General features: G+C 54.2%; 65 protein-coding genes across 69 annotated transcripts; 31 read left to right on the forward strand and 34 right to left on the reverse strand.

The window, feature by feature from the left end:
* Nucleotides 1-19,785: 19,785 nt before the first annotated feature.
* On the reverse strand, nucleotides 19,786-20,112 carry IUM83_07084 (Kelch domain-containing protein 4; the record flags this gene model as incomplete). Its single annotated transcript, XM_067931346.1, has 1 exon — nucleotides 19,786-20,112. The coding sequence occupies one exon, from the start codon at nucleotides 20,110-20,112 to the stop codon at nucleotides 19,786-19,788; it is 327 nt and encodes a 108-aa protein (XP_067780276.1).
* Nucleotides 20,113-21,363: 1,251 nt separating this feature from the next.
* Nucleotides 21,364-21,671, reverse strand: IUM83_07085 (RxLR effector protein; the record flags this gene model as incomplete). Its single annotated transcript, XM_067931347.1, has 2 exons — nucleotides 21,364-21,465; nucleotides 21,534-21,671. The coding sequence occupies 2 exons, from the start codon at nucleotides 21,669-21,671 to the stop codon at nucleotides 21,364-21,366; spliced, it is 240 nt and encodes a 79-aa protein (XP_067780460.1).
* Nucleotides 21,672-22,227: 556 nt separating this feature from the next.
* IUM83_07086 (Pol protein) lies at nucleotides 22,228-23,356 on the forward strand (the record flags this gene model as incomplete). Of its 2 annotated transcripts, none has more annotated exons than XM_067931348.1 (2): nucleotides 22,228-22,826; nucleotides 23,137-23,356. In XM_067931348.1, 2 exons carry the CDS (start codon nucleotides 22,228-22,230, stop codon nucleotides 23,354-23,356), a joined length of 819 nt encoding a protein of 272 aa, XP_067780458.1. The 2 variants fall into 2 exon arrangements, with proteins under 2 accessions (XP_067780458.1, XP_067780459.1); XM_067931349.1 differs by having other exon boundaries at nucleotides 22,660-22,826.
* A 275-nt stretch (nucleotides 23,357-23,631) lies between these two features.
* IUM83_07087 (DNA/RNA polymerase) lies at nucleotides 23,632-27,972 on the forward strand (the record flags this gene model as incomplete). Its single annotated transcript, XM_067931350.1, has 4 exons — nucleotides 23,632-23,883; nucleotides 24,941-25,881; nucleotides 27,706-27,859; nucleotides 27,928-27,972. The coding sequence occupies 4 exons, from the start codon at nucleotides 23,632-23,634 to the stop codon at nucleotides 27,970-27,972; spliced, it is 1,392 nt and encodes a 463-aa protein (XP_067780457.1).
* Nucleotides 27,973-27,992: 20 nt separating this feature from the next.
* IUM83_07088 (RxLR effector protein) lies at nucleotides 27,993-28,746 on the reverse strand (the record flags this gene model as incomplete). Its single annotated transcript, XM_067931351.1, has 3 exons — nucleotides 27,993-28,094; nucleotides 28,163-28,288; nucleotides 28,357-28,746. The coding sequence occupies 3 exons, from the start codon at nucleotides 28,744-28,746 to the stop codon at nucleotides 27,993-27,995; spliced, it is 618 nt and encodes a 205-aa protein (XP_067780464.1).
* Nucleotides 28,747-31,499: 2,753 nt separating this feature from the next.
* On the reverse strand, nucleotides 31,500-32,266 carry IUM83_07089 (NADPH-dependent diflavin oxidoreductase 1; the record flags this gene model as incomplete). Its single annotated transcript, XM_067931352.1, has 2 exons — nucleotides 31,500-31,685; nucleotides 31,841-32,266. The coding sequence occupies 2 exons, from the start codon at nucleotides 32,264-32,266 to the stop codon at nucleotides 31,500-31,502; spliced, it is 612 nt and encodes a 203-aa protein (XP_067780309.1).
* A 28,928-nt stretch (nucleotides 32,267-61,194) lies between these two features.
* Nucleotides 61,195-62,058, forward strand: IUM83_07090 (uncharacterized protein; the record flags this gene model as incomplete). The annotated part of the gene is made up of 1 exon (XM_067931353.1): nucleotides 61,195-62,058. One exon carries the CDS (start codon nucleotides 61,195-61,197, stop codon nucleotides 62,056-62,058), a length of 864 nt encoding a protein of 287 aa, XP_067780314.1.
* A 163-nt stretch (nucleotides 62,059-62,221) lies between these two features.
* Nucleotides 62,222-62,494, forward strand: IUM83_07091 (Pol protein; the record flags this gene model as incomplete). Its single annotated transcript, XM_067931354.1, has 1 exon — nucleotides 62,222-62,494. One exon carries the CDS (start codon nucleotides 62,222-62,224, stop codon nucleotides 62,492-62,494), a length of 273 nt encoding a protein of 90 aa, XP_067780315.1.
* Nucleotides 62,495-62,620: 126 nt separating this feature from the next.
* IUM83_07092 (uncharacterized protein) lies at nucleotides 62,621-63,148 on the forward strand (the record flags this gene model as incomplete). The annotated part of the gene is made up of 1 exon (XM_067931355.1): nucleotides 62,621-63,148. The coding sequence occupies one exon, from the start codon at nucleotides 62,621-62,623 to the stop codon at nucleotides 63,146-63,148; it is 528 nt and encodes a 175-aa protein (XP_067780302.1).
* An 11,051-nt stretch (nucleotides 63,149-74,199) lies between these two features.
* On the reverse strand, nucleotides 74,200-75,727 carry IUM83_07093 (uncharacterized protein; the record flags this gene model as incomplete). The annotated part of the gene is made up of 2 exons (XM_067931356.1): nucleotides 74,200-74,843; nucleotides 75,343-75,727. The coding sequence occupies 2 exons, from the start codon at nucleotides 75,725-75,727 to the stop codon at nucleotides 74,200-74,202; spliced, it is 1,029 nt and encodes a 342-aa protein (XP_067780316.1).
* A 577-nt stretch (nucleotides 75,728-76,304) lies between these two features.
* Nucleotides 76,305-77,323, forward strand: IUM83_07094 (Phosphatidic acid phosphatase; the record flags this gene model as incomplete). The annotated part of the gene is made up of 2 exons (XM_067931357.1): nucleotides 76,305-76,958; nucleotides 77,021-77,323. The coding sequence occupies 2 exons, from the start codon at nucleotides 76,305-76,307 to the stop codon at nucleotides 77,321-77,323; spliced, it is 957 nt and encodes a 318-aa protein (XP_067780310.1).
* A 62-nt stretch (nucleotides 77,324-77,385) lies between these two features.
* IUM83_07095 (DNA repair endonuclease XPF) lies at nucleotides 77,386-80,307 on the forward strand (the record flags this gene model as incomplete). Its single annotated transcript, XM_067931358.1, has 3 exons — nucleotides 77,386-78,495; nucleotides 79,378-79,633; nucleotides 79,691-80,307. 3 exons carry the CDS (start codon nucleotides 77,386-77,388, stop codon nucleotides 80,305-80,307), a joined length of 1,983 nt encoding a protein of 660 aa, XP_067780311.1.
* Nucleotides 80,308-80,380: 73 nt separating this feature from the next.
* On the reverse strand, nucleotides 80,381-81,277 carry IUM83_07096 (NADH-cytochrome b5 reductase; the record flags this gene model as incomplete). The annotated part of the gene is made up of 1 exon (XM_067931359.1): nucleotides 80,381-81,277. The coding sequence occupies one exon, from the start codon at nucleotides 81,275-81,277 to the stop codon at nucleotides 80,381-80,383; it is 897 nt and encodes a 298-aa protein (XP_067780312.1).
* A 200-nt stretch (nucleotides 81,278-81,477) lies between these two features.
* IUM83_07097 (dtw domain containing protein) lies at nucleotides 81,478-82,573 on the forward strand (the record flags this gene model as incomplete). The annotated part of the gene is made up of 2 exons (XM_067931360.1): nucleotides 81,478-81,997; nucleotides 82,074-82,573. The coding sequence occupies 2 exons, from the start codon at nucleotides 81,478-81,480 to the stop codon at nucleotides 82,571-82,573; spliced, it is 1,020 nt and encodes a 339-aa protein (XP_067780313.1).
* A 197-nt stretch (nucleotides 82,574-82,770) lies between these two features.
* IUM83_07098 (Phosphatidylinositol kinase (PIK-L2)) lies at nucleotides 82,771-83,837 on the forward strand (the record flags this gene model as incomplete). Its single annotated transcript, XM_067931361.1, has 2 exons — nucleotides 82,771-83,607; nucleotides 83,799-83,837. 2 exons carry the CDS (start codon nucleotides 82,771-82,773, stop codon nucleotides 83,835-83,837), a joined length of 876 nt encoding a protein of 291 aa, XP_067780317.1.
* A 2,476-nt stretch (nucleotides 83,838-86,313) lies between these two features.
* Nucleotides 86,314-90,373, forward strand: IUM83_07099 (Phosphatidylinositol kinase (PIK-L2); the record flags this gene model as incomplete). The annotated part of the gene is made up of 2 exons (XM_067931362.1): nucleotides 86,314-90,173; nucleotides 90,235-90,373. 2 exons carry the CDS (start codon nucleotides 86,314-86,316, stop codon nucleotides 90,371-90,373), a joined length of 3,999 nt encoding a protein of 1,332 aa, XP_067780303.1.
* Nucleotides 90,374-90,417: 44 nt separating this feature from the next.
* IUM83_07100 (Phosphatidylinositol kinase (PIK-L2)) lies at nucleotides 90,418-90,774 on the forward strand (the record flags this gene model as incomplete). Its single annotated transcript, XM_067931363.1, has 1 exon — nucleotides 90,418-90,774. One exon carries the CDS (start codon nucleotides 90,418-90,420, stop codon nucleotides 90,772-90,774), a length of 357 nt encoding a protein of 118 aa, XP_067780296.1.
* Nucleotides 90,775-91,077: 303 nt separating this feature from the next.
* Nucleotides 91,078-93,636, forward strand: IUM83_07101 (Nucleolar complex protein 3; the record flags this gene model as incomplete). Its single annotated transcript, XM_067931364.1, has 1 exon — nucleotides 91,078-93,636. The coding sequence occupies one exon, from the start codon at nucleotides 91,078-91,080 to the stop codon at nucleotides 93,634-93,636; it is 2,559 nt and encodes an 852-aa protein (XP_067780297.1).
* Nucleotides 93,637-93,705: 69 nt separating this feature from the next.
* On the reverse strand, nucleotides 93,706-94,776 carry IUM83_07102 (MORN repeat-containing protein 5; the record flags this gene model as incomplete). Its single annotated transcript, XM_067931365.1, has 1 exon — nucleotides 93,706-94,776. One exon carries the CDS (start codon nucleotides 94,774-94,776, stop codon nucleotides 93,706-93,708), a length of 1,071 nt encoding a protein of 356 aa, XP_067780295.1.
* A 3,022-nt stretch (nucleotides 94,777-97,798) lies between these two features.
* Nucleotides 97,799-98,129, reverse strand: IUM83_07103 (uncharacterized protein; the record flags this gene model as incomplete). Its single annotated transcript, XM_067931366.1, has 2 exons — nucleotides 97,799-97,839; nucleotides 97,922-98,129. The coding sequence occupies 2 exons, from the start codon at nucleotides 98,127-98,129 to the stop codon at nucleotides 97,799-97,801; spliced, it is 249 nt and encodes an 82-aa protein (XP_067780325.1).
* A 23,656-nt stretch (nucleotides 98,130-121,785) lies between these two features.
* On the reverse strand, nucleotides 121,786-123,079 carry IUM83_07104 (Phosphatidic acid phosphatase; the record flags this gene model as incomplete). Its single annotated transcript, XM_067931367.1, has 4 exons — nucleotides 121,786-121,902; nucleotides 121,974-122,261; nucleotides 122,338-122,783; nucleotides 122,872-123,079. The coding sequence occupies 4 exons, from the start codon at nucleotides 123,077-123,079 to the stop codon at nucleotides 121,786-121,788; spliced, it is 1,059 nt and encodes a 352-aa protein (XP_067780293.1).
* Nucleotides 123,080-125,278: 2,199 nt separating this feature from the next.
* IUM83_07105 (putative crinkler (CRN) family protein) lies at nucleotides 125,279-127,249 on the reverse strand (the record flags this gene model as incomplete). The annotated part of the gene is made up of 2 exons (XM_067931368.1): nucleotides 125,279-126,553; nucleotides 126,635-127,249. 2 exons carry the CDS (start codon nucleotides 127,247-127,249, stop codon nucleotides 125,279-125,281), a joined length of 1,890 nt encoding a protein of 629 aa, XP_067780294.1.
* A 454-nt stretch (nucleotides 127,250-127,703) lies between these two features.
* On the reverse strand, nucleotides 127,704-129,085 carry IUM83_07106 (the record flags this gene model as incomplete). 2 transcript variants are annotated; one of them, XM_067931370.1, is made up of 5 exons in its annotated part: nucleotides 127,704-127,823; nucleotides 127,903-128,130; nucleotides 128,250-128,602; nucleotides 128,668-128,760; nucleotides 128,830-129,085. In XM_067931370.1, 5 exons carry the CDS (start codon nucleotides 129,083-129,085, stop codon nucleotides 127,704-127,706), a joined length of 1,050 nt encoding a protein of 349 aa, XP_067780291.1. The 2 variants fall into 2 exon arrangements, with proteins under 2 accessions (XP_067780291.1, XP_067780290.1); XM_067931369.1 differs by having other exon boundaries at nucleotides 127,903-128,190.
* A 128-nt stretch (nucleotides 129,086-129,213) lies between these two features.
* Nucleotides 129,214-130,487, reverse strand: IUM83_07107 (phosphatidic acid phosphatase; the record flags this gene model as incomplete). Its single annotated transcript, XM_067931371.1, has 4 exons — nucleotides 129,214-129,300; nucleotides 129,371-129,658; nucleotides 129,726-130,078; nucleotides 130,166-130,487. The coding sequence occupies 4 exons, from the start codon at nucleotides 130,485-130,487 to the stop codon at nucleotides 129,214-129,216; spliced, it is 1,050 nt and encodes a 349-aa protein (XP_067780292.1).
* A 624-nt stretch (nucleotides 130,488-131,111) lies between these two features.
* IUM83_07108 (Phosphatidic acid phosphatase) lies at nucleotides 131,112-132,502 on the reverse strand (the record flags this gene model as incomplete). The annotated part of the gene is made up of 4 exons (XM_067931372.1): nucleotides 131,112-131,255; nucleotides 131,323-131,610; nucleotides 131,669-132,021; nucleotides 132,100-132,502. 4 exons carry the CDS (start codon nucleotides 132,500-132,502, stop codon nucleotides 131,112-131,114), a joined length of 1,188 nt encoding a protein of 395 aa, XP_067780298.1.
* An 892-nt stretch (nucleotides 132,503-133,394) lies between these two features.
* IUM83_07109 (Makorin-like protein) lies at nucleotides 133,395-134,764 on the forward strand (the record flags this gene model as incomplete). The annotated part of the gene is made up of 4 exons (XM_067931373.1): nucleotides 133,395-133,417; nucleotides 133,495-133,530; nucleotides 133,628-134,181; nucleotides 134,256-134,764. 4 exons carry the CDS (start codon nucleotides 133,395-133,397, stop codon nucleotides 134,762-134,764), a joined length of 1,122 nt encoding a protein of 373 aa, XP_067780264.1.
* A 1,929-nt stretch (nucleotides 134,765-136,693) lies between these two features.
* IUM83_07110 (SCN circadian oscillatory protein (SCOP)) lies at nucleotides 136,694-142,115 on the reverse strand (the record flags this gene model as incomplete). The annotated part of the gene is made up of 11 exons (XM_067931374.1): nucleotides 136,694-136,757; nucleotides 136,837-136,855; nucleotides 139,557-139,645; nucleotides 139,719-140,020; nucleotides 140,091-140,334; nucleotides 140,397-140,424; nucleotides 140,851-140,901; nucleotides 140,976-141,201; nucleotides 141,285-141,379; nucleotides 141,462-141,648; nucleotides 141,738-142,115. The coding sequence occupies 11 exons, from the start codon at nucleotides 142,113-142,115 to the stop codon at nucleotides 136,694-136,696; spliced, it is 1,683 nt and encodes a 560-aa protein (XP_067780435.1).
* A 140-nt stretch (nucleotides 142,116-142,255) lies between these two features.
* Nucleotides 142,256-143,121, forward strand: IUM83_07111 (Ubiquitin family protein; the record flags this gene model as incomplete). Its single annotated transcript, XM_067931375.1, has 6 exons — nucleotides 142,256-142,337; nucleotides 142,401-142,460; nucleotides 142,533-142,576; nucleotides 142,642-142,698; nucleotides 142,775-142,789; nucleotides 142,855-143,121. The coding sequence occupies 6 exons, from the start codon at nucleotides 142,256-142,258 to the stop codon at nucleotides 143,119-143,121; spliced, it is 525 nt and encodes a 174-aa protein (XP_067780434.1).
* A 986-nt stretch (nucleotides 143,122-144,107) lies between these two features.
* On the reverse strand, nucleotides 144,108-146,194 carry IUM83_07112 (Kelch repeat-containing protein; the record flags this gene model as incomplete). The annotated part of the gene is made up of 7 exons (XM_067931376.1): nucleotides 144,108-144,188; nucleotides 144,238-144,970; nucleotides 145,214-145,391; nucleotides 145,470-145,643; nucleotides 145,706-145,861; nucleotides 145,944-146,099; nucleotides 146,191-146,194. The coding sequence occupies 7 exons, from the start codon at nucleotides 146,192-146,194 to the stop codon at nucleotides 144,108-144,110; spliced, it is 1,482 nt and encodes a 493-aa protein (XP_067780437.1).
* A 652-nt stretch (nucleotides 146,195-146,846) lies between these two features.
* Nucleotides 146,847-147,499, reverse strand: IUM83_07113 (putative atp-dependent protease; the record flags this gene model as incomplete). The annotated part of the gene is made up of 2 exons (XM_067931377.1): nucleotides 146,847-146,917; nucleotides 147,007-147,499. The coding sequence occupies 2 exons, from the start codon at nucleotides 147,497-147,499 to the stop codon at nucleotides 146,847-146,849; spliced, it is 564 nt and encodes a 187-aa protein (XP_067780436.1).
* Nucleotides 147,500-147,810: 311 nt separating this feature from the next.
* On the reverse strand, nucleotides 147,811-149,929 carry IUM83_07114 (anoctamin-like protein; the record flags this gene model as incomplete). The annotated part of the gene is made up of 3 exons (XM_067931378.1): nucleotides 147,811-148,045; nucleotides 148,141-148,866; nucleotides 148,917-149,929. 3 exons carry the CDS (start codon nucleotides 149,927-149,929, stop codon nucleotides 147,811-147,813), a joined length of 1,974 nt encoding a protein of 657 aa, XP_067780439.1.
* Nucleotides 149,930-151,303: 1,374 nt separating this feature from the next.
* IUM83_07115 (Liver carboxylesterase 2) lies at nucleotides 151,304-151,909 on the forward strand (the record flags this gene model as incomplete). Its single annotated transcript, XM_067931379.1, has 1 exon — nucleotides 151,304-151,909. The coding sequence occupies one exon, from the start codon at nucleotides 151,304-151,306 to the stop codon at nucleotides 151,907-151,909; it is 606 nt and encodes a 201-aa protein (XP_067780438.1).
* Nucleotides 151,910-152,596: 687 nt separating this feature from the next.
* IUM83_07116 (Liver carboxylesterase 2) lies at nucleotides 152,597-153,337 on the forward strand (the record flags this gene model as incomplete). The annotated part of the gene is made up of 1 exon (XM_067931380.1): nucleotides 152,597-153,337. The coding sequence occupies one exon, from the start codon at nucleotides 152,597-152,599 to the stop codon at nucleotides 153,335-153,337; it is 741 nt and encodes a 246-aa protein (XP_067780441.1).
* Nucleotides 153,338-158,330: 4,993 nt separating this feature from the next.
* On the forward strand, nucleotides 158,331-160,075 carry IUM83_07117 (Cyclin B; the record flags this gene model as incomplete). The annotated part of the gene is made up of 5 exons (XM_067931381.1): nucleotides 158,331-158,411; nucleotides 158,493-158,675; nucleotides 158,751-159,185; nucleotides 159,256-159,804; nucleotides 159,878-160,075. 5 exons carry the CDS (start codon nucleotides 158,331-158,333, stop codon nucleotides 160,073-160,075), a joined length of 1,446 nt encoding a protein of 481 aa, XP_067780440.1.
* A 331-nt stretch (nucleotides 160,076-160,406) lies between these two features.
* IUM83_07118 (uncharacterized protein) lies at nucleotides 160,407-161,801 on the reverse strand (the record flags this gene model as incomplete). Its single annotated transcript, XM_067931382.1, has 1 exon — nucleotides 160,407-161,801. One exon carries the CDS (start codon nucleotides 161,799-161,801, stop codon nucleotides 160,407-160,409), a length of 1,395 nt encoding a protein of 464 aa, XP_067780443.1.
* Nucleotides 161,802-162,036: 235 nt separating this feature from the next.
* On the forward strand, nucleotides 162,037-163,562 carry IUM83_07119 (Histone-lysine N-methyltransferase setd3; the record flags this gene model as incomplete). The annotated part of the gene is made up of 4 exons (XM_067931383.1): nucleotides 162,037-162,545; nucleotides 162,603-162,776; nucleotides 162,846-163,368; nucleotides 163,443-163,562. 4 exons carry the CDS (start codon nucleotides 162,037-162,039, stop codon nucleotides 163,560-163,562), a joined length of 1,326 nt encoding a protein of 441 aa, XP_067780442.1.
* Nucleotides 163,563-163,642: 80 nt separating this feature from the next.
* On the reverse strand, nucleotides 163,643-166,053 carry IUM83_07120 (SUN domain-containing protein 2; the record flags this gene model as incomplete). Its single annotated transcript, XM_067931384.1, has 7 exons — nucleotides 163,643-163,750; nucleotides 163,822-163,932; nucleotides 163,999-164,160; nucleotides 164,223-164,424; nucleotides 164,502-164,857; nucleotides 164,938-165,048; nucleotides 165,133-166,053. 7 exons carry the CDS (start codon nucleotides 166,051-166,053, stop codon nucleotides 163,643-163,645), a joined length of 1,971 nt encoding a protein of 656 aa, XP_067780286.1.
* Nucleotides 166,054-166,216: 163 nt separating this feature from the next.
* Nucleotides 166,217-168,591, forward strand: IUM83_07121 (3-hydroxyisobutyrate dehydrogenase; the record flags this gene model as incomplete). Its single annotated transcript, XM_067931385.1, has 8 exons — nucleotides 166,217-167,120; nucleotides 167,207-167,261; nucleotides 167,328-167,382; nucleotides 167,457-167,568; nucleotides 167,645-168,221; nucleotides 168,295-168,352; nucleotides 168,420-168,480; nucleotides 168,551-168,591. 8 exons carry the CDS (start codon nucleotides 166,217-166,219, stop codon nucleotides 168,589-168,591), a joined length of 1,863 nt encoding a protein of 620 aa, XP_067780287.1.
* Nucleotides 168,592-169,174: 583 nt separating this feature from the next.
* On the forward strand, nucleotides 169,175-170,471 carry IUM83_07122 (3-hydroxyisobutyrate dehydrogenase; the record flags this gene model as incomplete). The annotated part of the gene is made up of 6 exons (XM_067931386.1): nucleotides 169,175-169,197; nucleotides 169,266-169,320; nucleotides 169,395-169,506; nucleotides 169,593-170,169; nucleotides 170,262-170,380; nucleotides 170,443-170,471. The coding sequence occupies 6 exons, from the start codon at nucleotides 169,175-169,177 to the stop codon at nucleotides 170,469-170,471; spliced, it is 915 nt and encodes a 304-aa protein (XP_067780288.1).
* Nucleotides 170,472-170,639: 168 nt separating this feature from the next.
* IUM83_07123 (putative 3hydroxyisobutyrate dehydrogenase) lies at nucleotides 170,640-171,516 on the forward strand (the record flags this gene model as incomplete). Its single annotated transcript, XM_067931387.1, has 3 exons — nucleotides 170,640-171,054; nucleotides 171,140-171,169; nucleotides 171,248-171,516. The coding sequence occupies 3 exons, from the start codon at nucleotides 170,640-170,642 to the stop codon at nucleotides 171,514-171,516; spliced, it is 714 nt and encodes a 237-aa protein (XP_067780289.1).
* An 861-nt stretch (nucleotides 171,517-172,377) lies between these two features.
* On the forward strand, nucleotides 172,378-173,295 carry IUM83_07124 (Polyubiquitin; the record flags this gene model as incomplete). Its single annotated transcript, XM_067931388.1, has 1 exon — nucleotides 172,378-173,295. The coding sequence occupies one exon, from the start codon at nucleotides 172,378-172,380 to the stop codon at nucleotides 173,293-173,295; it is 918 nt and encodes a 305-aa protein (XP_067780282.1).
* A 792-nt stretch (nucleotides 173,296-174,087) lies between these two features.
* Nucleotides 174,088-175,767, forward strand: IUM83_07125 (E3 ubiquitin-protein ligase XBOS34; the record flags this gene model as incomplete). The annotated part of the gene is made up of 1 exon (XM_067931389.1): nucleotides 174,088-175,767. The coding sequence occupies one exon, from the start codon at nucleotides 174,088-174,090 to the stop codon at nucleotides 175,765-175,767; it is 1,680 nt and encodes a 559-aa protein (XP_067780283.1).
* Nucleotides 175,768-176,120: 353 nt separating this feature from the next.
* IUM83_07126 (CRAL-TRIO domain-containing protein) lies at nucleotides 176,121-178,655 on the forward strand (the record flags this gene model as incomplete). The annotated part of the gene is made up of 1 exon (XM_067931390.1): nucleotides 176,121-178,655. One exon carries the CDS (start codon nucleotides 176,121-176,123, stop codon nucleotides 178,653-178,655), a length of 2,535 nt encoding a protein of 844 aa, XP_067780284.1.
* A 313-nt stretch (nucleotides 178,656-178,968) lies between these two features.
* On the reverse strand, nucleotides 178,969-180,165 carry IUM83_07127 (CDP-alcohol phosphatidyltransferase family protein; the record flags this gene model as incomplete). The annotated part of the gene is made up of 1 exon (XM_067931391.1): nucleotides 178,969-180,165. The coding sequence occupies one exon, from the start codon at nucleotides 180,163-180,165 to the stop codon at nucleotides 178,969-178,971; it is 1,197 nt and encodes a 398-aa protein (XP_067780285.1).
* Nucleotides 180,166-183,978: 3,813 nt separating this feature from the next.
* Nucleotides 183,979-185,612, forward strand: IUM83_07128 (CDP-alcohol phosphatidyltransferase; the record flags this gene model as incomplete). The annotated part of the gene is made up of 6 exons (XM_067931392.1): nucleotides 183,979-184,316; nucleotides 184,378-184,603; nucleotides 184,685-184,943; nucleotides 185,024-185,205; nucleotides 185,288-185,404; nucleotides 185,481-185,612. The coding sequence occupies 6 exons, from the start codon at nucleotides 183,979-183,981 to the stop codon at nucleotides 185,610-185,612; spliced, it is 1,254 nt and encodes a 417-aa protein (XP_067780280.1).
* A 160-nt stretch (nucleotides 185,613-185,772) lies between these two features.
* On the reverse strand, nucleotides 185,773-187,168 carry IUM83_07129 (Transcription-associated protein; the record flags this gene model as incomplete). Its single annotated transcript, XM_067931393.1, has 2 exons — nucleotides 185,773-185,907; nucleotides 185,990-187,168. 2 exons carry the CDS (start codon nucleotides 187,166-187,168, stop codon nucleotides 185,773-185,775), a joined length of 1,314 nt encoding a protein of 437 aa, XP_067780281.1.
* Nucleotides 187,169-187,486: 318 nt separating this feature from the next.
* IUM83_07130 (ubiquitin-conjugating enzyme subfamily protein) lies at nucleotides 187,487-188,692 on the reverse strand (the record flags this gene model as incomplete). The annotated part of the gene is made up of 5 exons (XM_067931394.1): nucleotides 187,487-187,642; nucleotides 187,717-187,885; nucleotides 187,958-188,179; nucleotides 188,267-188,545; nucleotides 188,661-188,692. 5 exons carry the CDS (start codon nucleotides 188,690-188,692, stop codon nucleotides 187,487-187,489), a joined length of 858 nt encoding a protein of 285 aa, XP_067780430.1.
* A 130-nt stretch (nucleotides 188,693-188,822) lies between these two features.
* Nucleotides 188,823-190,338, forward strand: IUM83_07131 (protein xap5 circadian timekeeper-like; the record flags this gene model as incomplete). The annotated part of the gene is made up of 8 exons (XM_067931395.1): nucleotides 188,823-189,035; nucleotides 189,118-189,206; nucleotides 189,298-189,557; nucleotides 189,640-189,701; nucleotides 189,760-189,891; nucleotides 189,968-190,087; nucleotides 190,150-190,227; nucleotides 190,291-190,338. 8 exons carry the CDS (start codon nucleotides 188,823-188,825, stop codon nucleotides 190,336-190,338), a joined length of 1,002 nt encoding a protein of 333 aa, XP_067780429.1.
* Nucleotides 190,339-190,618: 280 nt separating this feature from the next.
* On the reverse strand, nucleotides 190,619-192,491 carry IUM83_07132 (uncharacterized protein; the record flags this gene model as incomplete). 2 transcript variants are annotated; one of them, XM_067931396.1, is made up of 10 exons in its annotated part: nucleotides 190,619-190,722; nucleotides 190,794-190,915; nucleotides 190,989-191,234; nucleotides 191,310-191,413; nucleotides 191,491-191,675; nucleotides 191,783-191,826; nucleotides 191,896-191,984; nucleotides 192,061-192,161; nucleotides 192,244-192,318; nucleotides 192,422-192,491. In XM_067931396.1, 10 exons carry the CDS (start codon nucleotides 192,489-192,491, stop codon nucleotides 190,619-190,621), a joined length of 1,140 nt encoding a protein of 379 aa, XP_067780428.1. The 2 variants fall into 2 exon arrangements, with proteins under 2 accessions (XP_067780428.1, XP_067780427.1); XM_067931397.1 differs by lacking the exon at nucleotides 192,244-192,318 and having other exon boundaries at nucleotides 190,989-191,192.
* Nucleotides 192,492-193,142: 651 nt separating this feature from the next.
* IUM83_07133 (aldehyde dehydrogenase, mitochondrial precursor) lies at nucleotides 193,143-194,720 on the reverse strand (the record flags this gene model as incomplete). The annotated part of the gene is made up of 1 exon (XM_067931398.1): nucleotides 193,143-194,720. One exon carries the CDS (start codon nucleotides 194,718-194,720, stop codon nucleotides 193,143-193,145), a length of 1,578 nt encoding a protein of 525 aa, XP_067780426.1.
* A 1,055-nt stretch (nucleotides 194,721-195,775) lies between these two features.
* On the reverse strand, nucleotides 195,776-197,353 carry IUM83_07134 (Aldehyde dehydrogenase, mitochondrial precursor; the record flags this gene model as incomplete). The annotated part of the gene is made up of 1 exon (XM_067931399.1): nucleotides 195,776-197,353. The coding sequence occupies one exon, from the start codon at nucleotides 197,351-197,353 to the stop codon at nucleotides 195,776-195,778; it is 1,578 nt and encodes a 525-aa protein (XP_067780425.1).
* A 4,823-nt stretch (nucleotides 197,354-202,176) lies between these two features.
* On the forward strand, nucleotides 202,177-203,755 carry IUM83_07135 (the record flags this gene model as incomplete). 2 transcript variants are annotated; one of them, XM_067931400.1, is made up of 2 exons in its annotated part: nucleotides 202,177-202,683; nucleotides 202,742-203,755. In XM_067931400.1, the coding sequence occupies 2 exons, from the start codon at nucleotides 202,177-202,179 to the stop codon at nucleotides 203,753-203,755; spliced, it is 1,521 nt and encodes a 506-aa protein (XP_067780423.1). The 2 variants fall into 2 exon arrangements, with proteins under 2 accessions (XP_067780423.1, XP_067780424.1); XM_067931401.1 differs by lacking the exon at nucleotides 202,177-202,683 and having other exon boundaries at nucleotides 203,009-203,755.
* Nucleotides 203,756-204,925: 1,170 nt separating this feature from the next.
* On the forward strand, nucleotides 204,926-206,503 carry IUM83_07136 (aldehyde dehydrogenase, mitochondrial precursor; the record flags this gene model as incomplete). The annotated part of the gene is made up of 1 exon (XM_067931402.1): nucleotides 204,926-206,503. One exon carries the CDS (start codon nucleotides 204,926-204,928, stop codon nucleotides 206,501-206,503), a length of 1,578 nt encoding a protein of 525 aa, XP_067780422.1.
* Nucleotides 206,504-206,892: 389 nt separating this feature from the next.
* IUM83_07137 (uncharacterized protein) lies at nucleotides 206,893-210,893 on the reverse strand (the record flags this gene model as incomplete). The annotated part of the gene is made up of 2 exons (XM_067931403.1): nucleotides 206,893-210,726; nucleotides 210,870-210,893. 2 exons carry the CDS (start codon nucleotides 210,891-210,893, stop codon nucleotides 206,893-206,895), a joined length of 3,858 nt encoding a protein of 1,285 aa, XP_067780421.1.
* A 19-nt stretch (nucleotides 210,894-210,912) lies between these two features.
* Nucleotides 210,913-212,484, forward strand: IUM83_07138 (Glycosyl transferase; the record flags this gene model as incomplete). The annotated part of the gene is made up of 1 exon (XM_067931404.1): nucleotides 210,913-212,484. The coding sequence occupies one exon, from the start codon at nucleotides 210,913-210,915 to the stop codon at nucleotides 212,482-212,484; it is 1,572 nt and encodes a 523-aa protein (XP_067780420.1).
* A 171-nt stretch (nucleotides 212,485-212,655) lies between these two features.
* On the reverse strand, nucleotides 212,656-214,715 carry IUM83_07139 (Flagellar protein; the record flags this gene model as incomplete). The annotated part of the gene is made up of 3 exons (XM_067931405.1): nucleotides 212,656-212,733; nucleotides 212,856-212,944; nucleotides 213,908-214,715. 3 exons carry the CDS (start codon nucleotides 214,713-214,715, stop codon nucleotides 212,656-212,658), a joined length of 975 nt encoding a protein of 324 aa, XP_067780241.1.
* A 188-nt stretch (nucleotides 214,716-214,903) lies between these two features.
* IUM83_07140 (Flagellar protein) lies at nucleotides 214,904-215,938 on the reverse strand (the record flags this gene model as incomplete). The annotated part of the gene is made up of 1 exon (XM_067931406.1): nucleotides 214,904-215,938. The coding sequence occupies one exon, from the start codon at nucleotides 215,936-215,938 to the stop codon at nucleotides 214,904-214,906; it is 1,035 nt and encodes a 344-aa protein (XP_067780269.1).
* Nucleotides 215,939-216,188: 250 nt separating this feature from the next.
* On the forward strand, nucleotides 216,189-217,114 carry IUM83_07141 (ribosome recycling factor; the record flags this gene model as incomplete). The annotated part of the gene is made up of 3 exons (XM_067931407.1): nucleotides 216,189-216,653; nucleotides 216,716-216,807; nucleotides 216,874-217,114. The coding sequence occupies 3 exons, from the start codon at nucleotides 216,189-216,191 to the stop codon at nucleotides 217,112-217,114; spliced, it is 798 nt and encodes a 265-aa protein (XP_067780515.1).
* Nucleotides 217,115-217,258: 144 nt separating this feature from the next.
* Nucleotides 217,259-220,844, reverse strand: IUM83_07142 (MMS19 nucleotide excision repair protein; the record flags this gene model as incomplete). The annotated part of the gene is made up of 5 exons (XM_067931408.1): nucleotides 217,259-217,442; nucleotides 217,532-217,848; nucleotides 217,914-218,212; nucleotides 218,510-219,317; nucleotides 219,657-220,844. 5 exons carry the CDS (start codon nucleotides 220,842-220,844, stop codon nucleotides 217,259-217,261), a joined length of 2,796 nt encoding a protein of 931 aa, XP_067780267.1.
* Nucleotides 220,845-221,066: 222 nt separating this feature from the next.
* On the reverse strand, nucleotides 221,067-224,314 carry IUM83_07143 (E3 ubiquitin-protein ligase XBOS34; the record flags this gene model as incomplete). Its single annotated transcript, XM_067931409.1, has 2 exons — nucleotides 221,067-222,441; nucleotides 223,836-224,314. 2 exons carry the CDS (start codon nucleotides 224,312-224,314, stop codon nucleotides 221,067-221,069), a joined length of 1,854 nt encoding a protein of 617 aa, XP_067780268.1.
* Nucleotides 224,315-224,461: 147 nt separating this feature from the next.
* Nucleotides 224,462-225,367, reverse strand: IUM83_07144 (uncharacterized protein; the record flags this gene model as incomplete). Its single annotated transcript, XM_067931410.1, has 1 exon — nucleotides 224,462-225,367. One exon carries the CDS (start codon nucleotides 225,365-225,367, stop codon nucleotides 224,462-224,464), a length of 906 nt encoding a protein of 301 aa, XP_067780272.1.
* A 158-nt stretch (nucleotides 225,368-225,525) lies between these two features.
* IUM83_07145 (uncharacterized protein) lies at nucleotides 225,526-232,515 on the reverse strand (the record flags this gene model as incomplete). Its single annotated transcript, XM_067931411.1, has 7 exons — nucleotides 225,526-226,386; nucleotides 229,921-229,959; nucleotides 230,032-230,072; nucleotides 230,121-230,178; nucleotides 230,252-230,358; nucleotides 232,285-232,408; nucleotides 232,495-232,515. The coding sequence occupies 7 exons, from the start codon at nucleotides 232,513-232,515 to the stop codon at nucleotides 225,526-225,528; spliced, it is 1,251 nt and encodes a 416-aa protein (XP_067780273.1).
* Nucleotides 232,516-240,504: 7,989 nt separating this feature from the next.
* Nucleotides 240,505-241,455, reverse strand: IUM83_07146 (uncharacterized protein; the record flags this gene model as incomplete). The annotated part of the gene is made up of 5 exons (XM_067931412.1): nucleotides 240,505-240,671; nucleotides 240,775-240,850; nucleotides 240,952-241,013; nucleotides 241,125-241,256; nucleotides 241,365-241,455. 5 exons carry the CDS (start codon nucleotides 241,453-241,455, stop codon nucleotides 240,505-240,507), a joined length of 528 nt encoding a protein of 175 aa, XP_067780270.1.
* An 18,258-nt stretch (nucleotides 241,456-259,713) lies between these two features.
* On the forward strand, nucleotides 259,714-261,840 carry IUM83_07147 (putative histone acetyltransferase; the record flags this gene model as incomplete). The annotated part of the gene is made up of 4 exons (XM_067931413.1): nucleotides 259,714-261,336; nucleotides 261,405-261,487; nucleotides 261,560-261,721; nucleotides 261,801-261,840. The coding sequence occupies 4 exons, from the start codon at nucleotides 259,714-259,716 to the stop codon at nucleotides 261,838-261,840; spliced, it is 1,908 nt and encodes a 635-aa protein (XP_067780271.1).
* An 825-nt stretch (nucleotides 261,841-262,665) lies between these two features.
* IUM83_07148 (uncharacterized protein) lies at nucleotides 262,666-264,954 on the reverse strand (the record flags this gene model as incomplete). The annotated part of the gene is made up of 3 exons (XM_067931414.1): nucleotides 262,666-263,085; nucleotides 263,156-263,239; nucleotides 263,335-264,954. The coding sequence occupies 3 exons, from the start codon at nucleotides 264,952-264,954 to the stop codon at nucleotides 262,666-262,668; spliced, it is 2,124 nt and encodes a 707-aa protein (XP_067780265.1).
* Nucleotides 264,955-271,034: the final 6,080 nt, after the last annotated feature.

Here is a 271,034-nt window from a genome sequence, read left to right on the forward strand (position 1 = left end):
TGCCAGTAGAAGTCGCGCGTGAGAAGGACGCATGTATTCTTACGTCCGAGATGTCCCGCAGTCGGGGCATCATGATACTCATACATGATCCTGAGTCGCAGGTCATGATCGTTCGGCACGACAACGCGATCCGCGTTGTCGTCGACTGCATTATAAAGAAGCAGTCCGTCGTGCACCCGCTATCGGTGTGCACGCGCACGAAGGTGTTTGGGCAACTTCTGACGAGCCTTGTCAGAAGGTGTTGTACCATAGGCCAGCAAGAGTTTCGCGTCCGCGTCGTGCGCGTACGCGGCCTTCACATCATCCAACAGCGACGGTGTGGGTTTGCTCGATCGCATGACGTCAATGGCATTGACGTCAGCAGCTTCCGTGTAGTCCGGCCGACGTGATAACGCGTCGGCCACTACGTTCAATCTTCCGGGTTTGTATTCGACCCGGAAGTTATACTCCGCAAAGAATGAGAGCCATCTCGCCATTCTTCGTGATATGTGTGGTGACTTCACTGCAGTGCGCAGTGATGCATGGTCGGTGTAGACCACAAACGGTCTACTTCCAAACAAATACACTCGGAACTTTGCGAGTGCGTATTTCATGGCAAGGAGTTCCTTGTCATGTACCGGATAGTTTCACTCAGCTGGCTTCAGCTGACGCGATTGGTAGTAGACGACACGATCACGGCCCTCGTGATCGTGCTGCATCAACGCGCATCCGATCGCGAAATCGGATGCGTCACACACTACGTGAAATGGGCGATCTTGGTCAGCCACTGCCAAGATCGGCGCCTCAGTCAAGCCCCGCTTGACTGCATCGAATGCCTTTTGGCAATCGGGTGTCCAATCCCACACAGCTTCTTTCTTAAGAAGTTGTGACAGCGGACGGATCTTGCCCGCGTAATCCTCCACGTACTTACACAAGTACGTGGCCAAGCCAAGGAACTGCCTCAGTTCCTTGACACTTGAAGGCGTTGGTCATTCATTGATCACTCTGGCCTTTACCGGGTCAGGGCGAACACCATTCTTCCCTACGAGAAACCCGAGGACGGGTATCTTGCTCACCCCGACAATACACTTCTTCAGGTTTGCAGAGTGCTTATGCGAAAGCATAAGCTCAAGTAGCTTCCGATCAGTCTTCCCGTCCACAGCCCGGCTGTGGATGAACACATCATCGAAGTAGCTCGGCGCGAAGTCGCGCACCGAGCGCAACACTTGCGTCACTCACCTGTTAAAGGTCGCAGGGACGTTCTTAAGCCCCGGTGGCATTACTAGCCATTCCCAGAGCATGCCGCTTCGTGTGCTCACTGCCGTGAGAGGGATATCGCTTTCACGCATTAGGATCTGATAGAATCCATCTTGCGAGATGGATTCTATCAGATCCTAATGAGAGCACTGTAAACGGTGCTCCCAGCCATCGAATCGATGATAACATCTTTTCGTGGTATCGGCGTCAGCGCCAGTACCGTCGCATCGTTCAGCTTGTTGTGGGCATGAACGATGCACCATCCGCCCTTGTTCTGCTTTGCGACGACTTTCAAAGAAGTCGTCGATTGCTTTTACTTGCTGTCGCGGCAGTGGCCACTGCCGCGTGACACAGTACTTCGTGCCCGGCACGAGGTCAATCTCGTGCTGTATGCCCTTATCCTGCGGAAGCTCCGCAGGAATCTCTTCCGGGAGTACGTCCTTGTACTCCCTCAATAATTCGTTATAGGGACTCGACTTCAGCGAGTCCCAGCCTTGTTCCTCGAAGCGCTCTCGCTTCGTCTTCGCACGGAGACTGTCTTCACTCTCAGTGGTACTTCCAATGAAGAGCTGCCTCAGCTCTTCGCTCTTGCGCTTCGTTCTTTCGCTGTCCGAAAGAACGCAGACCGGGGTGAATGCGTCCATCGTGCAAGTCGCGCATGAAGGACTCCCAGCTCATGACTGGAAGCGAACTCAACTCCGACGCCGTCGTCGGAGGATTAGCGAGTTCCATCTCGCGATACTGGAATCCAGTGTCGGTCCGCGTCAAGACGCTTAGCGTCTCGACGTCCGGCGTCACCGCCTCAGTCTGCCCAGCGGACGGTTCTCGTGGCGTCTCGGTCCCGGACCGAGACTTGCGCAGCGTTCTCCGCATGCGCCGTCTTCTTGTTGTGCGGAGCCGGGCTCCGCACAGTTGTTCATCTGGTCCAGGCCCGGCCGTGGACAGTTGTTCGCCGGTGGATCCTGTCCGCGGGCGCGCGGTATCAAGCCCGGCTTGACGCATGGCGCTTCGCCGTGCAGCCCGGCTGCACGACAGCATGCAAATTGCGTCGGTGCGGTACGTTTGCAACCGTCCGCACTGTTTGCAGCGTCAACTCCCGGAGTTGACACGCCTTAATCACCTCGACGCCATTTATTGGCGAAGCCCCTCATTACGCAGGGTGCGTCGACTCCCGGAATCGACGCGTCGTCGTCGAGTGACCTCTTCGGGTCAGAGACTGTCCCTTACACACTTGAACGTGGATGTTGGTTCCCGGAACCAGCACATCTTGTTCATCCGACGTCGGCAGCATTGCCGATGTTGGTCTCACTTGTGCGCACCCTCGCGCACTTCTTGGGCACTCCGGGACAGTAGCATTAACCGCTGTTTCGACTGGTAAGCCATAAGGCTTCTTTGAAAGTCGTCGCAAAGCAGAACAAGGGCGGATGGTGCATCGTTCATGCCCACAACAAGCTGAACGATGCGACGGTACTGGCGCTGACGCCGATACCACGAAAAGATGTTATCATCGATTCGATGGCTGGGAGCACCGTTTACAGTGCTCTCATTAGGATCTGATAGAATCCATCTCGCAAGATGGATTCTATCAGATCCTAATGCGTGAAAGCGATATCCCTCTCACGGCAGTGAGCACACGAAGCGGCATGCTCTGGGAATGGCTAGTAATGCCACCGGGGCTTAAGAACGTCCCTGCGACCTTTAACAGGTGAGTGACGCAAGTGTTGCGCTCGGTGCGCGACTTCGCGCCGAGCTACTTCGATGATGTGTTCATCCACAGCCGGGCTGTGGACGGGAAGACTGATCGGAAGCTACTTGAGCTTATGCTTTCGCATAAGCACTCTGCAAACCTGAAGAAGTGTATCGTCGGGGTGAGCAAGATACCCGTCCTCGGGTTTCTCGTAGGGAAGAATGGTGTTCGCCCTGACCCGGTAAAGGCCAGGGTGATCAATGAATGACCAACGCCTTCAAGTGTCAAGGAACTGAGGCAGTTCCTTGGCTTGGCCACGTACTTGTGCAAGTACGTGGAGGATTACGCGGGCAAGATCCGCCCGCTGTCACAACTTCTTAAGAAAGAAGCTGTGTGGGATTGGACACCCGATTGCCAAAAGGCATTCGATGCAGTCAAGCGGGGCTTGACTGAGGCGCCGATCTTGGCAGTAGCCGACCAAGATCGTCCATTTCACGTAGTGTGTGACGCATCCGATTTCGCGATCGGATGCGCGTTGATGCAGCACGATCACGAGGGCCGTGATCGTGTCGTCTACTACCAATCGCGTCAGCTGAAGCCAGCTGAGTGAAACTATCCGGTACATGACAAGGAACTCCTTGCCATGAAATACGCACTCGCAAAGTTCCGAGTGTATTTGTTTGGAAGTAGACCGTTTGTGGTCTACACCGACCATGCATCACTGCGCACTGCAGTGAAGTCACCACACATATCACGAAGAATGGCGAGATGGCTCTCATTCTTTGCGGAGTATAACTTCCGGGTCGAATACAAACCCGGAAGATTGAACGTAGTGGCCGACGCGTTATCACGTCGGCCGGACTACACGGAAGCTGTTGACGTCAATGCCATTGACGTCATGCGATCGAGCAAACCCACACCGTCGCTGTTGGATGATGTGAAGGCCGCGTACGCGCACGACGCGGACGCGAAGCTCTTGCTGGCCTATGGTACAACACCTTCTGACAAGGCTCGTCAGAAGTTGCCCAAACACCTTCGTGCGCGTGCACACCGATAGCGGGTGCACGACGGACTGCTTCTTTATAATGCAGTCGACGACAACGCGGATCGCGTTGTCGTGCCGAACGATCATGACCTGCGACTCAGGATCATGTATGAGTATCATGATGCCCCGACTGCGGGACATCTCGGACGTAAGAAGACATGCGTCCTTCTCACGCGCGACTTCTACTGGCACCACTAGTATAAGTGGGTGCGCAAGTACATCCGTGCTTGCGAGGTATGCCAACGCGTAAAGCCTGTGCCATTCGCGCAGGCTCCTTTGCAATCACTACCGACTCCGTCGGAGTGTTGGAAGTCCATGTCTTTGGACTTCATCGTTGGTCTTCCCCCGGACAGCGGAGGGAATACCGGTGTTGTGGTCTTCGTCGACCGCTTCAGCAAGATGTACCATCTTGCTGCGGTGCCGCCAGAAGTGACCGCGAAGCAGACGGCCCGTCTGTTCGTTGACATGGTGTTTAAACACCATGGCATGCCGACCGACATCGTGTCGGACAGAGACCCGCGCTTCACAGCGCACCTGTGGCAAGAAGTGTTTACACTTCTTGGGAGCCAGCTTTCCATGTCGACTGCGGATCATCCGCAGACGGACGGATAAACCGAGCGCGTGAATCGCGTGCTCGTTGACATTTTGAAGAGCTACGCTCACTCGTTCCAATACTGGAGCGAGTGCTTATCGATGGCAGAGTTTGCCATCAACAACTCAGTGCATGCCTCGACCGGGCATACACCGTTCTACGTGAATGCCATGCGGCATCCAAGTCTACCGAGTTTACTCGGAGTGATGTCTCCCACTTTAAGTGGGGGAGATCTACGACTGCAATACAGCAACCGCAGAAAACCGCTGACACTTGCACAGTGTCAGCTGCAATAACGAGAAACAAGACGCAAAAGTCTGCGCCCTGCGTAGACATTACCTAGCGGAAGAAACACGAGTCTGTGCAAGACGCAGGCTTCGCAAGCAACAAAGACAAGGCGAACGAGTCTGTGCACGTCATAGACTCCACAAGGAACACGAACCACGCAGAGCCCGAGCCTCTAGCGGAGAACGAGCTGAATGACTTCAGCTCGGATGCAATCAACTTCCTCACCAAAAGACAAGCAGTAATTCGGTTTGTCCAAGATGCAATAGCAGCTTCTGTTGATCAATAGAAGCTAAACGCAGACAATGTGGGCAGGGGGGCAACACAAATGAATTCAAAGTTAGTTCATTGGTTTTGTTAGCTACTCAATACCTGCTTAAACATGCAGTTTCGGATTTCGGAGCAAGTAAGCTTGCTCTGCACTCCATCGGGCCGTTCAATGTGTTGGCACGGCACGGCAACGCTTACACGCTAGACATACCGTCTAGCATGCGCCTCCATCCGACCTTTTACGTCGGACGGCTGAAGCCGTACCTGCAGTACGAGCCACCTAGCTTGGCTGACCCGAAGACTCGGCAGGAGCGGAGGCAGAAGCGGAAGCCTTGACCTCGGCGACGAGCTGCCTCTCCTCCAGCGCGCGGACGCGCTGGAGCAACTCCTTCATCCGGGTCCCCAACTCGACCTGGAAATTCGAGGCGGGCTGCGAGACCGCCGCGACCTGAGCCTTCTGGTTCGCCAGCTCCTGGTTCAGGGCGGCGAACTCAGCGCGATGCAGACGCTCCACGGCGGTCAAGCGGTCGTGGAGAGACGCGAAATGATCAGCCCGGGGCTGATCATACCCGGGGCGTGTTCCCACCCCCACCCCCGCCACCGCCGATCCGTGACGCCCGCGGCTCAACCCACTGGATTGTTGAGCGGATTGTTGACCATAGTATCCCGAAAACGAACCCTCAAGGGGATCGTTTTCGTATTCGTTGGAGAGGATTTCCTCCCCATCAAGATACATGGGAGCCGCGGAACGTCTTGCTCGAGGACGTTCCAGAAATGGTGAGGGCGCACGAAGAGCAGTACGCGCTGGCGCAGCGAACGTAGTGCGAGCGCTGCGGTCATCGCTAGCGCCCGAACCCTCACGTGCTAAGAACTTAGCACGGAGTTCTTTCAGACTTTCCGGCACACGGAACGACGTGTACCGGTTCAGGTCGTGGTCACTCAAGCGCACTGCGCCTGGGAAACATTTCGCCCACTGAAAGCCCCCGGGCACAGCGCACGGCACATTAGCCTCCTCTGCAGCAACGTGGAGCTGCCCAACTTTCCACGCTTCGAGTACGTCTCGAAGCGATCACGCGTTTGCTTAATCCGATCACGATAAGCATTCGGCTTCTTGTTGAAGTTCTCAACAAAAGGGTTCAAACTTTGACAAAGTGCCTGTCAATCGGGCACTTTGCTGCGAGGAGATGTCTTCTTGCTTTGAAACCATCGGAGCTCATGAAAGAGTCCGATGTAATAATCGCGCCTTTGATGCATTTCCGCATCAAAGTCCAGCCGGGCAGCCACGTCGTCATCTTTGATGGCGCTGCATACATACAGCGGCACCTCATTCGGAGATACCGAGTTCCCATACCGGTCCGAGATCTCGGACGCGGACGGCATCCACGGATTGTGCGCTGCAGGCGCAGCGTGCGGAGAGCCTTGAGCCATGGAATTATGCGCAGCAGATGCAGCGCGCGGAGAACTGAGAGTCCCAGCGGAAGCGAGTGGGGTATCACTCTCAGTTCGCGAACGCTTCGAACCGGAAGCGTCCGATTCGTCCCCTTCACTCGGGCGAATGTTCTTAGCGTGGGGTCGAGCAAATCGCTCGACACTAAGTCATTGTGCTTTGAGGATGAGTCCTTCTCGTCCTCTATGTCTTCATCGTCGTTGACTTTGGCGACGACGTCGCCATACTTCGCCTTCTGGCGCTCGACGTAGTCATCGATGGAGAGATGACTCTCCACCGCCTTCGGGTTCTTCTTCTCCTGGGGCGCACTCATCGCAGAATGAGCGCGGGTTTCTTCTCCAAACGCGGAGAATTGACGAATGGTCAATTCAGAGATTGACGTGCGGGGACCCCGCGCGTCTAACCTTAAGGGGGGATGGTGTAACGGGGTTACACGTACAAGTGGCTGCAAGCCACTTGTGATTTTTAACAGATAAAATATCTGTTAAAAGTTTTAGATACTTCCTCACTTTGGTGGAAGTCACACCAATGGATACATTGAAGTGGGCCACCACAATGAGTGGTCCACACCTACCCAAATATCCTATTGGTAGAAACAGCATCTTTCTACCAATTAGGGACGTGCACGTTGGCGGGGCTCCCGCTGTCAACACCTTTCATAGATGATAAACAGTTTTAGCAGATTTAGGAGGAATATTAATTTACAAACAATACAGTTCTCATTTTACCTAATCTAAGTCACTTGGACTCTTATCTGATTTAAATTGTATTTGTGTATTCAAGTATAATTAACTCAAGTAATTACTAAGTACTTATACACGTAGCGTGATGAGTAAGCAAAAGTAGTGGGTCACGTTAGACCCACTACACAATCCGATAGTACTCCAGGCCCTCGAATTGAACAGGCTGATGCTGCGAACACAGACGACTGCTGCCACCGTAGCGTCTACGGAGTCTACATTATCTGCTGCTGCTGCCACTGCTGTAGTGTCAACTACATTTACCATATTTTGAAACGATTAACACTGCCGTAGTGCCCATGGAGTCTACACTATCTGTTGATGTGACTGCCGCCATAATGCCTCCTGAATCTACAATATCTACCGAAAGTCTCGTACTTTTCACGCATCTCCATGCTGTCATCAATGCGAACATCATCATCATCATCAACAGCACAAACTCGCCCCCATCCTAGACCTTCCTTCCCCTCCATCGACCTCGCTTTCGTTTGCTTGAATCTGAGACTCCGCCTTGATGTCCTACGTCTCCGCTTTCTAAGGCTGTCGGCATGTTGCCTCGATCATGCATCTCTGGGGTCTCATCTCGATCGTTGGACTGTGGTGCGCGACGCAAAGTAACCATAGTTGCTTGGTTTCTTCTGTTGCTGAATATTGGGTTGTGAGGAATACAGCCAAGTGGGTGGAAGCCATTGTGTCCGTCGATTTGACACCAAGTTAACAATCTCTATACTAAACTTAAGTGAAATACACATGTCTGTTTCAATAACGAAACCAAGTGAAATGCACATGCCAATTTCAATAATGGTTGAAAAGATTCGCACTATGCTCGCTAAAACACCACCATAGCGTTGACATGCGCTCGAGGACAATGCTCGTACCAGCAGCTACGTAAAGTCTCTCAGTCCGTGGTTAGCACCAATTCCCTCATCTAGGGATCCCCCAAGGCCTAGCGAAGAGCGGTGGCGCCTTCCATAGGACCTTCCATAGGGCCTCAAGACGAATTTGCGCCATTATCTACTCTAATTCCATTAGATAATGGCGCGAAATCGTCAGCACCCGTGCTCGGACAGCGTCGATTAGCACCCGCGCTAATGTTTGAAGTTGGTGGCTAGTGGGACTCGTAATTTATGCGATATCTTTCGAGGATCGCAAAAATCCCCCGTTCGCCATCCCCGTACGACAGTGTAGAAGAGACGCCATCGAGAGGGAGTACCGCATTTTATGAAAGGGGGTATTTGCCCCCTTTGATGGGGAATTATGCTAGGTTTGTATACAATAGAGATTCAAGTCTATAAGCTCTGTTCACGAAAGGGTTAAGTTAAAAAACTGAGAGAAACACACGAGACTAGGGTGCAGGGTGGGATTTGCTATGGCCTGCGCTATTAATAATGTAAAACTCACATTAAAGGCAAGTTAGCAGTCCTTAGAGGACGAGAAAGTCCGCATGCCGCGAATCACCCGGTCATTCGGGGGTTTCTCGCTTACAATGACTTACCCCCAAGGCTTAAGATGGAGGACTATTATTTTGCTAAATGCGCATGACACTCCGGTTCATATGGTATCTGTCGTGCTTGGCATTGCAGAGCGCACTCTTCGGCGGTGGTTACAGCGTTTTCAATCGACTGGTAACGTTGACACGAAGATCAGAGAGACCACGTTGCCACGATCTACATAATTAGCTCTTGATTGGAACTTGCAACAGGCTGGTATAGCTTTTGGGAGGCATTTTTGCTTGTTTCAAGTACACTGTCGTAGTTGAGTCAAGCGGCTTCCGTACAGCTGACTCGAACTTGGTCGCTACCTTCGCCCGCAAAACATCAAGCCCATCACCGACTGTGAAATCAAACCGAGGCATACGTCCCTTGTCACGGCATCTACTCAGCAGAGCTTGCAAATTGCGATTTTCGGGTTACCTGCCCTGTAACGGGGTTACACGTACAAGTGGCTGCAAGCCACTTGTGAATTTAACAGATAGGTTATCTGTTAAACGTTTTGGATACTTCCTCACATTGGTGTAAGACACACCGATGGATACATTGAAGTGGACCACCACAGTGAGTGGTCCACACATACCCAAAAGATCCTATTGGTAGAAAGCAGCATCTTTCTACCAATCAGAGACATGCATATTAGCGGGGCTCTGACAGCCAGCCGCTGCCAACCCTTTCATAGATGATAAACAGTTTTAGCAGATTTTTAGAGGAAGATCAATTTACAAACAATACAGTTCTCATTTTACCTAATCTAAGTCACTTGGAATCCTTTTGTTACTTAACTTATATTTGTGTATTCAAATATAATTAACCTAAGTAATTACTAAGTACTTACGCTTCCTCATACACGTTGCGCAACGTGTAAGCTAAAGCAGTGAGTCAAGTTAGACCTACTACACCTGGTAGCACTTTGTAGTCCGTCCAACGACCGACTACGTGACGTTCGTACGCGGCGTACGAACGCGGAGCCGAGAACCACACGAGCACGGAGGTGCCCATGGAGAGCTCCAACACGCCTGCAACGCATGTTGCACGCGCTGACTGCCCCCACCTGTCTGACCCAGAGTGGGAGGCCCTCCAACGACTGTCAACAGTCATTGGAGAAGCGGCGATAGCTACAATGCTGCGTACGCTATCGCCGACGGAGCAACATGGTGTTGCTCTGGGCTTCATCATGAAGGAGCAGCGTGATGCTGCTTCCTCAGTGACGGCGTCGTCAGGGACGACACCGCGTGCTCAACCATTAAAGTTGAGCGTAAGCAATTATGTGGGAAGAGAGGGCGAGCCTCTCCTCCGATGGCTTGTCGAACTCGACACAGCCATAACGGCTCGACGCATCGTCGACCCGCTGTCGAAGGTCGCGTTGGCCATGTCCTGCCTTGGCGGACGCGCAAGGAGTTGGGCGTATGGACGCCGACTCTCCGATCCTACGTGCTTCAGCACGTACGAAGTGTTCAAAGAGGAGCTCAAACAAGCGTTTGAGCCCCCGCAAACGAGTTCCGGTCGAGGGCGGAGTTCCTCGACCTTCAGCAGGGTAAGCATGACGTCCATGCTTACGCGCAGCGCGCACGATATTTGGTATCAAATATCGTGGCTAACCCGATTGACGAGGCGACCAAGGTCGTCACGTTCATGAAGGGGCTTAGAGATGGGCCTGTGAAGACCTATCTCTTCCGAGAGTACCCGAGTACTCTCGAAGCTGCAATCACTCTTGCCATGCAAGAAGAGTTTAGCCTGCGGCAGGCTAAACTCCATGTAAACGTACCGAGGCCGCAACCGCGCCCGGTAGCGAGGACGGGAGGTCCGGAGCCAATGGACCTCTCGAGCGCAACAACTGCTGGTTACCAGCAGCAGGGAGGTAACGTGCGATGCTTCCGTTGCGGAAGGATCGGTCACTTTGCACGGGAGTGCACAGCTCCCATGTCCCCTGGAGGTGGCCGTCGTGGCGATGCTAGGCATCGCCGCGGACCAACAAAAAACGCGAACATCCAGTAGGCGCGGGGCGCCCTACTGGTAATGCAGTCGCGCGTGCCGACATCGGGCACGCGACACTGAGGACTGCAGCCCCCAGTGAGACCAGCTCTCACTGCAAGAAACAAGATGACAGGCCGAACCTAGTCATCTTGAAGGTTTACTCGAAGAGAGCGAGTGACTCTCTTCGAGCTTTGGTAGATTCAGGCGCGTCGAACAACTTTGTTCGACTACGAAGCCTGCCGAGACTTGACTTCGAGGAGGTAGACACACCTCGAAGTCTTCTGGAGGTACGACTGGCAACAGGTGCCATCGTGATGACAGAGAAGCGCGTCATGAACGTGCGCTTCTCGTACAAACAACGAGTGGTTGTCGAACACTTTATCGTCCTGGACCTGGACGATAAGTTCGACGTGGTAATGGGCATGCCGTGGATTGCACGGCATGATCCGGTGATAGACTGGAAGAAGCGCACGCTCGTGCGCTTCGGACGCGACAGCGGAACAGAGAGCGATGGCCCTGTTACCGCAGCGCGCGCACCAGCAGGTGCGCGCGGCTCACCAGTCGAGACAGCGCTTTATGCTGCTGTCCCGGAGTGCCCAAGAAGTGCGCGAGGGCGCGCACAAGTGAGACCCACGTCGGCAATGCTGCCGACGTCGAAAGAAAAAGATGTGTTGGTTCCGGGAACCAACACCCACGTTCAAGCGTGTAAGGGACAGTCCCTGACCCGAAGCGGTCAGGTCGACAACGACGCGTCGGCTCCGGGAGCCGACGCACCCTCAGTCATGAGGGGCTCCGCCAATGAATGGCGTCGAGGTGACGACGGCGTGTCAACGCCGGGAGTTGACGCTGCAAACAGTGCGGGCGGTTGCAAACGTACCGCACTGACGCAATTTGCATGCTGTCGTGCAGCCGGGCTGCACGACGAAGCGCCATGCGATCAAGCCGGGCTTGATATCGCGCGCCCGCAGACAGGGTCTGCCGGCGAAGGGACACATTACCGTGCAGCCGGGCTGCACGAAGGAAAATGCGGTCAAGCCGGGCTTGATACCGCGCGTCCGTGGACAGGGTCCGCCGGCGAACGACTGTCCACGGCCGGGCCTGGACCAGAAGAACAACTGTGCGGAGCCGGGCTCCGCACAACAAGAAGACGACGCAAGCGGAAAATGCTGCGCAAGTCTTGGTCCGGGACCGAGACGCAACAAGAGCAGTCTGCTGGGCAGACTGCGGTGGTGACGCCGGATGTCGAGACGCTAAGCGTCTTGACGCGCACCGATACTGGTTTCCAGTATCGCGAGATGGAACTCGCTAATCCTCCGACGACGGCGTCGGAGTTGAGTTCGCTTCCAGTCATGAGCTGGGAGCCCTTCACGCGTGACTTGCACGATGGACGCATCCAGTCGGTCTGCGTTCTTTCGGACAGCGAAAGAACGAAGAGCGAGAGCGAAGGGCTGAGGCAGCTCTTCATTGGAAGTACCACTGAGAGTGAAGACAGTCTCCGTGCGAAGACAAAGCGAGAGTGCTTCGAGGATCAAGGCTGGGACTCGCTGAAGTCGAGTCCCTATAACGAATTATTGAGGGAGTACAAGGACGTATCCCTGGAAGAGATTCCTGCGGAGCTTCCGCAGGATAAGGGCATTCAGCACGAGATTGATCTCGTGCCGGGCACGAAGTACTGTGTTACGCGGCGGTGGCCACCGCCGCGAGAGCAAGTAAATGCGATCGACGACTTCTTTGAAAGTCGTCGCAAAGCAGGACAAGTGCGGGAATCAAAGTCCCCGTACAGTGCTCCGACGTTCTGTGTCAAGAAGCCACAGGGCGGACGGCGCATCGTTCATGCCTACAACAAGCTGAACGATGCGACGGTACTGGCGCTGACGCCGATACCACGAAAAGATGTTATCATCGATTCGATGGCTGGGAGCACCGTTTACAGTGCTCTCATTAGGATCTGATAGAATCCATCTTGCGAGATGGATTCTATCAGATCCTAATGCGTGAGAGCGATATCCCTCTCACGGCAGTGAGCACACGAAGCGGCATGCTCTGGGAATGGCTAGTAATGCCACAGGGGCTTAAGAATGCCCCTGCGACTTTCAACAGGTGCGTGACGCACTTGTTGCGCTCGGTGCGCGACTTCGCACCGAGCTACTTCGATGATGTATTCATCCACAGCCGGGCTGTGGACGGGAAGACCGACGTAGAGATGCACAGGGTGCATCTCCGGAAGCTACTTGAGCTTATGCGAAAGCATAAGCTCTACGCGAACCTGAAGAAGTGTATCTTCGGGGCGAGCGAGATACCCGTCCTCGGGTGTCTCGTAGGGAAGAATGGTGTTCGCCCTGACCCGGTAAAGGCCAGGGTGATCAATGAATGACCAACGCCTTCAAGTGTCAAGGAACTGAGGCAGTTCCTTGGCTTGGCCACGTACTTGTGCAAGTACGTGGAGGATTACGCGGGCAAGATCCGCCCGCTGTCACAACTTCTTAAGAAAGAAGCTGTGTGGGATTGGACACCCGATTGCCAAAAGGCATTCGATGCAGTCAAGCGGGGCTTGACTGAGGCGCCGATCTTGGCAGTAGCCGACCAAGATCGTCCATTTCACGTAGTGTGTGACGTATCCGACTTCGCGATCGGATGCGCGTTGATGCAGCACGATCACGAGGGCCGTGATCGTGGCGTCTACTACCAATCGCGTCAGCTGAAGCCAGCTGAGTGAAACTATCCGGTACATGACAAGGAACTCCTTGCCATGAAATACGCACTCGCAAAGTTCCGAGTGTATTTGTTTGGAAGTAGACCGTTTGTGGTCTACACCGACCATGCATCACTGCGCACTGCAGTGAAGTCACCACACATATCACGAAGAATGGCGAGATGGCTCTCATTCTTTGCGGAGTATAACTTCCGGGTCGAATACAAAACCGGAAGATTGAACGTGGTGGCCGACGCGTTATCACGTCGGCCGGACTACACGGAAGCTGCTGACGTCAATGCCATTGACGTCATGCGATCGAGCAAACCCACACCGTCGCTGTTGGATGATGTGAAGGCCGCGTACGCGCACGACGCGGACGCGAAGCTCTTGCTGGCCTATGGTACAACACCTTCTGACAAGGCTCGTCAGAAGTTGCCCAAACACCTTCGTGCGCGTGCACACCGATAGCGGGTGCACGACGGACTGCTTCTTTATAATGCAGTCGACGACAACGCGGATCGCGTTGTCGTGCCGAACGATCATGACCTGCGACTCAGGATCATGTATGAGTATCATGATGCCCCGACTGCGGGACATCTCGGACGTAAGAAGACATGCGTCCTTCTCACGCGCGACTTCTACTGGCACCACCAGTATAAGTGGGTGCGCAAGTACATCCGTGCTTGCGAGGTATGCCAACGCGTAAAGCCTGTGCCATTCGCGCAGGCTCCTTTGCAATCACTACCGACTCCGTCGGAGTGTTGGAAGTCCATGTCTTTGGACTTCATCGTTGGTCTTCCCCCGGATAGCGGAGGGAACACCGGTGTTGTGGTCTTTGTAGACCGTTTCAGCAAGATGGTACATCTTGCTGCGGTGCCAGCAGAGGTAACCGCGAAGCAGACGGCCCGTCTGTTCGTTGACATGGTGTTTAAACACCATGGCATGCCGACCGACATCGTGTCGGACAGAGACCCGCGCTTCACAGCGCACCTGTGGCAAGAAGTGTTTACACTTCTTGGGAGCCAGCTTTCCATGTCGACTGCGGATCATCCGCAGACGGACGGATAAACCGAGCGCGTGAATCGCGTGCTCGTTGACATTTTGAAGAGCTACGCTCACTCGTTCCAATACTGGAGCGAGTGCTTATCGATGGCAGAGTTTGCCATCAACAACTCAGTGCATGCCTCGACCGGGCATACACCGTTCTACGTGAATGCCATGCGGCATCCACGTCTACCGAGTTTACTCGGAGTGATGTCTCCCACTTTAAGTGGGGGAGATCTACGACTGCAATACAGCAACCGCAGAAAACCGCTGACACTTGCACAGTGTCAGCTGCAATAACGAGAAACAAGACGCAAAAGTCTGCGCCCTGCGTAGACATTACCTAGCGGAAGAAACACGAGTCTGTGCAAGACGCAGGCTTCGCAAGCAACAAAGACAAGGCGAACGAGTCTGTGCACGTCATAGACTCCACAAGGAACACGAACCACGCAGAGCCCGAGCCTCTAGCGGAGAACGAGCTGAATGACTTCAGCTCGGATGCAATCAACTTCCTCACCAAAAGACAAGCAGTAATTCGGTTTGTCCAAGATGCAATAGCAGCTTCTGTTGATCAATAGAAGCTAAACGCAGACAATGTGGGCAGGGGGCAACACAAATGAATTCAAAGTTAGTTCATTGGTTTTGTTAGCTACTCAATACCTGCTTAAACATGCAGTTTCGGATTTCGGAGCAAGTAAGCTTGCTCTGCACTCCATCGGGCCGTTCAATGTGTTGGCACGGCACGGCAACGCTTACACGCTAGACATACCGTCTAGCATGCGCCTCCATCCGACCTTTTACGTCGGACGGCTGAAGCCGTACCTGCAGTACGAGCCACCTAGCTTGGCTGACCCGAAGACTCGGCAGGAGCGGAGGCAGAAGCGGAAGCCTTGACCTCGGCGACGAGCTGCCTCTCCTCCAGCGCGCGGACGCGCTGGAGCAACTCCTTCATCCGGGTCCCCAACTCGACCTGGAAATTCGAGGCGGGCTGCGAGACCGCCGCGACCTGAGCCTTCTGGTTCGCCAGCTCCTGTTTTAGGGCGGCGAACTCAGCGCCCTGCAGACGCTCCACGACGGTCACCCGGTCGTGGAGAGGCGCATACTGATCAGCCCGGGGCTGATCATACCCGGGGCGTGTTCCCACCCCCGCCACCGCCGATCCGTGACGCCCGCGGCTCAACCCGCTGGATTGTTGACCATAGTATCCCGAAAACGAACCCTCAAGGGGCTCGTTTTCGTATTCGTTGGAGAGGATTTCCTCCCCATCGAGATACATGGGAGCCGCGGAACGTCTTGCTGGAGGACGTTCCGGAAATGGTGAGGGCGTACGAAGAGCAGTACGCGCTGGCGCAGCGGAAGTAACACGAGCGCTGCGATCATCGCTAGCGCCCGAACCCTCACGTGCTAAGAACTTAGCACGGAGCTCTTTGAGACTCTCGGGCACACGGAACGACGTGTACCCGTTCAGGTCGTGGTCGCTCAAGCGGACCGCGCCTGGAAAGCACTTCGTGCACTGAAAGCCCTCGGGCACAGCGCACGGCACATTTGCCTCCTCAGCAGCAACATGAAGTTGCTCCAGCTTTCCACGCTTCGAGTACATCTCGAAGCGATCACGCGCTTGCTTAATCCGATCACGGTAAGCACTCGGCCTCTTGATGAAGTTCTCAACAAAGGCGTTCCAGCTTTGACAAAGTGCCTGCCATTCGGGCACTTTGCTGCGAGAAGAGGTCTTCTTGCTTTGAAACCATCGGAGCTCATGAAAGAGTCCGATGTAGTAATCGCGCCTTTGATGCGTTTCCGCATCAAAGTGCAGCTCGGCAGCCACAGCGTCATCTTTGATGGCGCTGCATACGTACTGCGGCACCTCATTCGGAGGTACCGAGTTCCCAAACCGGTCCGCGATCTCGGACGCGGACGGCATCCATGGATCGCGCGCTGCGCCTGCAGCGCGCGGAGTACTGAGAGCACCAGCTGAAGCGAGTGGGGTATCACTCTCAGTACGCGAACGCTTCGAACTCGAAGCGTCCGATTCGTCCCCTTCACGCGGGCGAACGTTCTTGGCGTGAGGGTCGAGCGATTCGCTCGACACTGAGTATTTGCGCTTTGAGGGCGAGTCCTCCTCGCCCTCCATGTCTTCATCGTCGTCGTCGAAGTCGACGACGTCGCCGTACTTCGCCTTCTGGCGTTCGAAGTAGTCGTTGATGGAGAGATGACTCCCCACCGACTTTGCGGACTTCTTCTGAGGCGCGCTCATCGTTTAATGAGCGCGAGTTTCTTCTCCAAACGCGGAGAATTGACGAATGGTCAATTCCAAAAGATTGACGTGCGGGGACCCCGCGCGTCTAACCTTAAGTGGGGGATGGTGTAACGGGGTTACACGTACAAGTGGCTGCAAGCCACTTGTGAATTTAACAGATAGGTTATCTGTTAAACGTTTTGGATACTTCCTCACATTGGTGTAAGACACACCGATGGATACATTGAAGTGGACCACCACAGTGAGTGGTCCACACATACCCAAAAGATCCTATTGGTAGAAAGCAGCATCTTTCTACCAATCAGAGACATGCATATTAGCGGGGCTCTGACAGCCAGCCGCTGCCAACCCTTTCATAGATGATAAACAGTTTTAGCAGATTTTTAGAGGAAGATCAATTTACGAACAATACAGTTCTCATTTTACCTAATCTAAGTCACTTGGAGTCCTTTTGTTACTTAACTTATATTTGTGTATTCAAATATAATTAACCTAAGTAATTACTAAGTACTTACGCTTCCTCATACACGTTGCGCAACGTGTAAGCTAAAGCAGTGAGTCAAGTTAGACCCACTACATGCCCCGCCCGATCGCATCTCTTGGTTCACCTCGGGTACCCGCAACCGCCCGAAAGCGCAGTTCGGGTAGCCGACCTTACCCGGTCCATTATAATATGAGTATATTACTACAAATAGAGCCATTCTAACAAAGCGTGCAATATATTGTGAGTTCACCTTTAATTGATCGATGAGATCGCTATTAGATCTTACTACGAGAATATCATCTAGTACTACGAGAATACGGGTAAGCATTTATCCATGTTCGGGTACCCGATTGCGTGCTCTGGTATTTACATGTATTAATATTATACTTTGCAATGCGTTTGTTGTTTTTACCTAGTGATTTGCCCGAGTTATAATATCTGGCGCCCGATATAAAAACAGATGGCCATTAAATCCTCCAAGTTATAATCGCCAGCCTCGATATCGATATCGATTTACGCTATCTGTGGTCGAATTGCCGATCCAAAAACGCAATTCGGGCCGATTTATTTAAATCGCGATGGCTGTGTAAGGATTATAATGCCGCGCTTTATATATATAAAATATGCAATTGGACACGTACATCTGGACACTTGACGAGTGGTCAGCAGATCGCGCTGCCGATCTGTCGAAGCACCGCAGTTTCCGAAAACCTTCATCGTGCAGCATGCACTCTCCCGACTACCGTTGACCAGCTGTTTTTCTTATGCATGTGTGTGAAATCTGTATGCAGTATGTTAGCGATTTATTTGGGCCTAACGTGCGAACACTGCAACGTTGGTACAAGTTGGTTTTGACCGATGGTGTGGTTGATGAAGGAGATCGACCTAACCGCTCGTCGCGTTGGCCGAGTGCCGTGGTTACCCGTGTCCGAAAGTACGTGCAAGCCCACCCTACATTTTATTTAGAGGAGCTACAGCAGTTCATACGAAACGCTTTTCCTAAAGTAAAATGGTAGCGTAGTATCAACATGTGGTCTTACATGGCGGGGAGCTTCTCGCGCCACAGAGAAGCGGAAAGACCAGTGTTGCAAGAGCCGCTCGTGCACTCACAGCAGAAAGCCCAGTGTCGCAGGAGCCGCTCGTGCACTCACGCTGTCGCTCGCCGACTGCCTTCCGCCACTCGTCGAGCTGCGGCAAGATAAACAAAAATTCGAAAGTGAACTGCTCATAAGTTGGAAGTTCACTCGATGACATCGTTAGAATATCAGCTTCGGAGATGTAGGCCCAACGATGCTTTAGCAGCTCCCAGAAGTTGGATACGGAGACCTCCTTGAAGTCTTGCTGGCGGGCGTTCTTAGTGACTTTCATGAATACCTTCCTGTCTTCGATCACGTCAACTTCAGCATCAAACTCCTGACCTGAGAGGAAGCGAAACATTTGAGCCCAGGCCACTGAGTAGCCTGCATCGGCCACAAACTTGAACGACTTCACGATTCCGTTACGCAGGCCTGATGAGCGCTGGCCAGTCCTGAACGTCACCGAGCCTCGAAGTTGCTTGTCGAATGGCAAATCACCACCACGTGGTGGGCTCATTGTAAGAATCAGGAGCCGCTAGTGCACTCACAGACGAAGCTAACGAGCTATCAAACACGTTCAACAGATAAGTATTAGACCGGAGACACACTAGGTTTCAGTATGGTAGCGTAGAATCGACATGCGGTCTTACATGGCGGGGTGCAGCTCGCGCGACAGACAAGCGGAAAGCCCATCGATACAGGAGCCGCTAGTGCACTCACAGACGAAGCTAACGAGCCGTTAAACACGTCCAACAGAGCCGTACCGGAGCAGCAGTTGCCGGCGACGTTACCTCGGTGTCCTGAGAACCAACGATGCGCCCGTTACGTTAAGTAGGAAGAAGTGGTGCGACTTACCTACGCCTGGAGGTCGATTTACCGTCTCGCATTTTGATGTCTTCGAATTATTTTATCTCAGAGATCGATCTAAGCCCTAAATCCGAGCGACAAAATATCTGCAAACCACAATACTACATATATTATAATACCTACTGGATTATGGAAAATCCTCGGAGTATTAGAGAGTTTTCGCTGCGGCTCCCATTGCCATTCCCACAGCAAAGTAAACACAAAAAGGGCACCTATATGGGAAACCCCCTCCGCCACCCACAGAATTCGGAAATCTGTGGGAGCCTTCCCATTCCCAGAGTTGCCGCCTCCCACACGACCTCATGGCTGCAACGACTGTGGCTTCGAAGCCTGCCACCGAGCCACCTCGCTCGACAGCCCCACCACGCCGTAAGAACTACAGCGAAGAAGACGATGTCGCTCTGCTTCGCCAAGTGCTGCTTAACCGGCCTTTTGCTAAGCCACGGGGCAAGGTCATGCAGCACTGGGACAGTCTTGCTGCAACGCTCGTAGCCTCGCCGGCCTTTTCGCGCAGTAAGCTAAGTGGCAAGAACGCACAGTCACGCATGAACCAGCTTGTTCAAACTCACCGAGAGGCGATGAAGGAGGCGGAGCTACTGTCTGGCGTGGCGGAGGAGGTAGCTGAGGCGGTGCAGTAGAATGCAGAGAGCTTCCGTCTTATGCACACAGTCACGATGCTTCGTCATCACCCACTCGGGCAGCTCGAACAGCGAAGACAGCTGCAATATGCCCGCCACGTCGAAACGAAAGTCGAACTCGGCGTCCACATCCGTCGTAGCAGTGATGCAGAAGCGGATGTTAGGCACGACAGGGCGCTCGACGGGCGGGCGATAGAGAGCTGCAACCATAAGAACCATGGCGTCACTGCATCCTGTGTCCTCGAGTAGAGCGCACAGCAGAAGAATCTCGTCCGCCGTCATCTTCACTTGTTCAGGAGTGACTGGAAGCAAGGAGCTCAGCTTGAGCCTTCTATAAAGCATGACATGCTATTTAATAAGGTGATTTGCTGGGACTGGGAAACCGCGAAAAGTAGTTTTGATCTCCCATAGCCACACCTGAGAGACTATCTGGGAATGGGAAAGGAAAACTTCAAAAACTCTCTATTGTTTACTTAATTTTCAGTGTGTTCCGTTCCCTAACCCTTTTAACAGACATGGGCTGTAACAACGGCCTTTTTCTTCGGAATATGTACAGCCCACGTTTCAGGCGGAGGGGGTGAAACGACTCTCAAATCTAGCAGGAACGCTGAAGCTAAATCGACCCCCGTGGCATTTGAGGGCCGTTCTTAACGGAGCGGGTGTGCGGTAGGCTCGGTAGGCCCGGGTAGGCTGCGCACCGGCTCTGTGCAGCAGTCGGGACTACCTCGAGGGAATTTTCGATCACGGATCGGTAGGCTCCCTACGCACACCACGAGGGTGTGTGTGCGCTGTCTGTGGTAGGCTGCCCAGATTCAGACTCTCCATCCAAATGGAACGCCCTCGAGGGTTGCTGCGCACCATTGTCTAGCCCAGCGCGAGCTCCTCTGAATAATCTTCTCTAATGGCAAGCGCCTCCGTCGCTGCAGCGACACACACGACAATGTCATTCATCTCCTCATCACTGGACGAACTGCTCCATTCCTCGTCGTCCGTATCGACTAGCTGAGGGAACATACGTAGTATCTGCCACAGGGGGTTCGGGGCGTTTTGTGAATGAGACAATTTCACGGACACAGGTACAGCGGCCTACCGCCCTACACTCCGTCATTCTTAACGACGACGCGCAGAGTGGTACTCTCTACGCACACCGCACACCCAGCTTACCGCTCCGTTAAGAACGGCCTTGAGAGCCACGAACAACCCGCAGAGTCAGTCCCATGGTCCTGGTTGGTGCTACGAATCCCTGCTCGAGGCTGAGTCGGTCTTAAGCGGGCTTTAGCGACCGATAGATCTACGTTTGGCACCAGTAGTTCACCTTGACCCATAGGATTTGTAGCAGATTTAGAGACGATGACACCAACTTACAAGCCAAACATGTTTGGACATGTTCCACCATGTTTGGGATTTTTAAACTTGTTTTCAGTATACTCCATTCCCTAACCCTGTTTGCAAAGATGGGCTGAAGGGCCAGCCTTTTTTCTTCCTCCGAAAATCAAAGTCGCTCCTCTATTAAAAGCGATGTAAGCAAGTGGACTAGCGCCCTCTAGCAGCAGCCTCGCGCGCTCGCATCACGATCTCCGCCATCTCTGGGTGATTTTTGGCTTTGAGCAACGTGATCGCGTCGTCCCAGGAAAGCTGCTCGATCATCAGACAATGTTAGCAGCGTTATATGGTTACCTCAATTGGATTGATCAGTCACGTACCCAGATGCGGTAGCGCATGCTCTCCGGCCACTGGTCGTATTTCTTGACGCCCTGCATCAGGTAGGAGTGGAAAACGTGTTTCCCCACGTTCTGCTTGCCCAGGTCCGCCTTGAATACGCCATTAACCTGCATAGCCATCCCTTCGTTGTTACGACTGATAACACAAGGTGGAAACAGACCAAACAATAACGCACGCCTCCTTCTTCCAGGACCTCACGCCACGTCGCCTTATAAATGCTTTCGCCATGGTCCCAGCCCCCCTTTGGCAGAAGGAAGTCTTGCTTGGAGAGTTTGGAGCTCGAAATAAGGAGAATACCACCGCCTTCTTTTGCAGGCCCCGTGACTACAGCACATGCCATCAAGCGACCGCCATCTGCGGTATATCGTTGTGCGGCGCGGCCCACATTGGATGTCAAGGTTGGAGCGACCAGCATGCCAGGTGATCCGCCGGGATCCACCTCCCGGCTGTAGTTCAACGGTAGTTCAACCAGAAGGACGTTGACGAAACAAATACGCAGCCTAGCCTAGCCAGAGAGACCGCTAACCGAATTCAGTTTAAGATTTGCTCTGCAGTGAGCAAGGGACTTCAGTGCACGGCGGCCCGGCAGAGGGCCACGTGCGAACAAAGTTAACTTTAGTACCGACTAGAGTTCCAAGAAAATCCGACTCCGCGCAAGCTCTAGCGCGTGATACGATGGAGTACGACGACGACAATCACGGCGGCGACGGCGCTGGAGACCGCGCCGGCGACGCAGCCGCGCCAGCAGAACGCCCTGGCGCACACGAGAACGGCGATGATACCGTTGAGGAGCTCGCGGCACGTACGGCCGCGATGCAACTTGAGAGTGCGGCGTCACCAGTCCCTGGGTCCCCGGGACTGATTATCCAGATCCCAAACCCTTTCGACACGGTTGGTGGCGGAGACGAGGACGTGGAGATGCCGACAGCGAGTCCCCAGGCCGAGACGAGACCGACATCGCAGCGCGTGGCTGCTGCGCCTGCGCTACCGCAGCCCCCAAGGTTTGCTGGTCGCACGATGCAGGATCGACGGGACTTCATGCAGAAGTACGAGACCTACTTAGCGGCGGTGAACGCCCTGCAGACGCCCTACAGCGGAGCATTCGCTATGCCTGTGGCGGCTTGTATTGAGTCGAAGACCAAGAGAATGATAGCACGCTACGAGTTCAACACGGCGCCGAACCTGATCTCGGAGCAGCAGTGGGTGGACTATTTCATGCAAGCCAAGGTCCCCTCTCTTGTTGACTATGCGGCGGTGGATGTCGCAATGAAAAAGTTGGAGATGAAGATAATCTGGCCGGAGCCGGAGAGCAGGATGATGAACCTTCAAGCTGACTTAGAAGGCATACTGGACAAGTTTAATCTGACCGACACCGCCTTTGAACATGAGCAGCGTCGGCTGGTCAAGTACCTCGCTGATGCACTGGCTCCTCCGCGCTTCAAAGCCGTGGTCGCAACGAAGCTCACGCTACATCAGAACAAGAAGTATAAGAACGAGGTAGTGCCATTTTGCACGTGGGTGACCCAGCTGCTGCGCGAGTTTATGACGTGGGAGCATATTGCACCGTCTGGGGCTACAACTCAGACCCCTTCGACGGGGCGTGACAGCGGTGGCGACCGCGGAGGAGCTGGTGGCCGAGGTCAGCAGTCTGGTCGTCGAGGACGCGGTGGACGAGGGCGTGGATACGGAGGTGGCCGTGGCGGACAGGAAGGCGCCATGGCTCCAGCTGCGGCGACTGGCGACACTAGCGGGACGCCCTCGACATCGTCGGGTGACCGGCGACCAGCGAGAGGTTCTTGCCTGAAATGCCAGTCGACTGATCACCAAGTTCGCGAGTGTCCGCGCTGCACACCCGAAGAAGCCACCCGCCTGCTAAGAGAACTGCGCGAGCGTCGTGAAGCTCGACGATCGGAGAGTGTTCGCAAGTTTGATATTGTGGATACCAGTAAACGTCTCAAGTCGGACGATCACGGATCAGTCGCGGCGGCAATTGACGGAATCGCGGTTACAGCGCTAATGCTGGACACAGGAGCGGACACTTCGCTGGTAGCGCGGGGTGTTCTGGAAGCGCTGACGCAGATGGGAAAAGTGCTGCGCGTAAACCCGGTCGCGGGCATCACATTATCGCCTGTGGGCAAGGAGAAGATCAACGTGACCCGCATTGTCACTTTCGACGAGGTTGTTTTGACAACGTCAGCTGGGCCGTTGATGCTCCGGAACCTATCTTTCTATGTGGAAGAAGACAACGGCAGCATGGAGGTTATTGTCGGCCGACCCATCATGAGACTCCTCGGGTACTCCACCGACAAGCTATTAGTGGAGGCTAGGAAGGTACGCCCAGATTGGGAGCTCGGTGTAGCCCAGTCGGATAACCTCGAGCCTGGAGCGGCGCCAGCCGAGACGCCAGGGATGCGTCGCCTGTACGCAGAGCCGCCGATGCCCCCGACGAAGAGGACGCGGTGGAGCGACATGAGACGCGGACAGCTACGCCAACGATGCATCCCACGAATTTGACCGAGGTCATCCAATATCTTGAGAAGAAAGTCGAGATCGCTAAGGAAATGGGCTTGACGCTCGACGGTCAAGCAAGACTAACCACGATTTTACACGTACGGGCCGACTCGTTTCGTGTGGATTTCGGCAATGACCCGCCAGTGCGAGTTGCACCGATGCAAGTCCATCTAAAAGCTGGTGCGAAGCCAGTCCGAGCTCAGCCTCGTCGCTATTCGCCCACGGATCGAGAGTTTCTCGACCGGCACACGCGTGCCTTGCTCGATCATGGCCTAGTGTACAAAAACCATCGAAGCCGGTGGGCCTCAGCGCCTAGGATCGTGCGAAAGAAAGAACAAGACAGTGACCCAACTGCTGATCCGCGCATGACCATCGACACGAGAAGTGTGAACGAGAAGACGGAGCCGATGCCCTGGCCGATGCCTGTGCTCGATGTAGTGATCGGCGAACTCGAGGGAGCAAGATTCTTCTTCGTGCTCGACTGGTTCAGGGGCTACTGGCAGTTGCCCCTGCACCCGGACTCCCAGGAACTGTACTCTTTGTGACCCATCGTGGAATTTATACCCCGACACGGGTGCCGATGGGTGCCACGGACGCCGTCGCGTACTGCCAGGGTGTCGTCGAAGAGATTTTCGGAGATTTACTGGGGCATTGTATGCTAGCCTGGTTAGATGATATACTCGGCTTTGCTGAGACCGAAGAAGCCTTGTTGGATGTGCTCGACCAAGTGCTTGCGCGATGTGAGCAGTACGGGTTGAAGTTACATGCGAAGAAGTGCACATTTTTCTCTACGAAAGTGAAGTGGTGTGGCCGGATCATATCCGCCGATGGGGTCACGCATTGTCCGAAGCGTGTCCAAGGTCTGGTTGATATGCAGCGGCCACGTACTGCTGGAGAACTGCAGCAATTTGTCTGCGCCGCCAACTGGATGCGGCAAAGCCTTCCCGAGTATTCGCGCATTTCTGCGGCTCTGTATGAAGCATTGGACCGTGCCGCTCAAGTTGTTGGCTCTCGTAAGAAAAATCAGTTGTCGAAGGTGCGACTAGAAGACGTGAATTGGGGCGACGCAGAGGTCGCCAGCTTTGAAGCTGCTCGCACAGCACTGCTGAAAATGGTGCCTCTAGCACATCCCAATCCGACAATGGACGTGTGTCTTTACACCGACGCGAGCCAGGACTTCTGGGGCGCCGCTGTCACTCAACTCCCTGCTGGTGAAGCCCAACGACCGTTGGCCGAGCAGGACCATCGTCCTTTAGCGTTTCTAAGCGGACGGTTTGTTGGTGCGGCAAGTCGCTGGTCGACGATTGAGAAAGAAGCCTACGCAATTGTCGAGGCCACTAGACGTCTGGAATACCTGCTGCTTCGACCTCGGGGTTTCCGACTATATACCGACCACCGGAATCTCGTCTACATTTTCAACCCATACGCCACTGATGGAACCATGGCCCGATATCAAGCCGACAAATTACAGCGCTGGGCGCTCTCATTAATGTCCTTCCAGTACATTATTGAGCATGTCCCTGGCGAAGTCAACGTCTGGGGCGACTTGCTGAGTCGTTGGGGTGCGGGCCAAGTACGCGAAGATGAACACGAAGCGACTAGAGTCGCCCGGCTAGCTGTCGTAGAACGCGTATCCCCTCTCGAGGACCCCGAGTTTGTCTGGCCGTCGGAGACGGAAATTAAAGCAGTCCAGGACGCGGCACGTGAAGCTGGTCAAGACCTCGAAGGGGCCCAGCAGACTGGCGAACGCGAGCTCATGGTCATGCCGTCTGGACAAGTCTGGATCCCAGCCGACGCAGAAGATTTGCGGCAGCGCCTGTGCGTGATCGCACATGCCGGAGCAAGCGGACATCGGGGTGCACAGACCACTCAGCGCGCTCTCGAGGCTGTATTCTATTGGAAGACGCTTGCGGTCGACGTTGCCGCGTTTGTTGGTGAATGTCTACATTGTATGGCGACTGCGAGCGGCCGTATCCCTCGCCCGTTTGGTGAAACTCTGGTGGCTACGAAGCCCAATGAAATACTTCACTTCGATTACCTCAGTATGGTGGAGGGTGACGGTGGAGTAAAGTATGTGCTGGTGCTTAAAGATGGGATGAGCGGTCTCCAAGCCACGGCCGACACCGCCTACCAGGCTCTGATTGACTGGTTTAAACGGTTTGGCGTGGTTCACCAATGGGTGTCGGATCAAGGGGCGCACTTCAGAAATCAGATTGTGGAACGATTGCATCGCGCTCTTGGCGCACAACACCACTTCGTGACGGCCTACACGCCTTGGGCTAATGGGACCGTCGAGGTCGTCAATCGGGAGGTTCTGAAGTGTATGAAGGCACTCCTCAGTGAACGCAGACTGGCCATTCGCGACTGGCCCGCTCTGCTGCCGGTCGTGCAAGCAGCACTCAACACCATGCCAGCTGACCGACTGGGAGGAAAATCCCCGCTCACCGCATTTACTGCACTGCCCGGGGGTACGCAATTGACAAGCATCCTGCACCCCGCGATCCGGAGGAGGCCACTATCCACTGGGTTGCACAGGAGATCCAAGAACATTTGGACAGTGTACGCGTGGCGTTGGACGGACTCCACGCGGAGATGGTGAATGCGAGTGAGAAGAGACGCCGTGCAGCACGCGAGCGGCACGCGCGTAGACAAGGTGTCAAGTTGCAGAAGTTCAGCGAGGGTGATTTTGTCCTCGCTGCGACAGCCACTGGTCGAAGCGGCAATAAGCTGGCGCTTGTGTGGCGAGGCCCCAAACGAATCGTTCGCGCGCTAAATGACTTCACGTTCGAGGTTCAGGATATTGTACAGCCGTTCGAAATGTCCGTTCGTCACGCCTCCCGGCTACAACTGTATCGCGACGCGCGTCGTGGACAGGTCGACGAATTACAAGAGCAGGCGATATATGGTGAAGGTGGTCACCTTGTTGAAGCGCTCCGTGAATGTCGGTTGAGTCCTGACTCACACCGCTATGAGATCTTTGTGAAATGGTATGGGCTGGACGACGTCGAGAGTTCATGGGAGCCCGCGGACAGTATCAAGCAGGACGTCCCCCAGCTTTTCCAAGCATTCCTCGACGCTGCGCCCCACGATAAGCTGCGCTCTGATATGGCGACCGCGCTTGCCAGGCCCACCTCCAGCTCAACTGATGTGCCACGACTGCCGCGCCGCAGGACTGCTGGTCGTCGCCAACATCAACGCGATACGACTAACTAAATCACTCCACAGAGGAGGGGGAAATGATCCGCCGGGATCCACCTCCCGGTTGAGTTGAGGAGCAGAGGCTTAAAGACGTTGCTCTATTTGGCAAAGTGACCAAGAGAACTCCTGACGGAATGCGCCGAGAGATCGAACATTTCCCTGGCATGCTGGTCGCTCCAACCTTGACATCCAATGTGGGCCGCGCCGCACAACGATATACCGCAGATGGCGGTCGCTTGATGGCATGTGCTGTAGTCACGGGGCCTGCAAAAGAAGGCGGTGGTATTCTCCTTATTTCGAGCTCCAAACTCTCCAAGCAAGACTTCCTTCTGCCAAAGGGGGGCTGGGACCATGGCGAAAGCATTTATAAGGCGACGTGGCGTGAGGTCCTGGAAGAAGGAGGCGTGCGTTATTGTTTGGTCTGTTTCCACCTTGTGTTATCAGTCGTAACAACGAAGGGATGGCTATGCAGGTTAATGGCGTATTCAAGGCGGACCTGGGCAAGCAGAACGTGGGGAAACACGTTTTCCACTCCTACCTGATGCAGGGCGTCAAGAAATACGACCAGTGGCCGGAGAGCATGCGCTACCGCATCTGGGTACGTGACTGATCAATCCAATTGAGGTAACCATATAACGCTGCTAACATTGTCTGATGATCGAGCAGCTTTCATCAGACAATGTTAGTAAATCAAAGTCGCTCCTCTATTAAAAGCGATGTAAGCAAGTGGACTAGCGCCCTCTAGCAGCAGCCTCGCGCGCTCGCATCACGATCTCCGCCATCTCTGGGTGATTTTTGGCTTTGAGCAACGTGATCGCGTCGTCCCAGGAAAGCTGCTCGATCATCAGACAATGTTAGCAGCGTTATATGGTTACCTCAATTGGATTGATCAGTCACGTACCCAGATGCGGTAGCGCATGCTCTCCGGCCACTGGTCGTATTTCTTGACGCCCTGCATCAGGTAGGAGTGGAAAACGTGTTTCCCCACGTTCTGCTTGCCCAGGTCCGCCTTGAATACGCCATTAACCTGCATAGCCATCCCTTCGTTGTTACGACTGATAACACAAGGTGGAAACAGACCAAACAATAACGCACGCCTCCTTCTTCCAGGACCTCACGCCACGTCGCCTTATAAATGCTTTCGCCATGGTCCCAGCCCCCCTTTGGCAGAAGGAAGTCTTGCTTGGAGAGTTTGGAGCTCGAAATAAGGAGAATACCACCGCCTTCTTTTGCAGGCCCCGTGACTACAGCACATGCCATCAAGCGACCGCCATCTGCGGTATATCGTTGTGCGGCGCGGCCCACATTGGATGTCAAGGTTGGAGCGACCAGCATGCCAGGGAAATGTTCGATCTCTCGGCGCATTCCGTCAGGAGTTCTCTTGGTCACTTTGCCAAATAGAGCAACGTCTTTAAGCCTCTGCTCCTCAACTTTCCGCAGTTGTTTCAGCGCCGCGGCGCTCAAACTTTGCGGATAATTCTTCATAGCGGCCTGGACTTTAGTCGTGACGTCGACCGAGTTCGCGAGAGCTGCAGTCGAGAGTCTCAGGGGTCTGTGTAGGACGATGGCAAGAGCGTCGTCTATCTTGTCCGCCACTTTCTCGACTCCTCTTTCTTCATCACCAACATATCCGCGTAGGGAACGATGGATCTGGTTCCCGTCATCCCGATAGATGCTGGTCTTGTCCGAGGCGGGAATAGCTCCGCAAGTCGAAACGAGCGTGATTAATATCAACACCACAAGAGAACGCATAGCTGACTGAAGTTCGAGGTCGCAAATTCTGGAGTGAGCTTCGCGGAATATTTTGCAGTTTGTACATGCTCGTCATCGAGATACGTATGGCTTCTAGCCACAAGCAACTATTCCACAATTACACATACAAGTGAATACCACTCCGTTTCAGAATACTTGTCACCCCTCTACTTGTCGCCAAATATACTTGGTTTAATTATGGCCAGTTGTGTTTACGCTAGCTACTGTTCGTATAACCGAGACTGTATGGTCAGAGCAGGGGATGCATAAAGGAAGTCTTCCCTCCCGGCGAAGCCTCGCTTTTGCCATGTGAGCGACCTCGTTCCGGAGGCGTTCAAGGACAAAAGCCAAGTCACGCGGCTTCCTGCCACATCGGTGCTTCAAAGTCGGCGCCTCGTACACCCCAAAAAACTCTGTATTCGCCTTGGCGCGCTTCCACAGCCTCGCAATCGTCCTCTTGTGAACGCCAAAGATGCTGGCCACTCCATGCACCGCTTTTCGACGCGGTTTGCCTCCGTTTGAACGCACGAGGACAGAGCTGATTGGCTGTCGACGCTCCATTACTGTAAGCTCTCTCCTGATTCGTTTGACATTCATAGCTGAGATTTGCGGTACGAGGGGAAGGCTGGGCGACATCTGTGGACGATTCGGGTGCAAAAGCTCCTTTGAGGCCATCACGCTGTCAATTTTGAGAGCTCTGTGAAGGTCTACCCACCATTCAACCGTCAGAGCGCCTGCGTTCTATTAAGACCAACCGTAGTCGTTTAAGGCAAATATTGACGAATCCCGAAGCACTTAAGCAAAAGAGGACAAGTATTCTGAAACGGAGGGGTACTAAAGTAATCTGGATCTACTGCCACGTAATCTGCCGTGCGCGTAATCGAAAGCATAAGCTGTCAAGGAACGCAGCGATCGGACAATACCTATATAGATATATTAGGTCATCTAGGGAGTTGGTCGACACCTCGGCAAATATCGCATCTTTGGTGATAAAGTATAGATCCTCCCGAGACCATGCCAAATCGCATGAGGGACCTATTAACCTACAAAAGACTAGGTAATTCGGGATAATCTATGGTTTTTCGTGTGCAAATCAATCGCTCAAGAGAGGCAATGTAACTGTCTGAATATCACGCTTTTCACGAACTCCTGCACTTGAGCACTCCCATGTCAACTGCAACGCGCTTACGCTCGCTACCCTTCGATCTTATCCAAGTGCATCGACTCGAGCATGCACTGGTTCGATAGGGAGCGAGATCAACATGTAGAGGCGAGGGTTCTGAGCGAAGTATGAGGGGCATACTGCTTGCTCGGTGTGGTAATGCACAGACATGGTATTGAATTGGTGCGAATATGAACACGCTAGCATGCGAGGACACATCTCGGCTGGGGTTCGTCAGTGTGCAGGCAGCACTGGACACACTTACACTGGTATTTTGACTTTGTCTTGTATGTGGACATGGAAAAGTCTACGTAAATCGGCAGAACACACAGCTACACGCTGAAAAAACCGTGATTTGCTGGGAGATCGATTTAATCACGATATGCTTGCTGCCTCGAGAAAGATGTGTCTCCTCAGAGAACCACCACTCATTCGCGCAGTTAGGGGTATTTCACCATCTACCGGGTATCCCGCTGGGTTTATACCTGGTCCCAGTAAAAGACCCAGTCTTTGACCAGAATATGCCGAACATGGAAAGCGTTCTATTGAATATCGAGTGTCGGTGAGACAGCCACCTTAACAATATCAATAGGGGGTTTCTTTTCAAAGTAACATCAACGACAAAATTCTATTGAAAAAAAATAGGATTTGCTGGCGCAAAAGATAAATTCAACATAATCGTTGGAATGAGCGTTCTAGCTACTTTGGTGCCGCGCAAGCAAGATATTTGGGATCGGTTTAATGACTAGCTCCGTTTACTAATTATGCGTCAGAGCTTTTACAGAACCCGAACAAACCTGTACCTGCCAAGTACATGAAGAAGTGGGACCCACACACGTGTCAAAGTGTTGTGGGTCTTAGCGAGAGAAAAAAACACTGCGAAGGAAGCTGGCGCTTCCTTGCGACTACAATCTGTTGCAAGTCCTAGTGGGTAAATCTTCCTCTGAATTCTCTGCTGCTAGGCACGGCCTGTCGGCCTAGCAGTGGTTTCCTATCTGCCAGCTTGGCATTGCGGCCTGTTGCAATGCCCAGTAGGTGGGCGGAGACTACTCATGACCCCCCCCCCCCCCCACACACACACACATACACACTACACTGCCTTCCCCAAAGTCTTCATCACTCGTTAGTGTTGTCCTCGCACGGCCTGTTGTGCGTTCGGCGGCGGCCGCTTCTTCGGCATTGAGTTTGGTTTATTTTTTTGCTGCGGTATGCTCTGCGAACGGCTCTCCCCAAGCAGAGCTCCGTTTTCTCTCGAAGCCACTTTTTATAGAATGGAAAATACAAAGCACTTTATTAAGCGTAACTATATGTACCCATACGTAACCTACTCCTCTTGTTTAGGATGGCGGATCACTGCCTGCGCTAGCCCGCACATATACTCACCAGGCGAGGAACGCGCCGGAAGAAACCACGAACGCCACATGTACTCGTCGAGATAACCATCGAGGTAGTCCTTCTTCATGCCGCGTATTGCCTTGATGTGCCGCTTGATGTGAATCTCCCAGTCGTCCTGTCCACACCGCCAAACAACCAATACTTCTTGTAGAACTCGACTTCTGTTTTAGACTAGTCTCGTCAATCTCGACGATGTGTCCTTCCCCGCCAATCTAAGCACGTAGTACAGTTAGGAAGAGTATATTAAACAGCACAACACGGTACGATTACCTTAAATTCTCCATTTAACGGCTCCTTGGAGCACAGCACGCGACACCCCGCGTACCAGTCCGACACTGTGTTTTGACTGACCTTGGCCATGTGCGCGGCTTGGGACTGGGGTGCCCGCATGCACCATTCAATCATTAGACGTAGTGCCTTGGGGAGCGTTAGCTTCATCTTCGAGAACCACGAGTTCACGAAGATGCTGCATTGCTCCTGGTTGCCGTCAGGGTGGCGGGTTTTCCTGCAGCACTGCCAGTAGCGCGCCCTGGCATTCAGGCGCATCGGCTGGGCGCATTGCGGGCAGAGCATGGCCTTCTCCTGCAGCCCCACCTCCATCGCCCATGTGGCTGCCTTAACCGCGTCCGTGGTGGCCTCCATGACAGCGCCGAAGTCGAAGAGGTGGGGCCGCTGGAGATTGTAGTTGTGTGCCATGGGGCTCTACTTTGTAAATGACAGCAGAGTATGTTTTAGAAAAACGGACCCGTGAGAAAAATGACTAGGAATTCGTATAGGAAGCTAGTTGTGGACGTGCGCAATGCGCGCGAAAAGCGGAACCTCCACGTGGCTTGGGCGCGAACTCGCCCGTCAGCGGTGAAGTGCATCTGATTCTGATCGGGGTTACACTCTAACAAATGACGTTTTATTTCTGCTTTTTTAGGAAAACGGAGCTCTGCTTGGGGAGAGCCCTGCGAACTGCCTGTCGTTTAATTTCGCTGCAAACTGTGTCAGCAAGGCGGGAATGTATTTGCTGAGTTGCGCTGTCGGCTCCCATGATTCTTTGATCGACTCAAGTCCTTTCCAACTGACGAGCACCACGTAGCCCTACTTCGGTATATTCCATCGAACCTATTTCAGCTCTTTGACCGATAACACCAGACCTAGCGCAGCAAAATGGTTTTGAAGTTCTGGCGTGACGTAGTGATTGAACTAAATAAAACTTTATCCGCGAGGGGTGGACATCCATTGTAGTGGGTCTAACTTGACCCACTACTTTAGCTTACACATCACGCTACGTGTATGAGGAAGCGTAAGTACTTAGTAATAACTTGAGTTAATTATACTTGAGTACACAAGTATAATATAAATCAAATAAAGACTCCAAGTGACTTAGATTAGGTAAAATGAGAAATGTATTGTTTGTAAATTGATCTTCCTCCTCAATCTGCTAAAACTGTTTATCATCTATGAAAGGTGTTGACAGCGGGAGCCCCGCCAACGTGCACGTCCCTAATTGGTAGAAAGATGCTGTTTCGACCAATAGGATATTTGGGTAGGTGTGGACCACTCATTGTGGTGGCCCACTTCAATGTATCCATTGGTGTGACTTCCACCAAAGAGAGGAAGTATCTAAAACTTTTAACAAATATTTTATCTGTTAAAAGCACAAGTGGCTTGTAGCCTCTTGTGCGTGTAACCCCGTTACACCATCCCCTCCCCACTAAGATTAGACGCGCGGGATCCCCGCACGTCAATCTCTGAATTGACCATTCGTCAATTCTCCGCGTTTGGAGAAGAAACCCGCGCTCATTCTGCGATGAGTGCGCCCCAGGAGAAGAAGAACCCGAAGGCGGTGGAGAGTCATCTCTCCATCGATGACTACGTCGAGCGCCAGAAGGCGAAGTATGGCGACGTCGTCGCCAAAGTCAACGACGATGAAGACATAGAGGACGAGAAGGACTCATCCTCAAAGCGCAATGACTTAGTGTCGAGCGATTCGCTCGACCCCCACGCTAAGAACATTCGCCCGCGTGAAGGGGACGAATCGGACGCTTCCAGTTCGAAGCGTTCGCGAACTGAGAGTGATACCCCACTCGCTTCCGCTGGGGCTCTCAGTTCTCCGCGCGCTGCATCTGCTGCGCATGATTCCATGGCTCAAGGCTCTCCGCACGCTGCGCCTGCAGCGCACAATCCGTGGATGCCGTCCGCGTCCGAGATCTCGGACCGGTATGGGAACTCGGTATCTCCGAATGAGGTGCCGCTGTATGTATGCAGCGCCATCAAAGATGACGACGTGGCTGCCCGGCTGGACTTTGATGCGGAAATGCATCAAAGGCGCGATTATTACATCGGACTCTTTCATGAGCTCCGATGGTTTCAAAGCAAGAAGACATCTTCTCGCAGCAAAGTGCCCGATTGACAGGCACTTTGTCAAAGTTTGAACCCTTTTGTTGAGAACTTCAACAAGAAGCCGAATGCTTATCGTGATCGGATTAAGCAAGCGCGTGATCGCTTCCAGACGTACTCGAAGCGTGGAAAGTTGGGCAACTCCACGTTGACGCGGAGGAGGCTTATGTGCCGTGCGCTGTGCCCGGGGGCTTTCTGTGCGCGAATTGCTTCACAGGCGCGGTGCGCTTGAGCGACTGCGACCTGAACCGGTACACGTCATTCCGTGTGCCCGAAAATCGCTAAGAGCTCCGTGCTAAGTTCTTAGCACGTGAGGGTTCGGGCGCTGGCGATGATCGCAGCGCTCGTACTACTTTCGCTGCGCCAGCGCGTACCGGTCTTTGTACGTCGTCACCATTTCAGGAGCGTCCTCCAGCAAGACGTTCCGCGGTTCCCTGTATCTTGATGGGGAGGAAATCCTCCCCAACGACTACGAAAACGATCCCCTTGAGGGTTCATTTTCGGGATGCTATGGTCAACAATCCGCTCAACAATCCAGCGGATTGAGCCGCGGGCGTCACGGATCGGCGGTGGCGAGGGTGGGGGCGGGAAAACGCCCCGGGTATGATCAGCCCCAGGCTGATCAGTACGCGCCTCTCCATGTAACGGGGTTACACGCACAAGTGGCTACAAGCCACTTTGTGATTTTAACAAATAAGATATCGCGATAAGCATTCGGCTTCGTGTTGAAGTTCTCAACAAAAGCGTTCAAACTTTGACAAAGTGCCTGTCAATCGGGCACTTTGCTGCGAGAAGATGTCTTCTTGCTTTGAAACCATCGGAGCTCATGAAAGAGTCCGATGTAGTAATCGCGCCTTTGATGCGTCTCCGCATTAAAGTGCAGCCGGGCAGCCACGTCGTCATCTTTGATGGCGCTGCATACATACAGCGGCACCTCATTCGGAGATACCGAGTTCCCATACCGGTCCGAGATCTCGGACGCGGACGGCATCCACGGATTGTGCGCTGCAGGCGCAGCGTGCGGAGAGCCTTGAGCCATGGAATCATGCGCAGCAGATGCAGCGCGCGGAGAACTGAGAGCCCCAGCGGAAGCGAGTGGGGTATCACTCTCAGTTCGCGAACGCTTCGAACTGGAAGCGTCCGATTCGTCCCCTTCACGCGGGCGAATGTTCTTAGCGTGGGGGTCGAGCGAATCGCTCGACACTAAGTCATTGCGCTTTGAGGATGAGTCCTTCTCGTCCTCTATGTCTTCATCGTCGTTGACTTTGGCGACGACGTCGCCATACTTCGCCTTCTGGCGCTCGACGTAGTCATCGATGGAGAGATGACTCTCCACCGCCTTCGGGTTCTTCTTCTCCTGGGGCGCACTCATCGCAGAATGAGCGCGGGTTTCTTCTCCAAACGCGGAGAATTGACGAATGGTCAATTCAGAGATTGACGTGCGGGGATCCCGCGCGTCTAATCTTAGTGGGGAGGGATGGTGTAACGGTTACACGCACAAGAGGCTACAAGCCACTTGTGCTTTTAACAGATAAAATATTTGTTAAAAGTTTTAGATACTTCCTCTCTTTGGTGGAAGTCACACCAATGGATACATTGAAGTGGGCCACCACAATGAGTGGTCCACACCAAATATCCTATTGGTCGAAACAGCATCTTTCACCAATTAGGGACGTGCACGTTGGCGGGGCTCCCGCTGTCAACACCTTCATAGATGATAAACAGTTTTAGCAGATTGAGGAGGAAGATCAATTTACAAACAATACAGTTCTCATTTTACCTAATCTAAGTCACTTGGAGTCTTTATTTGATTTATATTATACTTGTGTACTCAAGTATAATTAACTCAAGTTATTACTAAGTACTTACGCTTCCTCATACACGTAGCGCAACGTGTAAGCTAAAGCAGTGAGTCAAGTTAGACCTACTACACCTGGTAGCACTTTGTAGTCCGTCCAACGACCGACTACGTGACGTTCGTACGCGGCGTACGAACGCGGAGCCGAGAACCACATGAGCACGTAGGTGCCCATGGAGAGCTCCAACACGCCTGCAACGCATGTTGCACGCGCTGACTGCCCCCACCTGTCTGACCCAGAGTGGGAGGCCCTCCAACGACTGTCAACAGTCATTGGAGAAGTGGTGAAAGTTACGATGCTGCGTACGCTATCGCCGACGGAGCAACATGGTGTTGCTCTGGGATTCATCATGAAGGAGCAGCGTGATGCTGCTTCCTCAGTTACGGCGTCGTCAGGGACGACACCGCGTGCTCAACCATTAAAGTTGAGCGTAAGCAATTATGTGGGAAGAGAGGGCGAGCCTCTCCTCCGATGGCTTGTCGAACTCGACACAGCCATAGCGGCTCGACGCATCGTCGACCCGCTGTCGAAGGTCGCGTTGGCCATGTCCTGCCTTGGCGGACGCGCAAGGAGTTGGGCGTATGGACGCCGACTCTCCGATCCTACGTGCTTCAGCACGTACGAAGTGTTCAAAGAGGAGCTCAAACAAGCGTTTGAGCCCCCGCAAAACGAGTTCCGGTCGAGGGCGGAGTTCCTCGACCTTCAGCAGGGTAAGCATGACGTCCATGCTTACGCGCAGCGCGCACGATATTTGGTATCAAATATCGTGGCTAACCCGATTGACGAGGCGACCAAGGTCGTCACGTTCATGAAGGGGCTTAGAGATGGGCCTGTGAAGACCTATCTCTTCCGAGAGTACCCGAGTACTCTCGAAGCTGCAATCACGTTTGCCATGCAAGAAAAGTTTAGACTGCGGTAGGCTAATCTCCATGCGAATTTGCCGAGGCCGCAACCGCGCTTGCTAGTGAGGACGGGAGATCCGGAACCAATGGACCTCTCGAACGCAATGGCTGCTGGTTACCAGCAGCAAGGGGGCAATATGCGATGCCTCCGTTGCGGAAGGATCGGTCACTTTGCACTGGAGTGCACAGCTCCCGTGCCCCCTGGATGTGGCCGTCGTGGCGATGCTAGGCATCGCCGCGGATCAGCAAAAACGCGAACATCCAGAAGGCGCGGGGCGCCCTACTGATACTGCAGTCACGCGTGCCGACATCGGGCACGCGACACTGAGGACTGCAGCCCCCAGTGAGACTAGCTCTCACTGCAAAAAACAAGATGACAGGCCGAACCTAGTCATCTTGAAGGTTTACTCGAAGAGGGCGAGTGACTCTCTTCGAGCTTTGGTAGATTCAGGCGCGTCGAACAACTTTGTTCGACTACGGAGCTTACCGAGACTTGACTTCGAGGAGGTAAATGTACCTCGAAGTCTTCTGGAGGTACGACTGGCAACAGGTGCCATCGTGATGACAGAGAAGCGCGTCATGAACGTGCGCTTCTCGTACAAACAACGAGTGGTTGTCGAACACTTTATCGTCCTGGACCTGGACGATAAGTTCGACGTGGTAATGGGCATGCCGTGGCTTGCACGGCATGATCCGGTGATAGACTGGAAGAAGCGCACGCTCGTGCGCTTCGGACGCGACAGCGGAACAGAGAGCGATGGCCCTGTTACCGCAGCGCGCGCACCAGCAGGTGCGCGCGGCTCACCAGTCGAGACAGCGCTTTATGCTGCTGTCCCGGAGTGCCCAAGAAGTGCGCGAGGGCGCGCACAAGTGAGACCCACGTCGGCAATGCTGCCGACGTCGAAAGAAAAAGATGTGTTGGTTCCGGGAACCAACACCCACGTTCAAGCGTGTAAGGGACAGTCCCTGACCCGAAGCGGTCAGGTCGACAACGACGCGTCGGCTCCGGGAGCCGACGCACCCTCGGTCATGAGGGGCTCCGCCAATGAATGGCGTCGAGGTGACTACGGCGTGTCAACTCCGGGAGTTGACGCTGCAAACAGTGCGGACAGTTGCAAAAGTACCGTACTGACGCAATTTGCATGCTGTTGTGCAGCCGAGCTGCACGACGAAGCGCCATGCGGTCCAGTTGGGTTTGATATCGCCCACCCGCAGACTTCTGGCGAAGGAACACATTACCATGCAGCCGGGCTGCACGAGGAAACATGCGGTCAAGCTGGGCTTGATACCGCGCGTCCGTGGACAGGATCCGCCGGCGAACAACTGTCCACGGCCGGGCCTGGACCAGAAGAACAACTGTGCGGAGCCGGGCTCCGCACAACAAGAAGACGACGCAAGCGGAAAATGCTGCGCAAGTCTCGGTCCGGGACCGAGACGCAACAAGAGCAGTCTGCTGGGCAGACTGCGGTGGTGACGCCGGATGTCGAGACGCTAAGCGTCTTGACGCGCACCGATACTGGTTTCCAGTATCGCGAGATGGAACTCGCTAATCCTCCGACGACGGCGTCGGAGTTGAGTTCGCTTCCAGTCATGAGCTGGGAGCCCTTCACGCGTGACTTGCACGATGGACGCATCCAGTCGGTCTGCGTTCTTTCGGACAGCGAAAGAACGGCGAGCGAGAGCGAAGGGCTGAGGCAGCTCTTCATTGGAAGTACCACTGAGAGTGAAGACGGTGTCCGTGCGAAGACAAAGCGAGAGTGCTTCGAGGATCAAGGCTGGGACTCGCTGAAGTCGAGTCCCTATAACGAATTATTGAGGGAGTACAAGGACGTATTCCTGGAAGAGATTCCTGCGGAGCTTCCGCAGGATAAGGGCATTCAGCACGAGATTGATCTCGTGCCGGCACGAAGTACTGTGTTACGCGGCGGTGGCCACCGCCGCGAGAGCAAGTAAATGCGATCGACGACTTCTTTGAAAGTCGTCGCAAAGCAGGACAAGTGCGGGAATCAAAGTCCCCGTACAGTGCTCCGACGTTCTGTGTCAAGAAGCCACAGGGCGGATGGCGCATCGTTCATGCCTACAACAAGCTGAACGATGCGACGGTACTGGCGCTGACGCCGATACCACGAAAAGATGTTATCATCGATTCGATGGCTGGGAGCACCGTTTACAGTGCTCTCATTAGGATCTGATAGAATCCATCTTGCGAGATGGATTCTATCAGATCCTAATGCGTGAGAGCGATATCCCTCTCACGGCAGTGAGCACACGAAGCGGCATGCTCTGGGAATGGCTAGTAATGCCACCGGGGCTTAAGAACGTCCCTGCGACCTTTAACAGGTGAGTGACGCAAGTGTTGCGCTCGGTGCGCGACTTCGCGCCGAGCTACTTCGATGATGTGTTCATCCACAGCCGGGCTGTGGACGGGAAGACTGATCGGAAGCTACTTGAGCTTATGCTTTCGCATAAGCACTCTGCAAACCTGAAGAAGTGTATCGTCGGGGTGAGCAAGATACCCGTCCTCGGGTTTCTCGTAGGGAAAAATGGTGTTCGCCCTGACCCGGTAAAGGCCAGAGTGATCAATAAATGGCCAACGCCTTCAAGTGTCAAGGAACTGAGGCAGTTCCTTGGCTTGGCCACGTACTTGTGCAAGTACGTGGAGGACTATGCGGGCAAGATCCGCCCGCTGTCACAACTTCTTAAGAAAGAAGCTGTGTGGGATTGGACACCCGATTGCCAAAAGGCATTCGATGCAGTCAAGCGGGGCTTGACTGAGGCGCCGATCTTGGCAGTAGCCGACCAAGATCGTCCATTTCACGTAGTGTGTGACGCATCCGATTTCGCGATCGGATGCGCGTTGATGCAGCACGATCACGAGGGCCGTGATCGTGGCGTCTACTACCAATCGCGTCAGCTGAAGCCAGCTGAGTGAAACTATCCAGTACATGACAAGGAACTCCTTGCCATGAAATACGCACTCGCAAAGTTCCGAGTGTATTTGCTTGGAAGTAGACCGTTTGTGGTCTACACCGACCATGCATCACTGCGCACTGCAGTGAAGTCACCACACATATCACGAAGAATGGCGAGATGGCTCTCATTCTTTGCGGAGTATAACTTCCGGGTCGAATACAAACCCGGAAGATTGAACGTAATGGCCGACGCGTTATCACGTCGGCCGGACTACACGGAAGCTGTTGACGTCAATGCCATTGACGTCATGCGATCGAGCAAACCCACACCGTCGCTGTTGGATGATGTGAAGGCCGCGTTCGCGCACGACGCGGACGCGAAGCTCTTGCTGGCCTATGGTACAACACCTTCTGACAAGGCTCGTCAGAAGCTGCCCAAGCACCTTCGAGCGCGTGCACACCGCTTTCGTGTGCACGACGGACTGCTTCTTTACTATGCAGTCGACGACAACGCGGATCGCGTTGTCGTACCGAATGATCATGACCTACGACTCAGGATCATGTACGAATATCATGATGCCCCGACTGCAGGACATCTCGGACGTGAGAAGACATACGTCCTTCTCACGCGCGACTTCTACTGGCACCACCAGTATAAGTGGGTGCGCAAGTACATCCGTGCTTGCGAGGTATGCCAACGCGTAAAGCCTGTGCCATTCGCGCAGGCTCCTTTGCAATCACTACCGACTCCGTCGGAGTGTTGGAAGTCCATGTCTTTGGACTTCATCGTTGGTCTTCCCCCGGACAGCGGAGGGAATACCGGTGTTGTGGTCTTCGTCGACCGCTTCAGCAAGATGTACCATCTTGCTGCGGTGCCAGCAGAGGTAACCGCGAAGCAGACGGCCCGTCTGTTCGTTGACATGGTGTTTAAACACCATGGCATGCCGACCGACATCGTGTCGGACAGAGACCCGCGCTTCACAGCGCACCTGTGGCAAGAAGTGTTTACACTTCTTGGGAGCCAGCTTTCCATGTCGACTGCGGATCATCCGCAGACGGACGGATAAACCGAGCGCCTGAATCGCGTGCTCGTTGACATTTTGAAGAGCTACGCTCACTCGTTCCAATACTGGAGCGAGTGCTTATCGATGGCAGAGTTTGCCATCAACAACTCAGTGCATGCCTCGACCGGGCATACACCGTTCTACGTGAATGCCATGCGGCATCCACGTCTACCGAGTTTACTCGGAGTGATGTCTCCCACTTTAAGTGGGGGAGATCTACGACTGCAATACAGCAACCGCAGAAAACCGCTGACACTTGCACAGTGTCAGCTGCAATAACGAGAAACAAGACGCAAAAGTCTGCGCCCTGCGTAGACATTACCTAGCGGAAGAAACACGAGTCTGTGCAAGACGCAGGCTTCGCAAGCAACAAAGACAAGGCGAACGAGTCTGTGCACGTCATAGACTCCACAAGGAACACGAACCACGCAGAGCCCGAGCCTCTAGCGGAGAACGAGCTGAATGACTTCAGCTCGGATGCAATCAACTTCCTTACCAAAAGACAAGCAGTAATTCGGTTTGTCCAAGATGCAATAGCAGCTTCTGTTGATCAATAGAAGCTAAACGCAGACAATGTGGGCAGGGGGCAACACAAATGAATTCAAAGTTAGTTCATTGGTTTTGTTAGCTACTCAATACCTGCTTAAACATGCAGTTTCGGATTTCGGAGCAAGTAAGCTTGCTCCGCGCTTCATCGGGCCTTTCACTGCGTTGGCCCGACGCGGCAACGCTCACGCGCTAGACATACCATCTAGCATGCGCCTCCATCCGACCTTTTACGTCGGGCGGCTGAAGCCGTACCTGCAGCACAAGCCACCTAGCTGGTCTGACCCTAAGCCTCGGCAGGAGTCGACGCAGAAGCAAAAGCATTGGCCTCGACAACGACCAGCATCTCCTCCACCCGGGTCCTCAACTCGACCTGGGCCTTATGGTTCGCCAGCTCCTGCTTCAGGGCGGCGAGCTCAGCGCCCTGCAGACGCTCCACGGCTGTCACCCGGCCATGGAGTGGCGCAAGTTGATCAGCCCGGGGCTGATCAAACCCGGGGCGTGTTCCCGCCCCCGCCCCCGCCGATCCGTGACGCCCTCGGCTCAATCCGCTGGATGTTGAGCCGATTGTTTACCGTACTACCCTGAAGAACGAACCCTCAAGGGGATCGTTTTCGTATTCGTTGGTGAGGATTTCCTCCCCATCAAGATGCATGGGAACCGCGGAACGTCTTGCTGGAGGACGTTCCTGAAATGGTGACGACGTACAAAGACCGGTACGCACTGGCGCGGCAGAAGTAGTACGAGCGCTGCGATCATCGCTAGCGCCGGAACCCTCACGTGCTAAGAACTGAGCACGGAGCTCTTAGAGACTTTCGGGTACATGGAACGACGTGTGCCGGTTCAGGTCGCAGTCGCTCAAGCGCACCGCGCCTGGGAAATACTTCGCGCACTGAAAGCCCTCGGGCACAGCGCACAGCACATAAGCCTCCTCCGCATGAACGTGGAGCTGCCCAACTTTCCACGTTTCGAGTACGTCTGGAAGCGATCATGCGCTTGCTTAATCCGATCATGATAAGCATTCGGCTTCTTGTTGAAGTTCTCAACAAAAGCGTTCCAACATTGACAAAGTGCCTGCCACTCGGGCATTTTGCTGCGAGAAAATGTCTTCTTGGTTTGAAACCATCGGAGCTCATGAAAGTGTCCGACGTAATAATCGCGCCTTTGATGCATTTCCGCATCAAAGTCCAGCCGGGCAGCCACGTCGTCATCTTTGATGGCGCTGCATACATACAGCGGCACCTCATTCGGAGGTACCGAGTTCCCATACCGGTCCGAGATCTCGGACGCGGACGGCATCCACGGATTGTGCGCTGCAGGCGCAGCGTGCGGAGAGCCTTGAGCCATGGAATCATGCGCTGCACGTGCCGCGCGCGGAGAGCTGAAAACCCCAGCAGAAGTGAGTGGGGGTATCACGCTCAGTTCGCGAACGCTTCCAGCTCGAAGCGTCCGATTCCTCCCCCTTATGCGGACGGTGTAGGTGTCGAGCGAATCGCTCGACACTGAGTCTTTGCGCTTAGAGGACGAGTCCTTCTCGTCCTCTATGTCTTCGTCATCGTCGTCAACTTCGGCGACGACGTTGCCGTACTTCTCCCCATGGCGCGCGTAGTACTGGTCGACGGAGAGATTACTCTCCACCTTCTTCGAACCCTACCTTCGTCCGCAAAACACCAAGTCCATCACCGACTGTGAAATCAAACCGAGCCATACGTCCTTTGTCACGGCATCTACTCAGCAGAGCTCGCAAATGGCGATTTTCGGGTTACCCGCCCCGCCCGACGGCACATTTCGGGTAGCCGACCTTACCCGGTCCATTATAATATAAGTATATTATATGACAAACTGAGCCATTCTAACACAGCATCCCATATATTTATACTTATTGGTTATTATAATCAATACTTATCAATTGCTTATGTTACTACTATATGTATATATATTAAAATATAAAGGTAAAAGGGACACGGGACACTGAAAAAAAGTCAATTTTCTCGAATTTGTTGGCGTCTAGCTTCCTTTTTGTATGAAAACTTTTGCGTTTCTTGTGCGTTTGTGCGCACACGAATTTGTGTTACCCCTGGCGACTTTTCGATACAACCACTGTTATTCTGAGCGACAATCCAGAGTTCGCACGGATTTGTTGGCGTCAGATAGCTACCATAATACACGAAACTCAATACCACCCCGTACTACAGACGCAACACACACGATGCTGCTGCTGGTCACCAGCCTGGTGGGGGCAGCAAAATATCTACCGCGAGAGAGAATGAGACCGCGCGTGGTGGTGACGCTTATCCCCCCCCCCCCCTCTATCTCCCTCCTTCCCCCCAAGTTGGGACCTTGGACAGCGTCTCGTCGTATGTGGCTACCTCCACCACAGCTGAAGAAGGAAGATGGGTGGTTAGCGGCCACTGTGTACGTTATCCGCAGGAGTTGGAAGCGGAGACTATAGACCAGCTGCATCAGTGCCCAGTCGGTGTCGCTAAACTGCATGGCATCGCAATATTCGGAACTAGGATTTCATGTACGGCTTCTAATACATTCACCGAACGACACTACAGTGGAAATAACACGATTTTAATTGTATTTGAGTCTACATTTACTTGCGTACTAACCGATCACCGCCGCTTCACGGCGGTGTGTGTGTGTGGTAAGTCCCAGACCGTTACGCTCGCTGTGCCAGCTCGCTCCACTACTACGCGGTCGCGCTGGGTGATTGAATATCCTGCGTGCTTGAAGATCCGACGTTCTTGAAGGTTCGTCGTGCTTGAAGGTCCTGTGGGAGGTGCTTGAAGGTCCTGTGGGAGGTGCTTGAAGGTCCGGGTTCACCCCTGTCCAGCGCACGTCTTGTATTGTATCGCGAAATGTGTGTGGCACCCCGAATAGCAATATATTGTAACATAGAGGGTTTGGCCAATCACAGTGCAGTAATAATATATTATGTATTTACCTCAGGCCAAGAAGGTCGTCGTCTATTAACTTTAGAGCGCATATACAGGTTGATATTTCAGACACGAAGTGCACTGTAGTTCTTGTGCGGCGCTCGCGTCCTGTGGGGCGCGCTGCAGCGCCCGACGTCTGCACGCTACGTTGCTTCGCCGCGCCCGAATTCGAATTCAAAAAAGGAAATGTGAGCGGGGAGGCAATATCATCCAATCACAGCACGAATAGAAATCACGCAAAAAAAAGCCAGCCCGGAAGATGGTGGGATGCCATAGGATAGGTTGCTAATGCATTAATGCAGGGCGGTAGGGCGATGCTCTACGGTAGGCTAAGGCCCGAAGACGGACAACGGACGGTTTTACACACAAACACACAGGTACTCTGTTAGTTAAGACTAGCCGATCGCCGCCGCTTCGCGGCGGTGTGTGTGTGGTTAGTCATACGCGGTTACGCTCGCTGTTCCACCTCGCTCCACTATTTGCCATAGCCCCCTCAGCATCGCTCCGGGGGGTGTACAGTTCGTTGCAACCCATTACGCTCGCTGTGACAGCTCGCTCCACTACTTGACCTACCGTTCGTTGCAACCCGTTCCGCTCGCTGTGCCAGCTCGCTCCACTACTAAGCGATCGCGCTCGGTGCTTGAAGGTCCTGCGGGCTTAAAGGTCCAGCGTTCTTGAAGTTCCGGCGTGCTTGAATGTCCGCCAGGTCGCGCTTGAAGGACCATTCATCGTAACACGTTACGCTCGCTGTGCCAGCTCGCTTCACTACTTGACTTCCTGTTGGTTGCAACCCGTTACGCTCGCTGTTCCAGCTCGCTCCACTACTACGCGATCGCGTTCGGTGCTTGAATGTCCAGCATGGTTGAAGGTCCAGCGTGCTTGAAGATTCTGTGGGAGGTGCTTGAAGGTCCGGGTTCACCCCTGTCCAGCGCACGTCTTGTATTGTATCGCGAAATGTGTGTGGCACCCCGAATAGCAATATATTCTAACGTAGGGGATTTTGACCAATCACAGTGCAGTAATAATATATTATGTATTTATCCAGTCAACGCTCAGGCTCAGAAGGTCGTCGTCTATTCACTTTAGAGCACATATACAGGTTGGTGTGTCGCACACGCAGCCCACCGTCGTCGCTGTGCGGCGCTCGCGTCCGGTGAGGCTCGCTGCAGCGCCCGACGTCCGAGCGCTTCCTTGCTACGTCGCGCGCGGAATTCAAAAAAGGAAATGTGAGCGCTGAGGCAAATCAACCGGCCAATCACAGCACGAATAGAAATCACGCAGAAAATAAGCCAGTCCGGAAGATGGTGGGATGCCATAGGGCAGGTTACTAATGCGTTAATGCAGGGCGGTAGGACGATGCACTACGACAGGCTAAGGCCCGAAGACAGAGAACGGACTTACAGACAGACAAACAGACTGGAGACTCTGTTAGTTGTAGGTGATGTACTGGTGTTACTACTAACCATACCTTGGAGTGATCTACATCGTTTTTTTCGAATTTCATTAAGGTCATTTGTGGTGTCGAGAAATGAAGCCGAAGCCAGAACCCAAAGGCGAGACAAGGGGCGAAGAAGACTCGAGGCGCCGGCGCCAACTGGCAAGTCACAACCCATCGCCAGTCATTGGACCAAACTCCCCGATCGCTGATCGACCTAAATAGGCCGGTGGCGATGACTCGTCGACGGTCCCAAGTCAAGCGCGGGCGGTTGCAGCTCGCTAAGTACGGTGCGAACCTACTGGCAAGATCCGAACTTATGAGTCGTCGACGCCTGTCCCCAGTCGTCGGTAACGCCGCCACGTCGCAGAGAAAGCGCCGAAGAGTCGTGAGTTACAACTGGCGGTCCAAAAACGGACACGTTTATACTTGATATTGTATTGTTCGATAGGAAACTTAAGAGAAGACAAGGTAAGCCTTCGGGCAACAATAACAGAACAGCTTTTCCTCTCAACCACGCAAGGGCGACACCGGTGCCTGGAGTGAGCGACCTGCAGCTCAAGGTAAACCTCGTAGGTAGGATTATGGCTGTCGGTGGGCACATCTACTAGTGTAGCGTGTTTTCATCCCTGGCAGGGCCAAGAGAGTAGTGGCCGGTGTATTGGTAGCGACGAGTCGTCGCCAGGAACTGGAGGAGCGAGAGCGCATTCCATTTATTTCTTCCCGCCGGAGTATAGCTCCGGCACCCTCGTATCACGCCGTAAAAGGCCGGGACCCTTCCTTCTGAGGGCCTGCGAGGTATATTTTGTGTGTGAGAGCGTGCTAGCCTTTGCTCGTGGCTAGTGACGCTGAGTCTTCCGTCGGTCGACTAGCGGAAGTTCGGTGCACAGAGGAAACACCAACCCGGTGCAAGGGAAAGTTCCTGGGCCTTCAGGTTCTAACCCTAACAAGCCCTTTGAGTCTTCGGTGACTTGGTGGGTGTTGGTGGTGGGGAAAGTGTGCCATATATAAATTAGCGCGTGTTCGTACACGACAGCTGGTGCCGCGACCCGGGATTGCTGTGACCTTCTGTGTTTCGTGCTACTGCAGGTCGATCGACTTTTACGAGCAACCAAGAAGAACAAGAACAAGAACAAGAACAAGAACAAGAACAAGAAGAAAATGGCGAAAGGATCACGTTCCGCGGTACCAGCAACTCCAATGAAGACTGGCGGAACGCGTGGCGACGACTCGACAGCGGTCCTGATCACGCCGCACCTCGACCCGATTGCTGAGCGGACCGTCAGCTTCGACGACTCGATGACTGGATCCGACGCCAAGGACGAAGAAATGGATGAAGACTACGACGATTACCTGGAGGAGAAGGCGCCTGCGCCAGCGGTGGTGACACCCGAGACTCCGGAAGATGCAGTGCTGTCTGCAGGACGCAGCGCGGGCACGCGTTCGTTGTCGCGAAACCTCGCGGTTGAGTGTGACGATGACGCGACCTCCGTGACGCGCAACCTCGCGGATGAACTGGATGATGTGGATGGCCCAGGGCCGGCGTATGACGACTAGGAAGACTTTGAGGACGCTGCTGAAGACTCAAGGTCACCGGTCCTGACGACTCAAGTGACCGAGCAAACCTCCGACAACCGGCCGCCACTCAACGGTGACACGCCGGCGGCCAACAAGGTTCTCGGTCGACTCTACGAAGAAATGAAGAAGAGAGCTATTCGAGCCAACGATGACTCGCCAAGCGGTTTGGGTCGATTTGTGTCACGAGTTGGCTCGCCCAGTGAGTTCCGTGACAATCGAACAAGCGGTGAAGGAAACCGAACGATTTCTGAAAGCATTGGGGCTTCGGCCTCTGGAGCACACTTCGCCGTTGACTCTGGAGTGCTGGGTGCCGGCTGAAGCGGGCGCGGAGCTCAGGAAATGGAAGAAGCGACTCCGCACAGCCTTAGGTGTGAACTCGTTCACTCTGGACGACTCGCGGAAGACTCGTGCGACTCGCGAAGTGGTCGACCCGGCCAACGTACCGCTGCCGACGACTCCGAAGAGGGCAATCCGCGAAAATCCCAGCCGAAAACCCACCGGAGGGGTGTTTAGCGCGTCAGGGGAGCGATCCCCGTACTTTCAAGACTCCCACATGGTGACTCCACCAACTGCGGGCGCGCTGGACGCACCACCGATGACTCAAAATCGGCCAGGAGCACGAAAAGCAGTTCAGGACTGAGCAAGAGCCGCCGCTACGAGCCCATTGACGACTCGTCGGACGAAGAAGCCGACTTTACCGGTGATGGAGGAGCGCAGATGGGCGAATACCTGCGCCAAATCCGTGAGAAGACCGAATCCGAGCTGCTTAACGTGGCTCCGAGGATCGAGGTGGCAACGTATCGCCCACTGGGGCAGATCAAAGCGTTCTCGGGCACCAGGAACAAGAGCGAGAACTCGATGCAATGATTTCGCGCCTTTGTCTACGAGATGAAAGGGACGCGAGCATCGCCCAATGAATGGTGCATGCCTTTCGAGCTGAGTCTTCGGGACGACGCTCTGCATTGGTACCGACAACTGCTCAAGAAGACCAAGCGAACGTGGAGCCTCCTAAGCGAAGCCTTCATCAAATACTATTGCTCCCAGTTGAGCCAGTCAGCGGATATTCGCTACTACGCAGCCAAGCGCGAAGACAAGGAACATGTTTGAGACTACCTAAACCGGCTCAATGGCTATACCAGGGACGCCGGAATTCGGTTTGAGAGTAACGGCCGCAAAGCACGCGACCACGTCAAGCGGTTCCTCGAGACTTGCGGTGACCGAGGACTCGAACGGCGCCTGTGCCACCTGCGCATCTCAGATATACATGAGTTGGAAGAGATGATCCAAGAGATATTGAGGATTGACGAGCGCAATTCGTCCCGTGAGTCGCCGCTGCATCACGCTCGAGCTTGGGATGCCTCCCGATGACGTGATGACAGGCGTCGCGATGACTCGCGCCGCCACGAGCGCTCGGAAGACACCCGCCGACGTGATGACCGCCGTCGCGACGACTCGCGAGATGCTTACAACCGACGCGACCGACGCGAACGAGATTATGAGCGTCGTCGCGAAGACTCACGCAACATGCCTCGCGTGAGCCTAGCTGAAGCATCTGTCGCCGACATCGTCGCCGAACTTCATGGACGGGACACTCGGGACACTCGGAGCGAGCTGCAGTAACACCGCCACAGATATAATAGCGACAGCAACAGCGAAGATGGAAGTGATCACGACAGCGACGACTCACAGCGTTACGGCGAAGACTGGGGTGATAGCTATTCGTCAGGTGGAAGCTACCACTATCTTGGGGCAGCCAACGACAACGAACGCCGAGTTACCGCCGAAGGCACGTACGCCCGGTCTGACAACCGACAAACCAGGGGTGACTCAGCGGGCCGCAGCCAAGGCCGGGACAATCGGTTCCAGAACCGCGGTTACCGCGACGAGAAATCTCGCCAGTATGGGCCGTGCGCAGCCTGCGGAGGCCTCTATCACTCGGCGCACTGCTGCCGAAGTCGGTGCAAGTTGTGCAAACAAGTGCACGACGCCGGAAAATGTGAAGTATTCCAAGAAATCACCAAGACAGTCAAGTCCAAGGTGGACAAGAAAGACCTCACACCCGAGCTCCAAGAACTACTGTTTTTGGACGATTTAACTAGGCAGCCCGCCAACTACGACTGGGTTGGTCCCAATCGGGCTGCCGCAGTTAGCCGAGCCCGCAATTGAAGCCGAGTGCATCTTTGCATTCGTGGGCAGGTGCGGATGGACGAAGACTGAACAAGATAACGACATGAAAACGACGGAACTAGAAAAGGAGAGAGGCGACTGCCTCGGTGGAGATGTATGATGTGAAGAGGACAATAAGGAAGAGGTTGGAGATACCGCCGAAGACTGGCTGACAAGTGCAGTGCAAGAAGACTCGCGCCGACGACTCGCTCCGGAAGTACGACTCTTAGCCGGAGAACGGATGGGATGGTGGCCTGCGCAGAAATTTGACAAGCGCGTAAGGATGCGGACACTGGTGAACGGAGTCGTGGGCGACTCGCGCACGAGGATATTGCTGGACACTGGGGCAAACGTCAGTGTCATCTCGGAGAAACTTGCCAAACGACTGAAACTCCGCGAAGTAGTGGGGCATGGACGTTGCATGGATGTACAATGGATCACCAAGGGCAAGATGATGACGACTCGCCGAGCGGAGGTGAAAGTCACCCTTGGATGGGAGCGCGCTTATGTCTTCGAAGTCTGGATAATGGATCACTGCGCCGGGGTAGAAGTGGTGCTTGGCACCGACTTTATGATCCCGGTCGGTATCCGACTGGACCTCCTAAACGCGACGGCCAAGCTTCCCGACGAGGTAATTATCCCGCTGATCAAGACTCGAAACATGATGGACGAGGTCGAAGGAAGCCACGTCGCGTACGGTCCGACGGAACCAATGCAAATACCGGGGCACGAATGGGACGAGTTCAAGCTACACCGGCGACAACCCGAGCCGACGACTCATGTGCCGTGGATTCGCCGAACGGAAACGTTTATCCCGACTGTCACCAAGTTCTACAGGGGACGTCCGGTCAGGATTCGACTGACCAACGCCACGGATCGGCTGGCGAGCTGCCCTGTGCACTTCCCGGTGAAAGGCTGGGTTCCGATGGGGTCACTACCGAAGACTGAAGGCTACGTGCGGCTGGATTCCGCAAAGTACAAGGAGTGGCAGGTGCTCGTATACGCTGCCGCACGGGACAAGAAACTACTCAAGTGGGAGGCTGAACTCTACCAATAATGGTTGGCCAAGCAGCCCCCAGCGGTGGAACGACCGAGTTACCCTACGCCTAAAGGTATCCTGCAGCGACCTGACGAAGACTCGGCCGAGAAACCACCCGTCAACAGTGAACGTGACAGTGCCGACGACTCGTCGGTGACGGGTGACTCAGAATGGATAACGGAAGAACATCACTGACGACTCGACGCTACTGCCGGCGACTCGACGGGGGTGACGACGACTGACGATGAAGCCATGACTTCAGAGGCAGCTGGCCCAGGACTGGAGCCCGCTGAGTCGACGGTACGCCGCGACGAAGACCAAGGACTGGAGTACAATCCGCAGGGGCATCCACCGATGACTCAGACTGCATCCAGCCGAGAAGCCGGAGACATTTCAACGACTCTCGACCAGACGTTCATAGCAGTAATGCGCGTACTGGCCACGGAAGGTACCGTCGACAGAGACGACGAGACGACTGAGCACCCGGCGGCAGACATCGAACTGGAGGACTACGTCCATGAATTAGCATTCCTCCCTGATTTATCTGAAACAGTGCCGACAACACTCGACTACTCGGTTGTGAACGTCAAGAATCCCGAGTTGTCGACAGACCAGCAAGGGAGTCTAATTGAGGTACTCCGACGCCATGAAAGTATCATGATTGCAAGCGGGAATGCACTCCCACCACCAGCATATGGCGTTGTCTGCGACGTAGATGTGCAGGGACACGCGCCGATCAAATAACTGTCCCAACGGATCCCATTCAAGCATCTCAAGAAATTGTACGAACTACTCAAAGGACTGCTCAAGGCAGGGCTCATCGCGTTCTCGGACAGCCCGTGGGCCTCGCCAACCGTCATTGTCCTCAAGAAGAATGGCCAAGACATCCGCCTCTGCATAGACTACAAGATGGTCAACGCGGTAACGGCGATCCTGGAGTACGCCATGCCGCTCGTCGACGACTTGCTCACGGACCTGGAGACTTACCTTTGGTTCTGCTCGCTCGACGCGGCCAGCGGATTCTGGGCCATCCTGATGACTCTGCGTGCGCGCAAGATTTCGGCATTTGTGTGTCCTCTGGGGCACTTCGAGTGGCTACGAATGTCTTTCGGCCTCAAGAATGCGCCGATGATCTACCAACGGATTATAGACAACGCGCTGTGGGGATTTGTGTAACCAAAGGGCGGCTGGAACGCCTTTGCAGCAAAGATGAAGGCCGCCGAAGACTCGGCAGAGCACTGCCGACGACTCGAGTCGTCACCTCGCCTACCAGGCACTACAACGACGATTCGAACCAAGTTTGCAGCCGCCGCCCGCGATGACTGGGAGACGACTGAGCCCAGTACTTGGCTCATTAACAGCCCAGAGGCCGATATGTTTACGACCAACGAAGCCGACGAGTCGTCGCTGGTGCCTGTGTTCGACCGGCGATCCTTCGTGGACGATATCTGTTTCGGTGGCGAAGACTTCGACAGTTGTTTGGCGACGCTGGATTGGCTCCTCAGTCGTTTTGAAGAGTGCCGGATCAGCGTCAGCTTTACCTATAGTATTTTCGTGCAAGGACGCGTCGACTTCCTGTCCCATGAAGTGTCAAAAGACGGCATTCGGCCCGACCCGAAGAACATGGACGCGATCACTAAGCTGTCTTTCCCTCGAACGAAGAAGGGAATGCAGTCTTTCCTAGGTGCACTGAATTATTAAGCCGCTTCATCCAAGACTTCACTGTCTGCGGCGCGGCGCTGTACCAGCTGAAGGAAGACGATTTCGCACCGGAACGTGACCTCACAGTTGCCCGCCGGAGTTTCCAATCTCTCCAAGATAACGGTTGCGGCAGCGCCGATACTCCGCCACTTCGACCGCACCAAGGAAGTGCACGTCATGCTGTTCGCAAATGAGTGGGCATTGAGCTCCACGCTGCTACAGCTGCATGATGACAAGTTGCACCCTGTTCGCTTCTGCGGACGAGTATTGAAGGATGCCGAGATGAACTATCATGCGGCGGAGAAAGAGGCGCTAGCACTGTTGCTACTACTGACGACTTGCTACACCCAGTTGGCGGGACGAACACTACGAGTTTACACTCGCTTCTCCACATTGGAGTGAATTACCAAGTCGAAGTCACACTTTGGGAGAGCTGTACAATTCGCGGTATTGCTCTCCCCGTGGCACCTGATCGTCCAACGAGTCCAGGAGAAGGACTGTGCCTTCACCCAGCTGCTCCAGTCGACGGTGACCAACTTCGTGGATCTCGATGACTTACTGGAACTGGTTGCCCCGCCGACTAAAGTCTCACCGACGACTCGCATGGACCCAAACTTGCTTTATGCATGCCTACCGACGACTCATACAGGCTTCGTGGTCTGTTTCGATGGATCAGCGAAGACTGACAAGTACGGAGGTTACTGCAGTTGCTCATGGATCGTGTGGGGCCTTCCGGAGTGGAGAATAGTTATTGCAGCGAACGCTTATCTCGAGAAAACCACGGTCAACATCGCCGAGTACACCGGCATGAACAACGGCGTTCTCGCCGCGATCGAACACGGTGCTGAAGACTTAGTGGTCGTGGGAGACTTGAGACTCGCAATCCAGCAATCCCTGGGGGTGAAAGCTTGCCGGAAGGAATCACTGATGGCACAGCTGAATCATCACAAGGAGATCACGGCACGGTTGCGATCAGTCAAATACCTGCACGTGATACGCGAACACAATGCTGCCGCGGACTCGTTGGCAACAGAAGCCTTGGAGTCAAAGGTTTCCAAGGTCATTCTGAGTGAAAATCGGAAAGCAGAGTTGGCCGGACTTAATCGGATACAAGAAGTGATCTACGAGTCGTCGCCGCAAGGATCAGAAGCACAAAACCTGGTTCCAGGAGGCTCTATTCAAATTCTGAACGGCGTCTCAACTGTGAAACGCAAAACATTTGCTGATTTCGTACGTCCAGAGCCTGGAATGGTACTGGCGATGACTCGGGCGCAGACCAACAGCAAGGAAAAACATGTCCGATTCACACACGACAAGCCGAAGCCACCGCCGAAGACTCGCCCTAACCGGAAACCTCCTGAGAGTCAACCTCCAGAACCAACTCAAGCTCCACCAGCAGCTCCTAACGCACAAGACTTTGATCCTGTGGAAGTCCAAGAAGAGAGACGACGGCGCACAGCTGCAGCACAAGACGAAGAATTACGATGGGCTAACCTGAAGACCTAGTTACGTGGAGATGTCGAAAAACTTGGATACCGAGCCGCCAGAGATGCATGGAAAATCGCAGATAAGTTCGTGTTGTCGGAGGACAATTTACTACACTACATGGGAACAAGTCGTCGGCGTGACGCTGAGTCGCAAGAGGAGATCTCGCAACGTCTGGTGGTACCCACCACGATGATTCAAGAAGTACTCCAGAACTGTCATGATTCGCTGGAGGGTGGCCATCAGGGTGTGGTGAGAACCTACCAGCGAGTCAAGCGAGATTACTACTGGTTGGGACTCTACACCGACGTGGAGAAGCACGTGATATCGCGCCCCGATTGCAGCACCAGCAAGAGCCGCCCCCAACTAAAAGGATACTCTCCTGGCAACGTGCTGGCGGAACGGCCTTTCCGGATAGTGTCTATGAACTTTGTGATACCACTGCCGAAGACTCGGAGGGGCAACACAGCCCTTCTGCTCTTCCAATGTTCTTTTACGGGTTTCATCATTGCGAAAGCCATGGCGGATACGAGCGCACTCAAGGTGGCACAAGCATTCGAGGAATGCACATACCGACGATTCGGTGCGCCATCACATGGCACGCCGAAGCCGTCAGACGCACTGGCGTGGCGCCGCGAGGTCAACAGACAACAACAGATTGCTGTGGAGATGGACAGGGAATATCAAGCCACCGAGAAGACTCGCAGAGCACGGGAACACAACGCTAAACTAAGCAGGAAAGAGAAGACGATACTGGCGAAGACTCGGGATCCCGAGTCGTCGACGGCGGCACAAGATCAACCGTCTACGGGACAAGACACCCCCGTCCCAAGTGACCTGTCGCTCAAACCAAGTGCGCATGAGACACCGATGACTCGCGAGTCGTCGGCGAGTGCCCCAAACCAACCGTTTGCGGGACAAGTGGCACATGTCTCTCGGGACGGGGTGGATCCACCGAAGACTGGCGGAATTGAGCCGATTGCAGATCGGAAGTCAATGCTGTCGGCCCCGTTTGATGTCGGCAGCAGGGTCTGGTTGTACATGGAGAGAGTCAAGCTCGGCCTTACCAAGAAACTGGCACACCGGTGGCATGGACCCTTCCGGATCAAAAAGAGGATCGAAGACTATGCCTTCCAACTTGAGCTGCCGGACCGCAGTGGATACCGATTTTATCTAGTCGTCCATATCTCCCGACTGAAGCTGGTTGATGAGTTTGGAGATCGACCGAAGACTCGTCTCGCGCCCGGAATTGTCGACGACACGCGGCTAGACTTTTACGAAGAACTGCTGCCTGAAGATAGTTGGGAGCCAGATCACGTGGCAGGAGAATATGAAGTTGAAGCCGTCCTCGACGACCGTGTGCCGTTGTCCACGGGAACTGACAGAGCAGTGCGCGAGTTTAGAGTTAAATGGGTCGACTACGATGAACCAACGTGGGAGCCAGCCGCTAATCGTTCTTGCGGTGGGCTCCTCTAAAAATACCTGCGGCTAAAACGAAGTGAACAGCGCTTGCAGATGGTTCAAGTCGCCGACGAAGACTAGGTGGCTGTGTGTCACCGCCATGATGACCTGTACTTGGGGCAACGCAGCCCAAAACCACAGACGAAAACAGCTACTGCGGAATTATCTTTTGCATTAAAAAATTAAAACGCTACCAAGACGGACAGCTAACTCAACGACAACTCAGAAGCGAGATTGGAAATGAAAGCCAAATGAATAGAAGACGCCGCCGACGACTCGCTTGAACCCGACTTCAACTCAATCAGGATCGGAGGCAACAGCTGCCCGAGCCAAGACACCAAGCAGACTCGAGTCGTCGGAGCCACCAGCAGCATCCGGAGCTTGTCCTCCCGGAACAGACGCAGCATTCGGCGAAGACTCAGACGCAGCAGGATAACGAGTATCACCAAACTCGGCCACCCATTCTGAGCTCAATTAACCCGGTTGCAGCGACGAACTTGGAACAACTCGACGACCAACATCGGCGCGCGAAGAACCAGCCGGGACAAAGAGCGGAGCCGACGGGTTGCACGGGACGAACGTGGTGTTGTAGGGGTGCTGTTCCGGCACATCGATCCAGCCGTTCCGCCAAGGCTCCGCAGCGTCCAGGGCAGCGACCTTGCTCAACCAGTCGACAGGCTTGGGCTCCCAAGGCAAGTACTCCAGAGAATACCCGGGCATGGTCGGCTCGAGCATAGGCTTCACCTCCGAGAAGCCAGGATCCTGGCTGCTGTCCCACTTCCAGATGTACGGGACCACCTTGGCGCGGAGACGGTCGCTGCGTTTGTTGCGCTCGACCACGTACCTCGACCAGGCAGCCTTCAAGCATCCAAGTCCTTCCTCGTCCGAGTCTTCCGCGCGACAGTCCAGACCATCATATCCAAGTCAGCAACAACTGCGGAGAACGTAATCTCCACGACCTTCGGAAGGATCCAGTGATCGCGCTCCCAAAGCGAGAAACCAAGGTCGGCGTTGTCCGAGTCGCCACTCCCACGGAAATTGCTCCAATATCCCATCACCCGAGTCATCGGCGAAGCCCGCTGGGACACCTCGGAGTCGGGATCAAACTCTGAAGAGTCAAAAAGACACGCTTAAGACGGGAGTCGCCGGCGAAGCTTCTGCCACGGATGATTGGGGTTCTTGTAATCCGCGAATGCTGCGATGCCTTCAGGACTAGAAAAATAATTCGGAGATCCCGAGGCACCGGTGCAGGCAACCGCGCATGCAGCATCTGGGTCCAGCACTTGAGAGCCCCAGGACGCGTGAAAGGCGGCTCGATGTAAGGCACAGCCCACTTGGCCACTTGCTTGGAAATCGGACGAGAGGTGGCTGACCCCGCACCAGCGACGGCACCGCAACAGGACGCTGGGAGCTGGGATCCGACTCAGGGGTGGACGACAAAGTGGCGACGACTCGACTGCTTCCGGAAGACGCAGGCTGGCGTTGAACGGAAGGACGACGACGTTGTCGACGGTGACTCGTTTGAGTCTTCGGTGGAGCAGGAGGCGTCTTCTTAGGCTCCACATCAACACCCTGGACAGCTCCCGACGACTCGGAACCTGGAAGCTCCAAGAGAGAAGAGGATTGGAGAACGCCCTCCGGTAGCCCAATCACTGATCCAGCAACCAAATTCCCCGCCTCCGAACCAGTGTCTGGAAACCACTCGAGAGAAGCGCCAGAGTCGACGTGAACTTGCTCGAAAGGAGGAGAAATAGTGCTTGACGAGACAGCATCTTCATCCGAGGATTTCACCACACGAGAAGGCTTGCGCGAAGGAACGACAGGTGAGCTGTCCGACGAAGACTTGGCAGCGGCCCCGGAGAAGACGGCGCGAGCTGGCGGACCGGTAGACGGCTGAGAACGAGCCCATCGCCCCTTGGGTTTCCGCTTCGACTTGCCCTTGGACGACGAAGCCCTAGAAGCACTTGAAGATTGCACCGCCGACGCGGACGGTGATCCTGCAGCCGCAGGATCACTTCCGGAAGACTCGACAACCTCCACCTCTGCTCCCGAGTGCTCACCATCTTGAGCAGAAGTACTAGAATCGCCAGGAGCCGTCACCGAAGACTCACGGCTACCACCTCGACGAGAGGAAGACGTACGAGATCCACGAGCAGCAGAAGCTGGGTCTTCGGCGGGGCGGCGAGGTCTCTTGCCCGGACGACGGACTACGAGGGAGGGACGAAGAACGAACACGCTTTGCGACACCGAACGAGAAACAGAGCTTGACCGACCACGCACATGACGGGAACCGGCCTCCTCTTGCGAGGAGCGCTTGCGTGAGCAACCAACCTGCGCGGCGCGTGAAGCCCGGTCCGCTTCGACATCGGCAGCACGAGTTCCAGGCGTTGTCTTATTCGCCTCAGCCGACCGCTCCTCCGACGACAACTCAACGTGAGAATCCGATTCCAGGGAGGCAGCGTGGGCCAAGTCAACGGCAATGCCACCCTCGGTGCGAGACGGATCCGCATTAGCCAGCATGTCCTTGAGGACCCGCCGAGTCTCGTGGCTAATGTCCAGCAGGTTCGAGTTCAACTCGCCAGTCGACAAACCTGTAAGACATGAGTCATCGCCCAGAATGAGAACACAAGCCAGCACATGCAGCAACTCAACAACCAGTACGAACCTTCGGAGATCAGCACAAGGACGTCTGGGTCCATGTCTTCAAACTTGACGTGCGTCCGAAGAGTCCGGTTGGCGCGCGTTAGCCGCTTCACCTGCTCTTGAAGGTCTTCATTTCGGCGCTGAACACGAGTCGACGACGAGTCATCGCCGGCATCCAAGCGAGCCAGAAGATCATGAAGACGCTTGCTTTGTGCAGTCGACGACGCCACGGCAGCCTTGAACGTCGTCTGCTCGCGAGTGAGCTGGAGAGCCAGACGCTTGCACTCGTCGTCAGCAGCTCTCACGCGATTCTCCAAGCGGGCGGCCGTCTCGGTGTGCGCATCCACGGCTCCACGAAGACTCTCCATCTCCTGGAGGTAGTGAGCCTCCAAGACCCGCAAACGCTTGACCTCCTTCTTGGAGTGCTCGAGCTCCGCGCGCGCCTGCTTGAGGAACACCATGGTGTTCTCGTGCTTGAACGATTCCTTCATCGCCGAGTTTTCGGCGGCAGCACGCGCAGCTTCAGCGGAATGCAACATGCTTCGCATCACAGCCAAGTTCAAGCTGATGTCATCGTGGACCCCCATGTTGGGCTGAGCCGCCGCCACCACGTCTTCCAACGAGCGAGCAGCAGCCAAGCGAGAGCCCACGTGGTGGTCCCCACGAATGTTGGGACCTTGGTGCAGGGTGACATTAAGACGGCCGATGAGATCCAGCCGAGGCCCCAACACCGCGATCACGCGCTCTGACGCCTCAGCACTGGCTTCCATGACAATCTGTACGAGAACTTCACGCGACACCGTGATCAGTGAGTCGTCGGTGGTGGAACGGCCAGCTTCAGCGCTCGAAGTAGAGCGCCGAGCAACTAGCTGCGACGACTGGATCGCAACCGAGTCGCCGGCAGCAGTATCAACGAGCACATCAACCAGAGAAGTGTTCTGCAAGACAAGAGACGAAAATAATGACCTCGAAGGTAAGCGACAGCAGCTCAAGATCATGGTGCAAATCAACGGGACATACCGAAGGAACAGCAGGAGAGGTTACCCGTGACGCGGACGACTCAGCGGAAGCTTCCAGCGAAGCTTGGCTCGGCGTATCGCCGCCAGCGAGTGAACTCAACCCCGGAGACGACAAGACAACCTGAGAAGCAGACGCACAAAGCCGCCAAGCATCAGCATCTCGCGTGAAGCTGACAGAAGGCAAGAAGACGGCAGGATACTCACCGTGGCCGAACTGGCCGTCGACTCGGCAACGCTCTCATCTTCGGACACCGCCGACTGTGAGGAAGCAGAAGCAGCAGGCGGACTATCAGCACCAAGCGCGCTTCCTCGGCCGGGCGAAGACTGACCAAGACACCAAGATCCTGGTTAGCAGTGAAGACGGCGAGCGAACAAGAGAAGACGGCTTACCTGGAGCGAAGACCGAGACACACCGAGAGCCCTGAGCGCCGAGTTCACGGCGGATTGGGCAGCGCGCGAAGAACCGACCATGGCGCAAGAGTACCCCGACGCTCACCAGCACGCGGCTCGAGTCGCGGTGGGGGCAGTTGTGGTATCGGGAAATGAAGCCGAAGCCAAAACCCAAAGGCGAGACAAGGGGCGAAGAAGACTCGAGGCGCCGGCGCCAACTGGCAAGTCACAACCCATCGCCAGTCATTGGACCAAACTCCCCGATCGCTGATCGACCTAAATAGGCCGGTGACGATGACTCGTCGACGGTCCCAAGTCAAGCGCGGGCGGTTGCAGCTCGCTAAGTACGGTGCGAACCTACTGGCAAGATCCGAACTTATGAGTCGTCGACGCCTGTCCCCAATCGTCGGTAACGCCGCCACGTCGCAGAGAAAGCGCCGAAGAGTCGTGAGTTACAACTGGCGGTCCAAAAACGGACACGTTTATACTTGATATTGTATTGATCGATAGGAAACTTAAGAGAAGACAAGGTAAGCCTTCGGGCAACAGTAACAGAACAGCTTTTCCTCCCAACCACGCAAGGGCGACACCGGTGCCTGGAGTGAGCGACCTGCAGCTCAAGGTAAACCTCGTAGGTAGGATTATGGCTGTCGGTGGGCACATCTACTAGTGTAGCGTGTTTTCATCCCTGGCAGGGCCAAGAGAGTAGTGGCCGGTGTATTGGTAGCGACGAGTCGTCGCCAGGAACTGGAGGAGCGAGAGCGCATTCCATTTATTTCTTCCCGCCGGAGTATAGCTCCGGCACCCTCGTATCACGCCGTAAAAGGCCGGGACCCTTCCTTCTGAGGGCCTGCGAGGTATATTTTGTGTGTGAGAGCGTGCTAGCCTTTGCTCGTGGCTAGTGACGCTGAGTCTTCCGTCGGTCGACTAGCGGAAGTTCGGTGCACAGAGGAAACACCAACCCGGTGCAAGGGAAAGTTCCTGGGCCTTCAGGTTCTAACCCTAACAAGCCCTTTGAGTCTTCGGTGACTTGGTGGGTGTTGGTGGTGGGGAAAGTGTGCCATATATAAATTAGCGCGTGTTCGTACACGACACATTCAACCAGTGGAGCTGATTCCTGCGTGGCGGCATCCAGTATAATCCTATTTGGGCTGCTATAACAGCGCCTATTCTCGCTTCTCGCAGACATACGAGGAGGACGCCAAGATGTGCCAGGTGGACATCAGCGACTTCGTCGGCGGCTTCGAGGCCTACTTCGAGAAAAGATGCTGTACTGCGAGCCGGCTCTGGTGGTCTGCTTCAATACCGGTATCTGGGGCTACGACGAATGGCTGCCTGCAACCCAACTCGTACTAAACGATGTGTGCGTGCCACTGCTTGTCACGTCGTACAATGAGCACGAAGCTGGAGACGACGAGGACGTGTTGAGCTAATGCCGTCCAAGTGGATGTGGCGTCAGGAGAAGAACCCACGCGGTGCCAGGACACCGCGTGTGGAAAGGTCCTGTGATCGCAACTTGCTAGCAATGCGGACTGATTCACGCCACGGTGTCAGTGCTACATGCTGGAACATCGTAAGCTCAAGGTTATGATAATAAGCGTCTGTTTGTAATATATATTTTTTTAAGTAGCAAGGGGAAGTCTCTCGTGGTGTCCACTAGTGGGACGGCCAGCTGGGGTGAATGATTCCGGTCGCTTCAACTAGTTCAATTATGTAAGCACGAACGATATACCTATACATCTCCATATTCCTCTGGTCTATGGCGCCGAATTTGACTGTCTGCATCTGGCGAAGGCCCTCAGCGTTCGAATCAGCGCGCTGGCGTGGTGTCCAACTTGGAGCCCTTGGACTCCAAGTGTATCAGATTAGAGAGGTTACACTACCGTAAGTATCATTCGCATAGTTAAGGACATAATAGGATAGAGCAGATGTAGGGTGGCTGTGGAAGCTTCTAGAACGAAGCTTCCATCCACTCGTACTGCGGGGGCGGCCACTTTTTGTTTTAGACCCGCCATCTCCCAAAGCCTGGCTTCCTCTTCATTCGATTAAACTGGTGGCACTTGTTGGTCCCAGCAACCTGATTACAAGGATCCCATGCCTACCATCGCCCAGCTACGCGCCGAGGTCAATCGGCTTAACCAAGCGATGGCAGACCGCAAGCGAGTGCCAAGCAACCTGCCCAACTTCACTGGCAAGCGAGGAGAGGATGTCCGCGAATGGCTTTTCCAGATCGAGAACGCCTGTCAAATCAACGACATACCGATCGAAGACACAAGCACACGACTTCCAGGAATCGCGGGGTCGGCGATGGGGAAGCCTGCCTCCGGCTGGTGCCTGCACTGGGCATCGACAACTCGAAGCGAGGAGCACACATGGGGGATTTTCCGTGAGCATGTGCTCCAACACTTTGAGGCGCCGAACTACCAGGCTGTTTTGCGCGAGAACCTTCTGCGACTCAAACAGACAGCGGACATTGAGACGTACAACGGCGAGTACTCAGCCCTCATCTTCCGAGTGGAGGGCATGAGCGTGCACGACCAAGTGCTGTGCTACGCGAACGGTCTCAAGCCTCGCACACGCAGCTACGTCAAGCTCGAGAACCCTCAGACTCTGAGGGACGCGATGGACTTGGCTGTCAAGTATGAGGTGACTGACTTCATCGAAGAAAAACGCGACCGTCAACCCAAGCGCGACAAGAAGTTCTCGTCAGCTGAGCAGCATCAAGCCCATGCAAACCCTTCAGGGGAAAGCCGCTCCGCGGGAAGGGCCGCTTCAAGCCGAGAGCTGAGCCCAAACGTACTGAAGGTCGTACCTGCTTCCACTGCAAGAAGCCTGGCCACATCAAGGCCAACAGTTTTCTTTGGAAGAAGGAGCAGGAGAAGCCGGGAAACGGGCAACCACGTCAGTGAAGGAGGGTTCTGCCGTGGCCGAGAGCGCAACCAGAACACTAACGTTTGAGAATATCAGCCTCAACGTTCTGTGTGAAAACCCTCTGGTCTACAAGTCACGTCCGCTGTTCTCAGTAATCGGTGAGATCAGTGTGGGTGACAAGCGTCTCGCTACCCGAAGCATGTTGCTGGTCTGTGGAGCCACCACGATCTACGTTTCGAAACGTTGGGCCATGGAGTACCACCTCCGGACGACGAGGATAAGCGACAAGAGCATTCGCGTGAAGCTTGGAGACAACCAAATGGTGGAAGCGGAGCCGGAAGTTTTGCCTTTGAAGATCCACGTGTCGGGACTGGACGAGGCGTACCCGTGTGGCGCTGTCGTCTACGCGATACCCGACGAATTCGACTGCATCCTCGGGATACCCTTCTTCGAGGACACGCAGCCCCAAATTGACTGGAGAGGTCGACGAATCGAAGGAACGAAAGAGAAGACTCTGCACTGAAAGTAGACAGGGGACACCTGTGGGCCGATCGAGGAAGGCAGACCGGTGATTGCCTCCGGGCTTTGGAGATCTGTCGAGGCGAAAGTCCTTTCGTCGAAAAGACCCGATTCCTGTCGAGGCGCCGCGCTGGAAACGGATGTGAAGTCCACGGACGAAGCTGTTCGCGACGCAGTGCAGAAGGAGACCCCAAACATTATCTGCGGACGACGAGATGATACGCAAGCTGGCAAGGGTTCAGCTGAAGAAGACGACAATGCGACGTTAGAGCGCGCGAGTACTGCACGAGAAGCCGACGAAAGAAGGAGTACCAGGGGTAAGGGCACCGTCGTAGAGAAGATGTTCACGATGGGTGTTGTCGACGAGAGTGGTGTGCCCACCAAGTTCATCATCCGCAAGAAACTGCGGAAGTCCCTGAGAATCAAGACCAAGTCGATCAATGAGCCCGACTTCATTTTGGTGCTCTCGAATGAGACGATCAAGCAAGTTGCACGCTCACTGCAACGACGAGACCAACCCGACAACGTTGATAGTGCGAAATCACAGCGCTATCTGGAGACGGACTGGGACAGCTTCCGAGAGAACACAACCTTCAAACTTCTCACGGAGTACAAGGACAACGTGTTCCATCCTGAGCTACCCGAGGGTTTACCATAGAAACGCGACATTGAGCACCGGTTCGATGTGAAGGATCCAAATCTTGCGATGTACCGGTAGCAGTGGCGACAGTCACCGGAGCAGCAGCGAGAAATCGTGCGCTGAGTCGACGACATGGTGAAGAAGAAGCTCATTCGACCCAGCATCAGTTCCCACGCAGCGCCGACATTCTGCGTCCGGAAACCAGTCGGTTAGAGAATCGTTCAAGATTACCGGTATCTCAACTCGAACACCGTGCGTCAGAACATCCCAATGACGAGGAAGGAAGACATCTTGGACGCTATGTCTGGAGCATACTGGTTTTCCACGATGGACCTGATGTCCATGTACTACCAAGTGCGTATGCGGGAGGAAGACATCAAGTTCACGGCCTCCAGGCGCCGAACGGGGTGTGGGAGTACCTTGTACTTGCGATGGGAGTCTGCACCGCGCCAGCAACAATGCACCGGTTGACGTTAAAGCCGTTTCGAGACTTGAAGACCACGAAGTCATTCTACGATGACATCTACATCTCCACCAAGTCGGCGAAGATCGATGACCACCTGGAGGCGCTGCACGAGACGTTGGACATCTTGCGCAACAACAAGATGCATGTCAAGCTGTCCAAGGGTGTCTTCTGCGCCAACGAGATTCCATGCCTCGGTGACTTCGTGGGACGTAATGGAGTTCGGATGGACCCGGTCAAGGTGCAGACCGTCAAGGTCTAGCCTGTGCCGCGGACGCAAGAGGAGTTTCACAGCTTCTTGGGCCCGAATGCTTGCGTACAACGGTTTATCCGGAATACGCCTCGCTAATGGCAACCATGTTCGCCCTCCTGAAGAAGAAGACCAAGCGCAACGCGAAAATTCACTTCAGCGACGAGCAGTTGAGGAACTTCAAGGAGTTGAAGCGGAGGTTGTGCAACCCGCCAGTGCTTCATCTCCCAGACTTCAGCCAGCCGATGCATCTGCGGACAGCCGGAGCAAGTTCGCCGTTGGTGGAGTGTTGTTCCTGGTCGTCGATGGTGTCGAACGTCCCATTGCGTACACCAGCAAAAAGATGAAATCCGCGGAGCTCAACTACCCAACGCAGCAACAGGAGTTGTTAGCCATCGTTCACGCCCTGGTAGCGTTCCGAATCTACTGTTTGGACAAGCCACCGATCGTGAAGACCGACCACAAGAGTCTCGAAGGCCTGTTTACGCAGAAGATGGCGAACCTTAGACTAGCACGCTCGTATGATATCCTCGCGGAGTACCAACCGACGTTCTCCTATCTCCCTGGAGCGAAGAACGGTATCGCTGACGCATTGAGCCGAAGACAAGACCTGGAACCGGAAACAAAGTTCTTACACTACTTGAGCGTAACAAGCTTCGACGATACATCCTTCAGTCTGGCGATCAGCGAAGTAACCGGCGACTCCGAGTTGATTTCACACATCAAGAAGTCGTATGAGAAAGACCGCGATATCCAAGCCATCTTCGCAGCGATCAAGAGACGCAACCTCAGCTCGAAGCCGAAGCGTGAACGCCACCAGCAGAAGAAGTACCGATGCTACTCCGAAGCGAATGGTTTACTCTGGTAGACGACGCCCCGCGCGTTGTCGTGCCCAACGATGTGAAGTTGCGGCAGTCGATCATCAGCGAGTGTCATGACACCAACTACGGCGGCCATCCAGGAGGTGAGCGAACGTACTTGACCCTAGCGTGCCACTGGTACTGGTCGAAGATGCTGAAGTCCATCCAGAAGTTTATCGCAGACGGCGAGTCCTGTCGAAGAAACCTCGGTTGACGAAGCCCCCGGCTTTGCTTGAACCACTAAGCATCCCTGACGAACGGTGGAGGTCGATTTCCATGGACTTCATCACTGATCTCCCGCGAACGAATCGAGACGTTGACTCCATCTGGGTCGTTGTCGACCTGTAACGGGGTTACACGTACAAGTGGCTGCAAGCCACTTGTGAATTTAACAGATAGGTTATCTGTTAAACGTTTTGGATACTTCCTCACATTGGTGTAAGACACACCGATGGATACATTGAAGTGGACCACCACAGTGAGTGGTCCACACATACCCAAAGATCCTATTGGTAGAAAGCAGCATCTTTCTACCAATCAGAGACATGCATATTAGCGGGGCTCTGACAGCCAGCCGCTGTCAACCCTTTCATAGATGATAAACAGTTTTTAGCAGATTTTAGAGGAAGATCAATTTACAAGCAATACAGTTCTCATTTTACCTTAAACTAGCTACTTGGAGTCTTGTCTAAGTTAACTTATATTTGTGTATTCAAATATAATTAACCTAAGTAATTACTAAGTACTTACGCTTCCTCATACACGTTGTGCAACGTGTAAGCTAAAGTAGTGAGTCAAGTTAGACCCACTACATCTGGTAGCACTTTGTAGTCCGTCCAACGACCGACTGCTTGACGTTCGTACGCGGTGTACGAACGCGGAGCCGAGAACCACATGAGCACGGAGGTGCCCATGGAGAGCTCCAACACGCCTGCAACGCATGTTGCACGCGCTGACTGCCCCCACCTGTTTGACCCAGAGTGGGAGGCCCTCCAACGACTGTCAACAGTCATTGGAGAAGCGGCGATAGCTACAATGCTGCGTACGCTATCGCCGACGGAGCAACATGGTGTTGCTCTGGGGTTCATCATGAAGGAGCAGCGTGACGCTGCTTCTTCAGTGACGGCGTCGTCAGGGACGACACCGCGTGCTCAACCACTAAAGTTGAGCGTAAGCAATTACGTTGGAAGAGAGGGCGAGCCTCTCCTCCGATGGCTTGTCGAACTCGACACAGCCATAGCGGCTCGACGCATCGTCGACCCGCTGTCGAAGGTCGCGTTCGCCATGTCCTGCCTTGGCGGACGCGCGAGGAGTTGGGCGTACGGACGCCGACTCTCCGATCCTACGTGCTTTAGCACGTACGAAGTGTTCAAAGAGGAGCTCAAACAGGCGTTTGAGCCCCCGCAAAACGAGTTCCGGTCGAGGGCGGAGTTCCTCGACCTTCAGCAGGGTAAGCATGACGTCCATGCTTACGCGCAGCGCGCACGATATTTGGTATAAAATATCGTGACTAATCCGATTGACGAGGCGACCAAGGTCGTCACGTTCATGAAGGGGCTTAGAGATGGGCCTGTGAAGACCTATCTCTTCCGAGAGTACCCGAGTACTCTCGAAGCTGCGATTACTCTTGCCATGCAAGAAGAGTTTAGCCTGCGGCAGGCTAAACTGCATGTGAACGTGCCGAGGCCGCAACCGCGCCCGGTAGCGAGGCCGGGAGGTTCAGAACCAATGGACCTCTCGAATGCAACAACTGCTGGTTACCAGCAGCAGGGAGGTAACGTGCGATGCTTCCGTTGCGGAAGGATCGGTCACTTTGCACGGGAGTGCACAGCTCCCATGCCCCCTGGAGGTGGCCGTCGTGGCGATGCTAGGCATCGCCGCGGACCAACAAAAAACGCGAACATCCAGTAGGTGCGGGGCGCCCTACTGGTAATGCAGTCGCGCGTGCCGACATCGGGCACGCGACACTGAGGACTGCAGCCCCCAGTGAGACCAGCTCTTACTGCAAGAAACAAGATGACAGGCCGAACCTAGTCATCTTGAAGGTTTACTCGAAGAGAGCGAGTGACTCTCTTCGAGCTTTGGTAGATTCAGGCGCGTCGAACAACTTTGTTCGACTACGAAGCCTGTCGAGACTTGACTTCGAGGAGGTAGATACACCTCGAAGTCTTCTGGAGGTACGATTGGCAACAGGTGCCATCGTAAAAACCGAGAAGCGCGTCGTGAACGTGCGCTTCTCGTACAAACAACAAATGTTTGTCGAACACTTTATCGCCCTGGACCTGGACGATAAGTTCGACGTAGTAATGGGCATGCCGTGGCTTGCACGGCATGATCCGGTGATAGACTGGAAGAAGCGCACGCTCGTGCGCTTCGGACGCGACAGCGGAACAGAGAGCGATGGCCCTGTTACCGCAGCGCGCGCACCAGCAGGTGCGCGCGGCTCACCAGTCGAGACAGCGCTTTATGCTGCTGTCCCGGAGTGCCCAAGAAGTGCGCGAGGGCGCGCACAAGTGAGACCCACGTCGGCAATGCTGCCGACGTCGAAAGAAAAAGATGTGTTGGTTCCGGGAACCAACACCCACGTTCAAGCGTGTAAGGGACAGTCCCTGACCCGAAGCGGTCAGGTCGACAACGACGCGTCGGCTCCGGGAGCCGACGCACCCTCGGTCATGAGGGGCTCCGCCAATGAATGGCGTCGAGGTGACGAAGGCGTGTCAACTCCGGGAGTTGACGCTGCAAACAGTGCGGACGGTTGCAAACGTACCGCACTGACGCAATTTGCATGCTGTCGTGCAGCAGGGCCGCACGACGAAGCGCCATGCGATCAAGCCGGGCTTGATATCGCGCGCCCGCAGACAGGGTCTGCCAGCGAAGGGACACATTACCGTGCAGCCGGGCTGCACGAAGGAAAATGCGGTCAAGCCGGGCTTGATACCGCGCGCCCGCGGACAGGGTCCGCCGGCGAACGACAGTCCACGGCCGGGCCTGGACCAGAAGAACAACTGTGCGGAGCCGGGCTCCGCACAACAAGAAGACGGCGCAAGCGGAAAACGCTGCGCAAGTCTCGGTCCGGGACCGAGACGCAACAAGAGCAGTCTGCTGGGCAGACTGCGGCGGTGACGCCGAATGTCAAGACGCTAAGCGTCTTGACGCGCACCGATACTGGATTCCAGTATCGTGACATGGAACTCGCTAGTCCTCCGACGACGGCGTCGGAGTTGACTTCGCTTCCAGCCATGAGCTGGAAGCGCTTCACGCGCGACTTGCACGATGGACGCATCGAGCAGTCTGCGTTCTTTCGGACAGCGAAAGAACGGCGAGGCGAGAGCGAAGAGCTGAGGCAGCTCTTCATGGAAGTACCACTGAGAGTGTCTTCACTCTCAGTGCGAAGACGAAGCGAGAGCGCTTCGAGGAACAAGGTTGGGACTCGCTGAAGTCGAGTCCCTATTACGAATTGTTGAGGGAGTACAAAGACGTACTCCCGGAAGACATTCCTGCGGAGCTTCCGCAGGATAAGGGCATTCAGCACGAGATTGATCTCGTGCCGGGCACGAAGTACTGTGTCACGCGGCAGTGGCCACTGCCGCGAGAGCAAGTGAAAGCGATCGACGACTTCTTTGAAAGTCGTCGTAAAGTAGGACAAGTGCGGGAATCAAAGTCCCCGCACAGTGCTCCGACGTTCTGTGTCAAGAAGCCACAGGGCGGATGGCGCATCGTTCATGCCCACAACAAGCTGAACGATGCGACGGTACCGGCGCAGACGCCGATACCACGAAAAGATGTTATCATCGATTCGATGGCCGGGAGCACCGTTTACAGTGCTCTCGACTTGCGAGACGGATTTTATCATATCCTAATGCGTGAGAGCGATATCCCTCTCACGGCTGTGAGCACGCCAAGCGACATGCTCTGGGAGTGGCTAGTAATGCCGCAGGGGCTTAAGAACGCCCCTGCGACCTTCAACAGGTGAGTGGCGCACTTGTTGCGCTCGGTGCGCGACTTCGCGCCGAGCTACTTCGATGATGTATTCATCCACAGCCGGGCTGTGGACGGAAAGACCGACGTAGAGACGCACAGGGTGCATCTCCGGAAGCTACTTGAGCTTATGCGAAAGCATAAGCTCTACGCGAACCTGAAGAAGTGTATCTTCGGGGCGAGCGAGATACCCGTCCTCGGGTGTCTCGTAGGGAAAAATGGTGTTCGCCCTGACCCGGAAAAGGTCAGAGTGATCAATGAATGACCAACGCCTTCAAGTGTCAAGGAACTGAGGCAGTTCCTTATTTGGCCACGTACTTGTGCAAGTACGTGGAGGACTATGCGGGCAAGATCCGCCCGCTGTCACAACTTCTTAAGAAAGAAGCTGTGTGGAATTGGACACCCGATTGCCAAAAGGCATTCGATGCAGTCAAGCGGGGCTTGACTGAGGCGCCGATCTTGGCAGTGGCCGACCAAGATCGCCCATTTGACGTAGTGTGTGACGCATCCGATTTCGCGATCGGATGCGCGTTGATGCAGCACGATCACGAGGGCCGTGATCGTGTCGTCTACTACCAATCGCGTCAGCTGAAGCCAGCTGAGCGCAACTATCCAGTACATGACAAGGAACACCTTGCCATGAAATACGCACTCGCAAAGTTCCGAGTGTATTTGCTTGGAAGTAGACCGTTTGTGGTCTACACCGACCATGCTTCACTGCGCACCGCAGTGAAGTCGCCACACATATCACGAAGAATGGCGAGATGGCTCTCATTCTTTGCGGAGTATAACTTCCGGGTCGAATACAAACCCGGAAGATTGAACGTAATGGCCGACGCGTTATCACGTCGGCCGGACTACACGGAAGCTGTTGACGTCAATGCCATTGACGTCATGCGATCGAGCAAACCCACACCGTCGCTGTTGGATGATGTGAAGGCAGCGTACGCGCACGACGCGGACGCGAAGCTCTTGCTGGCCTATGGCACAGCGCCTTCTGACAAGTCCCGTCAGAAGCTGCCCAAGCACCTTCGAGCGCGTGCACACCGCTTTCGTGTGCACGACGGACTACTGCTTTACTATGCAGTCGACGACAACGCGGATCGCGTTGTCGTGCCAAATGACCATGACCTGCGACTCAGGATCATGTATGAGTATCATGATGCCCCGACTGCGGGACATCTCGGACGTGAGAATACATGCGTCCTTCTCACGCGCGACTTCTACTGGCACCACCAGTATAAGTGGGTGCGCAAGTACATCCGTGCTTGCGAGGTATGCCAACGCGTAAAGCCTGCGCCATTCGCGCAGGCTCCACTGTAATCACTACCGACTCCGTCGGAGTGTTGGAAGTCCATGTCTTTGGACTTCATCTTTGGTCTTCCCCCGGCCAGCGGAGGGAATACCGGTGTTGTGGTCTTCGTCGACCGCTTCAGCAAAATGGTCCATCTTGCTGCGGTGCCGGCAGAAGTGACAGCGAAGCAGACGGCCCATCTGTTCGTTAACATTGTGTTCAAACACCATGGCATGCCGACCGACATCGTGTCGGACAGAGACCCGCGCTTCACAGCGCACCTGTGGCAAGAAGTGTTTACACTTCTTGGGAGCCAGCTTTCCATGTCGATTGCGGACCATCCGCAGACGGACAGTCAAACCGAGCGCGTGAATCGCGTGCTCGTCGATATGTTGAAGAGCTACGCTCACTCGTTCCAATACTGGAGCGAGTGCTTATCGATGGCAGAGTTTGCCATCAACAACTCAGTGCATGCCTCGACCGGGCATACACCGTTCTACGTGAATGCCATGCGGCATCCACGCCTACAGAGTTTACTCGGAGTGATGGCTCCCACTTTAAGTGGGGAGATCTACGACTGCAATACAGCAACCGCAGAAAACCGCTGACACTTGCACAGTGTCAGCTGCAACAATGGACAAACCATGAGTCTGCGCAGGGCGCAGACTCCCCAACAACATGGCTTAACGACCACGGGTTGCGCAGGGCGCAGACACCGCAAGAACCACGCAGAGGCCGGGCCTCTAGCGGAGAACGAGCTGAATGACTTCAGCTCGGATGCAATCAGTTTCATCACCAAAAGACAAGCCGTAATTCGGTTTGTCCAAGATGCAATAACAGCTTCTGTTGATCAACAGAAGCTGAACGCAAACAATGTGGGCAGGGGCAACACAAATGAATTCATAGTTACTTCATTGGTTTTGTTAGCTACACAAACCTGCCTAAGCATGAAGTTTCGGTTTTCGGAGCAAGTACGGTTGCTCCGCGCTTCATCGGGCCGTTCACAGTGTTGGCACGGCACGGCAACGCATACACGCTAAACATACCGTCTAGCATGCGCCTCCATCCGACCTTTTACGTCGGACGGCTGAAGCCGTACCTGCAGTACGAGCCATCTAGCTTGGCTGACCCGAAGACTCGGCAGGAGCCGAGGCAGAAGCGGAGACTTGGCCTCGGCGACGAGCAACCTCTCCTCCAGCGCGCGGACGCGCTGGAGCAACTCCTTCATCCGGGTCCCCAACTCGACCTGGAAATTCGAGGCGGTCTGCGAGACCGCCGCGACTTGAGCCTTCTGGTTCGCCAGCTCCTGGTTCAGGGCGGCGAACTCAGCGCGATGCAGACGCTCCACGGCGGTCACCCGGTCGTGGAGAGGCGCATACTGATCAGCCCGGGGCTGATCATACCCGGGGCGTGTTCCCACCCCCGCCACCGCCGATCCGTGACGCCCGCGGCTCAACCCACTGGATTGTTGAGCGGATTGTTGACCATAGTATCCCGAAAACGAACCCTCAAGGGGATCGTTTTCGTATTCGTTGGAGAGGATTTCCTCCCCATCAAGATACATGGGAGCCGCGGAACGTCTTGCTGGAGGACGTTCCGGAAATGGTGAGGGCGTACGAAGAGCAGTACGCGCTGGCGCAGCGGAAGTAACACGAGCGCTGCGATCATCGCTAGCGCCCGAACCCTCACGTGCTAAGAACTTAGCACGGAGCTCTTTGAGACTCTCGGGCACACGGAACGACGTGTACCCGTTCAGGTCGCGGTCGCTCAAGCGGACCACGCCTGGAAAGCACTTCGTGCACTGAAAGCCCTCGGGCACAGCGCATGGCACATTTGCCTCCTCAGCAGCAACATGAAGTTGCTCCAGCTTTCCACGCTTCGAGTACGTCTCGAAGCGATCACGCGCTCGCTTAATCCGATCACGGTAAGCACTCGGCCTCTTGTTGAAGTTCTCAACAAAGGCGTTCCAGCTTTGACAAAGTGCCTGCCATTCGGGCACTTTGCTGCGAGGAGAGGTCTTCTTGCTTTGAAACCATCGGAGCTCATGAAAGAGTCCGATGTAGTAATCGCGCCTTTGATGCGTTCCCGCATCAAAGTGCAGCTCGGCAGCCACGGCGTCATCTTTGATGGCGCTGCATACGTACAGCGGCACCTCATTCGGAGGTACCGAGTTCCCATACCGGTCCGTGATCTCGGACGCGGACGGCATCCACGGATCGCGCGCAGCAGGCGCAGCACGCGGAGAGCCTTGAGCTTTGACATCACGCGCTGCAGGCGCAGCGCGCGGAGTACTGATAGCCCCAGCTGAAGCGAGTGGGGTATCGCTCTCAGTACGCGAACGCTTCGAACTCGAAGCGTCCGATTCGTCCCCTTCACGCGGGCGAATGTTCTTGGCATGAGGGTCGAGCGATTCGCTCGACACTGAGTCTTTACGCTTAGAGGGCGAGTCCTCCTCGCCCTCCATATCTTCGTCGTCGTCGTCGAAGTCGACGACGTCGCCGTACTTCGCCTTCTGGCGTTCGAAGTAGTCGTCGATGGAGAGATGACTCCCCACCGACTTTGCGGACTTCTTCTGAGGCGCGCTCATCGTTGAATGAGCGCGGGTTTCTTCTCCAAACGCGGAGAATTGACGAATGGTCAATTCCAAAAGATTGACGTGCGGGGACCCCGCGCGTCTAACCTTAAGTGGGGGATGGTGTAACGGGGTTACACGTACAAGTGGCTGCAAGCCACTTGTGAATTTAACAGATAGGTTATCTGTTAAACGTTTTGGATACTTCCTCACATTGGTGTAAGACACACCGATGGATACATTGAAGTGGACCACCACAGTGAGTGGTCCACACATACCCAAAGATCCTATTGGTAGAAAGCAGCATCTTTCTACCAATCAGAGACATGCATATTAGCGGGGCTCTGACAGCCAGCCGCTGTCAACCCTTTCATAGATGATAAACAGTTTTTAGCAGATTTTAGAGGAAGATCAATTTACAAGCAATACAGTTCTCATTTTACCTTAAACTAGCTACTTGGAGTCTTGTCTAAGTTAACTTATATTTGTGTATTCAAATATAATTAACCTAAGTAATTACTAAGTACTTACGCTTCCTCATACACGTTGTGCAACGTGTAAGCTAAAGTAGTGAGTCAAGTTAGACCCACTACACGACCGGTTAACGAAGCGTTGCCACTTCGTGCCCACTACGAAGAAAGTGACAGCCGAAGGTGTAGCTCGACTTTTCATTGACAACATTTGGAAGCTCCACGGCATGCCGACGAATATTGTCTCCGACCGTGACCGGAAGTTCGTGTCCGCCTTCTGGCAACATGTCATCTTCAAGTCGATCGGAACGAAGTTGAGCATGACCGTGGCCCACCGAGCGCAAGGCGACGGACAAACGGAACGCATGAACCAAACCTTGGAAGAGTATCTTCGGTGCTTCGTTGGTCCACTGGAGGATGACTGGGATCTTCATCTCGCCAACGCTGAGTTTGCCATCAATTCAACTATCAACACCAGCACGAAATACGCACCATTCGAAGCCGATCTGGGATACATCCCGCTGAATCCTCTTCAGCTTGCTTCCGAGCAGTTGGGGAACGTTCCCAAGCGTCGACGAGGAGCGGAGTTCCATGAGCGCCAAGCAGCCATCTTGCTGAGTTGTCGTGAAGCATTGGCGTAGGCACCGGAGCGCGTGCATGATTTCTACGACCGCAATCGTGAGGAACAAGGCTTCGACATTGGCGATCGAGTGTACTTAAGCACACAACACCTCGACCCAAAGCACTCTGGCTTGCCGAACTCGGCCAAGTTTGGACCTAAGTGGATTGGTCCTGACACGATCGTGCGGAAGATCCACAACCACGCCTACGAGCTCAACATCCAGGCTGGTAACAAGCTGCATCCGGTTTTCAACACTGGCTCGCTGAAGCCCTACAAGGAACCAAGTCGCTTGTCACGGCCACACGACGCCATCCTCGCGGATGGCACTGTTGGTCAACTTGTGCGTCGACTACTGGGGAAACGTCGCCACAAACAACGGACCCAATTCCTTGTGGTGGGTGGGTGAAGAGAAGCCCACTTGGGAGCCGGTTGAAAACTTGAAGCAAGTGCCAAATTTGATCGCAGAGTTCGAAGCCCAACGTCGCTTGAAACGAAGCCGACGGACCAGGAAGCAATGAAAGGGGGCTCAAGGCCACATGTATTCTCGATTACACGCATGGCTATCCCTGGCTGCGCTGCTTGGCTCTCTTCTTAGCGTTTTTGGCCGACTTTGTTGCTGCCTTTCTTGCACGCTTCTTGTCAGTCTTGGTGAGTCGCTTTCCACGTGGTGGTTCCGGCTTGGGTCCTTCCTTGATGCGATAGATGGCCTTGACAGTATTGATTTTCGTCAATGGCTTCATCCAACACGGCGGATCTTCGAACTCTTCCCAGACATCATACGCCATCAACGGACCCTGGTGTAGGCGAACTACGAGAACGATGCAGTGATCCAGGCGGTGCTGACCCGCACACACTAGGTAACATCCATACTCCAGCTTCTCACGGCGAACGAAAGCGACGAAGTCAGCGAGCGAGTTCAACGAATCAATTTGTCGCGACTTGTACAGCTCGTTGTAGTCCAAGGAAAGACAGTCGCGCTCCAAGAACTTGAAGAACTCAGCCATGTCTTCGTGCTTGACGCCGTAGGTCATCTCACGCTTGTGCTGTTTATCGAAGCATTCCAAGTGGTCCTCCGTAATGAGCGATGGGTTGTCAAGATGGTAACACGCTGCGTGAAGAGCCTCCATGAAGCACCGGCCAGTAGCCGAAGCACCTGCACCACCGAAGTGTTCGTCCGCGTATCGATAGAACGTGTCGGGACGTCCTGCAGCAACCCACCGGTCGAGGTGGTCCTTCAACTCCGGGTATCCAGCAAGTTGTTCTTCCCAAACCCAAGACTATTGAAGCGGCCCACTTCACTAAATACGAGCGATTGGGAGGGTCTCCGTGGAGATCCATGAAGTAGGCGAAGCCATACTCATGCGCTGGGTCCCAAGGTGCCGCTGGATCGTAGTAATTACGATGGTTATTTCCGGGATGACGCGCAGGGTGTTGAGGAAGAGGCTCGTCATGATAGACAGCCATCTGTGGCTCCACCGCCGGAGAAGGTTTCACTGGGACGGCAACACGAGCTTCAACATCAAGCCTGTGCGACCGAAGCGCAACCGTGGTGCTGCGAAGCGTAGGATCACTTGGCTGCGACGTAGGAGGATCTAAGCGAAGCCTCTGAAGCATGCGCGCCGGCCCAACAACAGGACTTGAGGCCACTACCCAAGGTATGACGGGCAGCAGTGCTGGTGAAGTAGGCGCCGCTGCTGGTCTACCTTGGTCGACGACCTCCTCCTCGCCAACATCGTCGGACTCAGCCAGGATAGCGTCCAAGTCCACGAGACAGCTAGGACCTTCATCTCCATCCTGCACGCGCGCCGGTGCTGGCGAAAGGGCGCCGCGCGGGCCCACAGGCACGCCTTCATCATCCAGGAGCAGGAATGGCTCCACGTGCCCCGGGTCGAAGTCGAAGTCATCCGTCGGAGGCAGCGAGGCCAGCAGCACAGCGGACGTAGTACGCGGCGAGGAGAGGGGCGCACGAGGAGCACGCGCAGCGGCTGCAGCAATTTCGTCAAGGGGTGCCCGCGAGGACGCGCCCGGTCCCGAAGAGGGCGAGGCTCCAGCCTGTGCGCGGCCGAGGCCGCCATGCTCGACTGTCATGACGATGGCGCTGGCAGGACCTATTCAGCTCCGACCGGGGGAGTACACCACCAGCCGACGCAAGACGAATCCGCCCCAAAAGCCGCCCGAGTGCAACAACTGCTGCGCCGTACACGTCCAATCGAGATATGACTGTTAAGAACGGACTTAGCACGGATAAGTTCGGTTGGCTTTGTAGCCATCCGTATTAAGTGCGACTGTACCTTGAAGAGGCGCGAGGACGAAGCGACGCAACCCTCATCTGAGGAACGGGTGAGTGTATCAGATTGGAGAGGTTACACTACCGTAGGTATCATTCGCATAGTTAAGGACATAATAGGATAGAGCAGATGTAGGGTGGTTCTAGAACGAAGCTTCCATCCACTCGAACTGCGGGGGTGGTCACTTTTGGTTTACCCCCCAAGCCTGGCTTCCTCTTCGTTCGGTTAAACCAAGGGCTTTAGCTCCAAAAGTCGCACACCACTCGATTAAGTACGATCACAAGATTGTCACACAAATTATTGCTACATATAAGTAATTGACGCACTCGTTGATTGGTTCAAAATAACAATCAGTGCTCAAACAGTGAGCTGTGCACATGGAAGTCATGGCAGAGGACGTCGACGACGTCGACGAGTATACGCTCATGATGGGGAGCCCCCCGGAGCTATCGTCAAGTGGGGAGCGATACGGCGCGCAAGGCAGCCTCACGCGCGTACTCAGCGAGTATCGCGCGCTCGAGTTCAGCTGCACGCTAGCAATGTTTGGGCTCGCGCTCTTCTTCGCCTGCATCCCCGTCCAGCAGCGCCCCATCCCGAGCGTTGAAGTGCAGATCAACTCGACAGCAACTGTTTGGTCTCGAGATCCAACACTCAACGCCAAGGTTCATGCGGAGCAGGTCACAACAGAGACCCTGGTGTTATGGGGAATCACTGTCCCCGTCCTAGTTAACCTGCTCATGAATTTCGTGTTCCCGAGAGCTTGGACGGTGCGTTTGGTCGCGTATGACACGCGTGACTTCCTACTGTCGCTGGCGCAGTCTGCAAGCATGAGCGAGCTGCTGACGGAGTTTACCAAGAACTTGACCGGTCGATTTCGCCCAAGCTTCCACAGCATGTGCAAGTGGCAGTACGACGTTGTGTGGGATGGAATTACAAATTTGTGTACCGACCCTGCCGGCGAAAAGGAAGGCCGCAAGAGCTTCCCGTCCGGTCATGCTTCGTTTTCGTGGTCCACCATGCTCGTGCTAACGGTACGTTCTACTTTCATAGATTAGAGGTGTGATTCGTTTCTGATCGACTTGTGTGTTGCCAGCTCTATTTATTGGGACGATCGCGTCTGAATTGCAAAAACCGAAGTGACTCGGCGCTCCGTGGTGGTCGTAAAACGCTAAAGCTGTTCCTCTGCTTCGTTCCGACCTTCGTGGCGGCCTGGGTTGCAATCACTCGCTCCATCGACAACTGGCATCACTACAGCGACATTCTGGCGGGTAGCATTATTGGTGCGTTCTCAGCCTGCATTGCATACAGCTACAACTACTGCTCTGTGTTTAGCTGGGACTCGGCTGGACTCCCGCGGCAAGAACGCCATCGGCGGCAGCAATTCGACAAACTCTAACTGCCATAACAGTTACAATTTCAACTCGTGTTACAATTCGTTGTATTTGGTTTTTGTATCGGATGGCGCAGGTCGAAGTGGTCGATCTCTCGGTGGATGGAGCTGGCGATGACGACGCCAGCGCTGCTATCTCGTCGCTGGCGGCGCGCTGGCTGCCTTATGAGCGAGAGATGGTCGAGGAGCTGTATGCGCACGACGGTGTTCTGGTGCTGGGCCGCGGCCTGGGGCTCTTGCGCGTGCTGGCGAGCTTCGTGCGCCTCTACTGCTCGCCGCACAGCCTCGTGCTGTGCCTCAACGCCAACGAGCAGGCTGCGACGCTGCGTCGTCTGGTGCTGGCGCTCGGCCTCGACCGCCGGCTGCTGCCGCGCGTGGTGGACGCTCGCATCAACTTGAACGAGAGGCAGCAGATGTACAAGCGCGGCGGCGTCTTCTTCGTGACGGCGCGCATCCTGGTGGTGGATCTGCTCGCCAACCACGTGGATCCGGGCAACATCAGTGGCCTGCTGGTGAACGACGCACACCACGTGACGGAGACGTCGATCGAGGCGTTCATCCTCCGACTGTACCGCGAGCGCAACCGCGAAGGGTTCATCAAAGGCTTCTGCGGCGACAGCGTCGCGCTTTCGTCCGGGTTTAACCGCGTGGAGCAAGTGCTCAAGCATTTGTACGTGCGGAATGTGTTCCTGTATCCCAGATTCCACGTTGCAATTAACGCGTGCTTGGAGAAGCACCAGCCGGAGGTGTACGAGATTGAAGTGGCCTTCTCACCTTCGATGAAGATCATGCAGGAGGCGCTGCTTGTAGCTCTGGAAGCTACGGTGAAGGAGCTGCAACGCAGCACAAAGTCACTGGATGCAGCGGATCTTACGATGGATAAGGCACTTGCCAAGTCGTTCAGTAGCTTTATTCGACGACAATTGGATCCGTTGTGGCATAAGCTTCCTGTCAAAACCAAGCAACTCGTTGGAGACCTAGCGACTCTCCGTCAACTGTTGGCATACCTCCCACGCTATGACGCCATCTCGTACTACTCGTTTTTAGTGAACTATCAGACCATGAACGGGCAGCAGCGCTTTCCGTCGCCGTGGTTGTTTACTGATGCTGCAGATCGGCTTCTTACTGCAACAAAAGAGCGGCTGTACCAGATTGTGGATTCTACAACCAAGAAGCCGGTAAATCTTCGTCAATTAACGGCAAGTTCGAATGCTGCAGCCAGCGCTGAGCTCAAACTTGTGCTAGAACAAAACCCCAAATGGGACGCGCTGAGAGAAATCCTAGATGAAGTGCATGAAGAACGGCAACGTAATCAACAAAAGAAGAAAAACCACGACAAAGATAAGCTAGCTGCGGGCGGGGCAAGTGTTTTGGTGATGGTCAAGGACGAACGCACATGTGCCCAGTTGCGCGAGTTCTTAAGCTTGGGTGCGCAAGAAATGATGCGGCGGCGTTTTGGTCACTACTTGCTTCAGAAAGAAGCTTCCCTAAAGCAAAAAGGGGGCAATTTGGCCTCACTTGGACTTGAGCAGAGACTGCTGTTGGAAGCTGCAGCGAAGTTGCGAACAGATGAACTGTATACTGAAGAAGAAACCGTTTTACCTACCGGATCTAAAGGTAAGCAAAAGCCGACGGCATCACAAGGCAAGGCGAAAAAGCGGGTACGCGAGGAGTCATCAGATGCAAGCTACAGTGATGTTCAAATCCATACCACGGAAGTCTCGAGCTTTGGGTTGCCAGCAGCAGAGCTAGAGGCCATTACCTTTGCTAACGAAAAGGCTGCAAGGGATAGCAAGTCGAAGGCATTTTTTGATGGCCGTCTTCGAGCGGCATCTCATCGTAGGGATCAACAATCAGGAACTTCGAACCTGTCCCTTGAAGTGGTCGATCCCCTGGACAGTGTTGTGTTATGTACGTACGAACAAGCGACACAACACGGGCACGGAGCTTCTGCATTTCTTGAAGATCTAATGCCCTCCTGCATCGTATTGTATGATCCCGATATGGGGTTTATTCGCGAAGTAGAGGTATTCCATGCCTCTCACATTGCCCCGCTTCAGATTTATTTCATGATGTACGACGAAAGCACGGAGCAACAATCCTACCTGAGCGAAATTCAGCGTGAGAAGCGCGCATTCGACAAACTCATCCACCAGAAAGCCCACTTGATGATGCCAGCCAATGTGTACGACCTCCCTCTTCACATGAAACTACGGCAACAAACAGTGGAATACAGCATGGACACACGAACAGGCGGGCGTGCCAAGTCACATCGAGCTGGGGTCAAAGTTGTGGTGGATGTACGCGAATTCCGCAGTGCGTTGCCATCCATGCTTCACAAAGAGGGGTTGTTTGTGCTGCCTGTGACGCTAGAAATCGGCGACTACATTTTGTCGCCCGAGATTTGTGTTGAGCGTAAGAGTATCAGTGATCTTTTTGGGTCTCTAAACTCTGGACGATTGTTCAACCAGGCAGAGAGCATGCGGCGCTTTTATAAAACTCCAGTACTCCTGATTGAGTTCACCCAAGGCAAGTCATTCTCGCTGCAGGACGTGTCGGAGCTTGGCTCAGAGATCAGTGCGACCAATATTGTCTCAAAGCTCACGTTGTTGATTCTGCATTTCCCGTCATTACGAATCCTTTGGTCGCGCTCACCACATGCCACCGTAGACTTGTTCAAGATAATAAAAAAATATCAAGAGGAGCCCGACATGGAGGCCGCGGCTGCCCTTGGCAACGGTTTACCCATGGACGACAGCGGTGCTCAAAACAACAGTGGCGAGGGCAAACTGGCATCGAACTACTACAATACCAGCTCGATCGATGTGCTGAAGAAGTTGCCAGGCATCAATGAGCACAACTTCCGAAAAGTATTGGCGAGCGTCAAAAATCTCGCAGAGCTCAGCCGCCAGTCGCTAGATGAACTCACAGAGCTGCTGGGCAAGGCGAACGGTAAGAAGCTGCACGCCTTCTTCAATAGCTCGGCGTAAACGTGAACTGCTTGTTTTTAATCAGTTTTCTACAGTAGACGTCCCAAACACTCAAGCCTAATCAGTGCGAAGCTTAGAACTTGAACACTTGCGTCCAGGTGTAGTTGAGCTCCTTCAGCAAGCCCTGCAGCTCGCCCTGAGACCTGTCCTTGGCCTTGTCGCCCGAGACATGGTACATCATCGGCGGCGGGCCGCAGACGCACACGAGGTTGTCGTCCGACGGCTCCGGCATGTACTTCTCAACCATCTCCTTGGAGACGAAGCCCGTCAGGCCCTTCCACTCGGCGGACGGGTTGCTAAGCACGTGCACCACCGAAATCTGCGGGTACAGGTACATCATGGCCTCCACTTCCTCGCGCAGGATGATGTCCTCCTCCGACACGCTGCAGTACAGCAGCGTGATCTCGGTGCGGTCCTCCGGGTTGCGACAGATGGTCTTGATGAGCTGCAGCATGGGCGTGATGCCGGAGCCGCCCGCGATCATGCCGATGCTCTTGTACCTGTTGGGGTAGTAGTTGAACTTGGGGAAGGGGCCCTTCATGTCGAGCGAGTCGCCCTCCTTGAGCTCCACGATGTGCTTGCTCAGCTTGCCCTGCGGGTAGCCCTTGACCACGAGCTCGAGGAAGCCCTTCTCCTCGTTCACGTTGGTGGGCGTGTAGGGGCGCACGACCGTCTTGCCGTCCACCTTGGCACATGCCATGAGGCAGCTGGGCGTGGTGATGCCCATCTCATGGTCGGGCGTCGGCAGGTCGAAGGTCACGCGCTTCGTGTTGTGGTTCACGTCCTCCACCTTGCGCACCGTGAAGGAGCGGAACTCCTTGGGGCTCAGCGCCACCTTGGGCGCCTCCTCGCACTGCGCCGCCGAGGAGCCGGAGAACGCCGCGAGCGCAGCCATGCCCGCCGTCACGAGCGCACCGCGCGACAGGGCCTTGGCCTGCGTCGGGAAGCGCATGATCATGGTCGTCCACATCGCGGTAGAGGTCCAGGAGGGAAGTCGTCGACTATAGTGGCCAGGTCGCAACGTGGGGCGCGTCCTCGCTGAGCCTCCTCCACCAATAAGATGTCGTTGACTCCAAAACATGCGATACGATTGGCGGAATATATACGACACTTAACGGTTTTCCCTACAGCGTACAGCCTTGGTGACCAGCGATTGTACAGCCTTCCGCCATGAGCTCCGCCCAGCAGCCCAAGGCGTGGCAGCGCCTGCCGTGTACGTCGTGCCAGCGCAGCTACAAGTTCTACTGCCCCAAGTGCAACATCCCGCTGGGTGTGCCGGAGGACGTGACGGTGCCGTCGCTGAGGCTGCCGCTGCAGGTGCATGTGTGGTTCCAGGACAAGATCAAGAAGAGCACGGCGCCGCACGCCAAGGTGCTAGCCCCGCAGGACGTGGAGATCATCCCGTACCCGCCGGCTAAGGACGGAGACGCGCTGCCGACCTACACGCGCGAGAACGCAGTGGTGGTGTACCCCTCCTTCGAAGCCGAGACCCTGGAGCAGATGAGCACCGACGAGCTGCGCGACATCCGCACGCTGATCTTCATCGACTGCCCCTGGCAGAAAGCGCCCGTGATCATGACAGACCCCGCAATCGCCAATCTGCGCCACGTGAAGCTGGCTCAACCGCCCAAGGAGAGCAGCTTCTGGCGCTACCACAAGGCGGGGGCGGGGTGCGTCTCAACGATCGAAGGTGCGTGGCGAGTGACTGTGACGTTGTCGATCGCAACGCTTCGAGGCTAACTGCTGTATTATTTGCTATGGTGCAGCCATTCAGCTGATGCTCGAGGAATACGCCGCTGCTGCGACGAAAGCTGAGATCGCCTTGCCCGAGGGCTCGGACGCCTCGCAGTTGTCGGACCTGCTGTTCTTCTTCAAGCTGCAGTTCACGCGCATCACCGAGCAGTTCGAGAACGACGCCGACCCGAACCGGAAGCCGCCCATGGACGCGGACGAGAAGGAGCGCCGCCGCTTGATGTACAGCCAGAAGGAGAAGGGCAAGAAGCGGCGGCTCGAGAACAAGCTGGAGGCGTGGGAGGCGCGGTCCCAGGCCATTCAGTCGGGCGAGCAGCCGCCCGTCACGGCGCAGACCAAGCGCCACCGCCGCTGCTACAACTGCAAGAAGGACGACCATCACTCCAAGGACTGTCCGCAGCCGTGTCGCTACTGCAAGCAGCTGGGCCACTTCAGTGCGCTCTGCACCATGAAGCAGGCGGCCTACGAGCGCGAGATGAAGTTCCAGCAGACGCCACGCACCAAGGCGCTGTAGCCATGTTCTACCTCATAGTAAGGCGCTGTAGCCATGTTCTACCTCATAGTAAACCCTAGTGACGCCCAGTTGACTTGACGTTTGTATGCGCGATTTGCGCTCCCCCCTCAATTACGCGGCATTTGCGAACGTACCGCGGACCGAGCGGAAGGGAGGAGACTCAGGCGCGGCGGAGGCGCCGGCAGAACTCGCGAGCCATGGCCGAGAGCTTCACCCGCTTCCTGCCGGGGCTGCGCAGCAGCAGCAGCAGCGTGCGGCACCGCGCGGCGCAGAGCTTGCGGCTCTACATCGAGTCCGAGTCGCGCGATCTGTCGCACGGCCTGTACATGAAGTGGGTCACGGACATCAGCGCGCGCCTGATGCTGCTGTGCAACTCGAACGAGAGCGCCGACCGCATGGGCGGCATCGCCGCCATGGACGAGCTCGTGGAGCTCTTCATCGCCGAGCGCAACGACCAGACCATCATCGAGTTCGCGCACTCGCTCACCAAAGTGTTCGAGAAGATCCCGAGCGCCGACCCGCCCATGCTGCGCGTGGCGGCCAAGGCGCTGGGCCACATCGTGTCCACGGGCGGCACGAGCCTCATCGAGTTCGTGGAGGACTACCACGTCAAGCCGGCGCTCGAGTGGCTCAAGAACGAGACGTTCCACGTCCGGCGACACGCCGCCGTCATGATCCTCAAGGAGCTGTCCATCAACGCGCCCTCCACGTCCTTCAGGTACATGGACAAGTACTTTGACTTCATCTGGAGCGCCTTCTGGGACTCGAAGCTCGTGGTGCGGGTGAGCGCCAGCGAGTCGCTGCAGACGTGCTTCATGCTCATCCAGCAGCGCGAATCCAACCGCAAGACGTCGTGGTACAACCGCGCGCTGGACGAAGCGGAGGGCGCCTTCAAGCGCAACAGCTCGGACGCCACGCACGGCGCGCTGCTCATTTTGAATGAGCTGCTGCGCAACACGGGGGACTTCATGCACTCGCACTACCCGCGAGCTTGCCGACTCGTGTTCAGCCATCAGGACCACAAGAGCGCCACTGTGCGTTCGGCCGTGATCAGTCTCTTCCCGCGTCTGGCGAAGTTTAACACATCGGTGTTTGTGGAGAAATATTACCGACCGTGCATGAATCACTTGCTAGAGGTGCTCTTCTCGGCCACGACGACGACGCGCCCGGACGCGCTGCTTTCAATTGGAAAACTTTCGCTGGCAATTGGACCATTAATGGCGAGAGACGAACAGGCATTAATGGCAATCATGAATGGTATTAAAGGTGGACTGCAGGTGCGCAGGAAAGATTTCGACACACACCGAGAGGCACTCGCATGTCTTCGTATGCTTGCAGAGACAGTGGGGCCAGCGCTTATCAGAGTAGACTTGGAGTCTATGGTTGGCCCACTTTTCCAAAATGATCTGGATACCTCGCTGGTGGAGACGCTGACGACTATCGTCAAGAAAATCCCTCCGATGAAACCGATTATTCAGCAGAAGCTGTTCGAGAGATTGAGTTCGATTTTGCGTTCCAGCCAAAAGGACATCACTGGATCAGCCACAACGCCAACCAGTAGGAAGCTCAAAACCGCCTCCATCTCGGTGACAGGTGGAATGCTGTCGAACCTGTTTCTTTCCGCTACGGGATCTAAAGCGAATGGGGCGTCAGAAAACGGGACCCCGTCGACAGAGGTCTCGCCAGCGATCGCGATGCAGGCACTTGCTCTTGAGACGTTGGCTAATTTCGACTTCCAGGGTAACAGACTTATCCCTATCATGTCGTTTGTTCACGAGACGGTAGTGAAATTCCTCGATCATGAGGTTGCAACAATCCGTAAGAGTGCAGCGCTTACGTGTTGTAAGCTTCTTTTGCCACCAGGAGAAGATCGCGGTGGGAACACGGCGATGACTTCGGAGGATTTTGCTCGACCGGTCACATCAGTGTTGGAGCGTTTGCTGACAGTCGGTATTGCTGATACTGAAGCAAGTATTCGTCTGAGGGTTTTAGCCTCGTTGGATTCACGTTTTGACCCGCTTCTCGCTCTGAACGACAACTTGCGATGCCTGTTTATTGCGCTAAATGATGAAGTTTTCAGTATCAGGCAAACGGCAATGAGTACGCTTGGACGGCTCACGCACCACAACCCATCAACTGTGTTACCGTCTCTTCGGCAAACCTTAGTGCAGCTTTTGGCTGAATTGGAATTTAGTGGAGACTCTCGTGGTAAGGAAGAAGGCGCACTGTTGATCGGCTGTCTGTTGCGGTCAGCGTCGCAGCTTGCCCAACCCTACGTTCTTCCCATTCTCCGCGTTTTGATGAAAAATTTGCGCGAAGACTCAGAGCGCCGTAGTCACAGTCGAAGCACAGTTAGTGTCAGTAAAGCGATATTGGCAACTTTGGGCGACTTGGCGGAAGTTGGAGCTCAAGAATTGACGCCGTACCTTGGGCAGCTGTTGCCAGACGTTATTGATGAGATGCGAGACTCGAGCAACCCTCAGATTTTGCAAGTCGCTATCAAGACCCTCGGTCAGCTAGTTTCATCGACTGGGTATGTGGTGCTACCGTATCATGAATACCCGGAGCTGCTGGACTTGCTCTGCCAGGCATTGCAAAAGTCAGGCGATGCTTTTGAATCTTTGCGGATTGAAGCAGGGCGGACGCTTGGTGTCTTAGGCGCATTGGACCCATATAATCTTCGTTTGTTCCAACTGCAAAAGCAAGGCAAACTTACCGATGCAAAGAAAAAGGAATTTCGCTCAAGTGCCTTGGCGCTTGGTGCTGGTGGAGTATTTAGTCTAATGGCTAGTAATACGACTAACCCTTCAGAGGCGCTGACGAATGGGTTTGGTGCCAGATCAAACACCAAAGGAGCTGTCATTGGCATTCGAATTGGTAATGGAATTGGCGGTCTCGGAGTGCTCGATGGAAGCGGTGAGGAAGATGCTCAGCAACTTGGAGAATCGCTATTGCTGACACCAGCACGGAAGGTCGCAAAAAATGACAAACAAACAAGCGGTAAGCTGACCAACATTATTCTGGAAGTTCCACCGGACGATTTACTGCCGTCGATGATCCCTGATTCTACGCAATATTTCCCGACGGTTGCGATCAATGCACTGATCCGAATTCTACTCGAGCCTCGCAACTCGGTTCACTATCAAGGTACATTTATGGCCATCATGTATATTTGCAAAAGTCAAAGGAAACGTATGGGGCAGCACCTGGACAAAATTATTCCAGCCTTCCTGTACGCTTTGGAGAAAGTAAACCGTTCGCTGCGTAAGTTCCTTTTCGAACAGCTATGCGACCTAGTGCAGATTGTGGAAGAGCAGATCCAGCCGCATTTGGATCAGGTAGCCTTGCTTTCTATCGTACATGGTTATTGGGATGAGCACCTGGAAGAGGTCCTTAATCTGGTCAAGAAGCTGGCGAATTCTCTTGGCGAAAATTTCCGCGTGTACTTGCCTGATCTCGTCCCTCAAATGTTGCGAGTAATTCGCACAGAACGTGATAATCCTGCCAGACCGCGAACGTTGTTGGTACTAAAAACTGCTGTGTCTCTCGGGCGACTGCTGGATGGATATCTTCATTTGATCATTCCAGCCCTTGTGGCGCTTATCCAGAGTGATGCTGACATAAACGCAAGAAAGCAAGGTCTCGGTTCGCTTGGATCACTTGTGAAAAAGCTTAACGTGAGTGTATATGCCTCGAAAATAATTCACATGCTGGCACGAGTGGTTTCGTCTCAGCCAGAGATGGTCTACCTAGCAATGGACTGCCTTTGCTGCATGGTTTACACGATGGGCGACGATTACGCGATCTTCGTCCCAGTTATTAGTCAGGTTCTGGGTCGCCACACGTCGCGTTCCAATGACATTTTCGATCGGTATGATCTGCTTGTATCGAAGATTTTGAAGTACCAACCGCTCCCCGTGGCTTCGTGGGCAACTGACCCTCTGAAATCCCGCTTAGATACTACGAGTGATCACAAGGACTCGAGTTCTTCCGCCCAGGATGAAACCAAGAGTTTGCCGTGCGACCAGAAGAACTTGATGAAGGCCTGGGAAGCATCGCAACGATCCACGAAGGAGGACTGGAACGAGTGGATTCTAGCTTTTTCTGTTGAATTGCTCCGTGAGTCCCCATCGCCAGTTCTACGCGCCTGTAAGGAACTAGCGTCGGTGTACCAACCGTTAGCACGAGAGCTGTTTAACGCTTCCTTCGTGAGTGTGTGGCCCCATCTATCGTCTTCAACGCAGGACAACTTGATTCGATCTCTGGAGTCAGCTTTCCAGTCGCCTCACTTGCCGTCTGAAATCTTGCAGACGCTGCTGAATCTGGCCGAGTTCATGGAGCACGACGACCAGCCCCTTCCGATTGATATCCGGTTGCTTGGGTCTTTGGCCGACAAGTGCCATTCTTTTGCGAAGGCGCTTCACTACAAGGAGCTTGAATTCAACACGAATCCAAGTACTGACGGCATTCAAGCGCTTATCAGCATTAACTCGAAGCTAAATCAGCCGGAGGCCGCTCGTGGTATTCTGAAATATGCTCTGGAAAAGTTGCCAGGCATTGAAGTAAAGGCTTCGTGGCATGAAAAGCTTCTGCGGTGGGACGATGCGCTAGTAACGCATGATCGTGTACTTCTAGAAGACCCGAATAATGTTGAGGCCATCTTTGGCAAAATGCGTTGCCTGTGGGCCATTGGCGAGTGGCGCAAGCTGAATGACCACGTGAAGGAGACGTGGTCTAAAATATATGGCGAAGGACAAGACTTGAATGGTGAGCAGGAAGATGGCGAAAAGCTACTTGATGTTCCTCCGGCACTGAAAAAGGAGCTTTGTAGTAGTGGCGCGCGTGTTGCATTTTCGCTGCAGAACTGGGATTCGATCCCGAAGTTCATCAACTCGGACATGGATGCTACGGAGTCGCACCTTTTCAAGGCCGTTGTGGCTATTCGTCGTATGGAGCTGGACGAGGCCATGAATTCTATAACCGATTGTCGGAAAGAGATGGACCCAACATTGCGTTCCCTTGTGAGCGAAAGCTACGGCCGCGCGTATCTCCCAGCCATCGTAAACCTACAGATGCTCACGGAGCTGGAAGAAATTGTTGCCTATCTGAAGACGTTTGCCTACAAGAACAATGGGGAGCTGACGCTTTTGTCGGTGCCTTCATCGTCGGCTTCAGCTACAACAACCACATCACGTCGCAAACAGAGTATCAGTAGCCTCAACTTCGTGTCCTCGTCGTCATCAACATCATATGGACATGAAAAACAAGTAGCACTGAAAAAGTTGCAAACGATTTGGACGAGGCGTATGCTGGGCGTGGAGCGCAACATCGAGGTGTGGCAGAACCTCATGCTGGTGCGATCTCTCGTGTTTGATCCAAGAGAAGATGTGGATATTTGGCTAAAATACGCTCGCCTGTGCCTCAAGTCCGGTCATGTCAACCTTGCTGCGAGCGCGCTATTGCGAGTTGGTGCGCAACCGTTCATTCGAAGTGTGGAACGAGACCCGTACGCGCCGATTCCGATCAATCTAGGTGGTAACGCCGGAGCAAGCCAGGGCTTTGCGAATGGGTTGTTGAGTTTAGCGGACAGTGCGGCTCAAGACCCACGTGTGGCTTTCAGTTACTTGAGGCACTTATGGGCAGAAAACCGCGAGGATGTCGCTTTGAAGCAGATGGACTACTTTATCGAAGCACTAGAGCAGCATGGAGACCCAACAAACGAGGATATGCGCAAGTTGCGTGTGCAAGTATACATTCAACTAGGAGAATGGCAAATGTCGCTTGCAGAACCGCACAAGCAAGCTGATGGTGCATTCGACCATGTGCTCGAATGCCTTGAGACGGCTACTAAGCTGGATCCGACCAACGACCGGGCTTGGCACGAGTGGGCTCTCATGAATTTCCGGGCGCTGGAGGCTATTGTAAAAGATCCCACTCAAGGAGACTCGAAGCGTTATGCAGTTCGAGCCATCCAGGGATTTTTCCGCTCTATCTCGTTTGGTCACACAAGCTATGACGTGACAAAAGATGTTTTACGTTTGCTGACACTTTGGTTCGCGTATGGTAGCCGGAGTGACGTGCACATGGCGATGATTGAAGGCTTTCAGGAGGCGTCTATTGATACATGGTTAGATGTGATCCCACAGCTTATTGCGCGTATTGATACGCCCAACCTCAAGACAAGTGAGCTTCTTCACGAGCTGCTCTCTCGAATCGGACAAGCACACCCTCAGGCTCTAATTTACCCGATCACGGTGGCGTCGAAAGCACTGAACCCGACGCGAAAGCTTGCTGCTGAAGGAATTCTTGCCGCTGTCCGGCGGCACAGCTCTCAACTAGTGTATGAGGCTGACATGGTATCCCGTGAACTTATTCGTGTGGCCATCCTATGGAATGAGCTCTGGCATGGTGCACTTGAAGAGGCATCCAAACACTTCTTCAACAATCGTGATGTGACTGCCATGATTGCTGAGTTAGCACCTCTTCACGAGCTTATGTCCAAAATCGGCTCGGAGGAGGCACCAACGTTGCGCGAGGTGGCATTCTACCAGGCGTTTGCTCGGGACCTCCAGTATGCCAAGGAATGGACCAATGTGTACGAGCGCACTAAGAGCCTTGACGATCTGAACCAAGCTTGGGACATCTATTACAACGTATTCTCGAAGATTCGCAAGCAGCTGGCAAACCTTTCGACTCTTGAACTGGCGAATGTTGGACCGAAGCTGCTGTCCGTGCGCAATCTAACACTCGCAGTACCAGGCACATACAAGGCTGGCGCCCCGATCGTTCGCATCCAGTCTTTTGACACGAAGGTGACGGTGCTGACGTCAAAGCAGAGACCGCGCAGGGTGGCAATCAATGGTAGTGACGGGAAGGCTTATCCTTTCCTTCTCAAGGGTCACGAGGATTTGCGTCAGGACGAGCGTGTGATGCAGCTCTTTGGCGTGATCAACACGCTGCTAGCCAACGACAGCGACACCAGCAAACGCAATCTTGCGATCGAGCGGTATTCGGTACTCCCGCTGTCACACACGAGTGGTCTTATTGGTTGGGTGCCCAATTGCGATACCTTGCACCAACTAATCCGCGATTACCGCGAGGCCCGCAAGATCCAGCTGAACGTGGAGCACCGCCTTATGGTGCAAATGGCGCCAGACTACGACAAGCTACCGCTCATGCAGAAGGTTGAGGCTTTCAAATATGCATTAGGCGAGACAACCGGTCAGGATCTATATCGTGTGTTGTGGCTGAAGAGTCAAGACTCGGAAGTATGGCTGGACCGCCGCCGTAACTTCACCCGGTCTCTGGCCGTCATGTCGATGGCAGGTTATATTCTCGGTCTGGGTGATCGTCACCCGAGCAACCTCATGCTGGATCGCGTATCTGGTAAACTGGTGCACATTGATTTTGGCGACTGTTTTGAGGTAGCGATGGAACGTGACAAGTATCCCGAGAAGATCCCGTTCCGCCTCACGCGCATGCTCACGCAGGCAATGGAGGTCAGTGGTATCGAAGGCAACTTCCGGTACACCTGCGAGGCTTCGATGCGTGTGCTTCGCGATAATCGCGACTCTCTCATGGCCGTGCTTGAGGCCTTTGTGTATGACCCGCTTATCAACTGGCGTCTCCTCAAAAAGGACACACTACCCTCTCATGCACAGCCCGAAGAAGATGGAGGTGGTGGACGCGGAGGAGAAGGAGGCGCTGGTGATGGTGCGGACGGAAACGGTGACAGAAACTCAGGACGTGTCGGACATGAAGACGGAAGCGATGACCACGACGCCGACGGAGGTGACATAGCAAATGGGGACAACGCGGACGAGGACAAGTTAGGAGAAGGGAGCATGAAGAGCTCGACATCGTCCGCCCCTGTGACCCCTAGAAGACGAAGACACTCGTCGTCGGAGGCGGCAATGCTGGGATACAACATGGACATCCTGGATCCGGCGCTGGCACGCAACTCGATCTCTGAGGCGCAGCGTGACAACTTTGGCACGTCTTTCGTGGCAACGGAGCACCCTCAGCTGAACGAGAAGGCGCTGAGCGTCGTGGACCGCGTGAAGAAGAAGCTGGCCGGCCGTGACTTCGACGACGGCAGCAAGGTCCTCTCAGTGGACGCGCAAGTCGACCGCCTGATCCACCAAGCCACGTCGCACGAGAATCTGTGCCAGCTCTACTACGGCTGGTGTCCGTTCTGGTAGTTGAAGTTGCCTGTACCTATGTTCTTAACACGATTTGATTTTAATAGACGGTTTTCTTTTTATTTCTTGAGTCGCACCAACCCACTTAGGTACGAAATCCTGGTAGTTTACCTAACAAACAATAACCGCAGTTGCCGTTGGAACAGATATAACGGTATTTATCAATCAGGATGTGGTACGAACGTTGACTGAGGTTACGCTGTAACATAACGCCATCCGACACAAAATAAAGCCTTCAAATTGGGCGTGTATTATGTCGCGATTTTGACTGGCGCGGCCGAACTCGCACAGCAACTTCGGACGATGGCGGTGGCAGGCAAGGGCAAGAAGCGCAAGGCCGCGCCCGGCGGCGCCGGCGGCAACACGCGCAACAAACAGAGCAAGACCCAGAGCAAGGCCCAGGGCGGGCGCAAGGGCTCGGCCGCCGCAGCCAAGGGCAAGAAGGGCGGCGCGAAGAAGCCGCAGCCGGCTGCGCGTCGCCCCGCGGAGGAGGAGGACGTGGAGATCGACGAAGAGGACGTGGCCTTCTATGAGGGCAACGCGGAGTTCACGTCCTTCCTGGCCAACATGGACGCCAAGGCGCTGAGCAAGCCGGTGCGCCCCAAGGGCGACAAGAAGCCGACGCCCAAGCCGGCCAAGGAGCAGCAGGACAGCGACAAGGACGAGGATATGCCGCTGGAGAAGCTGGAGGCGCGCCCCCGCAAGGCGGCGTGGACCACGGACAAGCAGGAGGTGCTGAAGGACAAGCTGCCCGTCAAGTTCATGGACGGCAGCGTGCGTGCCAACAAGCTGCTGGCGGAGAAGGAGGAGGCGCCCAAGGAAGAGGAGGAAGAGGAAGAAGATGATGAGGAGGAGGAGCAGGAGCAGGATGAGGAGATGGACTCGGACGTGTCCGACATGGAGTTTGAAGAGATTACGGACGAGTCGACCTCGGCGCCGACGGAGACCCCAACGCCTCAGCTGTCGGCTGTCGACTTGAAGCGCCAACGCGTTATCCGCCTGGCCACGAAGAAGGTGGAGATCGCGCAGCTTTGCGAAAGCATCCTGGAAAACCCGGAGGAGTCCTTCAAGAAGAGCAAGGAGCACCCGCTGCAGCAAAGCAAGATTCAGCAGCTGCAGGAGCTGTGCCGCGACCCGGACGCTACGGTGCAGCGTCTGAGTCTGATGTCGCAGCTGTCGGTGTTCTTGGATATCCTGCCTGACTACCGCATCCGCCTTCAGAACACCGACATCAGCGCGGAGGAGAAGGGCAAGCAGAACCACGGCCGCCCGATGAAGAAGAAGGTGCAGCAGATGCATGACTATGAGGCGATGCTGCTTAACAACTACCAGAAGTTCCTGAAGTTCTGCGCTGAGTTGGTGACGACGGGGCTCAAGGGCAAGCGCCCGGAGCAGCTGACGACAATGACTGCGCGTGAACGCCGCGACGTACTTTTGGCGGAGACCGGTGTCCGTTGTTTGGCTCAGCTGCTGGAGAAGAAGTATGCGTTCAACTTCCACTTGAACCTCGTGATCGCGTTGGTGCCGATGGCAGACTCTCCATTCCCCGGTGTCCGTGAACAGGCTTGCGCAGCTTTCGAGAGCGTCTTCAAGAGCGACAAGACGTGCGCTTGCTCGTATGAAATCGTCCAGCAAATCTCAAGCTACGTGAAGCAGAAACAACACCGTGTGCAGCCTTTCATCATCCGCACGCTGCTGGTGATGCCGCTCGAAGTGACCATGGAGCAGGGTGAGGCGGCGCGCAAGAAAGCCAAGTCTGACCGCAAGAAGCGCCGTCGTCAACAGGCGGACGGCGACACGATCGCTGCTGGTCTGAAGGAGGCCGAAGCTGTTGTGGATCGTGCTGAGCGTGAGAAGACGCAGGCCGACATTCTCCACGAATTAGTGCTTATTTACTTCCGTATCCTGAAGCAAGCCACCTATTCGCAGGCGTTGCCAGCCGTGCTAGAGGGCCTGGCGAAGTTTTCGTTCCTGATCAATCTGGATATCATGATTGACTTGCTCAAGGTTCTCAAGGTTGTGCTGCGCGAAGAAGATGTTTTGCCCCTGCCGGCAGCGCTGCAGGCCGTGCTTACGGGACTCCGCACCCTGCAGGGTCCTGGTGGACAGGAACTCATGGTGGACGAAAAAGAGTTCGTAGACATCCTGTACCGCTTGTTGCACCGATTTGCCGACGGAGAAGCGGGCTCGGACTCATCATGCTTCCCGACGCTGTTGCAGTGTGTGGAGGCGGTCTTCCTCCGCCGGAAGGAGATTGTGGTAGAGCGTGTGGCGTCTTTTGTGAAGCGCTTGCTGCTTGTGGCGCAGCACCTTCCCCCACACCAGGCGCTGGCTATTCTGTCGCTGCTGCGTGCACTTTTCCACCGCTACTCGAAGCTGCAGCAGCTTCTCGAGTCGGACGTGGATCGCGTGGCTTCGGGCGAATACCGTGCTGACATCGACGACCCTGACTTCGCTAACCCGTTCTCAAGTGCGTGCTGGGAATTGGCGCTGCTGACGCACCATTCCCACCCGAAGCTGGCTAGCTATGCATTGGGCACTGCTCAGATGGCCCCGACCCTGCCGAATGAGCACGCGCGCGCTCTCATGGACGCTTTTGACCCGTATGCCGGCGCCACCTTCACTTTCAAGCCGAAGGTGCCGGTCCCACCTAGCAACCCTCTCCACAAGAAGATCGCTAGTGAGAGCAACAAGAGCGGCAAGAAGACCCGCCAGCGTCGCGCGCGCCAATTCTTCGTGCGCGACCCCTTGGCCAACTTGGACGAGCAGTACCGCAAGCAGAACGCCTCGCCATTCTTCCAGAAGTGCCTCGAGCTTGACGAGCAGATCGCTGATGACAAGTCGCTAGAGTTCAAGAAGTAGGTGGCTACGAAACAATAGAGATGCATAACAACAAAACTTTTAGATATCTTCACGCACATGCTTGTGTTCCTAGTACGGGCTGTCGTATCTACGATGGGCTGCGTTGGGGTTGTAAGGCGCATTGGAGTGCATGCTGAAGTTGTTGCTGTTCGTTTGTGCCTCGCTGTGCTGCGACAGACCTGCGTTCTGCTGGCCCCCACCATACTGGTACATCGGGGCGGGGGCCGGGGGCAGCGGCTTCTCCAGGCGAGCAGCGCGCACATTTTTCCAGAGCACACCGGTCATTGCGAGCACGACGCAGGCGGCGATGACGCAGATGATGCTCGCAACCATCACAACGTTGGTCCACTTTTCCACAAGCTCGTAAAACACGCTGCGGCACTCCATGAACGGCGCGCTGGTGGACATGTCGTCGGCAGCCGTAGCATTCAGCAGGAAGCCGCCGCACCAGATCTGGTTGGCACTCGTGCGCGGGCACGAGGCCTCCGTCCAGTCGAGCACCACCGAGTACTCGTCGTACTTGGCCACGAGGTCGCACACGGCGCAGATGTCGTCGATGGCCGCAAGCGTGACCGTCGCGCAGACGTTGGTAAAGTTCGACGTCGAGTCCGAGAAGTAGCCCGAGAGCGACACGTTGAACATCTCGAGCACCGTGTTGACCTTGGCGTCCTGGCAGTAGTAGGGCACCTGCGCGTAGCAGTAGAGCTCGTTGAAGTTGACGCCCAGCGAGGCCTCGTTGGCCGTCGCCGGGTAGTCCTGGCTGCCCCAGTCTTCGGCCTTGGAGTTGGCCATGTGCGCGCCGATGGCCACCACCACGAACAGCGCAGCCGTGAGCACGAGCACGACGCCGTAGACGGTCAGCAGCAGCTTCTGCTGCAGCAGCGCGCCGAAGCAGCCGAGCGCCGAGAGCGCGATGACCACGGCGCCCACCACGAGCGTGAAGATGAGCGTGGACGTGCCGATCCACGCGTAGTCGCCCTGGAAGACGTCCAGCCAGCCGGAGCTCTTGACGCGGTGGCTGAAGTACACCAGCAGGCAGCCGGCCACCATGAACGCCATGTTCAGCAGCAGCAGCAGCACCTTGGCCACGTTGCCCAGGCCGCCCACGTAGGCCATGCCGGCCGCGCCTCGTTCCTCCATGATGGCGATGCCGCCGCCGCGAATGTTTCCGGTCGTTGCGACTCGCCGAGTGCTCGCGCCGCGGAGTCGGTCAGCGAGCGCACGAGCGAGGCGAGGCGAGGGGAGGGGAGGGGGAAAGAGGTCTGGTAGACCGAGGCAGAGAAGGCGCGAACGAGAAAGAGAGCAGGCGCTCCCCTACAACCAGCGATCTCGCGTGGCGGAGCTGCTGGCTCCCGCGGACTCACCTGGCTCGACGCTGACGCAGAAATGAGCGAAAGGAACACACGTCCGACATGTCGAGATCGCGGTTAGGGTATGTCGTGGGGGACGTGTGGGCTTCGAGGCTCGAAGCTGCCCCACACAATGGTAGCAGCTCAGCAGATGATCGGCCGTCGACTGCCACTGCCAGTCGCGGACGGATAGCCAGCGCTGAGGAAGTCTCGACGTGCGCACCGACGCAACAGCAGCAAGAGCTGTAGCAGCACCAGCAAGAGCTGTAGACTACAGCTCTTACAGTGTACTAGTAGTATTGTACATGTAGAGCGCCGTTTGAACCGCTTCGTTATTGCACGAGGTCTTGGCGATGCATTTTCGGAGGACAGAGTATTGTCTCAATATATCCGTTTATAAAGGCTTGACTGATGGTTTTATGTGGTGTACAGAGAGTTAAGCCGTTGCAAGCACGACAAAAGGTTTGGGACACTCACGTAAGTCGTATCGTAGGTTCTACTCGAAATATTCCCATGGGCGATAGGTTCAATGAACCGCGGTACACTTGCATTGGCTATAGGATCCGATTAAGTCCGAGAAAAATCGCCACTACCGTAGTAGCCAAATCCGGTAAGTACGGATTTGGCTTGACACGTTGGAGATATCACTATCGCATATAACGGATTTCACCGAATAGTACCCGGGTCAATATTTACTTTTGCCCACAAAAAGCAATCACATCTGGAAGGGCTTCTAAACTGTGTAGAGTTACTAAAAACGCGGTAAGTACCTTGATGAGAGGCAGTCACAGAGAAATAACTCCCACTTGACAAAGAATACTTTTTCAGATTCACTCCATAACAACTGCAGGGAAAATCCTCCGCTACAAATGCATCGGATTAGAACGTGCTATTTCGCAATATTGACTACTACAAAACTTCAAATATCGTGTATATTATCTCGTCGAGCACAGTGTTTAACGAGCTCCTGCGATCATTCGAAAAAGGGTACAGCAAAGCCTTTTCTGTATTACGTCACGTTATAAACGAAATGCATATTCGCCCTATTCGTCATTGACGAGTCGTCAACGCCTTCGAAGTCATCAAGTGCGTTACTGAACTCCTCAATCAGCGACGCGCGTGCCACTGCATAGGTGATTGGAAGAAAAAGCTTTGTGCAGGGCTTAAATTTTCGGATCCAAATTTTAAAACGTGACCCGGTTTCTATTTTGTGAAGGGTTTGTAATCGGTGAAATCCGTTAATTCGCAGTTCGAAGAACTGTCGTTTGGGGCTGTTTTTCGGATGTCATCAAGTAACATTGGTGCAACATTCTCCTATTCCAGGGATGTCATCGAGTAACATAGGTGCAACACCAACCATCTCTGGAATACAGGGCGGTTAAACACGAACAACGCCTGCAGTCGTCCAGAGATCTACGACTACTTCGGCATTCGACAACTCGTGGGCCGTGAGGGACGTGCTGTTCTCGTCGCTGCAGGGAGAATGCGCCTTCATGATGCCGCCGTCGCACCGGCTGCGCCGCCCGCTCACTACGGCCACCCAGCCGGTTTCTTCGTCTGGCTCATCGACGAGCCCGTGAACACCTACGTCTCGCGTCGTTTCTCGTTCGGCTTTCTCGACTTTCTCTCCCTTTACTCCTACCCTTGCTCAGTGGGCCAAGCGGCTGCTAATTATTATCTGTTACTCTACCACTATCCGCCTTTTCAGTAGCTGTAGCCCCTACTCACATATCATTAGTATAGTTCAGCAGTTATCATCGGCACAACGGGTATGCTTTCCTGTTACCTGGTAAATTTCATGTGTTATTTCGTTTACCTAGACCAAATCGTAGATGGATCCAGGAAACACTGCTTGTTGGCCGGTAAACGTGGGAGTGCGGGGTGGGCTAGCCTGTTAAGTTTCGCCCTACCAACATGTATTGGCGTGTGCGTCTATTCTTTTAGCTGTGCACGCCCTGATATTTATTCTCGTACATGTGCTAGTCACAGCCACCCTCGTCCCCACTGACCACTGCTTAAATGTTTTAGTTGCCATGTTCGGATGAAGTATATCATATACTTCATCCGAACACGGTGACAATATAATAAGATATACTGTATATCTACTACATTGTGCTCATGGTAGGCTTTTCGATAACAGGTTTTCAGGTCAACAGATATGCAGTGCTGATTCTCTGTCGATATGCAACAGATAAATAGTGCTTGCAACAGGTGAGCAGTGACTGTGGAGGCCCAACAGACGAGCAGGGGGAGAACAACAGATAATAATTATTTTCCGGTCCAAGCCTCCAACATCAGCATTGCAAGAAGAAAAACGGTTATGCGGTCTATCCGCTGCCGTTTTGCAATCTTTTAATACCAATTAATCTATTCCTTTTCAGTCTATATGTCGTTTGTTTCAACCTTCGAACTGCGCCTCCCTCCGGGTCCACCACCCGTGTCCCCGAATAATAACCGAAGTCAAAATACTTACCTGATCTGCACGGGGGGTTGTGGTTATAATGCCTATGTTAAGTATAGTTTGTATTGAGATTGCTGACAATATACTGTGATTGGCTGTACCACGTGCGTTTTATGATATTTGTGGGAATAATGACATTGGGCGATGCGGTAATGACTTGAATTTGTAAAGGCACCCTTTGGGTCAATTGGGCTATCCGCCTCAATCAGGTAAATTTGACAGGGAATCACAATATATCGGCTAAGTTATAGACTGCTGTTTAGATATGTTCATCCAATCAAATCCACAAAGAGGGGACCTGTGACACTGACCAAAGATTTTGCAAAGTACCTATAGGCTGCCATACAGCTAACTAGAAATTCACCAGCGACACAAATTTTGGGACAAAAATGACTGGATTTTAAAACTGCAATAGAGTCGTACGAGATCATCGTTAGTATGGTAGGATAGAGTAGCAATAATACATGGAACGCACCTTCAATTGGGTTGTACATCGGAGAAGACGGCGCGAGACGGAAAAGCACAAGATCCTGGTGCTCGCGCACCAGCTCCTCCGTCTGGCTGTGAGCCGGGGCATTGTCGAGTACAGTTACGACCGACTTGCTAGCAAAGTTCTCCTGGTAGGTCCGGTGCGTCTTCGCAGCATCGTAGACAGCGTCGACGAACGTAGCATTCTCCTCCATCTTGACGCTTCCGTGCTGGGCTCAGGCTACCTTTAGTAGAGACCGCGCACTGAATTTTCAGATTTTACCCTTTGTGACGGGTCATTGTCACACGGTTGCCACCGCGAGTGCGCGCTGGTCGATCGGAGCCCTTACAGGCTAACCGGCTGGGACGGTCTTGAATGCAGAGACCGTCTCGCCGTTTAATCAGAGTTGAATGTCCTCACGCACTAGTGTAAGCTAGCAATGGTCCTAGCCCGTTACATCTGGAAGCACTTTGTAATCCGTCCACCGATTTAGATGAACGACACATCGATGAACGATGCGTCTCCCTTCGGAGGGGCGACCAGCGGATCGATTGGGCACGCCACCTTCCCGCATCTCTCGCTGTTCGAGGGGGATGTACTGCATTGTCTCGCCGACGTGCTGTCGCGTCGACTACGTGCAGTCGGGTTGCCACGCGATTTGCGACGAAGATGACGACGAGTGTGTCGTGTGTGTTGCTGAAGGCGTCGCGGCAGTCGAAGTCGCAGCGACCAACCCACTGTGTGATCTGATTTCGTCCGCGTACAAGCCTGACGCTGCGTGCTCCGAGCTGATCAAGTACCTGCGAGTCCCGTCTGATGCAGCGGCGCCGATTATCCCCGCGTAGTTCCGCTCGCGTCCATCGATATTTACTCGATGGCGACTTGCTGACCTACAGCGTTGATCGCGCGGACCTGGCGCGGATCGTAGTCCCACTGGACGATGACTTCCGAACTCGGTTGATTCAGCTTCACGACACGCCTAGCGGCGGACACTTCAAACGCGGGAAGACATTCGCGTCCCTCTGTCGTGATTTCGTCGGGCCACATATGTACAAGTGGGTACAGAAATGGGTGTTTCTTGCGAGGCGTGTCAGCCGTCTCCGTCGAAGCAAGCCCCACTTCGACCCCTCCCAGTGGCTATGAATCCGTGGTCTTCAGTAAGCATAGACTTCGTTTTTAGGCTGCCTAGCGATTCCCAAGGCCGCCCCGGTATCCTCGTTTTCCTCGATTGTTTTAGCAAGATGGCCATCTCGCTCCAGGTACTGCCACAGTTTCCGCAAGTCAGTCCGCGGCGATCTTCCTCGACATTGCCTATCGACACCAAGGCTGGCCGACATCAATCGCGTCTTATCACCATCCTCGCTTCACCGCCGCCTTCTGGAAGAAATTGTTGAAGTCGCTGGGGACGCGGTTGCAGATGCCCACCGCGTTGCATCCTGAGACGGACGGTCCGACCGAACCAGCGAACCGAGTCGTCGGAGGTGTGTTAAAGAGCTTCGCCACGTCGTTCAATGCATTGATTTCCTCCCTACCCATGGTCGAGTTTGCGATCAACAATGCGGAACACGCATTGACTGGCCTTACTCCGTTCTACGTTAACTACGGACGTCACCACCGAGTACCAACACTCTTCGGTCTGGACCACTCAACAGACCTCGGTGTCGGTGACGCGGCGGGCGCTGCGTCGAGAAACTCGACGAACCTCCAAGACGAAAGAGATATACCACCCGCTGTCGATGCAAGTTTGTGAGAGTGCCCACAACGTTGACTCCACCCTGGCGAAGGGAGTTGTCACTCGATGTGGAGCCCAAGACGCAGCGCGAGGTATACGTACTCGCGCTGCCTCGTGAACAGCTCCCGAAAGGCCACAAGACCCTGCAGTCCGGAGATCGCGTGCGCGTGTTGCCGATAGGGCGACACCTTCAGGCATCGCTTCCTGGACATGTGAAACGCTGCTCAACCCGAGACAGCGTCACCATGCCGTTCAGTATCAAGATGTACAGTGAGCAGCGGATCCCACCGCGCCACCTCCGGGGAGTTTTGATCCCAATCCGGAGCCACAGCCAAGTGACGTTGCAGATGTCAACGAGTTCCTACAAAAGCACCAGAGTGTGGTGCGCTACGTCCCCGATGCTATTGTTGCCGCGGATGACCACCAGAGGGAAAATGCCGACCGACACGGCCGCAAGAACATGGACGAGTTTGCAGTGAGCGACCGCGTCTTATTGTCAACAGCTGGAATTCAACCTAAATTGGTGACGATCTTGGGCATGAGCAAACTCGCGCCACGATTTACTGGCCCGTTAAGGTAACGAAAGGTTTGGGCGACGCTTGTACGCTACAGCTCCCCACCAGTATTCGCCTACACCCTTCTACGGCGGTCGTCTGCGCCGCTATCACCCACTGACTATACCCAGCGGCGCTGATGGAACCAGCAGGTCTCCATTGACGCTGGTCACCATTCCCACTCCAGCGACGCTGATCCTCGCTCGCACCTCAACCACGATCCCGCGGCAGCTCCGGGTGCAAGTGCCGGCGCAACCTCCTGATTCCCGTGCTCCAGCGGGTCCAGACGGCGGGAGAGCCGGTCCAGACGCTGCGCGATCACAGCTTCCTGCCAGCGGTCGCGTTCCATCATTCCAGCGCGACGGTCCTGCGCCTTTTAGCGATGGGGCGGGGAATATCTGGCATATGTGGAAACGATCATGCAGCACGACGACCATCGTGCCGCTCCACGAAGGGGTTGTGGTGGTCGTCGCCGCGACAGTGCTGTTTCATTGCATCGCGAATACATGGTGCGATGGCTTAGGCCGATACCGGATAGCTTGGAACCGCGCTCAGGCCTCGTTGGAGACGTGCCAGACTGCGTGGGGGCGTATGAGGCAAGCCTCGCACAGGACTCCGGTCTTCCGGGAAGCGCGGCGTCGCGTCACGCCTAGCCGCATGCAACGAGGCTTCATAGCGACCGAACCGGATTTGCTCGGTTTCGGAGAGAGCAGTTTTCGGAAGAGGCCCATCGCCGACGATCAGTTTCCAGCCAGCATGGAGTCACGACAGCGACTACACCCATCCGCATGTGAACGAAGCAACAAGCGCGACCGGCTGGCTCCGTTGGATGCCTCTAGATGCTCCTCTCCAGTTCGCTGACTGTTCGCTGGTCCATGCTGCGGCTTTCTCTCTCGCCGATCCAAATCTGACTGTCGCAAGTCCTCGCCACGCTGTCAAGTTCTTTCCAGATTTCAGATACGTGTATGTTCAAGGTAGGGGTGGTGACGGGTTACTGTCCCGCGGTTGCCGCCGCGAGTGTGCGGTGGCCAATCGGGTTGGCTGGCTCGGATGGTCTCGAGTGGCGAGACCGTCTCTTCTTTCAATTAGGGATAACATTCCCTGCAAGTTCCTACGCGCTAGTGTAAGCTAGTATCGGTTCTAGCCCGTTACACCCTTTCTCAGCGGCAGATTCACAATGGTGCGCTTGCAGTTCATGTTGTACTTTGTTTCATCGTAGTACACGATGAACGCACCTTCACACCTATACTTCAGCCGATCAAGAGCAAACTGCTTGCGCTTCTCAATGTTGATTTCACCATTGCAAGTCATAGGCTCCACTCGCACCTACACTCACAGCGTAGCGCTAGCTTCCTGCAGAGATTCCACCATGTTACTGTACAAACACCAACAATGACATACCTGCTTGACCGTTTACAGCTTGCCGGTGAGATTTTGGCTGATCAAGGATACGCTCAGCTGTACACTAAAGTCCACCCACACCATCGTTTTCAGCTGCTACAGCGACAGCAAGCAGTTCTCCTCTACGTACCTGACCAGTGCCTCCTTGATCTCATGGGTACACTTGACGTTAACAGCCCGGGAACCACCGCGTTGCTTTACCTCTGGGCTCCCGCTCACGACAATGAGGCGAGCGGTAGTCCGGGAGATGTCATTGTGCCTGGTGACGACAACCTCCCAGTCTTCTACTTGGTGGTGGGTGTCTGAATCTACACTACAGGCCGACGTCCCCACTCAACTACTGGATCCAAATCAACCAACAGGTGGGCCCATAATAAAATACCAACTGTAAGTGGTAAAATAAAGTTTCGGATTTAACATTCCAGGATATATATCTTTCTCTGGAAGGTTGTGAACGCGATATTAGTATACATTGCTTTGCTAGCGATGAAATCGCCCACCCCCAAGGGTGTCGCACCCCCAGCCCCGCAAGGTCCTACCCCGTTATCAACTGTTTTCACGACTCAGCCAATAAAGTGTCTGTTAATCTAATACGTGGCTGACAAGGAGCTAGCACCCCTTCTACCTTCATCCATCTCACACGACTGTATCTGGGTTCAACGGACTTTTTTGGGTTCAATAGGAGCTAGGGTGCGCACGCCAGGATTCTATATCTCTGTAGCTAGCGAGCAGGAGCAGGAGCACGATAGCGTTAACCTCAAGCAGTTTTTTATTCTTCCGTGAAGGAATCACACGCGACTTGGCACTTTGAGTCGACTCAAAACAACAGCGTCCTGGTCCACCCGTCGCGCCAACCCGTCACCATGAATTGCCCCGCACCGAAGGACGACAAGGAGCGCTATCTGACCTACTCTATCACCGTGCGCGCCGCCAACAAGGAGAAGGGGGTAGAAGAAGTGGTCGTCACAAAAAAAATGCCGAAGTTCATCGACAGCGGCCCGAAGGACTTCCTTGAGTGGGTGTACCACTTTGACCAACTCGCCAGCATTAAGCACTGGAACGCGGAGGACAAATTCCTGGACGCCACGATCCTGCTAGCAGGTGACCTGCGAGAAGCTTTCGCCGACGCAGCCATATCGGACGATGACGTGCGCATGGACGAGGAGTTTACGCGCGCACTGCACAAGGCGTCTATCGTGGTTTTACCGGTAGACTACAGCGAGCAGGTGCAGGAGGAGCTTTGGGGAATCAGGAAGGCTCGCACTGAGTCGCTGTCTGACTACAGCAAATGCTTCCGTGTACTGGTCCGCAATGAGCACACACTCGCCAGACTAAGCGAGAATTCGCCCATGTGTGAAGATGTCCTGTGTCGTCTGTACAAGCGTGGCCTGCCGTACGACTGGCAGAATAAGTACGACGTCAGCGGACAAATATACACAACAGTGGCGGCTCTGGTTCCGTTCTTTGAGAGAATCGAGCAAGGCGAGCGGCGCATGCATCGCTCCGTCCCTTTCGAGAAGCACAACAACAATCAGGACAACGCTCGCAACCACAGTCGTCGAGGGAACTCCGGCAGCCGCGGCAGCAACCACCCGCATCAAGGCAGAGGAGGAAACCGTAGCCGAGGTAGCGGTTACAATAGCAACAGCAGCGGGAGTAACAACAACAGCTGTACGAGCGACAAGAAGTACTGCAATTTCCACAAGACCAACACACACAACACGCAAGACTGCCGCGCGTTACGCCACGACACCCAACAACAAGAACATCAGCAGGTTGATCACGATGCAAGGAGACAGGGAGCTCAATCCGGACGTGGAAGTGGAACCGGCGGTCGTCGCCAGTCTCAGACGCGCGTGGAGCAACGCAACCCACACGCGGGCAGCTCCAGTGACGAGGTGTACATGTTCGTGCGGCTCAACAACGCGTCGACAGCGGCTTCACCCCCATGCGGATTATGACCAAGCTCGAGCCAGGGTTGAAACGTGATGCAGTGATCGTTCACCCTTTCGAAGTTCTTCCGTCACTGCGTGACGAGATGGTGATCGGTCGTGAGCTTATGGCAGCTCTAGGCCTTGTGGTTAATTTTGATACAGGAACTGTCCGATGGGACGGTAGTGAAATGAAGATCAAGACTGATCAAGAGGCAATGCCGACAACCACTGCTCGCGGGCTCGTGGAAGCCACTGAGGATGGAGTGGATGAGCTGTTTGCAGGAGAAGAAATTGGGCTCAAACCAGTTGATCTTCTGTCGAAGTGTCTGGACGAAGCAATGTCGCACTGCTACCTCAAGTTCCTTGAGGAGTACTACGACCGGTACTGTGGACGTCTTGGCAGAATTCGATTACCAGATTACGTGTTGCCTCTGACCACCGACTACATTCCCTCCCTCTCGAGACCTTATTCGATTGCGCGCTGCCAAGAAGATGCAGTCCGTCACGAGATGCAGCGCCTACTGAAGCTAGATGTGGTTGAGCAGATTATGGCTCGGAGGCGGCGGCGCCTGCGTTTTTCTTGCTGAAGCCCAATGGAGAACTTCGACTACTAGTGGGCTTCCGTCGCATGAACCGGTACCTCCGCCGCTCTCCTTATTTCGTCCCAAAACCCCGTGAGATTTTGCTTGCGTCTCGATAAAGCCAAGTGTATCAGCACGCTGGACGCCAACATGGGGTATTTTGCTAGAAGACTCTCCCGCCAGAGCCGAGCAGCGACCGCTTTCTGCCTCCCGTTTGGCAAGTTTCCATTCAAGCGTCTGCACATGGGGATATCGACTGCGCCAGATGAATATCAGTCCTGTATGGAGCGCTTTTTGGGCGACTTGCTCTTCGTTATTGTGTACCTCGTCGACATTCTGGTTTTCTCGGAGAACGAGACCGACCACTTGGAGCACTTGCGCATCGCGTTTGAACGTCTGCGTCAGTATGATGTCACGCTAAACATCAAGAAGTGTCGGATTCTAAGAGATTCAGTGGACTACTTAGGGTTTACCCTGACTCCGAAGGGAATTGAACCGCAAACAAAGAAGGTCGAGACAATTCAGCAAATTGCAGAGCCCCGTAGCAAGAAGGATCTCCGCAGATTCCTAGGAATGATCTCCTATTATCGTGAGATGGTGCCGAACAAGTCTGCGCTCACCGCGCACCTTAACCGCCTCATCTCCAAAAATGTGCCATTTGTCTGGGCCCCAGAAAATGCCGACGCTTTTTGCGACATTAAGACAGCACTAGCTCGCAATGCCTGGCTCGCTTTTCCCAATTACAGTCGCAGATTTCACGTATTTGCCGACGCCAGTGGACGCCAGCTCGGAGGAGTCATCGTCCAAGGCAAGCGTGTTATCGCCTGCTTTTCGCGATCCCTCACTGAGGCACAGAAGAATTATTCAACAATGGAGTGGGAGCTGCTTCCGTGGTGGAAATACTTAAGGAGTATCGCTCAATGCTTCTAGGATTTCCTGTTGTCATCCACACGGATCACAAGAACCTCCTGCACCCGCAAGAAAACTCGCTTCGCGTTAAGCGCTGGAAGCTACGTTTGGAGGAGTACCGCCTCATCATCGAATACATCCCAGGGCGGCAAGATATTGGAGCAGATGCCTTCTCACGCCTTCGCTACGATTATGTGAAACAAGCAACAGAAGATGAGCAGTACGCGGTTTGACGAAGAAGAAGTTGCTATTGATGGTGTCGCAATGAAAAAACACCAGTTAGCAGATCCGACCACAAAACAGATTATCGCTCGGCTCGAAAACGATGAAACAGATCCCGAATACACCCTGCGTCCAGCTCTCGGTGTTGTTTTGCTGCGCTACAAGAAGAAAATCGTGGTTCCAGTCTCTCTCCGTGACGAACTGATGGAGTTATACCACGATTTTCTACTGCACCCCTGCGGCGAGAAGCAGTTCCGATCGATATCAACCTTCTGGTGGCCCGGTATGGAAAACGCAGTGAAGAAGTATGTCAAGTCTTGCACGCAGTGCAAAAGGGCCAAACTGCACGGGGAGAAACAGTCGTACGGACATCTTCCGCCGACGCCGATGTCCATCGAGAATCGTCCATTCGATGAGGTTCCCGTCGATCTCGTTGGTCCGCTGGAAGGGGACTTTTATTGCCTCACTGCCATTGAACGCCAATTCCGTTGGCTCGAGGTGATGATGCAGAGAGGACGCACATCAGCCACGACAGCGTTGAGTTTTGAGCGGGTCTGGCTGTGTCGCTATCCTCGCCCAAGAGTCGTCATTCACGACCAGGGCCCAGAGTTTACTGGTGATGAATTTCAGCTGCTGCTTCGTTCGATGGCGATCAAGGCAAAACCAATTACAACAAAAACCGCAAGCAAATGCAATTTGTGAGCGTGTCCACCTGGAAATCCTGAACATCATTCGCACTCGACCCGACCTGAGTGATCAGCTCGAAGTGATTTTGGACTATGCCGCCTACGCAATTCGCGCTAGTTACCACTCGGTGCTACGTGCTTCGCCAGCACAATTACTTTTCGGCGAGGACCTAATTACGCGACAGCTTCACTTTGCCAATTGGAGTTTCCTGTCCAAGCAGGGGTTCGCTGCAATCATGCAGAAGAATGATCGTGAAAATTTACAGCGCATCTAGCATTTCTACCAGCCTGGAGATCAAGTCATGATGCGTGCTCCCGCTCGCGACCGTAAGAAACCTCACGAGGTTGCTAAAGGATCGTATCTCATCAAGACCGTCTTCGACAACGGTACAGTGATCCTCGACAGAGGAACGACGGAGTCGCGAGTAAACATTCGACGGATCTTCACCTGCTGAAGTGTGCTTCGCCACCGGGGAGAGTGACAAGGAGCTAGCACTCCTTCTACCTTCATCCATCTTACCCATCTCACACGACTGTATCTGGGTTCAACGGACTTTTTGGCTACACGAACTTCTTTGGGTTCAATAGGAGCTAGGGTGCACACGCCAGAATTCTATATCTGTAGCTAGCGAGCAGGAGCAGGAGCACGATAGCGCTAACCTCAATCAGTTTTCCATGAAGGACTCACACGCGGCTTGGCATGGCGGAGTGCAAATGCAAACAAAACTCCATGAAACATGCATTTTAAACATATGAAATGAATGGGAAGGAACTCAGACTCGCAAAACTGGACCTAAAACGGAATCTTCGCGCGATTTTACCCCTAAAAAAGGGGGTTAGATATTATCAGACTATCGATATAGGTTCTATGCGCAGCACTTGCTCTTGCGTGAGGCCAAAGTCCGTCCAAGCCTTTTTGGGCGCGATAATAGCATAATATAGATATAAAATTAGTAAACATAAAGATTATATTACTACCTGTACATGCATAATCATTATAGGTTAAAAAGGTGATACATGCGCATCTGGAACATTGTTCGGTCGTATTGCAAAAACCAGTCCCCGTAAAATCCAGGCGAAGTACCCTGTCCACCCGCTCCACGAACATCCAATTCTGGAAGTCCGTGATCATGGCAGAAACCTTTTGCAGGGTGGGGCCGCCATTGGTGGTCCTGATATCCTACATCATTGGTGATGTCCCTCGAATATGTCGCTGATTTTTGCTTCGATCACAACGAGCATGCACGACCCTCTGACAATGAAACTATCCGCATTTCCCGATGCCATGAGGGTCGCGTTGCCGACGGCGTACTTTGGAACTATCTACATCTTGCCCTTTGACTTTTCGTGGATTTCGTTAACGGCGCTGACGATTGGAGATTTGAGGGAGTCGATGTAGCGCCAAGACTGAGCCTCAAATTGGCCCCACGGAGTTCCGCTCGAGTTGATCAACTCTTCGTAATATGACTTGATCACCTTGTCCAATTCATCGGGGAGAGAAGCTCCTTCAAATTGAAACTTCACGTCGTCCATCCAGATTGGCTGTTTTTCCCCCTCAAATACTGCGCTCAAAAGGCAACATTTGCGGTTGATTCTGCCAAAATACTGCGCGATTTGCCCTTAATAGACCGCATGTTCATACGACGGAGGACCCAGCGCAACGACCGATCTGGAATTGAGATATCGTCCACAACGTTTAGATACTTCCTCACCTTGGTGTAAGTCACACCAATGGATACATCGAAGTGGGCCACCACAATGAGTGGTCCACACCTACCCAAAGATTCTATTGGTAGAAAGCAGCATCTTTCTACCAATTAGAGACGCGCATATTGGCGGGGCTCTGACAGCCAGCCGCTGTCAATCCCTTTCATAGATGATAAACAGTTTTAGCAGATTTAGGAGGAAGATCAATTTACAAACAATACAGTTCTCATTTTACCTTAAACTAGCTACTTGGTGTTTTTATTTGATTTATATTATACTTGTGGGCTCAAGTATAATTAACTCAAGTAATGCTAGAAGTATTATACGGTACAGCGTTTGGCACGTGGCACCGTGACGGCTGCAACACGAACTCGAGCGTCGCCTCGGACGACAGCGAGATCACGCGGGAGCGGAACAGCTTCACGTAGCGATCGGACGCGCCTCTCGTCGCGTGTGTCGCCTTATCCTGCGTGTATTGGTACGCCAATGCGACGTACGTCGCCGGTCTCAGCAGATTCATTCCCACCTCGACGACGTACACATCCTACCCCAGCCTGGTCCACGTCTCAGCGAAGCACATCTTCAGTTCCAGCACGACTCACACCAACTCGAAAATCTTCGTCCACTAAGTCGACCCAAGCACTTGGTTCATCACGGTCTACTCGAGAGAGGACTCGTCCCGACAGCTGCAACGCTCAGTACAGTACTAGCACCGGCTCCTGTTCAGATCAATCCTGCTTCTGGCTTTGGTCCAGCGCACTCTCAGCAACAACCAACTCCAACTTCTGGTACAGCGCGTCCTTCTCGAGCGCAAGGTTCACCCCCAAGCATCGGCAGCTCTTGACCCATTAAGCTATCTTCAAGGAAAAACTCGAAGCCGGACAGCTCCAGCTCCTGGTCCATCACGCTCATCTCATGTGCCAGCTTTAGTGCACCCAGCCCCAGCTGCAAGTACAGAGCAAACCTCACAAGCTTCTCTCCCCAGGTCGCCCCCACGAGCTGCATCACCTGTAGAGCAACCCGAGCATCACTAGGCGTTCCTTGCACCAACGGTTCCGCACACTGGATCGCATCAATTCCAGTTAGTGGTTATACCTATCATTATATCTACTGTTAACCAGAAACATTCATCAGGTGATATTCTCGAGGATTTTTCAATGAATAGACCTACATTCAAGGAAATTGTGCACCAGGTGTGGGAGAAGTTTGGTCATCACATTAAAGGACAACCTGTGAAACACGATGGTAATTGGCCAGTCGAAGTACCTACAGAGGCGCAGTGGTTCACGGTGATGCACCAAAATTTAATTAATCATCTTGTAGACAGCACCAAGACTGATATGGCTTGGAATCAGTGGCTTATTTCATCTCGTGGCAAACGGTCAAGCTTTTGGATTTTGAGTATGGTTTGGCGATTACGAAAGCGAAGGCTCTGGACACGTTTTTGACAGCGTGTATTCGACCCCAAGAAACAGATCGTGCTGGCGCCACAGCTGAATGTTCTCTTCGTGACGTTGGAGCAGAATTAGAAGCACACTGGGGGCACAGCTTCCAAGCTACGGTGGTGACGTGTAGGCTGTGGGCAAATGACATTACTCGGAATCGCAATCGTTCCGCTTGGAGGGAGGAAATCTCACAGCCCCACCGGTCCACATTGTTCAGCGATTGCGTGCTTCAGCTTCACAAGTTGAGCAGAGGTTATCAATGCTTGCTCGGTCAGCCCACATGGTTCTCGATCGTGTCAATGGGGCCCTTGCTGACTTCGAGGAACTCCACCAAGACTGGACTGCGTTTGTCCAACGCATGGAAGTCCACAAAAAGAATTTGCAATCGAAAAAACTATTTATTAAAGTTGTTCTAGAAGACTTCCCGCTGGTTCCTATGGTCGCTGTGATTGATCCACTGTCGCAAGTGGAGAACTTAGATGACTTCGAGAATGCGGAATAGCTAGTTGCCTGGATCATAGTTCTCTCACCCAAAATCCTAATTCATCTTCTCCGTTGTCTGGACTAGACCCGCTCGTCCAAATATTTGAAACTTGTCGATTTTCCACACAGGTGACCATTAGGGTCGAGATATCCCTGGACCTTCCCGCCGCAATGTTCAAATACCCTCGTCATGCTGAATTCATCAAAACGACGAAATATCTGGAGCGCAAACGGCAAAAGGGCTCGTCTACTCGACTCGTTGTATTGACGCTGGAACGACTTCTTCACGTACCCGAACATATGCTCAATAGGGTTGAATGAAGAACGGTGTAACGGGGTTACACGCACAAGTGGCTACAAGCCACTTGTGGTTTTAACAGATAAAATACCTGTTAAAAGTTTTAGATAATTCCTCACATTGGTGTAAGTCACACCAGTGGATACATCGAAGTGGGCCACCACAATGAGTGGTCCACACCTACCCAAAGATTCTATTGGTAGAAAGCAGCATCTTTCTACCAATTAGGGACGTGCATATTGGCGGGGCTCTGACAGCCAGCCGCTGTCAACCCCTTTCATAGATGATAAACAGTTTTAGCAGATTTAGGAGGAAGATCAATTTACAAACAATACAGTTCTCATTTTACCTAAACTAGCTACTTGGTGTTTTTATTTGATTTCTATTATACTTGTGGGCTCAAGTATAATTAAGTCAAATTATTAATAAACTCCTACGCTTCCTCATACATGTAGAGCGACGTGTAAGCTAAAAGTAGTGAGCCAAAGTAGGCCCACTACACTGCACCTCTGTGAGACCCTGTCCTCTCGCAATTCCTTCCGAAAACAAATTCCAACGAGCGCTCGGTACATATACCACTCGGTCCAATGTAAACCTTTGAAGCTGACCATTTTCAGACTTCGTCACTAACTCAGCAACACCAACACCAATTGTATGTGTCAGCATGTTCTGTGCTAACCCACGACACGGATCCATTACCGTATTGAACGCCTCATAAGCTACGAAATACTCCATCGTGCCTACAATGTGTGCACTCGATGCCGTATCATAGTGCCACAACCCAGAGTCATAATTATCCTCCAGCTCTTGGTGATCAGGTAGAACGTCTACCTCCGACTTCACTGGAGCAGTGGGCGCTGGTACTACTGCGCAACTCACATTCTGATTTTTTGCACTTCTACTCCCAGTCTTCTGTTGGTTCTGACTATGTTGCTTCTGCTGGTTCTTGTTACTCTCCACTCGCACAGCGGATACCGCCGCTGGCTTGGATTCTAGCTCAGGACAAAAGCGCCTAATTTGCCCAAATTGATTACAATTATGACACTCAATCTGCGGCCAGTCCTGCTTCTTCTTTTTCCACTACTTCGCTGAACCTACACGCTGATCCTTATCACTGCTTACTTTGCCATTACCGCGAGCAAGCCCACGAGCACCAAATACGTCACCAGCTTCACCCTTAAGCTGTGCTTCTGCCACCAAAATCAAATCACGAATTTCCTCCGGTTTTGACTGACCTCCAATACCAAAGCGCACCATTTGTGCCAATTGCTGGTACTTGTCATTCTGGGGCAAACTATTCAGCAAATCGTCGACCATGTCGACGTCGTGAACGGGATACTTCAGCACCGTGAGCTGATCCCTAATATTCATCACCTTACCGATATGGAACATCATATTTTCGCCTTTGCCTGTTCGGGTGTGCCACAGTTTGTGCAGAAGCTGCCGCTGCTTGTGTACAGCCAGCACTTGGTTACTGGAAGCCTCGTAATATTCCAACAACTCCTTCCACATATCTGTGCCCGTCTTCTTCTTCATCACCCTTTGTGCCAAGGCAGGCGACACAGATCCCAGCATCATTCGTTTCATATGTGCCTGCTTCTTCCACTCCAGGCGCGCCATGTCGTCAGCATCCTCCTTCAAAGCCTTCTCCCCGGAGGCAATCAATTCGGGGTCCTTCTCCTCAAAACAGCTAATCATCATCGCCTTGTAGTAGGCCCAGTTTTCTCCATTCAGTTGGTAGGAACGCCCCTCAAGCTTAGCTCGATCTTCCCGCTAGTTCCACTCATGCAGGCTCCTCGTTAACACACGTAGCAAGTCTAAAACAGTAAGTTCGGCCTCATAACCCTGTTGAAATGTGAGAGCAAGCTAGTGAGCGTCCAAGCTCAGCACAGGAAAGCAGTAACAACTATAATTACGGCACTAAACGATACTTGTTGTATACTGGGCAAATTCGAGACTGAGGCTCAGTCTCAATCTTCCTTTACTATCCTACTTACAGATACTGCTGGCAGTGACTCTGTAGCCTTCTGTAGCCACACGATCTTTAGTGGCCAAAGGCCACGATTTCCAACACAATATCTCACAGCGCTGACCAGCCTCGTCTATGCACCAGCGTCACCCATATTTCAACACAAAGGCCCAACAGGGCCGCAATGACCACGTGAGAGCTGAAAACATGTCACCGCTTGGAGAACCACAGCTGATTACTCGGCTCTTGTCTCGTGCGATGTCAGCAGTTGCGAGCAGAGCATTCATAAGGTCTGTATATTCGTTATTCGACGCCAAAGGCTCGTTTGATCGGGTTGTGTGCAGAAAGCGATGCTGCAACGCGATTCTAAAGTCGGAGCGCAAGGCCTCAGCTCAAGGAGTCCGAAAGAGTCCCCTGGCAAAATGACTAAAGTTGCGCGCAGCTTTCGCAGCGCCTCCTGGTGCGCTGTCCGGCATTTTTTACATTTAAAATTCATATGTAGCAAGAACTTGTCTGCGTTTTGTCTGCTCGTACCTAATTGAGACGAATCTGTAGTGCTGTGGAAACTATGAAGCGGCACAAACGCAAAACCCACCATGACAACCAGAACCACGTTGAATGATCGTTGTGACCTCGCCAGCCAAGTTGAGGCCATCAAGAGCAATGTCATAGGCAAGAAGACAAGTTTGCCGCTTTTGGTAAACTTGGTGGCACCAACTGTGATTTCGCTTATGAAAGATTAATTACCCCCCCCCACCCGCACTCACGGCGTTTTACGGGTCCTGACTACGACCAATATACTAATTTTTAAAGCTGTATACTACATGTTAAAGAGATGCGTATTTGGTTTTAGTATTGCTTGCTATAAGTACGACGCCCTTCTCGAAACAGCGGGAAGGTTGTTGATCGTGGTCGCACTGCCATGCACATACACGTCGTCGAATACATCCACGGTGGCCCGTGCACATCCAACAGGGTGTATATCCTACATTTTGACTAGTCCCTTTTATCGGGAGCGAGCAAAGCACGAACAAAATTTCCACACTATGTAAAGCGCAATCATTGATTGCAAGCCAAAACGTGAATAAACTTAGCAGTTCTTCCTCAGCTACACGAAATGCCCTTTCCTACTCCTCAGCCTCCCGCACAGACGCCCTAGCCACCGTCACTTCTTCGCCCTGCCCCGCCGTCTCATCCACTTCTTCTTCCTCCTGCTGCTGCTGCTCGACCACCTCCTCCTCTTCCTCCTTCTCCTCACGCGCCTCATCAATTCCTGCGTCTTGAACGCGATTGCCGCGGCGTTTCTTGCCAAGTGGACGCATTTGAATATCGCGGCTGACACGAGGAGGTGGCCGCTCCTCGCCGTTCTTCCACATCTCGTGCCAAATTTGGTGGTATGTCAGACAATTGCCCGGGTAATGCTCTGGGCGAATGCGATCACAAAGGTAGACACTATCCATACGCACAAATAGGCATAGTTAGTAGCTACACACTAGCCTCAAAATCTCCATGCCACAACACTTACCGTTTATTGCCATCACTGCATATTTCGCAATAGAAGCGAGTTGCACGGCGCTCACCCGCTTTCTTCTTGCGAATTGAGCAGACCTTGCATTGGTGCTGAGGGCGCTTGCGCACTCCCTCGCAAATCTGCACCCACTCTGGATACTCCACCAGCTTGTGGCGAGTTGGCCCTTGTCCACTGGGGTTCGTTGGGTCTTGCTGAGGGGTCTATGCATCGGCACCACAATGTGTTAAATTCATATACAACATGTCTAACATGTTTGATATAATACATGTCGTACATACCTCATAGATCAAATCTGCACTCGTGACTTGCAGGAGCTGCGCCTAAAGGTCCCGCAGAAAGTCAGCATGGTTTGCGGTTGGCTCGCCACGCTGCTTCTGGCACTCTCGATAGACGATGAATGCATTCACTATCGCCATGTCCACAAGACCCAGAAAGATAGTTTTGTAGTACTTGCGATAGCGAACCAATACCTGCAGCGAGTAGCGCTGCAGCCGCAATTGATCATGAATGTCAACCCCACCCATCCAGCGATGATAATCGCGCATCGCGGACGGGCAGGGGATGCTGAGTCGCTGGCCACCAGGAACATGCCTCCCTACAGTGTAACAGCCAGTGTCAGAGTAAATACAGCGTAATAGAAGATAGCAATCAAAACTTACCACACGTCTCAGTCGTAGAGCTGCTCCCAGTAGACAATAAATAGACAGGGAGTCGGTCCCACCAGAGCATGGCCTGCAATTGCGGGCAGCATTTTGCGACGGCGACAACCGCCGATCCACGTGCCACGTCTACTGGTCGAGAGGCGCTCTTCGTAATCAGCGCCGGCGGAAAGCCCGTTTTGTTCGTCTGAATCGTTCCGATTGAGTAGACATTGCGAGACAGCAGTTGCAGCGCGAGCTGTACGGACGTGTAGAAGCGATCCGTAACTACGGCGTAGTAGACGCCGACTTTTGGTTGTGGTAAGACTGTGGCCAGGTTCCGCATGACGGCAGCAGGACCGGAGTTGGGGTCCGCCGAGAACTGGGTCGGTGATCCTCCACCAAGTGCATCTGCGTGCTGCTCGGTCCCGCAATATACTTTAAGTCTAACATGTTGTATATACAGTCCAAAAACAGTTTGCACGAAGTATAATACAACATATCAGACTTAGCGAAAACAAATGTGCTCTCCACGATGGAGAGCGCTCACTACGTACCGAAGACAGTAGGCGGTGTCTGCGCAACACGTCATGAAGACCTTGGTGCCCCACTTGTGGGCCTTATCCTTCATAAACTGCCGTGTGACGTTGTGGCGACTGCGAGATGGAATCATGGCCTCATCGAAAGCCAACACAGGTGGCACATTGCTGCCTCTTGTAAATGTTTCTTGTAATGTCTCCACGACCGAGCGGACCTTCCACGCCCGATCGGTTTCCGCTCTGGGGTCCGTATTGTCTGTGAAATGTAGACTTTGCATGATCCGCCCGAAACGCGCTTTGGACATATAGCGGCCGAAAGTGCCTTTCGGCACGGCACCAATACCTTCATTCACCCAGTGATCAGCAAAACGATGCTTGTGGAGGCATAGCATCCTCGCTATAAGTAGACCAATACAGTGTAGGACGTCCTTGGCTTTGATTTTCTTGTGTCGCTTCGTTTCTGCTAGTAGCACCGAATCTCTGGTCACCTCATCGCCCTGCGCTACCCTCATTTCGTACATCCGGTCGGCCCGCTCACTCAAGTGTTGATTGTAGTATCGGTTGCTCTCGGAGGCAATTTTGATCCAGAGTCTTGGGGTCATGAAGAGACCAACAACTTCAACAAAGATTCGGCGTTGTCCAGCACCTCATCGGTCGGGCCATAGTCCCCTGAAAATAACATGGGGTACGGCTCATTTCTGACTGGCTGGGTCGATGGTTCTAAATATATATACACCAAAAGCAACATCAGAACATGTTGTATATCATTCATGAATACATACCACGCACGTACGAAAATCCCAGCCCTCGGTTCTCATCTTTTGAAGCGCTTCTGCATCCTGCGCGAGTACGTCCATTTCCTGCTTCGACATTGTATCCCAATTTGCGATAGTATTCTTCCAGTCGCGTGTCAATGCTGCTTTGGCAGCTCGGAGTCGGTCACGAGCTAATTCGCGTCATTCGCGGGCCCCTTCAACGTGCGAGCAGCGCGATACCATCCAAAGCTTCGTCGCTATCGGGCGATTCGTCTTCAGCAATGGCTTCGGCTGTCTCTTCCTCTTGTGTAGACTTGCGCAGCGCACGTTCGTCCTCCAACTCGGCGACCGGGTCTGTCTCAATGTACCAGTCTTCTGAATCAGCACCATCGCCGTCAACGTCGGAGTTCAAGTCTCCGTCTGGAACTGTATCAGCGCACTGTGGCTGCGAAAGTCCCTCCCCAGCTAGATTCGCCGTATTTGCTGTCGCAGAGCCCGCAGACTCCATACTTAGCGTCCTACAGATATAATAGCATAATATATCAATATACAGTATTAGTTTCAACCGAACAAGTAGTATATACAACATAATCTCAAACCATACCGCGAAACTTGACGTGCTAGCGGCGACAGCGATGACCCATCTCGTGGTGATGCTTCACGTGTCGGGGACGTAACGCCGTGCGGAGATTCGAAAGGCGATGCACTACCACAGCAAACACGTCAGACGTCATGATACGAAATCACACATGTTGTATATACATCGTTGCATCACCACGTACACTGAGGTCGACTGCAAGCTCTCGTCCGCTTCATCGTCGGCATCCTCCTCGTGAGGATTCGTCTTCTTCTGCTTCTTGGATGCGGCTGAGCTGGGTGGTGCCTTCCGCTTTCCTGGCGTAGTCTCAGGAGGTGCAGCGCTGCCACAACAAACATGTTAGAGGTCATGATGGGAAACCTCACATGTTGTATATATGCCGTAACTCACGTACTCTAAGGAAGCTTTCCGCTTTCCCCACGCAGCCTCCGCCCTCTTCTTCTTCAGGTCAGCCAAGGCTTGTTGGCGCGCGTTGTGGCCGTCGCGCTCTTTCCGCGCAACCTTCTCCCTCTGTTTATTCTTCTCAGCAGACCTCTGAACAGCAGTACCCTGAGCACGAGCCACTGCCCTAGCTTCCTTGGCCTTCTTCTCCTCGCGGGCGATCTCAGCCATCCGCCATCTCGACATCTTGCGCTTCCCCTTTGCCGGGGTCTTCTCTGCAGCTTCTTCTGCAAGTTTTGCAGCCAGACGATCCTTGAGTGTCTGGATATAGGCAGCAGTCTTGCCAGTATGAGGCCGTGGAGGAGGAGGCTGTGATGACCGAGAAGCTGGCGCTGGCGTCGGCGTTGTCACTGCCTTGCGGGGCTCCTCGTCGCCAAAGTCAGCATCAGTGGCCCTCTCGCCGTCAATGAACGCGCGGTGCTCCGCCGCGAGTCGTTGTCTCTCGACAACACATCGTCCAGCCAGCCGCGCCTGGAACGCCTCGGCCTCGCTGCGGGTCTCGCGCCGCGCCGGCATTCTCTCTCGGTTCTTTTTCTCGAGTGAAGGGAGGGGGAGGTGGTTTGCAGCCATCAATTTGCAACCTGGTCGCAAATCTCAGCAATCAATCAGCGGCTCCCACTAGGGCTGTCTTTGCAATTTTTGATCGTTTTTTTGCAAATATTTTCACCTACACCTGTGCACACCATGCATACTACGGCGATTTGTCCCGTCTCGTAACATGTTGTCATATACCACGTGTGAGTACGGGGGGGTTAAGTTCCCAGATGCATTCGCTATCATCTCAAGCTCTTGATGCCAGCATCTCCCGCGCGCTGAACGAATGTGGCGTTGTTGAACTTGTACGATCTATTCAGTTGCAAAACGCGTCACAGCAGCATCTACCCGTTGATACAGGCTCAGCTCCGCCTTCTAGTGAGCACCATTCAAACCAAGAAGCTTCTGATACTCCAATCACAAACTTGCGTATGCAGAGCTCTCGCTTGACACGAGTTCGTGCTGATTTTGCTATCCCTACCACGACTTTAGAACGTGCGTGGGAGCACTGGTGCTGTGGTACTCCATCGGGTAATTATGGATCATTCCGCTTTCTCCACGGGCAAGATCTTTCAAGTGCCACAAAACGCAAAAAAAAACTCTCGCACTGCAGATACATGATGATGGAAGTTCAAACGAGAGTCATTGCACGATCAATCTGGATTGACCACCCGACGATAGAGCAAGCGCGTTCAATGCTCGAGACAGTGTTCCCGGACCTACCCATCAGAGACGCCACAGCTAAGAATCGTCAGCGTCGTAAGAGACAACTCATGTGGTCAAATGCTTTACAGGAAATTCGAGCAAACCGTAGAAATCCCGGTAGGAATAGCAATTCTACTTCATAGGCTACGTCTCGTTGCCGCTGCTAGCAGATAAATCAATATAACTATTATGCTTTGCAATGCGTTTGTCGTTTTCACCTAGTGTTTTGCCCGAGTTATAATATCTGGCGCCCGATATAAAAACAGATGGCCACTAACTCGACCAAGTTATTTTCACCAGCCTCGATATCGATCTCGATTTACGCTATCTGTGGTCGAATTGCTGATCCAAAAACGCAATTCGGACCGATTTATTTTAAATCGAGATGGCTGTGTCCGGATTATAATGCCGTGCTTTATATATATAATATGCAATTGGACACTTACATCTGGACACTTGACGAGTGGTCGGCAGATCGTACTGCCGATCTGTCGAAGCACCGCAGTTTCCGAAAACCTTCATCGTGCACAAGTGCAGCATGCACTCTCCCGACTACCGTTGACGAGCTGTTTTTTTATGCATGTGTATGGAATCTGTATGCAGTATGTTAGCGATATATTTTGGCCTAACGTGCGAACACTGCAACCGTAGATTATTTTGGGGGTCGTATTTGGGTCGGGTCGGGATTTATGGTCGGGTGGTTTTCCCGACCTAAACCACCGACCCCGACCGAACAAGCTTTTCAGCTAAATATATTCCTGCTGAACATGCAAACGCTGGCGGCAGCTCAATAGAGTGCTCTAGCAAGCAGTGCACTTATGCACTTACACTGTTCCAATTAGTGTAGCATAGTGGTTTCCTTCGTAGCGCCCCTCGCCCTAGTAGTCCAAGCAAAGGTCGGGCTCGTCATCTTCACCTTCGTCACCGCTGTTGTCGGTACCGCGATCGCTGTCTCCATGGCTTTCACTATTGCTATCGCCACTGCTGCTACCGTAGCTGCTACTGTCACTGCTGCTGCTTTCGTCGGCTTCTTCAGCCACGACAGCCTCATCTTCACTTTCCGATTCTGCGAGGCCTTCAACATGGAGTAGATCGATCTGCAGCGGAAGTCCTGACTCATCCACAGGTACTGATGGTGCTTGGTCGTTGCTGCCTTTACACTTCTTCTTGCCCTTCTTCTTACTCTTACGTTTCTTTGAGTTCTTTGCGGCACCTTTCTTTCGGCGACCAGCAGCAACATTGGAGAGCTTTGCGACGTAGTCCTGTGAAATGCGTCGGATGGTGGCTACAAAGGTAACTAAGTTGGGGTGTGAACTGAAGGCACTGTTTAGTTCACGGTGAAATCGCTCTAGCTGGTTATTTGTTCGTGCCACAAGGTCGCGCTCGAAACCGTGCACATTCCATTCCTCAATGTCGTAGAGTTCTAGCCATGTACCTCTGAAGTAGCCCCAAAATGCACGCCACTTGATGTGAGAGTATTCAATTCCCTTTGCAGAACAACGCGCTCGAATCTGTTTCTTTACCCACTTTATGCCTTTGGCAGGATCCAACTCCGGATCGACGATTGTAAGCATATCAAGGACACCCCGGGTCATAGCTATCTCAATCTCTTCCTCTGGTATGTGAAGGATCTGCTTCATTCGACGACGAATTGCCTGCTTCCAATGGAAAAGGCACCCGATTATCAATGCGTTTTCGAACTGCTTCTGGCAAGCTTTAATCAATTGTTTCTCGAAGTCGCAGATGATTTCACTTGGAGACAACTTTTCGTCAGTATCTCGGTAAATGAGTTCAAGTATGTCAAAGTACATATCTTCCGTCTTGCCAGTGCACAAAACAAAATATACGGGTACGTAGAGTTCTGAGGCTCGGTCATGGACCATTACAATGACGCATTGCTTGAACCCTCTTGGTACGCAGCGGAAGGTGCCATCTACGAAAATGGTAACATTGTGGTACAGCAAGAGTTGACGAAGCTCAGGATGGGCCCACCCAACGATTCTTTGGGGCTTATCTGTGGGGTCTGGACGGGGGCGAGAAACGTGAAATTGGAAGAAACTTAGCTTCTTCCCTTCAACCATTGATAGCGGTGGAAGTTCTACCATGCCTAGAAGATGTGAGCCATAATGCTTTCGGCGAGTACGATATACTCGGCTAGTTACCTGCTCTTCTGACAAGCCTGTGCGAGAGATTTCATCATTTGGGTAGTACCTTTCACTAACCGCTTTCCAAATGTCGTGCACAGGTTTGGCGAGATCTTGTATGCTCAACGTATCCACCATTTCTTTCATCTTTCGTGTCACATCAAAAGTCTCGCTGTTCTCATGCGGTGCGGGAGCGCATGTATGCTCATTGATGACAACTTTTCCGCCAGCAGGATACACGTCCAATCGAGCCTTGCATGCGGTTTTGCGGTAAACACTGCACCGCAACGTAATTTTCTTCATTGAGGACCAACCCTTTGTGTTTCGAAAGCCTTTATACTGCATACACGTTTTATCCTTCCCACGGCCCTTTGGTTTCCTCGAACTCCGAGAAGATGATGCAGCATGGTGTGAAGAACTCGGTGCAGAATCGCCCACACTTTGACGAGTCATGGGCACCAGGTACTTGATGTAGCTTACTCAGCACCGATCCACGGCTAGACAGGTGGATCACACAGTGATGTCGCTCGTGAAGTCAATTTCCTTGAGCGGCTCGATAGGAATAGTCGTAACGGACGACGCACGTCCGGTAAGTTGAGCTCTCAGCACAGCTGGACAACAATCTACATGTTATGGGGTTTGTTGCATGCGAAGGAGCTTGCATCGCGTTCATTGTGCTGGTTGCTATCTTCGCCCCGACCTAAAGTCCCGGCCCGACCCAAACTACATAATTTGAACTACCGACCATAAATCCCGACCCGACCCAAATACGACCCCCAAAAAAGTCTACCACTGCAACGTTGGTACAAGTTGTGTTTGACCGATGGTGTGGTTGATGAAGGAGATCGAACTAACCGCTCGTCGCGTTGGCCGAGTGCCGTGGTTACCCGTGTTCGAAAGTACATGAAAGCCCACCCTACATTTTATTTAGAGGAGCTACAGCGGCTCATACGAAACGCTTTTCCTAAAGTAAAATGGTAGCGTAGTATCAACATGTCGTCTTACATGGCGGGGAGCTGCTCGCGCCACAGAGAAGCGGAAAGCCCGTGTTGCAGGAGCCGCTCGTGCACTCACAGACGGAGCTAACGAGCCGTTAAACCCGTCCAACAGAGCCGTACCGGAGTAGCAGTAGCCGGCGACGTTACCTCGGTGTCCTGAGAACCAACGATGCGCCCGTTATGTTAAGTAGGAAGAGGTGGTGCCACTTGCCTACGCCTGGAGGTCGATTTACTACCGTCTCGCATTTTGTCTTCGAATTATTTTATCTCAGAGATCGATCTAAGCCCTAAATCCGAGCGACAAAATATCTGCAAACCACAATAAGTCGCTCGGTATCATATCAGTGTCACTGAGTGCAGAACAGGCTTTTGCTCTCGAATGATTGTAGCTTTTGTTGTCTGCGTGAAATGCAGATAAATTCGTTAGAAAGCCGCGTTTACTCCAAAAATACCAGCAGATGTATCGAGGAGCCACTTGTGCGTTTAAGAACTTGTCTGCACCAAACGCAGAAGATAACGCAAAAGATTGATACAAAACCAGCGAGCGGCGCATAAGAATCACGGGTGTTCAAATACTTAACCGCGTGCTATTCGGTATTCTACGTTACTTTACCGCATACTATTCGGTATTCTACGTTACATGGTATTGATCATTCACCGCGTTCGCCTCAAATAATGATTTCTGAACCGATCCCCGTGGGGCAGTGGACAAACCCTGACTCGGTACATGTACCGGGATCGAGTTCAGGACTTTGCACAGAGGCCGGAGATACGCAATATCTTGGACGAGCAGCCACTCCGTGGAATGGTCCGCCCTGCCAACCCGCACCCCGGTGTAGGATAGTGGATGGGCTGGAGGCCCCAAGTGCCGAAAATTGCCCCATTGTGTAATGAGGGGTATCAGAACCCGGTCCCGAAATGGGTCGGAGAGCCACAGGCATCCCCACCAGAGCAAGCCTCAAGCCTGGTGCGTGGGTTCTGGTAGCTTAAATCTCTCAAATAATGATTCCTGATCGAACACCAGTTTCATTATAACCTCCCCCCTCACGTGCAAATAAAATTAAGCCTAATTACCATTCGCCGTGCGGCTGTGGACGTTCAAGACGTAGTCGTTCCGCTTGCCCACCTCGCTTTCTTCGCTGCCGGTGTAGGTGATACCGCTGCTGACTGATGTCAGCTTTCCCTTTGAAAGCAGTACGTTCTGGAATGTTAGCTACTGGTAGCAGAGACAGCAGCAAACGGCTATGAGCGTACCTTGCTGTACATATGACACCCTTGAAGGGGAACGCCAGCGTGTTGGCTGTGGAAGACCGACGCATAGTTGAAGCTGTACGCCAAACAGGCAGACACAGCGCCAATAATGCTACCCGCAAGAATGTCCGCGTAGTGGTGCCAGTTGTCGATTGTACGAGTAACCGCCACCCAAGCTGCCAAAAACGTCGGGATAAAGCAGAGGAACAGCTTCAGCGTTTTCCGTCCACCTCGCATCATGGTTTCACTGCGGTTTTCACAGTTCAGCGTCGACCGTCCAAGAAGATAGAGCTGTGACCAGAACAAAAATCAGAGCCCGTTCGTCCCAATATAAAGACAACTGCACTGCGGTGTACGCCGGACTTACCGTGAGGACCAGCATCGTTGCAAATGCAAAAGACGCGTGTCCGGACGGGAAGCTCTTGCGGCCTTCCTTCTCGCCTGAAGCGCTCTGGCACAGGTTGGTGACTCCATCCCAAGCGACATCGTAGTTCCACTTGCACATATCGTAGAAGCAGGGACGGAAGCGGCCCGTCATGTTCTTGGTGAACTGCGTCAGCAGTGTGGCCATGCTGGTGGACTGCACGATCGTCAGGATGAAGTCGCGCGTGTCGTGCGGGATGACGCGCACGCTGCGGAACTTGGGCATCGCGTAGTTGATGAACAGATTGATGATGATCGGTGCACCAACGCCGACTCCGACCAGGGCGGCCATGGGGACTTGTTGCGCCTTCTCCTTGTTGTTGATGGTCGGGTCCCGGGCCCAGAGGGACGTCGTCGAGTTCAGCTGCACCTCGATGTTCGGGATCTCGCCTGCAGAGCGTCACACCACTTCCGTAACTACTCAAACACCCGCACCGTGCTACACAGAGAGTCTTCCTGCAAGACAAGCTTCACGTACGTTGAGCCACCTGGATCTTGGCGAAGAAGAGCGCGAAGCCGTACATGAGCACGGAGATGGCGAACTCGGCCAGGCGGAAGTCGCGCGCAATGCGCTCCCACTTGCTACCGTCGCTGCTGTCGCCGCCGCCGCCGCCGCTTCCGCCCTGGGGGCGCGACACGCGCTCTGCCAGTGCCGGCAGCTCCGAGACCGACGTGATGGACTCCATGAAGGGCACCTCGCTTGCGTTGCTCGAAGCAGCGCGAGGTCGGGTGTACGCCGCGTCCGTTGTGGTCGTTGCGCTGGGACGACGCGGAGGAGGGCTTCTTCACCGCTTCTTCGCTACTGGACGGAGCGCCTGATCGACAGACGGACAGCCAGCAGACAGCAAGAGAGAGAGACCTGCGACCGAACGAACCGCGGCCAAGGGCTGTGCAATGGGGGGAAAGATGCGAAATGACTCGCCTTGCGACTGCGAGCTAAAATCTAAAACGATTTGGGGGAGATTAACCAGAGCGACTGTCTAAATCGGACCTCACCCAAGATAAAAAGGAAAGCCGATTCAGGAATCCAGTCAGATTCCGAAAATGATCTATCATACCCACAAAGTAAGCATTTTCAGAGGAAAGGTCCGGTCATTTTTTTTTTTCAGCTGGTCGCCGAAAAACCGTGAATGTGGGCAGGGACAGGCAAACCGTGCAAAAATGGACACAAAATCCGCTTCGCAGGTGATCGATCACCTGCAGGTTGCAGGTTGCAGTGCCAAATGGGTACTCTACGTCTCGTCATACAATTGTCACCTGGCCATGCTTAACTGTGAGCAAAAGTTACACTGACTCTCATGTGAATTTCTCAAGGGAAAAGCGAAAATATGCTGTGACCCGATGTCCACTTTATTAGCAATAAAAGAGCCAACAAGAGAAGAGGTGCGACTCGGCCCTTAGGGGTCTATATATATATAAACCTCTTTTTTGACTGCGACCCGCCCTAAAAAGGGGCGGGTCGCACTTCTTCTCGTTTTGGCTCTTTTAGGGGCCGGGCGATGCCTTGTAGTCGTTGCAGCTCCTACTCATCCACCGTCACACAGCTTGACCCTCCAGCTACCCACTTCGTATGACATATTCCTTTTACACACCATCCTATCCCAGCCTTCGCAGTCTTATTTAGCGAACCAAAGTGACCATTTTCGTCTGTAAGTCTGCGAGATCGATCGGGTCGACAGCTTTGCTGCTTTTGCCTGTCGTCGATGGCGCCCAGAAGAAGCCTACGAGTGCAGCGTATATGTCGTCAGAACCAGCCCATGGAGAAGACTTGTTGGGACCAAATCATATCCCAGTCAGTTCGCGGCACGTTATACTGGTGTTGCGGAAGCTCGGGCCACGTACGCTTGTCGGAGACGACGGCGCCAAGCACACACATCGAGGCCGCTGCGCATGCCAAAGTCGTGTCATCTGGATTCATGACGGGGGAGATCACAAATGTTACGATAGATATGTCAATGCGTGTCTATAACAGAAAAAGAGACCAAAAGACCTCCACTACCTCTTGTTGGGAGTGTACATGCAAAAAGAGGTGAGGAGTCGTTTGATTGGCGGATTCTATTTCTGCGACCTCTTTTTTTTACTGCGACCCGCCCCTTAATTGCTATGTACGGAGGCAAGAAACTCAATACTGGTCAAAGATCGTCGATCCTCGTTTAAGTTAAGACCTGCTGCAAACAAAAAGATGCTTAGCCACCATTTGGAGTTATCGAGATAATCGCGTTTAAAGTTGACCAATCAAAATTCGTACATAACCGGACATCAAAAATTTAAAAGTTAAAAACACTCGCAGAAAGCATAAAACAACTCTAATTCGATTGCTTTTTACAAGAGGTTTCCGACAATATACAATACGCTAATATTGAAAAAATATTGAGGTCACACGCCCCAAATAAAGTCCAGGATTTCGGGGGTCCGGAAATGGAGAAAAATTTTATTGACCGATGTAACTCCACGAGTTCTAAACATTTTATAACGATCAATAGCTTAAAAGAAGCACAAGACACAGCTCTTTCGGTTCATGCGGTTAAATCGCGATTCGTACTTAGGTTCGTAAGCTTTTTTTTGTTTGACGTGGTCTCATTTAACATTCCTCCGGTGGGCCCCACTTAACGTACCGGGCGACACCTTGTCTTCTCGTTCGGCGCGACGCAGTGAAGCGAATACAACGAGTTGATTGCGAGCCGACCTCTGAGAAGTTTGTATTGTTAACAGTCATTTCCCTACGACATTGCAAGACGCTTAGAGAATACTGCATGACCACCATGCTGACAGTAGATCACGGCAATAAAACTGTACCAGTGCAGCCCTTTCCAGCACTGGTGTTCCCAGACAAGTCGCAGACGACCAGTACATGGCCAGGGACAAGTTTGAGCTCATCTGAGGCACTACATGTAGACTGGAGGGGCTTCAAAAGCGCGCACTTGAACATGATCTTCTTCTTTACAGGTCCAGCTCTTATCGAACTCATACAAAACGCCGCGATCCTCAATGTGGCCCATCCTGAAGTAAATATACTGAGCCGGCTTGATGGCAAAATAGACCACCACTTGTTTTATCTCCATTCCTGCCATCTTCAATTTGAGTAAGACTTCGTAAAAGAAGCGCATCTTGAAATCGTGTTTGTCTGATCGCGTGACCTGGACAAAGATGACCTTGCCTTTATCCTTGTCAAAATACACCGCATCGTATCCTCCTTGGTTCCACGCGATCGGCTGCAACCAACTCCGGTCTCCTTTGATTTTCCCATCTGGTAGCACTCTAAATCGTTTCTTCGGGTCGAAACGAAGAACGTTTGCTTGGGGCAGAACATCTTCAACTTCGTGGTCACCGAATAATTTCACTGCACGCTTCGGCACAGATGCCAAAACCAACCATTCAAAGAGGTGGCCATCCATCGAAGGGTTGTTCGACGCATTAAGACGAGTCGCCAACTGCGTAATGGTTTCCTCGTCACATTCTTTCGCAAAGAGGGAGGCCACATACGAGCTCACGGGGAACCGTCCATTACCGTCGCCGTCACGTTGCATCCCATAGAGCCTGTTGACTGCATCGGTGTGCAAACTTCCACCGCAATATTTGACCAGATCAAACTTGTTGGCGACAGATTCAAGCGCGGTTTTCAGACTGTCCATCACTTGGTTCGTGAGGTATTGAAACATGAACCGACATGAGCCACCAGCATAGTAGAACTTCAAATCAACGGCATGCTTCTTCTTTTCCTCCTCACTCCGTTCTCCTTCGAAACCGTCGTCCTCATTCACTTCAGTGGCACTCGTAGCGTCCAACTTTGACACGATCTTGTTATAAAAAGCTTGGTCGGCGATGGCTGCGAAATAATCGCCTTGCGTCCACGAATACACATAGAACACTTGGATATTCACACGACGATCATCCTCCAAGTTTCTATTACCAAGTGAGGCCATCGAGGAGCAAACCACAACTCTTTCATTTCGCTTGTCGAGAAGCGTCAAGACGTGTTTGAAAAACTTCGCGTGCGCAATCGTTGCCTTGTAACCATCCAAACAAATGAAGAGCTTTTTGCCGGCGACTCGAGGCAACTCAAAACTCGATAAATCGCCAATGTCCCAGTATTCCTTCGTTCCCAACGCCAGACACGAGTCCAAACGATCACTCAAATGAATCCAGACGACGTTCCATTCCTGATGATCCAAAGAAGCCACAAAACTTAGCGTAGACACAGATTTGCCTGTGCCAGGAGGTCCCACAATGAATCCTCTTACATTCTCAGCAACGACTTCATTTTGCATAAAGTCCCACAGATCGTGCACTTCACGACGACAATACAGCATCAAGTCATCCGGGACTATGTAACCACACTTCTCGAGAAATGCAGCTGGCAGCGACACGTAGTTCACCCCTTGGATATTAATCTGAGGCACATCTTCGAACCTCTCAATTCGGGGCACACTTTCCACACGTAATCGCTTGTTTGGCAGATATGGGAGTTCCACCAGCACGTGAATCTGTTTCGGTCGAGGCTGGAAGTTCGCCCCGAAGTACGCCTCGTCATCCAGAGTCCACGACGGACGCATCTCCTCGTACCCAGTGCTGGTGCCACCCCGCAAGAAATCCTTCACATAGCGGTCGTCCTTCAACCACTTCGTTTTCCCCCCTTCCTCCTTCCGCGCCAAGTAGAGCGTCAACGCGCTCGAGGGGAATTTGTACCGATCATTGTATCTTTGCTTGTAGAAGATAGTCTCCTGCAACACGCTCACTTCCGCATCGCTTAGAATGTTCACGGGAAACACAGTCCCTTCGCCGTATACCGCGCACTCCAGCTTGATCTCCGCCATGTTCTTCTCGTGGAAAGTTCGCGACTGAGAAGCAGCCCACATTCTCGCACTGAATTTTTGCCTAGGCTGGACAGCATCCAGATTAGCCGACACATCCATCCAACGTCCAGTAATTGATGACTTCAATCAGCACCACCCGGATGGTTGTGGAAAACCCCAAAACTTCAATACTGGTTACCAGCTTCAGTTTGCTTCAGTTTTACTGTAGCCAGTTATCGGCAACGCCAAATTCATGTGTGTTGGGCTGGCCACAGCACTCCCTCCGGGGTCACTGCTATCCCAGTAAAAGATTCTACTACATAGGTACATCAGTAGTACTTGTGTGTACTTTCAAATGATCTCCAAGTTGATCTTCCCTCTATTAACTCTTCTAGCGACTTACCTCAATGTTACCGTTAAACCATTCATTGAGATGGAAGGAAGGTGCATTACCACTACAGTGCTTGAGGATTTTGCGCGCAAACCGGTCAATTTACTCGGGTTACTCACTGAAGTATCACTGTCCGCCAATTGCCTTCGACGAATTACTGTTTCGGTTGTTGATGCCAATGACATGCTCAACCGAGAGCGTTAAGCCCTCGTTCTGTCGATTTAGTGCGTCCTCCTCGATTTTCGCCTGCTCATCAAGTAGAATTTGAGTAGTTAGTCCTCAACACTTTGCACAATTGTTTTTTTTTTTTCAAAGCAAACTGCACCTTTCTCCGTTCATGAATCGTATCCCATGGCAGGCCTGCTACTTCCCATGCATAGATCGAGCCGTAGTTGTGGCTGTAAGCTAAGCAGGCAGCGGCGGCACCGACCACGCTACCTGTCACGATGTCGCTGTAATGATGGCGGTTGTCCGTAGAACGCGTGATGGCGACCCACGCTGCCCCCAAACACGGCAAAAAGCAAAAGAAAACCTTGAATGTCCGGATTCCCTCCTGATAGATCGAGTTGTTTTGGTCGGGTCTTGTTAGTCGAGCGCGCCCGAGTAGGTATAGCTAGCATGCAAACAGCTAGATACAGGTCTTGTGGTTCGCAAGTCTAGCAGTAAACTCACCGTAAGAACTCCCATGACAGACCATGCAAAGGAAGAATGGCCTGAGGGGAAACTCTTGCGGCCTTCATCGTCCTCGGCCGAGTCGCTACACAAGTTGGTAACTCCATCCCAGACCTTATCATAATTCCAGCCACACATCGCATAGAAGCACGGACGGAAGCGCCCTGTCATGTTCTTCATGAAGTTGACGAGAAAAGTCGACAGCGTGATGGCCTGCCCGAGGCTCAGCAGAAAGTCGCGGAAGTCATGAGGAATGACTCGGACTTTGAATAACATCGGGAGCATATAGTTGATGAACAGGTTGGTCAGGATAGCGATTGCAAGACTGACAATGATGAGCATGTACATCGGAACTAGAAAGACGTCAGTTCGTGATCACGACAGACTCAGCAGTAAGCTATCAGATATTAAAGTGCACCTTGCTCTGACAGCTTCTCCTGGTCCATGCCAGGATCCCGTCCCCAAATGCTAGTGGTCGAATTCAATCGCATCTCAATTCGTGGAAGTGCACCTAGTTATCAAGGACAGGTTTGTTAGACAACACCCTATATTCCCCTTCGTTCCTGCTGCCTGTACGCACGTTTGTGCAGTGTCATCCATTTGCCAAGTCTCCTTGCGATAATGTACAAGACAATAGCAAATGCATACTCGATGACGCGATAATCGCGAAGCAGACGTTGCCATTTCTTCGAACGCGCGATATCCCCAGTGCTCACTGCGGCGTCCGTCACCACGCCACTGTCGGGCTTCTCGCCCAGCGCGGGCGTGCATACCGTTTGGTAGCTGTCGTCCTCGAGGCGGAAGCCGTCGGCGTTCGCGGCAGCGTCATCGCCCATTTTGATCGAGAAGAAACTGAAACTGGTCTGAGACCGTACAGATAGATTAGATAGTTTGTCGCAGGAGATTATGCCAGCAGCATTGCCCAGTAAAATTTTCTAGTGTATTATTGAACAACTTGCACGAGTTACACTCGCTGACTGCCTGAAACTCTAGCGTTTTGACTTATCATCTTCTCATGGTCCTCGTGAAGATCATCGCCCATTGACTCCGACTGCAACAATGTCAAAACGTCTCGTAAGTTCTGATGTAAGCCATGAAAAAACGATAGTTTGCAGTCTTACCTTGATCTTCTCGTGTACTGCTTCGCAAGGCATACCCGCGTACTTCCAGCAGAAGATAGAGCCGTAGTTGTAGCTGTAGGCCATGCAAGCTGAGATCGCGCCAATTATACTGCCCGCCAGGATGTCACTATAGTGGTGCCAGTTATCGATCGAGCGCGTAATTGCGACCCATGATGCCACCAAGCAGGGCACGCAGCAAAGGAACAGCTTTAACATCTTCGTTCCGCCACGTACAGCCGACTCGCTTCGGCTCTTGCAGTTGATTCTCGATCGCCCGAGCAAGTAAACCTGTAAATGATCAGAGCGTCATCAGTATTCGGAAGCTACCACACCAGAAGCTGAAGCGAAAACCCACCGTGAGCAGCAGCATCGTCACCCACGCAAAAGATGCATGACCAGACGGAAAGCTTTTACGGCCTTCCCTCTCACCGGCGGGGTCCGTGCACAAGTTGGTAACTCCGTCCCAAACAGCGTCATAGTCCCAGCCGCACATATCGTAGAAACTCGGGCGGAAGCGGCCCGTTGCGTGCTTGGTGAACTGTGTCAGCAGAGTGGACATGGCCACACCCTGCGCCAGACTCAGCAAAAAGTCTCGGACGTCGTGCGGGATCACGCGGACGTCGCGGATCTTTGGCAGCACGTAGTTCATCAGCAGATTGGTCAATATGGGGATGCCGAGTCCGAACACGATGAGAGACCACATCGGCACTGGTGCAGCAAACAGCGGTTATAATGGCTCAGGGTAACCTCATTCAATCTGTCGAGCTCAGGTGACGAGGGGATACAGTGCAGTACCTTGCTCGTGCAGCTTCTTCTCGTCCACGGTCGGATCCCGCGCATAGATCGTAGTCGTGGAGTTCAGGCGGATCTCGATCCTGGGAATGGGGCGGTCGTTCACGGCCATCAACGTGAACGCCTTGGCCACCAGGTACATGGCCAATGTGCAGCTGAACTCGGCCACTCGGTAGTCGCCCAGAATGCGCTGCCATCGCCTGGGGCGTGCCACGGTCGCGTCGTCCTCATCGCGAGGCTTCCAGGCGGGCGGGGGCGTCATCACCGGCAAGAATTCGCTGGTCGAGCCACGCTCGAGGTCCAAGTTGCTGGTGGCTGAGGGCATGTCGTCGTCGCCGCGCTCAAAAGGAAGTGAGCATTGCGAGCGTGCGCACTTGAATCAGAAGCAGCTGACCCGCTACCGGCTACCAGAGAAGTCGGAACGGACTCACGTGAATAGAAATGATTGCACCTCTCAATCGATTAATCTATGCAAGACAACGTTTTCTGTCACGCGCTTGGTGCTGTCTTTCGAGGACAACTCAAAGGTATCCTGTTCGCGTGGGACTGCAACGGAGCCCCACCGTTTTTGCGAACGCTTGAGTCCCACACGCGAAGGACTTGCTGGCCGATGTCCATAGGCACCTTGAAAAAGGCTGTCTTGCGTCACCAGCGTCTTCTCCTGTATCACTGTCGCTGTCGCACAACATGTACATGTAATGCGCCATCTTGGCAAGACGATCATGCTGCTGCTGCTGCTGCTGCAAAGCGTACGCGCGCACTGCTCTGGCGCAGGGCATGGACTCGTCTCCACTGAGCCGGCCGCCATCGTCATGGCCCACGACCACCAATGGCTGCAGTTGTGCGGGCTACAGCACAGCACAGCCTTGCGCGCCGAGACCTGCAATGCGGTTGCAATGCAACAACACAAAAAATTAATCGTGATTAATGCTGAAGTGATCCATTTTAATTAAGCCGAGTCGCGGCTGCGACTGCTAAAATCGACGATGCAATCGCTCGACATGTGCTTCAGCAGCGGCGGACGTGAGTCAAAGTTGCGGCGCCGCATCGGCTGCGGGTCGAGGTGCTCAATCCTCGCTTTCTTCGCCTTCTTCTAGGAAAATGCAGAAGATTAAAGTTGTCAATTCTCCTCCTTAGAATTCGTCCTGCTGATCTCTTACCGTACGACGCTCGTGGATCTCCTCCAGAGGCAAGCCCGCCGAATCCCAACTAAAGATCGACCCGTAGTTGTAGTTGAAAGCAAAAAGCGCAGACGCCACACCAATGACGCTGCCAGCCAAGATATCGCTGTAATTGTGCCAGTTGTCGATGCAGCGCGTGATGGAGACCCATGCAGCGATTAAGACCGGTGCGCAGCACATGAAGAGCATCAGGGACTTCTTGGCGCCGCGCAGTGTGGAGTTGCTGCGGTTCTCGCAGTTCAACCGCGATCGTCCTAATAGGTAAAGCTGTTGGCACGCCATCGTTAGCTGTTGCAATAGACACCCCTACACTAGGGCAACTTACCGTAAGAATGAGCATGGTCGCCCACGCGAACGAAGCGTGGCCCGACGGAAAGCTCTTGCGGCCTTCCTTCTCGCCAGCAGCGTCCGTACACAAGTTGGTGACTCCATCCCAAACGACATCGTGGTTCCACTTGCACATGTCATAGAAGCTCGGACGAAAGCGACCAGTGATGTTCTTTGTAAACTGCGTCAGGAACGTGGCGAGAGCCATGGACTGGAAGAGGCTCAGCAGGAAGTCCCGCGTATCGTGAGCGATCACTCGTACTTGGCAAAACGCCGGCAGCGCGTAGTTCACCACGAGGTTGGTTCCTACTGGCAAGCAGATCCCCAACGTCAGCAGCAGCCACATCGGCACTGGGGGTCGCACAGTGCATAACAACAGTTAGATACTTGTGTCTTGTTACGCAATCTGACATCTCCAGAATTCTATACCTTCTTCCTTGAGCTTCATCTCGTCGATGGACGGGTCAAGCGACCACGCAACTGCAGTAGCATTTAAACGCACTTTAATGCCAGGAATCGGGCGTTCGTGCACTTTGATTTTCGCAAACACAATCGCTAGCAGGTAAAGAACGATGGCGCTCCCGAACTCCAGCACTCGGAAGTGGCGGACGAAGCGTTGCACCGCGCCCTGGGGTGGCCGGATAGAACCAGCTTCGGCGATGTCGATGGGAGTATCGTCGCCGTCGTCAGTTGGGTTCCCGTGGTGCGGTACCCCACTCGTCGACGAGTGCATGACTGCGGGCAGCGACGGCGGCGGAGACCGAACCATCGTGGTGTACTCCGATTGGACATCGTCCTTCTCGCTCAACACCTTGACGCCGTTCGCAGCCATGCCTTGTGCCGCTGACTAATTGGGGAATGAACGGCTGCAAGGTGTAGCGGCCGAGAGTAAACACGCCATCGGGTTGGCGGCAGATCGCAAGCTGCTATCTTGCATTCCGGCTTATGGATTCTCTGGTCTCCAGGTTGGTAATACATGTACAGTACGATTGTCAAAGGAAAGTAAAGAGCGAGCTTCGACACTCCACCGTTAGACACAAGATAAGTGCCTCGCCAATGTTCACTGCGAGCACGTTTAGCCCTATCAATAAGGCCCTGGTCTATAATAAGTAAAACCGTACTGAGATTCAAAGTGGGGGAAGGTTAGTAGAATGGTCGAAGCAGAGCGTTTCGGAGTTCGTTCCCAAACGCCAACTGACGTGGTCAGAACAAGTTCTGGGCATGTAATAGCAGTTCACACACTGGTGAGAGGCTCGAAGTGGTCCTGCAAGCCACATACAAGTGAGATCCGTCACACAGGGACAAATGCTGACTTTGTCTACCTCCGTGCGCAGTCCTACAGCAAGAGGCAGCGTGAGTTTGCCTCGCTGGGGTTCCTCTCGCAGCACAATGCATTGGTAGTGATGTGGATAAAATTAGCATATGACCACACCAAAACTCGTTCTGCTAACCCCATACATAACGAGTCCAAAACCGGAACGAGTTTGAAAACTCGTTTCGAAACTCGTTCTGTGTCCGCATGTGAGTTTAGCCAATGAAAACGCAAGTTCGTTCAGAACGAATTTCAGAACTTTTATTAATACTTAAACCATAAGCTGGTTTAAGTAAAAGTTCTGAAATTCGATTGTGATTGGCTGTCATAGACTGCGTACCAGTATCCTGGTACAATCTGATTCCAAACCTCCGACTTGAAAAGAAAGATCGAGCGAAGAGCTCCGGTTGTCATGCGGCGCTCCACGTCTCGCAGGTGAGCCCAGCGCCGCGATATTCGCGATCTACACGTCTTCTGCACGTACTAAACTGCCTCCGTGTTCCCTGCTCTAGTCGCTACTCCAGTTCTGCCTCTGCTGGCGGCGCCAGGTGCGTTGGAAACTCCCACCTGCATTTTTTATTTCTTCCGTGATGACAAATTATAAATTATTGATATTTTCCTATTGTTTTATCGGTCCGACTCCAGTTCCGAGCGAGAGCGCGTATTCGATAGTCTGCAGCGTCGACTGGCGGCGCAGAGCCTGAACGATCACAACACGGAGGAGGAGGCGTACGAGGAGAAGCGCAGCGTGCCGCAAGCTGCACGCCCCAATTCGGCTATTGCCGCTGTGGTGCCAACGACTGCGCTGTGCCGATTCTTCGTGTTGGGCAAGTGTCGCTACGGCAGTCGCTGCACTTTCTCGCATACGCTCCCGGCGCAGGTGAGCGAGTGTGCGGCGGACGAGGCCGACGGGTTGTCGGCGGCGGCGGCGCTTGTGGACTGCCCGTTCTTCCTGCGCGGCAACTGCAAGTACGGAGAGCACTGCCGGCTTCGCCACAATCCTGCCATGTTGCCGGGGACCTCCACCGCAGCTCACACTACTTCGAGAGCTGCGAGGTCCCCGGGTGCCGGTTATATGGCGTCGAACAACGCTCCAGCTAGTGCTGCGGCTACGAGCCGCGAAGACAACCAGCAAGATTTCACGTGTGGTATCTGCTTCGACGATATTGTCCAGTCTGGCAAACATTTTGGGTTGCTGGGTGAGTTTCTGTCTGCAGTGGGGGTACTAGGTCATGTGTCGAGACTGACTCAAGTCATGATGTGTAATGGATAGGCTGTGATCACTGCTTCTGCTTGGATTGCCTCCGTTCGTGGCGTCAGTCGAAAGATATGGAGCTGGAAGTGATTCGCGCCTGCCCAGCTTGTCGAGTCCCCAGCGACTTCATCGTGCCATCGCTCATTTTCTGCAAAGGTGAAGAGAAACGCAAGGTAGTCGAGGCGTACAAAAGTCACTTGGCTCTGCGCGAGTGTAAGTACTTCAACGGTCTCTTTGGTAGCTGTCCCTTCGGACCGCGCTGCTTTTACGCACATCGCGACGCTGAAGGCCATGACGTGAAGCACTTGGATCGTCCCAAGCGCTCAATGAAGCCGCGACGTGGCCGAAATGGTCGCCAAGGTGGTGATGCAGCACTGCAGTCCTTGCTGCAACAATACAGCCACCTTTTCCGCTTCTTTGAAGTTGCGGACTGGGACGACTTTGATCTGGTTGGTGACTTGTACGACTCAGATGACTCAGACGACGACTACTACGGTTTTTCGGATGACGAATTCGACTCAGATTAAGAACCAAGGCCGCCCAACGCTCGCGCGGCCAAGTTTATGGTTGGGTAGTTGTATTCACTGAATACTATTCGGAAAGCGAAAAGGAAATGCGATGGTATGGGGAGTAAAAAGAGAATCATTCAGAACGATCGACAACCGCTCTCATTGTGGAGCGCGATCATCACCATTACCAACCGCTTTTCGTCAGCGAAATCAAACCCAAAATGCTAACAAAACCTAGCCAAGATGCTGTTTCTGAAGCACGAGATATTATGGAATTTATTGAGTTCTTAAACGCCATCCTGAGTCACTTCCAGAGTCCCCTTACGCTCCTTCAACACGCGAACAGCCTCTTCCAAACACTGCACGCATATCACGGTAGAGTTAAAGCGCTGGTTGTGACCATCATTGGGCGCGAGACACCATTTACATGCTGGCCATTCAGATTTTACTGGAAGATTGGCCGCTACGAACTCGCGCCACAATGCCGGGTTCCGATTGCGTACTTCAGCACGGTCATCGACATGGGTTTGCTCCATAAATGCAGCTAGTTTTCTTCGCGCGATAGTTGCTACTTCGGTACTAGACTGTCGTCGGGCCAGGGCTTCCGTGGTGGTGTCAGAATGGCCTCGTCCAAAACTCTCAGACGTGCAGCTTCCAGGCGGTTCAACGCTCGTCGAAGGTGCTAGCGCATCACTTGTTGCTTCTGACATGAGATCGATAACGTTGTTGCTGTTTTCAGTTTCATCGATCGAGCCTGAGCTGTCTACTTCAATCACCTCTTCCTGGGACCCAGCAGCATTATCCACCGTCGCCAACGTTGAATCCTCGATCTCGATAACTCTGTTTGCAGTATCCATGGTTTGGTCGTCATCATCTTCCTTTGACATAAGTACAGTGACAAGCTCTTCAGCAGTAGTCTCCGTTTGGTCTTCTATTGACGGGGAGGCTTGGTCGACGTCTTCAATTATACGATCTGCTGCTTCCTTGCCAGGGCTAGTGTTATCTTGACCCATAATTTGATCCCCATCGGCTTCTTTCGCGTCAAGAGCCGTAGCTACCTCCTCAGCGGTGATCAATTTGTCAGGGGTCTCGGCAACTTCAATGTTCACATCCGCACTTGACAATGAAAGCTCTTCAACTAACGGGTTATCCGACAAAGCCTCACTCGGTTTCTCTCCTGTTTGTGTCATTGATTTACTTCCAGCGGTTCGAGCCTCCAAAGCCGCATCTTTTCGCCTAGACAGCAGGTCGGAGATTTCTGCGAGCTCGTCCTCGGGAATCGCATTACCCTTAGTGTGGAGCACCCTCAAATTCGGGAGCGCAGCTAGAGCTGATGCGGAAAGTTGTGTTACTGCATTCCAACGAATATCCATGGTTTTCAGATTTGGCAACGCGTAGGTTGGTACCGCGTTTATGTTGTTGTGGGCTAATCTCAGCTCTTGCAGCTGAGTTAGTCTGCCAACGCACGCAGGAAACTCAACCAAGCCATTTTCTGATACGTCAAGTTTTTGCAGAGCTTTGAGGCGGCTCATACCAATTGGAAGTTCCGTGAGCTCATTTGCGCTGATATCCAACGACACCAACTTATTTTTCAGCAGTACAGCACTTGGAACGAATCCCAACCGAAGACCACGTAATGTCAGCGACGTATCTTCAGAATCTCCGACTAGAGAAAGGACTCCCTCGCTCGATAATTTATCATCACCGAAGGTGTTGCATGCAAATACCAACTGCCGCTTTTCCATTTCAGCGGAGATTTTTTGTGATCTCTCAACCGATGGTTCTCCAAACAGAATTTCCAGACCTACTACAAGCCGCCAAGTCTCTAAGAGGAGTGGTTCTGCTTGCATTTCACTTTCGAGCAAACTTGACACTGCCTTCATATTTCTTAGCCGCAGTTCCACCGCAACTAAAGCTTGCAATATCTGGGAATGCTGCGTTTTCACCCTACCGAGGCATTTTCGTAAGCTCGCTCGTGCGGCGAGCAACTCCCACTCGTGCATTGCGACATCTGCACATAACAAGGTTGAGACAATGGTAAGTGTGACGAAACCCTAGCAATCCACTTCAAAACTCAAGTGTGCTCGTACCTGAAAAAGCAAGCGAGAACTCCGACGACAGTGCCAGCGAATCGGTGAATGAGGCATAAAAATGAGTCTTTTCCGGACCTGCTACTGCAGCAAGACATAGCCGGAAGAGCTCCAGATTGGCATCATATGTCATCAAACAATGTCGCTCCGGATAAAGGCAATCACACACAGCGTCTTCGACAGCATTTTTCTCCATGTCGTCTTTGATTCGTTTGGATGCTTGGCGTAACATCTCAGCCTCCACACTCATTTCAATTACATACTTGTGAAACAATTTTGTCAAGTTCGCTTGGTGCTCCCTCCATTGTAAGGTGTCTACATCGTCCTGCTGAAGTAAATCCACTTCAAATACAAAACGTTGCATCCATGAGAGCTGCCGTGCTTCGAGGGATAAGCAACCAAAGTAAGACGAGCTCAGAACCATTTGCAATCCGTCGATGGCGGCGGATGGTTCCAGCAAGATGCCCATCAAGAGACAGATATCCAATGCCACATACTACCTCCGTTCGGAAATAGATGACCATTTGTTTTTTTTTTGCGCAGCGCTCCGCCTCGTTCATTTTCCTGATTATAAAATTGTGGGAGTGCTGGAGATCTAGAGTTGACTCCAAGCGAGGCACAGTCCAGAGAGGCGCAGGCGTTTAAAATGTGGGAGGGCTGGAGATCTAGAGTTGGCACTAAGCAAGACACAGTCCAGAGAGGCGCAGGCGTTCTTGTTCCGCCGCACTACATACACAAAAATGGATCTAAGATCTCACTACATACTTGAGGGGCACACGATTTGGCTTCGGGTGCTACGAGGATCCCACTTGCTGAGAGATGTTGCATCGCATGGCAATGACGTTGGAAGTCTGTCCGTTCGCATCAGTTTGTACTTAGCAAATGTTCGAGCCGGTAATCATTTCCACCATTAGACTTCATGATATGCTCCATGGGCGCTGGCAGGGAGGCGCGAGCCCTCCGTCCAAGTGTCGCTCTCAGTTTTCGCCTCACGCTCATCGTCAGCAACCGAGCCCTCCATCGTCGTCAGATCCCGCATCGCTTGAGTCGAGCACGTGCGCATGTGACACGGGGAATCGGTCGAGGTCGATCCAGCGTTCCAGGCCTCGGCGCAGCAGCGTCAGCGCGTGGCGTCGGCAGGTTGCGCGGGGAGAGTCGTCCGGGCGGTTAGGGCAGCGGGGCGGCGGTCCATCTTGCACTCTTTCTTGACTTGACCACAGCTGCTACTCGATCTCCCATCGAGTTGATCCCATTTCCGCGCTCGACAACTTGGCGGCTCACGTGGAAGTACATTGCAACCCGGACGATCTCCCCACGTGTAAGGCGGCGCAGTATGCTCCCCATCCGCCAACTTTCGAAATGAATCCAGAAGCCAGTGTGCGGGGCCAGCAGTGTGTGGTGGCCAGTCTGGGAAAGCGCGGGAGATTCAGAATTGCAGTAAATATCTGCGCGCTCTTTCGGCTGCTGACCTAAGAGTTGTTCTTGCGTAGCTTGACGGCACAACAGTGTGAACTGGTCCATCCATGCAGCCAGCAAAGCATCCAGCAGCGCCTTCAGTGCACGTGCTTTCGATATGTTACTAGTGTCGTGCATAATATCTTGAATAAATTTCTCCACATTGTCGATATCAACATCCAAAAGACCCGCTAGTCGTTGCATAACACTGGGAAACGCCTTATCCAATGCATTTACAAGCGCTGGATACTGACGGCAAGCAAATAAATAATGATGGAGAGCCTCCGGAAACTGAGCTTTCGAGCCCTGATTCATCATCGTAAGCATTAAACGATGCACGTGTTGCTCGCTGCTTGGCTTAGACGCCATTATTTTCGCCGCAGTCAACGAAGCTGCAGGAAACTGCTCGATTATGCTCATCTTGTCGTTGAAAAATGCTCTCAGAGACTCGTCTCTCTTAGCCTCGTCTTGAAAGCCAAATAGAAGCATCCAATTACTCAAAAGAACATCGCCGGCTTGTGCGCCATGACATTTGTTCTGATACATACGAAACGCGAGTTCATACGCCACCAAAGCTCGATCGAAGATTTCTTCTTCAAGTTGGGTGTAAAGGCTCGCGAGGGATTCGATAGTATACGACATTCTTTTGATCGGGACACTCTCATAACTGTTCGCAGCTACCCAGTACTCAATCACTTTGGGCAGCTCGTTGAAAAGCAAGGCATGGGCGAGAACTAAACACATTACGATGATTTCATCACCGCGTAATTGGCCACGCACCATTTTAGACCATTCGAATTCCGAGGTGGAATCACCAATCTGCAATAGCGCCGAAAGGAGCTCGAGAACGCGCCTTGTGGCGCCAGCACGCCATAGTTTAATACACAGATGAAAACATATTGCCGTCAACAAAATAGACAGATCCTTCTTGGGACTTAAGTTGGAGGCTGGTCCATCTTCACCCTGATTCACTCGAGCAAGATGCTCAAGTAGTCTCCAATATATACCTTCTGCCATGCCCACTGAATCGAAGTCATACGTCGAGATGTAATGTAGCCATAGCGCGTGAGAGCTTGGAAGAAATTGGACGGCTTGCTCTACCATATCAATTTCCGTCTGTTTGTTTGCAACTTGCCCGCACAGATGAAGATATAACAGCCACAGTGCTTCACAATACGCGTTGGCTTCGACTTCTAAAGCTCGAGAAAGTGTATGCAAGCATCGCTTCAGGTTTGACTCCTCGATATTCAGCTTGCGAGGGGCACCGTTGCGGTGCACCGTATTGAGCTCTTTACACAGAAACACGAGCTGCTGCTGCAAGCGAGCATCGTCAGAAAGGTTTGCAGCTTCGTCGCTGTAAGCATAAAACGAACGTATCCATAAGAATCAAAAAGGAAACGCATTACCTCCACAGCAAAATTACGTACCTCAATCCAACATCAAGCTCAAGGTGGGAGATAGCCAAAAGAAGCCACGCATCAGTGTCGTTTGGATCCTCCTCCACTTTTGTTTGTAATGAGACGCCATTCACATTTCTGGATTCGACATCGTCAAAATAACGGGTATCTCCAAGAGCAGGAAGCTCCTCTGGAACATCGAGCAGTAGGAAATCATCTTTGTTTTCTTCAGCGCCATCATCTGTTTGTTGAGCTTGTTGCCCCACGTCTAGCTCTGGTTCAGTTGCAGGCAGCGTAGAATTTATGGCATTTGTACCAAGATCTTTTTCTGTCTATGTTCGATTAAAAAGGCGTCGAATCAGTAAGCGGGTGAGCATCCATCGTGTAAGAGTCGGCACTTACCGCTACGGAATTCTGGGAAGTGCATATCACAGGCCATTTAGTCATGATTCGTCCTCGGAACTCAGCAAAGGCAAGCAGCAATTGGTCCATTTTATCCATTTGCAATACGCTTCCATCCTTGTCATCAGCGCAGTCACCTATACTGTCCTTAATCTTGCTCACCACTGGCTCATAATCTTTTTGGTGATAATTAGAGCAGTTTTTGTCGTTGCAGACTCCGTTCAGTTCATAGTGACACAAAATCCTGCATGGAAAACACCAACGTTAGAAATCCCACAATATCGAAGTCAAGTGCGCAGTACGTACTTCATTGGATCAAACTTCTTTGCAACAGCTGAGTGGAGCGAGCCGGTTTCCCTTAGTTGCTTTACAACGGAATCGCTGGTGACCGAGAATGGCTTAGCGTACTTTGCCGAATAAAAGTGGCCACTGGAACCACGGAGATGATTGACATCATCCAGTCTTAGAGATAAAATATTGTTTGGTGCGCTTTTCTTCGCTTGATCGCAGAGCCATGCTTCCATCTTATCGAAAACGCTGGATATTTGTCCGTACGACTGATAAGGGAACCGTCTCTTATAGCTGCTCGTTGATCCCTTAAGGTTGACTCCAACGCAGGCGGAAAGTATAGTTGAGAGTGTAAAGGAGTTAGGCGACAGCAGGCAGTCGCCCAGCAAACTTGTCAAAAACTGTTTTTGCCGTCGCTTGTAGATAACCGCTGTACTGTCTGCACCCTTTCTTTCCATCCATAGTGAGTCACACACATCGACAACAACTTGCTTCTCAACATCGAGAAGTGCCTGGATATGATCTACAGCATGACGTCGGGTTAATATACACACGATGGCTGTGGCACAGAGCATCGGACAAGAACACAAAGCCTACCCGCATCAGAAGTGGAAAACGTCGAGATCTTTAGGAATTGCCGCCCTGGTTGCCAACAACCAACACCTTGTTGTCTATTGGACGACGGTGGATTCATAGGTCGTTTGCTTCCAACGGCATTCACGCTCGCTAATGAGAGCTCCAGTAACGAGTTGTCAATCACTTCGTATAATCGCTTCCCAGTGTAGTTGCTAAACTCTTGCTCCAGCTTTTCTCGTGACATTACCTTTAAGCACACATTTTCATTCAAATGCATTAGATACAACAATAGCTCAGATATTCGGTATTTATCACAGCTTGAATAGTTACCGTTCCCGTCTGCGCGAGGTGGCGCAATGCAATGCGAAAGCACGCAGCCCCAGCGAGTTCTGGAGTCGCTACATCTAGATCCGCTCCCGCAGCAACTACACAAAAAATGTCATGCACATGGTTCGTCAGCTCAGCTCTCGATCAAGCCCAACCAGCATCCCACAAGCAGGATCTCACAAGGGTGCATATCCGGAGCAACAGCAGCGATCTCTTCTGCGTTAGTCCCCACAGCAACTTTCTTGCTCGGTGGGTCCTCGGTTGTCTCTTCCACTCGCTTGCGCTTGCTCGCTTGAGATCGTTCGGCATTTCTCGCGAGCAGCTGCTTCAGGTTCCTGGCCAGCACACTCGCCGCCTGCTCCTGCTTCTGTGCAATCGGTAGTAAAGCAAACCCGTTAGTACTCCAACTCACGTAATTATTATGAGGCTTTCACTGGTTTTATGTCGCCCACAGACCTCTTGTGCCGCCTGCGCTCGAGCCTGGAGCTCCTTCAGCTCCTTCTTTCGAGCCAGAGCCAGCGCTGCAATCGCGGCTGCAGCCTTCGCCTCCTTATCTTCGCCCTTTCGGTCGTCAGTTGCGAGGGGTTCCGGCTCGCTCATCGCTGCGTTCCCCGCGTTTCGCTCGCCCTTCGATTTTTTGGCACGTTGAAGCTCGAGCAGCTTCAGGAGCTTCTCCTGGCGCGCCATCGACTGTTGACGCTTGGCAATCCACTGCTGACGCTCCTCCTTCAGCCTGCGCATACGCTGGGCGGCCTTCTGTGCCGCGTCGGAGGCTACAGAGCCCTCGGCGGCGGCCGCCGCGGCGCTCGCCTCCCGCCCGACCTCCATCCGCATTGACAAGTGCGGAATCTACTCCGTTGATGTGGTGTACACGAAGTTCGGAGTGATGGTCGTCGACTTTTCAGCCAATCCGCGATCGCAACCTTTCGCCACCAAGATCGCGCTGGCAGTCACCAAGATCGAGCATCAAGAGCATGTCGGGCGTACAGGTCGTGGCAGGAGGCAACCCGCGCAAGGGCGCGATGGACGTGGACGAGCGGGATCAGTGCATCCGCGGTGAGCTGGCCGGAGATGACGGAAGGGGCGGAGAATGAAGGGAGCTGATACTGTATGCGTTAGATATCGTGAGCTGGTTCCAGCGCAAGGCGGATCTCGAGTCTGCAGTGGAAAAGAACGCTGGTAGGGCACTTGGTAGTAGCCGTTTGACAGTACCGGCAAGGGATTTCTCATTGTGGGTTCGGTTCTGGGTAGATATTGAGGCGTTGGAGAAGACGCTGGGCATGGAGATTCCGGAGGTTTGTGCGTTAAAAGCATTATAGAAGCACGAGGGCAGCTAACGAATTGATCACTGGTATTGTAGGAGCTACGCAGCTTGTTGACGACACAGAGCGGAGGAATCTGGTTCGATGACTACAAGGTTGGGAGTTTTGTTTTTCTAATGGGGGCATTGATGTTGACGCTTGACGTTGTGCTGTTCTGTCCGTGTGCTGCAGTCACTGTCGGCCAATGTAGGTTTGAACGTGATAAAAGGTGGCATCGGTTTTACTAACACTGTAGATGTTCTTACTGTCAGGACATCATCAACAATGCGGAATCACTTGGGTCTATTAAGGGCTGGGACTCGGCGTACATTCCATTCGCCGCAAATGTTGATGGTGGGGCGCTCATCACAGACACAAGCGCCAGAAACGCTGTCTTTGAGTTTAATGAAGACGGAAAAGGTGATCGGCCACTTGCACCTACACTGCTCGAGTACCTCGAAAAGTACCGAAACCGACTGCTGTCCGGTAAGTTCGACTTCGTGGAGGACGTCGGACTGGTTGAACGCTCGCGCAAGTAGCACAACGAATTTACACAAGAACTACAACGTTGCAATTGCAACTGCTCGACCTCATTCGAAAAATTCCACTTTACCACATAACTGATCGGATCATTGCAACACGAGCTAATGGAACATTTAATTTGATTCTAGTTTTGACATGCTCTTGACACTCATACGCTTCATGCCAGCACTAGATGCCTCCACGTCGACAGCATCAGACCCGAATTCGTTTTCCTTTCGTCCATCGAGGTCTTTGAGAAGGCGGTAGTGGCGTCTTCGTAAAAACCAACCAAACATCGACACGAAGAAGCCTAGCACGAACATTGTGCCAATTAGGCCAGCGATAGAGATATCTTCTGCACCCCCTGCAACAGTTTGATCAGCAATTGAGAAGCTTAACTTCGCACCATTCGGCTCGATTCGTCGAGCGAATGTGCCCATCGATCTTAAGACACTCGTCTCGTTGCCTAACTGGTTTTGCAGATTCTCGACAATGTCATTCAGAGATTTCTCGCCAACACGAGATGCCGGCAGAATCTGGAAGGATACCACGATGCTGCCACGTTCAAGCGCCGTAATTTCCAATCGTGAGTGTGAAATTTGTAGCGCGGATGCGACCTCCGTAGTGAAAGCAAGTTCGAATGCTTCCATAGCGGTAGGTGAAAAAAGGACTTCGTCATAGCTCATCTCAACTTTGTATTTTACGACCACCCGTTTTGAGCCGCATTCAATACCATTGCAGATGTCAGTGACCGACGGCTTCGTGTCCGTACAGAACTCCTCCGATGGCGCCTTTTCATTAGTTGAAATATCAAAGCACACTGCCTTGCGCGATTGCCTGCCACCACCGCAACCACTATCACACTCACTCCATTCTGTCACTTTCCACACATATTGCGCCTCATCTTCACTCGTCTTAGCACTGCAATCTGGAGGACTATACCCTGGTCGACAAACACATAGTGCGTCCAATGAGTACTCATCGATAGCAGTGTTGGTGTTTTTCAGGTGAGAAGCCAGAGCCCGCCTTTGCCGATGATTGAGGGGGTTTTCGTTGTGGTAATTGGGGAAGCACGTGCCGTGGCCTGAGCATGAAAGTCGTTCACACAAATCAGGTGGGTGAAGAGGACTCACCGCCAACGACTTGGCCGACCACACTGAGAATCCATTCACATTGTGCGCGCGAACTTTAAACGAATACGAGCGTCCGTTGACCAGCGGCTCCACAACTGTCGACGTTGGCACCGACTCCACGGCAGCAGTTGACGCACTTGCGTTCGGTCCAGCCAGAGTGACAAAGTTTACCGAGGCCGACGTAACCCTCTGCGTCCCCACAAGTACATTCTCCTCCTCGTCAAACCAACCCACTTCGTATGCGGTAATAACATCTAGCCCGTCGTCATCTGGCGCTTTCCAAGACACCGCAGCACGTCCGTCAAAAGCCACAGCGTTAACGAGGGTCGGGTTGGACGGGACACCATGCATCTCCTCAGGCGGCTCACTCGACCTTGGTAAATCATACGACGACGAACCTAGCACAACTTGAGATACTGTAATATCAACCGCCTCTTCCTGCGCTGTTGATCCACTTGACCTCACGGCACTCGCTTGCGTCTCTGACAGCACCAGCAGAGGCTCCGTCACCAGGGGGTAGGCCATGACCTCAAGCTTGTCCTGACTTCCGTCGCCTGATGCAACTCCAACATCGACAGCTGAATCAGCACTTCCGGCTTCTGAGCGCGTGGAGAAGTGAATCTCGGCGACGTCGGAGCTTGCAGCTGCGTGGTCGTGGTGGGAGAATCTCCTTGAGCCATCTCCGACAGGTGAAACCTCCACGAAAGCGCTTCCACTGCCACTGGCACCGGAGCTGTAGGGCGTAGCAGCAGTTAGACTACATAGCAGCGCCAGAGAGACCGCACAGCGCCAAGGAAGAGTTGGCATCGCAGCAATGTGACAGAAAATGACTGAGCCAAAGACGTCAGTACTTGTTTCGGCCAATCACATGCACTATTCTAATCCTTGGATTGTGATTGGCTACTCCGAGGTAGGGCGGTACTACCGTTGGGCGGTAGGGGGTTCTACAACTTGAAGTGACGCCTTCGCCACTCACGGCGCGGCAGTATTGCCAGCAGCGCAGAGTGCCGCGCGCGTCACCTGGTTGTCGTTGCCCTCGGAAGTGCGGCCTCCAAACACGTACATCGCGTCGTTGTAAACTACCGCCCGGTGCCAAGCACGAGGGATAAGAGGGGGGTCGCTTTTGACTAATTTCCACGTCGGAACATCGTCGCCTGCGCGTATAGCCAGCACAAGTAGTTGTTAGACTACGAGCTCTTGAGCAGCAGCTTTTAGCTTTCCATGGGACGTACCGTTGCCAAGGTCCAGCACGTACGCATCGCCTTTTAAGCAGCCCGTGTTGCCCCCGTAAACAATCAGTTGCGACCCAATGCTAGCGCTGGAGTGAGTATAGCGCGGCGCCGGTGCACACCCTAGGGTCTCCACTTTGCGCCACGCGCAACTGATAACATCCTCGGATATACTATCTGCGCGAACGTGCGTCGAAGTTAGATCAACCACTACAGAATTCCAACCGTGCACTTCTTACCAATCTCGAAAGCGAATAATTGACCTCGCCGATATTTCCCGTCATATCCGCCAAATATGTACATGCGATCTTTGATGACACATACCGAATGCGTTGACGATTGCCCTGGGGCATCACCATGAGGTTTAAGCATTTGCCAGGTCGGTATCTCAAGGTCTGCTTGGACGATTTCGTATAAAAGCATGTTAGAGCTGCTGCTGCTGCCAATAGCACACTCGTCATTGCATTGATCACGAACCGAATCGTAGTGCAAAGGTGTCGCTAAGCCGCTGTGGGTGGCCGTAGCCTCCATACAAAATCGCCATACCGTGCAACACCGTCAGTGAGTACCAGTATCGCATAGATGGTGGTGTTCCTGCCACTTCCATCTTCTCCCATTTCCAGTCCCCCGATGCTACAATAAGAAGGGCACAGCACACAGTAAGGTAAGCAACGCCATGGTAATCTGTACGCGACAAACCTAAAACGTAAGCGCAATCACGTACTCAGGTTAAGCGCATGAAGTTCAGTGAGAAATTTGCCGTCAATCGTGCCACCGATGGCATATAGCGTGCCCTCAATGATAAATATCTGAAGAAGATTTCCTGGCGGCGGAGGTGTACCGCTAATCGGCGGCTGGATCCACCGAGGCGAATGATTCGTTGCAAGATCCAAAACGTGTAGGTCGTTCAGTCGCAGTTTGCCGACAATCCCACCGACAACAATGAGAAGATTCCCATACAGCGCTAATCCGCAGTCATACCGTGGCTCTGGTAGGGTTCCCTGTGCTTTTATCGTTTCCCACTCTAGATGGGCAATAGCGAGCTCTTCGCGTTTAATCTTGCGTGGTCTTGCTTTCCGCTTTCCAGTCTGACTTGTTGGAGTTCGAGTACCTCTTGCCAAGGTTGTAGTCGCTCCCTCTCCCGTGATGGATACACAGCCAAATGAACCACCACTCATCTTTCTAAAAGATGTCCGCTGAGATCGCGGTGGCCCTGGAACAAAACTACCACTTAGAGATGTTCGCGCAGCGACTGCAGGCGATGGACGCTCAGAATCTGAAGACACCAAATCAGCGAGATCGATGACATCATCGATGTCGCTGAGGTTGTCCAGCTGGAGTGAACCGTCGCCCGAATTCGGAAGTAGATCACAATGTGCTCTACTCGCTCCAGACATCGAAGCATTGCCACAACAACAATTGTTGTGATGAATGCCGGGCAACGGAGCGATCTACCAGAGCATTAGCATCATCCGACCACGCATACCGTTAGTCACCTGATAAATCCATCCTCACACACAATTATAACAATGTCACCTACAGGAACATGGAGGTCTTGCCTCGCTCCAGCGTACGAGTAGCTCATCGTTGGCATCTCCGCCCCATTGCACCTGACAGATCGCTCTTCCCAGCTTTAAAAATCTGCTGGGCTTGACACAGCGGACAATCCCCAGAGCTGCGAACGACTGCTGCATGCAGTAGAAACACAGCACATGGCCGCAGTCCTGGTGGACGGGCACTTGCGTCACGCGGAGACAGATCGGGCACGAGACGCTTTGCGGGCCCGGCGCGAGCTGCAGATGCACGTTGTACGCGGTTTCAAAGCCAGCCCACGCGCCGTCGTCCGCCTGGAAGTGTCCCGACGCGAAGAACTCCTCGTCCGCATCATCGATATGCGCGGCCTTCTCCTCTCTGTCGTCCTGCTGGCGGCGAGCGTCCTCGTCTCTTCCTCCTGTCGCCTTGTCGCCACTGTGTGGAGTATCTCCGTCCCCCACGGCGGACAGCGATGTGCCTACGCTCGCCAGACGCCTCATGCCGAGCTCGCCGAAGGCCTCGGCCGCGGGAAAACCAGCGCCGTCTCGCCCTCGTCGTGCGTTCCTGGAGAAGACGCAGAACCGAGCCGGAGCTGCCTCTATCGGCGCGACGATTGGCTGAAAAGTGCCTCATCAAACACGCGAAACCATAGTCAAACACGCCATTTTTGGTGAATGTATCCATCTAACGAACACGCAGAAATAGTTTTGAAACACGACATTTCGGTGTTTGACAAGATAGGGTCACCATGAAAAGCTACACGCAACCTCTTGCCCCGCTGGGCAACAGGCTTCATACACGTGAATTACGCTCACGAAGAGTCTTCGTCGTCAATCCTGAGCATGTTCTCCGGATCGTCGCAGTCGTCGCCGATCGGACAGTTGACGTCGTCGTCGGGCATGTGGTACAGACACTTGCTGATGAGGAACTCCTGCCGGTACTTCTGCACCGCCACGTCCTCGGGCACGTCGTCGATACATACCTCAAGGAAGTATTTGAATAAGAACATGCCACCGATGAAAACGAGAACATCCAAACGCGGGTCGCTGTGTCCAAATGGTTGAAAAAGTCGCCCGTAAACACGACCACGGCGGCATTGGTGCACACCGAGATGGCTGCAAAGGCCTGCAGAACCAGGTACCAGTAACCCATGCTACGGACGTTACGCGGCCGAGGACGGCGTGACTCGAAAATGAGGCGGTACGCATCCAGACGAATTTCGAAGTAGTTATTCACGTACGAGAGCAGGGGCGCAAATGGGAAAGCCACAACGAACATTGTGGTGAAGCCGAACTGGAGAGCCATCTCGGTGTAGTCATCAAATGTGCCATGCCAGTCGTACTGCGCCATAAAGAGCTCGCGCTCGGCATCAGACTTCTTGTAGTCGTCCAAGTGACCCAGCAGGCGGTACTTGCTCATATACACGAACAAGCGCGGAATGGCGACCTCCGTGATGTTGCCGACGAACAGGCGCGAGCAGAACACGATGGCGAGCATGTACTCGAGTTCATGCATGCAGCTGATATCGCAGCCCTCGAAGCCCTCCTTGAGGAACGCCACGTAGAAGAGACCTGCGTAGTTATTGACAAATTGGAAGATCACAGTCTTGACAATGAGGCTGTTCTCATACTCCATGTCCGTACGATGATTCTCCTGGTCCACGAGCACAATCGACACGTAGTTGTAAATCTTGGTCATGATGGTAATCTGGACGACATTTGCCAGAGAAGACACAATCGAGCCATACTTGTAGTCATCCAGCACGAGCTTGTCCGAGTCGTTGCCCTTGGTAAGGTCGTACGTCAGCATGAAAATCGATGAGACGATCACGAACACAATCAGGATGAGGAAGGAGATGACGACCCAGCTATAGGCCACACGCTTCAGTTTTCACGCGGAGGGAAATATCGCGTGGACTTGCCGTTGATCGGTGACGGGATGCGTTCGCCGTAGAACTGCGGTCGAAGGTTCACTGTCTCTGAGAAGTGCGCAGTGCCCCAACGAAGCGTTTCTCGTGAGTTAAGTCGTTTCCAGTTCTCGAGGTAGATGGTCATCCAGATGGTCATGAAGGCACCGAAGAGCGGCGAGATGTACGCGAACACGGTGTTGTAGTCATCGTGAGGAATGGAGTAGCTAACAACGCCCGTGACAATGCCCACCAGTGTTGGATACAGCAGCCACTTAGTGTAGTGCCCGAGATACAGGAAATAGAGGGCCACCTTGACGCCGAAGTACTGGCAGATGCGGTCGAACGGCTGGTTCATGGGGGACGTGTTCCACACGATCCAGTGCTCCTTGAGGTCCATCTTCTCCTCTTCCTCGTGCAACGGATACGTCTCCACGATGATCTCCTCGTACACCAGCCGGTCGATGTCTTGGCCAGCTCCTGTCTGGTGGTTGGTGATGATGTGCTCGATGAGGCCGATGCGGTCGGTGCTGGAGAAGAGCGAGCCGTTGGGGCCCTTCTTGCTGTAGAAGTGCTGCAAGTCTCGGGCCTGGAAGTATGGCGCGAATATGTAGTCGAACGGCGAGTAGCTGTACGTCTGTTTCACGTCGCGGATCGGGAAGGGCGCGATGCCGTACTCGGGGATGCCGTTGAACGAGGCGCGGCGCAGCTCCGTCGGGTCCAGCTGCAGGTGCATCTTGAGGACCTCGGCCTCGCGCCGCATGAGCTCCTCGGGCGCGCGGATCTTGCAGAACACGAGCTCCTTGCCCACCGAGTAGAAGAGGCGCAGCCGCAGCCCCGCGCCGCGCAGGCGATTGATGATGGTGTCGCGCTCGTCGCTCACCTCGATCACGTGCTTGGGCGGATTGGGGAACACGATCACGTAGTCCCAGCGGCCGGGCGCCTCCGCGGTGGACGTGCCGTAGTCCAGCGGCACGCGCAGACGCACCTCGGCGGTCTGGGGCTGCGGATACGGGTCGGTCATGGCGAAAATGCCGCCGCCAGGAAGGATCTGGTGGGAGGTCATATCGTATCGTGGCGGGCTGATTTACAGTGTATCCAGGATTTGATGGTTCACCAAAATACGGGCTGAAATCAAGTCCAGATTTCGGGTGGCGCCGATTCCCGTTCGGCTCGCCTAAGGTAAGCCTGCTGTGCAAGTCCTACTGAAACGCAGGACCTGCAGGCTAGTAATAGGCCGCCACTACAGATGGCGACGCTGTCTCGGGGGATTCGCCCCAGCATCGCCGGCCTCGCAACGTTGGCAATGCCGCATGGCCAGCCAGTGAATCACTGGCAGTGATTGTGCAGACGCACGATCCGCAGCGCCGATCTTGAACCGTTGTCGCTCGCCGTGCCGGCGTGGCCAGCGATTGCCGGAATAGTCCAGTGCTGCGGGCGCAGCAATCCCCGCAGGCATAGAGCCCGCGAGCGGCACGCCAGGAAACGCCGTGGCTACGGCGGCTATCATACGTGCGGCCCCACCTGCGAACTGACAAACGTTTCGGTGCTAGCCTTGACCATTGGTTAAACCAAGCAGCGCTCCAAGCGGCAGCCATTACTCGTGACGGGCGAGTCACGAGTAATGGCTGGCGCCGGTGCTACAGCCAGCTATAGCCGCCACGACAGACAGGACCCTGGTCGCCACCTCGTATGCCCAGCGGCGAAAGCAAGAATAGCTGGCAAGCGGTGGGTTGAGGCGAACGGATCTCCTCAATCTGGGATCGACGCTGGTCTCGGATTTTACTTGCCCTGCGAGCTACGGAGCGCGGTACGGTTCCCAGGCGCGAGCCTCCTCATACCACACGAACGTCCTCGTCACCTCGCGGCAGGCAGCCGATGTTAAGCCGCGGGGCTGCTTGGTTGCCAGCCAGCAGCAGCAGGTGGTGTCGGCGATCCCGACGGCGCCGCCCGTATCACCACCCCCTGTTGGTGTTGCTGCGACCGTGTGAGCCGTCTGCAGCCAATGGCGCGCGGCCAGCGGCCGTGACGAAGCAGCGGAGGCTTTCTCTGTCCGATCAAATATCAGATGTCGTATATTCGAACAAAGAGGTCTTGGACGATCGCCTCCATGCCTTCCTTCGACCGCCGCCTTCTCAATCCGATTTGACTGAACCTATCTTGTAGCAAAGGGTATTGGTTCCCCTCGGTACATTTCACCGCGAGGCGTCATATGACCGACCCGGAGGGGTCAATAAAGTTCAGAACTGCATTTCTCATGAATCTCGAGGTGCGCGCCACCATACATTCGCCGGGCTGCCACATTCGCGCTTTCACTCGCCGGCGCTCACAGCAATCTCTAGCAGCACTCGACGGTTGACGCGGGTGGACGGACAGACAGATAGGCAGGCTAGCAGGGATGAACAGCGCATCGTTCTCCAGCCTCGTGAAGCACCGCATACAGCGGCGCGGCAACAGCACCACCATCGGCAGCGACGCGAGCACATTCATCTCGAGCGTGTCCTCGCAGCGCACCACGATGCTGGCGTCGCCGTCGCTGTCGTCGTCGTCCGAGACGCTCGAGGACTGGATGTACTGGCAGCGCGACGCCAACAACGCGCACTGCTGGACCAAGGTGTACGGCGTGCTGGACAACGAGTTCCTGTGGCTCTTCAAGGGCAACCACTCGAGCCGCACCATGTTCCTGCAGATCGCCGTCTCGAGCGTCGAGGTGTCGGGCCAGCGCCAGCTGCGCATCGTGGACCCGAACGGCGAGGACATCGAGATCTGGCTGCTGGACGAGGACAGCTTCGTCGTGTGGCGCCAGCGCCTGGAGGAGGCCGCGGCGCTCACGACGCAGTTCTTCCGCATCACCGAGATCGAGGCGCGCCGGCTGCCGCGCAACAGCGCCTATCGCGGCAGCCTCGTGACCTACCGCCGCGCCAGCAAGCGCGCGCGCTACAAAGCCGCCATCGAGTGGATGGCCGCGCGCTGGAGGCAGACGTTCGTGCAGCCCACGCGGTGATCCAGGCAGCAGCAGCTTCGAGACATTGTCGCCCGGCGGCCCTGATCCGCCGAGCCCCACTCGCCCGGTCTGCCGCAGGCCACGCCGCGGAATTTCTCAGACCGATCGTGGTGGTGGGCGCCCTCGGTGGCCGAACGCCTCAAGCAGTCGTTTCAGGGCGCCTCAACTTATTATCCTAGGGTGTAGCCACCTCCAGACCTATTTAACACGACACGTTTCGCACGTTTCCGGATGAGTCAAGTCCAAGCAGCGACGCCCTTGGCGTCCGCGAATATTTGCTCGAGCCCGTCCCTGCCCAGGGTCCTTGATTGTGGACGGCGGCTTGAGGCGGCCGCGGCGCGGGATTTGCCGTCGCCGAGTATTACGGTCCTCGCGAGCGGGTGGATGCCAAGGCGTCGAGGGCCCATGCTCGACCATTCCGCGAGCAAATTTGCTGCCACGCCGCACGCTGATGTGGGTGCCTTCCATTTTCACACGCGCGGCGTGGGCGGTGTGGTGTGGTCGATCGCCTATCGACGGGGCGGCGGGCGGTTTCCCCTCAATTGTACTGGACTCGTACGGTACCGTGCACGGACTCGACAACACGTAGATTTTCCTATCCCCGTCTCGCGTCGTCGCATAGACCCTCGTTGCCCTGGCCCCAGGGTAGATCACTTCGAGTTTTGCGCCGCATCGGACCGAGACAGCATGCGGCGACTGTCGCTGACGGCCATGCCGTCGCGCCGGCAGAAGCAGCAGCAGCGCGCGAGCCTCAGCTCCGCCTGCGGCAAGTCCACGAGCAGCCTGCGCTCGACGTTCGGCAACTTCAGCATGCTGTCGTCGCTCTCGGGCTCGCTGTCCTCGGACTCGCTCACGTCGCTCTCGACCGCCTCGAGCTCGTACGGGGGCTTCATGGAGGACTACGACGACGTGGACGAGGAGCTCGAGGACCAGGAGTGCTGCGAGCAGGGCTGGATGTACTGGAAGAAGGACGCCGACTGCTGGCTCAAGATGTACGCGCACCTGCGCAACGAGCTGCTGTGGCTCTCCAAGGGCGCGGACGACGTGGTGGCCGTCGTGCAGATCGCGGTCGCCGGCGTCCGGACCACGAACATCGGCAGCGTCATCGCCCGGGGCCCCTCCGGAGAGAGCATGGAGCTCTTCCCATATGAGCGCGAGCGTACGCGCGAGTGGATCGACGCGCTGTACGTCGCGGCGCAACTGACGCAGTCCTACGAACGCTCCGTGGCGGCCGAGTCGGCGGAGACGGAGATGCCGCACCGCGAGATCAAGGAGGTGGAGCAGGTGTACACGGGCACGCTCGTCATCTACAACGCGGAGCAGAAGAAGTCTCCGTGGAAACACTTCCTGTCGGCCAAGCGGCTGCGCGACGCGTGCCGTCGCCGAATCGAGAAGTTCGTGGACCGCTTGGACACCTCCAAGCGGTAGATTTTTTACGTTCGCCGGGCCTGGACAACGGCATGTAGAGCTCGACAGCTCCTAACTTATTTATCAAACGTGTACAAAGTACATTTGCCCTCGTGTAGCAGCCACTGCCTCCGTCTCCGTTATCTCCGCTGTGCTGTCGTCATGTGGCCAATATCATTTACTTACACACGTGTGCTTTGGCTGTGCCTGGCTGCCTCGCCTAAGAATGCGCTTGCTTCAGTTCGGCGAGGTCTGCTCGACCGGCCCCAGATTCAGTGGGCTGGTGTTGACCACCGGCCCAGGATCGTGGCGCCAGCAATATGCGTTCACTTTGGAGCATTGCGGTCGCATGGTTGCAAGCCGAGCACAAGCTAGGCAGTCATCCTGGGTTTGCTTATCCCGCGGGTGGGGTTCCCTACACAAGATGATGCCTGGCAGGAATTGCAGCTCTGCAGTGACGGTCATCGGCATGACGCCCTCGGGCGTCATCGCGATCGATCCTGCGATTCCTGCGGATCATCATGTCCTGGCGATGAAAACCTCGGCTGTCCATTTTTGATGGCTCGGGCGCAAGACGGGGGCAACACAGAAACCTTATGCGCAGAAAGCCTACGATTTCGCTCGCCTACGACTTCTCGACTTCCAGGGCTGCTTTGTGCGTGTAGAACTCGTCCGCCCACTTCCGCATGTGCAGCTTCTCGGTGGCCCGGGCGGCTTTGACCGGCTCCGGGTCGAGCGGGTTGCTGAACATGAGGTCGAGGTGGTGCGCACCGCCGTCGATGAGCACGGCGACCACCGAGTCCGAGTAGTTCTTCAGCACGCCCGTGGCCGAACACGGGTCGTAGTTCCCGTTGCTGAAGACGATGTTGCTCGCGACGCCCAGGAAGCGGCGCCCGCCGTAATGGATGGTCGGCCACGCAATGCGTGCATCGATGCCCCACTCTTCGTGGCAACTCGCGTTGTCCGCCGAGTAGCTCCACGGCGCATACCAAAACATGTCTGACTCGCCGTCGGTTGTTGTCGGGCCATATAACTCGGCGCAGTAGATGTAATCCCAGAAATCGCTGTCCACAGCATCCTCGGTCGATGGTGCTCTCAGCTGGTAGCATTCCTTGTCTTGTGTGCTGTTGTAGTACACTCCAATCGCCTTCGAAAACGCTCGCAGCAGCTCGAAGTTGCCGTCGTCGGTCTCATCGAAGCTGTCTTGCAAATGCGTGCAGGCTACTCGCATCGGGTACGCAGGCAGCTCACTCACGCCGTTCATTATGTAAGACGACGGGTACGGGTAGTTGCCCATAGCCATGGAATCGAAGGAGTCTCTCGCCCACCCCATCAGCGCGTCGATGTCTTCGTCCGTGTCTAGAGGGGTATCTTCGCAGAGGGCGAGCGCCTCTTTCAACTTACGTCGGCCACTGCTTGTCTTACCAAAAGCTCTCATTGTTGGCCACGCTCGACGGACGTTAGGGACACAGTTCTCTGCGGACCCGGCTGCGGGAGATGCATCGAACGTTGTCACTTGCGAATAACCCCCAAGGTCGTGAGCGACTTCATCACCAAAGTACGATAAGATGGGAGCCGAGGCCGCAATGACGCCGTCAACGATGTGCGGGTACTTCATGCGGAACCAAGACCCTAACATGCCGCCGTATGAACCGCCGAAACCAATCACAGGGATATCGCGCTGCCACGCCTCCTTCAAATACGTGATCAGCACCGCGTAGTCCGCCAGAGCCTGCTCCGTCGACAAGTACCGCATGTGCTTGGTCACGTTCTTGCCGAACGGTACCGACTTGCCGAAGTAGCGGTGTTCCGCGAACACGAGCATGGCGCCGAACTCGTCGGCGTTCTCCCACATGAGACCCGTGTGGTTGAGGTAGAGCTCGACGTCGGCCTCGTTGCCGACGTAGAAGAACATGACGCCTCCCGGTCGGAAGTGACGATCGCAGACGAAGTATCGTTGACTGTAGGTGGGGGCTCCGACGTCAAAGTGGTCGAGCGTCTGCGTGAAGAACTTCTCGTCGCATTGCGCCAGCAGGTTCATTGACGCACCTTCGGCAGCAAACACCTTATTAGCAGCACTCGGAGCATGGAGTTCGTTGCTGTCACTGACGGTCGTCGTTGCGTCCTGAATACTGAACAACAACAATGCCGCCGAGGATATCAATACAGCACCAAGCACGACCACAAACCAGGCAAAGCCGATACGATGGCCACAAGCGGTAGCAACGCCAGCATTCAGCAAAATGGGAGTATTCTCTTTGTCCGGCATGTCGATCTTTCTCTCTCGACGGTAGTTGCGCAAGAAAAGCACACGGCATCTGCATTCAGCCCCCCCCCCCCCCCCCCCCCTCAGGTTGATGAGTGTGTCATGATGACACTGTCATGTTGAAGTCGGCCTGCCACATGGGCTGGTATGTAGTCGTCCAAGTCCAAGCTAATGCTGGTCAAGGATGTGGTGCTGCATTTATTGACAGATTTGCGTTTGTCCAAAGCTATGGATCCTCTCCTTCGTCTTCCCCCTATCACTCGCTGGCGATGCCCGCTTTGTGCTTATAAAACTCGCGAGCCCACTTGTGCATATGCTCCTTCTCAGCTTCACGCACTGCCAGCACCGATGGAGTGTCGAGGTTGTTGCTGAACATGAGGTCAAGGTGGTGGGCACCCCCTTCGACGGATAGAGCGACGACAGAATCGGAGAAGTTTTGCAGCACACCCGTACCCGACCACGGATCATAGTTCCCGTTGCTGAAAACGATGTTGCTTGCGGCCTTTAGTGCCTTTCGCCCACCGTACTGCGTCGTAGCCCAGAGTGGGCGGACCTCGATGCCCCACTCGCTCTTGCAGTTTTCGTTGTCGGCAGTGAAGTTCCACGAAGTAGGCCAGAACATGCTGTCCTCGTCAACGGTTTGCGGCTGGTAGATCTCAGAGCAGAAGATATAGTCCCAGAAGTCCGAGTCCAGGGCGGATTCGTTGGACGAGGCACTGAGCTCATAGCACACTTGGTCCATTGTGCTGTTATAATACACACCAAGTGACTTGGAGAAGGCTGACAGTAGACCGACTTCGTCATCCTCAGCAAAATCATCGGCCACATAGGAACATGCCACGCGAACAGGGTATGCCGGCAGCACACTGACGCCGTTCATGATGTAGGAGGACGGATAGGGATAGTTCCCCATCGCCATGTAATCGAACGCTGACTTAGCCCAGTCCATGACTCCATCTACTACAACTAACAGAGTATCCTGTATGTTTGTCTGTAAGTCCGTCCGTTCTCTATCTTGGGGGCTTAGCCTGCCGTAGAGCATCGTCGGGGGAGCGCCCTTCCCGCCTGGCGACAGTGTATTAGTAGCCTACCCTATGGCATCCCACCATCCTTTTGACTGGCTAATCTATGCCCGATATTACAAAAATAGCCTTGCGTTATATTTATTCGTGCTGTGATAGGCTGAAATTGCCACCCCGCTAAAATTTCCGTTTTTGAATTCGAATTCGGGCGCGGCGGAGCGACGCAGGGCGCGGACGGCGGGCGCCGCTGCGAGCCCCACAGGACGCGAGCGCCGCACAGCGACGACGGTGCGCTGCGTGCGCGATATAGCAACCCGTATATGCGCCCTAAAGTCGATAAAGTTAATAGACGACGACCTTCTGGGCGTGAGCTAAATACATAATATATTATTACTGCTCTGTGATTGGCCGAAATCCTCTCTGTTAGAATATATTGCTATTCGGGGTGCCACACACATTTCGCGATACAGCGCGCGAAATACAAGACGTGCGCTGGACAGGGGTGATCCCGGACCTTCAAGCACCTTCCACAGGACCTTCAAGCACGCAGGATCTTCAAGCATGTTGGACATTCGTGCACCGAACGCGATCGCGTAGTAGTAGAGCGAGCTGGAACAGCGAGCGTAACGGGTTGGGACAAACGGTATATCCAGTAGTGAAGCGAGCTGGCACAGCGAGCGTAACGGGTTACGATGAATGGTCCTTCAAGCGCGACCTGCGGGACCTTCAAGCACCGACCTGGCACAGCGAGCGTAACGGGTTGGGACGAACAGTATGGTAAGTAGTGGAGCGAGCTGGGACAGCGAGCGCAACGGGTTGCAATGAACGGTATGGTAAGTAGTGGCCTAGCGAACTGGCACAGCGAGTGTAACGGGTTGCGATAAATTGTCGATGAAGTACGCCGGACCTTCAAGCACTTCGGACCTGCAAGGCCGCAGGACCTACAAGTACCGAGCGCTATCCGTTGTAGTGGCGCGAGCTGGCACAGCGAGCGTAACGGGTTGTGACGAACGGTATATTCAGTAGTGGAGCGGGTTGGGACGAACGGTATATTCAGTAGTGGAGCAAGCTGGCACAGCGAGCGGAACGGGTTGCGAGCAACGGTATGTTCAGTAGTGGAGCGAGCTGGCACAGCGAGCGTAACGGGTTGAGACGAAAGGATTGCCAAGTAGCGTAACGGGTTGCGCCGAACTGTAAACCCACCGGAGCGATGCGGAGGGGGCTATGACAAATAGTGGAGCGAGCTGGAACCGCGAGCGTAACCGCCTATGACTAACCACACACACACCGCCGCGAAGCGGCGGCGATCGGCTAGTATGATGGAGGCACGCCGCGCTAATGTCACACTGCACCCCAGGGTGACTGAATGCGTGCCTCCGATCTCGTCGCGTTTAGCAGGTTGGCTGTGCCACGTTGAAGCGAGCACATTCAGCATGTGGTTACCGAGAGCCAACCGGTACATACCGGTACCAGTTTGAAATTTGAAATCGGCGGTCTCTCATTGGTCGCAAGTCGCCATACTGGATCCAAGTCAAGCGTGTCTCCACTCCTTTCAGAGCCGCATTGCATTTTCCCCCAATCAAACCGGAAACGGACGCGAGCGCCAGACCCACGGGAGCTGCCGCTGTATCTCGAGCCTACTCCGCTCGCCGCGCCCCACCGCCGCCACCGCGCGTATCCTGTCTATAGCACGCGTTAGTTTCCGCTCCATCGCAGCCGCACAGCCATGTCGTTCGTCCGCAGGAGCGTCCGCATCAACAACGAGAACGAGGTGCCCGCGGATCTGCCTGCCTCTCGCCCGGGGAAGGTGCGGCCAGCGCTGCAGCCAATGGACGCTGTGGTCCAGACGGAGTAGACTCAGTTTTGTGTGGTGGTTTGTGCCCCGCAGCGCCAGATCCTGCAGGATGCCGGCAACGTCGAGAAGCGCCCGAGGCTCACAAAGACGGAGAGCAGCACGACGGCGGCAGGCGCCCGCCGCACTGCGCTGGGGGATGTGACCAATCGCCGCACAGCGCTGGGGAACGTGACCACCCGCCGCACTGCTCTGGGTGATGTGACCAACAGGATCAACGTACGTAAAGCTGCGAGGGAGATGCCATGCAGTGGCAAGATGCAGTTAAATGACAATACTGTTTGTGTGGCTCAGATTAAGAAGGAGAGCATGAGCTTCATGAGCTCCTCGGTCGCCAACGCTGGAGCTCTGGCCAAGAAGAAGATCATCGCCAGCAAGCGCAGCCTCAGCACCGTTAATGTCGGCGGTCGTACCGCTACCAATGCCAATGCTAGCAAGAGGGACTTCAGCAACGTTAATCTCAGCAGCCGGGCGACCAGCAGCACAACGTCGCTTAGCACACGCAGCTCGTCGATCCTTAGTCGGATGAGCCGTCCGCTTTCCGCCACGACCCCCGTTGCGAGCAAGCTTGATTCGATGGGGCTCATGGACAAGGCTTCTCCGATGGTTGATGTCCTTCCGCCGAAGGCCGGACAGGAAGAGCACGATATTGACTCGGAGGACAAGAACGACCCAACTATGTGCTGGCAATACGCAGAGGACATCACGAAGTACCAGTTGGAGATAGAGGTGAGGCAACTTTTTCCGTTTAAATTATCTATGAGTAGCAAGTATCTGACATACTTTTTCTTTACTGCAGAAAAAGCGCAAAATCAGCAGCTCCTACATGGCTCGCCAGTCGGACATTACCTCGAAGATGCGTGCCATTCTTGTGGATTGGTTGGTCGATGTTCACTACAAGTATGGCCTTCTGCCGCAAACGTTGCACATTGCTGTTCTCCTGATTGACCGGTACTTGGAGAAGGACCTCTCGGTTAAGCGTCAGCGTCTGCAACTTGTGGGCGTGGCGGCGATGTTTATTGCCTCGAAGTACGAAGAGATTTATCCGCCGGAAGCAGAGGATTTTGTGAAGATCACAGACAATGCATACTCGCGCGAAGAAGTTTTCCAGATGGAGGCAAAAATGCTGGCTACACTTGGCTACCGGGTAACGTTCCCGACTGCCTTCCAGTTCATGAAACGATTCCTCAAGGCGTCTCGTACGTGTGATGACCGCGTGGAACACTTCGCTCATTACGTCATTGATCGCAGCCTGCAAGAGTACAAATTGATCAAGTACCTGCCGTCCACGATCGCCGCATCGGCAGTCCACATCGCTCGCACACAAACGGGTGATTTTCCTGCCTGGGTACGTTATGAATGGCTTGCCATATTGATATTGTTGCCTCGACTAACGCTCAGCCTGTCAATGTGAATTGTAGTCGTCGACACTGGAACACCACTCATCATACACTGAGCACAGCTTGGATCCCTGCATCGCGGATCTAAAGGAGATACTGTGGAACACTCAAAACAACGTGGGCAAAATGTCGAAGCTCACTGCTGCCCGTCGAAAGTTTGGCAAGGAACGCTTCATGGCAGTGGCTGTTGAGCCACTCGTGTTCGGCAAGAGCACTTAACATGCTTCTGAGCATGTATTTTATGTATTCTTGCCAGTGAAGCTGCAGTGACCGCCCATGCGTTGACAAAGTATGAACCTGATTGTACAAGAACGGCTTCACCAACCCCAAAGCAATCGTCCAGCAGCGCATCCAAGGCAATAGCCTGTCGAATCCATATACTTTATTGTTCAGACACTCCAATCGCGCAGGTGTATGTAGGCATAGCATGTTAACAAACAATGAAAGAGCACACAACCTAAAAGCAGACGGCAAGATCTTCCAGAAAAGTGGCATGGTACATGTGTAAGAGGATCTATTGCAATCAGAAACTACGAATCTGCCTCTTGTTTTAGTCCACGCCAAGATCATCTTCCTCCTCCTCCTCTTCATCGCTGCTAACGTCCAGAGCCGAAATCTCGTTCGCAAGTTCATCAGCAATATCAGCTGACACTTCCTCGTCTTCGCCACTAGTGGGAAGGAACGAAGACGCCGTGACAGGCTTTCTCTCGACCTCCTTCTGCTTCTTCTCAGCCTTGGTCTCAGGTTCAGGCTCCTTCTTAGCCTCGATCGCCTTCACCGGAGCCACAGGAGTCGGCGGGTGCACCACCTCACCGTTTTCGGCAGTTTTGGTCTCCTGATCGCCAGCAAATGACTTGGCACGGATGTCGTTCCAGTCAGGCTCCTCGCCCTCTTCATCACGGATCAGGAAGTCGACAAGCTTGTAGATCTGGTCGCCGATCTCCTCATCGGGCTCCACCAAGTGCGCATCGCGGATGATTGGGTACACCTTCTTGCGACGCAGCTCCTTACGGCCGTTGCGGGTCGTGCACAGCAGCAGCAAGCAATCTACAGCCGAAAGACGCACCAGTCGGTCGTGTTCGCGCTTCTTCTTGTCACCCTGGCTGTACACGACCGGGTTCATGCCCATCTTGTCATCCTCATCCAGCTCCTCCGGGCCGGCGAGCAAGACCATCATGTGCGTGGGAATGTCCAGCTGGTCATACAGGTAGAAGTGGTTGTCCGTGTCGAAGCACAAGTTCTTCATAGCAGCAGTGACACCTCGCCGACGCACGACATTGGGCGACTTGAGCTGCGGCAGCAGCGCACCGGCCAGCGACGTGCTCTGGCGCATCTTGAGCAGGAAGTCGCGGCCTTGCTCGAGCTGACTGATGTTGGCCAGGATGTTCGCCACGTACTGGTACTCGTCGTCCCACTTGGGCTCACCCGTGGAGCTGTCCACTCCATCAGGCTCCGGCTCGCCCTCCAGGAACGAGTTGGTGAGTTTGCGGATCTTCCGCTCGCGCACTGCGATGGTTTCGTGCGTGGACTTGTCGTCGTAGCCGAGAAGAGCCTTGGCGCCCTCGGGCGTCGTGGTCACATTGGCCAGCAGCATCATGGAGTAGTCGGTCAGGCGCCACTCCTCGTCCTCCACCTGGGTCATGACACGGTTCAGCAGGTCGAACTTGAGCGCGCGCTCGCAGGCCGCCGGGTTGGCGGCCGTGAGGTTGATGAGCGCCTTGATGGCGTCCTCGGCAATGGGGCGCATGTCGCTCACGACGCGGCAGAGCGCCTGCACCACGTCGAACTTCTTGAGCTGCAGCAGCTGGAACATGCCCTGGTCCGACGCCGTCATATTGATGAGCAGACTGGACGCCGACTTGCGCAGCTCCGGCCGCGGGTGCGACAGGAACGACACCAGCTCCTCCATGGACTTGACCTGCTCCGCCGTTGCCTGCTCCGCCATGGTCACGAGATGAATCAATCTACCGGTCTGATACCCGAGGCGTCGATTGAATAATGGCCACCAACGAAAGCGCATCAAAACGCACAAAGCAATTGTCCGGAAAAATGTCTCTATTTTTGTTGAAATGTGGGGCATTGAGATTACGTATAGGACACTTCATCCCGTCCACAGCTGAATAATATCGGTGGACCACATCACTATCTGTGACGTGCTACGAGCCCCATACATATCGACGATGGAGGTGGCTCTCAAGCGCATCGCGGATGCTGTGCGCCGCACCCGCGGCGGTGTGGTGTCCAGCGCCATTGAGGCTCGTTCTATCCCCGGCATGGGAGTGGGGATCGTGGCGCGAGAGTACATTCCGAAGGACACGCTGGTGTTCCAGGCCGGCCAGGAAGTTTGGTATCCGTTCTCGGCCGAACACGCACTGGAGACTGCGCAGCAGAAAGCCCCGGGCTTCCTGAACCAATTGAACCAGCTACTGGCGTCTAACAGAGCGCTGAGAGAGGGCTCATCCTTTGTGCCGAGTGCACTGGTGCTTGGGGTACATATGCTGGTGAACTTCCCGCACGCGGAGGACCCGGAGACGACGTTGATGGCTATGGCGAGCATGGACACTCCGCTGTTGGACGAGTTGTACGTGAACGCCTTGCCACGATGTGTGGACCTGCCGCTGTACTGGAATGAGAAGCAGTTTGAAGAGCTGCAAGGCTGCGAGGAGGCGCGGCGAGCGATGCAGCACGGGTAGGAGGTGATGAAGTCGCTTTGAGTGGAGACCAGAGTGCTGACATGTTGCTGCAGAGCACGGTTTTATTCTCAGGTCTACCGGCATTTGTTTGGCGCTAACAACCAGTTTGTGAACCCGGAGGCGTTCTTCTGGGCGATCTCAATCTTGATGTCACGAGCTACTTCCGGCCAGAATCAACCGTTCGCGCTCATTCCTGTCTTCGACTGGTTTAACCACGCTGACAACGGGTACATTGTGGAACATTGTGCGCCACCGGGCATGAACATTAGTCCTAATTCTTATCATTTCTTGCTTAGTGATGAATGTGTTCAGGAGTTTGACTCGCAAAAAGGCTTCATGGTTCACACAGTAAAGTCTTACGAGCCTGGCGAGCAACTCTTCATCAACTACGGCAACCACGGGAATCTCCGATTGTTACGCAACTACGGGTTTACTATTCCGAGCAATCCGTACGACACAGTCAATCTCCCCATGCCTGCATCGCTTCGACAGCCAAACGAAGCAGACCCTGCTTTCTCCCAAAAACGCGACCTACTATTGTCGGCAACTGGAAGCCAAGTAGCCATGCCAGTTCTCAACAGCTTAAGGTTTGCGTACGATGGAAGTCTTGCTCAAAACGAAGAGCAATGGTTGGAAATTATGCTGGCTACGCCAGACGAGCTTAACGAGATTTTCAAGGAAGCAGCGTCGCAGGGGTCGCTGAATGCTGGACCGACGGCCACTTCGCTGCGATCGCCTTCATCGTTGACGCAGAAAGTTCGTTCTGAAGTGGGCAAAGTGGTGGCATCTCGACTGAAGCAACACGCTTCCTCGTTTGAGGTAAGCAGGCGTCATGCTGCTGAGATTTTCGGTTCAATACTAATGTGTGCTCCTGCTTGGTCTTTTGTTGGCAGGAGGATGACGTGTTCTTGCGTGCAAACGAGCAGCAAATGGCACCGTGGCTTCGATCATGCCTGCACATCCGAATGGGTGAAAAGCAAGCACTGCTGCGTGCAGCGTCCAAATACGCCTAGACGTCTGGTCGCATAGAATAAATTGTGTTGATTCAGCTGCTGTTGATCCTTAAAATGTTACCCCTATTTCGTCGCCCAAGTCAAGCAGGTTGGCCGTGTACCCGAAAGCGATACAGACACGTGTACTCAGGGTTCCCATGGTTCGTCAGCACCTCTAGAGTGATACCATCAATTGCAGAACGCTGGCTCTACATGAACACAATGTATCGCCGTTAGCCACGCCCGTAGTGCACATACACAAAAGGCATTCAGAACGCACCAGCGGTGACGTCAGCTTGAATGTCTGGCTAGCAGGTCCAGTACTGGCGTATGAAAAGTTTCCGAAGGGAATTAATTCAACGGTCTCGCGCAGAGGATGTCCCGATATGCCCTTCACAACCAATTGACGCTTATAAGTATAGCCGATGGCCATCTGTCTAGGATTTCACCCACGTACCAGAATGCGGAATTCGTTTGGAGCTGAAGAGAAGTCAGAAGCGATTTGGGCCGGGATATGGTCGATGGTTATAGCGTCTGCAACAATTTGTTGAGCAAACTTGACCGAAAGGCGGCCTGACGAGCCAGCAATGCCCCAACAGCTGCCCATTTCCATTGTTTCCTGCGGAAAATAAAACATTATGAGTGCCGCAGCAAAATCGAGAAAACATCGCTACACCATACCGATAGGGCAGTTTCTGGACGACCATTGTGGCGTGAGAGCCACCAAGGAATTTCTCCAGATGATAGGAGTTGTCCGAGGAATGGGGCTGGTGCGCGGCGAAACGAAGGGGACGTAAATTTACCGTCGTCCGCAGGATCGTTCAGTCCAAGAAGCTGCGTTAGGAGTTGCACTGGCGATGAGTTATCCTGATAGAGTAGATCGCTATAAAATGAAGGATGGATAACAAAAGGTAATCAGTAATTCCTCCGGCACGAGTGTGGTCGCTAATGATGACGTACCGTTCTGAATGAATAACCGAGGCGCCGTTCGCAAGAGCGGCGTGGTCCACTCGCCCTGTCTTCTTAATCTCAACAGCTTGAACCGCGACCTCAATCACACGGAGGATCCCGGGGTCAGTGGCATCCAACCCACGGAGAGCATCCGCACTCGAAGAAAGTGCCTGCTTCTCTTCCTGGAGCACCTTTGACATCCGATCCTCGATGTCCTGCACTTTACTTTTCATCTCAAACTGCAGATCGCGCTCAAAAGTGTCACGCCAGGCGATGAATTCTTTTCGCATGTCGCGCTCACGCGCTTGATCATCGGCAGAATCGCTGGTCGCTTCAACTGTCTTCTTCACAATGCTCTGCACAGACTATCAGTAGTGTAGGCATATAAAGGTACGATCAGTAATGACCTGACACCAGGACACGAAAGCATCCAACCCAAACTTACGTCCATCTTCTCTTCCTGTTCCTTGACTGCAGACGAGAGGGCTGATTGTTGCTTGGTTGCAGTGCGGACGTCTTGTTGTAGGCGCGCAGTGGTGTCCATGAATTTCTCCCACTAGGAACCGATACAAAGCACACAAAACGATAAGGTATTAATGTCTATCATCTCATAACCCTTAACAACAGAGCTATCACTCACCAGCTCATCCGTGTGCTTGGCGACAATTTTCTCGATGTGGACGGTGATAGCACTGCCAGGTTCCGCAAGGCTGAATTTTTGCTGAGCTTCGTCGTGGGCGTGGCGCAAGGTGTCATGAAGGAGTTTCATTGCTTCAAGCTCACGTTCCTGGGTCTGCACAGTCTGTCGCAGCAAGCCAATCTCTTCGTTCATTCCCACCATCTTCATGTCAACAATTTCCTGTACCAATGACCGCATCGCTCCCTTCTCCAAGCCAGCGTCAGCACTTCCTCGAGACCCGATCACCTTAGACGACAGCACGTCCACATACTGAATCGCTGAGGTCAGGTATTGCGGAACTGTAATTGCAATCACGAAGCAGCAGAGCGGCGCGAGCAGCCACAGCACGTTCACCGCCATGAACGAGTTCCGTAGCACGAAGCGCCACAGTCTGCGCAGCAGCTTGAGCGTCGTCTTCACGATCTTGGAGCTCGTGACGTTCTGCCACAGCCCGCCAGCGCTCTGCGGCTGCGTGAAGTATGCGGCGGCCCCCGCCGCTCGTCGCTTGAGCTCGGATCGTCGCACTTCAGGCCCCGGTGATTCGTGCTCGTCTACGTCCTCTTCCTCCTCTTCGTGAACGCTCTCAGGCTCGTTCACGTCCTCTTCGTCCACCTGAGGAGGACGGTACGTCGTGCTGCGGTACACTGTGCCGCGGTAGTCGTCCAGCTCCTCGAAGTCGCTGTCCTCGTCGTCGTCATCGTCGTCGTCCAGGTCTCCAGAGCGCAGCTCCAGCGTCCGCTGCACGGGCTCCGGCGTGTAGTCACCGTAGCGACGAGTACTGCGTCTCGTGACGGGCTCCAAGTCCTCCGAGTCCTCTGAGGACGTGGACGCCGAGCGCCGCCCTCGCCGGCTGCGCAGGCTGTACGCGTTGCCTTCGGCCATCTTTGGTCCGTTTTGTCGCCTTTGAAAGGTTGAAACCTACAAAATACCGGTATTGTAGGTCTGGTCTACAAATACCGGTATTGTAGATACAACCTACAAAATTTGGTCTTCTAGGTCGAGATTTGTGACTCCCGCCCAAAGTTTAGTTTAGCACAAAAAGCTAATGGACTCGGAGGCCAAGGAGCGGCGCCGCGGTGAGTCTCCCGACGGCAGCGCGGACTTCTCGACGCCTCCGAAGGACGATGCCGGTAGCTTAGACGCCATGGCACCCGAAGCTGACGCGAGCGAGATTGCAGAGGCTCACTCGAGCGTGAGCGAGGCCATGGCGCTGCAGCAACAGCAGACGTCGGCGGCCTTCACGACGCTCCTGGGCAAGCGCGAGGCTAACGCGGAGCTGCACGAGGAGCACGAGGACGAGGAGGCCGAAGAAGACCCGAACCGCCTGCTGCCTATGGCCGAGGAGGAGCAGGCGCTCGTGCAGTGCGTGGGCATGGAGCAGTGCTTCGACTCGTGGGAGGAATTCCACCAGGCCATGGAGGAATACTGCGAGGCCACGCACCAGCCCATGCGACTGCGGACGTCCGACTCCGCTAAGGCTGTGAACTCCCGAGCTGCCAAGAGGAACAGCCTGAAGGAGCCTATTGACGAGAGTGTCGGGTTCGTGAAGAAACTCTACCTGTGCACGCACGGCGTCAAGACGAAGCCTCGTGGAAAGGGAAAGCGACCGAGGCAGCATTATCGCTACATGGGGTGCCCCGCGATGATTCGGGCTTGCATCTCGGAGCGCAAGCCCAACGACCCTGAGGGACAAGGCAAGAGCAAGTATGTCGTCCGTGTCGTGGCCCAGATCAACAAACACAACCATCGTCTGAGTGAGCACCTGTTCAAGTCGTATTCGGAGAGCCGCGTTGTGATTGACGACGAACTGGTGGTTCACAACCCCCAGAGCCGGGCGAAGGAAGAGCACGTCGTTACCTCTCCTCCTGCCTCGACGGTTGCGCCAGTTGAGCAGCAGATCGCTACGCCCGTGCATCCGGACTTGGAGGACCCGACCTTGAAGACAAACCGTACGATGCTGCCCACTCATATTCTACGCTCCGTGCAGTATTTGGTGCGGGTTTTTTGATTAGTGTGGTTCGATTGTTTGTTGTAGCGCTGTTTCCAGCCCAGACGCTCGACCTCATTACGCCCTCTCGCGTCAAAATCCGGTACGGTTGCACGAGATAAAGAACTGTATTCTGGTGATGTCCTCACTCGATGATTTGCTTGCTTAGTGTTGGCTGGATTGGAACAGGCATCATGGGTGCTAATATGTGCGGGCATTTGATGGTACGTACCGAGTAATTGGTAGCATAATGCCTCTAGTGCGCTAACGCCCAGCGCTCACTTGTTGCATTCTAAAGAATCACGGATACGAAGTCACTGTATACAACCGAACGCTTTCAAAGTGCGAGAGTTTGCGGGAGAAGGGAGCAAGAGTCGCTGGTTCCCCTGCTGAAGTCGCTCAAAATTCTGGTAGGTGATCTTGTCACCGCTCGTTACCTCTTATCAACTGATCATAGGTGTTCCTAACGCTTATTTCGGTTTACAGACATCGTGTTTATCATGGTGGGGTACCCAAGTGACGTCAAATCGGTGGTGCTTGATCCCGACTCGGGCTTGCTTTCTCGAATGAAGGCTGGCGGCATCATTGTGGACATGACGACTAGTGAGCCTGCGTTGGCAAAGAAGATTTACGAAATTGCCAAAGTGAAGGGAGTGTCAACGCTTGATGCTCCTGTATCGGGAGGTGATGTTGGCGCCCGTGACGCAACTCTATCCATTATGGTTGGCGGCGATATGGATTCAGTCTACGTAACGATGCCGTTCCTTAGCGTTATGGGCAAGACCGTTCGCCACATGGGACCCGCTGGCGCAGGCCAGCACACAAAAATGATGAATCAGATCTTGATAGCTACGAACATGATTGGGGTCGTAGAAGGACTTCTTTACGCGAAGAAGAGTGGCCTGGAGATGGATGAGGCTATTCGCGCCGTGAGCGCGGGTGCGGCTGGTTCGTGGTCGATCAGTAACATGGGTCCTCGCATCGTTAAGCGAGATTTTGATCCTGGTTTCTTCGTGGATCATTTCATAAAGGACATGGGTATCGCTCTGAAGGAAGCGGAGAGGTACGTCGCGCTTTTCACTGCAAATACTACTCCTGGCTGAAATGTAACGTTTTGATGAAATGTGCTATGACAGGATGAACTTGTCACTTCCTGGGCTTTCGCTGGCGCATCAATTGTACATTGCTGTAAAGGTACATCCGAGTTGCCTTGGATTGCTATTCTTTAGGCGAACTAATAATGAATTGCGCATTTGAACAGGCGCAAGGACACGGTCGTTCGGGGACGCAAGCGTTGATGCTTGCATTGGAGCAGTTAAATGGTGCGGAACAACTGTAGAACTATGCTGGCGTTGTGAATTGGACGAACTAACGTGATCTGGGCTGCTACAGGTATTTATCCGGAGAAAGCCAACGATGTTGAAGTGGTGTAGCAATCTTCTCTCATCATCAAACCAAACAACCAACAGCAGTTACAGTCAGCCGCAGCTGTACCCCTATGCTGTCCAGAAGGAGACCCCACCGCCACGGCTCAGTTTTACCAGCAAAAATTCCTTTCACTTTTTGTCCCGTTAAAGTCTTGTTTCAAATTGACTGGTTGCTACCGTACTGTATCGAGTACTTAGCTTAGTAAGCTGCAATACTTGCCACGGATAAATCGTTGCTTCTCGATGAAAATGACCGCCAAGCAGCACTTTCCAGTCATCGCGCGCGACTGGAAGTTGCCAGCACCTTTTCCGCTCCCAATTCCGTCATGTGTTGGGGACGCTAAGCCAACCGAAAATGCTGCAAAGCACCACGTCCTGGATCCACACATCAGCAAGCAGCTCGCCGAGCTTTGCTATCGCCTCCGTAGAGGAGACCGCCCTCGTTGAAGTGACGTGGAGACCGCGTGGTTGTTCAACAGGCTCGGCACGTATTTCAGCCAATGACGAGCGCCAGCTGGAATGAAATGCATCACCACGGACTCACTTTCGTTTAGCCCAAGATCTCCAGAGACGTGAGGAGAAGAAGACAATGGTTGTTGCAGTGAAGCCCAGGTACGGCTCTGCACACGCGATATGCTCCATGTGCGGCGGGACTCAGGGTTTTACCGTGCTTAATGCAGAGTTGGATGGGTTGGAACGGGCGTCATGGGCGCCAGCATGGTCGGCCACATCCTGGTACGTTGAGTCTGCAAACGCGGAGAGGAAGAGGGTAAGCCGCTGATATTTGTTGCTGCCTGTGGGGAGCGTAGAAGCACGGCTATGAGGTGACGGTGTACAACCGCACGCTGTCCAAGTGCGAGGGCCTCAAGGAGCAGGGTGCGCAGGTGGCCAGTTCCCCCGCCGAGGTGGCCAAGGTTTCTGGTGAGTTGTGGTATTGCAATGCAGTGCTTTAAGTATTGCATTGCTTGGTGCTGACTCGGGTGGTTTTCGATGCGGATCTTTGGTAGATATCGTGTTCGGCATCGTGGGTTACCCGAGCGATGTGCGCAAGGTGTTCCTGGACCCTGAGTGGGGAGTGCTGTCCTCCATCAAGTCGGGTGGCGTCATCGTCGACATGACCACCAGCGAGCCTTCGCTGGCCAAGGAGATCTACGAGGCTGCTAAGCAGAAGGGCGTCTCGAGTCTGGACGCCCCCGTGTCGGGCGGCGATGTTGGTGCTCGTGAGGGCACGCTCTCGATCATGGTCGGTGGAGATGCCAGCACCGTGGAGTCGACGATGCCGTTGTTCGAAATCATGGGCAAGAACATCCGCCACATGGGCGGCGCTGGTGCCGGCCAGCACACCAAGATGGTGAACCAGATCCTCATCGCCACTAACATGATCGGAGTTGTGGAGGGCCTTCTGTACGCGCAGAAGAGCGGTCTCGACGTGGAGGAGGCTATCCGTGCTGTGAGTGCAGGTGCCGCCGGCTCCTGGTCCATCAGCAACCTCGGCCCTCGAATCGCAAAGCGCAACTTCGACCCTGGCTTCTTCGTCGAGCACTTTGTCAAGGATATGGGCATCGCTCTGAAGGAGGCCGAGCGGTAAGGACACAGACTTGTTGCTCAATCAAGCGGCGGTTGGTGTTTCCTCGCGTGGGGCCCTCATATTGACCTTTGCCATTTTGCTTGAACAGCATGAACCTGTCGCTCCCTGGCCTCGCGCTCGCCAACCAACTGTACGTTGCCGTGAAGGCTCAAGGCCACGGCCGCCTCGGAACGCAGTCCCTGATGCTCGCGCTGGAGCAGCTCAACGGTAAGCTGCATGGGATCTGATCTTGCTCAGAATGGATTAAGCTAACGGATAAACCTCCGCAGGCATCGATTCGTCTGCTGCATCCAAGTAAGGCTCGCACATTGTGGCTGGGTCCCCAAAAAGCCAAGTTGAAGTCGTCGTACTAGGGTTTAGCACTAAATACCACGTATTAGGCTAATTCACACCTAAAACCCCAAGAAGAAAAGTCGCATTCATAGTCAAAGAAGGATCCCCATACAGTGTAGGCGAACCAGACGCCATGGACCTCCCGGACGAAGAGCTGAAGCAGCCGCTCGTGGATCCGCAGGAGGACGCCACGCCGCCGCGGCCAGGCAGCGCCGGTGGCAACCGCATGATGCGCAACCCGCCGGTGGACGCGGGCGCTGAAGAGGAGAAGGAGGAGGCCCCGCGGGGCCAGGGATTCCGCCCGCCGCTGCCGCAGAAGCTGCCGTACGCAGCGCCGAACGTGCATCCGTACGCGGTGCCCCAGTACCAGCCTCAGGGCTACGGCGGTGGCGGCGCTTCCACTGGATGGGGCGGAGGTCAAGGCGAGGAGAACGAAGGCGACCAAGGCATCACGGTGGACATAGTCTTCAGCGGCATGTACACGCTCGCCGCTGCCTTCACCATCATCCAGGGCTTCGGCATGCTCATCCACTTCAATTACGCATCCGGTAAGGCTCCCGCTGCGCGGTTGTGTTGCTATGGAGCCTCTGATCGTGTGTGTGGACTTTGTGTTCGTGCGATACGGCATTGTAGTCTCATTGGGCCTGTACACGATGGCATTCGGTGCGTGCTGCACTCAAGGACATAATGGAGATCGTTTCAATCTCCGGCACTGACTGATTGTGTGTTGGGGGCTTCTAGGCACAGCGATCATTCTGTACGACCTCAAGTCCGTCGTGAACGGCGTAAGCGTGGAGATGTACCTGCCGTTCCTGGGCAATTACATTGGCCGCGCGGCAACAATCCTGTTCTTTGCTGTGTTGTGTGCGCAGACGTACGAATACGCCGGGTGGACCAAGTTTATCGTGCTATACAACCTACTCGTCGCCACACTGCAAGGATTCGTGTACTTTACCACCAAGACCGTGACGCCAAGCCAGCCTCAGATGGACGATCTACCCGACTTGTAAGGCTGCCACTGTATGTGGTGTGACGAAGTGAATACATGAGCAGAAATGCCGCCGTGTTTTGCATGTTTGCCAGTAGCGGTAGGTCTTGCAGCGCTCAAGGGCGCCACATGTCCAGGGTTTTGCTCTGCTGTTGCTTCTTTCGCGATAGAGCTTCAACAGGGCTAAGGTGAAGCAGCACCGTGTGTATGTATGCGTGCAGGTGCTCAAGTTGCTTCCTCCAGCTGAGCTTTGGAGCAGCTGGGCGATGCGAGTGCCAAGCTCAGCGCCCGGTGACACGTACTCAGCCAAGGCCACGTAGCAAGCAAGCAGGCCTGGCGAATCCATCGCAGGCGCACGCCCGCTGGTGAGATCGCCGAAAAGTAGGACAGGGGGCGAGCGACACGCCATACAGAGCCTGGACGAAACGCAGCATGAGCAGCAGCTCCAATGCTGGCCAGGTCCGCGCTACGTTAATGGATGGAGTCTCTACTCGGGAGACATGCGCTTCCCGCCGCGGTGCCGGGCGACGCTGACATTCATTTGGCTCGAGCAAGCAGGCAATTCCCTGCAACCTGTCGACGTCAGCCTCGGATGGTGTTGTCCGGGATTGATTGCGCCCTTTGTCGCATCGAGAGTGTAGGTCGCCAGGATCAGAAATCTTTCTGCGAAATCCGCAACAGTCGTTTTGTATGCCGTTGGAGGTCTGGAAGGCGAAGGGAAGTTTCGCAGCTATTTCCGGACGGGAAACGACGCGCGCACACGTCGCAGATGGCGGCGTTGGGTTGACTTTACCTCGAGGCCGGAGACTTTCCTCATTCCGCAATTTGCTTTCTGAGCAGCAAGCCCATTCAAGAACACCCACACAACACACCACCCCGGAAGATGCAGATCTTCGTGAAGACGCTGACCGGCAAGACGATCACGCTGGACGTGGAGCCGTCGGACTCGATCGACAACGTGAAGCAGAAAATCCAAGACAAGGAGGGCATCCCGCCTGACCAGCAGCGTCTGATCTTCGCTGGCAAGCAGCTTGAGGACGGCCGCACGCTGAGCGACTACAACATCCAGAAGGAGTCGACCCTTCACCTGGTGCTTCGCCTGCGTGGTGGCATGCAGATCTTCGTGAAGACGCTGACCGGCAAGACGATCACGCTGGACGTGGAGCCGTCGGACTCGATCGACAACGTGAAGCAGAAAATCCAAGACAAGGAGGGCATCCCGCCTGACCAGCAGCGTCTGATCTTCGCTGGCAAGCAGCTTGAGGACGGCCGCACGCTGAGCGACTACAACATCCAGAAGGAGTCGACCCTTCACCTGGTGCTTCGCCTGCGTGGTGGCATGCAGATCTTCGTGAAGACGCTGACCGGCAAGACGATCACGCTGGACGTGGAGCCGTCGGACTCGATCGACAACGTGAAGCAGAAAATCCAAGACAAGGAGGGCATCCCGCCTGACCAGCAGCGTCTGATCTTCGCTGGCAAGCAGCTTGAGGACGGCCGCACGCTGAGCGACTACAACATCCAGAAGGAGTCGACCCTTCACCTGGTGCTTCGCCTGCGTGGTGGCATGCAGATCTTCGTGAAGACGCTGACCGGCAAGACGATCACGCTGGACGTGGAGCCGTCGGACTCGATCGACAACGTGAAGCAGAAAATCCAAGACAAGGAGGGCATCCCGCCTGACCAGCAGCGTCTGATCTTCGCTGGCAAGCAGCTTGAGGACGGCCGCACGCTGAGCGACTACAACATCCAGAAGGAGTCGACTCTTCACCTGGTGCTTCGTCTTCGTGGCGGAAACTAAACTAGCTACAGTTGTAGTGTAGCTTCTGAAGTCGAGAGCATGTTATAAATGAATGTGATTTAGTCACTCTAGTCATGGTTCTTCTTGCTTGCGTTCATGTGTACTACGACAAGTTTGGTTTGCATTGAAATTTTCCTCATCGAGAATCTTGAATTGTACATCGCTGGAGTTGGATACGTAGGGAGTCTCGACTCGAGGCAACTAACGTAGGGGAAATTTGGCATCTTTTGTCGCGCAGGAGAATAAAAACAAAAATGTGCAACATCAAGCTGTAACAGAATCCGATTAACCGCATATCCTGATCTTGACGCTTCTCCGTGTGGAAACAACCGACTCGCTACATCGGATTGGAAACCTATTGAAGGTTATCTTTTCGTCGTCGCCAGGCCTTCAGTCGCTTTGGCACTGTGTGCAAGTTGAGATCGTCGAGCAGCGCTCCTTGGCCGTTGCTGGCTGCCCGAACAGCAGTCTGCGGGAACGCTGCTGATCTCGACTGCCGCCACGTGTGGTTTTCTGGCGTTATAGTCCTGAGCGAGATCGCGCAGCATGTTCCTGCGGCGCGATGCGCTCCGATGCAAATGAGCTCGGCCAGCAGTGCTGGGTGCTTAGTGTCCAAGTTGAAGTAGCTTGTCACAAATGTATCCGTTCGAAATGGCTGTCTCCGGCGTCCAACATTGCATGGAGACACCGTCTCACAGCGTCTCCAACGCTTTGTGTGCGCATGCAGCACCAACCACTACGAGCCTCACTTCCAATTCCGCCCGACAGCAAACAGTTCTCGCATTGCCATCAATGCCCATTCCCCGCAACGACTTCCTTCTGCTCTGGAAGCTCTCCCGGGCTGGCGACGAAGTCAAAGTCCAAGAGCAGATCGAGGAGTCCGATGCTGTGGCACGCAACTTAGTTAATCACAAGCACCACCGCAAGGGCACCACACCGCTCATGGAGGCTGCTGCTTGCAGATGCGGCGAGCCGATTGTGGCCAAGCTCATCGCTGCAGGGGCAGATATAAACGACGTGGACGATACCAGGCTGCGGAACACGGCGCTGCACTACGCCGCGATGACAAACCGGAACGCGCTGACAACGGAAACGCTGCTGGAGGCAGGTGCCGATGCCTTTGCTGTTAATCGCAAGGGCTTCACACCGCTTGACATCGCCCGTCAAAACGGTCGAAAGGTGGTTGGAGCAGTTCTGCTGGAGCACATGAAGGTGCATGCTGGCTGGCTGTACATTCGCGGGAAATTCCGCTGGAAAAAGCGCTGGGCTGTAGTGCTTGCCTGTAACAAACAGCACACCTCGACGGAGCTCTGCATTTTCCGTCGCCCAGGAGATCTTCGACCAGATATGGTTATACTCGTGGATGAGGCAGCTCGGATGGCTCATTTCCCCTCGACGGACAGCTACTCGTGGCTCCAGCGCGACAACGCATTCGTCTTCGACAAACCCGTCATGTGCCACCGCGTGAAAAGGCAAAAGTTCACCCGCTCGCCGATATGCCGGAAAACGATGAGCCTCGACGATGTCCAGACCCTCCACTACGTCTTCGCAGCTGACAGCTTGAACAACCTCGCCCAGTGGCGCCGCGTGCTGCAGAACTCCAACTTCTACTCGCGCGAAAGCCGATCGTCGCTATACAGAACATCGCTCTTCGAGACGCAAAATGGGGAGTTGTACTACTGGCCGCACGAGCTGGTGGAAAACCTCCGCTCTTCGATTCTGAGGGAGCAGGAGCAGCAGCAAGAAGAAGCTAACGATCCTCTCTACCAACGTCTTCGCACCACATTCGAGCAGCGCCAGCCGGACGGCATCCAGGATGCCCCACACGAACCTGCACCGGGTCCAGCCCAAGCCCAAGCTCAGTCACGGCCATCGCAGCCAGACGACGAAGAGTCCATTGATGAGCTACCGCCGAACTTCCAAAGGCGCCCCACGCCCGTGCGACGTCCTGATATGTCCAGGGTGGCCGACAGCCGCGAGCCCAGCCGAGTCCATTTCACGCCTCAGCAGCCAGTGAAGTACGTCGAGGTGCCGTTGGCAGCACAGCGGCCGTATATCGACGGCCAGCAGACGAACTCAAGTGTCAGCATCGTCAGCGGCAGCGAGCTGGACACTGCAGGACCCGAGTTTGCGACGGGGGTTCTCCTCGTGACTGACGACGGATCGCAGGCATCGCAGCCCCAACAGAGCTCGAACCAGGAGCCACAGCACGAAAACGACAGCAACAATGGCTCAGCGAGCGAAGAAGAGCGACCGCAGCCTTCCGAAGCTCAAGGGCCCCAGTCCAGCAGTGCCAGTGACTCGGCACCTGACCTGTGTGGCATCTGCGACGTGGCGCGCAGGAACGCCATTTGCACGCCGTGCGGCCACCAGGCCGGCTGCACGGGCTGCCTCAAGACCATCATGCGCACGTCCAAGGCGTGTCCGATATGCCGCATGCCCGTGCGCTCCGTCCTCAAGGTCTACGACTAATGCATACCGGTATACCTGTAGGGAAGCTGTACATGTAGTGCGTTTGTATCATTCGCCTCCAACATCGAGTTGAACCGAACACTAAAACCTTTCAGCCAATCAAATCCTTTCAAGTAGTGACGACCTCTCCCAAGCGTAAGACGTACTGACCACCTAGCGTGCCACTCGGACAGCAAGCGACGTCATCCCGCACCCCCTCCGCGACGTCTGCGTGCCCTCCCGCTCACAAAACCCCGTGCGCACCACCACAGCGCGACGGAGCTTCATCTGCGCTTTGCGACAGCCGCCGCCCCCAGCGCTCTAGCCTCCGAATCGACGGAGAACTCGCGCGACAAAGACACAGGCCAGCGGCGATGGCGTGTTTCGGCTGCTGCGGAGGCGTCAACGCCCGCATGCTGTTCCTCATGGCCTGCGCCATGATCGAGTACATCGCGCAGACGGTTGTGCTGGTGCTGGGGCCCATGCTCACGCTGCATTTCTACCCGGAGACGTCGTTCCACCGCCTGGGCTTCTACACGGCCATCCTGTCGGGCTCGGGTTTCCTGGGCCACGCGCTGAGCTGCGGCTTCTGGATCAACTTGGCGCGGTCGCTCAAGAGCAGCAAGGGCGTGATTCTGTGGGGACTGGCCGTCACTGGCGCGGGCTTCTTCAGTCTGCTGCTGTGCAAGAGTCTCGTGGCCATGTGCCTCGTGCGCTTCGCGACGGGCCTTAGCAGCGGCGTGGTGCCGGTGGCGCTGATCGAGATCGACAACATCTGCGGCAACAGGCAAACCAAGCTGGCGCTCGTGACCAAGACGCTCGGAGTAGGCATCGGAGCTATTTGCACGTTCGCGTTCATCACGCTCGGCGTCAAACTGCCGCGCAACGCGAACGAGGACCCGGTCGTGAGAGACTCGTCGCTCTACTTCTACCCGTTCTGCTTCGTATCGATCCTCGCCTGGATTGCAGTCATGGTGATGCTGGTGGCTCTGCGTCGGCGGAGCAGGACGTCGTACACGCAACTCGCTGAAGAAGACGACGACTTTCTGAACTTCATGCCGCAGATTCAGGTTGACGCGCAGTCTTCGCCACGTTCAACTACCAGTCTGAACACGAGCAGCACCAGCAGCAGTGAGAGCGGCAGCCCCATGTCCACCACTGTGGCCCATGTCAAATCGGCGTTCGAAGAGACCTTTAGTCGCACTGCCGTGAGCTTGGGTATCAAGAAGGCGATGGCCTCGCCAGCGAAGTTGGCGGCGATCAAGTTGTTGGCGACTCCGCAGCCGCATTTCCGACTGATTCGTGGAATCCTGCCTCACTACTTCCACGGCTACACTTCGGATGGACACCTGATTGTATGGGATTTCGTGGGTCGTGTCAAGATGGACAAACTTAATGCTGCCGGCTTCACGACTGCCGACTTGCGCGACCACTACCGCTTTTTCCTGGCTTTCGCTCAGGAGACGCTGCTGCGCACACCGACGCAGAAAATCGTCTATGTGGTTGACTTAGATGGCCTCTCGCTTCGCGATGCCGACGCTCGTGCGGTGGATAGTGTCTGTGCTGTGGTGAAAACGCTACAGCGCGAGCTCCCTGACCGTCTGCAGGCGCTTGCAGTCCTCAACTCCCCTGTGTGGTTCTCCCAGGTCATGACGAGTATTCGCCCTCATCTGGCGAAGCGCACAGCGGACAAGGTGTCGTTCTTGGCGAAGGAGACGGCCACGCAAGATTTAATATCACTCGTCGGTGTTGACAGTCTGCCACAACGATATGGTGGACGCAACGGCGTTGAGATTGGCAAGAGTGCTCAGGAGCGCTCTCTGGACGACCTGCTCAAGCGCACGACTGCATCGTTGGAGCGTACGCTCGAAATTGTAGCCACTCCACGAGCGCGGCATGCGAGTGTTAGTCGTGCTCGCGCAAACAGCATCCGTTCTACCATGAGCGACGAGGGTAGTGATGAAGAGGCCTTCTTCGATTGTTCTGAGTATGGACTCCAAGGCGTCGAAGACTTGGAGGACCAAGAGCCTGTGATATCCGTGGTGGTTCACTCGCAATCTACTCCGTCGCCCAAGACGGAAGCTGTTGCCCGCAGCGGTGCTGCCAACTCTGGGACGTACCAACCGCTCGAGAAGAAGCTGGTGAAGCCGACTCGGCCTTCCCCTAAAGCGGTGGTCACCCCCATGCCTGAGCTGGCGATCACGAGCGAGCCACTGGCATGCCTGGTGCTGCTCGTGTTCTTCTTTTGGTCAATGGTGCAGCTCAGTTTCGACGAGATGCTGCCACTGTGGTTTTTCAAGCAGAATCCGATCACTCTAGGCGGCAGTGTCCATGCAGAGCCGCCGTCAGCGAGATCTACGGTGTCATCTATCACCCTCACAGTTGCAGGAACGCTCGCTTCGCTGTCCCTCGCTGTTCTCCTGGGTCAGATCGCGTCGGCTGCTCTCTGCTCTTCAGGTCGGAATGCGATGACGCCTCTTGCCACGCTGCGTATTGGTTTGCTGCTCCAAGTTCCCATCCTGGGTTGCTTCCCGCTCATCGACTTGTTCAAGGTGGACGAGCTGCCGTTCTCGTGGTTCATGGTGGTGGGTGTGCTCGTGGTGAAGCAGCTTGTTGCTGGTGTGGCCTCGCACGGTATCATGGCGCTGCTGGACAACTCGATTGCCGTTGATCGACGGCTAGCTGTGCATCGCGCGGCACAACGCGTCCGGTACGTGGCCCACTTCATTGCGAGCGCTGCTTCTCCGGCGCTTTTTGCGCTGCTGGGTTACTTCGAGCAAGCGTTCCCGTTCGACCAGAGTCTGCTCTACTTCGTGCAAGCCCTGGGGCTCGTGTTCCTGCTGTTCTTCTCGATTGCCATCCCGAGTAGGATGAACTTCCCGGTGCTTTTCAGTATGGGTAAGCGGTAATCTATCCTTGCGGTCGAAGCAAGAACTAATTCGTAGAGCGCCATTAAACCCCTAATGTACTTTCGATAAAGGAACGAGCCAGGAGTGAACTTAGTCTCAGTGATAGTGTAAGCATACATTCGTGGGGGCTTGCAGTTTGCTAGGATCGATATCTACATTGCTACTCGCTGACAAGACTCGCTATAGTGGATCCTCCGGTGCCGCTCGGTTCGCCAACGCAAGCGCTCACAGGGTCGTTGCGACGGCTGTGACCATAAATGGCCAGCCCGAGCGTTCCATCGCTAAAACGCGTCTCGCCAGGCGCGCTCTACGATTAGAAAGCAATGTCCTTGGGCGTGAACGTGGCCATCCCGGAGCGCTGGTACTGGATGAGAACGCCGACGAGCACGATGTTCAGCAGCACGAGCGGGTAGAACTGCATGTAGAAGATGACGTCCCAATCGAAGATGGCCAGGAAGTACGCCAGGTACACGGCCGTGATGTGGGCGCTGATGCCGAGGAACGACGCCACGCGCACGAGGCCGCTGAATTTCCTGCGGTAGGCCTCGTGATACTCGCTGGTGCACGATGCCAGCAGCGCCTGGCGGTCCAGCTCGGCCTGCGACGCAGCGTCCGACGTGAAGGACGCCTGCACCGTCAGGTACACCGAGTAGATGCCCAGCAGGATCGTGTCCAGCGCGCAGGCCGACTGCTTGCGTGCAGCGTGGTACTCGGCGCGCACGCTGGCGACGGTCTCGCCGTCACACTCGGACTGCGGGAGGGCGTTCTCCATGTACACGTTCTTGATCTTGTCGTAGATGATGGCGTGCAGCCAGAGCGACATGCCCGTCCAGAAGCCCAGGTGGAAGTACATGACGCTGCCGCCGTAGTGGTTCTGCATGACGGTGCCCATGATCCAGAAGTTGGGCGCGATGACCAGGCCGTCCACGACGCCGTCCAGGATGCGGCCCGTGCGCGTGCCGCGCTTGCAGAGGCGCGCGACCTGTCCGTCCGTGCAGTCCGAGACGATCCACGTGAACATGAAGAGCGCGGCCGCCAGCAGCGAGTGCGACGGCTCCCAGGCCAGCGGGTAGTGGAACTCCGAGTCGTAGAGACAGAGAGCCGAGGCCCAGCCGAGGAACAGCCCGAAGATCGTGATCTGGTTGGGCGTGATGATGAACGGCAGGTAGCTCACGATCACGGCGGGCACGGCGGCCAGCCGCCGGTGCCAGTAGAAGTCGATGAGCTCCTCCACGTCGTACATCTTGGTGCACGTGGCCTTCTGGTAGCGCTCCAGCACGCTCTCCTGCTGCTTGGGCTGCTTGGAGAAGGAGCCCGTGGACGACAGCGACGCGCCCAGGGGCGACGACGACTTGGGCGCGAGCTTCATCGTGTCCGACTGCTCGTCGCCGCTGCTCGTGGGCGAGTTGGAGCGCGAGCCCGCGCGGTGCTTCACGCCCTTGGCCACGTCGATGGTCGTGCCGTACATGTCCTCCTCGCAGCGCTTCGTGTCCACCGTCGGCTTCGGCATCGCGCTCCCCCGCACTGAGTAGCTGCTCGGTCCCGGAGTAATCGTGAAATGAGGTCTGGCGGCTGGCGGCGTGTGGGCAGGCGTCACTGGGGCTTCACCTTCTCTTCCCTCGAATACGTGTCGCATAATTTGACATGCAAAACGGGGGGTTTCGCCCCGAATTAATCGCGATCTCGACCTTAGTTTGCTGACTCGAAGTTTAAATCGGAGTCGGAAATGTTAATCGGAGCGGAAAAGGGGATTCACCTGACAGTTATCCGAGTGCCTGCCTCTTGGACAACCGCAAATGGAGCTGCGGAGCACTGCATATTAGGGCGGCGACGCCCTCGGTGACTTGATGGGGCTCCGCAGCAGGCTAGGTATGTGCTCGGTTTTTTTTGCAAGTGGCGTCAGCACCAACTACCAACCGCCGGTGTAATACGGTACACTTGTTGTATACATCGCGTTTCTTGAAGTCAGCATCCGCTGGCTTCACCGCCGCCAACAACAGCAAAATGTGTGGCTCGGCTGCATTACTGCCGCCACAGGATTGAGCAGCGCATGTACCCTCGCTAGAGCTCACACCTGTTAGTGCTCGCTGCCCGCGTGGGCTCTAAAATCTGCCGGGTTTTTGATGTTGCCCAGCAAAAGGCAACCTGGTTCTGCGTAATACGCATTTGCGGAGCCCGATTTGATGATGGCCTGGCGGTCTGCTGACTTCTGCGTCCCACAATCGCCGTCTCACGCGCTGCATTTAGCAGCGGCGCCGGGCATGTTGGGCCTGGGGTTCTGGTCGCCTTGCTTCGGGCTTGCCGGTCTATTATACGTGGCGCCGACGACCACCGACGCACCGTCGATGAGCGCTCCGAGCCGTGTCCTTGCCCCTTCCAGGCCCCGCCCAATGGCGCGCCGACAGGTGGATTGAAGTGCCCGAGCGTCCAGTTGCGGTTTCAAGTGTATCGCCTGCATTGCCATCGGTCGCGCTGCCATCGCCAGCACCATCGCCTCAAAGTTGAGGCTTCGCCTTGCATTGTCATAATTTGCGAGCCCATTTTCCTCTATTAGCCTCGCACTGTGGCACTGTGGCCTTGGGACAGCGCGGCGGCTGCGCGCTGCATTTTACCCATTCCGAAATCGAGCCCGACGCTAAAGACACGGCTGGCTAGCATGAGATGGGGTGGCGAGCTGCCACGTACCGCCGCCAGACAGCAGGGATACACACCGTGAGCAACTCGACGAGCGAGCTGTGCTCTCTTGGCAACTACATGAGCCGCTACACTGCATGTACTTGCGCCGCTGCCGCGATGGTGTAGGATTCGACCGTCGAATTTCGACGTCGACTTCTCGCAGGTCTTCGAGACATTTTCCCAAGCGGCCTGAGGCTCGTAATCAGCGAGCGCAACGCCCCTTTCTGCTTGAACACGGCCCGGTAGGTGCCACGCTACTGCTCGAAGGTTGGGTCGCGGTCGGTGTCTCGCTGAGCGCGGCCATGGCGCCGCGTTCTCGGCCAAATGGCGCGCTCCAAACTACGCTATAGCCACCTGCTTGAAGCGAGCGATTGTACAGCGACCTGCGTGCGTATGTACGGCAATCGTATGGTCCGCTTCGCGACACCGCGGGCATCATTATTATCCTAGCGCTGCCGACAGTCCGAGGTCTAGCATCGTCCAGGCTCCACGGAGGTGTAAGCCGCTGCTAATGCTTGCTCCAAAACAGTTACCGATTTCGTATCGCCAAAGTACTTGGTAGATACAGACCGATAACGTCGTTCTCGTGATCTGATCATGCGCATGTACCATTTGGCCTATTGTTTCTGTGCTGTAGTTGCTTATAGTTTTACCCGCTTCGACCGACTGCGTAGCTTCTCCGCCGCGCTAGATCGCCGTCTAGGCGCGATTTTCGGGAGTCCACCGCGGTAGCCGATCGCGGTGACCTTCCCTGCTTGTGTTTTGGGAGGAATGGCAACGGCAGGAGTGCTGTCGGCCACTTTTCCGCTTTTGGCTCCTTTAGCGTCTTTCGCGGTCGCTGCAAGAGACGAAGACCCCGCCTTCTTCGCAGCCGAGGCGAGGCGATGCCAGAAGTCCTCGGTATGGTAGATAAACAAACCGGGTAGCGAAATTGCCGAAATCGCGATTGCACCCAGTGACCAAGCCTACGCAATGTGCGGTGAGATATCGTTGTAAGTCGCGCTGCGCTAGACCATTACCTTACCTCATACAAGATGGCTGCACCCGGACATCGATAATAGATACAACAAGTGCTAGCGAGCTCGTCCAAAGCGCCATTATGGCGCCAGCTAGGCGAAGTCCATTGACCTGCGTATCAGTACAACGCACACGAGATGAGATTGCCTTTATCTGCGATATACCTTGCCAGGATGTGGGTTCCCACCAACGAAAGCATGCACGGTCTTATCTTCGCGTTCATGATGCCAAGCGTTAGTCTGCACGCACATCAGATCAGCGAAATACCTGTTCACGCTGTATCAGTCAGAACAAGCAAGAACTTACGAGGTCACAATACAGCTTACACAGAGCAGCAGCGCGTTGGCATTAATCGATCCCACGACGCTCTACAAAAGAGCAACACATTAACCGATAATTAGCAATGTGCAGAATCTCACTGGACATATTTCAGCGATACCATCGCAACGGGTGCTTTAAACATTTGAGCAGCTCGTGTGTAGCGTACGTGCGTCCATAGCGTTGGCTGCGGTGGAGATGCCTCACAATTCAGCTGTATCGTGATTATAGAACTCGTGATGCAGTAACCAACGAGCACGAAGCTGCCCGCGACGACAAAGCCACCCTGTAGAAATGTGAAACACGAGGTCTCCAAAGTCGGTAACGTCAGTTTTGACCCATCCGTCTTGCGGTATCCAATGACAGCACACTCAAGTGGGAGGAGCAGACCGATCATTACGGGTAATGCGAGCCATTCGCTATACAGTCGTAAGACAAGAGTACAAACGTCTTCAGCAGGTGCATTTTTGGGCTGAGGCTTGAATAATGGAAACCTTTTCACACCGAGAATGATCGAAACCAACAAAACCCCAGGTACGAATCCTAACGACAGGTATAACATAAATCTTGGGAACTGACTTGGCTCAAGATGACTCCACAGCGGGTACAACAGCGAAAGCCGCAGAATTTCAGCGACACCTCGACTTGATTTTGGCCATGGCACCACAGGCAAAAATGACAGCGCCGTCAACTGCACCCATGGAACGAGCTCCATGAATACTGCAATGACGACGAAAATGTTTTCAACGATGTGGTGCTTGGCCGGTTTGGTTGGCAGTCCCTTGCGAGTCGGTCCACTCCACTTGCCCGGCAGCAATCGAGACCCAAACGATTGATCCGCCAGTGTTTCCCACTGCCGCGGAAATGCAAAAGTATCCTGTTTGGCCTGTGAAAATCGTAGCCACGCGATGACCCTCCCGGTCACGAACGCTCCGACGCCCAGCAAGATGAGCATCAACGCGCACGCCACCGGCAGCTCCCAGTAGAGCATTTCCTTTCTAAAGCTGCACTGCGCTCCATCGTACATCGCATAACAGCGGCAACACTCGTACGCGGCCCCATCCTCCGCTTCCACGACGCAGTCTCCGTGCAGACACACTGCGTCATTCACGCCGCACATGCTGCTGCGCCTCTTCAAGATCAGCAGAATGGTGTGCCGCACATATAGTAAATGTGCCATTAGTCACCTTTCTTGGTGGCATTACCGCAACAGGTATCAGCCATCACATTTCTTGTCACCAACCCAGTGTAGCCATGTCTTTACCGCACCGCACAGCGAGCGACACAGTAAGCAGCGGATATCCATCCAACCATGGTGCTCACCAGGTCTGCCGCTGCCGCCGCCGCCGCATCGCCCGCCCCGGCCGCGACCGGAAGCGAGACGCCCAAGCCCAAGACTGAGCCCAATCCTGAGACCCAGCCGGGAGCCGAGACCAGCTCGCAGTCGTACCGCTACGTGACCGAGGAAGGCGTGAAGCACATCCTGGCCTACCGCTACAGCGGCAGTGACGCGTCACTGCTGTACAACCACGTGATCTCTCCGCTCGCCCAGTGGCTCGTGGACAATGTGATGTCGCCGCGACTGGCGCCCAACGCCATCACCATCGGGGCGCTGTCGCTCGTGATCCTGTCGCACGCCATCATGCTCTGGTACGGGCGCTAGGACGATGGAGAGAGAGATACGAGAGACTGACGTGCTGTTTGACTGCAGGTACTCGCCGAATATGGTGGAGGAGGCCCCGAGATGGGTCTACGCGAACGCGGGCTTCTCGCTGCTGTTCTACCAGATCTTGGACGTGGCAGACGGCAAGCAGGCTCGCAAAACGGGCAACTCGTCGCCGCTCGGACTCCTGTTCGACCACGGCTGCGACGCACTCAACGTGGTTGTCAGTGCGTGCACCTTCGCGTCGACTGTCATGCTCGGACCGACATATTGGGTGAGTGGTGGCGGATACCGGTGGAATGGTTTGTAGAGAGGTTATACTGACGAAATTGTGCTTGTGATTTTCTGTTGCTAGTCGCTGTTGATTTTCTTGGCGCCCGCGATGGTGTTCTTCATGGCTACGTGGGAGGAATACTACACGGGCACTCTGGCGCTTCCCATCATTAACGGACCCAACGAAGGCTTGCTGATTATGTACTCGATCTACTTCGGCACAGCCATTGTGGGGCCTGCGATGTGGACGCAGCCGAACATCATCTTCCCGCAGCTGAACAACAACCACGTGTTCGTCCTGGTCACGATCATTAGCGGGCTTGGCCAGTGCTTTTTCAGCGGTGTGTACCTGGTATACCTGCAGTTTTGGCTGGACGTTTCGAAAAGGCTAACCTGTTTGCTGTGTTGTTATTGTGCTCAGCGGTGGTTGCTATCCGTTCGATGGAGAGGAAGGCGAAGGATGGCGCTGCGGCTCTGTTCGGCATCACACCCTTCATTGCGCTCGTCATCCTGTCTGCACTTTGGGTACTTTGGTCACCGTCTGATGTGTTCACGGACCACCCGCGTCTCCTAATCTGGACTGTGGGGTTTGTTTTCGCGAAGGTATCATAATACGATATTATCGTATCTGTATTTCCTCGGCGAGTTCTGATACTAACATCGACGTGTTATTTTATTATCGTAGATGGTGATGCACATGATGCTTTCGCACATGTGTGAAGAGCCGTACTGGCTGCTGCGCAAGACGTTCCTGATTCAGCTCGCAGTGTCCTTCCTGTTGGTGGCTGGCATTGTGCCCTGGGTAAGCTCATTGCTGTTGAGTTGCGTAGTATGCTGACGGGGTCGCTCTAACTCGGTTGTCTCCTTGTTGTGCAAAGGGCCGTGAAAGCTCTGTGGTTCAGCTATTCTTCGTGATTTCGCTGTTGGCGTACGTGCACATGATCTACTTTTTGTCGACAGAGCTTGCCACAATTCTTGGCATTCGCATCTTCAAGGTGAAGCAGGGATAGAGCTTAGTACTCGCTGTAGGCATACATCAGTGCTACTGTAAGCACAAACTCGTTAGCAAAATCACATCAATGCATACGAATGCTATCAGAGAGGTCATGGTTGCAGCCGTCTACTTCGCCAGCATGTTAAAAATGGGGAAACCTACGATTGGATGGAGTACTATATGAGCGGGTGGCATCGCTCCATGATCCCGCAGTCTCCACTACTCATGATGAGGAAGCCAAGTGCTACGGAAATGATACCCAGCAGCATTGCGATGATGAAGAGAAGCGTGTTCCGTTGCGACTTGCGGCCCTATTTGAAATGAGAAGCACGAGATTGCAGGCGTTAGCGCATGAAATACTAAGCATAGATGCCATTGCAGACAGCAACGTACCACAAGTCGAGGTTGGGTCATCGGTGTCTGAAGCTGGTTGATCCGTTTATCCAGCAATTGATACCGCTGTACCATATTCTTAACAGCCTCTTGCAGCTCTTGTTGTAGCTTCTTGATGGAATCAGCTAACAGCTCAGAACGCTCGTCTCGCATTTTCCCGCTAGCGACAACGCCGATAATATCAGCCTTAATCTGCGAGATCTCAATGGCGCGATTCTGCTCCTGCAGCTCCGCGTCATATTTACGACGCTTGCCATCCGCCTCCAGCTCGCTTAACTGCTCTCGTTGCACACGCAGCTCATCCAGCATGTCTTCATGCAGATTCACGACGTCGTCATTGTTCTGCGACTGTCCCGAGTTCAGCAGCTTGCCCTGCACGATCTGTGACAGCTGGTGGTTCAGGTTCTCCAACGACGGGAAGATGCCACTTGCCTGCTTGTCAAACTCGGCCTGGTTCCTCAGTAGCTCATCCTTTTGCTGCACGAGTTGCGCGATGGTCTCCTCCATCTGCCGCACGTACGTGTGCAGTTCCTGCTGCGTCCTGCCTGCGGAGAAGTTGCCTGCGCGTTCCTGTTCAAAGTCGGGTGCTGCATCTCCTCCAAGTGGCCTCATACCGCCGGCAGTGGGCGGCGACGGCGACGCCGCTCCAGCGTCATCGTCGTCCGCGACGTTGTCAAAATTCAGCGCCTGCTGCACGAAGTCCGTGGAGTAGTCTCTCAGGTCCTTGGCCGTCGTGCGGCGCGGCGTGGTGGCGGCTCGTACTCTGCCCTTGGGGCTCATCCGCGCTCTACCCGAGCGTGGAGCGGCGGCCTCCGCCTCCGTTGTCGGCCACTTGAGCTGCTCGTCCGAGAGCTCCGCCAGCCGCATGCGCTCCGAGCCGCGAGCCGCGTCCTCCGAGCGCGACAGATGCATGAGCCGCTCGCCCGACGCGCTGCGCAGCGGCTGCGGCGTGTGGTAGTCCGTGTCCAGCGGCGCCGGCCGCTCCTTGACGGTCGTGCGGCTGCGGGTGCGCGTGGCGGGGCCGTCGCTCTCGCGGAACAGGCGGTCGCGGTCGTCCTGGGCCATGATCTTGTGCAGCTCCGACAGCTCCGAGCGCGCCTTGGAGATGCGCTCGTTCAGACGCGCGTCGTCCTCCTTGGAGCCCAGGCCGGCGTCGCTCGACATGGGCGCGGCGGGCATGGGAGTTGCTGCGGTGCCAAAATCACGTAATGGGAAGTTTCCTTTTTGAATTTTACCCTGTGCGAGCAACGGGCCATAGAAAGAAGAAGAGAGGGTTGCTGGATTAAGGGCGAAATGTTGCAGTTCAGGAAGTTGTCATTTTCTTATGAAACCGTGGAGGACAACTCCACCTGGCTCGTGATAAGACTGCGCTTGCTTCAACATGGTGGAAGTGATGCCGACACAATGACAGCAGAAGGCTTCGGAGTGGTAGTTGAATGAATTGTCTTCACATTGTTCACACCCTTTAGCTACAAGCAACGCGCCCTACATCATGTATTACTCTTCAAACGTGTCTGGCATCGGTTCATCTGCGGACGCTGCAGCAGCGGCTTGCCCGGAAGCTCCTTCCGCTGCGGCGGCCGTTACGATGGACAGCGATCGCGTCGAAGGAGGAGCAGCCATCTTTTCCTCTAGTGTTTGCGGCGCGGCGGGCTACATTGACACAGCACGTCGGAAGCCTATTAGGCGGCCTTTAACATACAGTTGACTATAAAAGTGTGACGTACCGGGGCTGCATCTAGCTGCGCAAAGAGCTCCTGCCTTAGATTATCGTGGGCTGGATTGTGCTTAGTGAAGCGGATCGTGGATCCCTGCTCGTTATTGTAAACATTCGTGAGCGATTCGTCCACACATTCCTCCACTTTGTTCACGTAGTTCTCCGGGTCGTGGCGGAACCTATTTCACCAGCACCCACACACTATCAGCCCATCTAAGTTGTTCACATTGGCAACAATGCTGTTCACGTACATATCCAACGCAACGCCGTTCGCAACAGTGGCCATGTCTGGAAAGTCCTTCATGTAGAAGATACCCTTGAGGTAGGTGAGCACAGCCACCATATAGTGCAGCTCGGGGTCCCAGTCCGGGAACTTCGGCTTCAGGTCCAGCTCCTTCGTGTCCTCGTACACATACGGATGGAAGATCTTGGTGTTGAACACGATGCGAGGATACGTGCCCGGCCCGTTGTAGCTACATGCATCACCAAAGGACATCGATAAGCCTCTCTAAATCTTTTCAAAACCACAATTGCATCACCCCCAGCAATTGCCGCTTTACCTCTCGGGCAAAAAGATGGTAAACTTGAAGATTCCGTTGCGATAGAGTCCGGCGTGGACGAAGATGGCGCCGTACCAGATGCGCGAGTGGTCGAAGCTCGGCAGCACGTAGATGCCGCTGGGCACGTGCTGCCGCAGGTGCTTGTACTCGATCATGAGTCCGTAGTCCTTCATAGTCTGCGACCGGTACTTCTGCAGGGACGACATGGGGCCATCGCTGACGCCCTGCTCGCTGGCAGTCTGAGCGTCGTCCAGCGCCGCGTTCGGCGACGGCTGCGAGCTGCGATTGCAACGGGAAACGCGAAACAAACGTCATAACACTGCTAGACACTGCAGTGCAAAGACGAATATCGTCTGCAGGAGCCACTGGGAGCTCCGGGGGCGAGGCCACGTACGCGTCCGACGAGGCCTTGAGTCTCCGCAGCATCGTGAATTCTTTCCTGCCGAGCAGCTCCAATTCAAAACTCCGATTCGTACTTAGTCGAGAGTGCCCCGTACTCGTACTTAGCAGAAGGCAAAGTGTACCAGCTCTTCCACAGCTCCGTTAGCTGGTGATCATGACGGGCATCGAGCGCTATGGCTCCTCGGGCGCTCACACGGTGGAGGGCAACGTGGCTGGGTCGCGCGCGGCGAAGCTGACCAAGCAGAGGGAGAAGCAGGAGAAGGAGTACGAGGCCAAGCGCCAGGACATCGAGAAGACCAACCGCCGAGGGACGCGCATCGACGCCAACTTCCAGTCGCACCAGGACGACGACGAGAGCGAGTTCAAGGCGAGTTGGCCAGCCGCCAGCTAGCAATTCGCATGGATTCATCCTTCTTTTATGCTAATTTTGACGCTTCGGGTGTGTGCAGCGTCAAACGGTGGGGCTCGTGACGGCTGAGGAATTCCGGAAGAAGCGCGAGGACCTGCAGAATCGCAAGAGTGCCCCCGTGGACGTGCAGTGAGTGCTGCATCCACCGCTGTATATGAGTGCGTTGAGTTGGTGATGAATTGGATTTGTGTTGATTGTCTGGTGGGCTGGTTGGTGATAGATCGGAGGAGAAGCAGAAGGAGCCGAAGAAGAAGAAGAAACGAAAAGCAAAGAAGATGGGGCCGCTGTCGTTCGATATGGACGGCGGAGAGGATGAAGCCGATGAAGAGCTGCATGTGAAAACCAAGCGTGTGAAGAAGAGTATCAAGAATCCTAACGTGGAGACAGATTTCTTGCCGGACAAAGAACGTGAGAAGGCGGAGGCACGCGAACGCCAGCGGCTTAAGGAGGAATGGGAAGCAGAGCAAGAACGAATCAAAAGTGCATATCTCTGCTATGTTAAGATTTGGTGGTGGCTACTCAGGCTGAATGTGTCGTGGTGTCTTTGGTCTTGTATGTACAGATGAAAACGTCGCTGTAACCTACAGTTACTGGGATGGATCTGGTCACCGCCGGGAGATCACGGTGCGTATTATAGAGCCAGCTGTCGCTTACAGGAGACTGAATTGCTCTCTTTCGGCAGGTTCCCAAAAAGACGACAATTGGCAAGTACCTGGAGCTTGTTAAACAGCAGTTAGTGACAGAGTTTGCCGAGTTGCGCGGTGTCGGCGCCGAGAATCTGATCTACATCAAGGAAGACTTGATCATCCCTCATGTAAGTTTTCTGGTTGTTCTATGAAATCCAGCTTAGACATTAACTTTCCTATTGTGTCTCATGTGTAAATGACCAGCACTACTCCTTCTACGATTTGATCGTGACCAAAGCGCGTGGAAAAAGTGGTCCTCTGTTCCACTTCGATGTGCATGACGATGTCCGTCTTGTACAGGATCGACGTGTTGAAAAGGACGAGGTGAGTGGTTTATTTTCTACGTCAGATTACAGCTCCTTTCTGACTTGTGCTCTGGTCTGTAGTCCCACCCCGGCAAAGTTGTCGACCGCCATTGGTACGAGAAGAACAAACACATTTTTCCCGCTAGTCGATGGGAAGTGGTAAGTTGGAGATTCATACTACGTGTCGTACACCTTTTATGCTAACGTCAAAGCTGCTTGTAGTATGATCCAAACGTTGTCCGCGAGAAGTACACTATCCACGGCGACTAATTTCGAGGCAATCGACAGAGCTCACTGTATTCCTCAATTGAAACTAGGATGAATGGCATCAGACAATGAGATCGTTTTTCCTGGTGATTTTCTTTAACCCGAACTCATTTGATAACTGAATAGCTGATCAAACTGGCAACGGAAAGCAATCGCAATAAAGATGATACAAGCATGGTCAACAGCGCACGGAGCATGACTCGTCGCCCGATACGTCTCCTTCAAACAAGACTTGCAGACATCTTGGGCTGAGGAGGGCAGAGCGATATCAGGAGTGGCGTGTCTATTCATCCTCATCGGACTGAATGAACTTGGAGTAAGACGTGTTCTGACATTCGCCGTTGGCGTCAAAGACAGCCTTGTAGAATGATCCGTCCGCTCCCACAACTAATTGCAGATACGTGTAATCCTGTCAGTTTACAAAAATCCTCAAGCCAAACAAGACGCCGGGAACTTACCAACGATGGTATTCTTCTCCGTCCCGAAAGCGCAAATCGTTCGGGTTTCCGGTACACGGAACTGTGCGAAACTCCACTCAGAGCTGAAGTACTTCGGGAGCAATCCCCGCATAAACGACAAGCTACACGCACACAGTCAGCATAACACGTTAGATCTTTATTAATGCAGGGTCAGATTTGAAATTGAATTGTTACCTGGACTTGGAGTTTTCAGTGCCGTCGTCATCACCGCTACGAGGGGCGCTTCCCGCCGAATAGTGCGATGGGGCACTTTGAGACGGAGCATTTCCCATCGTAGTCGGGTCTGACGAAAAACTGTGGCCAGAACCCTCGGCCGTCAGCGAAAATACGTGCACCGTGCCCTTGTCGCTTGAGCACGCTAGCAACGGAGCAGTCGGGCTGAAGCAAATGCTGTAGATTTCCGCGCGATCCGCACCACGACTACAAAATTCCCACAAATGTCTCCGTCAGGGATTATTCTAAAGTCACTCAGAAAACCATAATAATATAACGTACCGCAACTCCTGCGTGATCTGACCGCTCTGCGTGTCAAAGATACGAATGAGCGTACCCTTGTCCGACGCCGTTGCCAGACGCGTACCGTCAAGATTCAAGCAGATCTGTGGCAACAGCATCATTCCCTCGGTTACTTCATGCTACCACAATAACCACATGAGTCGCAAAAATGAATCCGCACCTGCGAGAGTTCCGCTTCGTGAGCCGTAATGAGCGTGGTCTTCCTCAGGTCGTACAGCTCAATGCGCACAGTGCCGCGCGTCACACCCGGACAGGCCAGCACCGTGTTAGACGGATTCGGGCACAGTGCGCACAAGCCCTTGGGGTTTGCAATCGTCTCAATGTGGTCCACCAGCTTCAGGTCCGCTGTAATACGCAACATCCACGCAAGTACACGTGCGTGAAAATCAGCAAAAGTCCAGCACCAGTTTCAGCACACCGCTGCAGCATCTACAGTCGCGCACACAACTTACAGAAGTTGTAGACGTAGATCTTGTTCTGAAGCACCACCACCACACTGCATAAATCACAAAAAAATCCGTTAGAAATACCAAAAGAAACTCCCAGTCGGTCGGCCGAGCCGTACCGGTCGCGACGGAGCTTCACGGCCTTCACCTCGCTGCGGAAGCTGAGCTCTCCAATGTTGCGGCTCTGGTGGTCGTCCCAGATCATAACCTAGTCGCGAAAAATGCGCCCACAGCATTAGCACACCGGCAGCTCATGCCTTGCTCTCTGTAGCAGGCGTCGTCACCTTGTTAGGAGGGTATCTCGGATTGCGTCCGCCGCCGACGATGGCCAGGATGTTGCAGCGGAACAGCATCTCCACGATGCCGATGCCGCCATTGGAGAAGTCTGTGGCAATAGACAACGGGGATGGGGTGAGACTCGGAGCACAGTAGCGCAACTCCTTCTCTGGCTCCTACAACGCTCCAACCTCGGTGGAACGTCTCCTTGAACGGGTCGCAGTTGAATATTTTGAAGCCCGAGTCGGTTCCGCAGGCGAAGCAGCCTGGAAAGGAGCGTACAAGGCATGGAATGACGCGTCAGAGCTCGAGGAAGACAGGGGTTTGTGCTGGAGAATGTCGGCGCAGGAGGAGGCGCAGGGGACGCACCGCTGTCCTGGTTGAACCCCACGAAGAGGAGCTCGTTCTGCTGCTCACGGCTGAGGTTCATGGCCGACATGGGGCGCGGGGAGGGGCGGCAGGAAGACTCGGGACTGGGCGGCGGCTCGAGCTCTCGCGCTCTTGGGCAGATTTCTGAGTCGAAGTTCGGGAGAGAAGGAAGCAGAGCGGAACAGGTATATGAGCGTTCAGTATAGGTAAGGCCCGCGGGTTTTGTTTGGGTTCGGACAGGACGTATCGGATTTAAGTATGGAAAAATCCCTCGTGAACGGACACAAGAAAAAAAGTTCACCAGGTGCACTTCGAATTTGTTTAGAGCACAGTGAAGGTGTACATTGTATCTGTATGCGTTGTCACCAAGTCACAAGGCCATCGACAACAAGCAAGGATGTATGTAAGCGTGCAACAACTTGGAGGCTCGCCGCCATACCATCGACGGTTATGTTAGAGCTGCGAGACACTATAATACGGTTAGCCGCCATCGATTTTTTGCAGATGCGGCGCAGACATAGTTGTGGATTGTACGAGATCAAACAAAAGAGCTAGTTCTCCATCGCACAGATAATCTGGGGCGCCAGGAGCAAAGTAGCTATCACCGCGACATGTATCAATACGAGAGATCAATGGTTACGTCTATTCCGACGTGTGTGGCTTTCCCAATTTAAAAGCTGCTAACGGTACTGGTACTAGACATCAAATGTGGGTAAGCTGCCTAGGGCATCGAATCCTCCGGGCGCTTGATGATCACCGTCTTGTGCTCCAGGTAGTTGCGCAGACCCAGCTCGCCGTTCTCGCGACCGATACCAGAGTCCTTGAAGCCGCCGAACGGCGTGTTCGAGTCGAACACGTCGTAGCAGTTCACGTACACCGTACCCGTGCGGATACCGTTGGAGATCTTGATGGCGTTGTCGATGTTGCTGGTCACCACGCCGGCGCCCAGTCCGTAGACAGAATCGTTGGCACGCTCGATGACCTCGTCAATGGTCTTGAACTTGAGGATGGACATGACGGGTCCAAAGATCTCCTCGCGAGCGATAGTCATGTCGTCCTCGACATCAGCAAAAACGGTGGGCTCAATGAACCAGCCCTTGTTGCCGTGGCGCTTGCCACCAGCAAGCAGTTTGGCACCCTCCTTCTGACCCTCCTTAATGTACCCCAGGATCTTCTCGAACTGCTGCTCGTCGATCTGCGAGCCCTGGTCAGTCTTGGGGTCGAACGGGTCGCCAACAATGCGAGCGTTCGCGGCCTCCACCGTGCGCTTCACGAACTCGTCGTAGATGCCCTCTTGCACGTACACGCGCGTGCCGGCAATGCAGCACTGGCCCTGGTTCATGAACAGACCCAGCTGCGACTGCTGGATGGCGAGGTCGATGTCCGCGTCGTCGAGGATGATGTTGGCAGACTTGCCGCCAAGCTCCAGCGTCACACGTTTAAGGTTGCTCACGTGCGAAGTTCGCATGATCTGGTAGCCGACCTCGGTGGAACCCGTGAAGGCAACCTTGTCGACGTCCGGGTGCTGAGCAAGGTGACGACCGGCCTCGGCACCAACACCCGGCACGATGTTCACCACACCCTTAGGGAAGCCAGCCTCCACAATGAGCTCACCGACACGCAGAGCGGACAACGGGGTCTGCTCGGCGGGCTTCAGCACGATCGTGTTACCAGCAGCAAGAGCGGGGCCCAGCTTCCACGCCATCATGAGCAGCGGGAAGTTCCACGGGATGATCTGAGCGCACACACCAACGGGTTCAGCCTTGGTGTAGCAGAGGTAGGAGCCCGAAACAGGGATGACGGATCCGTGGATCTTGTCGGGCCAGCCCGCGTAGTAGCGGAAGGTCTTGATCACGAGGCCGAGGTCTGCGGCTTTGGCCACCGAGCACGGCTTGCCGTTGTCCAGAGCCTCCAGCGCTGCCAGCTCGTCGATGTTCTCCTCGATGAGCTCGGCAAGACGGTAGATGAGCTTGCCGCGGTCCTCAGCGGACATGGTGCGCCACGGGCCCTCGAAGGCGGCGCGAGCAGCAACCACGGCGGCGTCAATGTCGGCGGTACCGCCTTCAGCAACGTCCGCGATCTTCTCCTCCGTGGCGGGGTTGAAGGTCTCGAAGGTCTTGCCCTTGATGGACGGCACGAACTCGCCGTCGATCAGCAGGTTGGTCTGCTTGACCGGCACCTGCACCGAGAAGTGGCGCGACAGCACGAGCGGCGAGGCCTTGGCGGCCGTGGCAACAGTCTTGACTGCGAAGGCACTGGCCTGAACGCGGGGCACCTGGCGGAGGATGTGGCGCTGCATGGCTCGGAGTTCTTGGGCTGGGTGGCTTGCTCGGGGCGAAGTAAATTGCAGAATGAGCAGTCCGGACGCGACCGTGCTCAGGAACCGTGGGCCAAGTTGCATTGAATAGTCCTCTGCCTTCCTGGCATGGGGTACATGCAGTAGCGGCCTAGCCTCGTGCGTGGCATGGTATCTGTTGCGCTGCCAGCCGTCGTAATCCCAAGCAACATTGCATTGAAATGTACATTTTGTTCATTAATATTTATTGACCAAGGTTATATTGGAAGTGGTTTTGCGGTCATTATAACTTTCACCTGTTGATAAATTATTTCAGTTTTAGAATATGATTCCAAAGGTATATAGTTGTATCAGTTGAAGGGGTGTGGGTCTCATCACTCAAAACGCAAGAGCCTTCAACGTCGACTGGAAAATAAAAGAGTCAAGCCGAGGGAAGGCCAAATCGCGACCGAAAGCGTGCTCGATGTGGCCGACCGGGTGCCACTTCGGCGAGGCAGGCGGGGCGCTTCGGTCAGGCGTGGTCACTGACCAACAAGCTGCGTCGCGCGTTGCAAAAGCTCAGTTCGTGCCATTGTAAGAATCCACAGTGTCGACACCTCTGGGGCTGAAGAGTGCGAACGAAAGTGATGACATACCGGCGGTCCGTATGTTAAACCCCGCTGGTGTCAACTGCCAGCAGCCTGCAATACAGGCTAGGCTACCCAGACTGCTATCCGGTGAACTGGGTTGACGCTCGAAACTGCAACCTGCACAGTCCAACCTGTACTTGCGTGTCGACGGATGAGAGCTGTACACGAATAACTTCCATCTGTGCTGTAGGAGATTATGCCAGATTATGCCTCTGTGATCACTGCGGTTGCTAATTTCAAGTGCCAAACGAGAACATGGGGTCACGGGCGTGGTGCCATACTGAGTATATGTATCAACAATTCCATGAAAGCACTACGTTGCCTAAATTAGTCCCAGGCACCGAACTATGAATCGCACTTCAACTTGTTCATTATAAAAAATGCGGACCGCATTGGCTTTTAGCTCAAATTACTACAGTGGATAAAAAATTACGGCATCGAGTCCTCCGGGCGCTTGATGATCACCGTCTTGTGCTCCAGGTAGTTGCGCAGACCCAGCTCGCCGTTCTCGCGACCGATGCCAGAGTCCTTGAAGCCGCCGAACGGTGTGTTCGAGTCGAACACGTCGTAGCAGTTTACGTACACCGTACCCGTGCGGATACCGTTGGAGATCTTGATGGCGTTGTCGATGTTGCTGGTCACCACACCTCCACCAAGGCCGTACTCCGAGTCGTTGGCGCGAGCAATGACCTCGTCAATGGTCTTGAACTTGAGGATGGACATGACGGGTCCGAAGATCTCCTCGCGAGCGATGGTCATGCCATCGGTGACATCGGCGAACACGGTGGGCTCAATGAACCAACCCTTGTCGCCCTTGCGGTGGCCGCCAGCCACAAGACGAGCGCCTTCCTCCTCACCCTTCTCGATGTAGCTCAGGATCTTCTTGAACTGCGCCTCGTCGATCTGCGAGCCCTGGTCCGTCTTGTCGTCGAACGGGTCGCCAACAATGCGAGCGTTGGCGGCCTCTGCGGAACGCTTCACGAACTCGTCGTAGATGCCCTCTTGCACGAAAACACGCGTACCCGAAATGCAGCATTGACCCTGGTTCATGAACAGACCCAACTGCGACTGCTTGATAGCAAGATCGATGTCCGCGTCGTCGAGGATGATGTTGGCGGACTTGCCGCCCAATTCCAGGGTGATACGTTTGAGGTTGCTCACGTGCGACGTGCGCATGATCTGGTAGCCGACTTCCGTCGATCCGGTAAATGCAACCTTGTCCACGTTGGGGTGCTGAGCAAGGTGGCGGCCAGCGTTAGCGCCTACGCCCGGCACGATGTTCACCACACCCTTAGGGAAGCCAGCCTCCACAATGAGTTCACCAACGCGGAGAGCCGAGAGGGCGGTCTGTTCGGCGGGCTTCAGCACGACGGTGTTGCCAGCAGCAAGAGCGGGGCCCAGCTTCCACGCCATCATGAGCAGCGGGAAGTTCCACGGGATGATCTGAGCGCACACACCAACGGGTTCAGCCTTGGTGTAGCAGAGGTAGGAGCCCGAAACAGGGATGACAGATCCGTGGATCTTGTCGGGCCAGCCCGCGTAGTAGCGGAGGGTCTTCAGCACAAGCTGAAGGTCATTGTCCTTGGCAACGTGGAATGGCTTGCCATTGTCGAGCGCCTCAAGAGCGGCGATCTCGTCGATGTTCGCTTCGATGAGGTCCGCCAGCTTGTAGAGCAACTTGCCGCGGTCCTCAGCGGACATGGTGCGCCACGGACCCTCGAACGCATCGCGGGCAGCAGCCACGGCGGCGTCAATGTCCGCGTTGACAGCCTCCGATACGTCGGCGATTTTCTCCTCCGTGGCCGGGTTGAACGTCTCGAAGGTGCGACCACTGGACGAAGGCACGAACTCGCCGTTGATCAGCAGGTTGGTCTGCTTGACAGGCACCTTGGACGAAAACTGTCGGGTCAATGCGACTGGCGAGGCCTTGGCAGCCGTCATGACAGAGGCGCGGGCGAAAGCATTGGCCTGGACGCGCGGCAGGTTACGCAGAATGTGGCGCTGCATGGTATTTGTGTTTCGGGGTCGCTTGGAATGGAAGTGTCGACGAAAGCGCAAAAAGCGGAGTGAGCATCGGCGTCACGCCTCGCCTCGCCGCTTGTCGGCGCCGGTCTCCGCAATCCACCAAGACTTCAAACTTGACTTGCAGCGCGGATTGGGGCAGTACTCCCAGCCGATCTGCTCGGGCTGAAGCACAGTCATCCGACAGCAAATTGAAGGTCGACACGTGCTGTGCGCAATCCCGTGATACAAGTACATGTACATGCGCGATACTGTACAAGAGAGCGAGAACCCGTCTGAAATGGCCACACATTGCACTGTAGTCCGGCAGAATCGTAGGCGTCCATAAGCAGGCATGGCATGCTGCTTGCCCGAGGAAAGCGGCAGGTGTCCTTGGGAAGGAAGAAGACCGATACATAACTCAATACGTTTTCACCGGGGGGCACGATTTGCATGTTGAAGCGCTTTTTGGGTAGACGCGACCATCAATTTAAACGCAAGCGAGTGCTCAGGAGGTTCGAGCTGTCGACGAAAACCACGTGTGGAAAAGGGGGAGGGAGCAGTGTTTCACATCTAGGAGAACCTTCGAAACGGAAACAAGGCAGCAATGTAGAATTTGGACCCGCTTGTGCAAGTGTTGCAGTCTTACTTCTTCTTCATTATGGCCTGGCATACGTATGCGCTGATGGTGCAATATCGACGTGAAAACGTTTTGGAACTCGCTCATTGCGTAGCCACAAGAAGACCAGGCAACACTGGATGGAACGGACCGCCGATCCAAGCAGCGATCATTTCTACAGTTCTTCGTGCAGTTGAGCAAGTTGAACAAGCGTCGATTGTTGGCTTGTACACTTCTCCAAGCACCAGCAAATTGCTGCCAGGAATCTCCAGTATTTAAAATCGCATGGCCAACGTGCCAACGAATTCCCTCGAAGCGTTCGTGTCAGCCGACAGGACGTTGTTCGGCGCCCTCAGTCATCAAGCACATCCGGGTTGTTGCTGCTTGGATCCCAGGCCTGCTGCTGCTTGGTGTCGTGCCCGTCCTCCTGATCGTTTCAAACGGCCCCAAGGTGTTAATTGGCTGCACTTTGTTGTGATCTCGTCAGTCCATTAAGTACAGTAGAAGAGCTCAGCACCCAGAATGTGTTGCCTCTCTTGCCGCAAGATCTTCGCGCTACGTGTGTGGTGGAATGGTGCGGACTGCCTGCCGGATTAACATACCAGATCCCAGCTGCGGCGACGGGCATGACGCAGCTCAGCCCAGCCGCAGCCTCTGAAACAGTCAGACGGAGCGCAGGATGATCCGCACTGCAACTTGTCTGCAAGTGCTTCATCCAAGGATCGCAAGTTTGATCGGTCCACGCCGAAACTGTTGCTTCGTGTGGAGATGCCAAGCGCGGCTACAAAAGCAGCTTGGTGCGCTTTCGTTCCCGAAGACTGCTTTCGGTAGCGCGCACCGCTGCACTACAGTAGCTCGACGACGAGGTGGCGCGCCGGCCGCACATGTACCAGATCTCTACATGCATTATTAATTCGGTCGTGCAAAGCGCTGTACAGTGCTCGTCCACTTTGCGTCTCTGATGATTAAAAGGCGGAACGTGGGACGGTGAGTGACGTCTGAAGTTCAATTTCTGAAGCACCGCGCCAGCTGTTGGATCGGATTTTCAAATATGGCCGCCAGATGCGGCGGACTGCATCGGCATTCTGGACTGTGATGTTATAGGGCATCGTGTTTTGGAATGTGGCTGTGAGTTTACAGTTTTAACGTCGTCGGTCGAGAGACCGCCGGAAGCCGCGATCTTTCGTCGGGAAACCAAATCCTTCTAGCAGATTCGCATCGGGAAACGGAATTTGGTAGCCGAGTTTACACTTTTGGTGGGCCCAGTGCTCGCGTTCAACTTCAACCCCGGTGGCCACGCTTCAAGTTGGGCCTGCTTGCAGCACGAAGTGTGAAGCGACGGTGAGCTGGGTGCACCCTTCCTGCACGCTGCAAGTGCCTGCGGTGTGATGCGTGCAAGCTTGTGCGCAGCATCATCGGTCATCCGCGAGTTTTTCCCCTCGAACTGCGGGTCCTGGCTTAGCACCACAGCAAAAACGATCATTGCGCGTGTGGCACTCAAAACGCGGAGCCCCAACTTAGCAGTCCGGTCGAGCGAAATTCCTTTTGTTGCCATTCTTTCTCTAGTTGCTACCGCGGTTCTACATGGATATCGTGATTGACGCCGCCTTACTTCGTCAAACTTTCAAGGCTTGCGAACAACGAGCTTCTAATTGCGTGTATTCTGTAGCATCCATGCTTTCACTTTATTTCGAGAGTGCGATTCTGCGGATTGCGGGTAATGGCGAATGTATTACTCATCCGGTTCGGGTAGATGAACCTGGTGAATATCTCTGCCAGTTTCAAATGTTTAATCTGCTGGACTTTTGAACTGTGGAACCGAGTAACACAGGCGATGCTTGGGGCTAATATTTACTTTTTGTTCAAGGCTGTGGTTGCAACGTGGAACCTGAGTTACGACGCCCTCACATTGACCATCGTGAAGAATTTGTCGTCGTCGTAAAATACTGAATTGATCTACTTCGTTTTGGCAGGCACATATTTGGGGTATCGTTGGCTCATTCTAGCTGACTCCTACACTTTGAGGGGATCGCTCCATTACGCACTCAACATAACTGAAATATAGTTTCGGACTGCTAAATTGGGGCTCCGCGTTTTGAGTGCCACACGCGCAATGATCGTTTTTGCTGTGGTGCTAAGCCAGGGCCCGCAGTTCGAGGGGAAAAACTCGCGAATGACCGATGATGCTGCGCACAAGCTTGCACGCATCACACCGCCGGCACGCGCTGCAAGTTGCAGCGTGCAGGAAGGGTGTACCCAGCTCACCGTCGCTTCACACTTCGTGCTGCAAGCAGGTCCAACTTGAAGCGTGGCCACCGGGGTTGAAGTTGAACGCGAGCACTGGGCCCACCAAAAGTGTAAACTCGGCAACCAAATTCCGTTTCCCGATGCGAATCTGCCAGAAGGATTTGGTTTCCCGACGAAAGATCGCGGCTTCCGGCGGTCTCTCGACCGACGACGTTAAAACTGTAAACTCACAGCCACATTCCAAAACACGATTCCCTATAACATCACAGTCCAGAATGCCGACGCAGTCCGCCGCATCTGGCGGCCATATTTGAAAATCCGATCCAACAGCTGGCGTGGTGCTTCAGAAATTGAACTTCAGACGTCACTCACCGTCCCACGTTCCGCCTTTTAATCATCAGAGACGCAAAGTGGACGAGCACTGTACAGCGCTTTGCACGACCGAATTAATAATGCGTGTAGAGATCTGGTACATGTGCGGCCGGCGCGCCACCTCGTCGTCGAGCTACTGTAGTGCAGCGGTGCGCGCTACCGAAAGCAGTCTTCGGGAACGAAAACGCACCAAGCTGCTTTTGTAGCCGCGCTTGGCATCTCCACACGAAGCAACAGTTTCGGCGTGGACCGACCAAACTTGCGATCCTTGGATGAAGCACTTGCAGACAAGTTGCAGTGCGGATTATCCTGCGCTCCGTCTGACTGTTTCAGAGGCTGCGGCTGGGCTGAGCTGCGTCATGTCCGTCGCCGCAGCTGGGATCTGGTATGTTAATCCGGCAGGCAGTCCGCACCATTCCACCACACACGTAGCGCGAAGATCTTGCGGCAAGAGAGGCAACACATTCTGGGTGCCGAGCTCTTCTACTGTACTGAACGGACTGACGAGATCACAACAAAGTGCAGCCAATTAACACCTTGGGGGCGTTTGAAACGATCAGGAGGACGGGCACGACACCAAGCAGCAGCAGGCCTGGGATCCAAGCAGCAACAACCCGGATGTGCTTGATGACTGAGGGCGCCGAACAACGTCCTGTCGGCTGACACGAACGCTTCGAGGGAATTCGTTGGCACGTTGGCCATGCGATTTTAAATACTGGAGATTCCTGGCAGCAATTTGCTGGTGCTTGGAGAAGTGTACAAGCCAACAATCGACGCTTGTTCAACTTGCTCAACTGCACGAAGAACTGTAGAAATGATCGCTGCTTGGATCGGCGGTCCGTTCCATCCAGTGTTGCCTGGTCTTCTTGTGGCTACGCAATGAACGAGTTCCAAAACGTTTTCACGTCGATATTGCACCATCAGCGCATACGTATGCCAGGCCATAATGAAGAAGTAAGACTGCAACACTTGCACAAGCGGGTCCAAATTCTACATTGCTGCCTTGTTTCCGTTTCGAAGGTTCTCCTAGATGTGAAACACTGCTCCCTCCCCCTTTTCCGCACGTGGTTTTCGTCGACAGCTCGAACCTCCTGAGCACTCGCTTGCGTTTAAATTGATGGTCGCGTCTACCCAAAAAGCGCTTCAACATGCAAATCGTGCCCCCCGGTGAAAACGTATGGAGTTATGTATCGGTCTTCTTCCTTCCCAAGGACACCTGCCGCTTTCCTCGGGCAAGCAGCATGCCATGCCTGCTTATGGACGCCTACGATTCTGCCGGACTACAGTGCAATGTGTGGCCATTTCAGACGGGTTCTCGCTCTCTTGTACAGTATCGCGCATGTACTTGTATCACGGGATTGCGCACAGCACGTGTCGACCTTCAATTTGCTGTCGGATGACTGTGCTTCAGCCCGAGCAGATCGGCTGGGAGTACTGCCCCAATCCGCGCTGCAAGTCAAGTTTGAAGTCTTGGTGGATTGCGGAGACCGGCGCCGACAAGCGGCGAGGCGAGGCGTGACGCCGATGCTCACTCCGCTTTTTGCGCTTTCGTCGACACTTCCATTCCAAGCGACCCCGAAACACAAATACCATGCAGCGCCACATTCTGCGTAACCTGCCGCGCGTCCAGGCCAATGCTTTCGCCCGCGCCTCTGTCATGACGGCTGCCAAGGCCTCGCCAGTCGCATTGACCCGACAGTTTTCGTCCAAGGTGCCTGTCAAGCAGACCAACCTGCTGATCAACGGCGAGTTCGTGCCTTCGTCCAGTGGTCGCACCTTCGAGACGTTCAACCCGGCCACGGAGGAGAAAATCGCCGACGTATCGGAGGCTGTCAACGCGGACATTGACGCCGCCGTGGCTGCTGCCCGCGATGCGTTCGAGGGTCCGTGGCGCACCATGTCCGCTGAGGACCGCGGCAAGTTGCTCTACAAGCTGGCGGACCTCATCGAAGCGAACATCGACGAGATCGCCGCTCTTGAGGCGCTCGACAATGGCAAGCCATTCCACGTTGCCAAGGACAATGACCTTCAGCTTGTGCTGAAGACCCTCCGCTACTACGCGGGCTGGCCCGACAAGATCCACGGATCTGTCATCCCTGTTTCGGGCTCCCTACCTCTGCTACACCAAGGCTGAACCCGTTGGTGTGTGCGCTCAGATCATCCCGTGGAACTTCCCGCTGCTCATGATGGCGTGGAAGCTGGGCCCCGCTCTTGCTGCTGGCAACACCGTCGTGCTGAAGCCCGCCGAACAGACCGCCCTCTCGGCTCTCCGCGTTGGTGAACTCATTGTGGAGGCTGGCTTCCCTAAGGGTGTGGTGAACATCGTGCCGGGCGTAGGCGCTAACGCTGGCCGCCACCTTGCTCAGCACCCCAACGTGGACAAGGTTGCATTTACCGGATCGACGGAAGTCGGCTACCAGATCATGCGCACGTCGCACGTGAGCAACCTCAAACGTATCACCCTGGAATTGGGCGGCAAGTCCGCCAATATCATCCTCGACGACGCGGACATCGATCTTGCTATCAAGCAGTCGCAGTTGGGTCTGTTCATGAACCAGGGTCAATGCTGCATTTCGGGTACGCGTGTTTTCGTGCAAGAGGGCATCTACGACGAGTTCGTGAAGCGTTCCGCAGAGGCCGCCAACGCTCGCATTGTTGGCGACCCGTTCGACGACAAGACGGACCAGGGCTCGCAGATCGACGAGGCGCAGTTCAAGAAGATCCTGAGCTACATCGAGAAGGGTGAGGAGGAAGGCGCTCGTCTTGTGGCTGGCGGCCACCGCAAGGGCGACAAGGGTTGGTTCATTGAGCCCACCGTGTTCGCCGATGTCACCGATGGCATGACCATCGCTCGCGAGGAGATCTTCGGACCCGTCATGTCCATCCTCAAGTTCAAGACCATTGACGAGGTCATTGCTCGCGCCAACGACTCGGAGTACGGCCTTGGTGGAGGTGTGGTGACCAGCAACATCGACAACGCCATCAAGATCTCCAACGGTATCCGCACGGGTACGGTGTACGTGAACTGCTACGACGTGTTCGACTCGAACACACCGTTCGGCGGCTTCAAGGACTCTGGCATCGGTCGCGAGAACGGCGAGCTGGGTCTGCGCAACTACCTGGAGCACAAGACGGTGATCATCAAGCGCCCGGAGGACTCGATGCCGTAATATTTTTCATTGTTATACACTAGTAGCTTGATCACAAAAATCCTTGGGCTAGCCACAATAAGTTTCCTTGTTTGGACGCAATTGTATGAAGTAGATGTGTAGTTGTACACTGGAGTCCAGTGACTGGACGATTCCTTTTCCGGTTTCACGTCCAACTTGCAGGACCTCCTCTCTGTTCTGACACGGTTTGAAAGCATTCCAACTACTACGCGCACAAGCGTCAGCAAGTCAACGCTGGCGATCGACTCGGATTCCGAGTTGACAACGTCTTCAACTTCGGATCGTCGCACAGCTGTTTGCTGTCTACTTTTGCAGGCGGCTTTCATCGGAGGACACGCAAGAAAGAACCGTCACCTGGGATTTGCCACATCAACCTGGGTCAAACTCGCCAAGGCTCGACCAGAACTTGCCCTTGCGGACACGCCGATGGCATGCCAGCCAGATGGACGACACACACACCACGCGGCGCCTTACGGGTGGAGTAAGGTAAGGTTACTGTGCTAAGGAAACGCAAGGCAGTGAGGTGTGCGAGCCGTTGAAGCCATGTTAAAGGCGACCGACCGCCGGCACTGAAACCACCAAGCAGAAATACTGTACATGCACCGCAAAAGTATCTTCGGTGTACAGCACACCATAAATACGGAACTGCAGGTCTGCAGTTTGTTGGTCAGCTTGCCCGCGGCCAAGGTGGGCCGCCACTGCAGACGACGCCGCCCCGCAGTCATGCGCTGGGCAAAGTGGCACGTGGGAGGCTCGGGCTTGCTGGTCGCCCGGAAGACGCCGCAAGCGAAGTCTCTTTTTTTTGCGTTGAAGTTCAAGCGGCGTTTCTTGCGTTTTTGCTGATGAGAATGGCCGTCCGTTACGAGCCCGCTTCAACTGACACAACCGATGCCCCTCCATCCCGTATGTCTCTTTCTTTATATCTATACAAACTCTGTAATAAACCCATCGTGCAATTTAATATTCCCTTTAGAGCGAATTCCGCTCGAAAAGACGTATGGGATGACGTGGCCAGCTGGAAACCTGTGGACAAGCGCTGCCTGCCACGCCGGATGCGGTGTACGAGGCGAAAGCACCGACCCCGGCACTGCCCTGCGTCTTCCTCATTCTGCAATTTGCTTCGTGCCAAGCGAGCCCAGCAACCCAACGACTCCCCGACCTCCTCGAGCCATGCAGCGCCACATCCTCCGCCAGGTGCCCCGCGTTCAGGCCACTGCCTTCGCCGTCAAGTCCGCTGCGACCGCCGCCAAAGCCTCGCCGTTGCTTCTGACCCGCCACTTCTCGGCGAAGGTGCCGGTCAAGCAGACCAACCTGCTGATCGACGGCGAGTTCGTGCCGTCCATCAAGGGCAAGACCTTCGAGACCTTCAACCCCGCCACGGAGGAGAAGATCGCGGACGTCGCTGAAGGCGGTACCGCCGACATTGACGCCGCCGTGGCTGCTGCTCGCGCCGCCTTCGAGGGCCCGTGGCGCACCATGTCCGCTGAGGACCGCGGCAAGCTCATCTACCGTCTTGCCGAGCTCATCGAGGAGAACATCGACGAGCTGGCAGCGCTGGAGGCTCTGGACAACGGCAAGCCGTGCTCGGTGGCCAAAGCCGCAGACCTTGGCCTCGTGATCAAGACCTTCCGCTACTACGCGGGCTGGCCCGACAAGATCCACGGATCCGTCATCCCTGTTTCGGGCTCCTACCTCTGCTACACCAAGGCTGAACCCGTTGGTGTGTGCGCTCAGATCATCCCGTGGAACTTCCCGCTGCTCATGATGGCGTGGAAGCTGGGCCCCGCTCTTGCTGCTGGTAACACGATCGTGCTGAAGCCCGCCGAGCAGACCCCGTTGTCCGCTCTGCGTGTCGGTGAGCTCATTGTGGAGGCTGGCTTCCCTAAGGGTGTGGTGAACATTGTGCCTGGTGTTGGTGCCAAGGCCGGTCGTCACCTTGCTCAGCACCCGGACGTCGACAAGGTTGCCTTCACCGGTTCCACCGAGGTCGGCTATCAGATCATGCGAACTTCGCACGTGAGCAACCTTAAACGTGTGACGCTGGAGCTTGGCGGCAAGTCTGCCAACATCATCCTCGACGACGCAGACATCGACCTCGCCATCCAGCAGTCGCAGCTGGGTCTGTTCATGAACCAGGGCCAGTGCTGCATTGCCGGCACGCGCGTGTACGTCCAGGAGGGCATCTACGACGAGTTCGTGAAGCGCACGGTGGAGGCCGCGAACGCTCGCGTGGTCGGTGACCCGTTCGACCCCAAGACTGACCAGGGCTCGCAGATCGACGAGCAGCAGTTCGAGAAGATCCTGGGGTACATTGAGGAGGGTCAGAAGGAGGGTGCCAAACTGCTTGCTGGTGGCAAGCGCCACGGCAACAAGGGCTGGTTCATCGAGCCCACCGTTTTTGCCGATGTCGAGGACGACATGACTATCGCTCGCGAGGAGATCTTCGGACCCGTCATGTCCATCCTCAAGTTCAAAACCATTGACGAGGTCATCGCTCGCGCCAACGACTCTGTTTACGGACTTGGCGCCGGCGTGGTGACCACCAACATCGACAACGCCATCAAGATCTCCAACGGTATCCGCACGGGTACGGTGTACGTGAACTGCTACGATGTGTTCGACTCGAACGCGCCGTTCGGTGGCTTCAAGGACTCTGGCATCGGTCGCGAGAATGGCGAGCTGGGTCTGCGCAACTACCTGGAGCACAAGACGGTGATCATCAAGCGCCCGGAGGATTCGATGCCCTAATGGGGACATGTACTAGTACGTCCTTGCACGATTCCATTGTTGGTTAGCAAGTTGAGGATAAAATACATTGTCGCGTTTTCTTAAATTTCGACTTCGTCTAAGCGTTGCATTCCGCATAACCATTGTTAGTGGAATGATTCCAAGTTTCCAACATATTCCACATGTGGAATGATTCCAAGTTGTCATTTGACGAAGTCGAAACCAACGTTATCAACACATGATGAGTGCATTATGATCACCTTGTACAACTGAAGTGAACGCAGGTGGAGAGTGTATCCATAGGCATAGTTAAAAAGGCATGTCTTACGAGAAATTGGATATTCAGTCACGCACCCTGCTCTCGGGCTCTAGCTGTATGATGTCTACCTACGTCTTGCTTGTGACGAGGCTTACTTTTTGCCCCGCCTCTTACCAACGTTGCCACCATAGCGAGTCACGGCTTCACGCTTGTTGCGCTTAGCCATAAGCTTCGGGTCCAAAGGAATGTATGCGTACGGCTCGAGCTTGCCCTTCTTCTTGATGTCGCCGCTTGCCTTCTTAGCACGGTACTCACGTCCGTTGCTGCCATCGTCGTCACCGCGTTTGCGCTTCGCCCGGCCGTTCTTGTCGTTTTTGTTGTTGTTACTCAACCCCATGCGCTGCAGTTGAGAAGCGACATCCTGCTTGATCTTGTCCTCATCATCACTGTCGCTTCCGCCCTCCATATCGTCGTCCTCACCGCCAGGAATAATCATACGGCCATCCTTGGTCATCTGGAACTCGTCATCGCTGTCATCGTCGTCATGGCCACCCTTCTGCGCCGAAAAAATGTTCTTTACAGCAGCGTTGTCATCGAGGAAATCCACAATGTCGTCGTCGTCCTCACGGATAACCTTGCCGCCCTTGTTTTTCTTGTGCAAATCCTTCTTGCGCTTCAGCACTTGCATGGCCGCAGCCTCATCGTCGTCACCTTCATCGTCCGAGTCAGCCATGAACTCCTCGAACGCGTCACGGTTCTTCTTAGCTGCACGGCGCTCCGCAGCCTCGGCCGCGAGCTCCGACTTCTTCTTGTCTTCGCGCTCCTTGGTCTTCTTAATGTGGCGGATCAGCGCACGGTCCTCCTCGGGCACAAGAGCAGCGATGTGCTCGTAGCCGAACTTACGGCACAACTTGATAAGGATAATGCGGGTCTTCGCGCGGAAACGGTTTTTGCTCTCGCCAATCCAAACCAGCAGTCCATTGATGATGTCGGGGAGGAATTGCTCTAGCTGATCCTTGGGCAGAACGGCAATACCCAGCTTCATGAACCCGATGACACTCTTGATCACCTCGCGTGCCTTCTCGTGCAGAAGCATCAGAACTGTCTTGAGCAACGCCGGCATGGCCTGGGCAATAGCAGGATCCTCGCGACCAAACTCAAATACCAGGCGACTGAGGCAAATCACAGCAGCGCTACGCATGTGCGGCGTACGAGCAGCCAAACCACCAAGGACCATCTGGATGAACTCCATCAATCCGTTTTGCGGGTCACGCGCACGAAGTAGCATGGCCATAGCCACCAACAGCTCAAATGCAGCCTCGCGAGCCTTGCCGTTTGCTTCCTTAGTACAAAGCATGATTTCACCCACGAGATTAGGAACAAGCTCCTTCTCGGCCAAACCGTCAGTAGCAGGCTGGGCCTGCAGCGCGCGGATCAGGTGCGCGAGCACACGCAGACGCATTTTCTTGGCTGGAACCGAACAAGTAAGCAGCGACTCGCAGATAGCACGGGTGAGGTCCTGAAGCTGTGATTCCTCAGACAAAAACTTCGGGTGCGAGTCGCAAATGGCCACCAAAGCGGCGTACGAACGCTTCTGCATAGCAGCATCGGCATCGTCAAGCAAGTAGGGCTTGATCACACGATATAGCAGCGCCACGTTCGAGTCGTTCACGTGAGCCAAGAGAGCCAAAGCAAGCGCCATCTGGGCATGAGAGATCTGTCGGAGCTTAGTTGCGCGCTTGGAGTGGCTGCCAGCACCCTCGGCCTCAACCTTCTTAGCCTCTGTCGTTGCCTCAAGAAGCTTCTGCATAACCTTCTTGAAAGTCGTGCCGATCAGCTCAGCTTCAGCAAGCGACGCAAAACCCTCGAGGGTATCCAGCAGCACTTGAGCACGTTCAGTGTCCTTCTCCGGGTCCAACTCCTCCACAAAAGACAACAGCAACGGCACGTAGCGACCCGAATACTTGGCCAGGGCAGCACGGTCACGTGCAAGCTTTGCCTCGTCCAGTTGCTCCTCTTCAGCTTCATCCGCTTCGGCTTCCTCTTCAGCGTCTTCAAGCTCAGTATCCTCAGTCTCGCGCTGGTAACGTCGAGCAACAGACTTCTGCAGCGCGCGCGTTCTCTTCACGAGAGCCTGAAGACCCTGGCAAACTGCAAGACGCAACTCGGGGTATCGCTTGTCAGCCATGGCACTCGCAAGAACCTTCGCAATTTTCTTGAAGTGAGAGTCGATATCCACCGCGCGAGCGCAAACACTCGGGAAAAGCGACCAAAGCTGAATAGCGCGAGTCTGCAGCTTCTTCGCTTGCAGCGGGGTGACACTTGGTTCACGCGCATTAGCTTCACAAGCACGAGCCATGGGCAGCACGACATCAGCAAAAAAAGCAAGCTCGCCTCCACGCTGAGCAGCGCGTAGAGCATCCCGGAAAACCGGCAGAAGCCAGGCACGCTGCTCGCTCACAACTTCGGTAGGGTGGTCAATAGGCACAATCTCAAGGAAGGCACGCGGACCCAGAGCCTCAACGGCAGCGCCTGCAGCAAGAGCAAACAGATCCGAAAGGGCCTGGGCGCTCTTTCCTCCCTGCTGCTGCTGTGGAAGCTGATCAGCAGCCTCGTGCAGCTCGCAGCATGTAACAAGAATGGGCTCAAGCGCAGGACGACTGGCGGCTCCGTAGAAGCGGAAAAGCTCAGCAATAAGCGGGAAGACGTGGTTCCAAGCGCCCTGGAAGCGCAGCGAAGTCAAACTCTGCAGCGAGGCAAGCACGCGGGCGACATCCTCGAACGTGCCTTCAGTCTCCAAAACTTCAGGGGTCAGCGTAGCCTTCAGAACATTCAGCAACGAGCGAGTCGCCTGGCGCTGGACGCGGTCGTTCTCAGTGGCGATGTGTGAGCAGATAGCGCTCACTACGCGAGGCAGCAACTCGCGAGCCGCCTCAGAGTTTACCGCGGCGAGACGCACAACAGCCTGAGAGGGGATACGCACAGCGTAAATGGCAACAGGTCCTCCCTGAGCCTCCAGTGAGCCACTGCTCTGGGCGTCAAGCACGGCGACCACGAGCTTGCGAAGTGCGTCCGCCGTGAGCTGCGACTCGGGCGCAGCGCTCAGGGCGTCCAGCGCCTCGTACGTGACGAGACGCAGCGTCTTGGAGTTGGCGTCCAGAAACTTGGCCAGCGCGGCGACCAGCGAGGCCACGACCTTGCGCTGCAGCAGCGGCAGCGCCAGCTTGAGGAAGGCGACGAGCAGCACGAGGCGCTGGTCGTCCTTGCCGTCCTTGCCCGAGCTGGCAAACACGTTCTCGGCGAAGCTGGCGATGTGTGTGGAGAGGGCGTCGCAGCCCTTGGCGGCGTGGAGCTCCAGGATGTCCATGGTCCACTTGTGGCCGGCCTTGCGCACCTTGGGGCGCGAGTCCATGGCCAGCGTCAGCAGCAGCTGGAAGCTGCGCAGCAGCTCGGGGCGCGCCCAGGCCGTGGCCGACGGCTCCTGCGCCATGAGCGCCAGCGCCAGGCAGGCGCTGGCCGAGCGCAGCAGCGCGGCGTCGTCGCCCGCCTCCTGCAGCACAGTTGTGAGGCACTTGGCCACGGCCGCGAACTTGCCGCGCAGCACGGCGGGCGGCACCTCCGGCAGCACCATGGACAGCAGCTGCGCCACCTCCTGGCGGTGCGAGTCCGAGGCGGCGTCCAGCGCCGTCATGAGCGCGGCGAAGTACTCGGTGGGCGAGATGGGCGCGGCGCGGCCGCCGCTCGCGCGCCGCTCGTAGATGACGTCGCAGATGGCGGCCAGCACCACGTTGAGCTTGGCCTTCTGCGGGTGCGCGCCGCCCGCGTGCTTGCGCAGCTCCGTGAACGGGTCCATCGCGTCAGGCGTCGGGCGTACGTAGGGGTCCTCCTTCCTGGGCTGCGGCGGTGGAGCAATGCCAATCAATGGAGACCGGCGAAGAGATGCAGGCGAGGCGAACCACTGGCCGCCAGCACAACCGGCAGATGGCTACATTCAGGAGTCACAACAGTTAACCGCAGTAAATCGCTCGAATGGGGCGTAAAACTGCCCTACCCGCTGGTAATAAGCCGTGTGATTGGGTGAAAGGATGCGACTAGATAACTTGCGACAGTACTACAAGATCAGTACGCTTTGGGCTCCCCTCTCGGTAGCATTTCTCGGCGCGCATCCACCATGTCCCTGCTGACGCGCGCGCTGCTGCTGCTGCTGTCACTGTGGGCGAGCGCGCAGGCCGCGGCCTCCGCCGACGCCGTCGCCGTGCAGGAGCAGAAGCAGGACCCGCCCACCAGCCGCTTCGCCTACGTGACCGTGCACTACGAGGGCACGAGCCGCGACGCCGAGTACGTGCTGGGCGTGCAGGTGCTCATGCACTCGATCAAGATGACGGGCTCTCCGTACGACCTGGTGGTGCTGGCGTCCGACTCGGTCTCGGAGCGCAGCAAGGCGCTGTTCCGCTCCATGGGCTGCCGCGTGCTGGACGTGACCAACATCAACAACCCCTTCCTGGGGGGCACGCTGCGCAACAAGAACTTCATCTACACGCTCAACAAGCTGCACGTGTGGAACCTGCTCGAGTACGAGCGCGTCGTGTACCTGGACGCCGACAACGTGCTGATCCGCAATGCGGACGAGCTCTTCCTGTGCGGGGAGTTCTGCGCCGTGTTCATGAACCCCTGCCACTTCCACACGGGCCTCTTGGTGGTCACGCCCTCGGCCACTGAGTACCAGCGGCTGCTCAACGCTCTGGGGCACCTCGAGAGCTTCGACGGAGCAGACCAGGGCTTCCTGTCCTCCATGTACAGCAAGATGCTGCGGAAGGCCAAGCTCTTCACGCCTATGAAGGCGTCGTACACGGGGGCGGAGCTGGAAGGCTTGAAGAAATCCGAGCCGGAACCCAAGGGCATGCGACTGCCGGTGGGGTACAACATCAACCATAAGTACTTCTACGAGCAGTACCACTGGAAACTCTTCTACCTGCGCCACTTCGCGTCCATGACGTCGCCTATCAGCCCCGTCAAGGTGGTGGTGGAGTCGGCCAGAGGCATCCCGGCACTTACCGTTGGATACCCCATGGCTCCGGTCTTGAAGCCGTGGTACTGGTGGGCCGGCTTTTTCATGGACTTGCATGCGGTGTGGCATGACATCCGCGCGACGTTGCCCGCCTCGCAGGAGCACTACGGAGCGGAGGAGGCGGTGAAGACGCTGCTGGGATTCTTCAGCTCGTTGGCGCTCCTGACGGCGGCGCTGTATGCGCTCAAGATTACGATGCCCATGCGCCAGATCCAACAGCGGTGCACGGATCTGGCGATGCGTAACAGTAAGCATACGAGGTACGCGTTCATGGCATTCCGGATGGCACTCGTGGTGTTCGCCTTCCGTATTTCTCCCGCCCGTGTGCACCCGCTGGCTCCTGTCAACTACGGCTATGGACTCATGATCTTCATGAACGTGTTCTTGCACATTTACTTCGCCTGCGTGATTTCCAACTTTTGGGATCCACACCAGGAGGTGTCGATGCCGCCTGTACTTTACGTGACGCGCTTTTGGTTCTACGTGGCGCTCATAGTGGCTTCCGAACTCTTTGTGGTTTCGTTCAGTACGTGGAGTGTGTTTCCAAATGTGCTGTGGAGGCTGTTCTCGCTCTTCTGGTCAATCTTCCTCTGCGCGTATTGGCAAGTCACCTACTATCGCCTCGCGCTCAACGCGGAGTTTGGAGGCAAGAAGGAGAGACTCCGGAGTCTGTAGTTGCACTCTACTGCACATACTTACGACAAAGGCGACGACAGTACCGTGGATACTATGGTCGTGGTATACTATAGCTACGGCCAAACTTTATTAAGAAGGTGAAGACAGCAAGCAGGATGGCGTGCAAGACTAATGGGCAGACTGGCAGGTTGTCTTCTTCCGTGGCTCTTATTATGTCGACCAAAGTCGGAAGGTGCAGTCGGAGCTGGATGACGCTAAGAAGCGGCCATTCGGGTCGAACTTGACAGACTGCAGATACAGCACAAACAGATAGATATGTAACAGGACAGGGCGCCAGTGTGAGCAGGGCATACAACAAGCCGGTCACCTGCAAATATGAATAGAAATGCACTCAGAATGCTGCAACGCACCTGCACAGGGCCCTCGTGGCCACTTAGTTCTGTCGCGAGTGCCTCCGTTTTCATGCTGAAGAGCTTGATGGTTCCGTCGTCACTGGCTGCTGCAAGTAACTTGCCACTGCGATCAAAGGCGACGCTGTTCAGTGGATGCTGGCCGCCATCAAATGAACTGCGTTCGGCCACCATGCGCACGTCCCAAACTTTGACGAAGCCATCGGCATCACAAGATGCGATGGTATCCCCCGCAAGCGCAAAGGCGACGCTGTTGCAAGCGTTTTGATGTCCGTAAAAGGTTTGCACGCAGAGACCGGAGCGCAAGTCCCAAATGGAAACAGTCTTGTCCCCGGATGCGGTACAGATATTTGTCGAGAACGGCTGGAAGCATACGCTGTTGACAGAGTCGACATGGCCGCGAAAGGTTCGGCGGCAACGCCCCGAGTGCAGGTCCCATAGCTTGCAAGTATGATCCATGGATGCGCTTACCAGGAAATCACCGTCGTGGTGGAAGGCACTCTCCCAAACGGGATGAGAGTGATCAGCCAATGTCAGTGAACATGCCGCACCCACGAAGTCCCAGAGCTTGACTGTGTTATCGCCTGATGATGTAGCCACGTGAGCTCCTCTTGGATGAAAAGCAACACCTGCAAGCCAGCTCCGATGACCCTCGCCGCTCATGATAAGCTCACCAGCAGGTGCAGACCAAAGTTTCCAAGTCTCATCGTCCGAGACGGTCGCTACGATAGGATTCTTAGGGTGGAAAGCGACAGCAGCCACAGAATTCCCGTGTGCTGGACAACTGCGAGCTAGCTCAACACGTTCGGGATTGACTGGCTCAAAGCGCTTGTCTACAAATGGATTCGCCGCATCAGGATTAGGAAGTTTCGTGTCGGGGACGTCGCTCTTTGACTTGCTGCCCTTCTTCTTTTGTCCCCCACTTGACGAGGTTTTTGAAGAAGAGGATGATGGCGCGCCGTGTGCTGAAGTAGTCGAGCCGAGAGGAGCAACTGCGGCCGAATCTTTGCCCCTTCCAGCTGAAGCTGACGCATTGGTAGTTGTCGAAGCACCTGCGAGGGCTTTCAGTTGCGACTCAAGTGCTTCAGCCCTGGCCACTTGTCGATCACGCTCCAGACGCATGAGCATCTTCTCCTTCATGGAGTTCTCATACTTGGCTTTGAGTTCTTGGAGAAGTGGCTCGTAGGCAGCGACGTGCCTCTCGAGCTTACGAATTTTGACCGAAAGTGCCTCCTTCTCCTGTAACACGCGTTGGTGATGCATTTTGTGGACGTCGCGCTGATGACGGAATTTATCCCACGTGCCCTTGGCTTTCTCCGTGATCTTCCGAGTGTCATCCAGCTGGCGCCTCAACTCCTTCACTTGGTCATCCAGCGCTTGATTGCGTACATAGATGTCGGGCACTACACCGACGTCATCCTCGCGCAGTTTACCCTTTGCGATAAATTCATACCATTCGTGGTTGAACATGTCCAATGTACGTGTGAGCCCCAATTTGATGAGGAAGTTCCGGATGAAGTCGTCAACCACCGACGGCCGCACTTGGGTGTGGATACGAGTCATCATCGACTGCTTTGGACTTCCGGAAGCACTGCGGTCCGCATTCATATCATCGTACGCGCTACCTACATCTCCATCAACCGTAGGCAATGAGGTCGCCGATACTGTTGTGTCTTGTCCCGTGGTTATCGTGGATCGATTGAGGTTCCGCAGCACCGCGGAGAAGTCTTCCTCGTCATCGTCGTCATCGCCCAGGCCAAGAGCCCCATCGTCCACCGTCTCGTACTGGAACGTGTCGTCATCGTCATCCTCCGCGAACTGCACCTTCTCCAAGCGCACGAGCTCCTCTTTCTGCGGCATCCTCGCGATCGACAGCAACTCGCACCGTCCTGCCAGAGCACAACACGAGCTCAAAACTGCAGCCGACCCTCCAAGAGGACTCTTCACTGACCGCTAACGAATATATTTACCTTTATCCTGACTGCCAGCTCCATCACCTGTCGGGACTCAAAAATGCTGCTTGGAATCTTGTAGTCACGCGAGTTGACTTATCTCTGCTTGGTGTCGGGTCCAGTTGTAGTCGGCTTATCATCTGTTGCTGCAGTGTTTGTTGAACCATCTACTGCTTCGCTATTTGCATTCGTAGATCCATCGTCCTCTTCAACAGGCTTCTCCGCTGACTCGGAGCGTCCAGCTTTGTCTGCAGCCGCCTCGGCTACCGCCTCCTCTCGCTCCTGGCGCTGCTTCTCGCGCTGTTGGTCCATGATCTTCTTGAGCTGGTTCTCGATGAGATCCTTGTGGTCTTCCGCCGCCTGCTTGGCGAACGTGATGAGCAGCGCGTCCTCGCGCTCGAGTTCGAGCTCCTTGCCCTCGCGGTACCCTTCAATGAACGCCATGAGCACGGACTGGCCCACCAGCAGCTTGTCCGCGAACCACGACTGGGCGCTCGTCTTGAACGTGTCCACGTCCTTCTTGTCGAGCCGCAGCGCCGCGTCCCTGCCCTCCTTGGCGAGGCTGCGTAGCTCGTCCACGTTCTTCTTGAGCGTCGTGGCCACGTCGTCCTTGCTGCGGCTGTCGTCCACGACCTGCTTGGCGTGGCCCACCACGGCGTCCGTGTCCACGCCTTCAGCCACGTGCTTGACCTTCTCGGCCAGGAACTTGACGTTCTCGGCCCCCTGCTCCCCGAGCGCGTGGAGGTTGTCGTGGGCCTTGGTGCCCTCCAGGCTCTTGTCAATGAAGGAGAGGTTCTTGCTGGCGGTGGTCGACACCTGGCCGCGCACCGCCTGCACCGCGCGCTTGACCTCCTGCTTGCTGCGCTCCAGCTCCTCGTCGGACGGGCCGGCGAACGACGCCTTGTACTCCTGCCACACCTCGAGGAACATGCGGCGGTGGTCGGCCAGCGACAGCTCCCACAGGTCCACGAAGCGCGGCTTGCGCAGCCGCTCCTCCACCTCCGGCGGGTTGGGCAGCCCCGGCACGTGGCTCGCAGCCCAGCGGTCGGCACGACGGTACGACGTCTGCACCACGCGCACCGCGCGCTGGAACAGCGAGTAGCGCTTGGCGACGGCGGGTGGCCGCGGCATCTTGAGCTGCTCGGCTCGAACGATGCTGTCGACGAAATACCTTCGGAAACACATATATGAATCAGTACTCTTAAATAACGTTATACATGTTGTCGCAGGTTTGCATCTTTAGATATCTGAAAGGAACTAAACTGTATCTATACTCGTATATGCGGTGTATGGAAATGTACAGGTGTTATGTGCAATACACAAATCACATCAACGCGTTTGAGCTCTTCGCCACTTCCAGCATTCCCGACGAGAGGTGACGATGGCTCTCCGCATCTTCGGGCGCCGCGCTGTGCGCTTCGCTTCTGCCGCTGCCGCTCGGCCGCTGGTGCCTGCTGTGGCTGCTGCGTGGGCGTCTCCGGCGCTGGGCGCGACTGCCATCCAGCTGCAGACGCGGTCGTTCGCCAAGGCCAAGAAGGCCAAGGGCGGCAAGGCCAAGGCCAGCGCCCCCGCACCCGCTGCGGACGACAGCGACGACGACGTTGACGCCGGCGACGAGGAGGACGGAGGAGCTGCCCGGGCGCTGGAGAAGGCCAAGAAGAACATGACCGGCGCCGTCGTCAGCTTCACGCGCGCGCTGAGCCAGATGCGGCCAGGCCGAGCGGACGCCGGCATCTTCGACGAGCTGCACGTCCAGGCGTACGGCCAGCACGTGCCGCTCGCACAGGTGGCGCAGGTGGCGGTGGCGGGCACGCACGCACTGAGCGTGTCGGTGTACGACCCGTCGGTACGGACCATTGTAGTGGCGGAAGGAGAGGCTGGTGCTGACTGGTGGAGGTGCAATTACAGCTCATGCAGGACGTGAAGAAGGCCATCGAGGCCATGAACCCGGTCTACTCTGTGCGCGAGGACGTGAGCTCGCTCGAGATCTCCTTCCCCAAGTAGGTGCTCGGTGTTGTGGTGGTGGTGGTGGTGGTGGTTGGGTATTGACTTTGACGCCTGGTTAGGATGTCGAAGGAGACGCGCGCTGAGCTGCTGAAGGCCACCAAGAAGCAGGCGGAGCAGGCGCGGCAGCACGTGCGCCGCGTGCGGCAGGATGCTATGAACCACGCTAAGAAGCTCAAGGACACGGTCTCCGAAGACGACGTCGAGGCGCAGAAGGAGCGCATCCAGAAGGCCACCGACGACGCCATTGCGGAGATCGGCAAGCTGCTGGAAGCCAAGGAGAAGGACCTCAACACCGTCTGAGCGCGGGCAGGTACAGGGATGAGAGCTGGCTTAGAAATACAGACGACGACGAAGCGAACTTCGCACGTTGTTTGTCAGGTATGGGTGTCACTGTTTTGCATTTGTCTTAGCGAGGTAGCTGCAACAGCCTCTTTGGGTGTAGCTCTACAGGATACTCCATTGGTTGCGGACCCGGACAGCCATGTGACGCACAAGACGTTTGCGATCATCGAGCACCAGCAAGAGTTTTCGCAGCACGATATCCTTGTACGGGTGCACGAGTTCGTACGGGATCGTAGCCAGCTTGGCAAGGCACTCGAGCGCAGCATGCCGGTCCTTCGCGCCAGGCCTGCTCTCCACATAATAAGCAGAACCACAAATGCACACGGTCAGACTACTTACACCGCGACTAGACCACAAACCAACGTTGCAACGCACCCGAACTGCGCTTGCTTGAGAAGACCCGGAAACACGTCCTTGAGGAACGGCTTCGCACTCTCCACCGATTCGAGGAGCAGCGGCTTGAAAGTCTGGATGGCTGCGCTACCTAGCTCACGGTCGTCCGTGTTGAGAGCCTGCACCATGAGAGGGAAGATTTGGGCCAGATGAGGCAGGTACACAGCCTTGGGCGAGTGTGCGATTACTTGCGCGAAAGCTACAAGAGCTGCCACACTCGTCTCCTCGCCAATGTGTGCACGAATAAACTCTAGCAGCACTGGGAACACGAGGTCAAACATTCGCTGGCGGTACAGGAACTGGAGACAGACACGATGTTAGTCCGATATACGCGAAAAAAGAAGTACCCAAACGAATCACTCACGGTGATGAACGCGCCGCACTTGCGGTTCAGGACGTCGGGGTACTCCGAGACGAGAAGTTTGAACGTCTTGGCGACTTCCATACGCAATGCAGAAGCTTGTTGTTCGTCGCTGTCTTGATCCATGCTCACATCGCCGTCAGCATTTTGGCATCCTGGCGTAAGGAAATTGCAGAGGAAGCGCAGGCACACTGGCGCGTGGTCCTTGTGTCCTCTAATGACCAATGCCTTCGCTATCCATGCGTAGATTTGCAAAGCCGCCACTCGTACAGCGAAGGTTTCGGCGGAGTTACTGATCACCACTGCAAGCTTTTGCGACAGGAGCAAGTCAATGAGAGCATCGAACTCGGCTCCATCCGACATCTTGTTAACAATGGAAGCCAGCGACTTAGCCGCAGAGAGTGCAGCTTCAGTGTACACAGCCTGGAGGTGACGAGTTGACGTCTCAGGTACCGTACTAGCCCCGGACTGTGCAAGCTCGAGCAACCGGTTAATCACCAGAGATGTTTCCGGCAGCGTCACATTACGAGCGGCTGAGTTGATAACTGCAGCAAAAAGCGGTACAAGCTGCAAGCTTGCCGGCTCTGACGGATGAGTACGCAAGAAGGCAGGCACGACGGCATCCACCAACCGCTGCTGTGTAGAAGGAGACACGTTCTGCATCACTGCGCGGAAGATTTGCACGCAAGCAGCCAATTTCGCATCATCCACGAGGCCAGATTGACCGGCATTCGCAGCAGCAATCGCACGAGCAGCCGACGTCTCAACCGCTGTAAGCAGCCGGAAGATGATGGAAGCGGACGAAGACTCCTGAACGCAGAACTCCATGCTGCTACGGTCATCAGCGTTAATCTCAACGATTTTCGCCACAGCATCGAGAAGACAGTCGACGTGGCGCTGACGAATAACATCGCCGTCTGCTTCACAAAATCCGATGGCGACTTCCTTGCCATCAGCCTTCTCCACACAAAGATCGATCAAAAGGAAAATGGTAGCCTGGAAAATAGACGACTCGCGACAGAGCTCGGTGATTGCTTGCAAGGCTTCCTCGAAAAAGGCGTCAAAACTGCGGTTCGAGGCGGAAAGAACTGCCGCAACGCCAGTTCCTTCCTCGTCATCATCATCTTCATGATCGCTTCCTTCGTTCACCGCAGCCATGAGCCTTGCCAGCGAAATCTCCACCACAAACGCGGCGTAGCCACCAGTAGCAGGGCCCTCTCCACTACTCATTGAAGACACCGAAGACGTCGACACAGTAGAAATCTCCTTCAGGCTTTGTAGGCAGGCGGCCCGCACCTCCGCTGCAGGGTCAAGAAGTAGCAGGCGCGTAAACAAATTGATAAGTGCCTTGACTTGTGCAGGTGCCACGATTGGCGATGGCGGGAAGGTAAGTAGGTGGCACAGCGCCTGCACCGCCACACAGCGTGCAGTTGGGCTACTGCTGGGGTTGGCTTGGTTATCCTGGTCGGCGCTAAGGAAGTTCACCAGAGCGTCAATAAGTGCTGGGGCGTGCGGACGCATAGGCTGTGCTTGGCCAGACTGGTCAATCTCTCGGTCAATCGTGTCCACGAGCAGCAGAATACGCGCGAGCGCAGCTTCGCACTTTGAAGGCACGCTTTCACTTCCAGAGCTTTCGTTTTGCAGCTGCTCCACCAACAGGGGTACAGCAATCTTGAGCACATGTGCATAGCTCATCGAAGACTCGTGCCCCAGCGCCGCCAATACCTGACCCGCGGACACGCTCACCATTGAGTCGGCAGCATGCTCGCGCAGCTCACCCGCAGCGCGGGCAGTGAGCTCTACCACGAACTTGCTCCACGCGTACGCTGCACCTGGCGTGTCCTGCGCCTTAGCACGAGCAACAACCCCAGAGAACCGCGAAATGGCCTGACGCGCTTCAGTGATCACTTCCTGCTTCTCGCCGTCAAGAACCTCGTCGTACAACGCAGTGGCCACGGCGTGCATCTGCAGCAGCAGCGCGTTCACCGAGTAGCGCTCGCCGCAAAACACCAGCGTCTGAAGCGCATCCAGCTTGGCTTCCATCACGGTGGACGCGAGCTTCTTGAGCAGGAACGGCAGCACGAGCGGCGCCAGCAAGTCGGAGGCCGCGAATGCATGGCGTAGTGACAGGATGAGTCCCTCCGACGTGATCCCGTACGGGTCGTTCGGCGGCGGCGTGAAGATGATGGGGAAGTAGCAGGACACGACGTCGAAGTACTGCTGCAGCAGCGCGTCGCTGCGCGAGAACACGGGCTCGAGCTTGGCCAGCAGCGTGCGCGCCACCTGCATGCAGAGCAGCAGGTTGCGCGGGTCCTTCTCGCCCTCCATGGCGCCCAGGAAGGTCTGCGCGAACTGGCGGCCGAGGTCCTCGCTCTGCTCGGCGTCGTCCACGCTGGCGTCCTGGGCGTCCTTGCTGGCGGGCACCGAGTCCAGCAGCAGCTCCACGACCGAGGCCTGCGCCAGCGCGAGCTGCATGAGCTCGAAGCACATCTTGCGCATGGCCTGGCCCAGCTGCGGGATGTGCAGCGTGCTGCCCAGCTTGAGCACGAGCGCCACGGTGGTGCGCGGCGACGAGACCTGCGCGGCGTGGTGCGTCTCGAGCGCCAGCAGCGCGCGCAGACACGCCGAGGCGCTGGGGAAGTCGGCCAGGCGGTCGGCGAAGAAGGTCAGGAGCAGCTGCACGGCGCTGGGCGCCAGCTGCAGCTCCGGCAGGCGCGTCAGCACCTCGGCCAGCAGCAGCGTGGCGCGCGAGCGCACCTTGTCGTCGCCGCTGGTGAGGTAGGCGCCCAGCGCCTGGATGAGCGTCTCCACGCTCACGCTGCGGTGCACCTGCATGACCACGGTGTTGAGCCCCGTCTTCTGCGCGGCGTCGTCGTTCTCCGGGTCCACGAACGCGTCGATGGCCGGCGCCAGCGGCGCGTCCAGGCTGAACATGGCGCTGGTGGGCGGCGGTGAAAGGCGAAGTGGAGCTGAGCCGGTGGTTTAAACGAGGGAGTTAGCACGGGGAAAACGTGTGAATACTATTCTATGTAAAGTTGACTTCTTTTCCTGATAATTTTTGCGCATGCGAGAGGTGACAAGGTATTTGATTTCACGGGTAACGTTTTTGAAGTTGCCTTTTTTTGAAGTTGCTGACAGGGATAACTCCTTGTGACGTTAGTCGTAGACGCGCATGATGGAGCGCACGCGGGCGCGGCAGAATGGACAGGCGTGCGACGTATGCATCACCGTCCTCAGACACGCGTGGCACCCGGCGCGGTGTCCGCAGGGCGCGCAGACTGCGTTCCGTCGCTGCGAGCAGCACAAGCCGCACAGATCTTCGTCGTCTTGCTGCGCATTCGCTTCCTCCGGCGATGAAGCAGCGTTGACGTCGCTACTATGCTGGTTGCTGCTGTCTCCTTCGTTTGGCGGGGCCTGCTGGGCTGGTTGGACGACCTCCACGCTCTTCGGGGGCTCCGAAGGTGCACAGCGGACTTGGCCAGGTCTTCCGCCGACGTTGTTGGATCCCTGGAGATCACGCAGCATGTCTTCAAGAGGCACTTCCTCCTCGTTGTGGTGCGCAGGATCGGGCTCCTGCTGCTCAAGCGCGCGGCCAAGACGGCGGAACAGTGGGTTGCTGTCCACGCCCTGCTGCTCTTGCTGCCGCAGCATGGATGATCGGACGTTTTGTACGAGCTCGTGCGGCCAGTAGTAGAGCTCGCCGTGCGGAGCGTCAAACGGTGGCATGTCAACGACAGGAGTCCCGCTATCGCGGGCATAAAAGTTGGAGCTCTGCAAAACTTCCTGCCAGCGCTCGAGGTTGTGAAGGCTGTCGGCGGCGAAGGCGAGGTCCCGCGTTTGCACGTCCTCCTGGCTCATGGTCTTCCTGCAGATCGGCGAGCGCGTGAGCTTCTGTCGCTTCACACGCTGGCACAAGACTGGTTTGTCGAAGATAAACGCGTTATCTCGTTTGAGCCAGCAAAAGCTGTCACTGGACGGGAAGGGCGACGCGCGTGCAGCCTCGTCGACAAGCAGCACGGCATCAGGGCGCAGTTCGCCCGGCTTGTGAAAGATACACAACTCTTTGGACGTGTGTTGCTTGTTGCAGGCCACCACCACTCCCCAGTGCTTCTTCCAACGAAATTTTCCCCGCAAGAATATCCAGCCGCTGTGGACTTTCATGTGCTCCATGAGGGCTGCAGCGACTTCAGCACGGCGGTACTGACGCGCCAGATCCAGCGGGGAGAGCCCCTTGCGGTTGAGTGCGAACGCGTCCGCCCCCGCCTCCAGTAGCGCGTTGACGACCAGCGAATCGCGGCTCGCCATTGCCGCGTAGTGGAGTGCCGTGTTCTTGAGTTTGGTTTCGTCTTCGGCGTTCACTTCGGCGCCTGCGCCGATGAGTTTGCGCACTACTGCCTCGCCGCGCTTGCTCTCTGCAGCTACCATGAGAGGAGTTGTGCCTCTCCGGTGGTGAAACCAGTTGACGAGATTGGGCCCCAAGTCGTCGGGCGAGTCCACCAGCATTTGCTGCAGCTTGGCATCGTCGCCATCCCTGGCAGCTTTCCACACCGCGACGCACTCCGCTCGAGTCATGATAACCGAGTGGTCTTGGGATTTCGACTGTGGTCGCTGCCACGTCGCCAAACTTGAAATGAGCTAGTGAGCTCATGCGAAAGAGCACAATCGGGCAAGACTAAGATATCGTCTCTGAAATGTGGCTGACAAGTTTCCAGTACCACCAAACTTTGCTCGAAAGGTGAAGCCATGTCGCCTTCCGTGTCACAGAAATGTTGGGTGTGTCGGTCATAGAGTACTTGGCACGCAGAAACGGAAAACAAGTACGCGCTAACCCGAGAATTGCGGATGACACCATTTAGCTCTACATGTAGTTGGCGGTGGAGCCTCGTCAGGCGCTCATTACGATCAAGTACAGAATCGTGAGAAACAAACTTTTTGTGAAACGTGGAATTTAATAGTGGTGTTTGCCCACCTCGGAGTATTGATTGATTCGCGGAACAACCATGTTAGCGGAGTATCAAAAGAATCCCAAGCATTACATGTACAATGAGCTTTACGTCAACTAGCTAAGCAGTACGAGGTGAACGCGGACGCAACGATTAGTCCTGGATCCGAACCACGCCGTCCACATGAGCGCGACAAACTGGGCATGACGAGCTTTCCCGCGTGACAGCTCGCATGCAGTCGTAGCAGCCAGCAACATGCCCGCAGGGAACACACACTGAGTCGCGAATGTTTTCAGCGCAGACGATACACCTAGCGCGCTGGAGGGGCTGAGGCTCATTCGGGTCGCCACTAATGGTGATCACAGTCGCCAATGGGAATACGTCTCTCTTGGCCTCAAACTGCTGCGGTCGCATATCCCCCCAGACGAAACCATTGTCGTCAGTGACGAACGTCGGTGCTGAGGCTCGCGTCCTGGTTTCAATGGTATGAGCTGGTTCTGGGGTTTCCAACAACCCTACCTTGCCAGAGTAAGCCGATGCATCGACGCTTGGAATCGATGTAGCTTCGCTGGTGGCAGCGACAGACCCGACACTCGCTCTGCGAGGCGAACCCACATACGTAGAGCTGATAGTTGTGCCATTGCACCCACCCCCTCGGCTTCCAAATGCTCTCATCCACCCGTCACGACATGTTTCCGTGTCACAAGCAAAGACATACTCTCGTGGCTCCAAGTTTGCCCTGTGGACATGCGTCCGTCCCGAAGACGTGTATCGACTGTAGCGTCGGGTAAACAGTCGCTGGTAGATCACCCGCGTGTCGAGTTGGAATCCGTTCGCCTTCCCATCGGAGAACATCGAGCAGTGCGTGGTATCAGCCAAACTGTCTTGCCAAATTACCGCCTCTGGGTGTGGCTTATCCGGCCCATTGAAAATGCAGAGCTCTGACGTCGTGCCCTTCATGTTACACGAGAGAAGTACACACCAACGTCGCTTCCAGAACCCCAAGAGCGACTTGGAGCGCAAGTGCAGCCACCCGCTGTGCACTTGCAGCCTCGACGTCAGAGCTGCGGCCGCCTCCTTCCGCCCACGAAGCCTCGCCACGTCCAGCGCCGTGTGCCCCTTTCTATTCAATACGAACGGGTTGGCACCAGCGTTGAGCAGCAGCTCCAACTGGGCGATGCGGTTATTGTAGGCTGCAAAATGCAGCGCCGTGTTCCTGTGCTTGCCCGTGTCCGCAGCGTCCAGATCTGCGTCCAGCTGGATCAATGCGCGGATGGTCTCAGCTCCATACTTCTTCGTTGCAGCGACCATTAACGGAGTTGTGCCCTTGACAGGGTGCGGCTGATTCAGCAGGGCTTGAACATCGTCGTCGGACTCGTTGCTCACGAGCTGCAGGAGCTTCTTGGCGTTGCAGCTTTTGGCAGCGCGCCACAGCGCAAGCTCTTCCCTGTCCTTGGCCATCAGGACACTTGCTCGACACGCAGCAAATCAAAGAATGAACGCTCCTGATGGGTTGTTTGTTGATGGACGGACAACGAATATCCAGCTATATTAACAACAGGCACATGTACCTAGAAGCAAATGCTATGCGACACACAGTCTCCTCCGTCACGAGACTCGAAAGGCGGCGCTGTCGGCGATATCCTGTCGGCACACGGGGCACGAGTGGCGGTGAAGGCGCCTCACGCACATTCCGCAGAAGCTGTGTCCGCACGGGATCAACACTCTGTCTACCGCGTTCACGAGACACACGACGCACACCAGCGCCTTCTCGGCGTCTCTCTTCTCCCTCAGGGCCTGCTCGACCTGCTTGAGCGCGGCTCGTCGGTCCTCCTCCGCCAGCGCCGCTCGATGCTGCAGCCGCAACAGCTCAGCCAGCAGCTCCTCGTAGCTGGTGCTCAGCGACACATTGAGGCGCGCCAGCAGCGCGTTCACCTCAGCGACAACGCCGACTAGCGAGGAGCCTGCTTCCTCCCCCAGCTCCTTGTGCTTGGCCAATAGAGGGGCCTCCTTGCCGTCCTTCCTCGCCCCCACCGACTGGAAGTAGTGGATCTGGGACACCGCGTACCAGCGGATGCAGGTCTTGGTCACCTGCACCTTGACCTCGCCGCTGCCGGGCTCCAGCTCGTCCTTGACCTTGCCGTAGCGCAGGACGCCGTGGCTGTCCTCGACGGCCACGATCTCCCCCGGGAGGCACGCGCGCAGCGGCGCCAGCTGCACACTGGCGCGGTCCACGTCGGCCAGCGGCTCGCCCAGCAGGTCGCGCAGTCGCTCCTCGATCAGCACGGGCAGTTGCAGAGGCTGCTCGCCTGCAGGCGCGTCGAGTCGCCGCGGATTTGTGTCAATCGATTGGCGACCGAGTCCCGGAGCGGGGGGAGGCGCTGCGCCGACGCCAACCGGGTCCTCGGGTCTGGACTGGCTGCTGGGGCTGGAGAACGAGGGGCTGGACACGCGCGCGCTGCAGGAAGTCGGCGAGCCGGCGTCCACCGCCGCCAGCAGCGACGCGTTCATCATTTCCGCCTCCCTTCTTCTCTCTGTACAGTTCTTCTTCAAGCAGATTCAGCCAATCACAGGGCGACAAACATGGGTACACGAACTTCAACAAACTGCATGCATTTTTTGGTGACGTTGGTAATAACGTGTCGTGAGTCACCACTTGTGTGACTGATTGCCTAGGACGGCACGTGGAAGACGGAGCTGGAGACGATGTTCTGGCGGCAAATGGGGCACGAGGGACGCGGCAGCTGCTCGACGCACGATGCGCAGTAGATGTGGCCGCACGGGATCAGCACGCGGTTCACCTTGTTCTCCAGGCACACGGCGCACACGAGCGAGTCCTGCACCTCCTTCCTCTCGCGGATGGCGGCGTCGATCTGCGCCGCGGCCGCACGCCGACCAGCCTCCGCCACCTCCAGACGACGTTGCAGACGTAAATTCTCCGCCATCAGGTCCTCGACGCTCGTATCCAGCGTCACATTCAGGCGCGACAATAAGTCGTTGACGGCCGACAAGACGTTGGACGAAGAGACCGCAGCTGAAGGCGCCTTGGTATGCGAAAACCCGGACACAATCGCTCCATCGTGGGATTCAGACGCGACGGCAACCACTGATGCTGGCAACGCGGTGCTGTCCGACTGGCTGGCCACGAGGCTCGCTGCTTGGCGCTCGCTGTTTGATGGCTGTCGACTGCTGCTGCTGCTGCTGCCTCCGTTGCTGGTTCCCACGCGAGCAGAGCGGAAGAAGTACAAATCAGTGGCGAGCAACCACCGCGTCGATGAGCCGGACACCTTCACTTCATATTGACTCACACCCGCGATATCACTGGGCTGCTCGCGTAAGACCTTGCCGTAGCACAGTGTTCCGCTGTCGTCTTCCACTGCCACTAGCTCTCCAGGTAAACACGAACGCAACGGAGCTAGCTCTACATTACTGCAGTCCGCCTCGGACAACGGTTGGCCCAGTACCCCACGAAGCTTCTCAACGATAAGAACCGAGTCTTCGTAGATATCAAGCTGCTGCAGCACTTCAGGGATCTTCATTTCATCACACGTCAAGATAGACTCAAGAACAGAGCAATTGTGGAGCACACCTCCGAGAAGCTGGTTGATACATCTGGCTACCAAATGGCTCGCTCGCATTCCCATCTCAGACCGAGTCTCGAGCGTGCGCTTTGCAAGGTAGATCCGCCTTCTTGTCTTATCCAAGAAAGACAAACTTCCCTGACGCGTGGTCTTTGTTACATCAATTCTACGCGCGGGAAACTCTAGTTTTGCAATGAACCGCGAGTGCAGTTCCGTCACGCAAGTCACTTCGTAAGTCGCCAAATTCACGATACGTTGGTTGAGATCTTCAAAGTCAGATATGAATCCAAATGCATCGTACGACGATGCTTTTTGCTGCTGGACAGTGATAATTTTTCGCAACCCGTCAGCGAACTGCTGCGAGGCCAACACGCTGTTGAAGTGCGCGATATCGTCACGCGCTAGCAATTCGGTCGGATTGCCCTCGCCATCTAACTCTTCGGTCACAACACTAGTAATTCCCGGCACTCCCAATATTTTGCAGCATCTCGTGCTGATCCGAGGATGTACCACGTAAAGTTCCGTAAGATCAATACTAGAGCACAACGCCGCTGAGTCATTATATGCCATCAGCAGCATTGACTTCATAATTGCCATGCTAGATGGAAGGAAGATAGATTTTTTTTCTTCAAGCGACAGGCGATGGCTGGATTCGCTAATGGCGGTAGCGAGGAGGTCGACTGCACGTGCCGATGCGATCAGCTCATTCAAGTTCAGCGGATGTCCACAACATTCTTCATTCAGATCCCGCAGCAAACGAATATAATCATTAACTTCGGGTGATTCTTTTGAGCCCATGTGTCGGAACAGCGCGTCGTACGCGCCGAATGCCCGAGGTACCTCAAACATCAGTGGCGATAAATTCTCGCCTAGATGGAAGAAGAGTCGGGAGCCCTTGACGAGGGTTGATCCAACTGGGATGACTGCCGCTGTGCTGAGAAGTTGCTGTGCTTCCATGCCAAGCTCTGCCCAGTGTTCCTGCAGAAACTTGAAAATTGCTTGGAAAACTTCGGTCATCGGCAAAAAGAACTGCCAATCCAATGACCTTGATGACACCGCGCGGTCGCCATTTGTAATGGACAGTAAGTGTACTACAACTTGGTCCTGCTGGGGTGGCGATTGAATTCCCAACCGACTGTAAAGAACGCGAGGAGGGAGGGCCACATTTGCTAGAATAGGCATCGTAGAGTACACTAGCGCCTGGTCTTCTGGAGTAGCGCAATCAGAATACTTTCGTACAACAGAGCGAGGCGTAAATTGACCTTGTTGTCTGTCAGAGGAATCCAGGTTGTCTTCGCCTGGATTGCTCGATGTCTCGTATACTGTGGCTGGGACAAAAGCTAGCGGCGCTATTCTCTCGAAAAATGACCGAGATCGATCAAATTTATCAAAATTCTGCACAAAATACTGATGTAGTGTTGTGATCAGATGATCATCGTCACGCGTTAGAGTTTGCTTACCCGAGCACTGTCCATCAATACGTTGAGCACACTCCACGAAGATGTCGACAGTCACTTCAGCTTGTAGTCCGATCTCGGCCATCAAGTCGAGCCATTCTGTCGTCCTATAGCGCTGTGCAGGAAATTTTCCCGGAACACCGTTGTAAATTGCGGCGAGAACACTGTTTCGAGGGTCACAATAAGCGTTTGCAGGTAAATAGCTTGCGCCTTCACACTCTTCACTGCGAAACAACGGCGACGTCCGTAGTAAAGCTGTCAGCTCCGCACTACCGCGCAATGATTGCCACTTTTGCAGGAGGATTAGCAATATCTGGTCCTGCTGAGATTCCAGCAACTCGTTGTACATGGGTAGTACATAGACCAAAAGTTTGCTGTCGCTCATTTCCTCGACACCAAGCTCCCTATAGAACGTATTTAATCGTGGATTGCTTTTGAGGAAGCGCTGTTGAGCATTGGGCGGCAAGGGTATGTCGGTCAGGTTGAGGCCCGGCGGGATTAGGAAGAAATCCTGTTCGCCGTGAATGGCGCAAGGAACATTTCCTATGTTTACGAAAATTGGTAGTTGCTTCAGTCGTTCCATTTGAATGCGATTGTACCCTCCATTGGTGTCTCCATTGTGACTGAAAAATTCGGCAATCAGGATTGCATGATCCTCGCTTAACCCTTCCCAGCGTAAATTTCCCCAGTCAGAGGCAAAGATGCCGTCCAGAACGATCAAACCCAGTTCAGCACTACGCGGCACAATGTCGCTTTCTTGCCCGCTAAGATACGCAAGTTCCACCATTGAGAGATTCAGATCGGATAGAACGTCATGAAGCGTTTCACGACTACAAAACTCGTGGGATTCATCCTCGATAGCGTAAATCGGTACAGCAAAACCTTCATCGACCGCTGTAGTTCCATCACCGTTTGCGTCTTCTTCACTATTGCTGACATTATCAAGGTCTACAGAAATGGAGTGAGGTGAGAGTACCTCTCCAACAACTGCAGCAGCAGCACCACCACCACCATCATCATTATTGGGCAAACTTTCGAGGTTCGGCGAGTGTTCGTTTTGCAAGGCTGAAGACAACATATCCATCTGAACAGGTAATGACATATCTTCGGTATCGTCACCGGACAAGCCTTCAGATCCATTCTCACCGTTATCGTCTTCAACGGTTTCCTCGCCATCCTCTTCCCCATCTACTTCATCGCCAGAAAAGATATCATCGCCGAGTTCTTCGTCTTTTAAAAACTTTGTTGAAGTTAGATCCATCAACTGCTTACGTTCAGCGTCGAAGTCAGCCATTTTTCGCTCTTCCTGCAGAGCAGATTCCTGAAACTTTTCCGCAACTTGTGTGGATATGTCACTATCCGCCGAGCCATCCCAAACACAAACAGCCATGTCCATTCTCCCGCAAGATACCAGTCGCGAACCTTTCACAGGAATAAGCGGCCAGGAAGAAAAATATTCCAAAGATCGACGCTCAAAATGCACTACTTGCCAGAAACGATACAGCCACAACTCGTCAATTTCAACAGGCGAGCTTGGATCCCAATCAACAATGCTCCGGCTCTTCCACGAAGGCGGCAATACTCGTTCAATATTATCCGAAAGGGTTTTGATCGAGAAAGAAGCCAACCCAAAAACGGCTGCAAAGCGAGTATCCGAGAAATACTTGGCTAGCCGACGCGAGGCTGCTAACGACACAAATAGGTGACCAAGTGGGCGAAGCAGCTCGATCTGGTTGAATGATGCTAGCACGTAGCTTGTGCGACGTTGATTCACTCGCAGGACTCCGATACTTCCGTCTTCTAGCGGCAGCAAAGAGAGTCCATGGAACTCGGTCCATACTGGGTCCATGTCACCGGGCAAGGGGGACGGCAAGTCGCTCAAACAATACTCCAATAGGGACAAACATATATCCGAGTGAACCTCAGAGCTGCTCACACTTCTTAGAAAGCGTCGCATAACTTTTGGAGTGACAGCATACACGCGCGACGGCAAAAGCCGTGAACAGTCCTGAAGAATTCTTGGGGGAACATCAAACGCTGGAAAATGGAGCTGGGCAAACGAAGCCACCTGAATATGCACAAGTCAAACCATATCATTACTCTGATATGACGATGATCGGTCAAAATCCACTCGGCTTACCTGAATATTCATGCCGTCTAAATCAAGCTGATAGCCGCTTCCTAAAGCACGAAAAATACCGTCGGAACACAAGAACAACTCTCGCGTACCAATTGAACGGAACGTATGAGCCTGTACGACAGCGGCAAGTTCCTTTTCTCCCTTTCGCTGAACAAATAAAGGTTACTTAGTATTAGTGTTCAAAACGGAGGCGTTATCAATCAACTGATTCAAATCTCACCTTTTGAAGCGCTGGCCAGACATTATAGAGCGCCTTTGGGAAAGGGCTCTCATAGCGCCGTTTAGCAATCAGGAGGAGCTTTACGTACGCATCTGCGGCCCCATCTTCTAATAGAATACGATTCCAACCAGCTGCAACGTGCTGTTCGCTGCCAGTTGCGGCAGCTACAACTCCTTCCCTGGTTATTTGGTTTGAAGGTGCTGTCAACGTGAGCTGCTTGTCCTTGATCGACTTTTTGAAACAACCATTGATATGAACGGGAAGGCCCACCTCCTGGTGGGTGTCTACAATCTTGAAGACGTGACCGCGTAGTCGTGGAGCTGGACTACCATTACGGAAGATATGACATGCAACACTCACGTACGGAGTCGAGTGAAGCATTTCATGTACTGCCGTGCATGCCAAATCACGACTCCTTCCCAGGCCAATGTTATCTGCAAACAACCACGTGTCTCGATATTGGCGATTTTCCAACTCAAGGTTGACCACGAACTCCATTTGGTTCTCAGGGGTTACAGGGCTTTTAAAAAAACTTTGCAGTGAGAATTTTTTCTTCCACTCTTGGTTTTGACGAGTCATGTTGCGTTTCCGTAACGTACCATCGGGCAAATCAAGAGCTACCTCGCCATGGCAGTGCGATGCAAACTCGGACTCTTTACCCACGCTCCATACTGAGATACGGTGCACCGACTCCGTAAAAATTAGCGTCTGGTACAACTGCGACTTTAGAAAGGAAACCAATTTATCTGCTTTTCTTGTATCCAACACACAGGATGACACAGGTGATCCTGTTTTCCGCCAGGGAAATCGAATCAACGTACTTTGTGTCCCTCGAGATACATTACTTGGGCATGAAGGGAGAGTTGTAAACGGTAGTAACTGATCCGGGTATCGAACGAAATCTTGGCTCAGAACTTCGTACCGTCGTCCAGTACTTATTGCCGGCCCTGAAGATGGTGTCGAAACTGTAATACCCCCACCAGAAGAGGATAGATAGCACCCGGTTGGATCTAAAATGTAAAAACCATCACCACTGAGAATTTGCATACAATCTGACGCAACGAATCCACACAAAAGCCCTGCTCGCGAAGACTCTCCATGAAACAAGTTGTTGATGTCGTTTTCGCTCAGAACCATACCGTGGATATGGATACACAGTGCTTCGTCTTGAAGAGGTTGAAGCGAGGGCTGAATCACGCGCTGCGACGAGTGATGACGGCTGTCCAAAAAGAAATCTACTTGGGTGCCCCCGAATCGTTCAGCTGCTAGAATCGTCTCCCAAAGAAATGCATGGTACCATTCGTTTTGAGGAGGCAGCACGTTATGCAACGCAGCAGCAGGTGGACAGACAACACGGCGGCTAGTCACCGACGTTTGTGCGAGTTTCGAGTGTAGCGAGGCAGCACCCAATAGACGCGCTACATCCTTAGGGACCTTCTTCGACACAAACGTCGCCCCTCGTCGAACTTCTCGCGATTCATTCCATTCCATGTCATCAAAGGTAAGCTGCATGGCTGGAATGAGCCGATTTGAGTGGTCGAGTAATACCATTTCTTGTGATGCGAATGAGCTTAACGCTGCCTCCAACGACGACAGATCCTCACCGACAATTTCGTAAATTTTTAAGCAAGCCACAACTTGCTTATCATCCAGAACTTTGTTTCGCGGGAGCCTCATGATAGCCTCTAAATAATCTACAGTAGTAAATTTCCCCTTAAGTCCAAATGAAGCAAGAAGAGACCGCGGAATAATGTGCTCGCTCGGACAGCTATACAACAAAGGCTCAAGGCTAGCATCAGCCTCTTCAGCAATTTGGCATGGGTATGCAAATCCGTTGCCTGTCCAAACCCACAAGGCATTTGCGAGCTTGCGATAAACAGGAGACATTGTCCAGACCTCCTCGTCTGAGAGTCGATGGCTTTCAATTTCCTCGTACATCAAATGAACTTCCGATAACGGGAAACGCCAACTGGGAGTCGACGACATTGTTTCTCCATTTTCTCTTTTGCGGCGATAGTCTTCCCATTTGATACCGATTGCCTCGAGCTGTTTTGCTATCACAAGCGAGTCAATTTGTTCTTTCCACCCAAAGGCGGTAATTAGCTCCTTGGATGTCAACTCGCCGTCCAAAATATCCATCGAAGACGAGCAAAACCACTGAATTCGTCACGAACAGATGCATCATTGACACGAGAAAATTAGTAGTGGTCATGCCAATTGAGAAACATAGACTGCTTACGTACCGCGTCCTTGAGTGGTCTCATCCTTGAAGCACTTGAAAAGCGATGGGTGCCACTTATGGTTGAACTTTTCCATGGCATTACAGGGTCTAGCGCTTCGATACGGACTGGTAACCACTGCACTTCTGCTAATTCCACCACTATATCCTGTATGGCTCGCACACTTTCACTGTCATCTTGCTGTTGATCGTCACCCAACGTTGATGACATCATAACATCGAAGTGTTCGTTAACGATTGTCAGCAAGCTATGAGCCTTGAGGAACGCCTGGTCGGCGGAATTGTCGACATTTTCTTCCGACATTGCTTCGATGGAACGCGCACTTTCCAATACTGCGTGGCATGATAACCCCGTGCGAAGTCCCAGAGAGCGCAGGATTTCAACTGTCGACGGTGTTGAAAACGTATGAGCAGGGAGACTGTTTTCGCCCACTAGCTCACTCAGAGCGCTTACACTAGGATCATGAAGCTGATTAATTGCCCGAAAAATCCGCTTTCTGGATGGGATCACAGCTTGGGTACTGATAAATTCCCGAAAGCGTGAATCATTTCGCTGGTGAAACGGGAGCGTCTCTAGCGCATTTACCAACACAGAGTCCACTAACTCACTGTCCCGATTCTCCAAAGATGACAATTGAGGGAAAACGTGATCCAGCAAAATTTTTGTGTAGCTCCATTCGTCAAGCCCGCAATCGCGCAAGAATCGTCTCGTAGCATCTTTCTCGACACGAAAAAACGACTCGTCAAGGATTCTGGGATCAGCATCTTCACCAGGTACGTAGCCTCCCCGCCTTAAAGTCACGAACTGCACCCCTGTAGTGTTTTGAGGAGCCGTTCCTTTTGAAGTGGGTCTTAGATGTACAGGGAATATCGGGAGCTCGAATAGAATTGGCTGGTAATCACTTGCCACAGCATCAAACGAGTTGTGAGAGAAGAAGTCGCACAGTACCTGCCGCTGGACTGCTGTCGTTGCAGCAAAGATATCGTCGAAGCTTTGTCTCTCATGTCGGAACTGATAGCGACTTAAGGCTGCCAGCACGCCATTTGAACTTAACTTAAAGGCGTACTTATGAGAAAGTAACCACTGCACAGTCTTTTCACCGCTGACGTACGATGTATCAACAAAATAAATGCCGATTTGTGTGAGGGTTTGCTGCAGTTGATGAAGTAGCTCCGGTGCCACTGACGCTGTTTCGGAAAGATAGACAACGAGACTAACATTTGCTGATAGACACACCCATCGATTTTCTTCATCACTAATGATGGGAACCAGTGGCCACTTCGTGAAGCCTTGGGGAAGCTGCTCGATCGTTGATAACTGAGTCTCAACATATGTCCATAACTGTCGTATCCAGTCCTTTCTTGATTGGAGATCGGTCACTAGGGAAGTCGAATCTAAAGTAAATATACCTTCCCGGACTTTACTCCAACAGCGACCAAGCACATGAGGCAAGAAGCCATCCAGGATAGCTACGAGGTCAACTACGTTGAGATTGGAGTTTTCGTAAACCAAAGGAACTTGGTCAAAGACTTGTTTGAACTCCTTGCGCACCACACGATGGGGGAACTCGTCCAAAAGTTGTTCTTCCATCGCATTTCCAAAAAAGTAGACCAGATGCTGCGTTATTGGATTGGTATTGTCATCACGCAGGTTTTTACTGAAACTAATGGTTCCAAACTTTCCGTCTTTCAGAGGCAGCAGCGGCAGTTGGTCGAGAGCTCGAATCCCTGATGGATCTAATTGTCCGTGACAATCCGATATGCAGAACTGAACAACCTGCGTGAGAATATCTTGGTCCAAATTAGGCAAGAAGTTTCCTTGTCGAGTTAGCTGTCGAAAAAGAGTAGGTGTCATCGCTCCATAAACAGCATCCAGCTCAATCAATAAGCGACGTAGGGCCACCGGTAGAAGAACTGTCGCTAAAGAAGCCGTTTCCAGGGCAAGTTCTAGGTTTTTCCAGTGAGTCAGACTGTCATCCACTAAAACACATGAATTTGGCGTGACAGATTTCCTTGAAGACCCAACAGACATATTTCCATCTGGTTGGCTTGTTGATGAGAAAAACACAGGACGGTTCTTCATAATGCGGAAGAGCTCGAGAGCTATGACGTCCCATGGACTGGAAGGTAACTTCGTCGGGAAAAATGATAAGTATTGAGATGAGTCACCCTCACACATCTCTTTCGCTTTCAACAAAAACGTTAGATAAGCAGGAGCAACTGCATCCATCAAGAGACTAGCATTCCACTCCGAGCGGAGTTTTCCATCGCCAGTCATATCGTCACCATGCCAAATGTCGCGCCGGTTGGAGGACAGTTCGAAGTAGCCATTGATGTGAACAGGCAAACCAACACGGACTGGGAGAGGCAAAAAGCAAAACGCTCTTCCTTCCGTCACTACTCCATCAATGCGGCCGGCAACTCCAACCCAAGGAATAAGCTTAAGAGACTCATTTTCAGCAGCACAGGCCATCTCACGAGCTTTTCCACCCCCAATTTGGTTGCATACGAGATAGGTTTCGGTAGTCTCCTCCACTTGGTCGCCGTTTGTCTCCATTAATCCTGGATCAATCGGATTTCCTCCGAAGTGGCGGTACAATTCTTTCAGCTGTTTTTGGTGTTGTCGATGGATATGGAGAACCTGGGTCACGGATGGTAGTTCTTCAGCTGGTGTTGATCTCAAGCGCGCGTAAAATTCTCTCTTAGCGGATAGCTCGGTCGTTCGGGATATGTTTCCTGGTAACTCATCGTTTCGCATAAATCGGTCGATCTTTCTCCACGCCTCGCCACGATCTTCTTCCGGAACCTCTGCATCGTACAGAAGGACAGGAGGCTGGTCAATCTGTGATTGGAGATATACTTCCACTTTACGAACATTACGAAGGAACAACATTGTGTCGATGATCGATGACTGAAAGCTCTTGAACAAATCCACGATCTCGTTGTGGGAATAACCTCGACGCTTGATTTCGCTGCTTTCGGCGAGAGTGCTGCTACGGAGCGGAAATCGAAATAACGTGCCGTTGTAGTGATGCTCGAAGTTGCAGCCAAACACGTCCTTGAATGGTGCAAACTGATCGGGAAATTGCTTAACGATGTTCGCATTAGCAAAACGAATCTTGATTCCAGGGTTCGCAGCTGAAATGCCAGGCAGGTACATTGCATGGGGATCGAAAATCACTAAAAGATCAACCAAAACAAGCCGTTACAAAGGTTAGTTAACGCGCTTGCCTTCTGTGTATAACTCAAGCACGTACCGATCGACTTGGCCGATACAATAGAAGGCAAGTCCGTGAAGTGGTATACCGAATTGAATCCTAGTCCAAAGCGTCCTGTTGTTGCTGCACGTTGGAGCTTGCTGGCTTGGCCAATGCGAGCAAGATTGATAAAATCTCCGTCACTAAATTCAGCATCATTGTACTACAATATGCATAACAAGGAAGTAAGAAAACATGAAGTTTAGCCCCACCAACAATGCGTAACGTACGCAATATAGCGATGGTCCTTGCCACTTCGCCATGGCTGGACTTAACAGTGATGACGTTCCATACGTGCAGCTGTTATACATAACGCACACGCGAGTTGCACCCGCGTCATCTGCGTTTTGAATGAGCTCACTGATAATATTCGGTCCGTCTGGATATTGCTCAAGTATATGCGCAATTCGTTTAGTCAATGCTTCGGTCTGACCGAACGCCTCCACATCGCCTTCACCACCAAACGACATAGCCTCGTGACCGCTTTCACTTAACAGCTGGCTTCGCAAGGAGCGAGATCCAATTTTTGCAGCTACTTCGTTCGAAATTTTGGGGTGGATAAATCGCGTGGACGTTGATGAGTCATAGTCACGCTTGTCTAGCCATGGCGCATCGTCATATGTCAAATTCGCAGCAAATTCAAGAACGCCATTTCGGTCTGGCGCGAACAACTCATAATCGGAGTGGTGTTGGAGTGTATCACTTATCAGTTGGATTAAGCCGATTACCGTTGTCAGCTTATCACCCGATAATGCAGTAGCCATGACACCATCTTCAGCCAGACTTTCATTGTACATTGCTCCAAGAACGTGTACATAGTCTGGTAGAGCGAATCGTTCCCGAACACCAATCGCGCGTAAGAATGGTCTGAAGTGGAGTAACTCATTCGGAATCGTATACAAATACGGCTCTGCATTCACAACCGCCACTGCTGCCACATGATTGGATGACACAAAGCGATCTCCAACCCACACATGCTTGCCATTTCCAGACAGAATAGCCAACACCTGCTTACGGCGATCTAATCCCTCAGTCTCAAAAAATGTTGACAGAATTTGGTATATGTTGTACACTGCAGACCAAATCACGTGCGTATCTCCAACACCCCCTTCTTGGTTTTGACACGTGCCGAACATTCGTGAGATTTCTTTTAATTGAAAAGCGACTGTGTCAACTGGTAGATGTTTGTCCCACCCCAACACGCCTCGCAACACCGCTGAATGCACTGAACATTTTATTATGTGGAATTGAGACGAGCAAAGCCACAGAAGCTTCGTCGGGCGAGACTGCTGCGGCGATGCAACTATTATTCGTTGCCCTTCCTTGTACCAGGGGGCAGCAGGGTGCGGCTTATCCTCGCACACAGGGATCCACATGATAATCGTCAACTTTGCTTTAAAATCGTTGATTTCAGCTTGTTCCATCGCTTGCTCCTCCTGTTCTTCCGGGGTTGGTACGCTGTCGTCATGTGTATCGAGCGCACGCAGACGATCATCACCTAATATGTTTCGTAAGAAACGAATGCCCTTACTACTTTTTGTTTTCTTTGCATGAATTGGTGCTTTCCGTTGAAGTGTAGCCGGGGTAACCAGTTGCTCCATGTGTGTATCCACATACTGAAAGAACTTGATCGATCGAGAGCGCAGTTTGTTGCACATTTCATCCAGCTCGCTTTCTTGTTTAACTCCATCACCACCAGCCGTAATTTTCAATTGATCGTTCTCCAAAGATACTGCCAGCGATAAAATGGACCGACGTGACAGCGTACGCTGGAGTCCTATTAATCTCAACGCGGAAAGTGGCTGAGGTTCCTGAAGCTCGAGGGCTGGGAAAAACGACTCGTCCATAATTTCCATGAATTCATCAATTTCGGGGTCATACAAGTCGCCAATGGATTTTAGATCTCCTGTCATAGTTGGGAAAATAGTTGCAGTTTCGACGATGCTCGACAAGATGCCGTCCGCATCTTGTCCAAGCAAAGTAGTTAGTTCAGCTAGGAGCTGACAGACAAATCTTACGCGCACTTTCGGGTCAACGCGATCAAAGCGAGGGATCAGATGCTTCGCAAAAAAATCTATCTTGGAGATCCGTCGAACACCCATTTGTAATAGAAAGTCTTCTAACATGGAGTCGCCTTCTTTCACACAAACAAAACTATCGTCCAAGAACCTTGGGGCAACACCCACACATAATAGCGCCTCTTGATATTCTGCTTCGATCTCTGCCAGCGATACAAACGAGGGAGAGAAATCGTTTACAGTGATTGCGCCAGCTTCATCATCATCCACCCATTGAATTCCGCGGTCTTCAACGCTACGCATCGCTCGAAATCCAGGAAATATTGGCAGCTTGCAGCAGATCTGTTTATGGATTTCACCAACGTCCTCACTGATCCCAGATACCAAAAACTTCAATAGGTGCTCCCGGTCAGACTTGTCAACATGCTCGAACTTCCTATCTGCCCGACCTGCTGTGCCTAGAACGACTCCAATACACGACAGAACACCAGCAGCTGTGGGCTGATGAATGTACTGCCACACATCCGGATTGGGCTGAAAAGATGAAAATATGTTTGGCAAGAGTAGACGCACTTGCAAATTTTGCAAGCACCGGAGGCAACCTTCAGGGATGAGTTCGACACTCAGCACACCTGCTGACACACTTAGCTGCGTCAACGCGTGGGACGACGTCGGTACAATCGGCCACTTATCCTTTAACGCAGAGAGATGGTCACTTTTGCCGATGTATTTCCAAAGCTGCCGAAACCATTCTTCGTTTGGAGCACCCTCTTCAATTGCCTTTTCAGTCCAAGGCACTGTCAGCTTTCCAAACCAATCATCAGGTAACACCACAGCGAGCATATCCTCAAACCCTTGGTAATCTAGTTTCTGCACATTAAGGTGCTTTTCTGCTGCTTCAGAAGAAAACATCTCTAATCCGCTTGAACCGATGGCCTCAATGTCAACTAAGTGACCTTTAGCTTTTTCCAACAACTCCAATTCTTCACGCGTTGGAATGAAAAATGGGGTGCTGGCTCCTTCTTCGTTTACTATAGATGGATTCGGATTTTGAAGCAACCAATTGAGAGCCGTTTCCACTCCATTATTTCCTGCTATTGCAAGTGCGTAAACAGCATGCTGGCGAGAGAAGCCCATCGCACATAAGTATTCAAGCTCGCTGGGGTCAAAGTTGGAGCGTCTATCAAACTTCCGAAGAGTTCCATCAGCGACTGGAAGGAGTTTTACCCCGATTAAAGCAGTTAATCGATCCGACTCCAAATCACTCAATATAAAGCTTAATAAGCACTCGACAGCACCGTGGTCGCCTACATGGCGAGAATCCTTGGTCTTGTATGCTTCTCGCACACGTTGTGGCTCAACGTACGAAGGTATTGTGCCTGTCTTTACCAGTACACGCTCCAGATCTTCGGCCAAGTTCTTGACAACAGGGAAGCCATCATCAATTAACAGCTGCTCCAGTTGATTCGAACGAGAGTAACTGCTACGAACAACCATGCTTTCAATGGGAGATACCCAACGACCCCCTCCAACTTCACTGTACAAACAGGGTTTATTGCGAATCAACGAAAAAAAAGCGTACGTTAGGGAATCCCATGGTGCAGGTGGAAGTGCTTGAGGCAGTAATTGCACGTGCTGATCCGGTTCCATTTCTTGAGTGTCAGCTAAAAGCGAAACTGCTCGTGCATAACATGGGGCGATAACATCGCGAAGTAAGGCAATATTCCACTGGGCGCGAAGCAGCCCGTCACCACTTAATCCTTCACCAAACCAAATATCGCGGCGGTTTGAGGAGAGCTCAAAGTATCCATTTACCTAACAACAGTACAATCACCGTTAGTTCAATTTAAAGCAAGCAACTCATCCCCTACATTTCACTTACGTGTATAGGTAAGTACGTATGTGTTGGCAAAGGCAAAAAGCAAAACGCCAAGCCAGTCATGACGGTATCAGTGCTCGTTAAGACAGCCACTCCACCCCACGGTACTAAACGCTGATTAGCATTAGCGGGATCACAGGCTATCTTGGTGCATTCTCCACCGCCCAACTGATTCATGATCAAATACGCGTACTCTCTCGTCCGACTGACGGCGCAGTCTCGAGCTTCAATCTTCAAACGATAATCGCAGATAATTCCTGTGAACACAGTGGAGTAGGCGTTAGTAGTTGCTCGTCGGGAAACATTTGCGTTCCTAACAATGCGCCTGTACCATCACTAGAGAAGCGTTGGGTGGAAGCACGACCTGGTGATCCTAAGCATGTGTGCTGAAGCGAGCGTTTAGCTTTAATTTCTTCTGTCATGTTGGTGATCAATGCTTCGTGTAGAATAGTCGGAGCTTCGTCACCAACTCGCCATTCCAACACCGATATTTTGCACACATTGCGCAAAAACAGCAGTACAGTCGGCAAGCTATCTGCGAACTCCGTCAGCATTTCCGCCACCTTGACGGGCGCTTGAGCACGATTGGAGAGCTTGCTGTGTTGTGCCTGATCTTCTGTCCTTAGCGCAAGGCGAAAAATCGTCCCCTGCCAAGGTAAATGCAGGATATGAATGGTTTGAGATGAATGCAAAAGGCTAGTAGCTCAAGCAAATCCTACCGAAAAGGGCTCAGAGAAGTTGCATCCGAAGCAGCGAAACGGCGCAATTTGATCCGGAAAGTTGGTCACCAAATCAGGATGCGCTATATAGTCGATCATTTTACCTGGGTTACTTGGATTCACGTTCGGCAGATGACACGCCTAATGACGACGAACGCAGGCATCACGGAAGAACAAAACCAGTGTCAGACAATCCTTTGTGTCACTGTTATCCACCGTAGCAATCAGCAACTCGGCTCGCACCTGAGGGTCGAAAAACACTAGCTGGGAGCCACTAACAAACGTCGGCAGATCGGTGACGTGATACACTGCACGAAAATTGACGAGCAACCACCAGATCATTTCAGTAGCCAACAGCTTAAGCCATCGCTTTAGTGAGCTCACAAGCATCTATCACGATCCTCGACGTACCCGAATTAAAGCCGACACCGAAGCGTCCAGTCTTCCACCCTTTCGAGTTGTCTTTCTTCAACGAGTCGCCAATGCGCTGCGTACCCGATCCACCACACACATATCAGCATATAAACGTCATTCCCAGTAAAACCAAACAGCGAACCCCAGACAAGAGGAACTGCTGTCTCCACTCACCTGAATCGACTGAAAGTCTGCGTCAGTGAATGTGGCGTTGTTGTGCACCAGCAGCGAAGGACCTGCAACACACCGCCAACACAAGAAACACGCAGCCGCCAGTGAGCACCCAAGGAGAGGCAGGAACGGCACGGCGGCGACCTCTCGAGAGACAGCGGAGCGGCTTCCTCTACCTTGAAACGTCTCGAGCTTCTCGTACGCGAGCCCCGTGGACGCGTGCTGGCGGTAGTCCAGGCACAAGTTCACCTCGGTGGCGCCAGCGTCGTCGGCGTTCTGCACCATCTCCTTGAAGATCGACGTGCCCTCTGCGAGGAGCAGAAGATCAACCCACGAGAAAGATCAGAACGTTGTTTCTCTCCTCTCCCTCTCCTTCCTTCCCCTTGTGAGCCACAGCTGCGGACGGCCACGCGTACCGGGATAGTTGCGCAGGATCTCGCGGATCCGCACCGTCAGGTCGATCTTCTGCCCGAAGTCATCGCCGAAGTACACGTCCGCCTCCACCATCTCAGCGGGTTGATGTTGCGGCGGGTCTGTGTTTTTCGGACTGGAAGAAAACAAATCGCACTTTTGGTGACAACCTGAAATATTCGAGTAGAAAGTCACTATTGTGAGTTTATCGACGTATTTCTCAATTGGAATATTCGGTATGTAAGGCAATTGTCATATCCAGCAACGTCGTATCCAAAGTCGTCGACACGACCGCACCCGCGCGCCGAATACGCGCTCCGATTGTCAACCCATTCGGCCCGCTTGTTGCGCCAAAATGACTTGGCCTTCGTATGACAAAAACAAAGAGATATGGTAGGCCAAATAGATTTTCTTTCTCATTGCATAATACAAGGGGAACCAAGGGCCATTCAACTGAAGGAAAGCAACCAGCACTATACTGGCAGCAATGATAAGCCGAGGGGTGTGAAAGAAGCAGGCGATTCTTTATGCCATCACTTCCGAACTGACGGCCAAGTACTACCTACAACTACCGCTTGCAGGCAACATTTCAAGTATGATGACGGCTACCGATGCTGAGACTGGCGGCGGCCTTGACAGATTCAACGGCAAGTCCTACACTATATGGAAAGACAAGCTGTTGACACACGTCAACTCGTTGGACCATGAGTACCAGACAAGTCTGCTAGAGAAGTGGCAGTCTGAGGCGAAGGTACCGTCATGGCCGACTTCCTGCGGAGTACCCGGAGAAATAAGTGTCGCTGACCACCGAAACTCTTGACCCAGAGGCGCTCAGGATGAGGTGGGACGTGGTGCACTGGAACAGGGGAAGAGGCGACTTGCAGAACCTGCTCAGTCGGGTTCCGCCCAACTTGTTTTTGTCGACGCTGCCGGACGTGGCCTCCGCAATGAACCCAGCCCCTAGCGCGACCTAAAACCTATTCGCGCAACTTTAGAAAGCAAGGAACGAACTTAACAGGAAGACGCGCAAGCTATTTTACCCGGACATGGTGACGGAGTCCTGACTTTGCGTATAAGTGCTCTCCCAACTGCCGAACGAGTGCTGGGCCTCCTCCATCTCGATGTCCAAGGAGGACTTCGTGGTGGACAGGGCGGAGGCGACCTTGCGCCGAATCTTCGGCGACAAGTCAAAAAGGGAGGTGGGCTTACGGAGAAGGGCCGGGCAACTCCCATCAACAGTGTCCGGACCAAGCCTGGACGGAAACGAAGCCCGCCGATACTGATGACGACAAAACGACAAAATAGGAGTTACACACTGCGAAATGCAGCTGGCACCCAAAATGTGGGTGCCACATAGATAAGATCGAGGACGTGACCGAGGCGGCGGGGGAAAGACCAGGTCCACCCATTCCGCGGCCTGGCCACGCGGCCCCGTGAAGGCTTCACTGAAGCTCCTCACTTCACAATCATCCGCACACGGCAGAAATCAACAGCGCGGCATATCTCGGCCGCGAACTCAGGCTGGCACGGCGGCACCGCGGCAGACATCGGCGGACACGGCGGTATTGCGCGTATGTGTGCATTAGGCTGCAGCTTGTGCGGAACGAGTTGAAGGGCTTGCTTCTAGCTGATGGCTGCGGGCTGTTGCCTACGTATGCGTAGTATTGGTATGTCGCGTCCAGCGCTGGACATGCATGGCGATTGGGATTAGGGTTAGAGTGTAGCATTTATTAAAAGTTAACTAAAAAGTAAAGCATGCATGGTTTGCTAGTCTCTCTTCTTCAGTCTTCCACAGCTTCTACTTCAATGTAACCATGCTCTACCCTATGCTGCTTGCGCTGCGTGTACTTCTTGACCGCACCGGAAGGGTGGTAGGGGATAGACCCCCAAGTTGATTCCCATGTCGTGAGAAACTCAACCCTTTCATTAGCGCGCCTATCCTCCAGAACGGTACGGTACGTTGGCTGTCTCTGTAAGTCGATTCCAGTCGGCACGACCCATTCACCCTCCCCTGCGTCGTCGCCCATCGAGCGACTTCTACAAGACGGTTTTTGGTGATGCGCGGGTGGGGTACCGCGTCCAACAGCCGCTTAATTGCGTCCCCGGTACTTGAGGCGTCGTTTCGGATGACACCTCACGGCCTCAAGTACCAGGCAACTGCCTCATCTAATCTACCCCACCCTCGCGCTTTGAGGTGCTGCTTGCACCAATCGAAAAAGCCCAGAATGCGTTAGGGTACTTGGTCGGACTCGGTGACCTGCATCTTGTGGTCGCTTGGGGGAATTTGGGGAATTGAACAGTGAGTAGCAAGCAAGTTGTGCGCAGGCAGCACTGCTGGGTGAATTATTGGTAGATTATTAATCGGATCAATTACGGGTCTGGTCTGGCCGCTGGTCTGGCTGACCCAGACCCATATCCATAGATATATTACCACAACGAATAAGTTACTTGCAGACCAGACCCAGACCCTTACCCGACAAATGCAGCTACTACATTCTTTCACCAGACATGATACTGGTAGTTACCGGTTTTGTTTTTGGTCTCGTCACAAATCATTTGGCCGCGCCATGAAACGTTTGGCCAAGCCTTCAACCGTTGCGCATTCAACTGCTCAGTTTGGAAATGGCCTCCAACACGACAACTGAGGTTACTGCACTGTCGCCGTGGGGCTATCACGTGGCGCAGCTGCACCTCCTAGCTAATGTCATCGCCGAACTCCTACACGGAGTCAAATCGGGGGAGTATGCCCCAGTCCTTAGGACGGTGGGGGCAGCTGAGAAGGACGAATATCGTCAGCAGTCCCGCTTACAGGTGAAGGCAACCAAGCTGTCGGATGCAATGCAATTGCTGCATCAGGAGCTCTGCTGCGTGGTGCGCATGCACAAGCGTAGCTATATCCCAACAGTCTACCATTTCATGAAGTCGAAGGCTGGTGGATGCGAGCAAGATCCCCATCAGGACTACACCCCGGCCGCAATCGCAAAGGTAGCCACCAAACAGCCTGGGACCATTCCATGCAGCATGATTATCGCACTAGACGATGGTACCAAGCTCAAGGTGTTCGACAGCTGCTACCGAAACCTCGACCACGCGCGTTCGTCGGTAATCGAGCTTCAACCTGGTTGGTACATCCTGTTTCGTGACGACCTCTTTCACGGAGGCATGGCGTGAGCGAAGGAAACCTTCACCAGCAGCTCATTCTACACTTGTTCCATTTCGGCCACCGTTCTGCCTTCCATCTTTCTCCTGGTGGCGAAGAAAGCTATCTGAGAAGGCTAGAGAAAATTCCTACCGCCTTATCCTATGAAGTCAAAAACAAAATTCTGCTTCAAGTTACTTATAATTTAGAACTTGAGTAACTAACCACCAGAGCGCTGTTCCCCTCCCGCCAAAACCGAGCGAATGCGCTGGTCACTCGCGTAGTAAGCCAATCTTCTGTTCTGGCTTCGCCAGTCTGCACCGTTTCCACTACCACCTCCCAATGCGCTGTGGAGATCACGTCGAAGTGCGTCGACTCAGCGTTGGAGATGCTTAGTTTCAGGGAGAACATGCTGAATACCAGAGATTTTCCGAACGGGGAGGAGAAAGGATATATTTTCAAAAACTGCGTCGCACTACGTTTTTGACGCAATTAGTCAAAATACTTTGTTGCAGCCTACTGACCGCGAGTCAGAGAAACCCTACTCGCCACCAAAGATCCCACGTTCGCGCCGTACACGAACAGCGTGTCGACGAGTTAACGTCAGTCGAGATGACATTCCAACAAGCGGTTGGCAACGGGATCGGCTGATGTTTCCCGGTTTTGTGTCCTGTGCTTGACTTGTATCTCATGCAAGACTCACAACACTGGATATAGGCTTCCATGTCCATTTCCACGCTCGACCAGAAGTACCACTGCGCAGCAGCAAATTGCGTTCTTCTGATTCCGGGATGTGCCATGATTGCGGTGTTGTCGCGTTGTGGATCACATCAAGCCGAGTTTCCGGTTGTTCATGATGCACAGTCGACGTAAGCTGTCGTCAGGCTTCAAATAGATCAACCCGCGGATAACTTCGTCCTCGCCCGATTTGTGCCCTGACTTCCACAACCGCTTCAACCTGGAATCCTTGTCGCATGCATTCTGAAACTCCTCTTCGTTTGAGTATCCAGTTGCAATTCCATACACCACTGAGCCGTGTCCACACCGTTCATCTCTGAGCCTGGCACTTTGTCAGCAAACATTACGGGTTGATCCTGTGGTGAAATGCTCCCGATCTTTTCCGTTGCCTTATTTCGTCGAGAGGCGGCTTAACGTACGTCCGTGCATGTCGGAGATGCGAGGCACCGCGTGCACATCGAAACCGGTCGTGGCTGTGGCGTTTTGTCATCTTTGTCCTCCCCCGGGCTTGAGGGAGTGCCAAGGGGCGCGATAGAGCGTCGGCGAATACGTTCGGAGTTCCTGGCCGATGATGCAACTGGAGCGACGCGAAGAAGTCCGGCCAACGCGCCAGGCGTCCAAACAGACGTGGGCGCTGCAAGAAACCACTTGCACACAGAGTAGTTCGTGAAGATTTCAATGAGACGCCATGGAGGTAGTGACGCCATCGTGTAAGTAATTCCTTCTCATGAACGAACCAGTTCAGTTCGTGCGGTCCAAGGTTATTGCTGAAGAAGGCCACGGGGAGATCATTGTCATTGTGCAACTGAGAGAGCACTCTACCAATAGTGGCGTCTGTTGTGACGATAAACGCTTTGGCAAAGCCGGGCAGGTGCAGCACTGGCGCGTGCTGGATCTCGAGCTTAATGGCATTGAATACCTGCCGCTGTGGTTCGTCGCATACCCAAGCCACATCTTTCTTGACGAGAGGGGCAGCGCTAGCGTCGCAAAAAAGTAAATAAATGGACGGTAATAACCGCGAGACCTACGAAGCACTGAAGTTCCTTGATGTTACCAAGGTCTGCCCACTTCGCGATGGTTCAAGTCCTGCGAGCGTCCATATGTAATCCATCGGTCGGGATCGTGTGACCAAGGAAGTAAACCGATGCTTAAGTCGCATTTGTCGGGACAAACATACAGCTTGTTAGCGCGAAGGAGTTCACACACCTGCCACAAGTGCTCGACATGGTCGGTCATTGATCGCAAAAAGATGCAGATGTCGTCGAGATGAACAGAAGGTGGTTCAGCAGCTTGCGTATCAGACGCGTCCGTGTGACCGGCATGCCAGCCAAGCCCATCGGTGCCACGTTCCAATGGTATACAGCGTCGGGCAGAATGCAACTGCCAGTGCAAATCACCGCAGGTCCCAAACCAGATAAAAATTGAGCCAATCACCGAATGGTATTTTGTCGTTTTTAGCCAATCAAATACATATATTAGGACCATAATTCTGAAGCTGACAGTCGGTAAAATGGAGGCAGCCGTAGACGACGACCAGTCAAGCGCGCGTCCGCAGGACACTTCTGCAGCGGTTGCTGGGGATGACCAACAGAAGAAAAGGAGAAAGCACTACTCAATTAAGGTCAAACGTGAAGTCCTGCGTGCAACTCAGGGCCTCAACCAGCGCGATGCTTCTCGACAGCAAGGGGTTCCGCGCTGGACGCTCGTCGATTGGCGACGAGCGCAGGAGAGTATTGCTAGCTATTCCGGCAGCGAAAAGCGTTTCTTGCGCGTGCCTGGCCGCCCCGAAATTGTACCCTTTGGCACAGAACTGGTCACGTACATGAAGGACACGCGCAGGGAGGGCAGCGTGCTGACAGCGAAGGTCACGGCTACATCCGTGCGCGACCAGCACCCACGTTAGCTCGCCAGCTACATTGAGGGCAAAAAGGACACATAATTCTGAAGCTGACAGCCGGTAAAATAGAGGCAGCCGTAGAACAGCACACGATTCGCTGCTCCGACTCCTCAGGCGCTTTGCTTATCGACATGGGTTCGTGCAGCGCACGCCAAGCGGACTGAAGGTACAGGCGCTATTTAACTGTTTTAGCACTCCTAAATTGTTATTTTTGCTCGTATTTTGTATTTTAACTGTTCTATAACTGTATGTGGTGGTGTTATGCTGTGTAAATGTTGAGATGTTGCTGTAGGAAAAGCTAGAAGGTCTCGTTGCAGTGCGTGACGAGTTCGCTAAAACTTTCAGTGAGAAGTATGGGTCATTTGATGCGGTTCACATCTACAACGCTGATGAAACCGGCATCTACTTTGACACCCCTCCCTCTAAAATGCTGTCTGAGAGGGGAAATCCCGCCTCAATAACGGCTGAGTTGAAGCACTCGGCGCGCCTCACAGCCGTTTGCACGATTCGAGCCGACGGTTTGAAGCTGCCATTACTCTTTATTGTGCGAGGTGAACAAGGGGGCACTATCGAGAGGGATGAGCTCCCGACTTATCCAAAAGGTAACTTAAAGTGGTACGCACAGTGTACTTTTACTAACGAAAAAATTGTATGTAGGTCATGTTTACACTGTACAGACTAAAGCTTGGATGGATTCACGTGTGTGGGAGTTCTACCTACGCTCCCTGCTTGCCCATCACATCACGCAAGGCTCTGTCCTGCTTGTAGACAATCTCGACTGTCATGTTTCGGCTGCTTCTGAGGCTATTGTGCGCAGTGATCTCGTCTGCACGCTGCAAGCGCTACCTACAAACGCTACTTCTGTCTGTCAACCTTTAGATGTAGGAATAATGGGCCCCCTCAAGGCTAAACTGAGGGGGTTGTGGATGGAGGAAAGGCCGCCGCCTCTTCCACATGGCTAGAAGCGACCGGAAGGGACAGCAAAGCAAAAGCGGCTGGAGACAGTTGCCCGAACCATCAAGGCCTGGGAATCCTTCAAGCTACAAACGGTAACAAAAGCGTTCAACAAAGCGCTTTTAACTCATTTCTAGCAAAATACAGCTGCCTCTTTATTTTGCAACTAAAATTGCTCTAATATTTAGGTAGCCATAAGATTAATGAGCTTTTTTTACCAATGACTTTGCGACTATAGGTGGCAGTTACATTCTGTCCGATGCTGTACTTCATGGTTGGTCCTGAATGCCGTGTATTGCATGGACGTAGGAGACACGTGCATCTGATGATATCCACTGGCGAGGTCGAGAATCAAAAATAACACTGCTCCAGTCATACGATCAAATCATTGCTCGTAGTGTGGCAGCGGTTTCTTAGCAACATCGGAGGCGGCGTTCACCAGGCGGTAGTCGATGACCCATCGAATAGGCATGTACGGGTTGTTAGAATGCAGCCACTCCAAGCGTGATGGAAACTTGCCAGTAGTGGGGTCCATTTTAGGCACGCCGAAGATATTTGATGCCCATGGAGAATCAGACACTTCGGTAATATTTTTTAGCACCTCAAACAAAAATGTGCACTGCTTCTTGCTCGACCTTGCACACGATTTCAAGTCCACTTTGTGATCTATTGAGCGACACGGTGGCAACCCAGGTGGCAGCTCGGCTGGAAAGGCATCCGCGAACGCTTCGAGCACCTCTTGAAGCTGAGGCGAAACAGTTTTTACCTTGGGCGAATCCTTCACTGTGACATGATGCTGTTCGGCGAACTCTTCCTCCTTCACCTTTGCCTTAAACTCGGCTGTCGAGAGTAGGCGCCTGAATCGTTACCACTCGCTTTGTCGAAGACACTCGGTAATGTTTGACATTCCAACGTTGTTATCGAGCTCGGTCCCAGTGGCATACAGAAGTCCCCTGTCTTGACATGATCGCCGGGCTGCTGCCTCAAATGCGGAGGCAGTGGATGCTGAAGCAACCCGGTCCCAGGATCTCGTGGCTGGAACTGCATCACTCCGGTTTGCCAGTTGATGCCTGGGTTGAAGTGTACCTGCCAGGGAAGACCAAGGATTGCGTTTTGATCTGCCGACACTTCCCACTCACTGAGAGATACACTGTTGATGTCCTGACCCACGAAGTAGTAAATAGTCTCCAGACACCGCTGTGCCGTACGGGCAGGTGTTGACGTGCCATCAAAATGATCGGTCGTGACCTAGGTGACATGAACGTAATGTTGCGCGAGACCGGGGCGCATGATGTTCTGTTCTGCCCCGCTGCCAATCAAGACTCGCACCGCACGCCTATACATTATCCTTTCAAATCGCAACGGTTCCTGTTTGGATGACGACCTGGCGTCGACGGACACCATGATCAGCTGCAAGCTGTCGATGACCTCGACGTGGTCTTTGCCGCAGCTCGAATAGTCATCGTCATCATCTTCATCATCATCGGAGGCATTAATCTCATCCTCAATGCAGCGGAAGCTCTAATTAGTGCGAAACAAATCGCGACCTTGTGCAGCACGAGACGGACGTCACAGGTTGTTGCGAGCTTGTTTTTGTTTTGCGGTACTCAACCAGGCGGTGTCCGGGCTCCTTGCAGTAGAGACACAAATTGCGCCACATACACTCCTCACGTCAGATAAGACGCGCATTGCCAATCTCCATCGGGGTTGGTTGTTCTTCCTTACGTTGTCTCAGTTGCGGATACGATCGGCGTTGCAATGGGCGATGTCCTTATCTACCATGTTGTCGAGAGGTGACAGGATGCGTGCGATCATACCTCAAATCTAACGAGATAGTGGGTTCCAAAATGAAAGATTAGCCGCGAGGCTAGACCTTGATCTCAGATCGCTTAACCTAGATTCTGAGCCAAAGCTCAGATTCCAGGCCAAGTGAAGCGTGTGTTCCTCACTCTCCAACCCCTCGTTTTGTTCTTCCTAAGGCTAAGCTGTGGATCCAGATTTGCGTTGGCCACACCAGCTGCCTTCGAACTCGAGCGTAACCTGTCGGTCCCAGACGAAGCTTGCTCCTCTCCTGGAAGACCCTTGTCCGCATGTGTGAAGGCCACTGCCCCAGTTTCTTGAATATAAACGCTCGTTTGTAGTGGAGGTACATGTCGTCTATAGCCTGCGGCTTCCAGCCGCTGGTGCAAGGGTTTACTCCACAGTCAATCCACCTGCTTCAAACCGTAGAGTGGCTTCTGGGGCTGTAGGCCGATTCGATGGTGGCTGTCAACACCGAGTGACAGCCACGTCTGCTCACTAATCACAATCCCTCTCGGAATCTTCATGAACATGTCAAGTCCAGGTTTCCTGTCAGCTTTGACGTACGCGTTGGGGATATCGCCATGACGAGCAGGCACCTTCCAGCGCGTAGCAAACACAGGGCCACCTTCACATTACCAAGACCCCCAGAACTTCAGCAGCCATTTGCTGGCGTAAATCATGCTACACGCCATGTCCATTATTGTATAGTGTGTGCGCTCCACTTTACCGTTGCTGGCCTGGTTGGACGTCGCACGCACTTGACGCGAGATGCCGGTTGCCTTGCAAATGGCATCCAGCGTCTCGTATTCATATCTACCATCGGTTCGAAATACGTTCACGGTGCAATTAAACCGCCGCTTGAACGCGATCAGGAATTCCCTGAACTTCAGGGCTGGCCTTCGATAGAAACACCCGGTGGTAGTTGTTACGATGGTTGACGTTAACCAGGTACCGGTTGCCCCTGCGACCCCTAGGCGTGACCGGTCCCTTCAAGTCGGAGCCGACCACACCACTAACTACAACAATAGGTACGTTCTCACCGGTGTCCGCCTTCGACTGAGCATTTTTTGGCTGCATTCCTCACACACAATCCAGGCAAGTCTCGCGGAGAGCATCCGTGAGCTCGATCCCTGTCGCCAGGTTCTTAGCCATACACAAAAAGAAGGTCCTGAAGAAGGTCGTGGCGTAAGCGCTAATTGGCGACTCGATGTGGCAACTTCGCCAAGGCGTATGGGTTCCCGGTGGTAAATTGAAAACTGAATCATGTATTTGGCGGTCACAACAGGCAAACTAGAAAATGGGTAACAATGTCCGTTTTTTTTCTTGCCCAGAAAAATACCCATTATGGGGTGGGGTGGGGGTGGGGTGGGGGTGGGGTGGGGGGACAACCATACATCAAGCATAAAGTATGTTATTTTGTATGGTGGGCGTACAGAAGCCTACATCCGTCCCCCTTACCATACAAAGAGTCAATATATGTAAGGTTGCCACCCCGCCTTCCGTACATGACGTCATACTGTGACGTCATGAATTTTACGAGCCGTATTTACAAGTTCTCGTCGCCCCTATTTTCATTATACAAAAGAAAAGATCCATCAAAACATTTCACACTGTAAAATCTCACGTTTTGCCCTGACAGCTCAGTTGCATTCTGCAACTTGAAGGTACAGTCCTGAAAGCTGCCGTCATTTTGATTTCGACTCGCATTGCTTACTGCTTATGCTGCGAGAGATAGACGACGAGCTGGCCAAGCGGAGGAAGTCATGTGGCGAGGTGAAGCGCGACCCTGCTGACATCAATCGGGCCAGCAGCACGGCTGTTGGGCACCCGAGCGAGGCAGTGGCTCCAGGGGAGTCCTGGGGCGAGGTGAAGCGCGGCCCTGCTCGCATCAATCGGGCCAGCAGCATGGCTACTGGACACCCAGCCGATCCGGCGGAGTCAAAGGTAGACAACGCACGAAGCCGTAGAGCCGAAGCCTGGCGGCCACCCAAGATCCAGATAGCGCGGACGCCGTACGTGAAGAGTCTTTCACAGCTGCCTAAAACCAAGCAACCATCAAGCTCCTGCACCTTACGAACAAGAGCGCCAATTCGTGACGTCGACCTATCCCGATGGCTTCTCGTCCGAGCTGTCCAGTCCGGCCACTCCTAGCACACCGCAGCCGGTGTACCCCAGGCTCCAGCTAACCAATGTTCGCGGATCGTCTGAGTTGGCGAACCCACTGCTTCGTCCGATTCGGTTCACAATTCCCGTGTGGCGGCTGGGGGTGTATGTACCCGACGCTACCGGTTACATCCAGCCGAATACACGTCGGCATCCTCTCTACGTTTTTCCGGACCGATTCCTTGTCGACATCTGCACACGTGTCCGGCGGTATCTAAGTAGGCGATTTGTCAAGCTGATCGCGGTGAATCCCCAGTGGCTTTTGGTGGAGATCTTCTTCATCAACAGGTTCGTTGTGAAGAAGAAAATCCCGACTGGTCAGCTGCCGAAATTGTGGATACTATCGCTGGCGTGGGACGGACTGGTTTCGTCAGTCATAGAGCGAAACGGAGTCGCTGGGATCGACTGGTTTGCTACTTTTCAAGCCCGATACTCCGAGTTCCGGACGTGCCATTTGCTTGGCGTGAAGTGGCGTCTCCACGAGTTGTGCGCGGAGCAAGACCTTGGATGCCCTATCCCTAAACGGGGTTGCTCGCTTTGTTATGATAATCGCCAAGCGATGTTGGAAGAAACGAAGGACACGCCGAGCTTTACCAACGCGCATCGAGTAGCTTTTCTTCGATATGAAGAGAAGGAAGAGGAAAATCGGAAGAGCAAACGCCAACGTAGATAAATTATAACTGTCTATAAGTAGAATTTGTCGATAAATTCTAAATACTTTGCATCCTGTAATCGATTTCTTTTTCAACTCAAAAACTTCGCATGATGGTTTCTACCTTGTCCTATACAAGCCGCTTTTCACGCACACAAGTAGCTCTTACTACATCAATACACATCAGGAAGGCGTCTCCTGACTCCGAACACACTACGAGAGTTCAAACGACGGGTTTGTGAGTCTCTGATTACAGGTCAACGCTCAACAACGGCTCAAAGAGAAGAGCAGGCGAGTTTCAACGTAGACGTTAGACGCGCAACGCAACTACGCCTCGTTACTGACAAGTGAATCGCGCCGCCACGGTCCGACGGTGCGGGTGATCACGATCGTAGACTCGACGAACACAATGTTCTGCACCACAGATACGCGGACCAGCACTGAAGGCGCAGCCGGCCATCGGGATGATCTCGCCAAACCCGATGCCGATGAAACCCTCGGGCTTGTACGCGAAGGCGTCCTTGCCATAGCCTCTCGTAAAGGAAAGAATAGGTCGATGCCGAAGTCCGCGTTCGACGGCACAAACGTTTCGTCTGGGAAGCCCAAACTCACGGGCTGCCGCTCGCCGCCTCCATGGAGTCCAGCACGATCCATTGCAGCAGGTCTTGATTCCTCCACGCAGTCGCGACGACGTTCGATGTCCACCAGGGGCCCGTTGACCAGCGAAGATTCTCTTTGATCTTCCTCCTGTCGCCCAAGTGGATCCAGTGGTCGAGCTTCCAGTTCCACATGGGCTGCTTGAAGAGCTTGCAAACCAGGAAGTTCTCGTTAGATCTCTTAGTTTAACAAATCTCCCGATATGGATCATAACAAAACGTTTTGGCCAGTGAAATGTTGAGCCGTACTTCTCATACAGGTTCTAATGGACCTCTAAGTGTACGGGTACTGAAAGAGCTAGTTTGCCGTTTTTGAAGGTGAAAAGGTGTAGCTTTTACTGGTCTAACGCGTTATTAACCCTTAGGTGGAGAGACCAAAGTTTGGTCTCATTGGTGAAGTGGTGGTGAGACCAAAGTTTGGTCTCACCATCACTTGGTCACCAATGGGCGCCTTCCAAAACCTAGATAAAACAGTTTAATCGAAAAATTCTGATCCTCCGATTCGGCTCGTTACTTGCCGGACCAAATGCCAGCACATCTTAGTAGATAAAAACCTAGGCCAAAACCATCATTAAAGCTGATCTGTGTCCGGCTACCTTTGCCACTTGACGTAAGAGTATATTAGTCTCATTATGCGGATCGCAAGGGGACAATCGTAAGCTGGACAATTTTTTACAAAAAAATCTCTATTAGTAAAGATCTCGTTCGGCGGGAAAGGTCGTTTCGACCCTTTCCGAGCAACCGACCTCGTCATTTGCTTCTCTCGCGCTTCTTCTAGCACAATGTATGGCCCGGATACAAGCTTACTGCTGATGCTCTGTGCATCGTCCCGGACGCGCCGTCGCTCGCTGGAGACGCTCCGGGGCTTGAGGCGGCGGCTGCACGACGAGCGCAGGCGCTGGGAGTGGCAGCGACTCGTACGAATGCGCCATTACATCACCCTGGACTGCCTAAAGGATCCTGAGTCTTCGTCCTGGATGGACACGTGGCTCAAAGGAAACGATAAGAACATGATAACAGTCACTAGCCTGTCTCGGTAAGGTCAACATGCAGATTTGAGTGTTCAGTTGGCGTCTAACTATTTCTTGTCATGTAGGCCTCATTCAAGCTTCTATTATCTCGGTTTGCCTATCAGTACGAGATCCCAATCTTCTGCGCGAAAGGGGGCCGACCCCGTAAGCTCCAACACCACCATCAGGTGTTGGGCTTGCTTCTAGCTTTCTATGTGGGCTGTGAGCATCGCGGGCGCCTGTGCCTCATGTTTGGGGTCCCCCCAACGACGCTTACCCGCGTGCTAAATGCAGCTGAAGACGCTCTTACGGCGGCGCTGCGAGGGTTTGCGCCCGCTAGGATTGTATGGCCTACGTTCACCAGGCAGAAGGCTCTAGCTCGTCTAGTGGCAGCAAAGGAGCCCATGCTTCAGTTCACATGGGGGTTCTTGGATGGGAAAAACTACAAGGTACTTACATCAAAATGTGATTTTATTTATTGATGATCTTACCATTCCTGCATCATACTTTTACTTCACAGGTGCAGCAGCCTCCAGACCGAGATATCCAGAATGCCCATTACAATGGCTGGCTACATGGTGTGTTCGTCACCGGCACTCTATGTTTTTCGGCGGACGGGCTCATCGTTTGGGCGAAACATAACTGTCCAGGATCCTGGAACGATGGTGATACGAGTCTAGACTTCCGGCGTAAGCTAGCCTCGGCGGAACTAAACCCCGACGCTCGCTATGATGTTGTTGCGGACAGTGCTTTCCCCTGCAGTGGGAACATGATCGGCAGAGTCATGACACCCCTGAAGGACGGAGATGCGAGTAGACTGGTGCCGTCAGTTCGTGCGGCGGCTAGGGCGTTATCAGGGGCAATAACTTCGATTAGACAAAGTGCGGAGTGGGGAATGGGTTCTGTCGAAAAGGTCTATCACCGGTTGCTGATGCCGTTGCCGTACGACTGCAGCAAACGGCAGCAGCGCTTGGACAACCTTTTCCGGCTTGCTAATTACAGGGTGAGAACAGTCGGTATTAGTGAGATTCGAACCACGTTCCTTCATGGCGAGGGCGACAGGAGATACACAAGAGTGAGTTGAAATTGATTACGCAGATAATGCAAATTGAATGCACTACTTCTTCCTCCTTGCACGCGCATTTTATCAAGTACTACTTGCTCTTGTGAATCGTAGAAATCAGTAGCATCATTTGCTCGTGGCGCTGCCGAGCTTCGGCACGGTCTTGCTCGAGACGAGCTTGAAACTGTCGGCGACGCTCGGCCTCTTCTTCTCGACGGTCCGCTCGAGCTGCTTCCTCCTTCTTTCCGCAGCTTCGAGGTGTTTTTGTGTGTCCTCACGGTCTTGTTGACGTCTGGCTTCGACAAGCGCAGCTTCATCGCGGCGAACCTTCTCTCGCTCCTCTCGCTCTCGCTTTTCCTCTGCACGCCGCTCATCTCGTTCTTCTCGTCGCCGCTTCACCTCTGCTTCGGCTTTGCGATCGGCGTCTTCGCGAAAGATGAGCAGTAGCTCCTTCATTTCCGATCCCATTGAAGCGTGAACAGCCTCTGCTTTTTTTAAATCTTTGTCAATAGAGTCCATTCGTTTCTTGGCCTGGTTTCTGTTCGACGTAGCGTACGTTGTCGTCACCGAACTCTCGGACGCGGAGCTTTTGGTTTTTGCTCCTGGATCGCGCCCACCCATTGCTTCGAAGTTGTCCCGAAGTACCCGTAGATCCCGCCCTCCCAGGCGATCACTGGTAGTGTACAGTCGTTTGTGTTTTTCCGACTCCACTTCATCGGAAGCTGCACGATCGGGGTTCCTCATCAGGGTGGGCCCCTCAGGCGAAGCAACCGAAGCCAGAGGTTGGCTGTCGCGTCTGGGGCGGCCGACTGCTCTCGGTGTCACTGGCGTGGGCCTTGCCGATGCCCTGGAAATTGCTCGAGTATCATGGATCGTTGAGGTGGTCGCAATATGATTGCTTCGCGCCCCTCCAGATCTCGCTTGGTCTCCTTGCGTGTCACTCTCCTCTTCATCGCCAAGATTGGCGTTAGTGTGCTGGAAGTCAGCAGCGAACTCGATCGGAACGAGGCCTTGATGGGTCATCACGGCCCCTGCCAACACAGACTCGCCGCCGTGAAGCTCGGAAACTGGAGGGATAGGGGGACCACGAGGTTGGTTGGCGTCAGCCGCCTCGGATGTATCCGCCTCTGAGCTTTTCTCGTCCTCGACCGAGTTGACAGAAGAGACCGAGGCGTCATCCTCCGCCTCTTCTTCCTCCTCCTCCTCCCGCTGTTTGTTGATCTGCTCACGGTTGATGTCGCCACCTCCCTTGGTCGAGACTGATTTCGCCCTCGATCTTCCATTGAAGGTCCTGTTCACCTCGTCCGCGAAGAGGGCGGCGTTGACCTCGCCCATGAGAGCTTCATCGTCGTCGCCATTGTCGTGGCCATCGTGCGAGGTATGCACCCCTCCTTTCTTCTCTATCTCATACTGCGTTTCATGGGCCAAGAGGATAGCTCGCTGCCTGAGCGTGAGGCGGTCTCCTAGATTGCCCGTTGGTTTGGGTTTTCCGTAGAGCTTGCGGAACTTCCTTCGCAGTGAGTCGAAATCGCGTTCACGCCAATTTGGATCATTGGAGCCATTGTAATCGGTTGCCAGCGCCATCCACATATTCCTACCAGTTGGTAGGAGTTTGGCGGCCAAATCGCAGATAAGAAGCTCCTCCTTAGCACTGTAGTTCTGGTATCCTTGCTGTCGTCCTCGCTGTAGGTAGATATGTAAGATACGGCGCAGGTTAGCCCCGAAGAGGAAAACATCGATTGGAGACAACGAGCTGTACGAGACGCACCGCCATATTCTCCGACGTTGCTTGCGTCGAAGCCGTCGAGCGGGCGAATGAACCCATCGCGTCCTGGGTCAGATGTACGATGTTCAGTATACAAGACAGGAAGCTTCGAATTTCAAAAGATTTCATTACACAACACGTACACCATTTTTATATACCTACGTGCGGTGGATTCACGCAGACTCCGAATCCTGGTGCAAGTGCTCCAGGTGACGATGTTGGCATCCCGACCACCCGCAGCGACAGACAAACCACAACTTGTTGCCGTAGGAAACCGTCACCTCCTCGCCTGGGTAAATGTCACGAATACTGACGGCGACCACCGTCAGCCTTTGACCCGTATGGACTTCATGGAACCGGGTGCTCGGATTGCAGGCATGGTTCATGAAGCGGAGATTGCCGCCCACTTTCAAGGCGTCGATGCCTATGAACTTGCTTCCCGTGCTCCGAGTGCGAAGATGCATTCTGTAGCCATCGTTGAACGGGCCGTTCTTGCACGGCGGCCCGAACAAGTCCACGTGGCCCAAATACTGCCCGATGACTTCGCCAGCAGGAATAGCAGCCTGCGCCACCAAACCGCGCATTCCAGTGCGCAGGTTGCGACCGATAGCGAGCGCACGGCTTTCGTGAAGCCCATTGCCACACTCGGCAGCAAAGGTGCAGTTGTACTCCGTGCAGAATCTGCTGCTTCGAGCGTTGAGGCAGGTGTTAGCTTTGCGCCGTTCTTCGCATCCACAGCCAAGCCCCCCCCCTCTCACCCCCACGCTGACGGCTGGAAACTTCCAGCGGCGCGGATTCAGCTGTGCCGATGTGAACTGCACGTCATCCGGCCACGACTCGAGCTGCCACTCGTCGCGAGGTGGGTTCGCTGAACCGCCTTCGATAACAGTAAACCCGGGAGAGCTCGTGAGCAAGCAAGCGACCGATGGGCGTGCAGCTGGGAGCGGGGAGCCGATGAGCGGTGCCGTCTCGGAATCGTCGCTGTCGGAGGCGACCGCCTCGGTGTACCATCGAGGAACAATCTCTGCTCGTTGTTGCTGACGGGTCCGGAAGGGGCTTTGGGGTGACCACGGAGCCACAGTGCTCGCTTGGGAACTTGCCGTCGCAGGCGAGTATGCAGCATCTGGGATCGGAGCCGATCGCGCAGGCGTGCCTGGAAGCGATGATTCCGTCTCCGTGCTCTGGCTGGAACGAGGACTGGGGAGGCCTTCACTCGACGAAGCAGGCGGGGAGAGCTGAAACTCTGCAAGCGGCGCCACTTGCATCGTCACCGACGCGTTGACTCCTTCAGGCAGCACAACCCGGCCTGATCGCGTCCTTGGCGACGCCGACAGTAGGTACTTGGAAGCAGCGGGGGCTCCGGCGCCGGAGGCCATTGGAGCTGGTTGCGCGGATATCTCTCTGAGCGGCTCCTCTTCGGCGGAGGACGTTGAGCGTGGCGACGCTCGAGAAACTCGTGTCGTGACGGTAGTCGTGACGGTCGTGACGGTCTTGATGACCGTCAGTACCGTGGTCTTCTTAACCTTCGCGACGTCGTTGGACCCCGTCGACGGTTTCGTGGGCGCGACAGCAACGGTGGCCGAAGGCACTGGGTTGCCTGGTACAACCACAGCGGCCTCGCTGCATGGCTCTCCTGAAGGCGGATTACAGCGGATCGACTCGGCCGCAGCGGCGCTGGAACCCAGCGCGGCGGTGATCTTGCGGCGCTTGGTGTCGAAAGCAATCGAAGTCTCGAGGACACTGCTTGCCGTGTGGCGGCGCTTGCTCGGTGGAGACGAATGCATGGTTGCCTAGGCAGGGGATAATCGATAGTTTAGATGAATGAACAACTACATTAACTCGCACTGTACGTACACGTTCGTAGCAGGCAGGCGAGGACTTCGGCACGAGGAGTCCAGATTCGAAATGAGGCGTGCGCTCTGTAAGCGCGCGCGCTTTCGCGCCTTAAGACCCTCCAAGATCGCGCGCGCAACTTCAATTCAAATGAAATCTCTAAATAAGGGAACTGTTTGAACCCATACATTCTTTAAGATACTTTTTAATCGAGTTGCCAAATAAGGGGGGTATTAAACGGGCGACCAAACCCATTTTCGAATTGTTTGAACGGACACTTTTTTTGATCCTTCAAACAATGCCGTTTAATCGCTCCGTTTAATGACCAGTTTAATCCCCCTACCCCTAATGACCAAACCGTTATATATAGGTTTTGGAAGGCGCCCAATGCCATCGACTGTACCCAAAAATCGGCTCAGTGGGTTTCGTCCCTTTGCGGCGCCATTTTGGCCAATCGCAGCGTAGTGGGATCTTCGAGAAGCATCGGTTTCTCTCTAGCGGTTTGACTTGGCGTTTGTATCGCGGCAGCGCGCGCGCCTTTTCCCGCGCCATCCGCTCTCGTCGCTGCCGGCCTCATATTTGGATGCCAACCCACTGAAGCAAGTGGCGGACCGCGCGCCAACCCGCCGTGGCATACAAACGGCAAGACAAAACCAACATTCCCACGTGGCGCCCGTCCGCATGGGTTTGAACACACCAGCTTTGCCGCTGGAGCGCGGGAAACCTTCCGCACCCAGCGCCGGCTCCGTCGCTGCGTGCGCCGAGCAGCCCCCGCCGCAGCCAGCCGGCGCCTCCCTCGCCCCCGCGGACACCACGGCGTCGCCGTGCGGCCTCAAGCACAAGCGCGCGCAGGGCGACGCGCCCGCCGACTCCCCGTGCGAGAAGAAGCCCAAGCGCGCGGACGACGGCGCGGTGGCGAGTGACGACGACGCGGCGGAAGCGGACGCCCACGCCAGCGCAGAGCTCGATGCCGTCGTGATCCGCAGGCAGAGACGCCCCGTCGTGCGCAGCGGCAGCCTCAGTGCGGCGCTGTCGCCGCTGAACGCCGCGTCGGCCGAGCAGATCCGGCAGCACCTGCGCGACGTGCGGCGCGAGCTGTTCCTGCGGCCGCTGCTGGCCATCGTGTCCAAGCTCATGTTCCACAAAGGCAACCACGGCTTCTTCAACGTGCGGGTGGACCCGGTGGCGTGGAACATCCCGCACTACCTGGAGGTGGTGAAGCAGCCGATGGACCTGGCGCTGGTCAAGAACAAGTGCCTCAACCTCGAGTACGCCACGGCGGACGCGTGCGCGGAGGACATCCGCCTCGTGTTCAGCAACGCCTGTCTGTTCAACCCGCCCGGGCACATCGTGCACGAGGCGGCAGCGCTGCTGCGCAAGGAGTTCGAGGCGGACTACGCCAAGTACAAGGCCAAGGCGGAGGCGATGGCCAAGCGACGCGACCAGCACTCGTGCCCGTTCTGTCTCGACAATGTGTGCGGCATCTGCAACGAAAAGTGCATCAACTTCGAGCCGCCCTTCGTCGTGTGCTCGGGCGCTTGTCGTCAGCGGATCAAACGGCACGCCGTGTACTACAAGACGCCCGACGCGCAGTATCACTGGTGCTCCAAGTGCTTCAGCTCGCTCCCCAAGACGCTGACGCTCAAGACAGCGCCATCCTCAACTACTGACCAGGGCTCTACAGAATACATCGTGTCGAAGCTTGCCTTGTTGAAGGCTAAATTTTTGGATGAGCTTACGGAGCCGTGGGTGCAATGCGATCGGTGCAACGGCTGGGTGCATCAGATCTGTGCACTATTCAATGCTTGCGAGAATGCGGACGAAGAGGAAGAAGTGATGTACACGTGTCCGCTATGCCGTCTCAAGGAGCTAGATGCCGAAGAGAAGGACGAAGAGCTGGGAATGTCTCCGATTGAGACCTCTGTGGAGGATTTTCCAGTGAAAGTGGAGACAAAGGACTTCTTGCGATCTCATAGCCCCGCGTTAAAGCGCAGGCCGTACACGAAAGACTTCACGCGAGCGCTCGGGTTTGATGAGGAGATCGAAGAAAAAGTATTCGACTATTTGACGCAAGTAGACTTAGATGCCGTGGATGCCAGCACTACTTCGGGCTTTGTGAAGAGCCAAGACCTTCAGTCGTGCCGTGTATCACGATTTATGCAGAAATGGGTGCAGCAGCATCTGGAGAACCTCGGTGAACACGAGGCAGCGCAAACCATTGTCGTGAAAGTGGTATCTGCGATCAAAAGCACGTGCCATGTGAGCTCAGTTGTGCGCGAAAACTTTCGATCGAAATCACAAGAGGTAAGCCCAGTTAAATCAAGCTGGTGTGATGATATGTTCAGCGTCTAAATGTGGTTTTGTTTTTACAGTACCCACAAGCTCTCGACTACACGTCAAAGGTCATCTTCGTTTTCCAGATGATCAATGGCGTCGAAGTTTGCATCTTTTCTATGTAAGTGGTTCGTATTGATTTTTTCAGGATGTGTCGTGCGGAAACCAACTATTTTGTTTTTACTCGACACAGGTATGTTCAGGAGTATGATAAGCACTGCCAGTTGCCCGCCAACCGCAACCGGACGTACATTGCGTACCTCGATAGTCTGGTGTACATGCGCCCGCGCCATGTGCGTACGAGCTTGTTCCACCAGATTCTCATCTCGTACCTGGCGTCCTGCAAAGCCAACGGGTACGAATACGCGCATATTTGGGCGTGCCCTACTACGCGTGGAGGTGATTTTATTTATTGGTGCCATCCTTCTTTTCAGAAGAACCCTGGCAAAGAGCGCCTTCTTCAGTGGTATCTGAGCATGGCCAAAAAAGCCAAGGAGCTGGGAGTCGTATTCGCATGCGACGATTTGTACACCCACGAATTTGAGCTCTTGGAAGACACCCTTGACACGCGGCTTCCTCCATATTTTGATGGCGACTACTGGCCCAGCGAAGCCGAGCGAGTTGCCGCATCTCCTCCAAAGCGAGGGAGAAAGGAAACTAACACTGCGAGTGCAAGCAGTGCGAAGTTCCGCAAGCGAGTTAGCGAGTCGGTGAAGTCAGCTCGCGAATCGTTGTTTGTCATCGCCTTACAACCAACATGCGCTGCCTGCAAGCAGCTGATAGTTAATGCTGCTTACTGGCAAGCGGCTGGTGTAGGGGCCGTAGACACATACTACTGCTTCAAGTGCCAGGGTGCAGCAGCAGTAGCAGCAACAACTGCTACTGCTGCTGTACAGGACGCGGCGCTTACTGAAGTGTCCCCGCCCAATTTTGCTGAGACTTGCAGCAATAGCGAAACAGAGGAGCCGGAGATGTCTTGCCCGTTCCTCGACTACCGTCCGAACATGCTAAAGAATTGCGAAGAGCACCATTACCAGTTCGACAGCTTTCGACGCGCAAAGTACTCGACCATGATGCTCGTCTACCAGATCTCCTCGACACAGCGATCTGCTCAATGAGCTTCGCAAGCAAGTGAAGGGCCTTGCATCGCCATTCAAGACGTTATTAGTATTTGTGTACAAGATCAAAAACAGAAAATAAATGGGAATCCATGTTTGCGTGGAAAACAGGTCTCCATTTGTACGCTTTTCATTTAACATGCACCATGCACTCACGACGCCATCTATTATAGTGAAGATATCACTGGAACGAAATGGGAAGTGGTGCTGCACCTGCGTTCGGGTCATGTGTGAGGTTCTCCGCGTCAAGCCACTTCTCGTATTGTTTGCAGAAGTTAATGGGATCCAGCTTGATGCCGCTGTACATTTTCGTCAAACGCCCGCCATCAGTGATGAACAAGTCTGAGCTGAGCTCCTTGCGGTCTTCGCAGATCATCGAAGCTCCACCGGGCAGCGGCTTGCCACCTCCGAATGGCGAGTCGAAATAGTGTTTGTGGTGGTACGCTTGCATCTCGCCAAAAATGATCCTCTCCACGGAATCCTGCGACGGCGGCTTGTTCAAGTCTTCGTCCTCGTAATGCAACCAATCGTCATCAAGCTCCGGTCGAACGTACAGATACACCTCCGTGAGTAGGCTGAAGCACGTATATTTCTTCACCCACTGCACGAAAACAATGAAAATAAGTCTTAGTGACTTGCACAAACATCACCACACCCATTGCAACACGAACCTGGTGTCCTAAATATTTTGCCTGTGACTTGACCAGCTTCAGCGCGTACAAGCGCGGCAGGGGGATTTGCAAAGCCACCACGCGCTGATCGCACGAACACAAGCAAAAGTGTAGCTGTTAGTAAGAGTGAACATAACCCACATTGAAGAATCGGAATTTCGCCTCCTAGTCCAACTGACCTTCAGCCAGACAATGGTTTGTCCTCGGCAAAGAGCGTTCTTGATGATGTTTGGTTTCCTCTTGGTCAGCTTCTGCAAAATTCTCAATATGCTCGTGATCGTTCGAGTAGACTGGATGGAGTACTCGTTCATGTCCTCGTCAAAGCGAATGGTGCGCTTTTCCAGCTCTTTTTCGAGCGCGTAAAACCCCGTTTTCGTTTCATCTGAGTCTTGCCGAGATACCTGGAGGTACGTGCCAATATCCTTGTTCATGAATTTGGTCAAAGTCGCAAGCACGTTGGCTTCCAAGAAAAACTGCATAAAGTACTCCGCCTTGCACGCGTGGCTGGCTCGGAAGTGCTTGTAGATCAATAAAATGATCAAGTTAGATACATCAAGGACAATTGTCTTTTCGCGCAGAATCCACTTCCAAAACTGGTTATCGTTGCTGTTCTCGCCCGCAGGAGCAGAGAAATCCGTCATGCCATATTGATCAGCTCCCGATGGACGTCGGGAGTAAAAAGTCTTCTTGTCACGAGCATTGAGAGCGCTACCGCACGACAGCGTCACTAGATTGCCCAGAAACGTAGTGTAGTCGCGCATGCAGGGCAGGAAGAGCTGGTATAGCGTCTCCACGCGTTCTTCCCACTCGTCATCCAGAGCGTCAAGCGGCCTCGTCGCTAATTCAGCTTCACTAGACTGCTGGCACTTCAGCTCGTAGTTGGCTTTGTGCAGGTACTTGTTGTGGATCGCCTCGCGCTTCTTCGTGAACTTCTTCTTCTGTAGATAGTATGGGTCCTGCGGGTCGAGCTGAATCGTATCGTAGTAGGGCTTGAACGTCTTGCAGTGCAGCAGGCCCTCGGCGTCGTCTTTCAGAATGGATGGGTCGATGTCGCTCCGTTCGCGACGCAGCCGCTTCAGCGCACTCAGCTCGTCAAAGTCGCCCATGACGGCTGAGAACCACTCGTGGAAGAGCAGCAGCAGCCTCTTGATGGGGAAGCCCGGCAGCACGTTCAGTTGGCTGAGGCAGTCCAGGATGGACACCAGCGAGTACGACGGCCCCATGATGCCGATCATCATGAGCTGGCGGTCGAACACGGCGTTCTTCTTGTGCGCGTTGAAGACGATGAGCAGGTACACGAGCACCATGTCCTGCTGCAGGTCCGTGATGAGCGCGTCCACCTGGTCCAGGTCCAGGTGCTGGAAGTTGAGACCGCGGAACGCGTGGATGGAGCGCTGCAGCCGCTCCGTGAACACCGAGAGGGCGCCGCACTCCTGCAGCAGCTCGTTGTTCGCGCGGGCGATCTCCACCTGCGCCAGTACGCCGCCGCGCCCGGACGCGGACACACCGCTGCTCGCTGCGGAGCGCAGCGTGCCCTCCGAGAGCAGCAGCAGCTCGCGCTTGGCGCGGTAGCTCTTGTCCAGCGTGCGCACGTTCACCGCCGACGTGTTCTCCATTTGGTTCAGCAGCGTACACACGCGCTCGCGCGACTTGCGGCGCGACGCCATGATCTTCTCCCAGCGCCGCGTGGCGTCTCCGTCCACCTCCGCGTCCACGGTCTCCTCGTGCACGTACGAGCAGTAGAAGTAGGCCAGCTTCTCGTGGAGCGACAGCCCCTTGAGCAGCTCGGCCTTCTCCATGTTGGGCGCTGCGGTTGCACGACCCGCGGAGGGGGAAGTTCTATTGTTATTTTTAGCGGTTTATTGAGATAGTGGCAATACCGCGGCACAAATTTCAAGTTTTGCATTACGAGGAACACCCATTTTACACGCTGACTGCCCGCCGAACCTCATCAAACTGAAGTGGGACACTTCCCCAGCGATGATGCGGTGACGTCATGTGTAGCCATGCCAAAAGAGGAAGAGGCGTCCGCTCGCGAATCGCTGGTCGACGGTGCGCCTTTTGTCACTTCCGCCGGGCCGGAGCCCGCGCGTCATTTGCGGAGCCGCGTGACAGCGGAAACCTGTGGCTGCGAGCGCTGCCCACGCCGATTCTGGCGGTGTTTTGCCGAGCGATTTGCATGCGGCGGGCGCGCCGCCACTGCCGGACGTGCAGCTCCACCATTGCGCTTCAGGACGCCGCACGCACACACACACGACGCAGTTCGCCAGACTCACCCTTTCGGCAGCAGGCTTAGTGTGCCCAGCAGTGGTGGCGACAGCAGCCCCCAGGCAGATAAGGCAGAGGTGCTGCACGGAACCTCACGCCCCATCTCTTCCTCCTTTCGCCCACCTCGGTCGCCAGCGTTCCACGGAGCGCAGGCGCGCAGCGTTCTCCGGCGTATCATCGCGTGAGCGCCTGCCCCGCTTGCTTACTTGATTGATTGATTGCTGCTGCGGGCACGCAGGGCTCGCCATTCAAGCGTGCCACCGCGCTGAAAGGGTCCTGGGGGCGCGTGAACGCTCGGACTTGGACTCGGAGGCGCCCGCAGCTTGGTGGCCCACGAACTGCAGCCGCTAGGCATTGCATGCCAATCAATGGGGCTCGCCACGCACTTCGCCCGAACACGGCGGATACTGGCGGTCTGCGTCGATTTAACGCGGTCGCCTACGTCACTCGATGTCGCCCGACGGCTATCGACGCCGGCGCGTCGATACAAGCGACCTTCGCTACACCGGAAACTCGTTATAATGCATATGGAGCAAATTAATCATGTTTGGGAGGCAAAGTGAAGTTTACTCAGCTAAAGTGAAGTTTACTCAGCTAAAGTGAAGTTTACTCAGCTAAAACGTATTCGTCGCCGCTTGGAGCATCGAGTGCAGGTAAACGCACAAACGCAGCTTGTTCAGCCAATGTCAGAGTCTCGAACACGTCGTAGCCGTACACAGCACTAACCCTTGTTGCCGCCACCAAGAAGGGTGGTCTTACCCTGTTCATGATCTTTCCGGTCTATGTTGCGAGGCCTGGTCCATATTGGGTCGAACGGGTCACCACGCTCGCACCCTTCACTGTGCTATTCGCGAACACATCGTAGATGCGTTCCTGTAAGAAAACGCGCGTATCCGTAATGCAGCACTGACCCTGGTTCATGAACAGACCCTGCTGCGACTGCTTGATGGCAGATCGATGTCCGTCGTCGAGGATGATATTGGCGGACTTTGCCGCCCAATTCCAGAGTGACGCGCTTGTGGTTGCTTCGTCCATGTTGGGGTGCTGAGCAAGGTGGCGGTCAGCTTGGGTAGGAATTGCTTTCGACTGCACTTTTCTTAATTTTTGAGTTCACGTTTATTTTTTATATTAAAGTTATATTTTAAAAAATGTATTAATTAATTTAAATTATTTTTTAAGAACATATATGCAAAAAAAACATTGGCTTCGAGCAGGGACCCCCCAAAAAATATTCATAACAATATATGTATATTTTGGTGAAAAGTATTTTATTTTCTCAAAATAGTATTACTGGTAGTCGCTCATATTTCATTTTGGTATGAAAAAGAAAACCCTTTAGATTTCTGGTAGCCAACAAGATCAAGTCGATCACTTTCCCCGGGTACTCTCGGCACAAAACGAGCAGCACTCTCACCTTACCGCTTCACTTGCTGGTCTCAGCTCCAAACGACCAGTACTTCCCTGAAATTGATTATTTTCTTGAGATGTTGCTATTAATATTATGGATGCTTGCTTTAGGACAACTATTATAATACTACAGTACCGCGTAGTAACCTTGAATTGAGAGCCAAGTGAGTGAACAGCCATAGGGGCGCAAAGCCAAGCGCAGCGCGGCTGGTCACTCTGAGACCTGGTTCCCGGTCATGAGTGTCCTGCTTTGGCACGTGTAGAGATTGTTGCGGCCTCAACTTTGATGATCTAGCCTTCAGTGCTCGGTCATTCCATGGAGTTGAATCTGGGGCGCGATATAAAGATAGTAAGTCCTGGCGAGCGCAGTGCTCGGCTCGCTGGATTGCTCGGCGCTGGGCCCGTCTCCACAAATATCACGCGGTCCTGCTTCGTGGGCACCGAGAACGCGTGAAGCACGACCAACAGTACGACCACTGCACAACAAATCCGTGGTAGCACATCAAATGTGCGAAAATGCCACACGCTGTGGTGGCAACACAAAACGATTGCATGGTTTTGGAATCTGTCCGCGTTTTGTCGAGATGCACGGCCAGGGCGAGATTAGGTTAGTCCGAGCCAACCAGCGCTCGAGAAGGCAGCATGTCTCAATTTGGAGATGCACGGACGCAATTCAAAATCCTCCCCCTTCGGCAAGAACACGAACGTACATGCCGAAGCAGATTGCTTGGCAGCGTATGGCTCTCGGCGTCGACGGAGTCCGCGCGGACGTGGTGCTCGACGGAATGAAGTCATTTGAGATAACCAAGAGCAACAAGATGGCCTGTACGACCTGCACAGACATCGAGCCGCACCAAATGCGTTACCGACTGATGGAGTGCAGCTCGCATTCCTGTGCGTCTGCTAGCGAGTTCGCTTGCTCCTGGCGGGGAAGATGGTAGCATGCCTTAAGAACGACGCAATCTCTATCTACACGGTAGGGGAGCACACGACGGAGGCCACCTCCCCAAAAGAAGAAACTGACGGCAACGCAAAGGCATTCTGTCGCGACTTAGCGGAACACCATCTTCGCCCAATGCGGATTCGTCATGCGATGTCGCGTAGATTTGATACGCCGCTAGAAGACCTTCCAGCACTCAATACCGTCCAGAACTTTGTGAACTATCACGCGCGCACGCACCTGGGGAACAACGACCGTGTGGACGATGTGAGAGAATGGATTCATGCGCATGCATACACTGGAGGTGAAGCAATGACGCAGCCCTTCACGTTTGCATGGGATTTAGACCGTGAGGGCAAGCCGGTTGTGGGTAACGGCTCGGATGAACGTCCTTTCATCGTCGGGCTGACGTCGAAGGCGCTCGTCATGAGGTTGATGCTTCCTCCGGAGCGTTTTATCCTACATGTGGACGCAACCTACAAACTAAACTATCGCGAGTACCCCGTACTGGTAGTAGGGGTGTCGGATCGATCGCGTGGATTTCATGTTGTGGCTCTATTCATCATATCTCAAGAGACGCAGCCGGTTATCCAGCGTGCGTTGATGTCACTGAAGCGCCTGTACTTTTGGATCACCGGTAGGGAACCTGAGGTTCTCTTCACGATGGGAGACGCCGATAAGGCCCAGCACAACGCTCTCCGCGCCGTATTCGGAGGGAATAATGGGTTCACGGCACTTATGTGTTTCTTCCATGTCATGAAGAACGTGTACGAAGCAATTAGAGGCTTTCCCTCGGGTGTGGCGGCTTCTATCGTGCATGACATGTACGACTTACACTTTGTGCGCAGTGAAAGCTCGTATCTCTGGATGCGAGACCGTGTTGTCGCCAAGTGGTTGGACTACCCTGGTCTTAACTCTTTTGCGCAGTATATGTGGTCGCAGTGGCTTACTGGTCCATTCAGCGCATGGCAACTCTACTTAACCCCGGTAGGGTTTGCGTCCACTAATAATCCAGCGGAGACATTCAACGCGCTACTCAAGCGTGACTACACTTTGAGACGCCGGCTCAAAATGGGCACTTTGCTGAAAGAGCTACTACACTGCTGCGAAGACCAGTCCTCCAACCCGCGACCGTTCCGCTTCGACGTCGTTCCAGCGGCGACCCTCGTGCGACGTGTATCCGATCTAGTGCGAGAGAATCTTTTAAGGGCGAACGAAGTCACCCCGATCGATAATCTGGGTACTGGACGCATGCAAGTTTACTCACTTCTCGCCAAGCGAATCGTAGTCGCACCAAACAAGCGATCTGAACTGGGCATCGCCGTGTCGGCTCAAATGGGCATCAACTACGCTCGCATGGAAGTGGAGGGGCAACCATGCGGCGGGTGGGTAGTGGATATGTACCAGAGGTGGTGTAGATGCAATTACTTCTACGCATTTGGAGCTTGTATCCACGTTCTATTCGCAATCCAGTCGTGTGAGCACTTGGACAGTCAAGGGCGAGAGGTTTTGGTGAGCAGGAAGAAGCGCAAACGTGGGAGTGGTGGTTCGGACGAGAGGGTGACCAACCTTGGGGTAGACCCGTGATAGTGGGGTCGGCCCTTACTTTCTGAGGTTCCAGCACTATCGTACGACCGGAACCTGCTTTCATATGCGTGTTACCATGTTGACTAGGCTTGGCGTGCACTTTTGCACTAGAGGGATTGTTATGAATGTGTATCCTCGCGTGGAAACGTAGGGAGACGTGTTGGCAAACAAGTTAATGATTTATTTTTCTTTAACTTGTCTTTATTCTTTGTGCTGATCGGTAAACTAGATCTCGACTGCTGGCTGCTACTACAATCAAGTCCAACATCATATGCAGGTAGATGCTGGTCAACTCAGGTTACTCTCCATCACTGGTCTCCTCCACCCAACAATCGTCGCACGCGCACTTGAACCAGATTTGGTTGCCGTAGTTCACTGTTAGCTGTGCTCCAGCGTTCACACTTTTGATCATTACTGCCATCACTTTCACTGTCGACCGATTTTGCATTTCGACGAAGGCTACGTTGGGGTCGCACGGGTGGCTAATGAAGCGGGTGATAGATCCACACTCCAGGGCTTCGATGTAAACAAACTTTCCGTCCACTGAACGCTCGTTCAGCAGCATAGTGTAGCCGCTGTTCTGCTTCTTCGCCTCTGCGGGTTGCCCTTTCACGAGCGCTGGGTATGCACACAGACGCCCGGAATACTCGCCAATGACGTCGCCGACATCTAAAAATGTAGTGGTGAAGACACCGAGACCGACACGACCTGTGTCGTAGAGTTTCAGTGTTTTACGCGTACGAGGTGCATTGCTGCAAGCAGCCTTTAGTGAACAGCAATCGGGAGTACAAAAAATAGCGAGAGTTGCGTTGCGGCATGTATCCATAAAGCAGTCACCTACACAATTGCACGGATGTCCATCTCCAATATCTTCAAATGCAATTTCCTCAGGCACTTCGCACGTCTCCGTGTAGGCCACTGTGTGTGGCCAGGGTACTTCAGCATCAACGGGCTCCGCAGGAGCGCTGGGCTCGATAAACTCCGGTCGACGGACATGTAGTGCGCGAAGGCGTGCTTTAATCCCGGGCAAGCGCAGCATTGCCTTGGTTTTTTTCGCCACCAGTGATTTCGCATGGTATATCTGCATGCCGCTCCGCGTAATTCCGCACTTGCTCTGGGTGCATCGCTTGCGAGACCGTGCAACATACCAAGACCCCGCTCGCTTCTTGGGCTGATGGCGTATCTTGGCACGCTCCCAGCGAGTAGGAATAGACTTTAGATATGCGTCCATTGCTGCCAAGTCAGAGTCCGTAGGAGGCTTGACTGGCATTTCCTCTGTCGCACCACCTTTCTGCCCTACGTCACTATCGTCACGGACATAGTTTCCCTGCGATCTAGCAACACTCGTAGTGCTGGATGCCTCTTCGTCTTCATCGGTCTCAACATTAATCACTTCAACGTTCATTGCTGCATTTCCAAAACGCTCACATGCTACGGCTGCGCCCGGCGTTGCCACGGCCTCCTCGCGATTCGACACCTTCGGCAGCAAAGCCTCAGCAGCACTAGACGCCGAAACTTCCTCTTCCTTCTCCTCAGCCTGGGACGGCGAACCTGCCGCTGGGACCTCGACCGGATGCTCGCATTCTCCATCACTCTGTCGCATTACACTAGCAAAGGCGCCATCAACTGCACGTCGCATGGCACGGTTGAAGGAGCTAGAGCGCCTCGGCGCGTTGC

This window comes from Phytophthora cinnamomi, assembly GCF_018691715.1.
Source record: "Phytophthora cinnamomi strain GKB4 chromosome Unknown Contig127, whole genome shotgun sequence".
Taxonomy (NCBI): Eukaryota; Oomycota; class Peronosporomycetes; order Peronosporales; family Peronosporaceae; genus Phytophthora; species Phytophthora cinnamomi.